Raw genomic sequence first — 245,641 nt, forward strand, 5'->3', positions numbered from 1 at the left:
GAAGATGGTTAGGCTAGAAGCGATTTCAAATTTATTTTATATACGCGCAGTGCTGCACAGCCTATCTCGTAGGGCTGCCAACTGTTAAGGTGCAATTTCATTGACGCTAAAAAGTAGCGTCAATGAAAAGGCCGCTTCATGCGTGAAACGGAACGCTCCTACAGTTTCTTAACAACACGATTTAAAACAGGTTAAGCTAGGTCATTCGAAAATAAACGTGGTGCTTAGACACGTGCAGAAAGCTCAATAAGATATAAAATCTTGACATAAAATGCAGGAAAATACCAGTATGGAGATTGATGAGAATATTGTAAAGGATGAAAACATCGATGCTCCAGAAGTCAGTTATGAGGAAAAGCTACGTCTCGTGAATGCTATCGCTAAACCTATAGCACCTAAGAAATTAACAAAAAAAATTTATAAGTGCATAAAAAAAGGTAAGCTGCTTCAATTATCACTAGTTTTTAGAAAGAATATAAATATATAATATAATACAATCTGTAATATAACATATAATATTTTCATTAGAATACATATGTTGATTATATGTAACCAATTATTTATTACAGCATCTAAGCACAAAACATATTTGCGCAATGGCTTAAAGGATGTACAGAAACACCTTCGTAAGGGTGAAACTGGGTAAGCTAGAGTTTCTTCAAATGGATAGTGAATTGCCCATCAATTGCAAGATATTAATATTTCTATTGATAATATTTATAGTTATTTATAAATATTTCTTATTTTAGTTTGGTTGTCTTTGCGGGAGATGTATATCCTATCGAAATTATGTGTCACTTACCAATTGTGTGCGAAGACAAGAATATTCCCTATTGCTTTACTCCATCGAGATTGGATATTGGTGCAGCGATGGGTGTAAAGCGTGGCAGTCTCATGGTGCTTATAAAAGAACATGCAGATTATAAAGATTTATATGATGAAGTGAAGAATGCGATGATAACGCTTTCCACACCTTTATAGTATGTATGCATTTAACTTACATTTATTTATGTGAAAAGGTAAAATTAAAAATGAAATTTAAATTTAAATTTAGAATTACTTAAAGATATATATAATTAACATTGTTAAAAGTATGTTTGGTAAAAAGCACTCTTAACTTGGCATATTGCAAAGAAATCTGTTTATTCATAAACGATGCGGAAAGATATCCCGTGCTCCATGAATGAAATTATTCGTACAAATAACAGTATTTGCTAAATATTTATATGTCCATACACAAAAATAGTATGTTGTATATACGTATATGTGTATGTGTGCATATGTTATATATGCCGAAGATTATTATCACCCTTCAAGATGAGCGTAGAACGACGATTCGCATTCGCGCGTACAGATTAAATAGAAACACATTAGTCGTCGGTTCGATCAATTAGGGAAGTAAATTATGGATTGTCTGCTGATCTTTTTCATACTATATTCTCTGCGTCTTCATCTTGCGTTTTGTATTTTTTTAAATGCTTCTGGGCTAAAATTTTCTCTCTTATGCGATTATAAGATAAGACTTATTTAATAGCTAACGTGCGTTACTCATTCTCGTGTTATATGTCGATAATTATAAAAACATTTTCTTCTCAGACTTGCCTTAAAATGTGCCGATTAATTGTAAATGCGAAGTAGCATGCATGATCGCAAAACGCAATCTGCAAAATCGTCAGTCAGCTACAACAATAACGGTAAAGAAAGAGAAGTACGTAAAATAGTTGCGAAAAAAAGAATTCGCAAATCAAAAAAAACTTAAAATGCAGATATGCCATACATGAGCGCATTTCTCTACCTGTTACATTCCTGAATCGTCCAAACTTTAAATAGTTTATTAAAACATTTTAATAAACCATTTTTTACGAAAAGTGCATAAATTCAATTTGTATTAAAATATTTTCGAGATACTTTTTATACATTAAATAAATTGAAATTAAATTTATCTGTATAGTTATTACATTTATTTATCCAGGCAGTTGAATATTTTTCTTAATATATTAAATTTTTCGTTATAGATTTTGCATACGTATATTTTATTTAAAAAATTCTGTATATTTAAAAGAAATTTGTCTTCCTAAAAGAAATACAACAAAATTTTTTCTGCGTCAATCTTATCGAATATCTCATAATATCGAAGTCATTAAATACAAAAAAAGCATATATTGTGCTATTTTTAATATCTATAGATATTTAATCATTTTTATTTTACTTTAGTTATATTTTCGTTAGTTGAAAAAATATTCGCAATAATATCTTTGCTTTAGTACGATTAAAAAAGAATTCGAGATTTTATTGTAATTTAATCGATGATATGGAAAAACATCTCGACATAATAATAAAAGTCGGATATCCCATTCTCTGTAAAGCATTCTAGATTATAATTATAAATGCATCATTAGATATTAAAAATGCATAACGTATTTTTCACAGTCATTACTTTTCAATATCTTATCGAGAGAAATTCGTCGATATTTTCTGACGAAGATTTCAATGATGAAAAATTTAATAGTAAATTTTAATAGTCATAATTCTATTGAACAGCATTTTAATGTGCCTAAAATTTAACAAAATTTGCATTTGTTAATTTGTTAATTTTCCGCACGAAGTAACATAAAGTAATGTAATTTTAATTTGAATTTATCCTAAGTCGTGATGTGAAAGTATGATGAATTTAAGCATTAAAAGATTGGAGGACAAGTTAATATTCTTATTTGAACAATATTTAAAAAATTTGATGCCAGCTTCTAGATAGAATTCAGACGGAGTATTTTACGCATAAATAGACTTGATATTTTTTTTAGATTGCTATTTTTTTAGTGTCCAATTATCATTTACATTTGTTTCATCGAAATACATGTTTATAACGTTATTGAAGCGATATTAAAAGGGAAAGAAAGCCAACGAAAAATAATTAAAATAAAATACTAATGAAACGCGATTAATTATATTATTTTATCTGGCCTTATTACTCTTTGATAACGTCGAGGAAATAAATGTTTTACGAGAAAATATATTTCTTTTCTCACTTTCCTCGTTTATTCTTTCTCACTCTTACTCAGGAACGCAAATGCGAGGAAACCGCGCACGAATCCTTTGGTTTGTGAATCTATCAATTTGATCGAGCGCTTAATTCTACTATTACCAATATTTCTCAGTATAAAATATATACACTTAGGACTAAATATATCATATATACATGAGCGACGAAGGAGAACATTGACATCGAAATTGACGTAGCGTACAAGTGGGACGTTATTCTTCCTCACTGGAACAGACATCACTATCACCATATCACTGTCCAGTTATTATATTCGAATGCTCTTTCTTTCTCTTTCTCTCACGCACTCTTTTTCTCCTCACTTAAACATAATTCCATTATAGATCGGGCAGTAGCGCGATTTATTATGATTGTGTGTGTGTGTGTTAGTGACGAAAGATTCATCGCGACTTCTACGCAAAAACAATAGATGATTTAAAATGAATTGGAAAAAAAGAAAGAAATTTTCAGTTAAAAAAATATTAATTTAAAGAAAACGATTACGAGCTTTTCGCCTTTTAATTGTCCATATGCAATTATTTCGTGATACAAATATGCATACATACCATATGGACGTCAATTCATCCGTGTGCATTGCACTTTCTCTCTTTCCTCCCCGTTCGTTCTCCGTCCCATACTCGCACTTTTAATCCCTACATCTCGCTCTTTCTTACCCCATTTCTCCCTTAGCAATACAAGTTCTTTCATGGTCGCGGGTATGGGCGAATCGATTGAGAAGTACGAGGATGATTATGCTAATGATATCGGAGCTAACAAGTATCAAATTATTAACGGTAATATCTCTTAACATTGATTTTAGATTATCGATTACATGTTACGACTATTTTTAATATCGTGTTATCAGTATTAATATCAATATTATGCTAATTCAATCGCGCGAGCGTCACAGCCAGGCCGATGTAATGCAAAATTACATTTCTTTGCGTGTGCAAAAATTATCTTTATAAAACATATTTGCAAAGAAATCCAAATTTTTTTTCGATTTACAATGCACGAGCCACACATAAGATTAGATCAGAATAAACGTTGTTGAAACACACTATACTTTAACGACAGGTTTCATATTTCAAGTGCTGTAAAATAAATAATCGCACAGATCTAAGGTAAATTAATAGATAAATAGACAAAATATTAATAGACAAAAGATTTTTTTTGTCCCGGCTGAAACGCGTTGATGTTTTTCGTGGGCGAAAAGATAGGAAGCTTTGCCTTATGTAGATCCTAATGCTAGGTACATTACATCTTTCCATTACAAACAATCGTTTCTCTCTATCTATGATAGATCACCGCCGCGATGACGATGATGGTAACGTCATCGAAGTGATTCATTATCATAATCGATATGTTGATGCGGCTGCCGCGATATTTTGGCCGCGATTAATTTCCTCCCTTCGCGAAAAAATGGACGATTATTAAACGCGATCTGATCCGTGCAATTGTTTCGTGGCGCGAGAATTTTTTTGTATGAAAAAAATTGCAACTTTGTTTATTGCAGATTGTACGGATGGGACGAAGGAGAAGCGGAATTTATCGCCACGTGTTCTTCGCGTAAAGAATACAAATTTGCACGAATTCACACGCATGATATACTTTTATATCATGTCTTTTCTAAACAATTACGTACCAGTCTTGGGCGTCTTCGAGTAAACGATACTAATGGCGTAGAATATCTAAACTATCACTTTATGTGTAATTAAGCTATCTCTCAAACACAAATGTCCAAAAGACATGTTTACAAAAGGCATTTAAAAGATGTCTGATACAGATCAAGGCGTCTTCTAAAGATAACTTTACAGTGGCTCTGATTGTATTTAAATGTGAAAAACAATTCATATCTCTTTACGGTAATTTAAAATTACGCTACACACTTATAAGGTGACAGTTTTAGTATTCTATGTATAGAGTAATTATTGATCACTTGTCATGTAAATTTTCATTTAGCGCGAGAGTTTTTATTCACTTTTGCAGCATATTTTTTTCTTTAAACTCAGTGTCGCAGATTTTTTTATATGATAGATTTTTAAAAGTAAACAATAACTTTTATATTAAATTTTAATACAAAATCTGCTAAATTTCTTATTTATATTTTACATTGTTCATGCGAAAATTGTGTAAATAAAATTAAAATTCCACGTTTATCACATATAATCAAACATAATTGACATATAATAAACATATTGATCTCTATAGATTATTTCAAATAATTAGGAATAAATATTTCTCAAGTGATCAATAATTGTGTTTCCCTGTAAATATATTTGTAAATGCCCAATACCGTTATACCGTAAAATAGCGTAAAACTGATGAGAATCTTTCCAAAGTTTATCACGTCTTGCTTGCTTTAATTAAAACGAGAGAACAGTTTGGCCAGTTGCCATTGGTAGCGCCAGCTTGTCTCTGTCAAAAATTCTCTGTTGATTGACAGCAGATTAAGAAAAGTGATTGACTTTGGCAGACCGATTCGCTGCATTTCACGATAGCGCTTTATTAGCTTCGCTACGAACTAAAGCTATTGCTCGTTTCTTCAGTCTAACACATCGACAATGTTACGTTTTCCTTTTCCTCTCCTATATTCGCGTTTTCGTATACAACACTCAGTATTCGGGACTTTCGTTCATCGCTCCACGTCTCCTTTTGCGAAATTAGACGCGAAATCCTAATAATTAGCACAATTGTCAAACGGCAGATCGCGGATGATTGTCGCAATAATCGTTAGTCCACCGAGAGAACGCACCGAGAAATCATACCGAGACGACAATCACGCCGTGATCGATGCTAATCGCGACGATGCAACACGCGGTCTTCATCAAATCGACGTTGCATCGGCGAAGGCGGCGACATTCGCGCGATGCAAGTGCGTTGCATATCGATGAAGACCGCTGTTGACGACATACAATCAGGGACAACAATGAGTGGACACTCGAACCTATTATATACTTCCTGATTTTTATAATCGACAAGCCTGCATATGCGATATATAAATTTATCACATGCAACACACACATGTTTCGACAACTCTAAACAACCCTATAACTACTTCAGCTAGTCCTTCTTTTTATCCATTCTTCTTATTCTTCACACCCATCATATCATTAAGTGTCTTGATATGACTTCATGCTTTTCACATGAAGAATATCTTTGAAACTAAAATTTTTTGACTAAAATTGAACAAGAGCAGTTGAAGGAGTTATCATTGTATTTTTTTATATATAATAAAAAATAATACATTTTTACTTCAGTTTTGCCTCTCTATTTCTTATAGATTGCCATTTTTTTTCGAGATGTTGGGATATATTTGTACATACGATTGTTTATGGATATGTTTATTCGTATCAACAATCGTCGTTTTAACAAGAGAAAGTACGGATTAAATGAAGAAAGATCTTTATTTGTATTCGGCATCCACGCAATCTTGTCTCTGAATGTATACACACAGAAGTATCAACGCGTGTAGAAAGTAGGAAATCTCCCCTCGAAAAATACTATTCTCACTTGTCGCTTGCGGAAGATAAAAGTGTGAGCTGCAAAAGTCCGCGAATACGAAAAAATTCACGGACATCCGCGAGAATCCGAGTCGTCGGCGCCGCGCTTTTAAAAATACACGGCGCGAAAAATGGGGGTGCACATCGTTAGAGGAGAAAGAAATTACGTACGTCATAGGGGGAATTTTTGGAATTCGATCTCAGGCTAAGAATCGAATACATCTCGAGCTAGCCCTGGATCGGCTTTTATCGCTGATCATTGGCGTATATATGTGTATATATGTGTGTATTCTCGTGTTTGCTCATACATATCTATGCATCGCGTATGTATGTACGTGTGTGTGTATGTGTGTGTGTATGTGTGTGTGAGTGTGTGTCTGTGTAATATATATTATATCCATATGTATTTACGTGCGTTTACGCATAGCTTCGTCCTGCGCGGTCCGCTTAAGTATAAATCTGTAGCAGTATCAAAATGGTAAAAATAGTGCATATGAAGACCATGAGCACAGGTAGGACCAAGATGAATCTGACTGAGCGGCTGAGGCCGCTTGGCTCCTGTCATACGGCCTGTTCTCCCGACTCGGTAGAGGCGTCAAAGAGCGGCCGATCTGCCGGCGTCTCGTTCGATGTCGTCGATGTCGTACCGCCACCGCCACCGCCGTTCCCGGTATTACCCTCCCGTCTGGTCTTACTCGAGCCCGAGAAACACAGGCAGCCGGACTGGTTGCGATTCCGTTTCAAGGTTGGTTTATTCTCGCGATCCTGCTCCGCCAGACACTTCTGGTAGTAATCGTAGTCCTTCAAGTACCTGTCGAGGACACATCGCGATAGTATCAATAAGTCAGGGATTAAATGAAAGCGAGAGCTCTTATAATATATATTATATATCATAAAGAAAAAAATAATATGAAATAAATTCTATATCAAATAAAAATGATATATCAATGAAAATGAAATTGATGGAAAAATTAGAAAATTGTCACGATACGTACCAAACCGGTGGCCATCGGTGCTCATTCAGATACTCTTGATTTTCGGGATGAAGCAGCCGCACGCTGCGAGGCGACATTTTGCATAGCTTATTATAATTAACGCAGAGATGATTCATGCACCAGTCGGCCAGCTGATCGGCATTATGCAGCTGCAAAGTCGTAACGAAGCGTTAAATATAGATAATCGGTATATTATCGCGTCTTAATTAATGTGAACACGTGGAGGAAATCAACCTTGCACGGCTCCAGCAACCTCAGGCAGTTTTCAACGGCGTCGTTCCCCTCGTTCTGCGATAGACGATCAAGATCCTCGATCACTCTGCTCTCGACTAGATTCACCAATCGTTGAAGGCATAGTCTGTTGGCTAGTTCCAATAGGTTGAGGCATCTTGCCGAGGAGATTGCCGGCACTTCATCCGTATAAAGATAGCACAGCAACTTGTGGAATGTGTACTCCCGTACTCCAGGAAAGACTATCTATCGATCGCAATATCCCTTATAATTATTCATAGCCCTTATACCGATTCATAATACATCTTTCATCAGTTAAAAAGCACCAGGTTTAATGAATTATATTATGCGAAGAGGATGTGCTTACGACTTTTGCGCTGCTTTCGCGAAAATCGCCAGAGAACATGGCTTTCATCACGTCGCATCGGGCAGTGAGAATCGCTTTGTGGGCCGGTACGCTGCCATCGTCCAACTCGAACATCACATCGGCGAAGAGACCTAAGTACATTTATATCGAAAGCGACAATTGCTACATTGCTCATCGATCGATACCAACCTTGCTCCAGGCAAATGTCCTCCAGTCGTTGCCTGACCACTTGTTTGTACCGATTATTGAGATCGCTATTGACAAATTGCTCCCGCGTCTGTATGCTACCGAGCACCATGAGTAACTGCGGTAGCTCGAGAAACTCGGCCGCCTGCCTGATCTCCTGCAGGTGAGAAAAATCAGAACGTGTCATATCGATGCACCACCGTGATTCTTATCAACGTGGAATGATCGAGAAAAGAAAGAAAGAAGAAAAAAAAGAAAAAAAAAGATACAATTTCGCTTTCGGGTCGCTAGAGGAACCTATCCTATTAGGCAATGATTCTAGAATGTCTGTGATAACGATCGGAAGCGTATCCATGCACCTCTATAAATCGGCCGAGGTTGATCTCACGTCGATTTCTCGAGGATCCTCCCCGCTCGATGATACCGAGGGCGATGGTCAGTACGATACTACGATAGCGATGATTCACGAACTATAAGCTTGATGAACATGGCCCGTTAGTTAAACGCGATTAAAGATCAATGCGAGAGAATTGCAACGATATTATTAATAGACAAATAAAAATTTCTGCAGAAAACGCAAGAGACAAATGCTCTTGAGGTACGTAAGCAATTTTTACAGACGGCCTCCTCGATATTTATTATTTTATATCATTTCGTAATTATGTGTAATATTTTTTGTTTTATTGAAATCTTTTATTTTTTGCTCATAAACGAAAGATTAATTTCCACAATTGAAGAGTCGCAATTTTATAAAAAGGCGCATGCTCGTATGATGTGATATATGATCTCACAAATCTTTCTCAAGTCGAAACAGATCAGCTAGATGAGGCCACTATGTGCGTGCGTGCGTGCGCATGTAACGTGTACGTATGTATCTGATGCGACTGTCAAATTTTCAAACGCAATTTTAAACGCTTTGTACTAACCAGTAGAAGCCCGATAGGAGCTGTCTGAAAGAATAGAGCCGCGTTAGTTACTGTATACTCTGCAATAGTTGCGATTTTAGCTCACACGCTCTTAAGAGAAGCTCATACATGTACAAACTGTGACTTATCACAAACGCGATATGGATATCAGGAGTACTCGCAATTGACAGCCATTTTTTTCACGACTTGAAACTCAAAATTATGTAAATAATATTTCTCCAAAAATTAATATAAAACATAAGCAAAATATAAGCATAAAGAGACAAAACTTGCGCAATTACTCGGTCGAGTTCTACCTATCGTAAGCCTACGAAATAGATAGACGTTTTCCGTTTAGCTTTCACATCCGGAAAATGACACTTCTCAATTCCGTTTTCTCAAAATACGCGCACGTCTTTTTTTTAACGAAAAATGAACAAGGGAGTTCTTCTCACATTCTCGAATGTACCTTTTTTTTCTCTTAGGATAATTTCTACCGATCCAACGTACTTGTAGATCGTGATACCGTTTATCCAAGCAGCCCGTATAAATGAATTGCAAGCACTGCTGCATCGCCTGCGGAGTGATCAGCTTCGATAGCGTAACCACAGTCATAGGCTGTTGTACTCCGTTCGCGTTTTCAGTCTGCAAAATATTCATGATGATTCAATTATAAGATGATTTTTCACTCAAGTTCTCGCGATTAAAATTCTCACCAGACATATACGAATATTTTGGAAGGCAGGATGATTCAGCTCTCTCGTCGCGCCGTTAGTTTTCCTCTGATTATCCACCGTCGGCAGTACTTGAAAACTCGATCGTCGCTTAAGTTGCTCCCAAACTCTGCAATTTATATTATTCATTTGTGCGAGCGACTCTTGTCGTGAAAAAAGATATACAAACTTCTCATTACAGAAATATCATAAACTCTGTTCCGTTGCTACTTATAACGTGGAATATGTCGACACTGAAAGACCGTGCAAAGGCTAAGGGAAGGGGGCTGCATTTAACTCTTTATTTGGCAATAGTGCCTTGAAGCATGATGTCAGTGTGTAGGATTTTTACAATGATGATGACGTTTGTTAATTATGCGCACTTTTCTCCATCATCTTAGCCTTAAGCTAAGTTAGCTCGTCTTAGCCTTAAGCTCAAGCAACGTTTAATGCATTAATGCGTTAGTTGCAATATCTGTCGCAGAATTGAACCTGTTTCGTAAACGTGTTAGTTGCGACTTGCCAAATAAAGGGTTAACTGACGCAGGAGTCAAACATACGAGGAAGGATTAACTCACTTTGCGGGTTTGCTTTGATCGATACGAATTAGGCACTCGGTATCGTCGTTGAAGTCACCGACAGTGGCCTCGCCGAAAGTGCTCACCTTGACGAGACAATAAGGGAAACATGTGTTATTGTGTTATCCTGTTTACTACCTCCGAACCTGATAGAGCTGGCATATACCATGCTGGACTCGCTGGAGCTGCGCGGTGTCAGTTCGTGGGAGAGTTCCATCGAGAATAACCGATGAAACGCCGGCGACGCTGCGGCGAGCAAGCACCGATGAGCCAAGAACGTGCAGTTGCCAGCTATCAGAGTCACGTCTGTGTGAACTGGCCTCGTCCACAGGCTCTTCATGTTCTCCTCATAGGTACTCGCAGCCAGGCATACTTCCGGCGGTACTGGTTTTGGCGGACAAAATGGCGCCTGTCAAGGAAAATTATTAATATGAATAAAATGTGACTTGAACGTTAATTCAGATTTATTCTCTGGAAAAAGATGAAGAACTTGGAATTCTCGAGGATTTTTTTATACCTGAAAAAATCAGGTAATTCTGAAATTTTATTTGAATTCACAAAGAATTTAAAAAAAAAACAGTTCTCTCTCTTTGATAATTTTGTTCTTATATTATAAGCAATCGGCGACTCATCGATTGACCAGGTTGTAAATTATATATATTTAAAATATATTATAAATATATATCTATTTATATATGAATATATTTGTTATTATAATTTTTAATAAGAAAAATGTGTTACGAAAAATTTTACGAAAGTTTGTAGCACTTGAAACTTAAATGGTTCTTCATTTTTCTTTTGAATAAATGAAAAGCAGTAGAAGACATTCAATAAAAAAACTTATTTTAAAAAGTTACATTCAAGAATCTTAAAAAAATGTTCTATACTAAATTTAAAAAAAAGCGGACGATTTCAGGAATTTTTAAATAAAATTTGAATAATTCTTACAAATAATTAATTAATTAATTAATTAAACTTAATGTCCGAAACGAGCAATCCCTAATTTTATATTTATTCCTGAGACAACATTAAAGATTACGAAAATATGCGAAAAATTTTCCTATTACCGTTTCTTGAAAATAAATTTATTATAAAATAGAGATATTCAATTTATATATAATTTATAATTTATATATCGTTACCTGTAATAAAGGTCTTTGCACCCTCTTCAGATTCGTCATCCAGAAACGTTGCTGACGACGTGCGATCAAGGCGGCGCGTATCGAATTTTCGAACACCTCGTTTACGCCATAATAAGTGAAGACACTTGTCTCGTAATAGCAGACACCAAGTTCTCGCGCTACCGCCCGTGCCTGATCTGGCATCACTAGATCGCTTTTTCTTGTAGCCCTGTGAATAATTAACATTTGTTTAAATTAATTTGGGATCATAATCCTAATATATTTCGCAATATAATACAAAAACGATGATTATCGATATCATCAAAATGTAGAATTATTCCGATAATGTATACAAGAGGAAGATTTATTAAAAGTCACGAGAACTTTTAGTCTTTCTCCCAAGGGAGTAATCGCCGTATGTCAAGGTTTGGTTAATTTTGGCTCGACCCGATTACACGACGACTTATCGGGAATTTTAAGCTTTTCACAATCGACCACAGTGCCATCATAAATTTCATATTCCACGATAAATTTCATATGTCGCATAAGCTGATCGTAATGAATATTTTTGCCAGTAAAAGATTTCGAGAAAGTTTACGAAGAGAACTCGCTGAGATCAATACTTTGGTACAATTCAGTAAACCCGTCTTTGAAGGAGCACCGATGCGATTGAATGAGTTTTACACGAGATTAAAAAATCGACTTTGAACACGGGAGTTTTGTTTTGTAGCCAAAAAAAGCGACTAATCGATTAGAATAATTAAGTGGTACATGTGTTTGGATTGGGTTTCTAAAAAATTGCTTTTTATATATTTTATAGAGTAATCAATTTTTTATATCGAAGAATTTACTTTTTAAAATTAAATTATTAAACTTAAAAAATCTTATATATCGAAACATTAAATTTTGTAATTTGTAATATTTAAAACAGAGAGAAATAGAAATTTAAAAAATTTAATTTTAAAAAATTTTTGAAAAAAATAAAAATTAACAAATTTTTTAATGTTGAAGGAATGTGTGTAAAATTTTTTTAATTCTTTAAAAAACTTTTATTGTATACTCTTTAAATTTTTCTCTAATTTTCTAATTTCTCTCTTCTCTAAAACTTCTTGAAAGAAATAATTTACCTTACAAAAGGACTGCGATCGCGGAAGTAGCTGAGATAAGTCTCGTCCCGGTACATGTACCGCAAATCGTTTTTGCATCCGACCAATAAGACCGGAGTTTGCGGGCAGAATCTTCTTATCTCGGGATACCACATCACCTTGCAGTTTCGCAAGGAAACGGGGTTGGTTATGGAGAAACATAGTAACACGACGTCAGACCTGGCAAGGTTCTTCGATTAATATCGATTCGCGCTGAAATTACGCTCGACGATGATTTTACCTGCCGTATGCGAAACGTCGATCCTTCTCGTGATCGCCAAATGTGTCCCAAAGACGTAGCGACACGTTTACATTGTCTACTACCTCCCAAGATCGCTCCAACACCTGGCGCGTATCATATTATACATCATATTTTATTCATATCACTGCATATCTCTAAGAAAATTAATAACAGATATATCTGTAATTACATAATTTAATATAAATTCTTGCCTTAGTGAAGTTTCTGAATTTTTTTCATATTTAATCATTTTAATAATTAATTTTCAATTCAGTAGTAGATATTTTTAAAATTATTTTATCTGATATTTTAATATTATATTTTACAATAATATTTAATCTAAAATATAGGCAAATTGTTTTTTCTAATATATAATTTATATTTATAATTTATATGTTACGTGGTTTTTCTCGCAAACTCACATCCTTGTAAATCCGATACTGGTCGATAGCCCAGACCGTGGGCACGTGAGTTGTCAGGAGCTGCGACAACGACACGTGCTTGTTGCAGGCCCTGGCGCAGATCAATCTGGTCTTTCCGACTGCCGTGTCACCCACGACCACGCACTTGACCAGTTCCTGGTGCGGTTGCTCATTGTCCATCACCGGCAATCTCCCCTTCTCATGCAATATACCTTTTCACCTGCCAGATCGCTCGAGTTCCGGACCGCTGTCTCCGGCGCAGATGACGCTACCGCTGTCGTATCCGTAGCCGCCGATTGCGTGCACCACATCCGACAACCGGACTGCAACACGGTGTCCCCGACTTTGCCGCAGATAAGATATGCACTGAAACTGATATAGATATGATTTGTCAGTAAGTCAGTCACAGCTTTTCCCATGTTACTTTCGAGAATGACTCCCACAATCAATGTTTCAATGTGTCTTCTAACGTAACGACACTCATTTTTCAAAAGTAAATTACGACAGTAAAAATTGTAAATGGACTTACAAACCGGAGTATATGTTACGTTGCTTTTCATAGTTCTTTGTTGCATAATGTTATGCCTTAAGTAGACGAGTGAACATTAAGTACTTTATGTTCCATCTGTTATACCTGAATTATTTAGCGATTTATAGTCACTAAGTACAAGGCCTGTTTGACTTTTTGAAGACAAATTTAGATTGTTTGCATTAAATCGTGCAATAAGTAATCTATGAATAGAATATAGATTAGATTGATTGCGTGAAATAATCATGTAAGTGTATTATTAATATTCGACGTGTAAGTCGTAATCGAAAGTCTTTCCTTCGAACTTGACCTCCTCGATCATATATATCACGAGACGATCGAAGATAGAGAAAGCGCGAGGAGAATCATATTCGTGCCAAAAATAATTTATGATTGTGGCCACATCACGTCAAATTTAGAACATTAACTTGACAAATTACATGATTACACGTATTCGCGAAAAAAGCAGGTGGCTGTAATAGGTATATTTTAGATAATCTGAGAAAGATCATAATTTATGAAACGTTTAAACAATTATATGCACAGCATATGTCTATTGATTTGACCCTACAAAAGTATTTGCTATATTTAGAGCTAGTAGAAGCTTCGCAACCTCAACTTTCATATTGCTTTAGCCCTGAACGCATATATAGATCTATAGCATTGTTCCAGCTGATTCATTCTCAAAATCATTGCTGCTCACTGAATCTTTTTCTCTGAATTTCCATTCAACTTTTCGTTTACTTTGTAGCTTTAGTTTCTGAACAAAACATATTATCCGGCCATTGTTACATATGTACATCTTAATGAGTCAAAATATATTTAACAAGTCCTAAAGCTCTTCGTATAAAGATATATGTACGTTTACTACTTAAATATTCATTAACGTTAGGTATAATCATATCTGGGTTTAATATTAATTCTTCCCCGAGTTCTCCGATGTCGTAAAGAATATTTGATTATTGAGCTATTCAATTCTCTGTATTCTTTAATAATGTAAATCTATCAATTCATAATTAGATATCACCTTAATTATAATACATATCTTGATTTTCTCTTAAACATGAATTTAGAAAATATAATATAATTGTTTTAATTGGAATTCTTGCAGTCTGTCAAAATCAAAATCTATTTCTTCAAAAAATTCAAGTTTGTATAATCTATAAAAATTTTCAAAGTCAATAAAGCTATTTTTTTAAACTGTAAATGACAATTGAAGACAAAGCTACAGGGTAGATTTATAATCTAGGCTTTATTATAAATAATTGAAACCTGATGTTATTTGCTATCCTTTGACAATCTATAATTTTTTCACTTTGATCAACATAACTGCAGATTTAATCTTATCAAGCGAGGTGAGCAAGAGCTATGTAGTGAGAAAAATTGAATTAGTTTCCCGCGACTTTCACGTTGAACGCATCCCAAGGTAACATGCGACGGGTATAATGTTATAATATCCGCTTGTTACGATAATGTTGCCCGTCCAGAGGAAACATGTCGATAATGCTAGGTGACAGCCACTCGAGATATGCAAAACGCAATATTCGCTGAGTGTGTTGTGTGTCATACGATGCGAAAATCGAAAGCTCCGTCGCTCAATAGTCGACTTGTTTCGCTGACGTTTTCCGGGAAGTGTCTTTGGACGAGACCTACTTCCATGAAATAGAATTTGTGGCAAGTCTGTCCATTCATTGAACAAATCGATTACACATTTTTACATTTCGATCAAAAATGCATCGAAAATAAAACATGTAGATTGGGTTGCTCCGCGAGATTACGTCGATAAGAGTTTTATATGTAAAATTATCGATTGCGAAAAGGTTGCAGGCTAATTAGTAGCAATCTGGCTCTTCGCGTGTCACAATCTGACCTCGTATTTTTAGTTATCGTATAATCTGTAAATGTAATCATGTCTCTTATCGAGTGTTTATCGTGTGTTGTAACGATAGATCAGCAAATAGATGACAATTGCACAATCAATTAGATATTTTAGATTTCCTTGTCCTCGTTTAGAGGAAATAAAATTTCCTCCATCTATTACATGTAATTTCATTGTAATTTCATGTAATCCGTTATGGTAGTTCTATTCCGATCCAAATTGCTAGCGAAAATCCAAGATGTTCATATTGCGTAGCAATCATCATCAGATACAAATAGATAGCTTTGTCCTTTCGATATTTCATGAGTTGTCAATAGTTAATCGTCAAACTAAAATTTCTATAATTTTTTAATATTATTAAAATCTCATTTCGATGAAAGAATTTGGATAAATAGGTTCTAAAATCTTATAAAACTTTGGTTTCCAACGCGTGTCTTGTTAATAGCTCAAATCTTTTTATTATGTTTGCAAACGTAAAATAATCCGTACGTGAATATGTATTCTAAGCCCTATCACACGCCATGAATCAAACATATAGTGCAGCAAAATATTATTGCGCAAAATAGAGTAATGCAACGCTGGTTTAAGTCAGAAGTCGTCATTAACTTTTAGCACAAGGCCCATCGATTTTCTTGAGTTTGACATTAAGTTGTTTTTGCACTTTGTGCTATGTTACGCACCACAAAATACGCGTGATGCATGTAAAAAGGGCATAAAACGAATTATTATAACACGTTGTGGCAACCGTATCCAAAGCAGTGGTCGCAACCGTGAAGCAATAAAATAGTTTTGTTTGAAACGAAAAAATTGAAGCAAAAGAGAAATGATTTGTTTGAACCACAATTAAAAATGTGATAAAAATGATGACATTTACAAGCTAAGCTTTATACAATAAAAATTAAATAATTTTAAATCATAATAAGTCACATATTTCCCCTCTTATGACTTTGGAAATATAAATCGTAATAAGACTTATTTCCCAATTTCCGATACATTGCGCCCGGATATGTCTCTGTTATCGAAATCAATAGTGTTACGAATTTGATAATAGCACTCAATATCTCACTCGCAATTTATTGGTGCTTAAAAAAATATTCATCCCACTTGGCAGGGAAAAGCAACCAACAACATATTTAAAAGATATGCGATAATCGAATAAATATTTCCTCTTTTTACAGTTAATTGATAAATCAAAGTTATTTTCAGAAATCTCATCGATAAAATCGTATAAGTTTTCTGCTATTACGTAAGATTTCAACAAGCGAAATAAAGTCGATTGTTTTCCATGCGGAAATTACTATTGCGCTACCAGTGATACGATGGAACTATATGCATCAATGACGTCAGAAGCGAGAAAATCTAATATAAAATTTTTCGTTCTTACGAAACTATGCGGAATGTAAAATGATTTAAAATAGAATTGGGAAGATAGATTTCGCAATATCTACTCGGTCTATCTACTCGTGTCTTTTATTGTGAAACGGAAATGAATATAGTATGACATGTATATACTGTGTATATGTGTACTATGTAGCTAATTACTCAATGTAATTCCCCTGTTTTCGCGGATAGTGATACTTTAATCGATGATGCAGCAAACAGTCTCTATGTCCAAGTTTTAAATTGATTTTAGTTTCCGTTTCTCCGGTCTGTGTGCTTTCACGAGAGCATATTTAGTCAGAGAAATATCGCTCTGACGTCATCGATGTATATAGCAAAAACGATTATTAGCCCGCTTGAAATAGTCAAACCCTAACAACTTTGGCGATACTAAATCACAGGCAAATTTCGCACCTTCGTAATTTTAAATATCTCTAATGTTCTTAATGTAGAATAATCTTCTATACTCCTGGACAAAATTAACGCATAATTGCTTTTTACTTTTTCTTTAAAATTTTTCATTAAAACTTAAATATCAGCATTTTAAAAAAAGTGAAAAAAAATTATGCGTTAATTTTGTCCAGGAGCATACACAGAAAAAAATAAGTGTCAAATCAAAACTTATATACTTAAACTAACGCGTTCATTGTTTCGTATATACGCAATAATTTATAATCTTCTTAAAAGAATTTAATAATTTTAAACTTAATAATTTCAACAATATTATAGTCTTATTTTAATATTGTAATTGTCATCTCAAGAATATATAATTATTTAATTCTACTTTAAGAAAATTATAATCTTTGATTTAAAAATGTTATTTCCTATCTAACATTATTTCTTTTCCATTCAAGAAAATTAAATCTTAAATCATAAGAATATATTTTTCTTGATTGAACTATGTAAAATGGCTTCATTCAAGTAAGCAATTATTCAAGCAATTATATTTTTCTTTAATTAACACAATATAATCTCATTTCAAGATTTCCATGTTAAAACTAAATATATTTTCAAAACAAGAATGCCATTTTTTTCTGCGTATTTATTATTAATGCTTATACTTGACATTTGACACATGTCAAATTTCGATAGCTGTCAGTGGCCATTTTCTCGTGAGGAATAATCGAACGCGGTTGCCTCCGCAAAAATATCTCTAGAAAATACATTTCGCGAATGACGTCCAATGTATCCGGCACGAGAGAGAAGCTCTGAGAGAACGGATGTAGAACGTGCGAGAGCGGACTGTAGATACATGCCAGCGGTGGCGGCGGCGGTGGCGGCGGTAGAAGAGCGTGCATTGCGGCGCGTAGAACAGCTGACGCATTGCAGAACGGGTCACGGGGAGGTCAGCCGCGAAACCGTAGCAGAAGAGGACCACCATCGTCGCCGCCACCGCCGTCGCCGTCAGTGGAAAAAGTCGAATAGGCGACCCGGGTCGGCGCACTATACCCGCCGACCGCTTTCTTCCATCCTCGTTGTCCGCCTTTTTCGTCATCGAGCCGAGCCGAGCCGCGCCGAGCCACGTCGAGCGGCGTAAATCAATCCGAAGGACGGTCCAAGTCCAAGAGAATTGCACGCGCGGGGTCAACGAGCCGCGCAACGGCCGCTCGCGTCGGCCGCATTAATTAAGTAAACGGTGCTTCTTATTGCCGACCTCTTTCAGCGGCTAATCGCGGAACTGCGAACTACGATTACAGGCCTCGCTGCGAACGAAATCGGACTCGACTTGGTGTCGCCTCGCGGAAACCATTGCGTCACGTGTACCTGTCAATTTCGGAGCATTCTCTCCTCTTTCCCTCTCTGTCGACGTATCACGCTTCCGTCGTCTTTATCCGCGTCTTTGCTCCAATATTACTCGATGATGAAACGTGACGCAGGCGATAGTCAGATAGTATAGGCACGCGCCGCTTAAATCACGATACACGCAACAATCGACGCGGTCGTTAAGGCAAACGATCGCGATATACCGCAATGTTAGAGGGAGGACATAAATCAATTTTTAACTGTGCCGCGACGTGGGTCGACGATCCAGTTGCGATCTTCATTCGAGGCGAACGGCTAATTGTCGTTAAATCTCTACGTATTCGCGAGCTCATTTGCGCCTTATTCGAAGGAATCCTTCAAGCGATGAGGCAGAAAAAAGAAAATTGCTGTAACACGAGGACAAAATATATGCTTGGCTCGCTGATTCATTCTATCGAATGGTACACATGACGTGACGATAATGTTGTGTACGTGACACGTGCGAAAGAAAATACATATGCATATGGATGAACTAATATTAATGCCAGCCGTGCAGCAACATTAATATTCGCAAGAACGGGGTACCGCGATTTCGAGGCTCGCCTCTGCATCGGCGGGGAAGCTCGCACTAGCTCTGCAGACACTGCTCTCTTATATAAGTTAAAAGCGAGACGGATGGAGAGATGGACAAAGGGGAGAAAGAGACAGAAGGAGATGCAGAGAGGAGTAAAACCAGAGAGATAAATAGATGGAATAATAGTCGACGGCCAGCACGCGATGAAACATCCAGAACGCATCGACATCGAGCGCAACCACGCTTCGATCGAGACCAGATTGCTGAAGGCAGCGTTTGACGCTTTCCTCCGAGATAGTATCCCTTAAGGGAGACTTTCTCGTGGAAAAACGAGAAATTTGTCTGCCTCGAGACTCAACAAGCTTAAGTCAAGCGTTGGAAACAAGTCGACAGGCTGGCTGTCGTTCGTTCTGACGGAGGGACTTACTCGTGTGATCAATTTATATCATGCGCCCTCCCCTTCACCGACGTGATTCTTCCTCCCACGACGTGCACACACCCGCGACAATTCTCCGGCACCGAGGAGACTCGCACCGCTCTCCAAGACGCACTCGTGGCGATCCACGTTCCCTCTTTCTCTCTCTCCTTTGCCCCGATGACAGCTGCACGCCGGTTCGCTCACTCCGGCTGACGCATGCTACGCGAGTACACGCGACGAGTTTGGCGAGATGGCACGTTCTCGCGCGAGTGGAGCTAGATATATGTATGTACATTTGTATACATATGCATACAATCGACTCCGTGTGTAGAGTCGAGAGAGAGAGATGGGATGGGATTCGCACAGTCGACGCGCGTTGACTCGACGGGGCGTATTCTCTCGATATCTCGGGTGTCTCCCTTTACTCGTAGAATTTTCTCCACGAAGATGACACGATCAATCGCAGAGGTCTAACGATCTCCTTTCCTCCCGTCTTCCTCAGCCGCTGCCGTCTGTCGGACTAGAAACTGCAGCGGCGGCAACCAGGACGTTCCACGCAAGTTCCAGCTGACGTCCTGACAGGGCGGGCGCGCGAGGAGGGGCACTCCATCCGAGGCGAGGAAGGGGAGGATGCGCCCTATGCACGTTCCTCAGACCGAGACGCTCTCCGATTTTGCTCCGATTATTTCGATCGGAAAATTCGCCGATTCCCGAGACGGATCTCGACGATCACTCGCGACGAACGTCTATTCTTTTCGCTCGGGACAGTTCTTTGGCACGTGTCGAGAATCGGTACGTCTTTATGAGATCGCAACGAAAGAGAGAGAGAGAGAGAGAGAGAGAGAGAGAGAGAGAGAGAGAGAGAGAAAGAGAAGAGAGATAAGAGTTCCGATCTGTTCCGTTCCTCTACTCGCGACGAATGCCTCCCACCACCCCCTGCACAGCTCCCACCCTCTCCCTTTCCCTTCGCGTATCCGTTTCTCCTCTCGCCCTCGAACGGATAACTCACGAGGGCGTCGATTAGCGGACCGAGTCGCCCCGTTAGCGAAGAGACACCGTATGCATCGTAGAATCGCTCGCTCGCGTGTTTGGAGCAGAACTGCGCACCACCTGTCAACGACTGGCGGTCGCTTCGCGAGTTGACCCACCTCCGCTTACGAGAGCCGCCGCTGCCAGTCGATCGAAACCGCCGCTGCCGTCAAGGCTCAGTCACCAGGTGAGGAGGCACCAAGAGGACGTTGAGCTATCGCCATATCGACGATGCACGTGTCCTGTGCACGCGAAATAGCGTACGAAGAGTTGACGACGTTATCACAGCACCGTTACCTCCCTCTGACCGATACGATACTGATTGCAGGGGAGAAAGGAGAAAGGTCGATAGTCGTCGTCGCCGACGTCGTCGTCGACGATTGTCCGCTCGGTGCTGCCTCGGTCGTCGACGGGCGCGTCGGCGACGATGCGCACGATGAGAATGTACGAGTTAAGGTAGGGTAGGGATAGGGTAGGGAGAACGGTTCCGCCGCACCAGAGAGGGAACAGAGAGGGAACAAAGCGAAGGGGAAGATGAAGGAGGGAGAGAGAACCGCGGCGGTTCGGTTGACAAGATAGACCCGACAGCACCCGGCCAACTGCACATCGCTGAATGAACCCGCCGTGACCCCGACCCTCCTCCCGAATCATGTAACCACCCTGCCGACTCCCCCTTCGTCTTCTCCTTCCCCGTCGACTGACGCGATCTTGCTGTTATTTTATAAACGTCCTGCGCGCTCGTCCTGCCCTTCGCGACCTGCTCATCCCTTCGACCGCGCTGACGTCTCTCGGGATGCAGCGATACGTTGCACGCCGACTTCTCCTCCCCCCCCTCTCCCTTGGGGAAGTATCGTCTTGAGAAAGATACTAAAATTTCATTTTTCGATGACGCGCTTGAAATTTCCCTCGGCTTAACTCGATTCTCCTTTTGAGCGAAATTTCACGATTTGTAATTGCAAGAGACTGCTTTGTGAGCAATTTTCCTACACAAGTTATCTCTCTGATTGAAGTAGAATTTCTTCTTATTGTGCCAATAAAATATTATGTTGATAAAAATTTCATATATATAATAATAGAAGAAATTATTGCTCTCCTTTATCTCGTAGAATAATAAATAATCATCTAATTTTTATAAAGATGCCTTGAGATAGATTAAAATAAAAGTGAAAAAATAGAGCACAATATCAATTTGTTGAGTTAATGGATTTTATTAAATGTAGATAGCGATTTGATAATGCTTCATTTAGAAAATGGCACAATAATTGGATGCTCGATTTAGATTGTCATGATCCCGCGTGATGATAATGGCAGACTTATTATTCTATTTCTTCTTTGTGAAAGAAGCTTGCTTATGAGCGCGTTCGTGCAATCTTATTGGAACACTATTCATGCGCTATCTATTTTACGTGCGTCAGATCCCACCCTCCCCTTCTCCCGTTAGCTATAATCATTCTATATCTATTACTTGTCAGTACCAATAGGTGTTAGCCACACTTAAAAGGTTTGATTATCTTCAATGGAATTTACTGAATGATTCTTCGAACAACTTCATCAAGCTCGAATAGAACGATAAGTTGACTTATTCTCATTCAATTTCATTTTCTCAAGTTAATATTAATGTTAGAAAATTTAGATAAAACGCGCTCACAGTTATAATAGTTCAATATTAATTTAATCTATACATTAATCTACAATTTCGAAAAATTACGTAATATAATCTTAATTGAGTGACATACATTTTTTTACAATAATTACGATGATTATAATGCCAGAACATAAAAATATACACATTCTAAACTTTATTTTATATATATATTACTCTGCTAAAATATAGTAATTAGTTCACTTAGAGATAATATTGTGATAATAATTGTTTAATGTATCGTAATATAATTCTCCTCTGCCTTATAAAAATTTTTCCTTGACGATAAAAATAATAATTTGCAACTAATGGATGATGAAATTTATTTATTCCCATCAAATGATGAGCCGTAAGAATTTTATATTCCCCTCTTTCCCTTCATTTGATACAGGAGATACAATACAAAAGAATATGTACCGGTACCGATATCGGCACCGTGTTTAACCATCACGCGCATGCTGGATTCGTTGTGACGTCAGGGGGCGAAAAATCAATCCACCCTGCCGCCGCACTGTAGCGTGCGACGAGGTTGGGGGTTGTGTGTTACGTTCCACTGTGTTTTATCCCTCCCCCTCTCTTCCCACTGTCGCTGTTAATTGTTACAGCAGTCGCACTCGCGCGAATGTAATTGCGTGACGATAAAGGATTTATTTTATGGGGTTTTGATAATTTAACGGAGATGCGTAAGCACGTCGTGTGTTAGAACTCGCGACTCGTCCGATCGACATGTTTATTGCCACGATGCGAACGAGATCAACCGTAATTGTGATTGTAAATGTCGCGTGCATCATCCTTGAAGCACTTTAAATCATGCTTGAATAAAAAGCGAATCGTACCGAACGACCATCAAGCTGTCAAGGCGAATCAACGGCCGCATCGTAGAAATTTATCCATATCTTTAGCCGCCGCAGTGAAATCAGTTGCCGCATTACTGCATTTCCAAGCAATGTTTATTTCGAGATGTCTAAGATGATTTTAAGTCAAATTTCTCTCGTTTAAATGTTCTATGTAAATTAATTAATATTTTTTTTTCGCTGTCATCGATCTCGTTTACAGATACATTATTTCTGATATAAAATTAAATTGTGTAAAATATATAATTTTTTATTATTAATTATTGATACATAATTATATATTTTATTTTTTTAAATTATACAATATCGTTGCTTTAGTTCACAAATATATTCCGATTATGAATTATGATTTAAATCATTTCAATATGTGTGTGTCATCCATTTTAAATAGCACAATAAATAAATAAAATGCGACTTTATATCGTTTTAAGAAAAACTTATGATAAGTTTTCTCTTTTTTCTAATTATTTTTCAGACATGGAAAATTTTGAAACTGTTTTTGTAAAATTTGCGCAAAATTTCGTCACAAAATTCATATTTCTTCTGAAACAAATATAAGAATCTTAATATTTACTGAATAAAACGCTCATATGTTTACTGCGTGTTCTATTAACTAGGATATAAACGATTATCGCGATAACCGTGAATAAGACACGTAATTGTCCGTTGTATTAATTGGTTAACCGATCAATTAACCGGCGCGACCTGTCCATCAGCGACACATACGTGGTATATATACTTATGTAACAGCGGAGACGAGGGGCACTAATACGCGAAATTACTCGAATACGTGTATAATGGCAATTGCGTGTCTTACTTGTGCACGTACCAATAAGCAGCGACAAAAACACGTTTGCAATCGAGGCAATCAAATGGAACGGTGCGTCCACCCACGCAGCAGTCGCTTCTCTCCCGAAACTCTGCCTGACCAGCCACATGAAATTCCCTCGGTTGACTGTTAGCAACTAAAATTGCGACACTGAAAACAGCGTCTTATACGCAACATTAATACGTTGACTTCGACTGAGGAAAACAAACACGTAGCTCATTGATAAGTAATTCAAAGCCATATGCGCTCGTCGCGCATTATGTATATGTACATTACGATACCTGGCGATAACGCGTATTCTATCATTATAACAGAATTATATCGCGAAGTTTACCTTGAGACAATAAAAATGACATTTCGAAAAGATCACCGGGAAGAGATTATTTTTTATCTTTACAAAAAGTAATTAACATTATAATTATTATTAATAATAATAAAAATTAATATAATATTAATACTAAAATAATATTAATATTATATTAATATAAGATTAATAATAAAATAATATTATTATTAATAAAAATTAATTAATATTATAATTAATAATTAATATTAATTTATTTATATTTAATATGAAACAACTAATAAAATTGACTTCAAATATAAATATTTTCCTACAAATATTATAACGTTTTTTCAAATATTTATATTCACACGCATTTCGTGCGTAGTTTCAATTTTTTACTTTTAAACATCTATCAATGATTAATGAGTATCATCAGTTTCATAAAAGATGTTAGAGTCTCTTAGCTCTTTTCTTTGATACGCACTTAATAACGTTCCGTTATTAGTAGCAAATTTATGCGTGCATATGTGTTATCGCTGATCGATCGAGCACTCGCTTATATAACGCTATGTAAACAACGCGCGGATATTTATACGTGCAAGCTGAACGATTTTCCGAACGACAACGATTTATGACTATAGACGGCTCATTGGTATTCGATAACGGCGCGCGCGTTATTAACGCGTGTAATTAGCAAAAAGGAACAGCGATAAACGCGCTGCGTAGTTTGGTAAATTGACTTGTTTACCTTCCGTTCGCGAATGGCTTCTATACAAATAAATGAAATCTGACTCGCGATGTCTTATTTCGCGAAAGCAGCTTCTTCGCACATTTATTATGTGCGAGCGTGTGCGCGCATTTATTATGCGTTTTATTTATATGCGAGGCGAGACTTTATTATTGCCTGAACATTCTTCAGGTATGCGAAACACATGCGACACGAATCGAAACCTGGGACACGCGCGGAATTGACGGGGTACTAACAGAAGCTGCTTCTTATCTGCTTACTAGTAATTACGATGAGATAATTATGCAACTAGAATAACGAGACAGTAACGAGACATAAAGAAGATAATTTTTGCGAAATCGCTCTGAGAATAACATCTGACATTTTGCTGCGCACTTATTTCGCGACGATATATAAAGATAAAATAAGATAAATAAGCGAAGAGAGAATTAAAATAGGCGCCAAGAGATTAAATAAAGGCAACAACAGAATGCAAAGAGTACATCTCGCATTCCTTGACTAGTTCTATATATTGTTCCCCGAATTGACTCTGAATATTACATTTCTTAAAAAAAAAAAAAAAACGAGAGAACGGAATAAAATAATAACTTCATCGAGTAGTGGAAAATGTTGAACGCAGTCAGATGCGCTTCTACGGTACGAAAAATGGCAAACAAATCTCGTCTTCGACGCCGTATTCGGCATGAGGAATCAAAGTAGATTCAACAGACACATTATTCGATGCATCATTAGCTTATTAAGTTGGTTAAGCGAGGACGAAAGAAGACAACGTTATGCATCGCGATAGTCATAAGTTGCTTTCAGGCGTCGTTTTAGAACCGCGATATTTTATTTCGTTCTTTGTACTGTGATTCTTTTCCAGCGTTTGAAATTTACATTTCCATCTGATAGTGAACTGAAAAAATATTTGTAACAGTCATTTTAAAGAATATCTTTATCTTCACAACACATACGGAAATATCGTTTTTTTTTAATTTTTTATTTAAAATAAGTATTCTATAGCACAAAGTCCATATAAGCAAGATAAATAAGTCCAGACAATTAATTAAAAGAAACTTTAGACATAAGTGCGCAATATTTCAAACGATGTCAATATTGTAACGATGTTCATATTATTTTTTAACTTTATATCTCATTCATTCTTGTCACATAAACAACTAATGAGTTAAATTTCTTAAATAAAATATTAATCAAGTTTGCTCATTCAAATAAATTTGTGTTAATAATAAATATATTTTTTTATATTATTTTTTATATTGTGATTATTTATATTATTTTATATGATATGAAATCTTTTTAGCATTGTTTAATAAATAATAACATTAATAAGAATTGTTTATTTACGTTTGGAAAATAGCTTGCCTGCATACAAATAAAATGGTAATATTCAAAATGTAACGATTTTTAAAAATTGTTTAAAATAACTAATCTTTTTTTGTAAATAAATATTAATACATTTTTGTTTTTTTTTTTTAGATTTATTTAACAGCTCAAAATATTTATTATATTAAAATAGGATGTATTAATATCAAATAATGTTAATATATTTGGACATACATATAAGAAATAATATGTATGTATATTTTATGTCTTTTATAAATAAAATTTATTTATTCGTGAATTATGATATATATATATATATATATATATATATATATCATAAATAAAATTCATATATTCGTTGAATTATGATATATATATATATATATATATATATATATATATATCATAATTCAACGAATATATGAATTTTATTTATAAAAGATATAAAGGACATTTTACGATTCTTACGGGTTTTAAATTGCATAAAATGAATTGGCATAAATTGCCGGAATAAATTGATTTAGGCATCAACCTAACACAAGATGATTAAACATCCATTATTACATCGATAACCATATCTGGGTCATGCAACGTGCGACTTTTTTTTAGATATTTTTATTTGATAATACAAAAATTATATATTTTACAAATAATTGTATAATTATATATTTTGTGCTACATATTATTTTACTCGTAGCGTACATAAACGATAAAAATCAACGTCATGAAAAATAAATCATCTATTAATATTTTATATACACACACACATTCTTTTTCTAACATTTTTTAACTTTAAACATTTATTTAAAATTGAACTTTTTAATTCAATACTTTTATTATTACTGTTAATAATTTTTAAAATAAATTTTATATAATAAAGACACCAAATGTGTGTAAAACAAATTTTCTTATTTGGTGCTTTTATAAATTATTTACTAAATATAAATATTGATTGTAATAAAAATTGTTTAATATACTTGATGTTTATCAGGTTAAATAACGTATATTTGATAACGTTAAGTATAGAAGTATGTGGCGCTATCTCGAGAGCGATATCATCAAATAAAGAACAAAGCTCGTGTAGTCATTGAATAATAAATTGACAAACAATTAATTTCAAGTTAATTTAGAATAGAAAATTGATGCAAAAAACATAAGATTTAAAAAAAATATATCTCTCTTTAATATCTCTTTTTTCTTTTTCGATCTCTCTTTTTTATGTAGAAATAGAAAATTATTATTAATTATTTTTCAATATTTAGTTAATATTTTTCTTGCCTATTCTTTTTCTATATCTTTTATCTTTTAAAAAAGACATTAAATTAAAAGGCACTAAAGTGAAATTAAATTTGTGGCTGTTGGTGTATTATTTTATTTTTATTTTATCTTATTTATAATTATAATTTACATTTTATTTTTAAAAATATAAAATTATAATTAAAAATATAAAATGTAAAATTATTGCTAAAGCTAAATTAATATTGTAAAATCTGCAATTTAATTGGATTAAAAAATAGTTTTGAAGATCAATAAAAACTTGGATTCATTAATGCAATAATATTTTTAATAATAAAAATAACATTAATCTATATTTAATTTTCGGAATGAACCCTGAAGTCCTTGAAGTTCTATTAGAAGACGGGACGTTTTCGATTCCGGTAAACGAGCATTCTCGTCTGTACGACTCAATTTCTCGTCTCGCAAAAACCAATCTCTATTCTTTTCCATTTTCTCTTGCCAAGCAGCTATGTATGCGTAAAATAATATTATAAATATCTAAGCTTGATAAAATTATGCGGAGAAATATCGTCATTTTAATCATGCCTAATGTATCAAGCTTTCACAATTAATATTATTTATTAATTATGATAACATTTTTTGTAAATAATATTTTTTGCGAAACGCGAAAAAATGTTTTTATAGCGAGAAGTGAATTGATTTTGGAAATGAATTGATTATAAATTTATAATAAATAAAAGATTATATTTACCATTTAATTCTTGAAAAGTGTCTGCTTTGCCACCCCATTCATTGGGAAGTATGTCCCTATCCATATAAGCGTATAATTCCTCTCCGCCGCCATTATGTACGTAAAACTGCAAATATAAGAATTATTTCGCATGTTTTCAACTCGTTTTTAAATTGTATTTTATGATAATTTTGTATAAATTTTTGTTTACCTTCTTAATCAGCTTTTCTTTTAACAATGGATAAAATATGTTGACAATATTGGTAATGAACGACGGTGCATTAAGAAAATGAACACTAAACAATCGGAAAGGCATGCTATCTTGCACTGCTAACATCGCCCGCCTTACAATGGATTGTGTCGGAATAAATTTTGCAAAATGCGCCGTGCTGTATCCCTAAAATGTAATAAATTTTCTTTCAGATAAATTAATTTATCATTAAAAATGTGTGTGTGTATGTAAGTGTAATTATATCCGAAAATAATAAAAATTAAAAACTGTAATAAACGTTGCTTAATGCGATCTTTTTATATCTATTTTTTATTTATTAAACTTTGTAAATGAAGTGCCTCATGCGATTTCATCTGCTTTTGACGTAACACAGTGGCGTAACTAAGTGAAAGTGTATTCGATTTACTTGGCGCTTAAGTGCAATCTAGCCTTTCATATTTCATCCCCTAGCTTCACACCCAACCCTTTATATACACTTTCTTCTTAAAGTATGAGTAATATAGTGTAAAAAGAATAAAATGTGATTACCCTGTCAAAACAATTAATATTTTACATTTATTTTTTATATTTATTAATTATATTTATTTATATTTATTTATTATAAAATACATTTTTATATATTTATTAATTTACAGTATATTATATTTAATGGCTATCGCTAATGAATTTTAAATTTCAAAGTCCAGTAAATTAAAGAATACTCGGTATACTGATATATGTGTGTGTTGATAACTGCATTTTTAATATTAAAAATTAAACATAATAAAGAAAGAAAAGTAAAGCAATCCATACCTCAAGATCTATGATCATAATATTGGACAAACAGGATTCCTCCCATAAACGAGCATCAAGTACCATTAAAATACGTTTAATTACCGCTTGAAATGAAAACTTCTCCACGTTGGTATCGCGTAATCGAAAGACGGTGACACGATATCCATCCTCAGTTAATGATGGCAAGATGAAGTAGTCTCTAATAAAAATATTTGAAAAGAAAGAACCGTGAAAATTTGAAACTTTCTAATTCGTCCTGAAACTTCAGGAGGATACTTTAATAATTTTTTCTCAGAGATCGCGCGAAAAAATGTAAGATTTATTTACACTACGCCAACACAATCTTGAATATCCCGAGATAGCGGATCACGAACGGTGAAAAATTCCGGCATGGATGTTCGAACGGTGTAATATCTTTCCAAGATTAATTTACACTTCTCAACGCTGTTCTTACAATTGTAAAGAAATCTCTCCAGTTTGACGTCGTCTACAATAAATAAAATCGTGATTTATATTTTTCTGTACAATATTATTACACATATATTCTTTATTTGATTTAATTATATTTAATATCAATATTATTATCAAGTATTTTATTTTTCTAATTTTTGATAAATACGTACCTATGTGATTTGGTAAGTGTGGCTGCTTAGACAGCCATTTTCGAAGCGTTCTGATGTCCTGTTCTCTCATTTCCGGATCAGGTGGGAGCTCCTTGTCCATCTGTTTTTGTTGCGTCGGTGTTGGTGGTAATAATGTCATGATTTTCTGAAACAATACTTAAATTAATATTGTCCTCTAGCTATGATACGAGAATTGCGGAATTCGTTATAACAGAGGAAAAATTCCGTTAATACATTTATTATTTTATTCACATATATACACATGTAAAGTTTTATTTTCTTATTCTGCAACATGAATTTAAAACAGGAAATTTTTATTTATTACAATCCTGAGTTTTTTACTTTGAAATCTTTTACTTTAAAATAAACGCCTGTCATTTCTTTCGTCACTAATGTATTTGACGATATAAGATTGTATTTATTGTTTACTTTAACACTTTTCCTATCAGCACAAATAAAGAGTCGTATGTTTTTGCAGTTTAATTTTCTCTTTTAGTGAACAAATATTTAATCTAGAATTCCGAATGTCATTTGATGAACTCATAACACAGAAGTCAAAAAATTTAAAAAAGAAGAGAGAAGATATATAATAAGAAGACATATAATAATAAAAGAAAAAGAAATGTAACTAAAACATAACTATTGACTTTTTATTTATTTTTGTACTGATATTTATTCTTCGCATTTTTGTATTTCCTTACATCTTCATATTTCATTTGATTTGTCATAGTGTCGTAGCATCATTTGTCACATTTTATGAAAAAAATATGTATATCGTATATATTGTCTACATGTGATTTATTACTGCTGCGAAAAGATAACCTCGTCCGTTCACGGCGCCACACAAACGATGTTTACCTCTTAAAAATATTTGCTTGAGAAACGAAGGTGCGAGAGTAATAGGAAATAACATACAGGCGAGTCAGGAAAAGGAACGTGTACATACGTGACACGAATTCGATCTCGTAAGCCTGTCCGAATTATTCGCAAATTTCGAACGCATTTTTTTTCGCGAAAGCCGATTGAGTGCGTTGAATATCAATTAGCTTACAATCATCCATTACATTTTTTATTATTATCGTGGAACTGCACGACATTTATAAAGAAACGCATTTCAGTTCGCATATATACGCTTGTTTTCAGTGACAAGAATTAAAATTAAATCAAATTGTTCCGATAAATAAATTCCGACAAATCAATTGAGTTTTTAATGTGGCTAGATATTTGTTTATTATTCATACTTTTCGTGAAAACATATAAGCAAAGGAAAGTAGCGTGATATCACTTGTAATCATTAAAATTGGCGAATTTTCGTGTTATTTTAACAATCAACTTTGTAAATGAAGAAAAAGAATAATATTGATATGAAGAAAAAGAATAATATTGATATTTATATGTCGACTAATTTATATTTTAATCTACTTTCTACAAATTAATATTTACAATTAATATTAATATTCACAAGAAATTGGAATAAAAATATTATATAAAGCTGATATAATATTAAAAAACTTTTCTCCTAAATTAAAGTAGATAATTTGCTCTAAATTGCTTGAGTTTTAAAAATAATTACAAAATAAAACTATGAGGATTAAAATAAATGGACGATCGTGTCTTTTATTGATCAATCTAGGATCAATCTTTTTTATCTATAAATTTTTATCAACTAAATTACAATTCAGATATATTAAAGATTTTTAATATAAAATTTAAATGAATAAAATTATTTGAAAAATAATTTTTTATCTACTTATATCTTTCTAAAATCAATTGGAAATAAATTTTAATATGAAATAGCTTTCTATAAAATATATTCAGATTTTTGAAAATATATTTTCTCTAAAAAAAATTAATTTTGTCAAAATTTACAAATGAAAATGCATAATTTCTGTCATGTTTTTACATATTTGCAAAGAATCTTGTTTTGCAATTATTTAAAGACAAGAAGAAGACATAATTTGAAGATTACTCTCTTAGTCTATGACGATACTTACTTACTTCTTGCGTAAAAGTTATAATAAATCGCAGCTGGAGTGTCGTGAAGTTCGTGAAAATTTCACGCGTTGCACTGTGCAGCACAGCTTGATGAGTGGAAGAAGTCTTCCACCTTTCTGGCGTTCAGGATTTCTATCTGCTCGAAGCAGAGCGATTCCTCTCTTCCTCGAGTTAGCAATACTTCAAGTTCCCCACCATCGAGTATATCGCATATATATATAAGATATATATATATATATATATATATATATATAAGATATATAGATTGTATACATAAGAAGAATATTTACACATACACACATATATACGTGACACCCAACGCGTGCGTGAACTTAAATAGAGAATGCAGACTGCTCGTCTCATTGTTTTCATAACGAAACTTAGTCAACGTGATCGGATTGCAATGACGATTGCTCGATTTCGATCGTTAATCTCGCGTGAAAGTAGCGAGGGAGATATTGTGAAAAATATAAACGCAATCTGTGAAAAAAATAAATCTTATTTTGTTAACATAAACTTTTAATTTTTGATTTCTCTAATCACATTCAGATCAAAATCCGATGAAAAATAAAAATAAAATCTTTACTTAATTTTAATGTTATATCTTTCATTGATTTAGAATTCAAAATAAAGATGCATCTCACAAATAAAATTGCGTGTAAAACTCATGACAGTCTTGTGTTTAAAAATAAGTTAATTTAAATACCGATAAATATGAATACAATTAATCTATGAACTTTCCCTTTTATTTTTAAATAGTTTTTCTCCATTTCTTATATTTTCTATATTTCAGTTTCTATACAGTATCAATATGCTTTCTGCTTTATAATTTAATTATAATTTAATTATGCATAAATCGGTCTTACTTATTATCAGTCTTATAATTTTACGTAATAGATATTAATATGATAAAATAGATGTATCTGAATATTTTGGCTGAAAATGAGAATAAGTTAAAGAAGTTCACTGTTTAAACACTTTCTAATCAATATTACTTCTACAAAAATGGCTCGTCAAATAGGCCAGAATCATAATTGCTAATATCCACTATCATTTATTTACGCTATGTTTCTAAGCTGTCCGACTTTAGTAGTCTAACTTGTGATTAAGGTAATCAATGCACCATGCATCTGATTGCGAAAATTGCTGAATTATACAAATACGGGAGTCCTCGAAAGAATATTTTAAAAGCTGTATATTAACCTACTCGAACAATCATAAAATTACAACATAATATTAAAACGATGACTACATATCAACAATTGATTGTGCAATATTTTCCAAGATATTAAAAGTGTAATTTATTTGACATATTCTAAGTGATATTTCTATTATTTAAATATCAGAAAATTCATAAATTTGAAATTTAATAGATTTTATGTTAGCTTTAATTAAATCCATTAGCTATATTTAAACCCATAATTAATGTGTATGTGAGAGAAAAAGCAATTCTTCACTAAATAATATTTTATATCAATAAATATAATCGGAGTTGTTTAAAAAAAGTTGTTAAAGAAAGCTATTATTAAAAGATAATCATACATTTTTATACATCCCTGACCAGAAAATTTGAGAATTAAACATTGAATGTGCTGATGAAAATTAAACATGTGAATGTGCTGATTATCAAGACAAATATAAAGACACATAGATATTTTTACACACAAGATTTCGAACTTGCCTTATGTAATGGGTTTGTTCACAGTCAAAGTACAGCGGACTTGTACTTTGAATGCTGCTAAAGTTTGCAGAATATTCAATCAAAGTGACTGTTGATTTATAAATAGGCATAAATGAGCAAAATGCAAAAGAATGTAACTAAAACTCATATTTCGAATACATAAAATGTGACAGATGCAGCTACATAATTCGATAATCTTGAACGTCTCAGATTAATTTGGGAATTAATTTGATCAACAATTAATTTGATCAACAATTAAGATATAACGATTTAACGTAACATAATTGACGAAAGATTTAATCTTATTTTCTCGCTTGTAATTAGTATTTATTATAATCCATCACAATTGACAGTTGACGGTCCAATGTCCAATTTTTCTATACTTCACGTGTTATCGTTATGTTGTTAGCCTATCAATTTATAGCAGCGTTATTTATAATTGCATTATTTATAATTGCATTGGAAATTCCATCATTATATTTAGAAAAATTGGATTTAGCTGACAGAGCATGAAGTGTCGTTCTAAAAATCACAAAATGTGAGGTTTTCGTTGAACTCGCGAAATGGTGGACTGCATTACCATATGCAACAGCGCCTGCATAACATGTATCTGGTGCATTCTCTTTTCGGTATGGTACGACTAACAGCCAACCTGTGGCAAGCTGACCTGGAAAAATAATGTTCAAACATATTCTGCATGCTTCTTCGACCAAATTAGTTTTTTCTTTTCTTTTAGTTTTCCAAGATTCTCAAAAAATCTTAGAAAAGTGGACTCGAGCGAGTGTTGCGTGCGCAGAAAGTCGATTTTGAAACACCGAAAAGCACGTTCGCGTGATTTTCCGACATGCGTAAAAGATAATTCAATTCATGCACAACGATTCAAGGATTCTCGCTTCGAACGCCATCGCAAAGATCGACGAGAGTATCGTTCCGGAGAAAAAATATGTGATCGATCATTGAAAGAGCGTCAAAACGCATGTCGATGCTTAAAAAAGAACAGGAAAACTTCGCCAGCATGTAACAGATCGGTCAAGTATTTGAATAATTGTAATAAATCGGACGGTTTTTTGAGCAGAGAGGATAACAACGCAATTTGGAAGCAAACAAAAGCGAATGTATCTGTAAAAGATCTTGAGGTATACTGACAGTATCTGTTTCCAAGAATCGAAAATAAACTTGAATAATGTGCAAAACAAATAAAATTATTGAATAATAATGACGAACGTTTTAAACGTTTAGTTAAATCAATAGCAATATTGTTAAGTGCATAGAAACGCATGTAGTCTTTGAATTCTAGCGTTTATTAAGAAGAGCTATCGATTTATATTTGCAAACGTGCGAATAAAATAAATATCCGACAATAAATAAAGCGAACATGTTGAATATTACATTTATTAGTTTTGTCATAATATTAATTTTTAATCTACGATTCCTATATAGAATTATATCGTGAATAATATCGTTTATTAATTTGTTAAAAACAATTTTTTAAAGATTTTCGGGAGCAGCTAAATTGCTCTGAAAATTCTGTTCAACATTATAATCACGTTTTTTGTCTGTCACATTTTTCTGGAGGACAATATCCTTGAAAGGAGGTCGCGTTGAGTTAACGTCGGAATCGTCAACAATTTGCACGACTTTTTGGACTGTTGAAAATTCCATTACGACCGTCGATTTCGTGTCATTTATTGTTTGAGAAGCTTCTGACATTTTTGTTTTTTCATCGAGGCTCTTTGCTTCTAGTCTATTTTTAAAATGCAAATTTAATAAAACGATGACGTATAGTAAAATGGATAACATAAAAAAATAAAAAAAGAGAAAATAAAAAAAATTTATATAATTATATATTGTTAAATATAATTATTTTGTTAATTATATAAAATTGCATACAATAAGATTTATTTGTTACTATTATTTACGTATAATTATGTCAAAATATTTATAATTCTATATTGAATTATGCAAAAATATCGAATATAATGCTCAGAAAAAAATCTAATATAATTCTACATAATTTGATATAAAGTTATAAATATCTTGATATAACATGTAAATAATAATATAAATAGATCTTATTATACATAATTATATGTAATTAGATATAATTATATATAAACTTTTTCTCAGAAAGAAACGAATAACATATATACATATAAATCTTACGGAAGTGGCATTTTCTCTCCGTTCTTTTTCTGATATTCCACTGCATATCTTAAATTTTTCCTAGATCTTTTCTTCTGACATTTTTTACTTCTGCGCTCACGATTATCGTTTTTATTGAGATTGCGATCACCATTGCCATCAAAATCTGGTTTTCCCGACTTTTTGACAGTTCGTAAGATGTAACTCTTTGGTTTTTTCAAATCAATTCTTGATCGAGGAGCAGTTTTCCTGGCACAACAACGGTGTCCCTGATATTGCCACCTAATGTGAAATTATTAGTATAATGACATAATTATAATTGGCATAGCATCGAGAATTTTATATTATATTAATATTTTAATCATTTAAAATTTAGATAGGAAAATAATTCAAGACGGATCATGATTACCATAATGCACAAGTCGTAACTGTGGAACTGAACATGAAAATACAATTCAGCACCGTTAAAACTATTAGCGGTTCCAGCATGATTCGCCAACATTTTCCCTCATTTTCTCTTTTAAGGGAAAGCTTATCGTGCGCTCCCTTAAGGGAAAGCTTATCGTGCGATCCCTTTTTATCAGACGCAACTACTACTGCTAATTTTTTTCTAAAATTGTATACAATATGATAACCATTTATATGTCAATTCGATTAAGTTGGACATTTTGTGATCATATGACAATGTTCAGAGTAAGTTAGAGTACTAAACATAATTTTCATCTTCTAACCTTAATTAAATTAAATGAATAAAAAATTATTTCTCCTTAAAACAATTTTTTATGTGTATTATTTAAACTTTTACATATAGTTATACATTGTACAAAGAATTCTGTAGTGATCTTTAAATTTACCCATGCGACATATTCTTTAAATTCGTCAAAGACGTCTCGTTTGCGGAGTCGGCAGGTGATGATCAAGGATCGGGAAGGGAAGATATGCAGGAAATGCGTACAGATTACCATAGCTGTTGACAGGGGAATCAGCCAATCAGCAACCCCGCTATGCCGTAGACCTTCTCTCGACGGGAGTCCTCCAAGGACCCTTTTTGGACACCGGAGCGTACAATGACGCCGTAACCGCAATATAAAAACGCTGGTCTCGAGATCCCCCGATCCGCGCATCTGTGTGACGTAATATAATGATGATATTACGACTTTCCCTTCCCTATCTTTCGTTTGCGGATACGAAGCGGTTCTCGATACCACAATGCGAGGAATCGATGCAAGGACCACCCTGAACGATCGTGCGCGGCACCACCTGTGGTGAATGCCCGTTCGCTGATTTATTTATTCCTCTGCTGACGATTAGTGCCATTAACGCGAAAAATAGGCGAGTTTGCGAGGGTTTAAATTCAGCAATTTTAAGGTAAATTACGAGAAATCCAAAGAAAGAAACATCATCGCTGATGATAGTCTTGGATGGGGGAACGAGAGATATTTCTAATACGAGAACTCTCTTTAATCAAGACGTCGCAAGTTCCTTTTATATTATTTTCAATTTTATTCACGATGAATCGTGCGAAAAAATGTCGATTTTACGCGTCCTCCAAGTGATTCGTGAATTATCGCCGCCCTTTTATCCCGAAAATGGATGTCGATCTCGCGCATCAAGATCCTTTCCTTAGCTCGAGAGCCGTCCCACGTATAATAATATCGCGGTCACTTGTCGCTCCATTCATCAGAGACCACAGGATTCTCCTTAGTACGGGAAAAAACGAGTAGCTTTTCACTCACTCGCCGCGAGACCGCTCCTGCTCGTCACGCTGTTTTCCCGCGTGTGTATCGAGTACGTGTTCATTCTTCGTGGCTTCCTAATTTATTGGCCAGCGTCATTGTGTCACCGTTCTTAAACGCGACCACACAGAATGCGAACGACACCTTTATGAACTCCCACGCCATTCACGATTACGAAACCGCCCATGCATTTTCTTACCCCACGTCTTCGTATTGTGCGTTCGTACGCTCCCTTTACGCACCGATAATCGCGACATTTATCCTTCCTTCTTTGTGCGTTTAACTTTAGACGTCGATGTTTCGTAGGACGTCGCGGACAACGTTCGCGAGATACTCATGATTCGCCGACTGTGACGACCTCCGAGAGAATCCTTGACAATGCCGAGAAAATATAGGGACAGTTTGAAATTTTTCAAGTGTTCCCGAAACCGCTTATAAAGCGACGTTAGACTAAATTCAATAAAGAATCATCCATGTCATATTCTTACGTGATGATTGATTTAACAATGGACGAATTCTTTTCTACTGGAGGAAGAAAAATTAAATGAAATAAAAATGATATTCAATGGTGTCAAGAATGGATACGTTTTTTTAGCTGTGAAAAAACTTGGGTAAAAATTCATTTCTCGTATATATTCGTTCATATTTTTGATTGGCCTAGATTATAAATATAAAGCTGGCAGAATGAATTTCGACATCTAACAAGTTACGATAGCCTTCTCTATTCTTCGATGAACAAGTTGGCCGCTTACGGTCACCGACACAAAGCCTGGAGGGAGCAATTACTGTAGGATTCAACAATAGGAATAAGCTATATGCTATCGATTGTTATAAAGACTTATTGAGACTTTGTATGAGAAGAAAACAGTTAGAGCAAGATCGGAAATAGTCCCGGACAAGAGGTTCATCTGATAAACCAAAACGAAATAATTTTGCTCAGCTGGTCGATAAGAAACGATAAATGAAACAAATGCACATTTCGCACGTCTTTAAGTATTCACGCATATCTGGCATATGTTGAAGATTTCATTTACATAATCATTGAAATTCTAGTCCTTTCTTCAGGAAGTCGCAGAATCGACGCAGCTATCAATAAACCCAGATTCATATTCCGGAAAATTTTTCCAGTTACGTCGATTCTCAATTTGCTGCCTTATGATTATCTTTTTCTTCCATAAAATCTATTGAAAATACATTTTTACATAAATATTAAATAATTTAAATAATTTAAATAAATATTAAATAAACAGAAGAAAACATATATATATATTCAAAAATTAAATATTAAAATATAGAATATGGAAAAGTATATTAAAATCATTAGCGCAAAATATAGAATATAAAAAAATCATATTGAGAAATTATTGATCCTATTTTTTTCATTAGATTTTTATAAAACTTCATATTAGATTTTAAATTACAATTTTATTTTAAATTATTAAATATGATTTTTTTATAAAAAGAGCAAAATGGATGGATATATATATATATATACCTTATTATACTATTAACTTATTTTCTTTTCTTTTTTTTTCTTTTTAACACTTTTATCGGTTGCTCTGTAACTTCTTCTGGCATCTCCGGTTCTTCTACATCTGCAATTATATCGGCAACGGGTTGCTGCAATTGCGATGATGCAACTGCAATTACAGATGTAGACGTAGGTACAGGTAGCGGTGTAGGCGGTTTGGGTGTTCTTAGTTCGAGTTCAACGTTTTTATTTTTTTGTTCAGAATATTCCGCTTTCTTTTTTATCCTTAATAAAAAAATATTTTGATCGCCCTCTGTTATATGATCACTGTATACTTCTTGAGTCCCTGAGGTAAATTGCGGATAAACCGTGATGGTCTTGCATTGATGGCTATCTTGTTCGTCACTACACGATTCGATCTACAAGAATTTGAATGGCATATTTTTTTTTTAGAGACGAAAATCAAAATTATAATTAAAAATTATTCCAACACTTTTTTCCTTTTTTAATTCTTTTTTTATTATCAATTTTTCTCTTAATAAAAATTTTAAGAAAAGCTTGAGAGTTTAAATACATAAAATGTTGAAAAATTAAATTTCTTCTAACTTGCAATATACCAATCGAAACATTGATTTGTTTCTAATTAATTACGTAAGTGATAAATTATCAATTTCTTAAAATTTGAAGTTGAATATGGAACAAACTTTATAGGCGATTGTTTGTGGTTTATAAGATTCTTCCTTTTTATAGAAACGGGACGTCGAGTGGACGCGAAATACAATACGATCGTCACAATCTGCGTTGATTATCTTGGGACCACTTTTGCTTGTCGGTCTTTGAATTTCGACGCAATCGCAAGGTGGATCCCATTCTTCCCGTTTCTTTTTATGTCTATTTTTATCCTTTTCTAATCTAATGATGAGCTGGTTGCTAATCATTTCTGCACCGATTTCTTGATAATATTTTGAACAAGCATCTTTGACAAGTGTAGATGACGAGGATGACATTGGAGGACAGAGGCACACATCTTGTTAAAGTGTTTTAAGATAATTTTATAATATAAATATCTGCATTTTTTCTTATTGGAATATTATTTATCTCATTAATTGATAAATTTCAAATAACAAGAATTAAATTTTAAGTAGAATTTTAATGAAAATTTGTCTTTAATTAAAAAAAAAAATTTTTTTTTAAATTGTTGTTAATTTACTTTTATCGCTAGAAGACTGCATTTTCACTTGCAATTTAAAGTTTGAAAGTAATCTTTATTGAAGGCAAAACATATCTGTTTATTTAACGTCCCATTTTCGAAGATGTGGTTATGATCTTACTGTTTGTATAGTTTACTAAAATCGATTATTCAATCAGGCATATTCATTGCACATCAGGAAACAAATTCAGGTCACAGATCCATATCTTCTTCAACAAATCATTAACATGTCATTATTCCGAAATAACTTGATCTAAATTTACTCGAAATTTGCCATCATGTGATCCGATAAACTCAGTTATTTACATTCATAATGGAACAAAAATAGCAAAGATGATTGCGACAACTTACAACTGCGGCTGTCCTATACCGAAGAAGCCTTCATTGATTACCGAATCAATCGGATTGCAAGCACCCTGTTCACCTTGCTGCTTTCGTTCACTTGATATTTCGCATAAATCGCGAGAGCACGCGACTCAATGCTATATGCAATCCAAAACTGCCGAAAAACCAAAATACATTATATCCAGAGACAAAGTTTCCTGTTGCATTGAGGGCAAAAATTCTCGTTATACTCTATCACATCCAAAGTATATTCCATCCACCTATTTATCATCGATCCCTCCGCAATGTCCCGATTGTTGCATCATAAATGTATCCAGGACCCCTTCGCGAAGACCGATAAGTGCTACGACGTCTTGCATGTCGAAAGATAGCGTGAGCAAACAGTTTTCAAGAAGCAGAAGCGAATCTAGATTGAAAGGAAAATTCGAAATGTCAAACATGGAACAAACTCCAACTGAGAGAGTTATATCCGAGATCGCTAGAAAAGGACAGCCGTACAAAGAGATCGAAGCTGTCATCAATGATAATCGTGTCATCATCAGGATGCACAAGGAGTCAGTCAAGGAAGAATACGATCCTCCATGCGAATGCATCGACCAGGTAGGCGTAAAAAAATCCACGTCGGGCTTAAAAAAATGCGATGACGGCGTCGTGTTTGACATGGCCAACGGAAGTTTGGAGCTCTGTCGTACTTCTCGGGAAGATGCGTCGTTGATGAAGAAAATCTGCGATCGAGAAGATACGGGATGTCGTACGCTCACATTGTATCCGAATATAAAAGAAGACGATGATATTGGAAAAATTTCTGCGGTTTCTCATCTGGAGAAAGTTAGAAAGAACTCGAAAGTGAAAAGACTAATTGATCTGGAAGAGAATCCAAATATATTCTTATTGAGAGTCAGAAAGCACTGCGATGGTGGCGATAAAAAGCAGAAAATCGATCTTGAATTCCGGGCACCGAGACCTTGGCTACCCAAGAACGATAAGAAGAAGAAACTTCTCGCAGACTCTGAAAAGTTAGAGGAATATGAAGATAAAGCTGAAGAAAGCAATTTTGACGAGCAGTCTTATATTGAACAAGCATAGAAGAAATTTACAAGAAGATTGACGGATAATAAAAATTTTATAAGAAAATGCTGAAGCTTCTTTATGTACTTTTTTACTTCTAATTTTTAATTTAAAATTTCATCATTTCTGCAATATTATGTACAATCTCCGCGTATGCAATAAACAGTGGAAAAAGCTTCTTTTTTAAAATTTCTAAAAAAATAAAGAAGAAAAACATTAATAAAAAGATATTGAAAAATAAATATAAAAAAATATAAAACGCTTTAATCTCTGTTGCTTTTAATTTCAATTAAAGATGATAAATAGAATTATTGCATAATTCTTGTTTAAATATTGAAAACTCTTGTTTAAATATTAAATCAAAGTATTAAATGATTCTTCTTTCCACTTTTTGAAACACTGAAAACTGACAATGGCTATAATTATTTTCTACATGAGTTTCAAAAAAAGATACAATAAGGTTCACTGCATATTTCCTCATGAGATCAATCTTTCTTAGACATCAGCATGGTGCAGATTAATGTGTATCGAATTAAATTTCCGGAACGTATAAGAATAAAGAGTTCGGTAGTCAACGGCTATACTAAATTTTTCATTGTATGTGCTTAATTTGTCTCGGGTCAGGTATATCGTTTCAAAATGATAGGAACATAAGTTCATTCAAAATAATGCAACAGGTGCCGAATGCCGCTTTTTTAGAACGATCTTTCGTTGTTCTCAGATCAGTCTAAAATAAATCTAATTTTTTATTTTTTATTTTTTACATCTAGTATTTTAATTTTTAAAAATTTCCGCATATTTATTATTTATGCTTAAAACTTCTATATATTTAAATTTATTAATTAAACCCTTTATTTCTGAAGATACTAATTTTTTTCATTGCGTTAACAACATAACATTATCACATAATTTATTCTTAGAATGTATCAAATATATCATCTAAAAAATAAGATATTTTAAAATAAATTAATTATAGTTATAATTGATTACATTAATACGCTCTTGCAAGTTTTATATTTAACTACTTATAATCGCAAAACTATTAATAGCTTGCTATTTTCATTAAAAAGAAGTCGATAGTCAATTAATAAAAATATTTAAAATATTGAAAATAAATCCCGTAATAATGAGCCAACCTTTTTTACATTTTTGATATAAAAATGACTAACGTAAAATCTAGCATTACAAGCGTAACACAAACGTAATCGAGGGACGAGAAACGTCGCTGCGAACAAAATTGCCGTGCATCGCACTCTTTATTCCCGAAGATGTTCAAACGAAGTGCTCAGAACGCGGAAGAAAGATCTTGAAAAATCTCCGGATCGATTCTCACGATTCGACGCTCAGAGTCAGGTGCGCCCATGAATGGACTTCTGGCTTTCATTCATTTTTTCTTAGAGATTCGAATAGCCACCCGCCCATACTAAGGCCCCCATTTTTTGACGCCCGACAGTCTCAGAAGAATAGAATGGATAATAAAAAAGAAGAAGAAGACGATGATTCCTCGATGAAGAGTACGCGACCTGAAATCGAGCCGTTCCATTGACGCATATAATGATAAGCCGAAGATCTTGAAGAGTGATTTTTCAATTGATCCAATATTTTTCATGCTCTTGGATTTATTAATGCTTGAATTTAAATGAGAAATTATGTAATTTATTAGCGTGTCTCCTGACATAATTGTCCTGATGTAATGTATCTTCTGACAAGAGTTGTAGAAGTTGTTTCTCTAAATGTTCGCACAAAAGTAATGAAATTTTAAATTGGAATACTTTTATTAATAATTGCAAGAAAATTAGTCTGGCTAATTTTAATTAATAAACCGTAATTTTTAATTTTCCGTTTTGCAGTTCAATATTTTTAATCATTTTTATTGATGTACATTAGTTTTTCACAACAATGGGGAATTCCAGAAAAAAATATCTATCACATTGATACAGCATATTCAGAGTATGGATTTTTAATCATTTATTTATTCTATCTAAATATTTTATAGTTTTATAGTTTATTTTTCTGATAAATATATTAATTAATTTTTTTAGATATAATAGGTTTTTAAATAATCCTAGTATTCAAAATTTGACATTTGTTTATAGGTTATCAATACTATAATACAATCAAGATGATTAAACAAATAAAGGTAGACAAATTTTTATAAATTGCGAAGTTTTAGAGAAAAATAATATTAAATATGAAAATAACGTACATATCTATCGTGTTATATACATTTTTGTACGAAAACAATTGTATATAACACTTAGCAATTTAAAGCATTATCACTAGAACTCTTAATCCAGTTAATATATGCAATAAGTCTTAAATAAAATATTTTGAATTTTTTTATTCTTGAGACTTTTTATTTTTTGTTTATGGATTTTTTAAATATTTTAAGTTATTCTTGTTTCTTTTTCGATGAATATATTCATACGAACATATTTTTTCAATATTAATTTTGTAGCAATCTAAACAAAAACACACATAGTATAGTCATGAATGCATAAATAGCGACTAAATGAAAATTAAATGAGGTTTAACAAGTAGGAACTATTCGAACATATTATATCCATAGTGCTGATGATTCATGATTGAATAATAATAAATCCTAAGTAGCGATGTTCACAATAACTAACAGCTAACTTTTGACAAGTGCTACATGAATGTATAGGATCTAACGAGCGCGACAAATTGCCTTTATCATTTCTCAATGTGAATGCATGCAAAAGCACCGCGTTGAGACGAGATAGAACGAAGCATACTTCCGTCAAACATGAATGGATCTTCTTGGTGAGTGACATTGATCAAGCTAGACATCTCTAAATTTTTTTACTAGTAATTTCAATTTTACTACCCTGTGTAAATATAAAGATCGATAATGCGTTAAATTTTTTAAATATTAATAACACAATTATATAATAATTGTTAATAATCAATACTAACAATTAAGTTATATAATAAATATTAAATTAACAATTATATAATAAATCATAACAATTACATAATAAATTATAACAATTATATAATAAATATTAATAATTGTTAATAATTGTTAATAAGTAGTATAAGAAATAGAGAAAGATTAAAATTAAAAAATGTGTCGTAAGAGGAATTTTCGATATATCGTATTTGTAGTAATGGATACATACATAGAGATCCATATATCAGAAAGTCAACGGCGCCCCGGGTGTGCATCCCCGATGAGCACGAGAATACGATCCTCTGCATACGCATCTGAGAAGGTGCGTGTGATCCGTACGGAACATAAGCGGGATATATCACGTAAAAGCAGGGGGGAAGGTGGACCGACTGGGTAAGGGCTCTAAACGCTTTTTAAAACCGGATCGGGAGAATTTCGTATCGAGTGTCAGGACGCGCAACAATAACGCGGGCAAACATTCCGACATATACAGGCCCACCCGCGGCGTGCGTTGCTTACGCGAAAGACACGGTGACACAGATGATATTTGGACTCGTATCGGCGGGAGATGGCGAGAAGAATGAACGGCGACGGTGGAAAACGGAAGAATTTGTATACGATGACAGCGATTTCCTCGACGCGACAGCTATTACGACGGGGATTACGAATCTTCAACGGTTGTAAATTCGGTTCAGGTAGCAATGTAAACGTTACTCGAAATAGCCAAATCCAACCGCTAGGTTATCAATTAGTGAAGGAGCAACAGGTCGCTTCTGAATATTGCATCTTGAATTATTCTCCAACTTTAATATTATATTAAAGATAATCAAACTACCAAATCATATATAGAAAAGTTATTGTAAACTTGAATAAATTTGTAAAATTTTCACTCTTCTTATGCCTCAAAAAAGAGAAGATGAAGCAATTCTTTTATGTTGGGAGAAAAATACAATAGTCGCGATAGCAAACTTTTTTCAAATAATGGCTTCATGTTGATAGACTATGTAATCTGACGAGATTAAGGTAGGCGTAATCCGGGTTAGGTGTGTGTAATCCGGGAGCATTTAAGCAATCGTTTAGCCTAAAGCCCTCCGATAATAGGGCCTGCGATAGACCGGATTGATGATAAACTACCTGAAGGGACGGTAAAAAAAAGAGAGAGGTAAAAAGAAGAATAAAATAGGAGAAACGCTTGCTTGGAAAGTGAAATTAGAATTTAATATATTTTTATCATTTTTTAAAATCAAAAATCCAAGACAAAATTAGGAGAATATATTTATGCCTAAAAGAAACTAAAAATCACTTATTAAGAGAACGTTTGAAAAGTTTCGCACCCTCGGAAAAGGACATTGAAACTCAATATAGTGAATCGAGAGAGAAAAAGAGAAAGAAACAGAACGGAAGGAAAGATTCATGCTCTAGAGAAAGAACTTTAGAGGGCTCGCAGTCATATATCTGTAGGATAGTAGGGGGGTGTCAACGAGCTTGGACGAATCTCAGCGGGGTTTCCTCTATCGAAAACTCTGCTACTGAAACTCACGGTGTGAGAATCTAACGCATTTAACGTTAAGCTACCACAGCAGCTCCCGGATTATTCAATCTAGCAGTTCGTATCCCTGTTACGGAAGTTAACATTATCTTTTAATCCATTTTACATCCATACAAAGTCTGTTTATTAAGGTGCACTTAATTAAATTTGAGATTAGAAAAAAATTAAAAATAAAATTAGAAATAAAATTAAAAAATAAAATTAAAAATTCACATTTTGATTGGAATAATAATTTCAAAAAAAGATATATTGAACGAATTAAGACGCTTGACTAGATGATAAAATCGTATTCCTTTCTGGATTATATTATTTAACAAATGATATATATTAAAAACTTTTTTACAAAGATTTTCTTTCTCTTTTCTTCTTTCTTGAGTTATAAAATAAAAAGAAAATTATGCGATATTATTAACTTTTGAAACATGTATTCATGAAACAGATATTTTACAAACTATTGCAAAATTTCAATAGTAATAAAAGCGAAAGACTCAAACATGATATAAACAGGATTTCTGAAAAATATTAATCACAGTCAATTTTTAACCCCTCTCAGTTCACCCTTTCATATTTCCTTCGAAATCACAAACGCAACCGCGAAACATCCCATAAAAACGTATTGTAATGAAAAAAAGGCGGAAAAAAGTACAGACACACAAACACACGTATGGTAACTATGCGTGCGTTCTCGAGGATGAAAGGGCGCAACCCACTGTTCTTCCCCCTTCCTTTACAGCGCATCGCATAAACGAGTAAGGGGATTCTCTATTATTTGAGGGGTTGCAGTTGGTAACGCCATCTTGAATTCAATCGCCGGGAAAATGGTGGTGGTCCTGATGATAACGCGTATATTGCTGCTTGATTTAAATATGCATTCATTTGGGCGAGAAATAGTATAGAGATTTACCGGAAAAAATATTGCAATTACTGTGTTTTTTGCTGCAATATAAGTAATATTGTTGAAAGCAACAAGTATTATATTATTGTGAATTATGAATAGTGTATAATCGATCATGTGTACTATTATATAAATATTTTAATGAAAATTCTTTATAGAAATATTTTGAAAGTACAATATAAATAATAAATATTATATAACTACTATTAATAATTATGTAATAATATAATTATTATTATTTTATTATATTAAATAATTTTTAAATATTCAATTTAATTAAAATAGTAAAAATAAAATATTATCTTCAATGATAAAGTCAATGCATTAATTTCATATCATTTTGAAAGCAAACAATGTAATAAATCTAATCAAAGCGGAGTAAAATTATAGTATTATAAATATATATTAGGAAATTTAGAAATATCTATTCTCGTTAAAGGGATAATAAATACGAATACTAGACGGTATTAATTTGTAAATATTTGCTTCATATAATTGTAACAATAAATCCATCTCAAATATATAACAAATCTAATATATATAATAATAATAAATACATAATAAAAAGTATATATGCATCCTCTGAGACTATATATCTACATTATATTATATATAAGTATTTACATATTATATTCATTACAGTACGATATATTATCGTCGCGTTGCAGGAAAATACATAATAATAGTCGAGACATGCAGTAATTCAAAAATATTAAATACGAAACGCTTTTCGCAAGTTTTTCCTTTAAAGTTTGTCGCGAATCTTTTCCTAAATGTAAATGATGGTATCGAAAAAATATTCAGTGCGATTTAAAATTCTCAGGATAACCAAGGCATAATTGTATAAAATCTTAATTGTATAAAATATAGTGTATAATTTATTTCGCAGTGCAATATATACTAGACGGGTACCCTGTATGCTATATTCAAATTTGTCAAACGGATCGTTATATTAGATCTTTTTACCGGCAAGTTTCCGATGTCAGATCTGGTAGATGTATGGCGAAAGTCCGGTAGCCTGCTGAAACGGATGGCTCAGAGCGAACATGCCTAATGCCGCCGAAACGCGATACGGATCGCGAACTTCGTGAGTCCTCGTGTGCTTCTTCAGATGATCCTTACGTCCGAATCGCTTACCGCAAACGACGCAGGAGTGAGGTCGAACACCGGTGTGGATCCGCTTATGTCGCGTTAGTTCTTCGTTTCTGGTGAACGATTTTCCACAGGACTCCACGTCGCACTTGAACGGTCTCTCTCCTGTAACAATGGAAATGTACATTATATTCCTGTGCAAATGTGGTTATTTGTGTCTGCGATGTAATTTATTTGTGTTTATAATATTCATCTTGCGATGATAACTTGATGATAATATTTCTCTCAAAAAGAAAAGACATGTTCATGAACAAAGTTTGTTACTTGAATAAAAATTTGCTTAAGAAGCATAATTGCAATTATTTAATTTAAAAAAATCAAGAGCAAAAGGCGTGACACATATTAAAAATATCAATGAATACTGATTTCAGTGATTATAGATCTCTTTTTATAGATCTCTTTTTGCTATATTTTTCATTGCTAATAGCAATATTAATAAGAAGATACAAATGTTGATATATCGATTTATAATTGTTTCTTATTTTCCAAAATTTTCTTTAAAAAATTTTAATAAGAAAATATAAAAATTAAGACTAAAATTACTTTATTTGAAAATTAAAATTATTACAAAAAATTCTTTTAAAAATGTTCAGAGAGGGATTGATTGCGAGCATAGTAAACGTGTGAGCGGCAAACGAACGTAAAAACAAAGAAAAAAGTCTTAATCTAATTAATTTATACGATATTTTAATCAAGTTCACGATTTACTTTATAGACAAAATATACTATTTATAGTTCTCTTTGATAATCGCATGCAGTGAAAATCGACCAAAAATATATATTGGATTACAAAAGTGTTTAATATCCGTGAACTACAGAACGTTATCACGATTCGTGACTGCAAAAATTTAACAAGAGCATACTATGATCACATCGAAAACAGCAATATTCACACAGCTATTTTCGAATTTTATTTTTGAGAAATGCTGCCTTTTTCAAGAAAGATAGGCCAGAATCAAAATTTCTATTTATTATAAATTTCGAGATGATCTCATCTATTTGTAGTTACGAATCTTTCTCAAAGGACACTGATTGTGTCTCAAGTTTGTCATTTCTTAACGATCGCTGGATCGCACCTTTAGGTCCCATAGATTGCCAAAGATATTTACCAAAAAATATTTTCTGTATGAATTTCCTCCAGAAAGAAATATTTTTTGTACAGAAATTATATTGGAAAATCTTATATTATAAAATATAAAATAAAAAGATCGAAATTAAAATTATTTGATAAGAGAATTAAAATCATTATAAAGGAAAAATATTCAAAGTGATGTTCTCCAACAAATATTTTTCATGAGTATTGCTATTTCTTCTTGTTTAACAAACGATTACACGATGATTAGTGGACATAAAATTATATTGAAAGATTCAATTAACCAGTATGTATGCGAACGTGTCCCTTAAGTTGACCATTGTTGCTGAACGCGACGTCGCAGTATTGGCAGCGAAACTTCTTTGGACGCATCTTCTTCATTTGCTTGGCGACAGCATCCTGTCGATGTACCATTTGCACCGCTTCCTCCACGGAACGATTATAAAAGTCCGAAGGAAGAATCCCCGGTTGAGCGGAATGCACCCCGGGATGAAAGTCATTAAAGGCATAGTACAATTCGGGGATCATCGAGTTTGCGACTGACGATGGTCCGGCGATATCTAAATTCGCCACCGAATAAGTTCCATCGTTTATCGACGCGAAAACCTCCGGTCGTCGAAATTCAAACGCCGAGAGATATTCTAGCGGACTAACATCACTGAAGTTAAACTTGTCTGAATCGCGAGCGGAAACCGCAGGAGCCGTCGAATCGACTGGCTGTTTCGAACGGAAGGCACGTGATTTGTTCCTCGCATCTTGCACGATATTCCCGACAACGTCCTCGCCCTCAAGGGAAGGCGTTGTACTGATCGCCACATCGTCGGAGGACTCGCTTCTCCGACGTCTTCTCGCGCGATGACGAACGTTTAATGATGTCGAGTCCGCTGCATCTCGATCCAGAAGACGATCGTTATACTTCTCGGATGTTTCCATAGTGGTCGAGCTTGTTACGGAAGTTGTCGATGTCGCCGAAGATACGACGCTCTCGTCATCATCCTCCTGTCTATTACACGATGAGTTATGGTCTATTCTGGAAGTTTCGCTCGTGGTCTCCGGGATATGCCAGGGTCGGAAGAAGCCGCTGGTCCTCAGCTCGGACATCTTCGGAGACTTGGCGGAAACGATGAATGCACTTCTATCTTCTCTTATGAAACCTCACCTTTGTTGCTCGTTCGCGGACATAGGATAATCAGCGCGACAGTGCTACGGATTGTCCGAAACTTACTAAACACGAATCTAAGCTCACCCCGACCTTATATAGAAATATTTCCCGCTACCAACGGCCCTTCGGGGGTCGAACCAATCCTCTTCATGGAGGGAGGATCGGTTCGTCCCCCGAAAAGCGTCGGCGGGAGAAGGATAAGAGCCAGGACGCCCTTGGCAGTAGGGCCGAAGGTGGGTTTAGAGGGGCCTGTCGAGGGCTCGATGCGCGATACGCAGCCCCTTTTGTAGTGAATTAATCGGTCGCTGCGGCCACGGGGCTCTCGCCCTTTTTGTCACGAGGGAGCACGAGTGCGGACATAGGGTGGAATACGGACGATCGTAGCGCGGATGAAACAGGGGAGTCAGAAAAACCCGATGCAGAACCGATACGAATGAACGATATCGAAGGGTCGCAGGCCTATATCGCGGATCCACCCCGTTCGCTCAAACACGCCGGTTCCCTCAAACTAGGCACGCCCGTGACACGAAATTTGGGATCGACGTCGATTATTGGCCGCGAAAAGATTGCGGTCCCTCTTATGTAACCGTGGAAAATATCGCCAGAATAAGGTATTTCTTACCCATGTTTGCGGATCCAATTATTATCGCTGTTTCTTCATAATGTTACGCATCGTAATAATAATATTAACGAGTAATTTTTATGCTGTTTATATGTCATAAGTATAATATTTCATCAATATTTTACTAATATTTTTAATATTGGTAAAAAATCGACAAAGATACAATTTTCATTGGTTAAGAAATTGTACCTAAACGTTAACGAGAATATTTTTACGAAAATATATACAACCCTAAGTTATATTTAAATGTTAAATTAAAAGCTTTCTAAAGTTTCTGAAATTTTCAAAAGAGAAATTTAAACGAAATTTTTCAAGCTTACTTTCTTCTACGAATTCCATGGTTAAATCGCAATAAATTTTTCCTTCAAAAATATCAAGTTAATGACTTTAAATAGTATTTGAAGAAAAAATAAATAATAAAAAAAAATAAATAATTTAACTAAATAAATTTTAACAAGATGTGAGTCATCTGTCTGCTACTTAATTTCGTTGATAACTTAGCCGCTGATGCGAATCGTTCACGGTCGATCACGCGAGCTGAAAGAATAAATTGTTTATAGAAAGCGATCCGTTCCAAAATCGACGGACAGGCCACTTTAGACACAATGAGGACCAAGGCAGACAGAGTCGAAGCGTCATGGTACGGGGTGTCGCATCATGTATGGGATATACCGCTTATGTACGGCAAAGGTCTCTGAGGGTGGAACTTCGCAAAAGCGCGCCGTTGATTTATTGTAACACTCGAGGAGGGAGAGAGAGAAAGATCTCGCGTTTACCCTCCAGAAACGGAGAGAGCCGCGTTCGCCGACCCACGCCACCCACCCTCCTCGCGTCTCGCTTCCACTAACTGTGACGACACCCTTCTGTCAAAACGATGTTCCTACAAAACCGGCCAGGGGCCATTGATACCGGGTTCTGCCCTTTGTCGCATTCGTCACGACATCATCGCCGTCGCCCGTTTTGCGAAGGTCCCGTTGCCTGAGTCCTGCACTTATACGATCATACGATCTCGTGAGGCCGCGATTTAATAATTCACGATTTAGTAATTCCTCTTCCTGAGAGGATGAATCCTCTCGAATCTCCTCTCTTTCTCTGTTTCTCTCCTCTCATTATTATATCTCTTCTAGTTAACTTGTGAAAAATCAGTAAATATATATCTATTTTGATCAAGCTTTCTTGGAGAAATATAAAAATACTTATAAAAATTCCTTAAAAAATGTAGATTTACTTTTAACTTGCATACAATTATTCACTTGAAAATTTGATATTCTGCTGCAAATTATAGATTTAAACTAGGCTTTAGCTGTTCAATTTTTTGATCCAAAAATTTCAAGTATCAGATCGTATCGTTACAATTTTCCCGTTTTTTTCATTGTTTTTGAGACCCAATCTAGTTACATAACATGGAACAATTTCTACGATCGATCGAATTTCGAAATGAATTCAAAAGATCTTTCGAAAATCTTGCGACAGCGTCAAAGCATTTCTCTCCTTTTCGCGCGTATGCGTCGTTTAAAGGCGGAAGTTATGTTAGTCTGATGATGGATCGATCAGTCCTCCCAGTTGCCTCGCTATTCCTTTTACGGAATTCTTCCCGATCCGTCTTACTTCGAGCGACGGAAGTCACAACAACTAGTTACGGTTACTGACATTTGTGTGTCAGGTTTAAGTTGCGTCTTTCTGTAATAAGCAAAACGAAAGCCGTTGCCTCAATTTGTATTTTTGTCGATCAATGAATGACGGAATTTATTCAATATATTTGTTGAAGTATTCGGAATTTATAAAAACTAATAATTCTAAATTAATTCATTATAAATTTTTTTATTATATTTATAAAAATATTTATAAGCATATTATTTTTATATGATTTTATAAGTAATCTATATAATTTTTTAAAATAAACTATAAATGAAGTTATAATGTAAATTATTTTTTATAAATATATATAAGAGATTTCATTTAAATGAAGCTTTCTTTTTTAATTTAAAATGCTATATTTTTTGCAGCATACCGCGTTTTGTATAATTTCGTCAAAAATCTAAAAGCAGAAAAAAGATAGATACATTTAATTGAGTGCCCGTGTTGGAAAATGGAGTAGTAAGATCAGATCAATCATAAACGTGTTTTTTGCATGATAGTTTCGTGCCCTGCGTACAATCGTTAGAAATTGGTCTGTTCCGATGAAAATAAAAAAAAAACATGAGCGATCGTGGGTGCACCATTGGTATTATTGCTTCCTGAAGTTTCATTGTATGTCCGTCAATGACCGATGATGGATCAGGCGGCTACAAATATCGCAGATTTCTGTCTAATTTCACTGAATTTGGGAGCGCGCTTTTTTCGTCGTGGTTTGGAAAAGTTATTGTGTGTCCACAATCGAAAAAAAGTTACCTCACACCAAAATATGAAGCATTGCGATTAATATAGTCCGACAACGTTCGTTGCACTCAATATTTGATTGTTACGCTTCATGTATTCTTTTAATTATAAACTTTCTCTCTCTGTAATGTAAAATATAAAATATACAATTCTGATATTAATATTCAATTAATATTAATTTTGTCCATTTGCAAATAGAATTTTTCTGATGTAGAAAATATTTTATTTTTACATATTGAAATAAAGTTTAAAGAATGTGTTTCTAAAGAAGTCTAAAGAAATGTTAAAACTCAAAAATTATTGAGATGTTTAAATATTCACATTAAATAAAAATTTATCAAGAAAATTTTAATAATATTTAGGAGGAATTCTATAGATTGCAGAAATATTAAAATCCTTTTCAATATTATAGCTGCATCATATATACATTTAACAAATTATATCTAATAATACACATATCTGCGTAGATAATTCTAAATAATATTGAAAATGAATGAGATAAGGAAGTTAAAGTATATAAAAGATGTATGAAAGGAAAAAAATATTAATTTTTACCCTCAGCCGCTTCAATAAAAACGATAGAAACGCACGCACATAGCAGCTAACGACGACAAAGACAACTTGTCGCTGCGGTAAGGAGAAAAAAGTGGTATAAATCATTGGCGGGTACCCGCCGATGAATCTCGCCGGATTCATCCACGTGGAAGGGGCATAATCAAATTTCACCCCGCCATGCAAGGGGCGGCGACTCTGCGGTTGTGCACACTTTCAAGGCCTTTCTGTTTGCCGAGAGGGTGGGACCTGGTCGAGGGCTATTATGGGGCTCACCCTGGGCTCTCCCGTGGATAGCCCGAAGGAATATGGGGTGCGTTACTCCCAGAGAGTCAGAGCCATCCGAGCATCTAGCAGCCACCAAACAATTACGCGTGACATGACGTGACGTGACGTGACATGCCATTTTTACACCATATGAGAGATATGTTTTTTTATCAATGGAAAACAAATGTTACATACAAAAATCTTAATTTTCGTGGAATAAATTTTATGAAAAAGTAAAAATGCTTGTAATGTAAAAGATGTTCTTCTCATTAAACTTGTGTCTACTCAATTATTATTAATTTCTTTTCTAGTACTGCCAGCTTTCGTATCTCTCGATCTCTCTCTGTTAAAACTTTAAAAAAATTTTTAAATTATTAATATTTAAATTATTAAATTATTAATAAATTTGCAAAATCAAAAAGACAAAAAGGTTTATATATATATATATATATATATATATATATATATATATATCTTTAAAAAGTTGCAATAATAAATTATTGTAAGAAAATGTATATGTATAATACAATATACAATAAAGTCAAATTTCAAATTAATTGTAAAATTAATAATATAAAGAAAAAAATAAAAAGTCAATATTTTACAAATATATTTATTTAATTTAAAAAACACATAATTATAAAGAATTTTACACTTTTGGATTTTAATATTCTATTCAGGATCTTCGATGATATATTTTGCATGTTTATACATTATTTAAGCCAAATATAAGAATTTAATTATATAAAAACGAAATAAATATTTATTATATTTTTATATTTTTAAAACCAAAATGAATATTTGTGTTTATACACAATCTTTATATGATATTTTTTTCGAACCAGAATTTTTTTATTCTACGTATCTGTTATTGATCTGTTATTTCTTCAAGTGCGTTATACTATAGTACTATAGTAATATATATTTTTCATAATTTTGATAAATACATCTAAATTTGACATAGTTTCAGAAAGAAAATCAACATGATGTGCAAATATTAGCGCAAAATGATGTGCGAATATTAGCGGCAAAAGCAACCGTAACACCGCTTCTCGTCTTCGATATCGATCAGGAAATCGACGCGGTTTATCTCGCCGTCCATTAATCAAAGATCCAACTTCCGCGCGAATGAATCCTTCGTCGTTCGAAGAGAGCCCACGGGAGGAATAGATACCATAATAAAAGATCGTTCTGCCAGATGGCCCGTGCCTAGTATTAAAAGAGCGACTCTCTCTCTTTCTCTCTGCTGTCTTTTCCCTCGAACGTACTCTTCCTTTTCCTTTGATCACCCTCAGTTTCTTTCGGGATGAGAGGTAGTATTTTTCACGGGTTTACATTCTGTGGAACATATATGTCTGCGCGAACATTGATATGAGATTATAATGCTTCTTCCGTCATGGTTGTCCAGCCAAAAGATTAAAACTGTCTTGTATTCTGATTATATCACGTATCTCTAGAGATCGGGAAAAAGCAACGAACTATTTACTAATTTTCAAATACAAGAACCAGAAAATAAATTTACATGTCGGCTATACATGTATATCTTTATAACTTATCTCTCTTTTAAATATTATCTTTTCATTCTTCTCAAAATCCTATTATCGTGATGATAATTATATCATTTTATCTCGACAATATAAAAATGGATGCACTCAAATTTTGATTTATTACACACTGACTATATCTCGATCAATTATATAAATTATTTTTTTTGTATATTTCACATATATATAATATTATCAAAATATATAGAATTAAAATTTTTAAAAGTAAAATTAATTACACTAATTGACCAAGCTATTAATATAATATAAATAGGAAAAAATATTTATAAATTTTTATATGATCTTTTCATTTGCTTCTGTCAAATATTGCACGTGTCATCCATCTCGATACAGCTGTCCAGATTGCACCGTCAAAAATCTGAACATTTTCTAACATATATATTATATATAGGATATACCCATGTTGAATTGAGAAAGCTTTTCGACGCTGAACGTCGGTCACTTTGACACGATTGTGAATTAGCACATTTGCCGGCTTTATAGTCGCACAACCCTTTCGATGGATGATGGAAAAATACCGTTGAAATTTAATCGCGAAATATTTCTTTTTAGAGGTTTCCGCAATTCTTGATTCCATCAGGATTATCCATTTCCTAATTTTATTCCTATGTCAATTTATACTTTTTTATTAAATGAAAATCTGTACTGATAACATCTTATTATTATATTGTTATATTGTTTAGAATCTAAACAATAATAAGATATTAATAACAATATTACTATTATCTAAATTTTAAATATAATATATTAATATAATATCATTATATATAAAATAATATATAAAATTTTAAATTCTACAGATTATGATTATAATAGAAAAGAAAAAATTATAGTAGTCATATTTTCGCATAAAAATCAATATTTAAATCGAAAATAACATTCTTCATTCTTATTTAGAATATTCATAGTCTCTCTGATTAATCAATATATAAATCGTAAACGATGCTTGCAGAGGTATATCAAGATGTGCTAAATGGAAATGGATTGAGACGTGTCTTGCAGATTATTTCGAGATCTATTTCCGAAGGATGTTCACGGCAAATTGCCGAATTCGTCACACGACGACCCTTCGCTACCCTTAATCCTACAGTTCCGTACTCTGCGTATACGCAATATGCGTGTACGTCGTTTAGCGTTTAGTGGTCCACGAAGAAGTCCATGACGAATTATGGAATCCTTCTCTAAGCTTTTCCAACGATCCTGGCACCTTGACTGCCGTTATTCTAAACGTAACATAGCGTTGCTAAATGTCTTCACGCACTACATAATACCACATAATACACGAAGCCTCTAATAGATCCTAGAAAATCTATTTACTAAATCTTTATATATATTACGATGTTTAAACTGAAATTATTTCTTTGAAAATCTAAGTTCCAAAAAATATTTTAACAAACAATTATATAATAAATTATTAATAAATTATCGAATAAATGTCTAAATGATAAATAAATTCGTATTTTGAATAATTATATTCATTATCATTATCATTATTATTTGCAAATAAAATATACATATATAATCAATTTAAATTAATTCAGTCATAATCAGTTTCGATCAATTCAAATTAGTTAATCATTGTAATAAATGTTCCACATAATGTTCGAGCAATAAAACTGCTGATTAACTTTTTTAAAAATATCGGAATATAATTTTCTCAAAGTCTTTCTTATATATTTTTTTACATTTTCAATAAATTTTATCAATATATTTTAAATTTAGACAAATTCAAAAGCGTTTGTATAATTAGCCAATATTTGAATTCGTTAAATTCGTGTAGCCTCAAAATCATCACAGAAAACACCATAAAATGTTCAAATCAAGTTCAAATGACTGCATGATCTAATATTAATTTAAATTTAAAATTTAATATATAAATATTATTTAATTTAAAATCTAAGTATTATCATAAATGTATATATGATTTTGAGCAGATTTTATACACAACATAAAAAATATACAATTCCAAAATTTGACATTTAGTGAGTATAGATTCAGATTTTTATAAAATCGATTTAGAATAATTAAAATAAATATACGTAAAAAATGATCAAATTTTTAATAAACTAATTAATTCTCGACATTTATGCCATACCATGTACATATACTTTCTTTCCCTCTCCCTTGAGATTCTATGTATTTCTACAATTATACATAGCAATAAAAGAACCAACGAGTATTTTATTTGCCTCATAGAAATTTCAATATTTCTTTTCATCTAACTTCTTATCTGTCCATCTGATGCAAAATCAAATATAAAAATGTAAGTATAAATCTCAAACATATATATTTGAACGTATGTAATTATTAATTAGGAAAATTATTCTATTATATTCACATTTATTTATATAATAAATGAACATATCGTATCTCCGACGTCTAATTTGTGTGCCAAATTTTACACGAAAAGAAAACTCGGGCTCATTCATCAGACTTTTTTGATTCTTATAAGCCAACTGACAACAATCGGATTACGCCCGTGTTCGACTTAAGCTCGTCGAGCGAAAGTCAAGAGCTTACAACGGGGTTACACGAGCCTGCGGCTGCAAAGTGACGCACCGCGACACAAAACGATCGGATTTGTGTCTCGGACGATACAAAACCAGAGCGACGAGGTGCCGCCGTGTGTGCCTCGTTTCGGGTTCCCCTTTTTCCACAAGTAAATTTGACGTTGGCCAAATAAACACATTGAGGCCGGCTACGTTTGAAGTGGTCCTCGTTGACAGTGGGCGACCCGTGAACATCGACGCGATTGTTCCGCAGCGGGTCGGCACCTTTTGGATTCTCAGGGGCGGTTCCCTTCCAGGGCCCTTCCGATGCCGCCGATATAACTTCTGGACGCGTTCCTTTCCTTGTAAAAATCAGGATCATTCTGCGCGCGTTTCACGAAAAAGTACACCGCGGCATCTCAAAGGATGCTATTATCGTCATTCGTTCGCTCATTCATTCGCGGTCATTCGTTCGCTCATTCATTCGCGGTCTCGAGTCTATCACCTTGCACCTTGTCATTCCTGCAGGTATCTTGCGAAAAATGGATATCGATACAATTCAAACGTGAATATAAATCAGACATTGACTTAAAAATGTTCCAATTGTTTTTAACAAAAAACAATTTAGATTTATAATCTATATTAAATAAGGAAAATTAAGATTTAATTTTTTAATTAGAATAACATAAGCTCTTTATTATAACATAAAAAAAGAGTATATCAATAGACGAACAATATTCTAATTTGTTCAACACAATAAGCATAATAAAATAAATAAATTTGACGACGACTGTGCAATAAATAAAGATACTCTTTTTTTATATTATTTTAAAGGAAATTAAAAAATTAAATCTTAATTTTCTTTATATGATACATATATATGTACACATACATACAGTTATAAGCTTTTTGTCATAAGGAAACTAAGTGAATATAAATTGATATAATCTAAAGAAATAATTTAAAGAAATAATTATAACAAACACAATGCAAATACATTCCATTTATATAATATATTTGAAAATTTAATATTTAATGTAAAAGATTTGAGTTTTGTACATGGATGTATTTTGTAAACATATAATTTATAATAATTTTTATTATCATTGCATTGTAATTGCATATTATTAAAAATTGATGTAAGATCGGTTATGTAGAATATAAATAATATGCAACATCCTACTTCATAAACTCGATATTATCATATATATGTATGTTAAATGTACATAGCCTGTATATATTGTTTATTTATAATATCTTTTATTTATTTAAAAGTCTGTGTATCCATTATTTTAAAAATCCAATAAGCATAAAACTTGTTTTTCCATTTTTGAATAATAAAAAAAGGATTTAGCAAAGGTATATTTAACAAATCTATAAGAGTTTATAAGTATCAATTTTCAAAACAACAATACGCGTGATACACATATCTAAGACCAACGGTATAATTTCGACAATAAAAACTTTTTGTTTATTTGACATTCTCAATTATTATGTGGAAATATTTATAAGACCATACGCTATAGGAAAATATGTATTCATACAAATATATATACATATACATATGGGAAAATTAAAATTATTTCTTTTTTATTTATAATTCAAATAAGAAGAGAAGAGATAAATTATACATCTACACACATGCATATTATGTGTGCACGCATATGATATTCAAGTTTCTAAAGTCTCATATTTTTTGTATATAATATACATATATTATATAATAAAAATACCTATATATAATTACGAAAACGATTGAAATTGTAAATAATTGTAATGTGTTTATGTGTAATGTGTTTATATGTATAATGCACAAATATATATATATATATATTTATATTTAAAGAAAAATATGTTTTCATACACTTTCCATTTTCGATAATTGATTTCAATTTTATAATTATATAAAAAAACAGATAAAATTCTATAAAAATTATAGAAATTTATCTATCATATTTATATAATTACAGATATACTCTGTATGTGTATCTGAAATGATGCATTAAACTTTAGGAGCGTATTCTAGAGGTCAAAATAAGACTTTCTTTTCTTATAAACATGGGTCCGCAAATAAACTCTCCTCCAAGCTAAAATTCGAAAATGTGTGAAATTGACCAAACACCCACAACGCAAATTTATTTATCTTTCAAGAGAGGATGATAGGTAACGTCAAAACCAAGGTCAAATAATTTTTTTTTTGAAATACAGCCAATTTTCAATTTTTTCATCAAACTTTAGGGGCTTCTAGCTCGGAGGGGAATTCACTTGCGGATCCATGTTTTTAAGAAAAAAAAAGTTTACGCTCCGAAAGTTTAATGCATCATTTTAGATACATCCTGTATATATATATGTATGTGTGTGTGTATATATATATATAATTATATATATTATATATATTTTATTTATTTATATATATTTATATATTATATATATTTATATTTATTATATATATTACATATATATATCGAAACAATACTCGAAAAACTTCTGACAATGAAAAATTTCTATTATATTCTAAAAGATAGATTATATATATATATATATATATATATATATATATATATATATTTATACACATACATATACATAAACTTTTTGTCATTATAAAGAAAACGTACGAATATAAACCGACATAATCTAATTAATTTATAAATAAAAAATAATTATAACAATCATGATGCAAATACAATTCTATTTATAAAATATACTTGAAAGTTCAATATTTAAAATAAAGGATTTGAATTTTATCTTTAACATAGATGTATTTTATGAACATAAAACTTTTATTATTATTACATTATAATTAAATACTAGATTGATATAATTATCGATTATATAAGAGTAAATAATATTCAAATATTGTATTTTATATATGTGAATTTTTAAAAAAATAATGTTTACATAAAATGTACCCATAATAAAATAATCGAAATAAAAATTTATTACTACTTACAGAACTTACAAAGTTTACGAGTCAGAGTGCGTTTTTAAGTGTATTTTTAAAGTAGTTTTGTTGATGAAAGCTTTCGAACAGATTGGACATGGATGTGCACGTGCCAGATGTTGCTTCAAGTGTTCGCTAAACGCCACATTGCTCTTAAAGAATTTTTTGCAGATGTTACACTTAAGACCTTCCTCAGTGTCCAAATGAATCCTTGTATGCGAGTCAACTTCTCCAACATTATCAAATTCTTTAGAACATACCCGACAGCTGAACTTTACTGGTTGGAGAATACCTATTTGACTTCCAGTTAAAGGATTTGGCACTGGAATTATTTTGTTGGTCTCATTAATATTACAACTTAAGCCTTCTTTCTTTCCATGAGAACTTAAATGATTCCTGTAATATTTCAAAATTATGTTAGAGTACATAAAACAATATATATATACATATATATATAATGTATTATTTTATGGAAAAAAAATCTTGATTATTTATAATTTAATTTATTACAGAAAAAGAGAAATTAATAACTTGATATATAAGCATCTTTTATGTAGTTATAATTATATACATATATATAAAAACACATTTTCTAAGTATACATATTTATAATTTAAAAAAATGTTTAATATTCATATAAAAGTAATTTACCTGTAGGCTTGATCACTTTTAAAACTAATATTACAATTCATACATCGATAATCATTTTGTGGAGAGATTATTGTAGTTATAGGAGGAGGTGAAACTTGAAGAAGAGATTTCTGTACTTTTATCTTAGGATGCTCCAAACAATGCTGCTTGACACTTTCTTTTAATTCAAATGTCTTTTTACACTGGTGACACTTGTATGGACATAATGGATCAGTACTCACATGTAATCTTACATGTTTGTCATAACTTGGTTGAGAATTGCATTCTGTCTCACAGATATCACATGTAAAATGTTTTCTAATATGCATATATAATGCTTGTGGATTTGGAAAATTCTTGCTACATATGGTGCAAGAGTAGCTTTTGATTTCCTCTTTCTTTGTAATGTAATATTTATTACATAGTTCACATTGAAATGCTAATCTTGAATTATATACACATCTTCTTAACTTGCAATTGCCTTGAACACAAGGTTTCTTAATAAATAATGGCCGAAGCTTGCTTTTTTCTTGTTCGTTGGTCGCTTTTGTATCATTATTAAGCATTAATAAAGGCAATATCTTTTTACACTTTGGGCCTGGTTTACCTCGTATCTTATCGATTTGTATTATTAAGCGATATGTCTTAGTATTTGTTTGGAGATTCTCTTGCAATACAGAACTTGATGTGGCAGAACCATTGACAGCCACTGTTTCATCAGCTGATGCATTTGCTTTATTTCCACTAGTTGTATCTTCAGCCTGCAATGTAAATATATATAAATATAAAAAATAGATAAAATAGCAATATATATTCTTAAAAAAATGGATTTACATTATCTTGCGTGAATGGACTCTGCGGTGGTGTCACTAAAGTATGTGAATGTTCATCTAACTTTTTTTGTTTCGCTGGTTCTTTTTCTAATACTTTTTCAACTTTATTTAGTTTCCTTGGAGGTTCTGCAAGGAAATAAATATACATGATTGCAATACTTTATATATAAGTATACTAAATAAAATAGACTGTACCATACACATATATAGAATAGAAATGAATTAAAATACTTGTATAACTATATCTATAAATAATTTCAATATATTTAAAGTATATAAATTCTTTTTAATATATAAACCCTTTATATTTTTAATGTATATAAATATAAACTTTTATTAATTATAAATAATATAAAGAATTAAAATGATTAATAATTATTTAATCCAAGTAAAATTAAAGATACATATATAGACGATTTATTCTCTCATATATATGATCAAATATTTAAACAATGGAACAATCTATCAAATTACTTATTGAAAAACATTTTTACAGATATAACTTTCTATGTAAGCTTACAAACCTTCAATTCTACCAAACAGAGTGGGTACGGAGTTTGACTTCAAATCTTTCGATGCAGTGAAGTTATTTCTCTCAAAATGCAGCTCGCAGAGATGCAGAGGTTTATTATTATCATTGACGATACCAGACGCCAAGTTGCAATTGTGAAGCCATTGATTCTTCCTTCTGCAATTCACCATAGAAGCAATTAATAACTCGACACCGACAATTAATCATTCCTGCAGAAGGGATACACTTACAGATCGTCGTCTGGGAAAGGGTAGAACGATATCGGATTACCATCTATCCTCGTGGTCTGGGTGGAGGGACATCCATTGGCCGCGCAAGTTATCATTGTACCTCGACAGAGATCCTCACGAATGAAAGTACGATACTAACTCATCGGTCTGGGACACTATATCGTAAATAGCCTATAACCTCTGAAAAACGAAACTTGAAACTTGAATTTCGCCGCAATTGACGCGCAAAAATCAAAATCTACGAGCACTGTAGATAGGAAACTATACTATATGATACAGAGGAATAAGCGCATCACGCACGACGAAGAAAGATCAGAAATATATCTTCGAGAAATAACTGGATGATGCGAATTTTCTACGCAAGGATAAGTACGCCATATTGAATATAAGGAGCAGCATCAACCAATCGTGTCCCATTCGATATATATCGAAAGATCGCAGCAGAAATGACGCGGCCAATCAAGCTCGCTGTCGGCCTCGTGGTCTTGAACGCTCCTGTCAAAAGACGGATTTTATGCACTTTATTCGAGATGATTTGTTTGTACGTTAAAAAAATATATCGACGAAATCCGAGATGAAAAACTCTTAGAAAGGATTTTTCTCGACTTCTTTGTAGAGTGGAATTCGAAAAACTTCGATTTTCGACTGAACGAAAATCGCTCGAGGATCGAGCGGGAAGATCGACTCGAACAGCTGATATAAGCGCGGTCGATCGGAGTCGCTTCGTAGTCGTGCGTGATACCCGTAGCATATACGCCGGTCGTTATTTACAGAGCTACGGGGTTCTTTGAACCTCGTTAAACTGAATTTGGATGGGTCGGACCTGATCAGCGAGATGATTGTTTTATACGAAATTTCAAGGCAGGCGCGATCGCGATTTCAAGTAGTAATAGATTTATCACGTTGAATTATCGCTAGCTTATACGTCAGTTTTATATAAATATCTGTGTGTAACATTTGAGAAGTTTATATTGCTGTGATTTGATAAAATTGCAAAAAAATCTCACAAGTTGCGCTTCCGCGACGTTCGTAATCGTTGGCGTGATATTTGAAGAATTTCTCAATAACTGATATTTATAAAATTGTAAAAACATTATAACGAGTTACTCGTGCGTGTATATAACGAATCGGAAAAAATTGTAAATAAGAGGCTTTTAATCAAATTTTCCTTGTGTCTTAATTACGATTTCTCTTTAATTAATGGTTCCCGCGCGCAACAATATGTTTCTCGTTTGCGTGACCGTGGGACTTGTCTTTTTGGCATCGAAGTATCGCAACAACGTGCTTCGTAGCGTCAAACATTTATATAAAAACATAAAAAATCGAGATAAAAATCCAAACGATAAAAACGATAATAGCTGTAAGAATCAATCCGAGGAAGATTCAGTTGAAGATCAAGATAATAAAGATGATAAAGATTTAAATAACAATGAGGGTAACGATGACAACAAGGAAATTAAGCTTATATTAGACAAGATTATTCTGGCAGACTCTCCGGAGAAATGCGATTACGCTGTACAACGTATTCGCTGGTAAGAGTATAATAATTATCATGTGCTCCCATAAACGATATTCTCATATATCGTGCGAAAATTGCACGTTAAATGTTAGAACGAATATACGTTATTATCTGTTATAACTTTTCATAATATGAATATCGAAACGGTCGTTTTCGTAATTATTGTTTACATTTTTTTTTTCAAAAGTACTATTGAATTTCAAACTGTTGTGTATAAGAAAGATAGCACATGTGCCCTTGAAATTCTTGCAGAAAGATCCAGAATATTTGTATATTATAATGCTTAGCAAATTAAAATATTATATGAAAGAAAATTTATTTATTATATATATTTTATGTATATGATTTTAAAAAAAATTAAAACTAGAAAACAAATTTTATTATGATTAATTAAAAAGGAGCAGGAATTTTAATTTTTCCTAAATTTCTCTTTCATATAAATTTACATTGAAATCTTTCTTATATTGCTCGTTTTTAAAAATCTTTTAATAAAAATATATTTTTATATTTTAAAATATCATTTATGATTTTTATCTCATTATAGTAAAATTATTAAAATTAATTACATATACTTGTTTGATAGTAATCTGTCTGATGGCGTACTTGGTTTTGATTGCGAATGGGTCAAAGAAGGGCCAGTTTCTCTGTTACAATTAGCTACGTATAATGGAGTAGTTGCCCTATTCCGTCTAGGGAAAATTGGATATGTTCCACCTAAACTTAAGGTATATTTTCCAAAAAGTATACATCTTATACAATGCATAAAACATTAAGAAAATTAATTTCTAATAATATATGTTGTATTTGTTCATAGGAACTATTAGCTACTAAACATATCCTTAAAGTTGGAGTTGCTTCCTTCGAAGATGGACAGAAGATAGTGAAGGATTATGGATGTAGAGTTAGTGGAACTCTTGATTTAAGATCTTTAGCTGAAAACCTCCACTTACCAAGCCGGAAAAGCTTAGCTGCCATGAGTTTAGAATATCTTAACATTGAGATGGACAAAATAATAGAAGTGAGGTGCGGTGACTGGGACGCTAGCACCCTATCAGACGAACAAGTGGCATATGCTGCTTGTGACGCGCTTGCATCCGTTATCATTTATCATAAAGTAAGGAAATTTATTTAAAAAGCAATATTTTTTATAATCACTATAATGAATTATATTCTTGATATTTAAATTTTGTTGTAGATAATGCAAAAGGAAAATGCAAAGTATTCATTCTGGCAAAGAGTAGGGATTTATTTGTATAATATATTAAGCAATGATGTAAACGTACGAATTCATGGCGTGCCTGCTAATACAGTTGATACGAGGTACGAAAATTTATGAATTATTTTTCATATAAATTATATGTATTCAATTTATATATATGTATATATGCATGAAGAATATGCAAGTATATATCTGTTTAAGGTTCAAAGATCAGCGATCACCAAGTGTAGATAGTCTTACTAATAATAACATTTTAAATATTAAGAAGAAAACACCAGTATTAGATAAAGACAATAGCAACGAACGTAAAAGTACGATTCCTACAAGGATTAAACCATTATATCATAATTGTTACTTACAAGCGCCTGATGGAGATATATTGTGTACATGCGACCGCAAAAAAGCGGAATGGTATATTACGAAAAAATTGGGAGAACTTGTGGAGACAGAGCCATATACAGTAAGATTAAATTTCGAGCCATCTGGTCGAGCATTGGGAGAAGTTGGGCAATATTATACGCAAGTAAAAGTTAATCAATGTGTAGTCTGTGGATGTGCAGAGAAATTTATTAGGAAGAACGTCGTGCCGCGAGAGTATCGAAAATATTTCCCATGTAAGTACCTTTTTTTCTCTATAGTAATACATCATACAGTGATATAAATATAATTAAAGATGACAAAAATGATACGAAATGATTGATGATGGATGTGTTAATGCAATAATAATTATAATATAGTGATATGGAATGATTGATGATGGGAATGTATTACTGCAGTAATAACTATGCAATATAACACAAATATAAATATATATACTTGTTTTTGTGTGTATAAAATATTGTATAAAATATCAGATTTTTTTTTTAGTGGTAATGAAAGCACATCAATCTCACGATGTATTATTATTGTGCCCACCTTGTCACGAAAGTAGCAATAATCATGATCTGCAGCTCAGAAGAAAGTTAGCAGACATGTGTGATGCACCACTAATTGGGCCGATGACGCATGTACGAGATAAATACATGCAAAACTATAGAAAATTACTCTCCGCTGTTAAAGCCTTGAGGGAAAGAATGTTGTTACCTCCGCGACGACGCGAAGAGCTCGAAAGATGCGTACTAGAACACACAGGACAGCAAAAAATTACTCCTGATTTGCTTAATGCTTTGCACGAACAATTGAAGAATGCATTAATTCAACAACCAATTGCTAATCAATTTAAGTTTCAACCACATGGCTTGAAGGTATTTATCTAATATGCAGACATGGATTTTTCATATCGATACTGATTCTAATCCTTATCCAATAGGTCGTACAATATTTTCAAAAAAAAGAAGGTGGACTCATTGAATTGGAACGTATGTGGAGAGAACACTTTCTTACCACAATGGAACCAAAATACTTGCCAAGCTTATGGTCTGTACGCCACAATCAAGAGCGATTGATCATACGCCAGGCACAGAATAGAATCGAACCACAAGATGCGAAGGTAGCTGGATTAACAAAATAGCGCTATAATTTGAAAACTGTAGCTAAAAGAAGTTTCGTAAAAGAGCGAGAACTTGAAAAAGTTTTATACAAATCAATATATCTCCTGAATATACGTACATATATACATGGATAATATATCTCTCTTATTTACATTTACATCTCCACGCAACATGATGCAATAGTTCCTAATCCTTAAATCATATATTTCAATCCAGAAAAAAGAGAATCCAGGACAGTATTTTTATACTTATATAAGAATCTTAAATATTAAATGCATTGAACTTATTTAAAATTTGAAACGTTAAATATGTAAACAATATGGTACAAGTTTAAAGTGTTCAATCAAGGTACAAGTTTAAAGTGTTCAATCAAGTTGACGCTTCTAAAATAATTTATCACATGTTACAAATATGTACCAAATAAAAAGGATAACTGTGCCATGTTGAAATCACTTCAATTAAGAGATTAGAATCCACTATTTATTATATCTTATGTACAAGAGTTTCTAGAATTAGTAAATTTAGACTAGAGGTGAGTTTCATGGCTGCCTAGAAGCTTCCTGATTGCTCGTCGGGTCTGTTGGTGGAGGTGGAGGTGCCGTTGCTCTCTGATTCCTCAATTCCTCGTCTATGCGTTCCTTAGCGCGTACAACCTTCGACAGCAGGTAGAACGAACCGCCCTTGGACCTGTCATTAGCTTCCATGAGGTACTTGTAGTTTCGCTCGATCAGCTCCGTCTGATCGGGACGCTCCGCGTCGAGGATCCGGAGGGCCTCGTCCAACGATATCCCGGTTCTCGTGTTGGCGGCAGCGTGTTGCGCTCCCTGCCTCCCCCCGCCAGCTCGTCGCGCCGCCTCCTGACTCGCCGCGATCTCCTGGCGCAAAGCGCGCGCGAACGCCTTGCCGACGACCTGCGTCCCCATGACGATGATCTGTATCAGGTACTTAGCCATAGCTTAACCTAATCTTCCTCTGACACTACGGACGCCGATGCGAGGTGTCACGCTGATGTCGCCGACGATTTTCTTTCACGCTCCTGACCGGCTGGCGACCGAGACCAGCTGGGCTTCGAGTCTACGTCTGTCTGCGCGAGTCCGTACTCTCGCCCGAACATTAGCGGTAAGACGTCTACCACGGGGAGACCTAACCCTGATCGCTGCGAGGTGCCGCAATCGTAACTCGCGCCATGCTACGAAACATTCCTCAAGCCACGTTCACACGTGGAGTAGATTGCAAGCAGAGAGGAGACTGAGAGATGGCTCGCTTTTCGGCCGGGTCTACAATAGATAATTTAAGCCTTAAGAAATTGACCAATCACAGTCAAGTATGAAGAGAATACTCGGCTGTGATTGGTCAATTTCTTAAGGCTTGAAGCTTAAATTGCCTATTGTACACCTGGCCTAATGGAGCACCTAGAGATTCCTTTAAATATTATATGATTCTATTTAACAATTAAAGAAATTTAAAAATAAATTAGAATAGAAAGAGCAAATCTATTATCAAAATTGTGCAAATTGGCGAGTGGACGGTGGCGACTTCTCAATCCTACAGTCATAGACATCAAATACATAGACTGTTCATCTAAAAATATCCCATGGACGTAAGAAATATTGGACAGAGTGTATTGCTGCGGGGGTGAAGCTCAAAGGGTGAGGGGAAAGAAATGTCTACTGCAACGGAATATGAGGCATGTAAGATGGCGACGGATATTAATTTCATGGAGTGTGATATTTTTGAATTTCTTAATATTCAAAAATGATTCGGAATAACACAGCAATTTCAGATGATAGATGATTTCACGGAATCTCTCATATTTTATTCGATTTACGTCCGTGCGACGTGAAAATAGACGCTAAATCTGATGCATCTAAGATGGCCGCGACAATAAACCCCTTACCCCTCAGATTTCACTCCCCTCGTTTAAAAGAGTACTTTATGCTCTGTCCAGTATTTCTTACGTCCATGATTTATATAGATTCAAAATACATGTACAAAAAAATATTAATTAATCACATCAGCGGTTGAGTCCTTCGAATGCGACCATATTATTTGTACTAGACGAATTATTGATTGATTTTTCCATGCGTATATACTTTACGAATTTTTCGTATTTACGACTCACGTGGTGGCCAATCAATTTCCTGCTTCGGCCAAAATAAAATAGCGAGAGATGATTGGCTGGAGGCATTAAAGGTACCTTTATATGGCAGCATCGGGAGCGTCCCATTTGACGTTGCAATTAATCAAGGTGCAATTTCATTGACGCTAGAAACCAGCGGCAAATTAAAATAGACTTTCTCTAGATTTGGCGTCAATAAAATAAAGTTCAACAGTTTTAACTTTTTCAGTGTGTAAAGCGGCCTTTTCATTGACGCTACTTTTTAGCGTCAATGAAATTGCACCTTAACAGTTGGCAGCCCTACGAGATAGGCTGTGCAGCACTGCGCGTATATAAAATAAATTTGAAATCGCTTCTAGCCTAACCATCTTCACGCGATCGACTTTATTTGAATTGCACGGCATCGCATCGAATTATGATGCGGCGCCGATTTGTTCGAACGTAATTCGGGACATCGCGATACTGTATAAGCGTCGAATGAGCACGAATTGTCACGCAAATATGATAAATCACATCTACTCACCGTTCACCGGCTGTTCCACAGGCCGCTCCACTCGCTCGCCTCGGGACGTCCCATTCCGATCTTAATGCACACGATATCATCAACGCGAACGCGCGACACTTTATTCGGCACTCCCGATATTCGCTCGCATCCGATAATCATCATCAAGGGCGCAAATAACGCGACGTGACTTCACTCCATCTTCGCGATCGCGCTATCACTGAACTGTGAAAAATAGCTGTCGCGCACTTTCACCGACATATTATGAAAGTCGCGCGATCATCCTTGGACACTTTCGACGCTCTTTCACTCGCGATATTCGTTTAAAAACGGTTAAAAGACGCGAAAAATGCGGACGTACGATGATCCGTGTAACTGCGTGACTCCGATTCACGTATGACGCGTATGACGTAGCAGTCACGCGCTAACATGGCGGCCGAACCAGTGCGCATTCGTTTCTGCGCACTGGTTCGGCCGCCATGTTGGCGCGTGACTGTACGTCATACGCGTCATAGCTACGTCATACGCGTCATACGTGAATCGGAGTCATACGCAGTTACACGGATCGTCGTACGTCCGCATTTTTCGCGTCTTTTAACCGTTTTTAAACGAATATCGCGAGTGAAAGAGCGTCGAAAGTGTCCAAGGATGATCGCGCGACTTTCATAATATGTCGGTGAAAGTGCGCGACAGCTATTTTTCACAGTTCAGTGATAGCGCGATCGCGAAGATAGAGCGAAGTCGCGTCGCGTTATTTGCGCCCTTGATGATGATTATCGGATGCGAGCGAATATCGGGAGTGCCGAATAAAGTGTCGCACGTTTGCGTTGATGATATCGTGTGAGTTTGTGTGCATCAAGATCGGAATGGGACGTCCCGAGGCGAGCGAGTGGTGCGGCCTGTGGAACAGCCGGTGAACGGTGAGTAAATGTGATTTATCATATTTGCGTGACAATTCGTGCTCATTCGACGCTTATACAGTATCGCGATGTCCTGAATTACGTTCGAACAAATCGGCGCCGCATCATAATTCGATGCGATGCCGTGCAATTCAAATAAAGTCGATCGCGTGAAGATGGTTAGGCTAGAAGCGATTTCAAATTTATTTTATATACGCGCAGTGCTACACAGCCTATCTCGTAGGGCTGCCAACTGTTAAATTTTTTCGATCTAACCCATGGACGTAAGAAATACTGGACAGAGGCCGGTATTCATAGTCCGGTCTTATATTTAAGATTGTCTTAAGTCTGGTCCGAGGTTGACTTAAGACCTCATTCAACCAATCAAATAGTTGCGTAGCATTCCAAACTCGAACTTAAGACGATCTCAAATATAAGATCGGACTATGAATACCGGCCAGAGTGTATTGCTGCGGGGGTGAAGCTCAAAGGGTGAGGGGAAAGAAATGTCTACTGCAACGGAATATGAGGCATGTAAGATGGCGACGGATATTAATTTCACGAAGTGTGATATTTTTGAATTTCTTAATATTCAAAAATGATTCGGAATAACACAGCAATTTCAGATGATAGATGATTTCACGGAATCTCTCATATTTTATTCGATTTACGTCCGTGCGACGTGAAAATAGACGCTAAATCTGATGCATCTAAGATGGCCGCGACAATAAACCCCTTACCCCTCAGATTTCACTCCTCTCGTCTAAAAGAGTACTTTATGCTCTGTCCAGTATTTCTTACGTCCATGAAATATCCGAATAAAAAGGCTAAAACTTGACCGATCTTTTTCTAAGGATTGTCCTCTATTTTTGACAGTAGAAAGGAGAAAGACACGTTTGTAAATATAGACGCCGTCTCTCTCATTCGGCTCCGGTGTTCGAAGCAGATTATCCACATCCGCGCATCCCATCTAGGTGACACGTGCCCAGTGACAGGTGGACGGCGGTGGCGGCTGCGCGCTCCCTCCCCGAGCTCGCCAGCGCGCAGACCAGTAGCAGCGAGTCGCGCGAGTACGTCGGGTGAGACGATATCGAGGTCGACTCGGGAGTTGTCGCGTCGAAGATTACGGGAAGGATAGGCGAAGGCTGTCCAATTTTGTCCGTCGTTGTCGTCCCGTATGCGCGTCCCTCGTCGGTGCGTCCGTTGCAGCCATTGTCCCTGACATGGAAGCCTATCAAAATGGCAGAGATCGCGCACATGTTTTTGTTCCTATATAAGTCCAAGTATCGTCGGAAAGCTCAGTGGCGGCGATCTCGTCGTGACGGCGGCAACGGCGACGACGACGACGACGACGACGAGGTCGCCGCGGTGCAAGACCCTCGACGGAGACGCGGCCATGGCAGCGACGCCGGGGTCGCGGTGCCGTGGGCGACGTTCCTACCGTGGGCGGTGCTCGTCTGCTGCTGGGTGATGCACGTAAGCGACGCCGCTTCGTCCTCCTCTTCGTCGCCGATAGCGGAGGTGAGCTGCGACCTGGACACCTGCGTCAACGGCGACTGCGTCAATGGCAGCTGCGTGTGTCGCGAGGGTTGGCAGGGCACGCACTGTCAGTTCTGCGGCGGGAAGGTCAGGTGAGCGCTCTCTCTCTCTCTCTCTCTCTCTCTCGGATCAGCTGTCACAGGGAGGAGAGTGACAGCAGGTCCCCGGGTCTCGCTTCGCGAGAAATTTTCTCCGTTCCCCTTTTTTTCTTTTTTTTTTTTATATTTATTGTATCTCTCCGTCTATTGTTCGTCCAGAGGACGACGTGCGTGACATGTCCCCGTAGAGTGAGCCTGGTATCCCATACACGTACGGGCGTACGCGCGCATCGTCCGTGTCAAGTGCAACGGTATCTCGCCACTTTCTAGGTCGTTCTTGTCGCTTCGATCGGCGTGTTCCGGGTGACGGAGAGAGATTCAGCCACCTCTCTCCTCTCCCTGCGCGACGTAAATAAACGTCTGCGTGCGTGCGTGCGTGCGTGCGTGCGTGCGTGCATGCATGCGTCTCTTCGAAAGAGAATCTCTCAAGCTCGTTCTTCTTCCTCGTGTGGCTGCACCTTAGCTTCTTTGTTCTACTTTCCTTTCATCTAGGCAATTATTCGTTGTAAAAGGAGCGATGGTTGTTTAATCGCGTTTTGTTGGAAGAATAAAGAAAAAAACGAGAAGAAAACATACAGGGCAAGCAAGATCAACGTATTGTTGTCTCGAGATATATATGTATCTAACAATAAACGAAGCAGAGTTCATATCTTGTGATAACACTGATCACTGTGAGAGCTGTGACAGCCTCTGGGGAGGATCAGAGATTAGATTTGCCTGATCAATCGATGGATTATCGCCGTTAAAAGCAACGGGAAATGTGCTCTCTGTCCTGGATACTGACTAAACTTGTTCAATCTAGGAATAGAGCATAAATAATTTGTCCATTTGTACATATGAAACATTTTCGTCTTAAGATGTAGTTGTTTGAAAAGTTTAGATTATCAACCTGAAATATAAGTTAACTAGAAAAGTCCAGAAAAAATGAATGATACATTCCGGTTTTTTTACGGTCCCGGATTTTATCTAATGGAATAAATATTGGCAAAAAGTATACAGATAATTAATATGTAACACTAAGATATATAATGCGAAAAAAATATTTTTTACTTCAATTAATAAATCATACTAATTATTATAGATTAAAAAATGAAATCATATAATAATAAAGTCTTTTTTAATTCAAATTAATATGTGAAATTTTTGAAATAAGCAATTTTAGAGATGTAAATGTTATTAAATTTTATATCAATAAGTCAAAATATCAATATTTTAATTTAATAAGAAAAATATAATAATAACCAAATTAACAATTTTCAATACAGATATAATTTGCGTTTACACCATACAATAATAAAAAATTAATTTATTCGCTACGTCGATTCTAATATATGTTTTAGGGATTTTAATTTGAATAAAGCTCGAGTTAGAAGACACTTTTTCAATTGAAAAATATAAAAAAAAGGTTTTCTATTTATTTTAATATTTTTAATAGAGAAAACTAATTTTAATCATTTTTTTCGAAAAAATATTGATTTTTATCATTGAATTTTATCCAAAAAATGTAAAATTTTGCCACCTTGGAAAATTTTAAGTCATCAATTACACATCACACATACATATATTTAAATATAATCCTATAAATATAATCTTCAATAAATAAATAATTACTTTTTGCATAAGCAATAAATATTTATATATTGTTTTAATACATATAATAATAAATTTTAGCATCAAGTTAAATCACGTAGATGCTCTTACGAAATTCTCTTTTTAAATTGGAATCTCATTTTAAAATTGACTTTTTACATAGAACAAAATTTTGACCATGATTGCGTTTCAAGTAGGGCAAGTTTTTTTTTTAATTTGAAAAAAGTATTCGGAATCTGTGTAATCAGTGCATATAATAATCATGAAATATTAATAGAATAGAAATAGAATTCACATTTCGTCCTGGTTTATATTTTATCACCACGCACTCAATTCCCATTCGTAGCCGGATGTTCACGTTTGAAGTTTCTGAAATAGAAAATGTCAAAGGTATATATGCACACTTTACTGATCAGTCATCATGTTTTCGTCATGAGAACATTGGAACATACGATCGGAGTCGATGGAGATATTCAGAGGATATTCTTGAATATTTTCTTAGATATTTAATGGATATTCAATGGATATCGAGAAAATATAGGTACTATTCCGCTATAGATATGACATTCTTGCTAACTATTCTTACTCCCTTTTAAATATTTAGCGAATATTTGAAGACATTCACCACGAGTATTCTGTCAATATTCTGGATTCTCCTCTTGGAGAAAATCCTCTTGGATATTCCTATATTTCGCAACATCCAGATTTCTGAATACCGTTAATGATAAAAATCTTCAATAGTATTTATTTTTAAATATAAATATAAAATATATATAAAAAGTGAAGTAAAATATATATAAATATAAGAATCTTTCTCAAATTTCAAACACAATATTTTTTTCCTCAAATTATAAATATATTATGAATTAAATTTTGTGATATATAAATTAAAAATTTTATTTTATAATAAGGGCATTGGTTTATATATTTTGTCTTTAATATTTTGAGATTTTTTTTTATAAATTGTTACAAATATAAAATAAAATATTTCGATTTTGATTTCAATATCGTGTTTTGGACATTCCGGAAATTGCAAGGAAGTTTTTTTCTACAGCTCAGAAATATTGAATATTTCCTCACGGTTCTTAAATTTCACGATATTTTTCGGAAAAGTTTCCACCGAGCAAAGTCGAATAGTCACCCGCATTCTAGAAATATCGAACTTTCGCATGAAATTTTCTGCCTTTCTCTAAAAAGTTAATCCTGGTTCGGAGCATCACAGTGCCAGTGACAATGATTGATAGACATCGCGAGCGTGAATAGATCGCGAATAGGGCGCGAGCTTTATCTTCTTTTTTGCTTCATCTTGCACTTTATATAACACTATTACGATGCAGTCTTTCTCATTCTTTTTTTCTCCTTTCTTTACCATTATACATGTATAATTTTTGTATACAAAAGTTGATTAGTCGAAAATCTGAACAGTTAAATCGTTACGTATACTTGACTTTAGCTTAAATAAATCGTCTGTCAAGTTATTGAACGAGCGGAAATTGTATATTAAAGTATCTCAAAACACAATGATTTGGATATCTTCTACTTGCGAGTTAAAAAATGTAAGATTTATAAATTCATATCAATATTTCGATTTTACACAGTAAAAAATTGTGCGTCCATATGTTAAAATTTTCTTGTGTTACCACGTTTTGATTAATACTTCAATGTAAAATTAACATACAACCTATGTTATTATTTTTATAACGTTTTCATATGTAACATTTATGTCAACTTCATACTTAACATTTTGTATATATCTCTTAGAAGTGGAATATTATTTTGAGTATTTTTAACATTTAAATCATTTTAAACAATTAACATGTCTCAAAGTCAGTTTAACATTCTAAGAAAAGTTAAAGTGAATCTTCAAATAATCTTGAACTTTGACATACAAAAATAATCAAATTTACTAAAATCAAATGTTTCTAACAACATGATAATTATGAAACGAGCGATAAGAGCCTAAAAACGCGGATGGTAATATGTAAATTTTTTTTTCCCAAACAATAATTGTGCGCGAAAAAAAATTTTTTTTTTAAGACGTGCACAAGGCATTTATACATATATTTTACAAATATTTAAAAAAAAAAATTTACGCATTACTTTCGCGTTTTTAGGCTCTTATCGCTCGTTTCATACTTATCATGTTGTTAAATAAATAGAGCCGTATTCTTTATACATTCAAATGTTTCTATTACAAATAAATTAAGTAAAAATAATTACTCTTATATGTCAATGTCCTCATCATTTTTTACGAGTTGTTGTAACTATTTTTTCATGTAATTTTTAATTAATTTGTGTGTTATTTTTACATTACACTTAAAGTCACAATAACAAAAATAAATGTAAAGTATTGTGTCAATTACTTAACATTTTTAGTTTGTCAAGTATACATACGACGATAAGTAACATACGACGAATGAGTTATTTTAACTTAAAATTTGGAGTGGACTTTCTTGGGACATGTAAAAAATGTTATAATTAACATTTTATTTTTTACTGTGTATTGTTAAATTAATTTCAAATAAAATTCGCACTAAAGACAATTTATTTTGGACAATTTATTATTTATTTAGCATCAAGAACGTTCTACTTAATTTGTAATCTCAAAATGACTGCAGGCAGCACGTCATAAATTTACACGACTTGCCGATGCATTTCCTTTATATGCACTCGCGCACTGCGTGCGACTCTTTATCTGTTTTGCGTAGCGATACACGTGACAAAAGCGTGCGAGAGAGAGAGAGAGAGAAAGAGGGAGATGAACAGATAGAGATGAGGTTTTCGGAGCATGTCTTTCATTGTGTTCGCGTAATGCGCTCGTCTGCATCGGCAATGTAAACTGTATCACCGTCGACGGGAGACACGTGAATGCAAAAGCTCGTTAGTTGGTTAGGCCAAGCTTCGTACAGCCGTATTAATTATGTCCCTCCACTCCCGTTTATTTCTCGTTGCAAATGCTGTGGCGCATCCCTGCGCATCCCTTCGCTTCTTCCCTCGAAGAGATCGATGAAGTTGCTCCGAAAAAGCGCAGCCTCTCCAAACGTGTCGCATTATCTCATTTAATTCGGGCCACATTGTATTGAAAATGCTGCTTTGCTTCGAAAAAAGAATGTATAATTAATTATACATTACTCGCGATTTCATTAGCTTACAACGTATGATTTCCAACAATCTGTTTATCAACTATCAATTATCGACTTTGAATGGATCGACAAATACGATTGATTCGAAACGAAAGAGTCAGGATTGATTCGGTTTGAATATTCTAATGAACTGGTGATGGACATAGATAGTGATTTACGAGGATAATTTTTATAATTATTGGTGTGAAAGGAAAACGACTCTTTACTCGAGCGCAGCGCTTATAACGTAATCGTTCGCGAGGTAATTGATCGATAATAGCCACGCGATAATAATTACTCCGTGATTTTTCATTGTCCATGTGTACGTGTCTCGTTCGCTTTTACAATTCCGTCACACAGATTATAAATTACATTCGATAATTACGCTTAATTTAAATTCTTCTTTCAGTGTAATGAACGTCGTTTACTCTGGTGCCATCGGCACCAAAATTCTCTGTTCAGATAATTATTGCGCACTATTATCTTTGAAATGATATATATATTTAGAAATAATTCTCTTTTATTTGGTAATTTAAAAAAATCCTACATTTTGAAAATTTTTTAGCTTTCAACAAACTTAGATATGCTATCGCAATTTTGTTCGTAATTTGACGTAAAAAATTAATATTTATTAAATAACGCGAATGGTGTTATTTATTGTCGATAAATATATAATCGAGGGAACAAACTTCCTATCTCTATTATTGCAATTAACTTCCCGTTTAAAGTATTGCATAATCCTATCCTATAAAGCTATGCTATATCGTTTGATTTCCGATGTAAACAGCTATTTCGTGGTCGGTGCTGACACGATAATATCGTTAAATTATTCATTAGCAACATTAAACTGTGAATTTAATTAGACTCGCGCGTGTTCGCGAATCAACAGTGGCCCGAATCGTTCTAATCATCGACCTATAAATATTGTATCTCTTGAGGTAGCGCCAGACTATCCAAAATATTCATTTATAATTTGTTAATGTGAATGGTGAATGAAAGATTCAGTAAACTCGATTAATCAGGGATTTTTCTTCATATTATTTTATTTATGTATCGCAAAAATATGCGCTAGATTTCGAGATTTTTGTGTATCTAGCGAGCCGTGTTACATTTTCAACCGTGTGCGAAATACAGAATCTTACTGACGTGCATGGAATATCAAAGCTGCTTTCAGATTTTCTGCCATTCAAAGCTAAATGTAAATTTTTCTTCTTGAATTTTATCGACTTCGCCACTTTGTCTTGATTTTTTCTTCCGGATTACATAATATTAAAGTGAAAAAATCCTTTCAAGAAACTTTTTGTAACTTTTTTGTAACTGGTGAGATACGCATACATAATCTTAAATATATGACATTTTCATATAAATTTAGAAATATTTAATAAGCAATTTTTTTCCATTTTTTTTCTTGTATATGTGGATCTATAGGATTTTACTGAATCAGTAAGAAATTTGTAAAAATGCATTTTACAGTTTAAGCAATCTGTGTGCCTTTTACTTTCTCGTCATATATATAAGATCGCGTACTTCTTATTACATATTTACTATCGTGAAAAATTGCTAGTAACAAATATACTATGTCAGTAGCGAACTTTCCATTCTAACTATGCACTATTACAAGATTATTACATGAACAGGTTTATATATTGTTGTACGTGTGGCGAATATATTATATTTTCTCTCTTTCTTTTTATTTCTCTCGTTTCTCTTTCTGTTAAATATTGGAAGAATATTATTATTTAATATTATTATTTATATATTATTATTATTTATATTAGAATTTTATTAAATTAAATTAAATTAAATTAAATTTTATATTTTTTAATTTAATTTAATTTTATATTTTTTAACTTAATTTAATTTTATATTTAGAATATTATTATTTATTACACAACGATATTTTTGCTTAACGACACTATTATTTTGACAAGACTATTCTTTCTGTCATATAAAATAATATTCATTTATTGATGCATTGATAAGTTTCTTTTATCGTTTATAATTTTGTTAGACATAGAGTTTTGCAGCTTGCCTGGTCTAAATTTCTAGCAGTATCCTTTCTCTCTCCGAATCGATATTGTTATCATGGAAAAGGCGTTTTGTTTCATATACCACGTGTTACATTATGCATAACTCTCTACCCACTCATGCACTATCTTCTATACGGGACTCTTGTCCGAGCACGTGTGATGGCTTATGTACAAATATAGTAGCGATGCACGTACAGAGCGAGACGTGCTCCAAGTGCGATTAGTAGTCTCAAAAAATACTAAATTGTTTAGAAAAAAATGCAAAATGCAAAAGTTATGTGTACAATTTCAAAGCTATTTTCTTGCATTTTTTTTTATTTTCTGTCAAATTTCGTTATTTTGAAGAAAGGAAGATCAAGATCAAAGATTTGATTTGAAATAAAATTATTTTATTTTATTATTTTTTTTTAATAAGTTGAATGAAAAAAGATTCATTGCTATAACGTTTCTATATCTGTCGCTTAAAACATCTTCTAAAATCAATAAGAGAAATTGATATGTCACGTTCCACATGTTTTGCCGTCTATGTACAATATGATTCAGTCTGATACATCATGCATACTTAATACTTTTCTTTAACAATAAACACTGCGATATATTCGAGAAACCATCGTTCTTGTCTGCATACTAAAATACAGATATTGGCATTAATATTCAAACATTGCTTCGCCGTTCGCGTAAAAATAATTATTTGATTGACTTTTAATCAAATTCAATATTTTGACATTTAATTAAATTCAATACAAGTATAAATCCTTAATAATTTTTAATAATCCTTCATAATCTGTCAATTTAATAATAGGTGGAAATAATTTATAATAACAATATGGAGATGTCAATTACTTTTAGAGAGTTTTCTATATTGTCTCTCTCTGTTAAAAACCTTATTTATAAATCTTATCGAACTTTACAATTGTTTATAAATGAAATAATAATAATAAATTCAATAATTTTATTATTATTATACACACCAATGAGAAATCAACTAATCTGTCTTGACGAGTTAATAATTTAGAAAAATGGTGAACTATTTTATAACGTTGTTTCATATATTGTCTAACAGTTATCTAATAAAGTAACAGAAAACACTTCATTTATCTATGATATTTATCTATGATATTTATCTATTTTGAGAATAGATATTTTTATAAAATTTTAGCGTCGATTTTACTTTCAATTATTTGATATTTTACACAGATGTGCATGATGCATTTTATCTGAAAGATATTTTAAATAGATAAGGCATCTATTCGGAAAGTAGGAAGATCAAATAAGTGTAGCGTAGATCGATATAAAGCTTGATAAGATAACTACTTTACAGTAATGCACTTTCTGCCTATCAAACGTGAAAGAAGAGGAAACTTTGCGATGGTATTTTACATATAATTTGATGAAAGTTATAGTGCAATATTGCATACTTTAATATATTATTCAAATACTTTGATAAATGTAGTCGCGTGTTCAATGATACTTTGATAAGTATAATCGAGTCTTGTTTATTATTTTGTTATCTATGCGTATTATTTATTATCACTTATCTTTGTGTGAAGCCTTTCTGCCAACACAGTTTATTGCAAAGTTACTTATTTATCTTAAAATTTAATACATGTTTTAAATAAAAAAATATTTGTTGAAACAATTTTATGAGAACGCACATAGAATATTTTAAGACAACAGACATGTGGGTGATGATTAAAACGCATAATTATAGTGCGTATGTGCTGTGTCATTAAATTCTATGCCATGAGATATACGTGGTATTTCGACGGACTTGAAATGTCTTGCGATTAATGTCGGTCTCATTCTTTACTGCAGAGCTTTCAGTACAAGTCTCTTAGTTTATCCACATTTTTTCTCATTCGTAAAAGATTCCATCCTGGACAAACCTGATTCCACCCTGAGTAAACCTGATTCCACCCTGAGTCTGAGGTTAATCGCGTTTGCGACCCGAGTTTCGTCAACCGTAGCCATTTGCGTCCGCAAAACTGTTACGTCTCTCACGAAGTGAAGAGACTTCGGCGAAATTGGAAAGCGTTCCAAATGTCACCTCGGCCATAAAGCCTCATCTTCCAATCCGGACGAGAGTCTTTCGTTCGCTGATCCGTTGTGTCTGATTCCTCCTCTTCGTCCATAACGAAATCAAGCAAGTCCCGAAACGAGCTCTGCAGATAGCACAGAAGGAAATCTCAGGATTTTCTCTCGAGAACAGAAATCGATGTAACTGACGAACTTATATCTCGAAAACTATTATTGTTGAACAGAATTTATTTATAACACAGAAAATTTTATTTCATTCCGGATTTCTAGATTATAGTTAAAGGTTTTTTATATAGATCTATTATAATTTACTATTTATAGACAAAAATAAAGTTCCTAATTTATTTTTGAGAAAACGTTAATAAAAGAGAGAGGATATTTCCGACAAATCTGTAATAAATTTCGATATTTATGTGGATTTTTCGGAGTCTGTCAATTTTTCATTTGAAATTTCTGCGCTAAAACAGAATCAGAGGAATTGATATAAAAATAGAATGGAACGCATAGCAATGCTCTTTCCATCGATCGAGAAACGTAGACTCGTTATTCTCGTAGCCACAACGCGTTAAATTGAATTATCTCCGCGAGCACATGTTGTCATTCATATTTTTTGTTTTTTTTTTCATCGAGCACGCCAGACCATACGGAAAAGTTATGTACTTGCATTTCAATGCGTTTATCGATGCATTCGAAGTGTATGTCAATACACATCTATTGACAGGTTTGTTACACTTGCTCGTACAACGAACCGACTTTCCGTTAAGCTGAGTTTTCAGTTTAAATAAAAAATTATTTTTTTTTTATTGTTCGAATGCAAGTGATCCTTCAAAAAGTTTTCCGCACTATTTCTCGGTTTCCATTTTTCTCGAGTCTTGCAACTTTGATGACGAAACTAATTTAATGAATATTGTAAATATTATAAATAAATATTATAATATTATAAAATTATAAAAATTGTAAAATTATAAAATTATATTATAAAATTATAAAAATTATAATTGTATAATATAATTTTATAAGAAATAATATTATAATATTATAATATTATAAATATGATTGACATAATTTATAATAGAGAAAAGTATATTTTATTTTAATTTAATTTTTTGCATAGTACATTAAATAAAAAGAAAGGAAGAGAGGGAGATGATGTTTGAAATCTTGCTTTAATGAGCTGTATATTTGCTGAAGAAATCTAGTGGATATATTATGCAACGTCAAGATCCCTCTCAAACTAATCCATCTCATCACTCCGAATTTATTTTCCAGCAATGTGATCATGGCGCCCACATGTTGCATGTTGTTGGAATAGCCGGGAGTTAAATTCCTTAATATTGGCCTCGCAATATATATGCGACAATTAAATGAACGCACATTCCGCTGACGCCGACCAACTTTTATTGCTTCTCGAGAGAGGAACCTTTGCGTGGGTTCCTCATTTTATCCGACGCGCCGTTTATTTCGCTCGCGGGTGCAATACAGCGAACCAGTTCGTAGCGACGTGAAGCGAGGATTAAAATCGAAATCTGAGTCCAATTTCCGATGCTATGCGCGAGGAAAAATTAGATTATGTCAATTATTGCGTTCCATTTGTTCGCGAATAAAAATAGCGAAAAATTCTAAGAATTGTTACGATTTTTCACTTTTTAAAGTATGAATATTTTGATATTATATGTTATAAATAGAAGATTGGCTTTGCTAATTGCTTGGCACTTGCTAATTTTGACGGAAAAATAAAAATTTCCTCCACGGAAAAACTTTATCCTGCCCCGGTATATTAGTTTTAATTACGCGAATGCCAGTCGGTGCTAATAAAAACCGGATTGAGAAACCGGTAGAATTCGCGATTTTTATGAACTCTACGTCTCTTGGCGTCTGGCGAGCGATGTTATATCGTGACTTCGTGATCTCCGTGACGGAACTTTTGCAAGAACTTATTACGGGAATTAAAAATGAGAATCGGCAAATTGGGAATGTCTGTCTTCAAAAAAGTTTCAAGTCGATAGTATCTTTCTATGAAAATTTAACAAGTAACTTCTGCGCCATCCCGCAGCCTTTTAATCTGCGTTCTAAAGTGATTCACTTAAGATCCATTAAAAGAAGAGAGATAGAAGTGATGAGTAACTTGCTAATGAAACCTTTGATGGAAATTTAAATATTGAGTGTGAATTATTTTTTTTTACGTGAAAAATAAAAACTCTGTCAATGGTTTTCGATAATCATGTGATAAATAAAATTGATGAGATAAATAAAATTGTGTGAATATCAATGTGTGCATGATATGCATATACATGTACATAGAATTCAAGTTTTATATTATTTATATTAAGTCTTTAATCTAAAAAATGATTTTCATTCCGATTTTTGTTCCGATTAAAGTGTATAAAATACGATCATATAAAATAAGATTGGAGTAAATAAAAATATGTATGAATTTATTTTTAGATATTGCATCAACTTTCTACTGTGTCGAAGCGTGAAATCTATTGAATCATTTCTGGGAAAAGATTAGAAAACAGACAAACTGTAACTAAAACCATTACAGTAATAAAAAATTCGCATAATTATAATTTAATTCGTATTATTGGAAAACGTGATATATATATAAAATTTTAATAAAAATATTATTTAACCTACTATTAACCTTATCAATCATTTTTTCGAATTTACAAAGATTATTTTATTGTTTTGTTTTTTATTATTTTGTTATTTTATTGTTCCATAAAGAGAGAGAGAGTTTAAGATACGTAAAATATAAAAATAGAAATAATATATATTCTCCATAAAACTTTATTTCGGATAGATTCGATGTAAAATAAAACGCACGAAATTTTTAATTAACTTTTAAAATTGAAAAGTCAAACGATGGTAATTTGAAATTGTTTTTCAAAATAACCATTTTATAATGTTACAAGGACTTTACTAAATTCACAACACGTTGGCATGCTGAAAAATTCTTCTTACAATTTTATCGGAGAACATCTCATTAAGTTTATATCCTTTTTAGCTGGATTTTTTGTTAAATTCTTGTTGCCTTTCTCTTTATTCTCTTTGAACGAGCAAGTGAAAGCTCGTTTCATTTCAAGTAAAACGTCACAAAGTTGAGAAAAGAGCGAAGCTTTACTTTTAAAGTTTTACTTTTTCCTCGGTGTGCTTTTTAAAAATTTCGGCGTTTTAATTCCGGAACGGAATTATAAGAAAAAGCTTGAAAATTATCACTTTTCTCATATTTGTAAAGTGGAATACGATGAAACTTGAATTGTTTACGATGCTCTGTTTGTATAACAGATACGAAGTTCTAGTATGCATGTATGTATTTATGTAATGTATGTATTTTTATTTGTTTTATTTACTTTATTTTACATTTTTAAATGCATTTTATTTTTACGCTAGGAAAGACGCTTTTCTCCAATAATTTCTCTTGTTTACACATCTTTGATAAATTCTCCGAGTCATTACGGCGCATTAAGTACAAGTGGATGCAATTTAACAACCGTGACATCGCCGTAAAGTCTGGTCCCTCTGGTTCGTCGATTCCAAAGTCTCGAATAGGGAACAAATATTTCTCGATAAATCACCAGAAAATCTCATTACAATCACGTGCATGTGCTAAATATATTTCTCTTTTGTTAAAATAAGTATATTTTTTTTAACAACTCAATGACAAGCTTTGTTTTATCCTCTAATTTATTTATTCCTCAACTTTTATTTTTAGTTCTGTTTGACATATCTTCATTAGCTACATAGTTACGTAAATAGAGATTCGGGAGAACTTTCACAGAAGTTATCTAAAGTATGTCTCATGGCAACACATTTATTCCAGTTTTTGTTCCAGATTTAAGTGCATTATTTTAATCTTCTCCTCGCGAAATTATATGCATTGAATGCGGTATCGCGATCATCTGAATTCAAATCGTATCATTCAGATCTTATAATAATAATAATTATTGGTAATTCTTAATTATAGCAAAATGATAAATGACCCATGTAACTATTTTTATTTCACTGAGTTACACAATGCCTATTTAAAGTTATATTTTTACTAAATTACTCAGAATTATTATGATATGGTGATCATTACTGATGTCAAAGATAATAATAATTTTCTATCATTATATACTTTCTACACTAACTCGCTATTCTCCTTTATTCATAATATTACGACGAATAATCATGTTTTCCAGAAACTAATCGATATCATTAAAAACAAAAAAGTTCTCTGCAACTTATTTACAACGTTTAAATTCGTTTTATTTTATTTTATATACATCGTTTTATTTTATATACATTTAATCAAAACACATTAACAAGCTGAAAAAAGTGATTTTGAAATCGCTTTAAGCTCAATTTTTTCATATTAAAATTGCTTATTAATATGCTTGTCATTAATTCAGTGGAAATTTCTACGATAACAAGCAAATTTATTTGCATCGTTCATCTTTGATATTTATGTCTTTTAACTTGCACGAATTTTACTGCTTGTATTATTCGATTTCGAAGAATAAAGAATAAATCGGTCAGTCGTTGAACTTGAATGTCAAATGTCAAATGACTCGACTTGTTGTCATCACAAAGAAACGACAAAGATTCTGCGTTCGTTAATTCTAACCGTGCTATTTATAAGGCGCTCTTAACAAAGTGAAAAATTTTGTGTGTGGATCGCACAGATAACGGTTAATATTCTCAGCAAGAATTTAAAGTACCTTATTTTACATTAATCCATTTATAATTCTTATCGTAGATAATTTTAAAGATCCATTGTGTAGATTATATGTATATCTGTATTGTATAATTGCATATCGTAAAAGGATTAAAAGATTAGAAGATTATCTTGCTCTTGTGCGACAAAATCTTTTTTATTACATTATATCTTATCATTTTAATTTTTTATCATTTTTTATTCATATTCATAATAAATTTTGTAGTCATATATATGATGCAAAATATCTTCAAGATATCGTATCATTTTTTCATCTATTTCTATCGTAAACAACTTTTTTATGATTTTAATTTTTTTATAATCTCTTCATAATTTGTTCAAAATACTAAAATATTAATTGTTTTATTATTATTATTGCACCGGGGAAGACAGAGAGCTTTGTAGGTTTTAAAGGTTCTTGACCCTCTTCCCAATGATTAATCAGATGTTATTTATAGAAGAATCGTGATTAGGTTCTTTCATTCCGCGTTTACAATCGCGTGTTCAGTCCTACACGATATACATAACATGCTAATTTTTTTATTCTGACTCTTAGAATTTCTTCACTACACAGATACACTACACAGCTGTGTTGTAACTTCGACAATTACGACAGTGTATCGCGCAATCCTCGAGGAAGGTGTAATCTACGATTTCATTTATATCGTCTTTATTTTTCTTTCGAAATTTTTTACGGATATTGACGAAGTGATTTATCTATTTTTTGTCGAAATTCATTATATTCTAATATAAAACAAAAAAAAGATATAGAATATAGAATTTTATTTCTAATTATAGAATAGTATAGAATATTCAAATGTGTGTGTGTTTATTTTATTTCAAACTTAATTATTTTTATAAGAATTAGCTATATTTTTATAAGAATTGGATAATAAAATAAATAATTTTTTCGTTGCAAGTTAATGGGATAAGAAAATAGATTATCTATTTTGATAACAATTTTTTTATTATTATGTATTGAAAAAATATATAATAGTAACGACACACATTTTAAAAATGCAAAAATCATGTCATTTTTTATATCTATGTAGCACGTTTTCGTAATTATTGTTACCATAAACTTCTTCTTCGATGCAAATAAACAGCATTCTTGTTTCACGATAAAGTCTTGGACGAAGAAAACGAGCTCATCTGTCGCGGAAATGGTTATTGACAGATAAGAGTGTACTCGATAGTCTGTGCTATCTCATTGAAATTATTTTTTTAAATTACCTGTGCTTTTAATTTCCAGCAGTTTGAGGATTATCGATGCCTCAACAATGTTGCCATTGTTCTCGATTCATCTGTGCGCAAGAAGAATTGGTCACTTCTGAAATATCCTGTATATTTATGTAATGCAAAATTGTCCGCGAGATTAAATAATCAAAAGATAAGATCACGATTAATGTAATGCGCGTAATGTTATCACGCGCGTATATTATACTGCAATAGACATGTACACATAAATATGCGTGGCATAAGTATCGACATGATATCCGTTGTCGATATTTCATTGATACCGGATGCATCTTCACGAAAGCTGCATTCTTTTTACACAACACATTATTATTCCTCCGTCATCGTCGCACATCCTCTCTTGTCACGTGGTCGTAAAACGTGTTTCCTAAAGCGCAGGTGTTTCACGCGCTTGTTATTCCACGTAACAAGTTTTTGCTCTATTAAATTTTGCTCTATTATTTTTTTTTAAATTTTTTAAATTTTGTTTTATTATTTTTTAAATTAAATTAAATATTACATATATATTTTTTTATATTATTTAATACATTATTTAATTTTTATATTATTTATTACTGTGTGTGTACTGTATGTGTTGTGTACTTAATTTTATTAACATTTCTCTTTAGTGTTCGAGATTAATAATATTGAGCGTAATACTTTATTTATTATTTCTTTTATTATTTATTATTTATTTATTAGTTAATAAAATCGCGATTGAATGAACATTGAAAACGATTTTATTTTAGTACAGCACTGACATTTTCACGAATTCATTGTACATAAAATCTCGTTTATATCCTATTCCGGGATCAATTGGCAATTGAAGTCGGGAAAAATCAGAATTAATATTAACCTTTATATACACGGCTACTCAATGAAAAAGAAGCGTATAATAAAATAGAAAATAATCTCTCTTGTTATGTAAAATTGAGCACCGTTATAAGATATAACTTAATTTTTAATTATTTAAAAGAAAATATAAAAAACTAGATATTGACGAGCCAAGTATCTCGCTTGTATACTTAAAATTAAATTCTTTCTCCTTTCTTCTTCAGATTTAAATTTCAAAATTTCTTAATACTTCTTCATGCACAGAAAAAAGAACATTTTTGTTTTGAAAATATCTTTAGTTTTAACATGAAAATCTTGAAATGAGATCGCGTTAATTAAAGAAAAATATAATTGCTTGCTTAAATGAAGCATTTTATATCTTTCATTCAAGAAAAATATATTCTTTTGATTCAAGATTTAATTTTCTTGAGTGGAAAGGAAACAATGTTAAACAGAAAATAACATTTTTAAATCAAAGATTATAATTTTCTTAAAGTAGAATTAAATAATTATATATTCTTGAGATGACAATTACAATATTGAAATAAGACTGTAATATTGTTGACATTTAAAATTATTAAATTCTTCTAAGAAGATTATAAATTGTCGCGTACATACGAAACAATGAACGCGTTAATTTAAGTATATAAGTTTTGATTTGACACTTATTCTATTTCCGTGCACGCTCATTTAATCACGCTACGTTCGTTTTCCATCCTTCGCATTCGAGCGCAGAAATGCAGGTGTTGCGCAGCGTTAAGATGCACCGTACTTTCTCTCATCTCGTCTGGATCTGTCAAGGACGTCAAACGTCATTTTTCATTCCGCTGGCTTTCGGCCTGCCTCACGCGCATCTCCCTTATTATAGTATTGCCAACGGTCGCTGGAACAAAATGGGGAGCAATTAATGAAGTTGGTGGCGTGCTAGACTGCTCTATCGTTGACGATGATGTGCCCGTTGATCTCGCTCTTCCGCGTCACGCTTGTTGCATCCGTCCGATATACGTATCTGTGCGATATAATACAATACGTATAATGCAATCTAATATTATATGCGAGCGATTGCTTGGATTATTAATTAGGTTCAATTATTCGTTCGCGTTTACGAACGCGACATTGATCGAATTCATGGGATTCTTATTGAACTTATTGAATTCTTCTTGAATTAGATTGGACAATTAGCTATCAATGAGAATGGGATGAAGATCATAAAAACACGTGTGGAAAATCGCGAAAAGATCTCTTAATCGTATACTTCTACGCTGAACTTTGCACTCTACGTATTATAAGATATATGTGTCTGCCTCTTTTACTGCCCACACTTGTACCTCCACTTGTTTACAACAAAGGCTATTTTTAACAATTAATGTCGAAACATATCTTTACGTTAAGGTCTGTGTATAAATTATATTTATCCGCAATGTAAATACAATTTTATGCAGATTTCCTTCTCGATCTATTATTAATTTTTCTCATTAAAATCTATCTTACTTAATATTGTGCAAACTGTAGCTACTATGGTTATTTTTTGTAGCATTTTTTTCAATTTTTTCAAATGAATATTATCTCTGTCTCTCTCCTTCTCTCTACCCGTTATTTTTATGTACTGATAAGATTCTAATTTACCACATTATTATCACCACGCTATGTAATTAAAATACATGCCGTACAATTTAACAAATTTATTCGCGTCGATTAACCGTCCTCTGTTTTGTTCTTTTGGCAGACTATCAGAGAGAAGTGGCATCATCCACGACGGTTTCGGTAATTATACGGCGGACGTGAAGTGCTCCTGGCTGATCGAGAGCAGCCCGAACACCAAGATACGTATGCACGTGGAGCAATTCGCGACGGAATGCGGCTGGGACCATCTGTACATCTACGACGGTGACAGCGTCGAAGCGCCGCTTCTGGCCGTCTTCTCCGGCCTGATGCACAAGGACGGCTATCACATACGCCGCGTGCCGGAAGTAATAGCGCGATCCGGCAGCGTGTTGCTGCACTTTTATTCCGACGTCGCGTATAACATGAGCGGCTTCAATATCACATATAAAATCAACGCTTGTCCGAGCAGGTGAGTCCGAGCGTCGCCGGCTGCGGTCTACTTAACGATCAAGTCCTCGTTACTTCGCCTTCATCGTCTTCCTTTATCTTACCTCGGCGGAAATCAAATATATTTTTCATCTATATTTCTCTTATTAAGAGATTAAGAGATGTATTAGGAAAAAATAAGATATGATTTTAAATTAAATCCATGATTTCGAGCAACATTCTGTTCTGGATGAAGATTATTATAAATAACAATATGTTACGCGCGGTTGATTGCTTTGTTTGCGAAAAAAATGGTTTTTTGGCGAGACCGGGGGAAAAGTGGAGCGGGACATTTTATGGAGAGTACTCCTCAATATTTACGATGCAAGTTGATATCGGTTGAGATTATAATATCGGTCGACCTTAAAAAGCAAACGGTTATTGCACGATGGCTTTTAGCGAGTAAGGACATAATTTGAGTCACACATGCATGGGTGACTCACGTCACTCCGCATATGAGGTTTTAAAGCCATATCTGAATCCGATACATAATTTATGTGTGCATAATTTTCGGTAGAGGAAGAAAGACAGCTGTATCTGTCTATAAAAAAAGAAAGAGCAGCTTTGCGAAATATGCGGTGTTCGATAAAGATAGCATTCAATGCGAAAGAGATGCGTAGAGAAAGAGGGAGAGGGAGAGGGAGAGAGAGAGAGAGAGAGAGAGAGAGAGAGAGAGAGAGAGAGAGAAACTGCCGAGGTTACACAGGATGGTAACTACCGATAACTCGTAATTGGGTCGCCCCTGGCTTAGAAACTTTATCGAGCTTCCTCTGAGAGCCGGAAATACGCGTAACCGTATCTATGTCATGTTTGTTAACGTTACCTGTGGTCAGAAGACGATCAGCGGATAGATGCCGAAAATCAATCTAGGAGAAGCAAGAACATTTTTCAAGATTACAGTTAGTATCTTGTCAAACTGGTGCTTTGACACATTTTGATATTTCCTGACATATGAGAAACTAGATAATTCTTTTCGACCTCGAAATCTCTCTCTCTTTTTTTTGCTATTTTTAGAATCTTTTAAATATACAAATATCGTAAAAAATTGGCTCCAAATTCATTATTCAAATAGATTTCGCACGTTACGATACATGTTTTACAGAACTGTTTGCATTTCTGCAATGTTGCAAACAAAACATATTATCTCCAAATATTGAATCTAATCAGAACGTATGATTGTCGCCAACAATTGCTTTTCAGTAGAGAAACATTGATACAGGTAAACACTTATTGTTTGATCGAGTAAATAGCGCACGAGAATATGTATATTTGCTTACTGATATAATTGAAAACGGTGATACTTTGAAGTTAAGAATGATATCCCATCATGGTGTACATGTATCATTGTTTCCAGATATTCTCACATTGACTGTTCCGACCATGGAGTGTGCATCGAAGGCACGTGTACCTGTGACGCCATGTGGACTGGTGAAGCCTGCGATGTGCAAGTATGCCCGAACAATTGCTCGGATCCTCAGGGTATTTGTGATCGCGAGAGTCATCACTGCCGCTGCATTAACGGCTACAAAGGTAAAGAAATGATGAGAAAAATCATGATTTGACCGTGTGAATTAGTTAATAATTGACCACTGATCTCTCTTTAAATTATATAATAAAATTATAATTAAAATTATAAAAAGAGTGGTTGAAGATAATAATCAAAAATTAAATTAAAAATACAAAGGCAATAACCACTGCCCTAAGTTGAACGTAGCAAAAATATATTAAATTGACTTATCAGCGTGAGGTCATAATGAATCGAATAATTGCATGGATGTAGATCGTAAATGTAAAAAAGCTAAAAATTATAATCAAATTAAAAGAATATTATTATTGCAAAATTAGCAGACTCGTCATCAAAAGTTATATCAAAGATTCGCATAAGTAAGAAACGCTGACAGTAATAGACAAACGCACGTTCCGAACCTTTACCGGTTCATTCTCAATGTCAAATTATAAACAATTATAGAAAAATCATAATACAAAGTCAAGCAGTAATGTCGCAGATAAACAAATGTAACCGACGCAACCGCGCACCTACATGAATTGGCATTCCATTTCTTTCATCATTTTGCGTGCGAATTTTTAATTACATCATTTTGTATAACATCTGTATTATATACATATAATTGAGAGATACGTTGCGTCGGTTACATTTGAATTTATTTGTTTATCTGCGACATTACTGCTTGACTTTGTATTATGATTTTTCTATAATTGTTTATAATTCGACATTGAGAATGAACCGGTAAGGTTCGAAACGTGCGTTTATCTATTACTGTCAGCGTTTCTTACTTATGCTTCGATGTAATTTTTGATGACGACTTTCAGTCTGCTAATTTTTGCAATAATAATATTCTTTTAATATGATTATAATTTTTAGCTTTTTTACATTTACGATCTACATTATGCAATTATTCGATTCATTATGATCTCACGCTGATAAGTCAATTTAATATATTTTTGCTACGTTCAACTTGGCGCAGTTATTGCTTTTGTATTTTTAATTTAATTTTGAAAATTATAATTGTAATCTATATATAATAAATATAATATTCATCTAAAAATAAAATTTATTATAATATTTTTATTTTCGATAACTATTCAAAATTAAGAGACCTAAATAAATTCATAAAAATTTCCGATTATTTTACAAATTTAATTTAGCATAATAGCATTATTCGTGTATAATATCACGCCATTGAAATGGAAATCGTAATATCCAATATTCAAGTCCATATTTATAACCATTATAATTATAATAATGTGGCATATATTCATTTAATATTTTTCTGAAAAAAATAAAATATATTTATAGGCGAGCTAGAATAAATCTGAAATAATTTATGATATAATTTCTCACAAACTATTTTCTATTTAAGAAATAAAATAAAATAGAATAAATCTTTATTTATATATACGCATGATTTCCGGGACTTAGGCGCAGACTGCAGTCAAAAGAGTGATCATGGATTTTGGGAGAGTGTTACGTACAAGGATTTGCCACCAAATGGGTCAGCCAGTCACTGTTCTATCGTCTGGAAAGATTCTTTATACGTGGTTGGCGGCGAGAGTTTCCACCGTGCCAAGATGATATACGTGTATGATTATAACGGCAATGTCTGGGAGACGCCTCATGTCGAGGGTCGTGCACCGTTGCCTCGTTACGCTCACTCGTGCGTACTCTTTGGCGACAAGATATTCATGTATGGCGGTGCCTTGCAAAACTCCACCATGACCAACGAGATCTGGGCATTCGACGTATCCGCCAAAGTCTGGGAGAACGTCACCGTGTATAATAGCTGTCAAAACAATAAAACGAATGTGAATAGAATGTGTGGACCTCTAAAGGTGCGTTTAGTTTCTCTAGAAAACGTAATCTTACATTTAAGAAATATTCTTTGTATTTAAAATGATAAGTAGTGTTTATTTCATATTTATTTCAATCAATTTTGACTTGTTTATTGCTGAAAGTTCAGTGAAATTTTTTAACTTTTTGTAACGATATCAATCGATGCTAATTTTTATTCTTTAACTTTCATTTGGAGCTTAGTGTAATATTTTATATAGTCTAGTATCTTTACAGGTAGCTGGACACACTGCGACTTTGGTGAGTCACAACAAGAAAGAAAAGATGGTTGTGATATTCGGTTTTTCGCCGCAATATGGTTACTTAAACACCGTCCAGGAGTACTATTTAGCTACGCGCGAGTGGCAGATTGTCAAAGCGAAGGGTTTCCCGGTGAAGGGCGGTTACGGTCACAGTTCCGCCTACGATCCTCTCACGAATCTCATCTATGTGTACGGCGGTTACGTGTCAGAGACGCACAGTACGCAAGAGTTGACCAACCTAATGTATTCGTATAATCCTCATAATTCGGAGTGGCGTCGGCTAACATCAGCACCGTCGGCACGTTTCTTTCACACGGCCACCTTTATTTACGGCGGATTGATGCTGGTGTTCGGCGGTAATATGCATAATGATACGCAGCAGTCGCACGGTGCGCAATGTTATTCGGCCGACACGCTTGGCTACGACGTTTTGTGCGACACCTGGCATCAATATATTATGCCTGAGGACATGAGCGATCTTCCGCGATTCGGTCATAGTGCAACGGTTTTCGAGAAGTCGATATACATCTACGGCGGTTTTGATGGTGAAATGCTCTCTGACATGTTGAGGTACGGTCTTATAAGGGAAAAAGAATTTTATATATTTATGTAAGGGTGTTTCAGACCATCTGTACCATCCATTTAAAAACTAGAGAAGTGGTTATTTAAAAAAAGTACAAACATTTTCTTTATAAATCGGATACGCTTTATCGAATGGTGATATTTTCAACTTCTGGTTCCGACCTGAAATAGGCAAATTACAAAATATTTTATTTAAAATTAAGAAATTATGTGTATTATGTATGGTTTATGTAAAATTAAGAAATGATTTTAAGCCTCATAACTCGAAAAGTACTTCATGGAAAAATAATTTATTATAGTGTTTTGGAAAGCTCTCGAGGTAAGCTACAAGAATATGCAATGGAAAATAGGGAGTTCAATTTTAAAAAATGCACTTCTGGTCTGAATCGCCTATTACTGACCGGAACCAGAAGTTGAAAATATCACCATTCGATAGAGCGCATCCGATTTATCAAGAAAATGTTTTTATTTTTTTTAAATAACCACTTCTCTAGTTTTTAAATGGGTGGTACGGATGGTCTGAAACACCCTATATTTATGTATATATTGAAATCTATTTATTGCGTAGATATACTCCGGGCAATTGCGAACATCTGACGAATCAGAATCAGTGCCTGAACGCCAGGATAGGCGTGAAATGCGTGTGGCACAAAAAAGACGGCCAATGCCAGCCGACCACGAGGCATATGCTTAAGAAATATCAAGACGATGATACTTACATGAAATGTTTAGACGACGCGCCACCGCGTGGTATGACTTCGCACGAGGAGCTCTGTAAGCTCTTCAACGACTGCACATCTTGCATGCATACTTCGTATAATTGCATTTGGTGTGGCAAGGGTTGCTTATATGAGAAATGTCGGGATCATCCTAATTCGCCGAATTCGAAGCCTATTATGGACCCACAGCAGTGCGATTCGAGTGGCACCGAATGCCATCGACTACATACATGCCACGCTTGCGTAACCAATTCGCGTTGTTATTGGTCTTGGTCCAACGGGCCTGACCGGTGTAAGCTGCAACGAGAAAATTCTATGGTATGTGAAATAATATATTTAAAATATAGAATATATTTTAATATTTTACTGCCTGTATAATGGATGTAAAAAGTTAAAGGAAATATTCAAATTTTCAATATTTTTCTAAACATTTCAGAAATAGCTAATATATGTAATTTAAAAACTATATTTTGATAAAAATGAAATTTGTAATATATTGCTCTAATTTGTTCATGCAACAATTTGAACTTGCAAAAAAATAGATATATCGATTAATCTTATTAATTTCTAAAAAATAGATGTCTCCCAACGGCTCATACACATCAGCAGTCACATCATCAAGCACGACGGATATGTGTCGCTATAATGCGTGCATAGAGTACACAACATGTCGCAATTGCACGGAAGGCGATTGCATCTGGTGTCAAAATGAGGCAAGATGTGTAGACAAGAATGCATATCCGGCCAGTTTTCCCTACGGACAATGTCGCGAATGGACTACTATAGAAGCTAGGTGTCGTCCCACAGAGACTGGCAAGGATTGGTGCAATTTCTATTCATCGTGCGCAGCTTGTCGTTCAGATCCTGGATGCGGCTGGTGCGACGATGGATCGGGTACTGGAAAAGGCGTATGTTTACCTGGCGGAGCCAGTGGTCCAAGCAGCAAGAGTTTGGAAACGTGTCCGTTTGAACACTGGTACTTCACGAAATGTCCGAGTAAGCGAGTCTTTTTTATTGATCGTATACATTTTTTGTATATCTATAATGAAACATTGCATCATTCATGTGATTTTCTTTATCCTCGCAGCCTGTCAATGCAACGGGCATAGTAAGTGTCTTCCAAATAGCAGCGTCTGCATTCAACCGTGTGGGAACTTGACTTATGGACCACATTGTGATAAATGTATCTCTGGTTATTATGGCAGTCCACTCAATGGAGCAACGTGTCAACGTATGTAATTTTCTTTTCATATGCCATGATATTTCTTGTCCCGTCACGACCGAGTGAGAGAAAAAGAGAGAGAAAGAACCAATTGAATGTGACACTTGCGCGTGATTATTACAGCTTGCTCCTGCAACAATCAAGGCACGCAATGCACAAGCGAAACCGGCAAATGTTTTTGCACGACCAAAGGCATTATTGGCGATCACTGCGAACGTTGTGACGTGTCCGGTCTTTATAACGGAGATCCTACGAATAAAGGATCTTGTTTTTGTGAGTCGATAAAATCTGCTTCTACATTTTATTAACTTTTGTACATATATCTAACTCATATATCATTATATATGTATTTATGTTTCAGATGACTTGGCTATTGATTATCAATTTACATTTAACTTAAGCAAGAAAGAAGATCGTCACTATCGGGCCATTAACTTCAAAAACTCACCACCGAAAGCCGATATCGATGCCGAATTCTCCATCACGTGTTCCGTACTTGCTAAGATGAATATTACCATCAAAAAAGTAAACAGTCCGGAAAAACCGCTGTTACTCGGCGTAAATTGCACGACGAGCATGTACAAACACCGTTTTAGCAAGGCGGATTACAATTTTGGCAGTGAAGATAATAATACTTTCACCACATTCTATGTATACGTTTATGACTTTCAACCGCCAGTGTGGATTCAGATCTCATTCTCTCAGTACTCCAAATTGAATTTGCAACAATTTTTCATTACATTCTGCACGTGAGTATCATAAGTTGGACTTTGAAGTAGTTTTCAATTTGAAATAAAATGAATTAAAGTTATGTTAAATTCTCTTTAAACACTATGCGAAGACTGATCTTGAGAGATGACACATCTATTGGCCCAACATTTTATTTTCTAAATTTTCTATATTCTTTCCATTATATTGAACATCAGGCAGTATTTACTTGTAAACTAGAGATTACATGCCATCACACAGGTGCTTTCTCGCTCTGCTATTGGTAGCCGCCGTTCTGTGGAAGATTAAACAGAAATTCGATATGTATCGACGAAGACAACGGCTCTTTCTAGAAATGGAACAGATGGCCAGTAGGGCTTTCAGTCAAGTTGTAGTAGAGATTGAGAGACGCGACATTGATAGCACAGATCTAGAACACGGTGATACCGATTTTAGCAACTCTCGTAAAAAGAAGAAGGTAAATGTAACTCGTTTTATTTTTAGATATTTTACATTATTAATAAAATAGAACATTTTGCTTTATGAGATCTTCCCATTACAGGATGCTCCTAGTCCGATTGCACTGGAGCCTTGTTGTGGCAACAGAGCGGCAGTCTTGTCTCTACTAGTCAGAATGCCGACTGGTGGTGAGCCTTACACACCAGCCGGACAGAGCGCCGGTTTAGCCGTCGCGTCCGCTTTGGTGACATTGGGCAGCCAACGTAGACCGTCTCAAGAGCTAACGACGAAGGAGCCGAAAAAGACGAGGAAGTCCGCCAGTCAACATCCGGATTCCACTTGTATTTAACGATAAAATAGCAGAGGTATCAGAGATAATGAGATGTGACATGAGCCTTAGAGTTGTTTCTGTGATCTTGCTCGCGCTTAATACGGCAGAACTTTTATCTTTGAACTCTGACAGAGTGAAGAAGTGCGAACAATGATCGCGCTGAAATTGAGGCGATAAAATACGTGAGAATTTTATTCGTCGATCTTACACGTGCAACTGATTGGTGAATCAAACGATTCAGTTATCTTATCTAAAGAGTTGGTTGAACGTTTAATATTAAATATAGACGCGCGTATTTCCTTATCGAGTAGAAGGAAACGCCTTTGGTAGAGGAGTGAATGGACTGCTCCAATCGTCTACGTCCGTTAATCACAGTAAGTAATACGTTTTGTTTAGAATTGAAGTGTATTGTATTGATATCTTCCCAAAAGGAGATGCTCGCATTGATTATTCGGCTGAAATACGAGTTCTCTTTATGAATCTCGCTTAACAATGTACAGTTGTATATATAGATAATTAGGCGATCTACATTTTTCTTAAATGATGTGTTTGCTCGTGTGGATAAACTGGCCTCGTGCACATTTGAAAAACTTTTATCCGCTGCTTTTTTTTTACGAATTTATTCATTCATAATCAAAAGAGAATGTGCAAATTTAATCCTTCCAAATATAAGAAATTTTTGAAAATAACTATCTTTTACAAATTAAGATTTAACAATAATAAAGAATTGCTTAAAAATTTGGAAGAATTAAATATAACATATCCATACCCGTAAATTTTTATTTTCTTATCGTCTCATAATTTTCATAATGCAGTGGATAAAAGCTTATAAATGCCATAAGAAATATTAAAAGAATCCATTAATATTACTGAAATGATTGAATTTGAAGAAGTACAACGCCTCAACGTAAGCTGTAAATAGGCTGTATTTTTGTCGACTTCGCAAATGAAGATTCAGATTGTTAATAATGAAGATCCAAACATGTACGATACTGAGGTATATGGAAAAATTGAATCTGTACATCAAATAATTAATGCATCCGTTTGTAATGTGTATAAGATTCATATTCTAAATCGATCGAGGTGAGCAGAGGTAATTGTAATTGATGCAGATTTATAGAAGGTACAAACCGCATATTTGATCCTGTGTGTATTTTGCATTAGAATATTGTGCCAAATCAGCATTTCTTCTTTTTTTATATAAATACAAATAATTTGTCGAGGTAAGCTCTGATTAGCTAGAATCGATCGAACGAGGAGAATGAATATTTCTACTTATTTCATTATTTCTGTTCACCATTACTGTTACTAAACTTTATCGCATGATTGTAAATGTGCAGGATTAAGATATCAGTTAAAACGCCAATAATAATGGCGTAATTTAATTAAATTGTGAATATTTTGTTTCGATTATACTCGAAGTTTTAATTTAACGAAAACAAAATTTATAGCCGTTGCAATATAATCATTTCGTTAGAAGATTCGGTTCTAATTCATGAGGCAAGTAACGGGTGCTAGTTATCTCGCACGTTAGATGCGTGACTGTCTTTCTGAGCATTTAATTAATGCGTTTAAAATAATTGCACGTTTTTACAGTTTTTAATAATTTACAGACTGCTGCTTGTGTTACGTTATTTTTATTCTTTCGTACATTTATCTATAATTATCTATTAATTATATATTATAAATTATCTATAATTATACTATATAAGAATGAGTATAATTATATGAATAAATATATCGCGTACTTCCATTTTTACATTAAATTCGCTCTTTTCCTTTCATTGTTTTCAAGTACGAAAATATAATTTACCAAGATTTCATAAATTTTGTATATATTATTAGCGAGAACATAATGATAGTAATCGTCGTACAATACTTAGAGAAAATTCCAAATTCATCTCCTATTCATTATCTGAAATTATATTCAGAAGCCAGTACAGTCTTTTTCTTCTTCAAACTTTCGTAATAACATGAAAAAGGCAGTTATTGCCGTCGGACTTATAAATATATACGTATTAGATATTTTCCTTATAAATAAGTTAACGTGTTACGATAGTTAAGTTTCTTTTTTTGTGGATGTGATGTACGTATTTATATCTATATTAGTACATTGGATAAATAATAAATGATGTGATTTATTATTAATGGGATTGGCATAATGTAATGCATTTTGTTTTGACATTAATACTCATATAATTTCCTGGTTTTTATATTGTTTAAAATATTAATTTATGTAAAGGCGTGTTATGGTCAAAGAGACATATATATATTATAAATTAGAATCCCTCCCTTTTAAGCGATAATGCGCATTCTATCTCAAATATATTTTTCGTACCAAAGAAAGCTCTATAGATGTGAATAAATCGTTATTGCGCACGTAGAAGACTAGATAGCACTCGACATAATCAATTATTATGTAACAATTAGAAATAAAATCGTACATTACTGGCCGCGTCTAAAGTAAAAAAAAAAAATGGTCTTTCGTCAACGGTAATATATATACATATACGGTAATATATATATATCTGATTATTATTTGTTGCCGAATTTACTTTTTGATACGATCAGTTTTTGTACTGGATTAGCGAAAGAATAGTATCACTTAAGAGATTCGTAACTCTTCTCTTATGAGCGCCAAATGTTAAACATATTTTATTAAAGTATATTTTATTGTATATATTATATTGCGAACATATTTTTTACCGTATGATTTGTACAAACGAGTGAGCGTTTTTAATCCTTTCGTTGCCATAAATACATATATGTATATAATCATATATGTAATCAGCTGTCTTTATTATAAAATTTTTTGATAATTGATAAATTTTGATCTATAAAAAATCTTATATATCCACGTATATTACTAATCAGGAATTTTGGCAATGGAAGGATTGAGATCAAAATGTAAAAGTTTTAAGATATCATTCGTCTAGAATAAATTTTTGCATCGGAAAAAAATATATTGTTCATTAGGAATATTATTTCAATTCGCGAAATTTTCAACATTGTACATTCTTATCACAAATGCATTAATGTAAACCAATGCACATCAAGTGCATCCAATCGAATGTTTTCGTATTGATTTGTAAGGACGATGTTCCACCGGCGCTCATAGTTTTTGTCCGTTATTAGATTACACTTGAGAGTTTTACTATCGAAAGATTATTCTTAGAAAGTCAAATTGTCCAATGAACACTTTGTAATTAAGATTCACTCTTTCAATTCAATGTCAATCAGTATTTCTCAGAGAGTAAAGCTCTCAAATGAACGTTATTATTAGTTAACACCACTCTTTCAATTCTATACCAACTAAAAGAATTGTCACTATCGACAGTCGCTCTCGGAGGATAAAACTCTCAAGCGTACATTTTTAGTTTTGATTTTATGTTCGTCGCGTGTATCGTACACTGTAACACTGCCAATGTAATATTCCTCCATTTGGTTAATCTTTTACAATTTGCTTCGTCTTCTATTCCCCCGAGACGACGGTCGGGGCTGTTTCCCGCGCCGATCGATCTCTGCGACTGATAATACATGCGAACCATCGATATTCCGCAATCTCTTATCTCTCTCTTTCCAACGAAAATTGCGCACCACTGTTGTTCGCGATCGCGATGGGATCAATGTTATTCATCAAGAAAGAATTTCTCTTTCTCTCAAAAGGCTTAAATGACTATAAAAGTAGAACAATAGATCATATATGTAGCTCATATACGTAGAACAATAGATCATATATGTTCATTTTTCTGATCTTTCATTTATTTGGCGCATTTAGAGAAATTAATGGAATTTCTTTATCGTTTCTTTATCGTCTTTTGCTGAGAGTAAAATTTACTTATTACAATTTGATGACAAATTTGTTATTTAGATTTAATATATAATAATATATGTATTATTATATATTAAATATATAATAATATATAATTAGTAATAATATTAAATATGTAATAATATATGTATTATTATATATTTATTATATACACATATATCTATACATATATATAATAATACATATAAACATATACATATGTCTATGAGACATAAATATATATATATGTAAGGAATGAGATGACTTTCCGCATTAAAAAAAATGAAGATATGTTAAATAAATTCCATACTTCTTTATAGACCATATTTATAGAAGAGAGAAGAAGAGAACACAAAAAAATATATAATAACACTATTACAATTAAATTGAGAAAACATAAATTTGTAAAAATTTGATGCGAATTGGTCGAAGAATCAATCCAATTCTGCACTAATTAATAATTTGCTAAAATTAATGAAGCAAATTAATGAAGAGGTCCCATCGTGATCCATTGATTTCTCCGAATTTCGATTCGAAAGAGGAAAAAAGTAGCTGGAGAGATCTCCTTCCCCGTAAAGAACTCAACCAAGAACATTTATAGCCTTTCTAATAGACGAGGTCTTTAGAAATCCTTTAATCGTAAGACATAGAATTGAAAGGCATGTGATGATGTAAAATATATCCGTTTCGATCAGTAATGAGTCATACGATCATAATCGTTTACGAATCTTAAGCGCCGGTATGTAAGACTCTGACAAAGAATGATACTAGATGTGAGTGCATTAAGTGAAGGTGCGTTTTAGGGTATGACTAAAGTTCGACTTTACAGAATAAGAGGGAAACTATCATCTCTCGGTTTCTCGGTATAGACCAGAAACACAGATGGGCTTATAATAAGAATACTTAATAATCTAATTAGATTAACGATTGTATATTATACATATAGCTTGCAACAATTTTTCTAGGAATACAATCGGAAATATTTATTTTTATTCGAGTGTAAGAGCGTAAGATAATACTATTTGATAAAAGTCTGTGTAAAGGAATAAATGAGATAGAACGATTTAAATTTCTTGACACAAATCTTACGAGCATTTTTGAGAAATAAAATATGAATATTATACAAGGATGAGTGCGTATTTATGTAACGCGTAGATATTATGCAGTGCAAGATTTTAGGTAATCTATTTGCGCATGATATTACTATCATAATTGTCACTATTCGTTAAAAAGAGTAAATTGTTTCAAGTGTCAAAACGATCTCGAATTATTTTCAAAAATTTTTCTCGTGACACTTAATGATTTCTCTTTTATTTCCATTTTTAATAGATAACAGCATTTTTCTCATTTATTGTCAGAAAAAAATTAAATTTTCTATTGTAACATCTAAGCTTTCTTAAATTTTATTTTAAAAAGCTTAATTTTTTGTCCGATAAAATTGTTTACAATGGCCCTTTTCATGTTAATACAAGTTCAGTATTTTTATATAACGACATGAGAGAAATATTGTTTTATTCAAAAAACAACGTAGAGCAAAAGCATTACATTTTTTCGTTTTTAAAATGTACGAAAAGTTGAAGATACTCTTTAGTTTTTTTTTATCAAGTCATTGTAATTTTCTAATTGAATCATTATATTTTTATAGAGAATAAAATATCGCTTTCGTTTGTATTGTATTTTTGTGTCATTGAATTAATTGTTTTTGATGTAAAACATTTTTAGACTGAGAGCAATTCCTCAAGAATTGGATTTCTTCAACAAAGTTCTTAAAATGTTAGGCTATTTTTAGATTTTAAATAGTGTGAATCGTATCTCTTTTTTCGAGGAATCCTCGAAGAAAGATTAGCTTCCATTTTTGTTTCTTTATTTTCTTTAAAATCAGCATGTAACATACCGAGAAACGGAGTATCGCTATTTTTTAATTGAGAGAGATGTAGCACGAACATAGATGCTTAGGACTCGTCACACAAATAGTTTGTGTGCAACACTCTATTAAATTGTAATCAATCATGGATTGTAGACAGCTTTAGATTTTTTTATTAATTGTCTCACGATCAGTGAATTAAACTCGACAAACGATGATTAAATCAATTTTAAATTATCAATAAAATTGATCAAGATTCGTTTCCATGATTTTTTATGTTGCGTACATATATTAGATATATTTTGCATTAATATAAATATTTATTATATATGTATGTATGTATGTATATATATATATATATATATATATATATATATATATTATTTATTTAAATTATATTAAAAGAATGAAAAAAATTTATATCCAAATTTTACAAAATGTTTCAAAATATATATTGCAAAGCAAAATTGTCAGAGAATGAATTCTTTGAATTTAAATGGTTCGAAAAATACTTAGTATATGTATGCTGTCGATATTTAAAATAGAGAGAATTTAATATTTGAATTAAATTTCTGTATTATTAGAAATTAAGCCGAGAAAACGAAATATTGGAAACATCGTGAATGTATTTTAAAAAATCATGCATCGAACAAGAAAAGCGCAAATGATCGCAGCTGTGCATATGCATATACTCTCTTAATATATCTCTTAATTATTTGATCATATATTTCGCTTTATCTAGTCTGTAAAAAAACGATGTGACTGCCTACGAACAGGTAACATTGGTGAGTTTTTGCGAAATGTGACTTGGAATATATCTTTGAATACGACGAATATGCAATTTTTGATTTTTTGGAGGCGATTCTTGAGTAAAATCTTTTAATGAGCATAGAGAAACGAGAGAATTGTGGATATAAATTCCAAGATTTCAACAATAAGAGCGATTGTCGAGAATTCTTCAGGTACGAACTATTCGTAATGAATATGTTCATTCAACGATTTTACTTTCTCTTTATTAATTCACGATAATAAAATTTCTTCTTTTAAACATAGAATTATTCTGAATGAATGTGTATTTAAAATCTTTAGTCTTATAGAATTCCGTAAAAGAGATTTAGAATTAATTTTTTATTAAGCTCAAGAAAAAATCTATTGCTTTGAAGATACTTATATCCCTAAGTAGACAGTAAGTATATTAAAAGTAAAAGATTTTTATTCTCCGAAAGATATTCTCTATATGAAAAAAATATTCGAGTGCATATAGCCTATATAACAAGAAATTATCTGCTCTCGAATTGTATAATTAACAGCTAACTATATGGTTTAATTTTTTTATTATATAATTGCGAGAATAATTTTTCATCAACAATCCATAAGTGAATAAAAATATGATAAATAAAATTGATATTCTCTATATTTTGCAGGATGTCTGGTATTTTTTAATTATAAATCTATTTTTATACTTTTACATAATGTTATGCGTATCAAGTATGATTTTATTGTGGATATACAAATTAAATCTAATTTATTACGCCATCGATTCGCTCGTGAATGATTATGATATCTAAAAATCGATTGTGTAATATGTAAAGGACAGTCACGCTATTGAAAAGTCATAGTAGTCAGAAAATTAGAAATAACGCGAAGTGTCAAAGAGAGCTTTGGGACGAATAACATTTTTTCTCTAGAAGACTTATTTTGACTGAAGCATGGGGAGAAAAATATTTAAAGCAAAGATGTGTGAATAAAAAACGAGAGAATAAATATGTATGCATGTGTGTATATGTATGTAATATCGTGAGCAAGAGACTTCAAATTATGCCCATATTTTTGTGCTAGAAGTTAAAATGCATAGAGAATTACTATGAATGTTGCCGTGAGAGTGAGCGGAAGAGAATGGTACATATTGTATTATATTAAATAAAACAGATATTGTTTAAATAAAATTGATATACATAAATTCGACTATGTACTCTTTATTATTCATTCGTCATTTACATCATCTTCAAAATTGTAAATGCAATATTGTGACAATTTAATTTGTCTGAGTCTTATCAAATACGATATTAATTTATGCGTCTCATTATTATTTATCTGTATTTTATAAAATCCAATATCAATCTATTTTTACATTCCTTTTTAATCATGTAAATTTATTATAATGCAATATTTTTTCTTTCATACGCAGGAATAGAAATTTGAATATTACTAATTTTCCAGACAAAAGCTAATATTTTTTTAATGTAGCAAAATTATTCTCTATACGTTAATACACTAGCGGATCCTGACATCGATAATGGAGGAGGTTTCTGCAAAATTATTTGATTTAATATTTTTGGTTTCAAGCTTTATTTTTCTTTACGTATATATTTTAAGCGGATATATTTAGCAAAATTAATTTCTTTTAATTTGCAAGGAGAGGGGGGGGAGTTAACTCTAACTAATCCCCCCCCAGGATCCGCCAGCACGTTAACATATATTTATTTTATTTTTATAGTTAGAACATACTGTTGTCGTTAATTAATAGTTTAATTTAAAATCATGCATTTATAAAAACTTTAAATAGTATCTACCATATGAATTTATTTATAGATCCAACAAAATATATGATAATTTAGCTACAAATATTTATCTTAAGACAAAGAAACTGTATATTTTACATGTTTATATCATTGTGTGTGTGATGTGATTCATAAAATTTTATTAAATAATACATGTATATATATATGTATATATAAATTTTTCTACAGATCTCTAATAGTATATACATATATATAATAATTTAACTACGAATAATTATCTTTTACAAAAAAGAAACACGCATGCGTTCTGTCACTCTTGACGCTGTCAGTTTCGAATAGTCTCTTCTCAGTTTTCGCGTTATCTGATCAGTAAAATCACATCATCATTGATAGCTTTTTAAATTTAAGATCACATTTACTTGTTGAACTTTCCTTAAACGACATATATGAATTATCTATGGATTTAACAATATAATAATTCCGGATACATTTTCCTTAAGATAAAGAAACACGCATGCGCGTTGCCATTTTCGACGCAGTTCGCGCAGCATCCCGAATCGAACTGCGTCGCTCCGTAGTTTTCACATTATTTAACGTTTAAACTCGCATCATGTGTGCAAACAATACTCGGAAATGCGGAAAAAAGGATTAGGCGTTTATCGGAAGGTATCGATTATCGAGTGCGATAGTTATTCGCTGTGCGTTTTTGATATTCCCGTTTCGTGCGATCAAAACAACTTGGACGCCTGACAGTAGCGTCGCGAGCGGATAGCAGTGCGCATGCGCATCGCCATTTTCACCGCACTCCTCGCGCAGCTCCTCGCCGCGAATCGAAGCGCATCGTCTCCGTAGTTTTCGCATTATCTAACATTTAAGATCGCGTTGTTTGTGTAAAAGATAATCGGAAATGTTGGAAAGAACGTCGAGCGATCACAGGAAGGTCAATTATCGAGTGTAATCATTGTTCGCGCGATCAAAGTAACTCGAATTTGACTTGGCGATCAAGTCGCGAGGCGAGTAGCAGTGCGCATGCGCGACGCCATTTTTCGCGCGGCCTTCTCAGCACGTCGCGGTCCACGTTCCAAGTCCAAGAGAGTGGCGTCCTCGCAGTTTTCACGTTATTTAATATTTAAAATTGCCATTGTGTGCGTAAACGATAATCGGGAGAACCGGATAAAGTGTTGGACGATCGTAGAAAAGTATCAATTATCGAGTGCAGTTATTCCTCGTACTGTTAATATGCACTTTTCGTGTGATCGGAGCGACACAACTTGAACTTGATGACAGTCGACTTGAGGGTGGTTATATGACGAGGTGATATAATTTGGTAAGTGTACTCATTTATTATTTTCGTATAAACATATTTAGAATATCTATTTATATGGTATGTGTCTGTGTGTACGTGTGTCTGTGTATACGTGTGTGTGTACGTATGTTTGTACACGTGTGTGTGTACGTATGTTTTATGCGGTTCTTTTATTTAGTAACACTCACCTAACCTAACATATTTAATATTTCTTAAGATATTCAATTCATTACTTTCATTAATTATATTCTGATTTTCTATAATTATTATATAATTAACATGTATTGAACGGAATTTTTTTTAAAGTTATTCGAATTTTACTTTTTTATTATGTATTATAGTTATTTATTTTATTTCTTTTATTTTATATATTTTTATTATGTATTTATTTTATGTATTTTATTCATAGTCTAAAAACCTTACGTTGCAATAATTAAAATTTTGATATGTATATATATACACACATATATATATATATAATAATTATTATATGTTATCTTTGTTTTTAATATAAATAAATTTGAAGAACAATTAAAATTTTAAATATATTATCTTTGTTCCATTATGCTAATTAATATTTATAGTATTATTATATATATATATATATATATATATATACATATATATATATATATACATATATATATATATATACATATATATATATATTCACATGTATATATATTAATGCTATAAATATTAATTAGCATAATGGAACAAAGATAATATATTTAAAATTTTAATTGTTCTTCAAATTTATTTATTTAAAACAATAATTATGTAATTAATTATAATTATTTCACGTATAAATACGATAAGAAATATTATTAAATATATTTAGACAGAATATAGTATAATTTGGGATATTAATCAATATTTTATTTATTATTAATTTGTTATTTTTACTTACTATTTTCATATGAATGTTTATTGAAGATTTTTATTTATTTACGACGATTAATTTGTCTATATGTTTTTATTATAGTAATATTTAATATTTTCTAATATATTTAATATTTTTTCTTTCTCTGATTGTTATATAATTTGCAATATATTGGATTGAACTTTTCTCTAGAGAAGTATTAAAAAAAAATCTGTTTTTTTATTTTATTATAATTATTAATAATTATATATTTGATTTTATTAATATTTATAATTTGAAGAGAGTGCATTAATTATTAAAAAGCTTTATCATTATTTTATATATTATACTATAATAATGCTGTATAAAATATTAATTAATATCGCAAAAGTAAAAAAACAAATTTATAAAAATTTTAATTTTCTTAAATTTAATTTTTCGAGGCATACACATAATCATGATAATAAATATTATTAGATATGTTTAAGCAAAACTTACAGTACCGGCCAAAAATATACTATCACAAATATAATATCACAAATATAATATCACCTTTATGTTTTTTGAGAATAACTTATCTCAAAGTGAATAACTTAATTTAAAGTGTATAAATTTTTTAAGTATATAGATACTGGACAATAGACTTTCATTCAATAATGGACAGCAACTTAAGAAAAATTAATTAAATATATACACTTTGAATTAAGTTATTCTCAAAAAATATAAAAGTGAGTATATTTTTGGCCGGTACTGTACGTAATTTAAACTGAAAATCAATATTCCACAACTTTATTTTATCTTTAACGAAAGATGAAGCTGCATCCTTCCATAACACCTGCGTTTCCGAGGCAACGAGATCTAGACCTAGTCTCGAGATGTATTGTTATCGGGATTAGCCGCAAAATGCTTCATCGCTGACAGCTATTAAATTCACCTCCTTTGCAAGCACAAGCTGCTGAAGAGCGTGATTTGTTCTGAGATATGCCTGTTTCTCAAGCAAATACGTGACATGTCAACCGTCAAGTTATCGAAAGATCGAAACATAATCCCCTGTGTTTCGATAATTTCCGACGAATCCTTACGCGATATCGCGTGCTACGCCATCCTTTGCGAAACGCCGAGCGATCTTGTCTAATCGCTGATATAAATATACCTTATCCTCCGACAATCTCTCGTGTTACCGTATCGATTAGATTACGGATAGGCATCATTAAAACCGCAGAAGCTCTAATAGAGGTAAGTCGAGCTCACCATCAAGGTAAAAGATGCCAGGATGTTAACGAGACATACAATAACAGATTTACGATAAAGGCAGGGAAAATTAATTACAGATTAATTCGACATCATAATTTTATCTCTTTTATTTTTGATCATGATATATGAATTCAAATTTAAAAAAATCTATAATATGTATTTTTTTAATCAAATTTTTATTACAAAAAATGTAAAAATAGATATGTTTTAAGTAAGATAAAAATGTATAAATATCAATTTTAATAATATTTTATTTACTTACATACTAAAATAAAGACTTTTAAAATTAATTTTAATTGGATTCGATGATATATATATATATATATATATATATATATATATATATTTATTTATTTATTTGATCGAATCCAATTAAAACTAATTTTAAAAGTCCTTATTAAAATTGATTCATATTAATATTTTTCAATTTTTATTTTACTCGAAACATATCTAAAAAAAAATTAAATATCACGATCTCCTTAAAATTAAAAAACCTATTAGAAATTATATATTTATATATTTATAATTATATATTTATAATTATATTATTCATCCAAATATATAATTCATATAAATAATCGAGTAACGAAATAAATAAATCAGATAATACTAAAAGCAACACCAATCACAAAAAAAGCAGGGACTTGTTCAATTTTATTTTATCCCATTGATTCGCGCTTGATCATAAATTGAGTAATCTGTTTTCTAACTTTTGTTCTACTTTTTAACATAAAATTAGTCATTTAACTTTACACCAATAGTAATTAACGATAATTAGTATTTAACCAGAAAATTCTATCAAACATTATAAAATCATTATTTAATTATTAAGTCTATAAACAATGTTCTTATTTGTCTCGTTTTTATTGTGAAGAGTAAAGCTTGCAGCTAGAAAATTTTATAATAAAATATCAGATTTTTAATGAATGATTAATGAGAGCTTGTGTAAATAATCCAGGAAATTAATTACGAGAAAGCGAACGATGTTGAACTGTGAAGACGACGTTTTAACGAAGCGTTTTGATTCAAGATCGCTGGCATCTGCTAGTTCTCAGGACTTGACAAACGGATTCGTAGACGTAATTGTTGCGCAATTTCATATAAATGTCTCAGAACATCCTTACAATGCATTCTCTGTAAATTCTATCTCATATGAAATATATCTGTCTTATTCTTTGTTGTTCATGTCTCTTATTGTGTAACTCATAAAATATAACACTGTATGGTAATTATACAGCATTAATCGAAGCAACTAAAATTTCTTAATTACTTACGTGTATTTCTTAATTACTTACTTAATTGCTTACTATATATATATATATATATATATATATATATATATATTACATGTATATTTCCATAGTAATTAAGAGATTCTCTCGAATATTGCTAAATGATTAGTATAGTGTATATTTCAAATAATATGAAATATTAACAACAATGAATAGAATATGATAAAGTATACATATATTTGTATTATTAATAATGTGTGGAATATGACTCAATTGTCTTCAATTGGATTTGAATTCACACTATCAGGAAAACATGAAAATTGAATTATCGAGATTATTCTACCAGTCATATGACATATTCATACTTTGTCAGTTAAAGGTTAATTGGACCGACAAGTAGAGTAGCCAGTACGAAGGGTACGGTGGCTTTCGGCGACCTAGATTTTAATTGCCAAAGTTATTCAGTTGCATTCGCATTTAATAGCGTATCTTCACGGCCGACGACAGCCGAGTGGCAATGTTATATGATAATATCGGGCAACTTTAATATCTGCCAAGCTCGTCCTCGAGCACGATATTGCATGCTACTATGTGTTTACGTAATATGCTATCGTTTTCGTTGCAGTAAACAGACGAGTGCCACACGCACGCGTAAACTTACGAAATATATCTAGTAACATACGATTTTCGCGTTACTAATGTTCGTTACTTAATTAGAAATGTTAATTAATAGAGTAATGATTCTGCTTACTTCCTGTTAATCATAAATTTTCGAGCATTAAAACGTAAAATTTTCGTTAAAATATCGCTGAATATTTTCTATTTTAATTTTTACATTTTAACTCTCTTTACATACATCAATTTTTTATATATTAAAAATTAAGTCTATGATTTAAAGAACATTTAAATAGACATTTCTTACTGAAATAAGATTATTTAATCTTTTTCTTACTTGGGATTCTGTGATATTTTAAATATTTTGTAAATTAAAAATCTTTATCACACTCAAAAAGTATATTATAGTTTAAATATAGTTAGTTCAAATTTAAGCTATTATTAAAAAGAAATGGCTTTTTAAAAAGACAATTTTTGAATATCATAAATTTCAATGAGATATGAATTTAGACTGTTGCAGAATATCGATTTTAGCGACAGTTTCAAAAGTGAATTTACAGCACTTTGAAAATAGATGACATATGTAGTATTAACTATCTAAGTAAAATATGTCATTATATGCCTAATGCACTTAAAAAATGCAAGTTAAATTATATATATGTATTTAGTTATGTATAAAACATATAATAACGATATTTATTTATGCACATATTTATATATATATATTTAAAAATAATATATATAGAAAGAAATATTGGCTTTCTCGAAATGAGTCCTTCATTTCTTTCGAATACAGCTTAAACTAGAAATATATTTAAACTATAATGTATCTTTGGGTGGTAAAACTTTTAGACAAAATATTTAACTGAAAAAATATATTCATGCATATATTAAATCTGCTGATTTCTCATATTGAAGACTATAGAAACGTGAGAGATAAATTGAAAATTTTTGTCTAACATATACGCGCGCGATAAATGGATAAATCAAATCTTCTACGAGAAATTTACGTTCATACTTCTACAAGAAAGAAGTGCTTTCGTTCGGCCGGCATAAAGAAAAATGAGATCCGTCAATCCTTTATCAACATGATGAGAAAGGAAAATCTCTACATCAATATGGTATTATTAATCAGCATAAATGAACTCTTTCGTGTGCAAAAAGAATTATTTATTATATAAGATAATAAAACTTAATTCTATAAATAATAAATAAAACTAAATTCTAAGAATTTTTCCCCCACATTATCGTTTTAAAAATAAAAAAAGAATACGTGTAAAAAGCATATCGTACTTTGTATATCGCACATTATAAAAATTACAGAACAGCACAAGTATGATTTTCACAATTCAAAATCGTTAAATTATTAAGCATTGTTGAAAGCACAAGAATTTGATTCCCGCTCCAGTCACTTGGTTCAATATGTTTCTCACTCATATGCCATTTTAGAAATTTTACCTACGAATTTTATATTTTTTTAAAGAAAAAATTCTTATATAAAAGGAGGAATAGAAACTTTATGCAGAATTTTTGTGCTACATGATTGTATCGGATTTTTTTCATCGCAACTCATAAAGAATTTATATTGAGTTTTACTTCTCGTTCATTGTAAGAATTCTTTCGCAATGAGAAGGCAAAACTCCAACGTAGTCAATTGGACGTGCACGTGAATATAATTTTGGTCGACGAAAGGTAGAAATAGACCGCATTAATCGATGCGGGTGACCATTACGGTTGGCCGCGGAATTCTCATTCGCGATATTTTCCATGGTAAACGCAGAGAAACGAATGCGAAGGAGGAAATAAAAAGAGAGCAAATTGCGCTCGTTCGTCTCCTCGCGTTAAACTCGAATCGTTTGTCAGAATTCGATACGATCGTCGCGCCTGTAAGGTCGAAAAGGAAAAAGAAAATCAACGAAATGAAAACGCACGTTCGTTAACTGCCGTGTATCGCTTGCGACATTGATCGTAAAATAATTTTGTGTAAAACCAAAAATATGAGAGAAATAGTCGATATTAAGCTAACAATTTGTATCAATTAAACTCATTGTTATTGCTGATAGTTAAGATATAATTTTTTTTTTTATAGACACGAATCTCTAAATTTTTCACCAGGCAGATTTTATTTTCAGATATAAATTATATTTTAATATTCTTGAAATTTAAATATTATTTTTAATTTAAATTAGATGATAGAGAGAAAGTTCCTTGAAAATAATGGAATAATTTTATTATTATTTTCTTAATAGAAGAGTTTGTAATAATAATGAATATCAAGAAAAAATATCGTTTGTTTTTAATTGAAAGATTTATATTATGATCAATAGTGATATAAAAAAAATGATAACTATTCGCGATTATTCTAGTGTTAATGAAATATTATGATAAAATATAGAAGTCTCGATTGTTAGTTTAAGAGAATGAATGGATGGTTTTATAATTTATATTCTATTTTAATGATTTTTATCGACAAAAATATTTTCTCTAATATAAATATTTGCAATTAAAATATCTTTATATAATATATCAATAGAGTATAAAGAAAATTAATTAATCGAAATCAAAGTCAACATTTTTACATCACAAGAGAAGAAAATATCTTTAAAATGTGAAAAACTAGCTAAGTTAAACTCGACCGCAAAATTGATAAAAACTGTACTATGAGCAGCTCGCTCGTTTGAAAAACGGATGAAACGATGTAACTTTTGATGCCGTGTTACAAAAAATCAAAGAGACGAAGAGGCAGGTGGGAAACAAGAAAAAGGATGTCTGCGCAAGTAAATGTACATGTATCATGATGGTGCATTTCACGATGTGTTTAACGCACGCGTATCGATTTCTCTGGATCGTAAAATTTTACAACTTCATTATTCGCATCATTCGTCTACATTATGAAATAATGCTGGAAAGATAAAACTGATAAACATCGTTAACTTTATATTCGTTACAGGAAATTCTGTCAAAGATCTTTAATGATGATATAATGTTGCATTAAACTCTCCTATGTAAACAAAATTTTATTCTTTTTAATGTCTTATTATTTATATCGATAATTTTTAATTTGTATGTATTATATATTATTTGAATTAATGAATTCAAAAAATATTTTTATTAATTTAAATGAAATAAATTCAGATAAGTCACGTCTTAAGCAGCGTCTACAATGAGATTTTAAGGAGACTTAAGGCGTAAGACTTAAGTCTCCTTAAAATCTCCTTGTAAAGGACGCATTAAATAATTAAATTTTAAATTAATTAAGAAATTATAAATTTTATATGAAATTAAAGTGACTGATAGACATCTTCAAAATTTAGTATCAGTAGTAAATAATTCTAATAATTCGAAGAACTGTAGTATTGCTAAACCTGGCACCGTGATATTAAATTGTGCGAATATCGCATGAATGTTTCGTATACGTCCTTTTGTTTAAAATCGAACAATATGCGCAAACTGCGCAAACTTTATGTATACACTGAAAGCATTTCCATCGCAAAAATCGGTAAAATCCGATATACCAGTACGTATCTACACGCATCGCTTGTGCTTTTCGAGTTGGAATATAAACTCATTGTTTCTGATAGAAAGGTGCTACAAATAGAATAAATTTTTATAACAATGACATATATATATATATATATATATATATATATATACATATATGTCGGTTAGCACGCTTTAATTATTTCGTAGAAATTACACTTGAGGAATGAGCCAATATTATCGGTTTTTTCTCTCTTTCTCAATTCTTTCTTTGCTTTTTTATAATAATCATAAGTAATAGTTTTATTTCATTATATCATTAATTAAATATCGCGATTATATAAAAAATTTTATTTACAGTTCTATGTATATTTTTATTTTAATTAATATTTAATATTTTCATCTATAATATAACACATATAAAATATATCTTATTTTTATAAGTTTAAAATAGATTCTCAAATATTTAAAACAATAAATTTCTTTAATAATTATATAAATAGTAATATAGTACAAAATAAAATTAAGTCATAAGATGAGTATGGAAAAATGATTTTTATTAGATTTATTAATAAAAAGGATAGTTCTCTCCAAATTGATAAGTATTTGTCGAGTTTTATATTGTTCAGAATTAATGGTGATTCCCATTGACGTCAATACGGCAGACTAGTAGTTCAAACAAAAGACCAATTTCCTGATACGCCCGATTTTCAAATTGATCTCACTTTATGCGCATCGAAACGTGCCGTTTTCAATATCACGCAAACTGTGACCTATAACGCAAGAACGATGTCGACCTGGACATGTACGGGTTCCATTGCGGTTCGCTTAGAACAAGTCACCGTAAGCCGAAATAATGGTCCTGTGAGATCATCGTGAATCAGGGAAGCACTCGGCTACCTTGCATTTTGGGATAATCCTGCTTGTTAAACTGTAGCAATCAATTCTGCCGTGGTAGTCGTACTACCAATGGAGACACATATATATATATATATATATATATATATATATATATATATATATATCTTTGGTTGACTACAAAGATAACACGTGGACGTAACTGTTATTTAATTTAAATTTACAATTCTATCTGTTCCATATCATATTTACGAGACTTTGCATATTTAAAAAATATATAAAAGCATATAATATTTAAAAGCACATTTTAAATTTTGTTGTTGTTGCTTTTTATGCCAAAAATGAAATACTCATCTGTATTAAAATACGCATCTATATTAATATAGCTTAGAAATACACATTCTTAAAGTTAATTAACATTAATATGCATTGTAGCACAAAACCATGAATTTTCGTAATCTGTGATATTATCATCACGAACATATTTCTCTAATGTTATGAAATTTAATTGAAACATAACGCACTTTCATCGATTTCATCGATTATCGATTATATTATATTATTTATCAAAGTTGTACTCGTGACGAGCATCAAACAAATCAAATAATATTTAATTGATATATAAATGCGTCAATACTGATGAACGATTGATATGCGTTCAATAATTAATTAATAGAAACGTCAATGATCACTTATTTGCACACGTGTTACTATTGACGTACTGCATAACATAGTAATATGTTTTAATGATATGTAAGAGATAAATACTAATCGATGAATATATTAATATTCCAACAAATATCATTGATTATATATCATTGATTACATGTTATTATTAATTTTTTGCATTTAAAATTATTTGCAATCTAGTATTAATAACTTAATACTACTATTTAAAAATTAAGAAAACATGATATATCAAAAGCAGTATTATTTAAACTCCAAAAATATTATTTTTTTAAATATAATGATGTTTTTAAATTTGTATTATATTTATTTACACATATTTATGTCGTATAATATGTATTATAACATTATGTTATTCTGATATGTAATTTTTACAGATTCTTTCTCGATTATTAAATCTTGAATTTAAGACTATTTTATTAGATTATACAGGTCTACCAAATGTGGAAACCCTAAATATTCGGAAAATATACGTTTTACGAAAGTGTTTCCAACAAAAGTTTAGGTTTAAGAAGATCTATATACTGATTCTATCAGTTTGACCTTGGATGGCGTCGTCAAGGTCAGGTCAAGGTCACATTGACTTTTTTAAATGCACCTACATTTGATTCTATTCTTATAGCTTAATTCAAGGCTTTCCAAACACTATTTAATGTTCATTTTTTTATATTTGCGAGTTATGAGGTTGAAATAATTTCTTAATTTTACATAAACATAAAATATCTAGTAACCATTCATTTTCGATTTCTTACTTCATACTTTTATGTACAAATTATGAGAGGAATCATTGGTGTAAAGAAAACCATAGTTGTTCTAAGAAAAAATATGTAATTTGCAATTAACAATTCCATATTTTTTCTTAAAAACAACTGTATGTTTTCTTTACACCAATTGATTCCTTTCATTATTTTGTACATAAAAGTATGAAGGTAAGATAATCGAAAAATGAATGGTTTACTAGATATTTTATGGTTTATGTAAAATTAAGAAATTATTTCAACCCTCATAACTCGCAAAGTACTTAATTAAATTATTTGCATCTAGTATTAATAACTTAATACTACTATTTAAAAATTAAGAAACATGATATATCAAAAGCAGTATTATTTAAACTCCAAAAATATTATTTTTTTAAATATAATGATGTTTTTAAATTTGTATTATATTTATTTACACATATTTATGTCGTATAATATGTATTATAACATTATGTTATTCTGATATGTAAATTTTATACAGAGATTCTTTCTCGATTATGTAAATCTTGAATTTTTAAGACTATGTCTTATTAGGATTATATAAGACATGCATTTTTAAAACAGTATTCTCTCGCAAATTTAGACGCAACTTTAAACCAAAGAAAATTTTTTATACATCACATGTTTTTATGTAACTTTTAGATTTACAAGATAAAACATCTTACTAATTAAGTAACTCTACTTCATACTTTAAATTAAATTTTTAAAGCGGATAAGCTCTCTCTTAATAGTTACTGAAGGGGAAGATATAGTTATCTATTTATAATTCTGGAGCTTAATTAGCCGATATGTTTTGCATTCTTATAACGATATCTAAATATATGTACATCAAATTTGCATCTTTAATAGCAACTTTTTCTATCTGTTTTATGTGGCCTTCCACTCTCTCTTTTTTATTTACAACATAAACAATGTTCTCTTTCTTTCTCTTTTTGAACAAGGTGTTATTGAGTTACATGCAATTGTATACAACGAAATAACAATGAAAACAGATCGATTGAATTTTCAAAAATAAATTTATTCTGTTCTATTCTTTATTCTTTTTCTTTATTCTTTTTCTTTATTCTTTTTTCTTTTTTTTTATTCTTTCTTTATTCTTATTCCTTTATTCTTTTTCTTTATTCTTTTTTCTTTATTCTTTTTCTTTATTTCTTCTTTCTTCTTATTCCTTTTGTTTTTTTATTTTTTTTTCTTAAGGGTAGTTTGTAATTAGTTTTAGTGAACCATTCGATATATATTCTTCAAATACGCGACATTTACAGGTTTTGCTAATAAGGATTACAAATTTTGTTAATTTTCATATTCTTATAAATAAAAATATATTTTTACAATATAAAAAACGAATCTCTCTGTTTAAAATTATGTTAATTAATCTCAAAAACATTGAATGCATTTTTTATTTTATTACATTCTTAATTCCGCTTCTGTAAGTTTACTTCGAAAAATAACCTTTTTACATATCACGGGGGAGATTTTCTGCAATTTTTTTTTAAATCACAATCCGTATTAAATGGTCGTGAATTAGATTGGGCGGAAATGTCGGTTAATCCATCATATATATCAAACGACGAACTTATCCCGGCACGCGGGACGGCTCTATCATAGTAACATATCGGCAATTTATTATGATAGAGAAACGAGAGATTCATTGACAGTAAATTCCGTCAATGGGAGAGATGCTCGCGTATAGAACACGACCTATCCCGCCGCCGATAAAACCTCTTGACAGTGGCGGCCGAAAGCAGTCCGACGCCGGCCGTCGTTGCGAACGGATATGTCGTCGCCGTTGTTCTCCGTCATCGTCTTCCGTTCACCACGAAGACAAATGTTCGAATCGCGAGCAATAGCGCGATCGTTGCGAACGTAAATTTTCCCAACGATCGCTTGACAGCGTTTACTCGACGCGTCTCTTTAACGCGTTAATGACATTAATCATAACGTGAGAACGGTGTTAATGATGATCGACAGTGAGCGTGATTTTCAATGATCTATCGTTAAACTTAAAGTATGATGTTTCGAAAAAACAATTTTCAATCTGACGTGCTACGCGCGTACGATTCACGTGTAATTTGACAGCTACCGTGTGCGAACGTTTCTTTCTGCTTGTCTGCGAATATCTGATTTCGAACTACTGACGATTCTCCAAACGCGCAATTGAAAAGCTCGACAGCGATCGAGATCGACAGCGCGAGATATAATTTGACGGGAATTCTATCCTTATCTGTTAAACGACTGCGATTTTGTTAAAAGTCAATGAATAACAATCAGAAGTCGTCATAATACGCACATTCTCGAGACAGTTCGTGATCCCTATTGTATTTTATTATTTATTTTTCCGACATCGCTTATCGCAGCTTTGTGAGTGATAATCTGAAGGCTTTTGACTTGCGTATTTCACTGAATGTATGCACGCAATAAACACGACGGTCGTTTATCTCGAGTGCGTTAATGTATTTCGCGTAGCACGTTACACAACATTTGCGGTGACAGTAACGCACGGGAAAAGATAACGATCGATATGCATACATCGATCGCCGCGATCGACCTTGTCGGATTGTGTAACCAGCCTGGATTAGATTGAGTGTTTATTCATGTTGAATTTCCATAAAGATACATCCAAATTCTGTAAAATCGAACTCTAAAACTTTACGATAATTCTCCAAGAGAGCAAAATTACACTGTGGGTGCTCGCGAAAAATGGCGGTGTCCACTTATTCGACGATGACTGCCGATAGTATTGCGCATAAGATAGCGATTTTACGAACGATTTAAATTCATCGATGATTCTCTCATCGTCGAAAAATGTCGCGGGTGAAGACTGCTGGCTAGGTGGACCTGAAATTCGTTTGGAAAGTGCGTCTGAGGAAATCAATTTAGCGACATTATTAGCAAAGAATTGACGGTAACGGGCTATCGTCGTCGGCCATTGAGAAACCTCGAAACGAGGTGCTTCGGAGAAGTTGAAAGAAGCTGCACTAATTAATTGTGATCTTGGTCCAGTCATTACGTAGAGATTCGCAGACCAGCCAATATCGCCGAGAGGTAAATTCGAATTTCCATTGGTTTCGTTAGAGTGCGTTTTGAAGTAATATACGACTGCATCTGAGAGGAAAACGGTGTAACGGGAAATCGTTTTCTCGAGAGTGCATGGAAATGAAAGGAGCTAGCCTAGTTGATCGGGATGCATTTCTTATCGCAAGACCAATACAACGCTATAGAAGAATTTTTTAAGAAAAAATTTAGTTGTGTATTTGTATCTTTCCAATCTGAATTTATGAAAAAAACGAGTATAATTTGGAATTATCTATTTGTTTTTTTTATATCATGAAATTTTAGACACTATGCTCGTAAAAGAATATTTTGTTTTACAAGATTTGTGGATTAATATCAGTTACTTAATAAAGCGACTTAATTAAAAGATTTAATTAAAAGATTGTAATAAACGTCAAATATAAACACCATATGATATTTTTCTATATATATAATATCGTGAAAATTGCTTCTAATTGTTTCTAAAACTCTTTGTTTCTCTTTGTGGCTCTGTCATAAATTGTCTTAATATGATGAACGTGTTTTGTATTTATTTTTTATATTTATATTAAAAGAAAGATATAATTTTGAGAAAAATTATTTCAGAATATATTTAAACTTATGATAAACACAAAAGGTAGTAATTAAGCCACTCAGGAAGTGATTGCCGGATGTTCATAAAGTCTTCTCGAGCTTGATTAGTCCCTTTATTGACGACATAATCGAATGAATTACGCGATCATAGTGGGTTACCATTTGCAGCAGTACAATATATTGATTTCCACAACTTTGGTGCTATTAACGTAACTCAATATCTTTTCCCAACGAAATTATTCATTGAGAAATCACGAGAGAATTATTCATCGAGAAATTACTGAAAGAATTAAATTACAAAATTATAATGAGAACGAGAGAGAGAAAGAGAGAGAGAGAGAGAGAGAGAAAGAGAGAGAGAGAATAATAAGTAGTAATTAAATATTATAAAGTTAATAATAATTATATTTTTTATAATAGTTATGTTAATAATTATGTTTTAAAATTTGATTAAGAAAATATTAATTTAAAGTTATTTAAAAATTCAGAAACTTTTAAATGTGTTACCATTTGTTATACAGTATATTAATTATTTATCGTGTAAATAACATAATAATCTACCATGTAAAAAAATAATATACGAAAAATTAGTCAAAAATCTGCCACTGAAAGTGTTGTAAATTAAAAAACTTTATATCCGTGTATTGGGCTAAATTATTAATCTATCTTACCTTTTTAATTTATTATTTTATTAATTTATTATCTTTTTGAAAGCATTTACAGTTCATTTAATCTATATCTAATTTATATATCGAACATAATAAATACGATGTTTATTTTAGTCTGATTATTTTTATGGATAAAAGTAGACAATTCTTCAGTTTCACTTTAATAATTTTTTATTTTCGAAATCATGTTTTGCCTCTGAATCATCGTTCAGGATCGACGGAAATTCCGACAGCCTCTCTCTCGATGCATCGCAACAAAATTACTGCCTGCAATGCTTGAGGGGGGAAGGGGGTCGATCACCTCTTTATCCCAATATCAATCAATTTAGAAACTGTTGCAAAGCGTTAAAGCGTCGAACAGCTGTGAAACCGCAGAATTCCAAATTTTATTTTTACCTCTTTTTCGCACACATACATGTACACAGTATCTTTTACTGAATTATTCACAGACATATGTATGTTTATGGAATTTTCGTTTGTTTTTTATTTAATATGAATGTTTATATATGTTTGGATTTAAAATGTAAATTATGATCTTGATTATCTTGAATGTCATAAACACATACACACACATTAAGATGTACAATTTATAGTATCATAAGATGATTATTAATATGTATGTAAGAATGATGCTTATTTTCTTGAATTTATGTTAAAAAAACTAATTTAACTTTTATATATGATTAGTTTGCATAAAAATTAAAATATATCATATATATATCTCTCTCTCTCTCTCTCTTTTTATCTCTCACGGCTGCGATTATCAACAGCGATTACACAACGTTTTGCATCAATAGCTTTTTATTTAAAAAGATCGAAAGAGAAAAGTGGACAATAGGAAAAGATATCGTTTATGCTATTCAGGCAACTTTGTATTGCGTTTTTTATGAGCATACGTTATTATTTTTTGGAAATCTACTTGAGCATACTAATAAATATATTAATTTACGTGACGATAAATTGAAATATTTAGTAAATGTCGCAGTATCCCTGACCTAAAGTATTTGTAGCCAGCCGCGTGTTCGACTCTCAGTACAGGCGGAAATATGATTTTATCTTGGCGCTGAGAAAGAGAGTGCATTTCTTCAACAATTTATCCGAAAACAAAAAGAAACAGAAAGATATCTGATTGAGATCAAAACATTGTCGGACTATTTCAGGATCGCTATCGTTCTTTTGCGAATCGGGTGAACGTGCGCGCGAAAGTTTGCGAGATCTTGATTTCTGCATGCCGCCTAATTTAAAAAACCCTTTCGTTTTATACGAGAGACATTTATATACGTCGTTTGAAAAGCATTCGCGAGACGTATAGATATGTCACCTGAAAATATTCATTACAAAATATATATTCGTCTTAACCGGTACTTGTTACGACTGAAAAATACTTATGCATATTTATATATCGTATTAAAAAGAAGTATTGCCACAGATTTCTAATAAGAATTGACTCACACTTCTTTATTTATTCATTTTTTTATTCTAACGTGTCGATATTTAATTCATTTCAATTACATAATAATGTTATAGCGCGAAGTCCAAGTGTGCCTCGTAAGAGACACATTCGCGAATTCGATGCATTCAGCCGTAAATGATTGTTTCACACTTTTGTGATATCGAAAGGGTTAATGATCAGGATCTTAAAACGCAACGGATGCCGCCTGCATCTCCGTTTTACATGTCATTGTCCTAGGGAAAACAATAGACGACATTTTCGCTCTCTCTCTCTCTCTCTCTCTTTCTCTCTCTTTCGTTTCTCTCTTACGTCAATTCTGTATTTTCCTCTGGGTACCTGGCACGATATCTAAAAGATCACTCGTCTGGAAACCATCCTTTCCGAACCTACTCGCCCGCGACAACGCGACGATCTAATGAACGGAATAACCCACGCGAGAAATATTTTATTAAAACGCCATCATTGAATATCATTAAAAATCTTTTAACGTTTAACATTTCGAATCATTTTTAAAATCAATTTCGGGGAGTATTTTAAAAAAGGATCACATTTTACATGAAAATAAAAAGAGAAATTATTCAAAAACTATTTCATAGAATTATTCATAGAAATTATTTATAATTATTAATAAAAAAAAGAAATATATTTTGGATTTTCATATAAAATAAGTCATACAAAATTGATAAAAGTTCATATAAAATAAAAAATTATAAAAAGTTTTGTAATATCAAATTTATCTGTAGATTTATGTTTGAAAACGAGAACGAAATAGCGACAAATATGCAAAAATATTCATATTGATTATTTGTAATTATTTTTAAACTTTTTCACAGCGAGATTAGACATACAGATATAAAATTTTGATATTTGATTTTGAAATTTCAATACGTGCACTATTTATTGCAATTTTTTATCTATCTATATTAAGTGTTTGATATTTAGAATTATTTTTTGAATTTTTTGAAATCTATGAAATTGAGAGAGAGAAATGTTCAATGCACTATACAGAATCGTAGGCTATTATTAAGTCGGTATTAGAGATGGCTGAATGGAGAATCGGCAAAGCAGCGACAAAGCTTCGTTAATAAAAGGATCTACTGTATCTTCTGTCGCAGTAGATCTCACAAAGCCCAGTGATATCATTAAATCGATCGTTGGGTAATTTCATTGGTCTTCTTTCCCATTTCGTACCTTTATACTAAATAGCGAAGCGGATTTTTCTGTGCTCGCAATAAAAAAATAATAGCGGATTTCTTTGGGAAACGTGCATTTCGCACGCTTCTTTTATATTTTAACCAAGAATTTTTTATATTTTAACCGAGGCATTCAATGCTCCGCATATTTTCGCATTAATGAAATATTCGCGTATATATCTATCAACCTGAAAAGATATTTTTGGAAGCCATTTGCAAGAAACGAGATATTAATTTGATTAATTCAGATATTTTTCATTGATAGTTTTATGTTCGCCATTTTAACAAATTCATTTGTAAAATCACTGTATGTAAAAGAAGTTTGATTTTACTTTCATAAGCATACGTGAATATCTTCATATTATCTGCACGATATTTCACTGATATTTGATCTCCTTCACTAATAATTAAACAAAGCATATTAGAAGTGAGTTTAAAATAAGAATCTTCAAATAGGAGAACGAGTGAAAAGTGTTCAAGTCATGTTTTTCAACTCATAAACCAGAATAGTTTTTTATAGATATAACTAATTTAGTTTATATAGATAATTAATATCAAGATTAAATGATAATTAACATCAAGATTAAATTAATTTCTTAATAAGAATTATTGTGAAAATATAACTAAATATGCAATTTATTAATTGCAATCTATTAACATTGGAAACATAAATTTAAGGCCATTTTTAATTACGTGAGTCTGTATATCCTGCAAATTGTAAATATACAGATTTAGATCATCAAACATTTTCGATATTTACCTGTTGGTTCTGTCAGTAATTTGCAATATTAGTTTGTATCAAAATTATTTATTATTTATGTTGTAAAGTAGTAATAAATAGCTTATCATTTTTTTTCAAAGATAATCCGTTCAATAGTAGTAATATTGAATTGGTCAATTTTCGACGTGCAATTTGTACAATTTAATAATTAACGCTATTAATATATCGAGAATCCAATATCCGCATTGCGATTCCTTTTCTCTCTGCTCAAATGTAGCTGTAACAGTGTAGTTACAATAATGAAATTGCAATATTATAATTATTGGGTAAAGTGCGTATGAAAATGAAGGTAATTTAAACGAAAAAACGTGCTCGCAATAAATTATTCGCAAACGATACATTTCGCTCGTTTTACGAAAAGACGCACTCGAGGTTTTACTCAATAAATCATGTCACGATGGCGAGACGAACGCGAAGGCTTTATTGCGTGCGAAATCCACGACTATGCGAGGTTGTCATGAATGACGGATGTAGCGTGTCGATGATTTTTATCATGGCACGTGCGACGTCGATAACTTACATGCTCGCGGAAAAAAAGATACGAGATACGTAATGCATAACTTATGAATCGAGTGTTTGACATTTTGTGGAAGATTTATTAAAATTTAGATATGACGCGCGAATCACCGTTCATGAAATAAAATTTTATCCTTTATTTAATTTCGAATATGTATGTAAATACACATTTTTCAAATGGAATCTTAAATTGCCGATTATCTATCGAGACATTTAAAATTACGCAAATATTAAAACGTCATGGAAATAGGGAACTTTTACTAAATGAAACTAATTTTATTAATTGATCGGAGAAAGTGCCTTGCTGCTAATAATAGGATACTCGCAATATCCTATATATATCCCATGTATATCTTCGTTATTGTAATAAATGATAATTACGAGCTAAAACTGGATCCGCAAGTTCTATTAATTATTAACTAATTATGTTGTAGCATATTTTTGCTGCTTTGTAGGCAGGAAATATGCGTAAAGAAGATAAAATGGAATTTATAACGAAGTGACCCATATTACTTGCAAGCTGCATTACAAAGTCTCGTGATTTTTAATCATCTGATGCAGTCGTTTCCTTTTCGGGAAAATGAATGTGAGTGTAATTACTGCACGTAGTAGCAAGCCGAATTACACTCACGGTTTCCTTCAAGCCGGCTCTAATTTACCGTTCGTCTTTAAAATGCGAGACAGAAAACGTTTTCATAAGATAAGGTTTCGAGAAGTATTTTTTTCTCGGAGAAACAACTTCATGCGATTTTTTCAGATTCACATATTTACAAAATAAACATGTGAGATTAAAACTTTATTTTTCTAGCGGAATTCTTCTAACACGCTTATTTTGGTCATTTAAAATATCACAACAGCAAAGAAAGCCGTGTTTCTCCTGTTTATTTGCAAAAGTCAAGTGGTCGCTCCATCTTGCAAGAAATTTTTCTAGGATTGTATCGATGAAGGAGAGAAAGGGGGAGGATAAACGTTACGTAAGCGAAAGGCACCATAATTTGGCCGAATTCAATGGACACGTCAGCCAATTCACTAGATAACTAGCGTAATCCAACCAAGTGGAACGCGCTGATATACAGTAGCGGTGCGTTTTTTGTAGAGAGGCCAGAAGTATTGATTTACCTGGTCAGTCGTTAAGAGATAAGCCCGCTTACGTATCGCTTACTACACAATTCTTAAATAGACTTTGCAAAAATAAATTCCAATTAACGTGCATCTCGTATTCAGTTTGTCGCATTTAGCTTGATTAAGATTGCATCGGGAATAATGTTTCGTCCATGGTTGCGCATCGGGAATAATACAACTTTATTGTTCTAATCAGCTTAATTCCATTAAGCAAAAATTTATTTTAAAAATAAACTCAACAAGAAAATAATAATGAGAATAAGAATTGAAAACAACATAAGAATAAAAAACAATATAATAAAAAATGAATATCAACTGAAATAGATAATAATTTGTGTATTTTTTAAATATTTTTTTATGTGTATTTTTTATATATATTTTTTTTATATTGTTATTTTACATTCGCATACATTTATATTGAGATTTCAGTGCGGAATATCTGCAAACATATACGTAGTATATTTATATTATTTTACATTAATATTTTACGGATTAAAATTGATAAAATTAAAAAATTTTTTATCTACATTTAAATTCCATTTAAATGTAAAAAGTGAATTAAAATATTATTATTTCAAATAATTATCTGCTCTTTTAGATTAAACATATGCATACTGTAGAATTATACTTTTTGCATCGAAGCAATAATGTGGAAGTACTGCATAATTGGATGCTCTCTTTGTCAAAAAAATTTCATAAAATTAAGTATTATTCCATGCGTTCGCAGTCGCGAAAATAACCATAAATAAACCCTTTTGCGAGAGTTTGGAGTTAATTAAATTTGAGGATAGCGTTGCTCACATTAATTATCGGTGTGGAACGAAGCTTTTGAGAACAACACACGTCACTCGAGCGGGTTCTAAAATTCGATAGTCTTATGGTATAATATGTCTTACCGCAAAATTTATAAAGCTGAACTGCTATATGTATGTATGCATATGAATTATTAATTAAAATAATAAAAATACAAAAATCAATCTTTGGCTCGTATCAATTTAGAATAAATTTAATGATGACGAAGTCAATACGAGCTTTTGGGCACGTATACAATATACTTATATATCCTAGTGTATCCTCATAGTAAATATTAGTTTCGATCTTTATTTAGATTCTTGTCGAATAATAATATTTATTTTTATTACTAGGATTTAACAACAAGCATTTAAAAGAAAATATAAAATTTTATTTTCTTTTAAAATCGCTTTTAAGTTAATTACACATTTAATATATTTTGTATATAATATAGCTGATATGAGTAACATAACAATTAATTTTTAATCGTCATCGTAATAATCGTATGTGTTTAATTGTCATTTTAAGTTTAAAATAGAAATTTATTTTTTACAAAAATCAAAATTAAATTTTGGAGAAGATTCTCATTTAAAAAGAGGAGAAGGATTATATTTAGTTAGTCAAGTAGCTTATCAAGAACAAAAGAGAGACATACTAACAAAAAAGTATAATAAAATAAAAATACTTACAATATAAATACTTACAGTGCAATAAATGTTCAAAGACTTGTATTGGCTTTGTCATCACTTCCATTATTTACTATACAGTATTATATGCTTTTTATGTCTGAAATACTTTGTTAGATCACATGAACAAAGAAAGGAATGCTACATTTTTGTCGTCAAAGTTGTATAGTTGTTCTTTGCTTTGTGCTTCATTATAACTGAAAATAAAATCAACTTTATTATATAATAACTAACAACAGAAAATTTACTTCTCGTTACATATTACAGTACGATCCAATTAAGCAACATGCAAATGCATCTGCACATTGCATACGATTAATAATAATATTTAATGAAAAGATAATGTTATTTGATCTCTTCTAATGATTTGTCACGTAACAGCTATAAAGTAAGTTTTGTAATTAAATTGTAACCACTCCTGATTATAGCTTTAAAATATAAAATCCACATGTACATATATAAAGATTATTTATTCTTATTTACGAATAAGCGGATTTCTCAACTTACTAGAAAAAACTGTTGCTTTTATTACATTCTTTAATGTTGAGTGATTTTGTTTAAGATTATCTTCTAGAAAGAAGATAAGCATAAGACACAAAAATAATGGACAAAATAATTTAACAGTTATTTAGTTTCGTTGTAAATTTAAAGTAACATCTAGTTGTCTTCTTTCAACATTTAAACTTTTGTGGTAATTTTTGTTTGTACCTTTCCTCTGAGTTTCAGATTGCATATGATGTAGATCGTTCTCGGATGTTGTATGTACACGGACGAGAAAGAATTACACACTTACTTTTATTTGCTCTCTCCCGCTTTAGCCCATAGCAGCCAAACAACTACCGTGGATTATATACATCCATTTTCACACGAACATGAAAACACTAAGAACACGTGCCACGCTAATCTCCGAACAACCACATGTATATATACCGATTCTATTTTACTCTCGCGAATGTACACCGGACGATAAATCGCGAATGAAGTTTACGACCGATACATGTCTTTGAATATCGTCCTCCCCCCGTAAATAAAAAATTTTTTTTAAACTTAAAATTGGCTTTTTCGTGGTGTTTTTTATAAACTTAATAATTATTATAAAATGATTATAAACGATTATAATGACGATTTACATCAACAATTTTGTAACAAAAATATGTATAATATATATATATATATATATATATATATATATATATATATAATGAAATATTTTATATCGAATGTGCAACAAATTTAAAACTGATTTTTAGAGAAAATTCAATTTTATATTTTTTTAAATAAAATAATAATAATTTTTACAAGAAGACTTAACAAAAGAATAATATTTCGGGAGATATATTAATTTAGGTAAATAAATTGAAACACATTATTACGCGAAATATCACCTTTGAGAGTGTAAACTAATTTACTGAGAAAATAACACAAATAATCGATCATCTGGTTGTGATGGTATTTTTTTGTTTATTTATCCCTGATTATGGAAGAAAAAATCTATAGATGTCGGGGAGCATCATCTAGGCGAGTAATCGATTTTCTTTCATCGCTGGGACGAGATCGGGAATCGTTCTCGTACGACGAGAGTTACGCGGGCACCGATGACGAACTTAATTGGATTTAATCTCGATTTAAGCATCTGCCTCGAGCAGAGCACGCCAACGTTCAATCCAACAATAGAATCGCTTTTGGCCCCGCGTATGTACACGTGCCAGTCATTTTCAGGCATCGGCGACATCCCGCAAAAAGAATTTGTTCTAAGACGACTCAAAAAATCCGCGATTTTTGTGAAGAGTTTTTTGAAATAATTATCTCGATAAATTTTTGCATATTTTGTTATAAGATGAAAAAATCTGGCGTTAAAATTTTACATCGAAGGAAATACTTACTGATAAATTATTGAAATATTCAAGTTAATTATTCTTTTCCTCGTTAAATTTAATCGATTAAAATATCTGTAAGTTAAAGCACATATAATTAATAAATTAGTCGGGAATCAATGATGTATTAAATTATAAAGCCAATATCGCGCGAAGAAATATTGTGTTAGTTCTGCCATGAATAATTCAATTCGCATTTGTCATAGGACGCAATTCGATTTGGAACAACGCGCTTGAAATTTCATGATATTTCGTCGAACTCTCGCCCCAAACGAATCTGCGATGGCTAAACGATTTGACTGTCGTTAAATTTAATTCTTTAGGGATCGTTAAGAGCAGCAGGAGTTTAAACTCGCTCCTAACGTTTCCTTAATTTTGCGGCTGCGCTCCTACGCTCGACCGCGCTTGAAATCTCAAACTTTTTCCTCTCACGTCGGAAAAATGAAATTCTTACAGAGAAGTAAGTACCGGCAAATTGCCGGGAACAAAAGTTTAAAGGTCTCGATTTGTCTTCCGGCGTGCAAGAATATTTTCCCCGCGTTAAATTAGTTCGTGAAACATTAATTGAGTATGCCGTTGGCATTCGCTGCAACGATCGCGCGTTTTAATGTGTAATTCTTCCTCGTCCGCGACTTCGTGAACTCTACGTTTAATCCTAGACAATCGTTTAATCTTAATTCTTCAATCACTTGTCTGTACTTTTCTTTGTTGCAAATTCTTTCACTAGTTTTAACATCTCATAACGAAACTTTCAGGTAATTTAATCGCTTTTCCATTATCCCGTTTATTAATTTTCTAATAATCATATTGTTATGTGATATTCCGATTCATTATTGATTCAATTTTATTGTAAGAGATTTAGCTCGTTATTTGGCGCAAAAAACTGCGATTATTAAACGTGAATGAATTCATGGCGGAATAATTTATTCGAAAATGTGAAAAAAATGCCACCGAGCATGTCTCGTGATTGTGATCAGCGGCAGACTCGACCTCTCACGAAAACCCCTGAATCGCGTGATATCGCGGCATGACTATCGCAGGAGAACAAAGCGAAAGCTGCCAAGATAGGCCGAACGTAACTCGCGAAGAATACTGAAACGTATCGCGGTATTCGTGGGAGTCTGCTCGAGCGTGCGGAAATGATTGCAAAGCAAGAATTTCCGTACAGATAAGGGATGCCGCGATATCCGAGTGTGTGATCTTTGAAGGTACTTTTGGCTTCTGGAGCTTCGACGAAAAGTAATGTCGAAAATTTTTCAGACATTTATATTCATAATTTTCGATGATATTATTTATGATTTGCCGGTTATAGAAATAAATACGCAAACGTAAATATGCAAGTCAATACATAAACTCTTATGGTTTAGTAAATAATATGACAGGTTCGTTCGATTTAATAAGCAATATTACTTATTTTCGCACGATAAATTTTTCAACCAAGCAAAGAAATATGATTTATCGATTAATTAACCAATTAAATAAATAACTAAAATAAATTACCAATAATGAAATATTGAAAGATAGAACTATTACATTAATTTAATAATAAAAAGTCAGATGTCAAATTTTTTCTTCACTATGTATGCTGGAAGATATACTTTGGAATGTAAGCGATACGTTGGACAGAGAAAGATAATATATTAATCGTGTCATCGATTTTTTTAACCTATATATAATACGAGAAAATAGATACGTTATTAATTAATATATCGCTAGCTTTCCATGGCTGACTTTTTATAAGTTATATACACTTTGATTATTAAAGCTGTGTAATATTTATTATGTAAAAAATGTGATTGTTTACAAATAAAAATCGATATAGCTGAATTTAATCTTTCCACGCTCATATAAATTTAGAATCAATCATTTGGAGTAAATTTAACAACTATGTTATGCATGACAAAGTATAAAATAAATATTTGATTAATAGACGTTTTTAATAGTTATCATTTTTATCGTCTCTCAATAAAGTCTAACAAGATAAAAACTTTCGTATATCTTTATAAATTCTTAATAATTGCATATTAGTAATTGCTTATTAATAATTTATTTAGTTTATTATTATTAACAATTATTCATTATTGTAATTCTTGATGTAAAATTCTGTTCTCTTTAGTTTTTATAGTATCATGAAATAAAAATTCTATAAAATTATACTCCTGTATAATAACAATAATAATAATTATAGATAGATATAGTAATAATAGTTCTAGAATATCATGTGCAAAAATGATTAAGCTTACATGATTTAAAGCACGAGGTGCTAGCAGGCGTAAAATAAAATTTAATTACATGGTGAAACATGTAATTAAACATGAAACATGTTCGTGCCATCGAGCATCTCCTCGTGGTGAGTGCGTGCAAATCTATTTTGTCAGCGGGTGTTGAAGGCGGTTCTCGAGGTGTTTTTAAATGCACGCGAGGACTATAATATCACGACCATGAAATCAACCGCTCAATTCACTCGCAGGAGTAAAGTCTCTTGTTTAATAACGGCTTGCTTACAGCCGGCGACACGATCTACGCCGTTGATGGTCGAGTTCGGCGTTATTTTAAAAATGTGAAGGACGAAGGGTAGATTATGTTGATAATCTGAATTTGCCGCCGCGAACTTTGTTATCGTCGAATCACGTGATCTATACTTGAAAAAAAATTTGCGTCCGAGTTTTCACACGAAAATGTCCGATCCGATTCTTATCGGGATGAACGATGATTTGACGAATTAGATAAGTTTAATTTTTTTCGTGAATTATTCGTGGAAATTTTATCAGATGCTTTCGACAAAAAGTACAATAAAAATTACAATTCGATTAAGATCGCATAATGGCTGTTCTATATCGCTTTTAATTACTATCGTCGGGTCACATATTTGTCACCTTTAAAATTATTTAACTTTTCTCGAAGATGGTTTTATTCGAAAATATAAAATAATTACGATACTCCGGATATTATCAATACACATTGATTACGAGTCTATTCATATTTGCTCTTACATATGCTGTTTATCTAATAATCGGTTATTTCATCGATTTCCGATATCGTGTCGTCGCGAAGTTTCGTTGATATTTTACGCAAGCACGATTACGATACTATTTTCGGCATGTCTTTGCGTGGTATCTATACATAACCGCTTATTTAAAGCTCAGGCCGTTAATTATTCGAGATGTCACTCTCGGCTCACCTCGTCATTCACTTATTGTGAACGTTGACACTTTGACACTTCGTTATTTTGATGCATTTATACGAGAACATCTGAAATTTTTTTTTGCTGTATTACGCAATTAAAAATTAATATCGCTCGGTGTGTATAATTCTCAGAGCTTAAATAACGAAGATTATGTAAATATTGTACATGCGTGCTTTTTTTCCTATCATTTTTAAGTTATTGGCTCTTCTCCATATAAGATATCGATACAGGTAACGATATTACTGTCGATCTCTTTAGATATCGATGTAAATCGCTGATACGAACGTCTGGGATTTATGCTTTCCACAGGCACGTCCTCGGGTTTTCCTCCACATCGCCTGCGGAGCCAGCTCGGCTACAGTGGATGCACTCGGCTTTCGTCGTCCAAGTCTCATTTCATTCATGGCACGACCGCCCCCGTCCGTTCCGTCAGCTCCGATTTCTCTCTTTCTCTCTTCTGCTCGCCTTTCCGCTCTTCAACTCCTTACCTCTCTCTTTCGGTCGTCCCGACCGTGCGACTCCGCGCATTCATCTTCTTTCAGTATGTTTCTCTTCCTTTCTCTGTCTTTCTCTCTCATTCCTTCTCTTTCTTTCTTTCGTTTCTCGAAATGTCACGCGTACATAGCTAGTGGAGCTTCGGTTTCATCTGTATTCTTGAACTTCATCGGCGAACTTAAAAGCAAAAAGAGAACAAAAGCTCAGCCGAGCTTTTGTATATGTGCACAAGCATGATTACTCATACGCGCGAGTTCGCATTGAACGAGAGAAGAGAAGTTTCAGCCCTTGCCCGTTCGAGCAAGGATGACGTAAGAATTCTTTTAATCCTTCTCCGAAGAATAGGTCATCTCGACGACAGTGGGGCGGATACAGACGATCTTCTTTCATTGAACATACGTCGCCGTCTCGTTTCTTACGTATTTTTCATCGATGCGCGTGGAAAAGTGGAAAGCACGATAGAAGCTTGTACTTTAGGGGCATGATCTTTTTCCTTCAGTGTCTCTTTGATCGCCAGATTGCATCGACTGATATTTGTGACTCTAATTCTTCTTTTTAAATATTTAAAATTCATTTTTTTCTTTTTTATACTTTGTCATTTTATATTTCTATCATTTTCTTATCATCTTATTTTTTCTGAGTTTTCAAAGTTGTGTTTTTTATAAATAATGTATTTCATGTATTTTTTAAGGAATGAATTTCAAAGTTCGAGATAATGAATTTCTATGTTCTTCTTTATTCTGTGTTCTCCTTCATTCTACACATCTATCGCTAATTTATAACAATTGTATTTACGCGCTGATACAGCGGTTTTGTCGAACGATCGCATTTGACACTAGATCCAATTAAAACTTTCTTGTTCAAGACGGAAGGCGGATAGTCAATTTCGCCAACTAATGCAACCCACTTTCGTTTTGCGGAGTTACAAATTGAAAGAACCAATATCGCTGTAGGGCGAAGCTTGGAACAAGAAAGAAGCTTAACGCTGATTGCGTTCGTTATTACTGTCCATACGCGGATAAAAAAACATCTTTTATCTTTATATTTTTCAAATCAGATATTATTTGTAATTTATTTTTTCCGTTTTTCCCCTCTAGCATAAAAAATACGAAAAAATTCAATACTTTAAGTCTCTCAGAATTAAGCCAGCGCAGATTGAAATTTGTCAATTTGAATTCTGCCATTATTTACAAAATAAAGCTTACAAATAATTTTATCTAGTTTCTTAAATTAAGAAATCAGTTTCCTAGTTACAATGATTTCTTCGAAACAAATGAAAAATTCAAAAATAATGTGCGTTTTGGACTAAAGGAGAAAATCTCGACGGTTGAATAATGCAATTCACGATGCATTTGCATTAAACTTTGTACAAAATGGTCCCAAAATCTCACAATTAGCTCCGCAAATAATGATACACTCGGTATGTGCGGTATGTACGGGGGTAACAAATAAAAGAGAAGGAACGCGAGAGACGATAAATTATCCGGTTAAGTTAGTTGGCTAATTTTCTCGGCGAAACAATGCAAACGTTCATTATTTAAACCTGCGCCGGGCTTAAATAGTTCAAATACCGCGGCGATGGACATTGCTTCGTCGGTTAGTCTGGCTAGTTAAGTTGGTCGTAGGTCGAAGGGTGGTTGAGCGCGCGATGGTCAACGCAGGAGATGGGGGTGGACTGACGGGTATGCCAGTATGAAATTCTGGTTTCTCGAACCCGGATGTTGAGGAGCTGTGCGCACGACGACCCGTGGGACAAGAGCTCACAGCTGCCTGGCTGGCTGAGTAGTAGTAGAAAGTCCTTGGTATGCCACATGAACACCCTGAATATTGGTTACGAACGTGCCTGACCTACCGCAACCAGCCGGATATGTCACTTTCGGGTGCGCGCCGATTTCATTGCACCACCCTCTCTGAAATCCGACAAACTCTCTCTCCCTCTACCTCTCTCTTTCTCTTCTGTCTTCTATTTCTCAACTGTCATCGCCTTCTAATGGAGACATTTCTGTTATGTACTCGATTAGCTTGTCAATGATGTAGATTGTATGTGTGCACAGAAAAAAAATAAATGTCAAATCAAAACTTATATACTTAAACTAACGTGTTCATTGTTTCGTATATACGCAATCATTTATAATCTTCTTAGAAGAATTTAATAATTTTAAATTTCAACAATTTTATAGTCTTATTTTAATATTGTAATTGTCACCTCAAAAATATATAATTATTTAATTCTACTTTAAGAAAATTATAATCTTTGATTTAAAAATGTTATTTTTTATCTAACATTGTTTCTTTTCCATTCAAGAAAATTAAATCTTAAATCATAAGAATATATTTTTCTTGATTAAACTATATAAAATGACTTTATTCAAGTAAGCAATTATTCAAGCAATTATATTTTTCTTTAATTAACGCAATAAAATATTATTTCAAGATTTCCATGTTAAAACTAAATATATTTTCAAAACAAGAATGTTCTTTTTTCTGTGTGTGTGTGTGTGTGTGTGTGTGTGTGTGTGTGTGTGTGTGTGTGTGCGGTCGCGTGTGTGCGTGTGTGCGTGCGTGCGTGTATTATATATGTATGGTGATGACGAAAGAATAGATATTAAATCTTTCATTGCAAATTGAATAATAAAAGAATAAAGTCAAATTACTTCTTCATCGGAGAATTATTGAATTTACACCTAGAACTGATATTATCGAATTATTGGTATGTCAGCGAAAATTTCATATGTAATCTCTCTGAATAAATTTAAAATAAATTTAAATAAGTGTTAAAATTTAAGAACACTGTTTTTGTTGAATTTTAATGTAAAATGTAATGTAAAATGTAATGTAAAATATTTGACTGCGTAAAACTTTAAAATGAAAATCTACTTATCGATTTATCGGTTAGTGGATAATAATCGAGATAATAATCGAGAAAAGTTTGTTTTTGTGTTAATTCATATATTTTTTCATCTCGTGAAAAATTTGTGAAAATAGTAACTTTTCAAAATATGTCATTTATATGTGTGCAGAGCTTTTATTCAATCCTGAAAGATCAAAATGAAATAAAAGAACGTTTTCATATTTTACTCTTCTTCTTTCTTTTTACAGAGTTCTCGAAAAATACGCTGCGACGTAAATCTGAGAGAGATCCAAAGAGAAAAAGAGGCAGAGAGATAGAGAAAAGAATCGCCGTAATCACGTGAGTAAATTATCTAATCTAAGGAACAGACGCGTTGTCGAACTAACTGTTACAGACAGGACACTTTTTTTCTATTGCAATTCTTACAATTTTGCTCTCTTCCTTTCCGTATTTTTCCATTCCATTGTTTTCCTTTGATTTCCTTGCAACATCACATTATTTTTTCATAGTCAATTTGTTTTACACGCGTGGATAATAATATCGAATTGATTGATTCCGCACCGCTGCTACTTTCGCACTTGTAAATTATTTTCGCTCAAACGAGTATTATAATATATATTTATATGTATAACAGTTACATATATCATTGCTTTGATGAATGCTTTGCGTGTCCTGTTTAAATCCGATAATTCCCAGCTTTAATGCATATTGATGTCCCCATCAATATGATTCGCCTCGTGATATTTACACAGGATGATTTTAAAAGCACTGGAAAAATTTTAAATTCTGTCACACACAAATTTTTGCATGTCAACTCTTGAACAAATCTGCAATAAATCCTTCTTAAGAGATTTGCTAAGGAACATTCCTCTGTCACCACTTTTCCATTTTTAGCATTAAATCGTGTCGATAAGCAAATCTTAAACTACAATTCTGTCAAATAAAATATTTAAAATTAAATGAAGATTAAAATTTTTTTGTTTACAGAATCACAAGTTTCTGCTATAATTTATGCAGTATTGTGTATTTATGCTGCCGGTTCAACGAGGTTTAGTTGTAATCAGAGTAAAATCATGTTACGCGATATTATCATATTATGTAGTCTTATTATGGAAAAGTTGAGATGGTCTAAATTAATTACAAGTCTCACAAAGGAAAATTAGCAGTTTCGAGTCAACCTGTGAAGCATATTATCTGACTAACATAAAGGGTGCGCTCGGATGAATTGCTCGGATGTCGGGGTGGTGCTCGTAATTTATTGCAATTCCCTCTGATTTTCTTTGTACGTTTGCATCACGTCCGTTCCGCTGCAACAGAATAGTTTGCGGCGAATGCTTATTAGATCCTTTGAAATTTTGATTTAGAGCATGACGTTGAAGTGGCGAATTTCTCACGTATGTTACTTTCTCAAACTTACATAATAGCCCTTGTGCATAAATATATGTGACGTTAAGGAAACCTCTGGTGCGTGTAATGTATGTGCGGAATTATATAACTATAATTTTGATGGGAAAATTTACGATGCGGTCGAAAATGTGACAATCGTGAAATGTGTAATTTTTTCTAAGAGAATTTTTCATAAACGTATCGCACGCGCAACATACCAGATTCTATTCTAATTTCTTCACGTTTATTCGAATTTTTCTCTCTCCTTGGCAACGATTTTGTAAAATTCTTCAACTATCCTTTTTAATCGCATAACGCGCGCACGAACGTATTTTATATGAAAGAATTCTAAAGTATTTTAATTTGCTACATTCCGAACAAACTGTGCGTACATAATATATTGTGTTACAAGTATTTATTTGATTTAGCTATATAATACTAATTTGTCCAACAGTGTGCGAAGAATGTAAGAGAAGCATTTCTAATGCTTCTTTATAATTTTATTGATTTGTTAAATTAATTAACTATTACCATTACTTTTATAAACGTAAGCATTAAGTCGTATTTCAAAGTTCGTAACTTCTCTATTATTTATGTACAACTTGTAAGTTGAAATTGCACCTCAATTCTCATTGTTAACTGTCTTCTTAATCAGATACAATATCCAATTACAGAGAAATTCATTTCTAATTTATTGAAGAGTCTATTATTAAACTTTGACGCGGCGAAAATGGGATATTTTATATATATATATATATATATATATATATATATATTGTGTGTGTATCTAAACTGATACTAGGCAGAAAGAAGGATGAGAAGCTTTAACACGAGTAGCAAGTTATAAGATAGAGTCAGTTCTTTTCGAGAGTTTATTCGTGGGAAGACATAAATTACTTTTTTTGCCCATCATTCATACATCGTTGAATCAATGATGCGATTGCGAATTATATTTTTTTCTCTCGATGGTATTTCTTCGAAAAGAATATTCTCGTTCTATTGATCGCGAAACGCAATTAAAACATAAATCCCGAGAATTCAGGACGCGTACCGCAATGTCCTCTCGCACAGATATATGTACGTGATAATTTCGAGATTGCCAGATCTGTGCCAAATCATGATGGATCCGGAACTTGTAAAAGAAGTCATAATATTTGTACAAAACCGCTATCCTTTCACGGAAAACGTTTTGTATTTTGATCGTGTTTACGTAGGGAATTGATTAGCTTCGCGTAAGAGGAATAAAAATTTCGTATGAATTTATGAAAATTGTCATTACTGAAAAAACAGTAATATTCAATTCATTAAAATCTGAATATCGTATCCGAAATAGTGATTAAATTATCTGAACTTTACGCGATTCTCATTTGTAAAACATGGAAATTCGTGATGAATTGCACGAAGAATGAGCAGTCTTCTGCAATGCTTGTATAAATTGTGTACACAGTAAAAAAATGTGCGTCCATATGTTAAAATTTTTTTATATTACCACGTTTTGATTAGTACTTCAATGTAAAATTAACATACAGCCTATATTATTATATCTATGTTATTATTTTTACAACATTTTCATATGTTATATTTATGTCATCTTTATGTTTATGTTTATGTCTCTAACTTTACAACTTAACACTTTGTATATGTCTCTTAGAAATGAATTATTATTTTGAGTATTTTTAACATAATCATTTTAAACAATCAACATATTTTAAAGTCAGTTTAACATACTAAGAAAATTTAGAGTGAATCTTCAAATAATCTTGAACTTTGACATACAAAATAATTAAATGTACTAAAATCAACTTTTTCTATTAGAAATAAATTAAGTTAAAATAATTACTATTATATATTAATGTTCTCAACATTTCTTACGAGTTATTATAATTATTTTTTCAAGTAATTTTTAATTAATTTGTATGTTATTTTTACATTACACTTAAAGTCACAATAACATAAATAAACGTAAAGTATTGTGTCAATTATTTAACATTTTTAGTTTATCAATAAGTAATATACGGCGAATGAGTTATTTTAACTTAAAATTTAGAGTGGACTTTCTTGGAGCATGTGAAAAATGTTACAATTAACATTTTATTTTTACTGTGTATAGAGTTTCGCGAAAATATAATAACTGGATCGCAAATTTGGACTTTTCACCCAACTTGCCTTTATTCGTCGATGGACAAGTAATCTACTATTCTTGGCGGGTCATGAATTTATCGAGATTTATGATACGTGAGATAGCCGCGATCTTCGAAAACGAGAACATGAATTTTACAAGATTGACGAGAATCGATCTGACGTGACGGTTGCTCGATGCACACAGTACAATACATGGTCGATGCACGTAGTATAATGCGATGTATGTACATGGTATATCCGTTTTTATTTCATTCTTATAATCACGGTTTTTATTTACAAATCATTTTCAAACATTTACATTTCATACATTTATTGATATCACAAAAATATTCGATGAGAACGCTCCGTTTATAACAATTCTCTTATTAAAATGAGGTTTGATCGATCGAATAACATTTTTCCCAACAATTTTCTCCGGCAAACTTTTTACACACTTTTTATTTCTTTGCACATTAACGTTCGCTCATAATGGCTGATTTAAAGTATCCGCGCTCGTAGCTTTAGAAGAATCGTACAATTATTTCATAACGAGCAAGTTCTTTGCGTGCTAGAAAGCAAAACTGCTTTTTTACATCGTGCTCTTTCTCTCTCCCATTATGCCGCCGGTTATAATGCAAAAGAATCATTTGCTTTTATCGCCGCTTGTTTCGATTCACAATGCGAATCATCAGTAATTCTTCTTTTAATGGAGAACAAGTCAAAAAGTTAAAAGTTAACATTTAAATTAGAAATTCTTACCGATTCTCACCGATAAACTTTATTCTTTTTTCTCTTAAGCGAGTTTTATAATTCAAAGATTGGCTAATCAGCTAAAGAATAATTGCACTCTCTTATTTTAATTTATAAACGTTTAGAGGAAGGAGAAATTAACAATGGTTCTATTTTCGTAAATTATTTCCTTGGTATTGACAGGCTTGGAGCATCTTTATTTTTTTCCTGTTTTTATTTTCTTTCTGTTCGCAATTTTTAATTTATTACTGTAATTTGTTTCCTTTTACTTCACGTTTACAAGACGAAATACACAACATGCATTTCCTCTCTGAAATTATAAATTATACAACTCAAAGTAGATTTAGTATATTTATTTTTTAGTTTTTAAAGTAGATTTAATTTTTTTCCTTAATTTTATTGATCGCACAATTCCATTCTCTTATCTTAGAGATTATTCTTTCACCACACGTACTAATCCTACTATTCGTCTCTTGTTTTGTTTGTATCTCTGATTTATATAGGAAGGTGCGTTCGCGGACAACTAAATTATTAAATTTTATGCAAGGTGATTATTATCCTTCCGTGTTATCGCCTTTAATATGCGAGTCTCACGTGTACTACTAGATGCTGCATCTACTCAGTATCTACCCACGCACGCCGGCATATTGACATTCCTGTCGCGTAGTACGTGCGAGCTGCGATAGCTATACATGGGATGCACCTTGGGAACGTATGCCACAAGTTCCACAGTACTCGAGACATTCTGTTCGATTTCTCGTCTACAATCCGCGTTACGTGATTTCCTGCGTTCCTTGGCTTTCGACTCTTCACACGAAGATGTAAATACTTGACGACAGGATAAACATGTCCCGTTTGCCTTTTCGCGAATGAAGATCGCACGCGAGCGAAGTAAAACAATCTACAAATCGCTAAAAGAGAAAAGAAAACAACGTGCGATGAAACAGAGAAAGAAATATTAAAAATGTTCGTTGTGAATCCATCACCGCGGATGAAATCACATTTAACTCTAGAGCGAATTACGCGCTCGCAATTTGTAAGGTTTATTTCAATTATGGGATTGCGTATCTAAAATGCCTTGATATTCATGTGGACTTAATATTCATTCTAGTTGTAGACTCACACACGTACACACTCGAATTACGCTCGTAGAAAGTTTTTCACGAGAGGGAGATGCTGTGCTCTGCGAATTCAACGCGAATATAATAAAGATCCTCCGTTTCGCTCATGTCTAGCTTCCCACCGAGACGTTTCGACATTTTCGCGACTGTTCCTCTTTTTCTTTATTTTTTTTTTTTTTCAACAGAGCACCGTTTCATTTATCTCTTTCGCTCGATGAAACACTCTATTCAGAGACCCGAGGCGCATTAATTTTATCCAGCCAACATTCGATGTTGCATTGTGACGACGAAACAAGAAACTTGGAGCTTTCTGCTCCTTTTGACAGCTCACCGCGATGCGCTCGTAATTTCGTTGCGTTTCCTCGTCGAATCTCCATTCTCGCTGATAGTAAAGCGTGCGATAAATCCTCGCCGTTCTTCTTATAGTGTAGTAACGGGTATTTATGGGCGTTACGGGATTAGAGCGCGTTTCTCTCGTTGCGTTTCTCGCCCGCGATAAGAACCCCCCTGACTCCTCGCATCGCGGGAACGCAGTAAATTCTTTGTGCTTTCATCTCACGATTCGAATTTCGCCAAGAAACTCTACCCGGGAGGGATCATCCCCCGTTCATGAGTTCGCATCGGATGAATGTGCAGCTTGCGAGCTGCAATATCCTCATCTGTTTAGGCGACGGGACGGAGATAAGCCGATGTTTCCAGTTCCCCGTGTCTTAAAGGAATCTTCTCGCGCCGAGGAAGTTATGACGAAATAGTTCAAGAGCCGCAAACGGAAGCATCATCTGCGACCTGTATAGAATTCCTCGATCCGAGTGCGCTTAATTTTATTTTAAAGTTGTATTTACCGAAATATGCGATATTGAGTAATTCGGCAAGGCGGTGTACGCTATCCAAATTTTTGCATTCTAAAGCGAAATTGAAAAAAAATCATAGTTGAAGAAATGCGTACTCGCACTCGATCTTTATACGCTCGATTTTTTCGCATTTCGTTTGCGCGATCATCTTATTCACTAGCCAACATTTTTCAGCCGAAAACGAATCATATTGAAATTCTCATGTTTGCGATCTGTCAAGATTTATAATATAATAAAGTATTATAATAATTAAAATATTAAAGTATTTTAAGTATTAAAGTATTAAATCAAATTGATATAAGAAAAAGGCTAGGACCGTGGCGTAGGGTGACAATACGGATTGACAAATTAAAAAAATAATTCTAAGACAGTTTCCCTACGCCACGGTCCTAAACCTTTTTCTTCTATCAATTTGAATTATTATTATACGGACCATTAACACTTATTTGTTATTGTTTTTAAAGTATTAAAGTATTATAGTATTATAAAGTATTAAAGTATTAAAATATTATAATAAAGTATTACAGTATAAAAATAATATAAGAATTATGGTGATAAAGATATAGAAATTGATTAACATGATTTTACGAAATTTTTTTTTCAAGTGCACTTCTCGATTAATGTAGAATCAAATTATTTTCAACATATTTTTACAAGATGCGAATTATTTAATGATAGAAAAAAAGTAAAATTCTTTCTAATTTAAATCTATATTATTTTCAGTACTTGAATTTTGTGAAAAGAGTAATGATGAATACAGATTTACAATGAAAAACGGTTATGACAACGAAAAAGGTGTATGGGATATATGGATATTTTGAAAAAATATCTCTGCTATCTGTTGTATGAGGATTTTTATGTTGAATGTATAGATGGTCATTTAGAGGGAATTTAGGTCGAGATTTGGTTAATGCCGCTTTCTCTTTAATGTTACAATGAAAAACTCGACTTTTCTGAGTGCAAAGCACAGCATTGGGATTACCATGATGCCAGCAGAAATTTCGCCGCGTTGTGTCCGTTATTTTCATATATTTTTCATATCAAATTCTCACAGGTGCTCTTGTCTTTATATTTATATTCTGTTTAACAATATATTCCGTTTAACAATATATTTAACATTTAAAAATTTTATGTAATATATTACAAGGTAAAATGTATTTTAGAGCATTATTTTATTTCGATATGTATCATATTAAATTTTTTTGTCGTATTTAATATTATGATATATGATTATTATAGATATATTTTATTTTATGATGAAATATTATTATATGTATATTTTATAGTAATATATTATAAGTATCTATTAAAAGAACGTGACTCTCTTCGCTATTTGTATTTGTGATTATTACATTTTTTATAGTTTTACATATTTCGAATGACAACGATACATCTGTTTTTCATGTGCGACATTGTGTGTGTGTGTGTGTGTGTTACACGTGCGTGTGTGTGCGTGTGTGTACGTCAAAAATTGCAAATCGCGAATGCCACGTGACACTCACTGAAAAGGATTTGCCACCTGTCTCATTACATCTCGCAGCTTCAGCTTTTCTTACTTTTACTGCTCGTTTTTCTTTGCTTACCGCGCGTATCACATTCCGGCCGCTTCTTTCTCGCAAGAAAAAGCACCACGATATTATACGACACAAATAACGCCGGTAAATTTTATCTGTCGTGTGTTTTTTTTATTCCATTCTGAAGATCTGCGAGATTATTTCGTCACTGTCGTTTGCACTGATTAATATTTAACTGCGTTTTCTTTAAAATATTTAATTCACAATCAATAAGTAAAGTGCTTTCCATGAATTGCATCTGCATCTCAAAGAACGCAATTCTGTAATTTTCTAGTAAAAATATATCTAATTGTTTCGAATGAGATAATGTAAGAGATGATCGATCTCGAAACTTTAAGTCTATGAGATTTTGATAAAATAGATCGCTTCTTATGGGTTAGTTATTTATATATTATATTGAAATAATATATACATGTCTCTTTTATACCGTTTATTCATTTTAATTAATATCCACATACATTAAGGGGATATTTTAATCCCTTGGCGTTTCGGCTTGTAACTCACGGGAATAGACTTTCGAGAAATTCGAGTCGTCGCAAATTAATCTTCACCGCGTCGCGCATCCGCTGTTAGGATGTAACGCGATAATCTCTTCACACGTTCTCGGATTTGTAAGGTTAAGTCCGTGTTCTCATTTTCCATGCCTTTGAATAATGAAAGGGTGCATTTGATATATTGCTAAGCTTAACTGATAATTTGTGTGCGACATCTTTCTTGAAAAAAATAAATAAATAAATAAATGAATAAAAAAAAAATAAAAATATTAATAAGATCGCTCGATGCATATTATTTAGAAATTCTTTTTTATTGTTATATATTATAGCTAAGATTAATTTTCGCTGATTTTTTATACTATATTATATATAATTTAAACTTTTGCAACTTAAAAATAAAATAATTTCACTAAATGACTCGAAAAAAGTTATTTATAAAGAAATATTTATCCAAAAGTACTACTTTTATTTCAAGATTATCAATATTATCAAATATAATTAATATTTTCCACTACCTAATTATGCATAAAAATTTATAAAAATTAAGTATAGATTTTCTTTTGCTTCAGAATAAAGCAAGCATAGTAAGTTTAAATTTATATGTCAATTAGTACGTCAAGTTTTACTCTATAATTAATTTATAATAACACATTTTATAATATGATTTCAAATGCTCAAAATAGATGCTTTTTTTATATGGATATGCATAACATAATAAAATAACACAAACAAGCATCGTTTTCTACTTAATAAATAAAAGAAAATTTATAATAAAACTTATATTTTTGTTTGTAAAGGATGTTCATTTTTATGTTGAAATAACTTAAAAACAATAAAATTAAAAACAACAAAATTAAAGATTAAAGAAAGAACGAAAAATGATTTATGAAATATTATTAATTAATTTTAAATATATTTAAAATTTTAATTAGTTAATTTTAAAATTTTTGATGATAAATTGCTTTAGTTATTTAATAGCTTTATATATATATGCTATTTTTAATGAAACTTATATCTATTCGAATTGCCTTGTGCATCATTCATATTGTATTTACAAAATATTTTTTGATTCACGTTTTTCCGTGCGTTATTCCACTTTTGTCGAAACAACGAGTTGCGAATTAACGATTTTGTTTCATATTGTTTCACCGTCCAATCCAGCGAATGGCTACTAGAATTTCGCAAAGCGCAATATCGATATACACAACGCAGTGGTACTTGATAAATTCGCGATGGTTCGCTCGGTCTTTTATCCCTGCACGTTTCGGGATACGAACAAATTCCGATTCAGCGAAAAATCTGACATAATGCCGTGAAAGGGTGATGTGCAAGCGCGCACTCGATATACACTCGAACGAATCTGGAGCGTTCGATATGATACGATCGATTTGAAGGAGTTGTAGGGATAGTAAGACAGGAAGGTTACATATTTCTCGATGGAGAACGATTCTTACATAGAGCTAAAGCGATAGAGAGGTAAAACGGATATTACTGTCTTATTTATGACGATATTGTTGATATTTGATGTTTGTTGATATTTTTCCGATCGGAAAGGGATAAGAGGAGCAAACAAAGAACTCATATGCAGATTGTTTGCGGAATTTGCAACGAGTTGTGAAAATCGCAAATGGAAGAGTTTTAGTACAAGCCAAGCTCTCCGCGAGGTATATTGCGTTTCGATTTAAGCGCCGCGCATTACGGGACTAAATCCTCGCTTCGACGGATTTCGAATTTATCGGATGTCATCGGATATTCCCGCGTTCTTTTTTTTTTCGTACAAATAACGTCGTTTATTTACGCGGTACTAACATTTTCTTAATTGAATATGAGTTAATTATTATTTTGCTCGCGATTTTTTTGAGAAATTTTACGATGCAATTCTCTTAAATCATCACAGTTCATTTATAATTTATATTTAGTTTATTTATAATTTATATTTAGTAAAATATAATACAGGAAATTGTTTTTATAATCCCGGCATAATCTTGATTGTGAAATTTTTAATTTTAATTTTAATTTCAAAGAGCTCTTTGCTATAGAATAAATGAACAAAATAAATAATAAACTTTTTGCAGAGATAGATATGCAACGATCATTTTGTCGGAATGAGTAACGTGAAAAATTGTCAAAGAACTTTTTTAACAAATTAAATAAGGCGTGAAAAATCGTACTCTGCGTAAAAAAAAAATAAAGAAAAGAAAACGCTCGACAAAAAATTCATCTAAAAAAGATCATTTCAACGATGACAGATCGTCGAATTAAGACGTGTTAAATGAGATCGCTTTTCTCGGCTCGCGTCATTTCTCATTACGACATTAAGTCTATCGGAACGTGCAATTCCTTAGCATTTGACTCGCCTCCTCTCATTTGCAGCATTTCTAAAGAAGTATAATTCTCTTTCTTCGTAAAATTTACGAATGAATATCGGGATGTTTTTAAAAGGATATTCGCTAAAATGAAGGATTTTTCGCTAAAATAATATGTTAAAATAACATGATATATCGTTTTCAAATTAAACATTCTTTTATTCACGATTAAAGGCATTTAAATATGATGCAGGAAAATGCAGAATCTTCCAATTTTTTTCACATCTTGTCAATATTGTCATTTAATCGACCGTATTTATCATAAAAAACAAACTTGATTATCTTATTACTTATTATATATAATACTTATTATATATACTTATTTTATATGTAAGATGAATAGTATTATTTAATAGATACACAAATATCTTATAATTATATTATAAATAAATGTCAACATTTTGAATGTCACGTAAACACAATATTACGTTACATCAAATTATTACAAATAATTACACTGTAGTAGTAATGAAATATTCACTTCAGTTCTTTAAATATCAGTTGAAACCGACTGTTTTAATCGTTTCAATTTGATATCGTACAGAAGCGGAAATTTGTTTACATCGATTGTGTTTGTTTCCATTTCCAATTCTATTTCATATGACAAAATATTATTTGCAATTTGTGTAACATTTATAGCAACGTTTTCATTTAACCTGCAAGCAATTTTTTAGCATTTGCAATAAAATTTTTTATCTGCAATCTATGAAAGATTGAGTTATGTTCTGTCGAGATCCAATATTCACTTAATATTTGTAATTGCGTTGGAATAATTCCGCGATTTTTTTCACAGAATGTCAAAATACGATATTTTACACATTCTATTAATTTTAACATTCGTTTAATTTTTACGTCGAAAAAATGCAAATGTAGTTTTATATTATAAATCGCTTTTATAAAATAAATCGCAGTTAACTTTATAGGATGCACTGGAAATACCAGAGAGTGCTTATTAATTTAAATAATAAAGGCGAGAGTGCGAGAGAGAAAGTGGATGTTTTGGCCTGTTTTTAATAATAACATTTCGAATATCTTTTCCTTCGTCGAGAGTGACGAAACGAATTACGACGGCTGCTGTAAAACAAAGAGATATTACCATAATCGCGATCTTCCGTCAACTTGTTCGCGACATAAAGTAATTTAAAGCTAGCACTTTGTGCCACGCTGCTCCGAAGTCAACGTATCGAAACGGATAAGTTCTCTCTTCTGTTTTATGCTTTCATTATGCGACGACATTTTGCTTCATTTCCAGCATATTATTACTGATCCGATTATATCCTTACTGAAACTTGTGTGATCCTATAATACTTTAAATTGTAAGCATCAATTTGCAAATCTTGGTGTTTAATAATCCTTTCTCGATGATCGCAATCAAAAACATTCATATACATGCATAATGTAATTAGAAATTTTATTAACAAAATCATATGATATTCTCACTTATTCCTAGATGCACATTAACTTTCCTATAAATTCACGTAATTGCCAAGTTTGTAATCAAAATACATATAATCAAATATAAAATAAAATATCAAATATAAAATCAAGTGTAAAATCAAATTATTACAATCGATTAAAAATTGTTTACCTTCGAATACTCTGATTCGATTCTTGCGGAGAGACGAGAATAGCCTACTTTGCCCTTCGTAAAATCGAAAACTCTATTACGCATGCACACGTGCATGCGAGCATGTGCAACAGCATACATATTTCTTCGTCATATTTAGCTTGTATCAATATGCTCCAATTTATGACTTTGAGATTATGTCATGTTAAAAATTAGTAGAATATAGAATCGTTTAATTAAACAATATGAGAAAGAAAATCAAGTAATCTCTATAATTTTATATTTTAATTTAATTTGATATATTCTTACTTTAATTTATACCAGAAATTCGATATAGAATAACTGTTTTTTGTTACACAATAACTGATTTTGATTTTTCACAATTATGTAGACTAAATAAGAAATGCAACCTTTATAAATATGTACATTAAATCGCTTTAGTCTCCAGTTAATTTAGATCTCCTATTAATCGGCGTTTAAATGCTGTTCCATTAACAAAATGTCCTCCGATGTAAGCACGTTCCATTATCGAAATCAACCTTTCTATCTCTGGGCGATTAATGGATCCTTTCAATGAGAATCGAGTATATATTGCTCTATCGTCACGCTACAAAAAGTTCGTGATACATCCTCGGTATCGTTAAAACATTACATTTTTTGAATGAAAAGGATTAATTACAATCATATTTTTCATTCTTACAATCAACAATATAATTTGTAGGATAAATATTAGGCGCAGTTAATTCTCTTTAATATAAATATTTTTTTACTCTATATTATTTACACTCGTGTTGTACAAGCCACTATCGCTTTATTGAGACCTTTTAATTTCACGGGAAACTGCATCTGGCGCAATGACGAATGAATGTATCGGCGCGATAAAAGCACGATAAAAGCTATATGATACAACCCTGCGCGTGCTTTTAACGTATCCCATAATCTACTACCTTCTATTATTTTGCCTCGCAAGAGAAACTAGGAAACCAGAAGAATATATCCTCTGAGGAACTAAACGCGAGTTAATCTTGTAATAGCGATTCCTTCGACGATATATGTCGTGCGTTGTATAACATTTATCTATCGTTATTTCTTTCGTTTCTTCTCGCCCGCGAGAACGAGATTCATTTTCTTCCATCCACTCTACAAGTCTCTTGTGAAAAGCGCATTTACGGCGCACTTTATGGTTGACATTAATGCTCGTAGAATAAAATATGGAATCAAATTATTCCAAGCAATTATTCCTATATTATGCTTATTATGTTTTATGTATACGTGTGTATAATAAATATGTAACGATTGTTATTTGCCATCAAGCTTTATAACAATGTTTTTTAAATGGTTACCGTTAAAATTTCACGGAAAAATATCGCGTTTATAAATCATCGGAATATTTGTTGCAAAATATATATTGTACATAATATTCCATATGTGCAGTCACACATAACAAGTTATTTATTCATAAAAATAAAAAAGAAATATAATTTTTTTCTCTTCTTCTCAAATTATTATGACGCGTATTATTGTTGACATAATCTATCAAAAATATAAATGTATAATCATAATTATAATATATTTGTATCATCTTTTTTTCTTCTTCCTTTTCTACCATATTAATCTTAAATATTCGGGGTGTAACCTCGGAGGAAAAGTTTCTGGCATAATTTGAACTTTTGTTGTAAGTGAGAAAGACTGCGGCCGCTTTCCACCCGCTCCCCAAGCATCGTCCCGGAAGAAGGTGATTTCCACTTTAACGCTCGTAGTACGACACGCTAGCTACGCGCGCCTACCCCGGGGATTAACGTAATCCTCCGGTCTTCGTAAGATAAACAGATTTGGAAGTGGTTGGGGAAGAGGAAGACGAGAGAGGGCGGAATTCGGTTCAAGTAACTATAACAGTAGCGGTTAGTTATGTCCGAGGTGAGAACGAAGTTAATGCGCGTTTCGTTTTCCATTGATTGTACTCTTGCTCTCATACCCGTAAACTCGCTAAGGATTATATATATATATATATATATATATATATATATATATATACAGAGTGTTTCTTAATAATGGAAAATTTTAAGAGATGATTCTTTGTTGAAAATTAAAGGGGGTTTTTCATATAAACATATACTCCTACATTCTCCCTGTGGAGTTACACTCCTTCAAAAATGGGGGTAAAAATTAAGTTTTTAGGTTTTTATTATAATTTTGTTTTTGTTCCAATTTTCTCAACATTTACTCTAATTTTATTTTTATTTTAAAATTTAACTTCTCGTAATTCGAAACCTATTTAGTATCGCGCTGTGCACGATAACGTATTTTATTTTATTTTTCTTGAAAATTACTGATTTTATGAAGAAAATAAAAGAAATAAAAAAGTTTCCAATAAATCAAACTTTCAATAAATCAAAACTTTCTAATGCATATTTTTAGATGATCATATTCCGGCCCATTCAAAAGTTCTAATAAAAAATTGAATGGGAATTGCTAATTTCATCCTCTTATAACAATATGGGAGGCTGAAAAAATATTAATAAATAACTTAATAAGTAAAAAATATTAATAAATAAAAAAATGAAATTAGGTGAATATTTTTTATTAGTAAAAAATATTCACCTAATTTCATTTTTTTTAACTTGTTTTAAATTTGAGAAAAAAATAAAAATCTAATTTTTACTCCCATTTTTGGAGGAGTGTAACTCCATAGAAAGAGATATAGGAGTACATGTTTATGTGAAAAACCTCCTTTAATTTTCGACAAAAAATCCTCTCCTACAATTTTTCGAAACTTATTAAGAAACACTGTATATTCATGATAAGTCGATCTCTCTCTCTCTCCCCCCTCTCCCCTTTCTTTTTCGGCGGAATTCCGACTGTTCTGAATACAGGAAAGAGGGATAGGCAAAATTATTTCGCGATACAGTTATGCACGGTGTAGTTGCTCGAAATTATCATGGCTGAACGCGGCGGAATTCCTGGGTTGGTTCCTTCCGCTTAAAATATCCTAACGCGGTAACTCCGCCACCGCCACCATCGTTGGAACATGTCGACCGGCTATAACCATCTAGGAGGTCCTCGACACGCCTGGGCGAATTCTCGCCCGGAAATATTCGTTATTACGATGCTCACGGCGAAAGAGAAGATGGGTCGAAAGAGTGGGATCCGTCAAAATTTCAAACTTCTCAAGTGATATCTCTTGTTACTTTAGTCCTCTTATATGGATAATGATGCCACAAGTACCGTATAAATTTTCCAATTAACCAAGTTTCGCGACTGCCTCCTTCGCTTCGCATGAATCCGTTAATATCGCGCAATTTTGATCCCGAAAACTTCGAAGAGAGGCATACATTTGATCTAGAAAGTGAAAATGATTTGTATTCATAATTCGCTAATTGTAAGAAAATATTACATTCTTACAGAAAGTTTTTCTATATATTTTCATTTTTTTAAGTCAAAATATTAAATATATCTTTATAATATTTTAAATATATTTCATAATATATATTAATAATATGTATATTTATATTTTTTCAAATTGAAATATTAAAAAAATAGCTAAGAATCTTTTTATTGTAAAATCATATTATATTTTATTAAGATAAAAAATAAATTCGTTACATGTAATTTTATATTACGGAGGAATGCTTTTGTCTAACATGATATTTATTTTTGGATATTTTATTTCTTAAAATATTGTTCGAGCGAAAATAATGAAATAACCGAGGCGCTGAAAAAAATATTGGTTCATTCGAGCGATGTAAAGAACGGACGGGTATTCCACTGAGAAATAATATGATAAAAAATGCGGCCGAGTATTCGGAGATTGCTAGTGTATTCAATTAATGCGACGAAAATTATTTCTCGTTATATATCACTGTTCATTCGTGCGCCTAATGGAATACGAGAGAGAAATATTGATCAATATTATTTTCAATTTGTTTTCTTTTTAATAATTTAATACATTGAGGGCCTCACAAACGCTGAGCAATTATAATTAAAAAATTTTTTTTAATATTGCTAAATATTTCTCTGTCTCTTTTTTCTCTCTTTTTTTCCTTCTCTTTTAATCTATAAACAAGAATATACAAAGCTAATTTTATATATAGTAAATATCCTCTTATTTTACATATATATTTAACTTTACACTTATATTTAACTTATTAGACTTTATATATAGAATATTTCGAGTGAAATATTATTATTAATTTTTTTTCAAAAAGAGGTGCTATAGATTTTTATCTAGTTTTTTTATATTTTAGTTTTTAAAATAGAAATTACTTGTTATATGATCGCGCAGCATTGGGGTTTAGTACTTTTGTTTTTCGTATATTAGATATGTACAGTTTTCCTTTGTCGAAATATGCTTCTTTCTCTCTCGCATTCTGCATCGACAGCATTGCGAAAGCGTGTTTCCGCGCTGATATAATCAGTATACGCTTTCACAGCAGTAGTTCTCTGGTTGTTTCTCTAACCACCGTAAACTTTGCTATCTAATTTATATGATCAGGTTGATACGTAAACTCAGCCCGACGGGTATTTCTATTGTCATTACTATTCATAATTATTTAATATAAAATAAAACGGTGTGATACGTTCTATATTTGTTCAAATTAATATAAAATATATTTATGATGAATAAATTTGATTGATTGATAGTAGAAATTTATAAAAAGTTTACTAATATTATATTATTAATATTATATTTAATAATTGTGCATCAATTATTATTTTTAATTGAAGTATTCTAATTAGGAGTTAACTTTTTGAAAATACAAAAAAGGGCGTTTTCCTTCGGATTTCAGTAAAAACTATTTTAAATATAATCAATAAAAATAATTTTTTTTAAATTATAAAATTCGACGAAACATAAAAATTCATATTTTAATAAAAATTGGTTTAATATTTATAAAGATTACATCTTTTTCTATTTCTAAAAAGATATTAATGGTGCCTTGACCTTTGTCATTACTTCTAGCAATGCCTCTTCGCTCTATTTCGCCCTAATTTCTCTTTTATACGTTTTGCTCACAGTTCGTCAGAAAAGAATAATAAAATAATGTCGTAATAGAGTTATAGAGTTATAGAGTTATAGTTAAAACATATTACTCCTAATGTAGAACATTTTTGCATTTTTAAAACAAGTATGTCCTTGTATACATATTAAATAAAAAAATTATTTAAATAAAATAAAAAATTATAAGAAATATTTATTAAGAAATTTTACAATCCTTTTTTGGAAATTATTGATTTCGTGATTTTTTTAAATGTTTAGAGAAGTTTTGTGCGGTTTCCTGATTGATTGTGTATTGCCAGCTATTGACTCCTGTTTTAATAACATTTATTATTATATCTGACATTAAATGGGCCATTTTATTAGGGCATATTACATCGTTTTATCTTATATTATAATTTGCATATTATTTAATATCATAATTTTGCCGCTGTTTCTTTTATATTGAATGATAATAAAATATCAACAATAGTAATAAAATATCATACAAAAATTTATTTGTCATAATTATATCATTAACTCTTCATATAAATGTTACATATAAAACGTTATATATTATGATTTTGAAAATTGCGTGAAAATGCAAATATAGGAGATCAATTGTTGTATCAGCATACAATTGCCGTGATGATAATAATCGTAACAATGTTTAGTTTCAAAATTCAGGACGTATGTCATGCGCTACTATAATTATCTGTGAATAAAAGGTCGCTATAATTTCGATTTAAACTCCATAATGCTGAAAATTAATCTGCTACCACCTCCGCGCGAATTTTCTCCGGAGAGTTCGGGGAAACTAATTAACGCAGAAAACAATTGCCTGCCACCAACACTGCCGGTGCATCCGCTAATACAAATCGAGCAAATGCGGAAGCAGCTGCCATCGCGTTTTATTGTGTACCAGCGCATCCAGCTCGAAAATCTCCACTCAATCAATTCGAATCCCGACATAAAATTTACGATGATGTAGCATTGCTATTTAATATCTTTAGAGTCGAGAACAAATTTATTTTCACAGATCATTTATTTTTTTCCGGATGCTTTAATTTATTTCATGCGAGCCAAGTTCTATTAAGGGACTGTGCGTGAAGCCCAACGTTTAAGATCATCTTCGCCATCATCGATTTCGATGAATCTATATCGATACGGAGGGACGAGGAAGCGCGAGATCGAAATAAAACGGGAAATGGGTGCGATTGACATCGTTGTCGGAGAGGATCGAGAAACGTATGGTACTCGAAGCGAATTGCTGAGAAAAATCGAAAAGAAAGTAAAAGGAAGAAAGAGAGAGAAAGAGAGAAAGGCGCGAAAAAAAATAATGATAGTAGTTGTTGGAGGTAACGGTCTGGGTAATTTCCGAGGAGACGAGATATAACGAAGTAAATCTTCTTTTGGACGGACGCGCTAATGAGCTAGATAAGAGGAAGAGAAAGAAAAATAAGATGAAGTGGCTGATGGCAAATAAAGACAGTTGCATGCTGGGTTAGAAGGACCATAACTTCAAAGGATCTCGAAAGCACTCGAGGAATTCTTATATTGTTATATTTTCTGGATTCTTTAGAAATGAGTAACACATTACATTTTTTATAATTTGTCATGTGAGTAAGAGAAGTCTTAATAAAGATATTTAAAGGATAATAGATATATAAATAAGTATAATAATTAAAAAATTATATTGATAATATATTTTTTCTCTTATCATTTTTCGAATCAATTAAGAAATAAACTTGTGGTTTTAATATAAAAAAGTATTAAGAAATAAACTTGTGATTTTAATATAAAAAATTATTAGTTATATTAAAAGTTATATTATTTGAAGGGAGCAATAAATATGATCTATGCTTTTGTGGGCTTACATGTATTTTTCTCAGCACATATCAATCAAGAAATTATCTGAGGATAAAAGTTTTGAGATTCGTTTTTGTCGATTCGTTCGTTTTATTTCTTTCGAAGTAAAGAAAGTGTCACTATTATTCAATTCGCAATGATAAATTTATACAGAAGCAGAAAGTGTGTGTTATTTCTCATCAAATCGTGCCGTGTTACGTAATTACTTTCGATGTATATAACGTTCTGATACAATAACATCTTGCGAATTGGTCAGCAAAAATATCTTACGAGTTGGCTAACAAAAATATCCTACAAGTTGGCTAACAGAAAGATAATATCGAAAAGAAAAACATTCTCTTCTAGTTGGGGTCGGGTCTAGGATGACCAGATAAAAGCAGCCGTGTAAGATAATGTGCAGACTAATGATAAAAAGCAAGAATCGGAAAGAGACTGCAACAGAACACCCGACTTTAAAGACTGAGAAAAGACTATCTAGTTAGGAATCAAAGATATAAAGAATCCCGTTGTTCTTACGCGGTGATGTCGCAAAAGTTCTCATTTCATTTTCTTTTCGAGCTTCCCCGTTTTTACTTGAATTCACTCACTACGCACTGAAACTGAACTGTGTGATTAAATACGAGAAAAAAGCGATGTTCCATGGTGCTATAGAATTGAAAATAATAATTTTTTGACAGTTAAAGAATACGATAAATTTCTTAAATTGGCATGCATGAAACTAAAACGAGAAATAGGAAAACAAATAATAGACTCTTTAAAATATTCCAGAAGAACTTTTTAAAATATTTAAAAAAATTAGCATTTTTATAATTTTTAATCATTTGTAATATAACAATAATTATACAACGCTTGTCACAATTTTTTTAATATAAGGAATTTATTTTCAATCTACAATTTTTTTAATTTTATAGTAAAAAATATTTTTTTCAAAATATATTACATAAGTTTGTAAAAATATAAACATTATACGTAAATAATTTTTTAAATGTTATAAATATTATAATTTTATTCGCAAAATTACGAATACACTTATCATTCGTGCTATTTATAATCTTACATAACAATATACAAACTAATCATATTTTGTTTATGTGGAATCTAAATTTAAATTCAACATGACAGAATTATTCAACGAGCAATATAAAATTCATATATAATGCGCCAAGAACACGATAATGAGATAACATGATTTAATTACTGTTTCATGTCGTAACTTTTTGACATTTTTATCTCATCTGCAGATTTCTATCAACAGACACATTATTATAAATGTCCAATGTTTTCATACGCTTATACAAATGTATTATATATGTTATATATTTAATATATATAATTCTTAACATCTACTTTTTATTGGAAAACATAACATATTTTATGCTCTTCTATTTTCTTTTGTTTTAATGTAAATTTCACAGCGCCAGTTTCTCTCTTTCTGTACTTTTCTCCATGATTTTGCCGACTTATTGACATTTGCTTTGTCACCATATAATTCACCGTTTTGTGCAATGAAAAGTGGAACTGGGAACGAATCTATGATAATGGAGCTCAAGATAAATTGTCGGAAATTCCGGGAGTGTTTCGAGATTATCTCTTTTGAACTGTTTGCTTCAAAGAACGCGAGAACGAAATAGAAACGATGAAACGCGAAGAATATAGATAACTATAGGACTTCTAAAGTTCTAAAGTTTTTGCAAAATAAGAAAATTCGAAAAATATGTATTACATGAATGATGTATCATATGAATTACTTTTCAAAATTACGCGAAATATATTTAACTAATATACCTAATGTTTTCTTTCCAGCATGCCATTTTTTCTATAATAAAAATGTGTAGAAATATTCAAAAAATAAATGTTATCAAATTATACATATAAATAGTTCTTTTTGTTGTTAATTAAATTAAAAAATCTACTATTACGTTTTTTCATGCGTTATTATAAGTAAATAATTTTTTCCTTAAGAAACATTTGAATGATTTATTACTGAAGTTATAGAAGTTATAGAAGTCATGTTATATATAAATGTCAGGAAAAATGTAAAAGAGATAATCAGTCGATTAAAGAAAATCGAACGATTGAAGAAACTTTATAGCGCCAAATCTCGACAGTTATAAAGATTGCACAATCGCTCAATGCAATAAATTGCAGTTCGATAGTTTTAGTTGGAGCTTCATTTCTCTCTTAGCGATTTATGGCTTCGTTTCGTTCTGTGTTGTAGATAACACAATAGAGGACGCGGTGTGTGTTTTAACAGAAAATTAATTGCGATTGCTGAAATTAATTGAGATTGACTAACGATCCGTGGTATCTCGTGTGATTCACGATTCTAGAAAAAGTATTAGAAAGAAATAGAGTATCGTTGAAATCGATGGAAATTGAAATTGATTATTAATAAAAATAACGTTTTAAAATTTTCATAAAATATAATATTACATTAAGAAATTTATTATATTTAATTATAAATATATATATATATATATATATATATATATAAATTAATGTAATTAATTAATTGTACTTAATTAAATGTAATTAAAGTATAAAAAATATATAAGTCTCTTTCTGATAGTTATATATATTATATATTACATAAAAATTTCAGAGGAAAAGAGAGAGAGGAGAAAATATAGATGGTAAATTCAAAATTAAAAATTAATAATAATGATTATTCTTCTACACTTATATTTTATGTTCTCATTATGTTCTTTGATATATCAAAAGAACGTATTTGATTTACCGATTTTTCATATATCACATCTGTTCCGTTTCAAGTTATTCGAATATTGCAAGATTCGATCTGCAATTTGATCGCAAATAACTCCATCTTACAATTGTAAGTCTGTTGTCTGATTCGAGCTTAAACGTAGAAAGGAGAAATAACGGCTAGATTTTCCCATGTAACAAATATCGTGGGGCAGATAGAACAATACGTCACGTTCCTCACTTGACGTCAAAAGAATATGGGTCATCGCGCAATGTAAGTTTAACGAGATTTTTCGAAAGGCGGTTACATCATCGCGAGCTTTGTCGTTCGAGAAAATTTTAAGACGCCAGCTGTTGAGATCGCGTCGCCTTAGGTACTAAAGGAAGACGAGAAAGGATTACGAGTTATGTTCTACAGATAGTGGGAAAAGATTTATCGAGATTTCTGCAAACTGATTTTTCTCACGTTTTTCCGCGTTGAATTTTTCAAACGCAAAATTGAAATTAAAATTATAAGCTCTTCGCGAAGTATTAAATATCAACATTCATACTAGAATATATTTCCATATTTTCTTACATTTCTTTGAATATGCAGAAAACTAAAGTTAAATAAACGGTTGTCAATTTATATTATATTAAGATATCATACGAGCATTTTTGCGTACAATCATTCCATGCGAAATGAAAATATGTTGAATGAAACTCTCTCGAAGCGCGAAATTGAGAAAAATAATATACGTCGACTTTACAGAGAGCTGGATGTAAAAAAGAATATAAACCAACGTACTCTGTAATATCAAGTATGCGGTATGCACTCTGTCGATTGGGGAAAAAGCTGTAATAGTTTAGGCAACGTCATGCAAGTAAAGGTTTATGACTGGAAAAAAGAAGTGTGTGTGTGAAAAGAGCGCGCGAATAAAAAGGAAAAGTTAAAGAAAGCACGAGTTTTCCCATTTTCGCGTTAAAGAAAAATAGACTCTCAACGGAATGTGGAAAGTGCGCGTGTCTTTGCTCAGTTACCATGTAACATTTCAATCGGCGAGAGGGAGATACATGTATATAACATATACTTGTTTGTGCGAAAACCTTGCGGAATTAGTCGACTCGTGTTCCATCTCTACCATTAGTAAATGGTATTTGTAAACTGCGGCAGCAACATTGTGGCTTTGCTGTATACCATTGCGTATGCTTTATGTATATACAGAGTGTCCCAAAAGATTGGTGCCATATTTCATATTGAGAGGACTTAGTACAGAAACTTTGTAGGAATCTACATCTGCAGACGTGAAACAGAGACACTAGGAACTATTTCAAGTTTATTATTAGATTTTAATTGGTAACATAATTTTTAACAGTTATTCACAGTATGAGATATTCTTAAGACAAACTTATTTAAATAAGATGTTCGAGATGGCGTCCTTTAGTCAATGCATGCATTAGCGACGAATAAAACTTTGGTGCATTCTTTCAAATATCCCAAGTATCTCGCAAACCATATCAGACGCAGCAAGTATTCAGGCTAATAGTTCTACTGGATTATCCACAAGCGTATCATAAATCAGGCTTTTAATATGGCCCCAGAAGAAATAGTCTAAGGGTGTCAAGTTTGGGGAAGTTTAAATGATATGATTTTTAAATGCCCCCTAGTGTGTTCCTCTCTCTGTTTTATTGTTTGCGGATATAAGTTCTTATTACAGAGTTTTAGAACCCCTCATACCTTTCAAAGTATAGAACTAATCTTTTGGGAGATCCTGTATATATGTATATATAATTATAAAAATATATAATGAATTAAATTTAATTAAATATTATATAATATTATAAAATTATTATATAATTATAAAAGTATAGAACTAATCTTTTAGGACATCCTGCATATATGTGTATATAATTACAAAAATATATAATGAATTAAATTTAATTAAATATTATATAATTATAAAAATTTATAAGTACAAATAATTAAATATATGTGTGTGTGTGTATGTGTTGTACGCGTATATGTATGTAAGTGTAAGCAATGACACCTAAATCGTACGATAATTAATAATACAAACGCAATGTTAGCGTTCATTACTGTAATTGGTCAAATTACCTTCTCTTGTTATGCGTGATTAGCGTTGCTTTCTAATTGTTGTTGAAAATCCCGCCACATAATTAAATTGATTGTCGACTAATCGAGCTAAATTCTAAAAAATAATGTAAACCCTCAGCACTTTATTTAGAACGAGATTTAAAAAATTAGCTTTCATAATTAGCAGATAATAGTTTGACGCCAATTTTAAAGATGCCAATTATTATTATAATTATCAGAGATAAGCTATATCTCATATCGGAAATGGGAATATGGGCATAGTATCCAACTAAATTCGCATTGTTTCGCATAATGTTGCTTCACATATGGAATACGATAATAGGAATTACTAGACATGACGTGATTATACCGTTTATAATTGAGCTTCGCAAGGCAATAATGGTTTATACGATATAGTTTTACATATAACTCGTGTACATCGTAAAATTATTAACATAAAACGTTAACGTTAAATTTTATTCTGCGCTAAAGCTAATAAATTTTCGCGCGTGTGCGTGAAATACCGCATGTGAAAATTGACGCAATGCGATTATCAGCTCTTCCTTTATCGAATTTTTCTCATTAAGCGAATTCTAACTTTGGATTAATCAGATTAATTATCTCGCCATTGGGGCTTTGTCTCGCTGAGATGGGAAATTTATCGGTTTCTCGAATTACTCTTTAATCTGCTTTCGCCCACGTTGTATCATTAGAGCTAATAAGTATGCAATTTTGATGAGGTACACGCGTTTTTTAAAATGCTCAATTGTGTAATGTTGTATATAATAGTTTCAGCATTCATGTTAAATCGGGCATTTCAATTCATTAATCTTTAAGAATGATAACATTCCTTTTAAGTAAATGATTAATTCTTTATGTAGATTCGCATCCTAATTAGAAAGTTTATTAGTTGCAATTTAATAAGTATATCGTTAATTCACTGTCAATTTGAAGCCAATAAAGTTTCCTATTTATTCAAAGTATAGCGATATTGATATATTATAAACTTTTACTTTAAAAGAAGATATTAACATTATTTTATCTACTTACTTCTAGATATTTAAAAAAATCAATATTTAGAATATTAAATTAATTGAGATGAGAGAGATAGCAAAAGGAAAGAAACACAAGCAAAGAAACTGCTTTTGAAGAAGTTTTTATTTGATCTTGTAAGTCATTTAACAGAAAAGGATGTAATTACAGTTTCATTAAATGTGAACTCGTTATAACTACCAAGTATTCTCTGTACGATAAGATAGAAACTTTTGTATCTTTCTTTTCGAAACAGTTTTTTGCTTTATATGTCAGTTTTTATCATAAATAATACTGTATAACATTTTTCCACGTTCTATTTTCCTTCGGTAGTATTTTCTAACACGTTAGGCACAATGACTGCATTATTATAGGATACGAAAGATACGGTACCAATTTAATGCCATAAAAACTCGGTTCATGTTTTGATTGACACTGTGTATTCAGGCGAATGATATTTGTGGACTCACTCCCGCCAATTATCAAATTGACGCATTCTAGAGTTATGTGAGCGATAAAGTTTCTATTCCCACGTTTATTATTAGTTGCAAATATTGAGAGCTTTTTCGAGGATAATATGATTTAGTCTCGAGAAATTTATTGCGTATTGATTCCCCGATGAATGGCGGTATGACTCGTAACTCATAACGCATGATCGAAGACAAAAGGATTATTTCAATATATGTCGCAAATTACATTAAAACAAAGAGAAATAATTCTTAACGAACAATATTTTTCAATTTTATGTAAGATATTTCGTTACTTTTGGTTTACCCTAATGTTTGATTTTCAAATATTATAATATATATAAACTTGTATGATATTGTAATAATAAAATTATTTTTCTTTTATTCTTTTAAATTTTGTGTTAATTTTCATTTTTCACTTTCTCTTTTATTATTAAAAAATTCCGGTTAATTATTTTTATAGTAAACAAGAAATGCATGCAATTTTTTCGATATATTTTTACGGTGTTTAACAATATCGGTTTATTTACTGTGTCTAAACTTGTAATATCATAAAAAAGAAAAATTGAAATTAATAATATTTAGCACATATTTAAAAGTAGTCAAAACTATCGAAGATTATTATTTTACGATTAATATTCTTTTTTAAGAAACTGTATGTGGAAAGATTATTGTCCTTTGTTTGAGAGATTTAAAATATTTAAAATATGTTTAAATATATATATATATATATATATATATATATATATATATATTTATTTATTTATATGTTCAAAAAAAAGGAAGAATACTCAGTCACTCAATAATCAATGAATTTTAATTGAGTTTAATTAATAGAGATTTATTTATATCAGCTTGCATTTTAAAACTTTTAATCTTAATTTAAAACTTTCATTAAAGTGTATTTTTTAAATTTAACTTGAAGTAAAATCCATTGAATTTAGGTAAAGAACAAGAGAGGTTTCGGTATTTGATTTTAATTGCATTTCAAAAACTTGATTTGCTCTTTTATTCATGTATTTAAAATACTGAGAGAAAAGCTATTATTGCTTTGATATTCTAACAAAGAATATGTGCAATATGTATAATTAACTTTAGATTTAATTAAAGTTAAGACTATGAAATGCTTTCTGTCGCTATTGTTTTTGTACTACATACACGGGGGAATTAGCTCAATTAAAAACATTTAAATATATACCTAATTTACGCTCGTTTTCCTTCTTTGTATGATTTTTACTTGAAGATCCTTTATTAATTTTTTTAATTTTTAGACTGTGAGTTATACGTAGGTATACGCGCACATACATTTTGAAAAAGATTTTAATGCATAATAATGCCGAGGATGAATGAGCTTGTGTGAATGTAAAATCATCTTTTGCAAAATAAATTATAATTTAATTTGATTTTCGAAACCTCGTGATTACGTAGCGATGCATTAGGAAGCATCGACGAAGCAATAAAATGTCTGTCAACGGTAAATTCAATGCAAGTCAGTTTGGAGTTTATATAAACAATGGCAAACGAAAGGTAATAGAAGTTTCTAATGCGTTAATTTTTCCTCTCAAGCTTCTTTTTCTTAATCCATTTCCGTTTCTTATAAATACGAGAAAATTAAACATCGCCGATTGCACTTACATTCGCTTAACTGGCGAAGGATTATCTACACCGTTGTATACCGGGGATGTTATTTTAAGCGAAAGCTTTTAGAATAAGTCTCTCGGCAATGCAAATCAGTCAGAGACAATCAATGTCGCAGCTAACAGCAAAAAAACGGTATTAAGAAAATCAGTTCTAAATCCATTTAATCTCAGGATTAGATTACAAATTTCCTTCACTTGCTAGAAACATTTTTCTCACACTCTTATTGTTATCATACAGACATCATTAAACGCGCTTGAAATTCTTATATATCAAATAAAGAATGATAAATGTAAAAAAATTCAGAAGAAAAATTTAGATCAATTTTTTTGTACTGAGAAAGAATGTATATACTTTCAATTTGTCATAATTTTTGGTACAAAATAATTCTATCATAAATATAATTGTCATAAATATAATTGAGAATTACCTCACGCATATATAAAATATTTCCCTAAAATAATAAAGAATCTTTTTTCTTTTATATAATATATAATATATATATATATATATATATATATATATAAAATATAACATATTTAATATATAATATAACATATAATTTAAAATTTCTCTATGTCTTTCTCTCTCTGTATTTATTTTTGCGAGAAATTCGTCGTATAAACCATTTAGATACTATCAACTTGTCGACTTTCTTTTCGCGATCTCGAATACATTTCGTTCCACGAATTGATCGATCACAAGCGTGTTTTGCGCCAAAGGAAAACCTCCCTTTCGAACGCAAGACGTATGTATTCGCCGCGGAGTGTCGCATCAGTTGGAGTTAAAAACGTAAGTCGAGGAAAATGAAGGATCGATCGAAAGGGGACATCCCCGAAGGCGTGAATCCCGGGAATTTCTTGTACACGTATCTGCAATCCAGAATGCAGACGCGATCTCTTCTCGTCGTTTTATCTATTTCTATGTATATATATATATATATATATATATATATATATATATATATAGACGTGCCCTCGAGAAATAAATCAAGTAATATCTCGTCTCTAGCGAGTCGAGATTGCACCATAAAAACATGCGTGGAATGCATTATGCTAGTCGCCGTTGTTGCATGCGCGCGAGAGAACGCGCCATATCAAATCGGATGTTCTCATCGCGGAAGTTTACGCTCGACGCCTCGAGTTTAACCCAAAAGAGACAAGAAACTTTAAAGGAGGAGATATTCTAATAATGAGAAATTTATCGGTAAAAGTTGATAACAAACTTTCTGGTAGATATCTCGGAAACCGTAAAGAACGGTACCGTAAAGAACGATACCGTAAAGAACGGTGGGTAAAAATGATGGACCGATTTCTGTTTGAAAAATATAATATAAGTTATATAAATAATTTTATGTTTTTTGAGTCATTGAATACAATGGTAACATTTTTATTCGTTTAAAATAGTGGACAAATGATTGCAATTTATTTTAAAAAAGTGAAGTTAAATTTATTTAATATGGTTAATTTTATTTAAATTATTTGTTTGTTAATAGTTTATTTTTTTGTATTGGAAATTAATAAAATATCTTAATATTAAATACTTCAGAAGTGGTAAAACTAATTCAAAAAAATATAAATTGATAAAGATAATTTTTTTTAAAAGAAGTAAAATTTTTCTGCAAAATGTGCATTTGCATGTATAGTTTAGTTATAAGAATGTTAAAATAGCTAGTGAACTTTCATACGAAGTTTTATTAATGGCATGTTACGTTTTTTAAAGTTTTTTAAACTTTACCCTAGCGTCTTATAATATTCATTTTTTATTATACAAGTACCATATAGTATATTTGTAAATTCTCTCGTTGTTACCAGAATATATATAAATGCTTTAAGTAAATGAAGATAACTTAAAATTCTTTCAATAAAAAAAAATTGACTATTTTTTAAAATTTTATATTTATTTTATTCATTTAATTTTATATTTATCTTATATTAGTTTTGTTTCCTGTGTTAGATTTAATATTACTGAAATATTTAATTTTGAAATGTGTTTTTAAATTTTAATAAAATATAATTATAAGAATAAATAATAAATTATTTAACATAAATATATTTATATATATAAATTTATTTTGATATTTTCAAGAATCTTGATCATTTTTTAAATTTTAAATGGATACTTTGATCATATTCAGGGATTCAAGAAATGTAAGATTATTTATATAATTTATACTTTTTACGTAAAAAAATGAGCTTATTGTCTTTTTATTCTAAAAATAACTTGCTCCATTGTAATAAAATTTAAAGGTAAAGCGAAAGATATAGCGAAAGTTTTATAAATTCGTGCCAAAAATGATTTATCGCTCTCCATTACCCATAAGTGATGATACATAAATGGATACGAGCTTAAATTATGCGCATACTAATACATGTATAATCACAGAGATACATTTTATTATATGTTTATAATTATATAAAGACAAATCGTAATAAATGATTTAATAAACCCAAGTATTGTGATCTTCAATCAAAAGTACACAACAAAACGCTAACCGTGTTGTAAACGAAAAGTTAGACCGCACGTTTCCACTGCGTTTTTTCATTATTTGCATTTCCGTATGCCTCGTTATTTATACTCGGTCGCGCGGAGAGCAGTTGCGTGCGAATTTTCGCGAGTATATTTGTCGGTAATGCCGCTTTGCTTTGTGCCATCAATCCCGACATTCTACGCTGCTGACGGGGGGCTGCGAACGGTTATTTAATTTTGCGAAAGCGCGACGAGGGCGAGAGGATGGATGGGGAAAAAAAATTCGCGCACGAAAAATGCTCATTGAAATGGTGCAGTGAAACCTGTTGAAGATAAGCGGGCGGATCGGAGCGTATCAAACGAGGTAATTGAATGCTGCTTTGAGAACTGCAATTAATTTGCCGCGACACACAGGCCAACGATAAACGGTGATCGGCAGCGCAGATCGCTTCGTCCCGATTCAACGAGATCGAGTATCGCGTGCGGCGATTAATATTTATGCGCGTCGTGTTCGTTTATAACCGGGCGATTCGGTCGAAACACGATGAATAAATTGCGCGAATATGGAGCGAATCGCGTTATATGCAGATTACGCGCTTAATCCTCCGCTGCGAATAAATTGACGCGGTTAGATAAATACGTCGCGTTCATATCCGGTTATTGTTGGTGACACGTCCGCAAACAGTGTACTAGACTTCATAAAGAGCTATACGAAATTTATTCACGTTCCTTGTCATTTTTTCTCGTATAATTAACTCCCAGATGACGTTGCACCCGGCCTGTTTCATACAAATGTTTAATTCTATAAACGAATATATGTTTGTGTAAAATATTACTCGATAGATTTTAGAATCGTTCTGAATTATCAGAGAGTCGCGCGTATATATTTCCATTCAAGTAAAATGTCAATAGTGCACGCGAGCATTTTGATAGCAAATTTGATCGGTACATTATAGCGTAGATTGGCATTCGCATCAAGCCCACGTTCTGCCGGAGAAGAGGCTAAAATTAGTTTAATAGATACAAAATGCGATTCTATATCTATTCTACCGACAAAACTTGTAATAGACACTTTGCGAAATTTGCTTGATAAATTTGACAGCCCGGATAAATATTACGTTACGATGATGCTGGAGATCCAATTTTCTCGCGTCTCTCCGCCTCGGGTCCGCCATCAGTCACGAATTTGATTGATTTCAGATAATATAGAGATAATTTCGAACATTCGACGGCGCCCTCTCCTCTCTCACCTCTTGCGCTTATCCCGTTTCTTCTTCTAATACACTGAATAACGTTCTAATAGCGCGTTATGAATTATGTCCGTGCATTACGTATGCGCCGACAGGAATGACAAACGAATATTTAATGTCTCCGCGATTAGAACAATTGCCGATAAATTCCTGTGATAGATTAATGATATCTAGCTCGTGTTCATTTGGCTTCAATCAAATTCACGTGCGTAAGGGAAATTTTTTTTTTGGCGCAATGGCTCGTGATGATTGGTAAAGGCTGATATTAGGGAACTCACCTCCAATAAGCTTCACTTTGACGTATGTTATCAAGGTCACTGTCCTAAATAAAACGCAAAAGATTTTAGCCATCGCTCGTTGTTTATTAAAAAGTTATAAACAAAAGAAGTTTTACGAATTTCACATAATTTTCGGACATCATGTACAATAACAGACCTCTTGTCGCGTTGAAAGTTAAACGTGAATAAACGTAAGAAAAAACGCAAAAAAGGTAAATTAAAGGTAAATAAAAAAAAGGTCAACAATTTAAATTTATATAGAATTTAATACAATTTAATACAATTAAAAAATATCACAAATGTATGTGTACACACACACATACACGCGCGCGCGCGCACGGGGGGTGCAAGGGGCAACCTTCGGCCCCCCCTCCCGCAACCACCCCGCCGATAGATAAGGTGGATCTTGCTTTACAACTTAGAGCATATATCCATTGTGATTGAACTCTTAGCAATAAGTCCCCTACCGAGGATGATTGCGGTCGAAGGCCCTTCTTGCACCCCCCGCGTGTGTGTGCGTGCGTGCGTGTGCGTGTGCGTGTGCGTGTGCGTGTGTATGTGTGTGTGTGTATACACATACATTTGTGATATTTTTTAATTGTATTAAATGTATTTAAAATAATTATTTTTGTATATAACGACTAAGTTATTGTACATTTCTATTATAATCAATGTACTTGCTAATGAACATATATTATTAATAAATATGTATTTATTCAGCATTATTATTGTTAATGAGATACAAATCTTTTGCATGTTGCACTCAGAACGGTGATCTTAATAACATATAGAGGTTTGTTATTGTACATAGTATTCGAAAATTATGTGACGTTCCTAAAATTTCTTTTGTTTATAACTTTTTAATAAACAACGAACGACATCTAAAATCTTTTGCATGTTACTCAGGACAGTGATCTTGATAACATATATCAAGGTGAAGTTCATCGGAGGTAAGTCTCCTAATATCAACCTTTACCGCATAAGCGCTCGTTGAGCGTAACCTTGATCTTTATGATTTTCCAATGATTGATCTATCATATTTTGAACCATGCATTGTATGACAAATAATGAAATTCACGTTTTCGCCCGAGAAATAGATTTTTCGCGACATTAAACGCGGCAACGTAGGATTTACAATTTATAAATCGTTCTTGTTACGTCGTGACATACTGCGTATGACGGGTCTCTGTGCTGTCAATATCAGGAAAACATAATATTATTCTTGAATTAAATGCAGAAAATATCATAAGCGAGAAGCATTGTTGATAATTCCGATGAAATCGAATGAAATTGACATTAAACTAGGCTTTCAATGATAGAATATGGATTTTCTGCAATATACAGGAGCGGGTTATATAATAGATGGCTTGTGCAATAATATTGACTTTTTCTCGATGAAAATCTCGAGGCATCAATAATCTCATGTGTTTTAATAGATTGAATAGATAACAAAACTCGACGTATTAATATTTATTTATCTATTTAATTTTTCTATTAATCACATTTCAATCAATTGAGTGAGTGGATAGCAAAACTTTAATTAATTTTGGATAACAAAAAATTAATTTAATTAATTTTGGGTAGTTTTTAAAATTTTATTTTTAATTTTAATAACAAAGATATGAAATGTTAAAAAATGAAAAAATATTTGTTTCTCTAAATAAACGTCGAGTCTGCATTCATCAAAATTTCGTTTAAAATTATATATTTCCCGGAGCATTCTAGATGTCATAATTAAATTTTAGATTTTAACTTTAATTTTTCGATATACATATAGTAGAGCAATCAGAATAACGATACAAGAGTGATAGGAGATCAAACACCATAATTTATCGAAAACAATGAGATTGACTGGAGGAATTCTCCGAGTTTCCTCCATGTTTGCGAGCAAGCGCTACGATTTGGACGGGACAAGAGTCATTAGGTTAATTATTAATGCTACGATTCTGCGGTGTGTTAAGTCCACAATGTGTACGAACGTAAGTAACATTGACGGTCGCGTTAATTAAATGGCCGACGGGTATGGTGACAAGGAATTTGCATTTGACAGACAAAAGTTCTCGAGCGGGATGAATTCGTTAATAATTCATGCGGACGTCGAAATTTAATTTGCGTATTGCAAATGTGTGCGATTTTTGTCTCATGTGTCAAATCTAGCCCAAAATAAACGGAAATACATGAATCTTTGATATTTCACGTGTTTAATGTCACGCACGATTTTTTAATTTCTCTGGCGTTCCGATTACAAAAATCAAATTAAAGGTCATACGTCGAATATCGCGGTAAATATAATTTTTCGCATTATTTTGTTTAACTTGCATTCCATTAATGGTACATAAAATTCCTAAAATACAATCGCCAGTTGTATTTGATATACATGTACATTCCAATAAAACATATCAGTATATTATAACTTTGAAAGCATCAATTTTCATCAACGTATATAAAATGATATTTATCCTCCGATTTATGCGCTTGGACGCGTATATTTTAATACTTTACGACGAATCTAACATCTTTAATAATATAAATATAAAATAAGTGTCACATAAATCGGAAACTTGTCATATTTTTTAATTATATGTATAATATATTACTGTATTATATAACATTATATAATATTACATAGCATTATATTTATTTTTGATGACATAAAACACTTCAAATAATGATTCTTTTTTTACCGTGGGATATATATATATATATATATATATATATATATATATATAATTTTGTTCAATTTGGTTGGCTGTTATGTACATATTTTATGGAAAAGAGATTGATTTCAAATGAAAGCGATATATCCAAATGACTTCTTAAAATATTGACAGAATAAGTTCACGTGAAAGTCATCGATCCGCGCTATACAAGACGTACAGCAAGTTTATCTCCATCTAACATAAGCACTATATCCCGGAAACTTTAGCAAATAAAAAAGGAAGTTAATACGCTGCGATTTCTCACACGGATGCGTATATAAAGTGATCATAATAGAGAGAATATAAGTATTTAAGATTCTAAAGCTATTTTGCAGGAATGTGAAGAATCGATGTCTATCAAGAAATGTACTAAAATGCGAATATTTCAAATCTCTTGATACTTAAATTAATGAATAATGAACGTGAACAATGAATATTTGTAATTCCTTTCTAATCACTCTATTATTCGCATTATTAGTACTCCGAGAATGGTGAGCAGAGATAAGTTAGTTGCTTAATCGGATTAGAGCATTTGCGTAGGTTCGCTAATTTTGAAAGACACTGTTGTCTTCAAGAGCAAACTTTGATTCATCATCATTGAATCGAGGTATTATTCCGGAGTACTTACATTGTAAAATTAAATCGATATTCTGATGGGCGTACCTTGAACTCACACATCAGTAAGCCAATTGTTTCCTGGACAAAATATCGCGTTGCTTTTTGACGAATAGTTAAAGTTGATACGCGAATAGATCTATGACAGTGACAATAGAAACTTGGAATATATTATAAAATCATTTAATTTAATCGACTACAATAAATTTTATGAAATCACACAAATATTTTTGATAATATTTTATTACTTTAGTTTTTTTACTTGTGCTTTTTTTTAGATTGAAGAGTCACATGATCTATTGATCTTTTGTTCAAAAGTTTGACTAGATCATTTAAATAAAAATAATCTTAGTGACTAAAAATATACTAAATATAGAGAAACCATTATTGTATAGTTTAATTTAAAGATCTAGATTTTTAACGTTTTACCCTAGTCTCCTTTTTCCATATTCTAACAAAGGTTACATTTTTTGTATACCATCATATCTGAATATATTTGAAATTTTTTATATTACCATAATAGACTATTTTAAAATAGAACATGACGATCTTTGCATTTAGAAATCTAGTCACGTTGCCTTTATATTTATCCTTTAAACGGACTCTGCACTCTTATTATCCTTTGCAGAATATATGAAATATTTTCTAATAATTCACATTGTCATAATCTCATAAATCTATCTGACGATCTCATATATCCATCTGACGCTAATCGGTTGTCAAAATTCTTGTAAACGGTATTATTATATCTTATTTTTATAACGCATTGCAATGTTTTATTATAAATTTGTGAAATACTATTCTGAGGAAGAAAACTATTTTAAAGTATTTCAGTGAGAAACAGGATCAACTATAATTATACATATAGTAAAAAAATTATAGTTGATGAGATTTTCATTTTACAATTATTATTATAATGTTTTGATAATAACAACTTTGTGTTTAGTAATAATAATTTTAAATATAATTGCCGCTAAAAATAACTATAATTTATGATAATTTTTAGACAAATTTTTTACCATAATATAATAATGGATTCCAGCTACTCTGGAAAGATCTCTCGTTCAGTAAATCTCATCCCTTAATTGCGAATCTTAACTTTTTAGCGAGAGTGTAAGTTGTCAAAATTTCTCTGTAACTTATTTATTTGTTCGTATTCCTCTGTAATTTATCACTCTCCCATCAATGTCAAAATAAAAAAATCAAGATCACAAATTACAAGAACCGATTTATTAAAAGATCAATATATAAAATTATTATAACGGTTACTTTTTTATCCTTTCGTAAATTATTAAAAATATATTTACGTTTTGAAATTAATATTTTTTTATTGTTAGTCAAAGTATAACACATAGTTTAATTTGCATTTTGTACAATATGTAAAAATTGAATTTATAATTTAAATTATTCTTCCTTCTAGAATAACAGATATACTAAAATAAATATTTATATGTTAATATTCACGTATACGTTGCTCAATATAACAATATTTTATAATGTATGAAAAAATGTTATAATAAAAAAGACATAAACGATAAATAATTGTGACGATTACAATATCAATAATATTATGTTTTGACGTATTTCATTTATAGAATAGAAAGTACATTAATATTCCGCAATAAAATATTTGACGATTATAAGTTTGTGATCAAAGTTAACTTTGAAATCAAGGTTAGTACGTGTGCACGTGTCACGAAAGATATCGGAGTTCTGGAGATTACGAATGTATTAAAGTGACATTCGGAGCTTTCTTGGATCTCAGAACTTCTATATTACGTATCTCATAAGAAATGAATCAGAATGTTACTTAATTCAGACTGTTACTGATAAAGTGTCTAGTTTTTATACAAAAATAAGACTAACAATGACTATTAAAAATCTCTCTAATATTTTTATCCTTATCATTTAAAAAAATATAATAAATATAATATAATATATAAAAAATATAAATATGCAATACAATTCTAAAGAAAACGCGGTAACCAAAAGCATTAGAAAAAAATCAGTGCTTTATCAATTTAACTTCGATAAATATTTCGTATTTATTATTTTCTATTTCCGTCATACATTTTAAAAAAGAAATATATTTTAAAAAGATACTTCAATATTTCTTTTTTTTTAATTTCTTACTTTCCATAATATTAATATTAAACCGAGAATCATTTTTCTTTTGAATTATCTGCTTTTTGAAAAAGAGTTAACAATATCGTAAAGTACAGACTCGAAGACCGTAACGCCCACGTTATTAACGTCATTTCGTTTTAACGATTTACAAAAGAGATACGACTTTAAAAAATTTGTTTTCAGATCACGGCTTACATATTGCGTCACGTCGCGGGAAAGTTTCGCCGGAAAGTCGATATTATCGCGTGATGCGGTGGTTGCACGCGACATTACTGCCATTAATCTATAATCGAGTAATCGACGTGATCCGATTTACATGACAATACAACCATAATTGCCGGAAGAACGTCACGATAACGCGGAATTTGCGTCATCGACTGTCGCACATTTAGTTGTGTTTTACGTGAAAATTTTTATCTTTTATATTGAGTCATTTATCATTCTTTATGCTGCACACGATATTTGTGATCGTTCCTTTGCACGTATACTTTACAGACGTGACAGGCATACAAATTGATGTCTCCACGCATTTTCAAGTAGACAAAAAGGCGTATCTATTGTGAATATCGACTAAATATCGAAATATTTGAGGAAGAAAAATTATATATAAGTCGCACCAAAGGTTTGACTATTTTTAGATTTTACATAATATCGGAGAAAATTGAAATAATCAACTGACAGTGACAGACTTGATTTCTTTTACATTATAGTTTACTTTTTCATTTAAGCATATAAAAATTCAAGTTTTCCGAATTTAAACAAGAATGTTATGGTTTTCTTAAAATTTGATAAAGTTTCTAATGCAATATCTTATTATTAAGTAGTTGTATTCGAATATAAAATTATTAGAGATGCTTTTAATATACTTATATAATTTTTTAATAAGGATAATTTGAGGACAATTGAGTTTCTTAATATAATTAATATTGGATTTTGTAGTCGGAAAGATATGAGATGCATTGATTACTGTTATTTGATTTTACATAATCATTTAATCTAATATACAGAAAGGTAATCTGGATATTAAAGCAACAAATGCTTCGATTATTTATCTGATGTTTATTGCTCGCGCTACAGTGTGCATTTCTATAAATGCTATCTGACGATATATAATTAAAACATTTCTATTCAATTTTGTACACCGCCAGAGTAACATAATACTATAAATTTCTAAAGTATTGCATGTAAAATTTATATTTTCCATTGTTAATTTCATTATCTTTCTCATGTAATTTTCTACACAGATTAAATGCGCTAACGCATTTGTAATTAGTATTTGTAATTTACAAAATACTTGCATATACTTGTATATATGTTGAGCATAAAAATGATTCGTTTTGCTTTCGTGTATCTTTACATCAGGTATTATTATTTTTATATATAAAGTATTAATTATGGGGTATTATTTTAATGTATGGGAATTATATTAGATGTTATTTTAAGATACAGTACATGCATCTACATGTAATAACCGCGTCGTGAATGAACGCATGTTATAATTGATCTAGCTAACTACAAAATGACTTGGCAACGGCAACTTGAGTCATGTAGTTCGCTTGTATATATAATAATCGCTATAGTTTATAAATAGAGAAATTGATCGATTCAAACATCGATCTTTTCTCTAATAGAGTTCTAAACTAGTTGATTACTACTTTGAAGAGACACGCAATTTGATGCTTATTGTTGCTTTCGACAAAATGTTGAACAACATTTTGACAATCCTAATGTTATATATATATATCTACATGTGTAAAATAAATTTAGATATTTATATATATTTCTTATACATGCTATTTTTATATTTTCTCACATATTACTGACATTATTTTCATGCGAGTAATCAAAAATCAGAAGAATTGATTCAATACATTGCATTAATCTCGATATTAAATTGTTTTCAGTGTCGATGATATATAAAAATTAATCAGTTTATCCTCGAATTATCTATCGAATTTAGTCGACACTAGAGGAGCGCGTCGATTTCGAAAATTCGTTGAAATCGTGTGCAATCATTGTGCCATGATTATTAGATATTTCTCATTACGGACACGCGATTTTTGCGCTAGTACTAGTAAACAGCGCTTTCATCACGGAAAATTCGAACATAACACGCGCATTGTGCCCGAAGCATTATTGTTTAATATCGGGATAATTATCATTCAACGACCGGCCTCGAGCTCTTGGACCGCATATCTCTAATGGGTAATTAGCGAAGTGCTCGATATATTATGATCGCTATCCGCTTGGGAAAATTAACATAACGCTTTTTTGCGATAAAATATAGAATCTTTAATAACACAATTTACATGTCGAACGACGAACTAATATATAATATAATTAATTCATCTTGCATCTTCAATTTGATACGAACGTTATTGAATTTAGAAGCGAGTTCGCGACTGCAATTAATAAACGAAGCTAATAATTAACACGTGACTCGGCACTAATCAAAATACTATAATTTTTTTGCGGTCAGCAGCTTTTGTCCAACGGGTACGATAGTAATAAAATTACCATGCAACGTATGAATTTTATGAATCATTGAATTAATATATAAATCACAATAAATTATACAGATCACATTTGATAATTGCATATTATTGATATGCAGATCTATCAAAAGCTTTCAAAAGCAATTGTTTGAAAATAATATGAAATTAAAGAAAAGAGGTTCATATGATATAAAACAATTGAAATTATAAAGGCTAAGAACCAAACGCCGGTGTAGAAGCGCAAAAAGTATAGTATTATTATTAGCAAATTACATTAAAAATTTGTAACCATAGCGGTCTGAAAGTGCGAGCTACTGTAATCGAGTATAATTGAAAATACAAATTATATATATTAAATTTCCAAATATTAGTTAATTATTCTTTAAAAATTGGTTGATCAATTTTACACCCAGATCAGATTTCAACGAGCCAGCGACGTGATTAATTTGCGGACTGCGTCTTTTTTAAGGTAATAAATTTCGTGCCGTGAATTATATATACATGCAGCAGCAGGAGTGCATTTCTCAGAGGAGCGCAACAAGAAAATACGCTATAATTCAAGCAAATAGCATTAAATTAACTTTGCTCATTGTAATGCCATCTGCGAAGAAATCGTTATACTACTTGAACAATACCTAAAATTAAAACTTCTCTTTTTCTTTCCCTTCTTTCATTTTTATAGAATTGTCATATTGCAGCAATAATTACAAGTCTTACATACAATTCTGTTTTTGTAAAAGAATATTCTATTTATTATAAAAAAATATGTCTTTCAAGATTTATATCATAATTCCAATATATCATAATTCTAATACTTCAAATAATGTCACACACACGCGACCGTGGAATTAATTTGACCACAAAGTTGAAATACACTCGAGACTCATTGATGCATCTCGCTTGAAAGCCCAGGGAGATTATCCATCATCCATTCGCGATTTAATGACCCCTTTTTGCCGGCAAATAGATTATACGAGTTACGTAGTAGTAGTCCCTGTCCCTGAGTTGCAACAGTCCGCAATTAAGCCGGTTTGTACCAGAAGCGATTGTCGGTCGAGAGACCTTCAAAGGATGAATTTTCTTGCTCGCTCGCGATGGAAACGAACAAAAAAGAGGGTTGTAGGGCGTAGGAGGCAGGGTTAGAGCGGCCACGCGTCTACTGAATATAAATGGGGCTTATTAGAGTCAACACCGACCGCTCGTGTTGAGTTTTGCGTGAGTCGGTCGCGCGAGCATATCTATAGCACGTAGAAAGAGAGAATGGATCAGCAATATGAATGCATCCTTGCAGATCGTGTATGTGTGTGTGTATATATATGTGTGTGTGGGTGTGTGTGTGTGTGTTTTCTACGAAATATGCATTCCAATAAGAGAAAAAAGCTTTTGGAATGTCATACTATCACTGAATAATATCTGATGATAAATCGTCATGTTTATTTACACCATTTAAATTTATATCTAATATATTTCTTACAAAACATATATATATATATATATAACATATATATAACATTTATATATATAAAATATACATAATATTTAGATGACTTTTATTTTGATATTTTTATTTAAGTACTGTATCGAAAAGGAGAATTCGATACATACGAATACGAATTTCAAGTCGACGACATATCAGTTATTGATACATATTTTTCATGAGAACCGTCAGCTCGTTTGCTCGGAATATATTCCCGACAGTCGACGTGGATGGAATCGAATTTTTTTCAATCTTTCACTTGTCGCTCGCTTTATTCAGCACGAGTACTCTGAAAAGCGTTTTTCGATCGAAAGGGCATCGAAGGATTTATTGCGATTAATTATGAACAATTACGATCTTAAAGTTACATCGCGCTAGATCTTTCTTTGCGATGAAGACTCCATTGTGCAAATAATGCCACATTAATACGTGATGAGACTAACGCGACTACGGTAAACATATTACGCACGAAACTAGCTTGAAGACTCGTAATTTCGGTGTAAGATGATTATGCGAATGAGATTCGGTCGGTACGCGCGCGCCCGGCCTTTTATGCGAAAATGAAATGCAAAGCGGATTTTAAGAGGTAAGATAATCGCCTCGTCACAATTGCCGAAAGAGGTTTCAGATCTCGCGAGCAAGTGCATTTAAGCAATCATCGCGCGTCCGCGAATGATTTCTTTAAATAAAAATAACCTTTTTTTCATATTAGAGTTATTCTTATTTTTTTGTTACATTGTCTCTCTCGGAATTTTATTATACGCCTTTATTTTTGCCGTTTGAAATCATTTACTTTGAAGGAACGAAATAAATATTTTTTCAGCTTCCATGCACTTGCACTAACCTTCTATTATGAACTGGTGGTCCGAATTTATTAATGCAATATCCTGAATGTTGAACTAGTCATAAAACATCCGTGAGAAATATCATAATTTTTCGTAAAGTTAAGTACATTAAAAAATATTAACTTTCCTGTGAAAAGTGTATTTGATATAAATGAAAGGAATTTTATATGCGATAATATTTTTTAATTTATCTTTTCCCTCTCATATATCTATTTCCATACCTTATTCATACTATAATCGATAATATTAAATATTATCTTATGTGTGCTATTATATAAAATTTTTATTAATATTAAATTTGAAAACGATTATCCCAGTGGCATTTCCGTTGAAGCCATACCAGTATTTAATTAATGCAACATTTTGACACAAAAACGGCACATTGATTCCCGTTAAAATCGATTTAATTAATTAAAGTGCGAACGTGAGCGATACTTTCGTCCACCGCACGCAATTCCAATACGTGCGTTTCATTTCTGGAATGTATATTTAAAATAGAGCTCGCGCCTCTCCCTCATATGCGTGTGTTATCGACTCGCGCGTGCAAACCTCTTTCTCCCTTTCTTTTTTTTTCAATCAATGGTACTATTGAATCGACACTTTTCAATCTCGAACGGGCCTAAGCGGCTGTCGTGCGTGCATGTCGTTCATGTAACAATTGACGAATTGCGCGGGACGCGTTTCGAACGACCGCGAATAAATAGAGAGGGAGAGAAAGAGAGAGAAGAGATCGCGCAATTCGATTCATTCGTCCGATTGCACTCGAGATAACCGAATTGCGCAGACGGACGCTGTGGAATGTCAATATTTGCGTCAATGACCAAACTACATCCGGCGCTTCGCAAATGCACCATCATCCCGATCCTTTGTGCACTTTGCGTGTGCATGCGCGCGCGCACACCTCCACCTGCTCCGGGACGTATGTCCTGTGTGTAAGGTAATTAAATCAGTCCACTCAGAGATTTACAAGTTGGAGAACAAAGAGTGTGTTAGAGCGAGAAAAAGCGTGACTTGTTGGAACGCAAGGATAATAGAAAAAGGGACGGCAGGACGGGCGAAAATGACATTGCTCCGGTTATGAAATTATGCGTGCGAAACGATTATCTCTTTTTTAAATTATATTTTCCATTAAAACTGTAATGGCAAAGAAGCATCATAATTGCTGGTTTCGAATATGAAAAGCATCCTTTCTGTATTTTTCTTTAAACATACGTGTACATCATCCGTTGCATTTTACTTACAAATCTATTAATATCATATATATTTAAATTATTATATTTAAATATTTGGCTAATCAGTCTATTATTTGGGATTTTGAGACCTAAAGATTGTTCGCTGAAGGTAGATCGATGGTAAAATTCATGTTACAATTTCCGATCATATGTGCGATAATATAAAATAATTGGAGGTTTAATTTGCGATTCACAGCGTATAAAATATGACCTGAACCCGGAAAAAATTCATAATCGATGGAGACTCCCAAGCGAAAGATTTCTACGTCGTCGAGGGAAGCATTCGCGGATAGATTCGCGTTTAGTGCGGGTGGATAAGCTCGCGATCCTCTCCAGAATCGTTTATGTCATCCCGTCTCGACCAACCGTTAAATCGTGCTCCATGGACGGCAAAGAAGGAGGAGGGGGATGAGCCATCGATCATGACGTGATCATTCAAAGTAGTCCAGCACGGTATACTCTGATGAGATAAATCGAAGATCAACCACGAGAGACAACATTAATTCCCGCGGGATCTTTGCTGCGGGTGTCATTCGGGAATTAAGGACAGTTTTCGTTATTTTTGATTCTCGATGACGCTGCCATGATAACTTTTCCTTCCGCTGCTTCGAGTTTCTGTTTTCTTCTTGCAAAAAGGTACCCTATACTTTTCGCGTATATACCTTCTTCATCCGTTAATCCGACGTGAAAGAAGATCGAACAGTCGCGCACGCGTTGCTTCAACGTGGGCGAAACTTAGTTTGCTCGAAGTCTTTGACAGTTTCGATAATTTGTCGATATTCCCAACGATGTAAACCTTGATGATGTATTTACATACCTCTGGCATTTGCAAATATAATATTAGATTACAGCAGAATTTGTTTTACGCTACATGGGATTTTCATCAGAAATGTTTCATTACATACATTTTTCTCTTATTTTATAAGTGTTAAATAAAATTATTTTACAAGATAAAACGCCACTCGCGCGATGTAAATGCAAATTGCTTGATTCGATTTGCTGGAAAGTTGTTTGCGCTTGAACAAGAGTTAGCTTTTACCTTGTTCAATAATCGGAAAAACAATACAGCTGCAGTCAATTGCGATCGCGCAATAATATCATTATCTCGCGCTTCGTATCAGTATTAATTTTACACACCGCTTACGAATCATTTTTTTTACCTGGCAAGCATGAAACTGCCATCACATCGCTCTCATGAAAACGAGCATATTATAGCTCTCCGACTTATTCAAATATGCGATTTTGAGATGAAAGAGCGTTTCAATTTATACTTGACGCGCGTATGTCGTCGAGATATCTATTATTTCTTTTTTCTTAAATTTTCCTTATTATTTATCACGTTTAAAATGTATCTCGCGTTTCGTAGCACTCAATTACGTCATACGCGAAAAAAAGCGTACAAATTTATGATAAATATATTTATAACTGTCCCTTCTATATTCTCACATCCCTTCTATTCTCACATCAATTAAAATATGCACATTTGAAGTATTAAAATATCGAGAGTATTGAACGCGCATCCAATATTTAGCATAATTTATCATAATTTTATAGAAGCTTTGTTTCCACATAAATATATAATAAAACTTTTGAAGAATATATATCAGCATAAATATATATATAATTTTCTAAATACTTTATTGTGCATTACTTATAGAATGCTTCAAACTTCGTAAATAAAATAATTGCAATGTAAATAAGTTAGATGGAGGAAAATGAGGCTCAAGCGCCATATTAAAGGATAACGGAAGTATATTTTATGTACCCTTCAAATATTTGTTGAAAGTTTGATGCGCAGATGATGAGACTTACCGCAAATCTCATTATTGCCTTTTACCTCTACCGCCGCTACCGCCTCTGTAAACTGTCTCAGGTCGTAATCGTCTCTTTCAGCATTCTTCCGCATTACCACCTTCCTGAATATCCTATTTACACTCAACCTTAGGTATGTATTATGATACACGCACACATACACACACATTACATGAGGGTGCATAAAATTATACTTTTTATACATTATGAAAACTAGACATATGAGGACGCATATAAATAAATTCTCTGTATAAATAAAACATAAGTTTTATATTCTATTCTTGTTTTACATTATATACGTATTTTATGCCGTTGCTAGTTTAAAAAATTAAAAAAGAGTAAGAAATATGAGGAGAAATGTGCTTATCATCGATATAATTTACAAATATTTTTCAATATCTATGTATATAGATTTTTTATTTATTATATTTTTTACAGTTATATTTTATAAATATCAGCGCTTTAAATTTCTAATTACATAATTAAGAAAATAATTATATTTTCTTAATTATGTTTTTTATCTTTTTATTATTATCATGGATATGATATTTTTAGAGAAATATTTTTAGAGAAAATTTCTCATCCCTAAAATAGATCAATCTATGGCAACTTTCAAATCTATTATTTGTCTATATACTAATTATTTTCTTCTTTTTATTATCCAATATTTATTTTCCTTTTTTAATCACACATGTTAATTCAAAAATTTTTTATAAATTTTAGCAGAAACTTAAGCTATTGAAATAAAATTCTAATGATGCAATGAATAAAAAAATATGCAAAGCTCAAATATTATGGAAGAAACATTTTGAGTGTTAAATACTTTGTACTGCAAAAAATATCAAAATCTAATGAAGGAAAAATGTATATATAATTTTTAATTATATCAATATTATGTACTGACGTTGACATGTAAAAATGCAAATTTTACGACGTGGATGAAAAGATCGCGCAAGATGAAAATCCTCCGCTAGAGAAATATCCGATCTTGCTTTGACTTTAAAATCGAGCTTAAGTGCTTGCCGAAAGCATTGAATTACGCTGTCAGATGGCTAAAGAAATATTTTCTATCCGAGTAAAGTGTTATCATAAAATATATTATATTCTTATCATCGTGAATATGTTGCTTAATGATATTATTATTATATGATATGATATTATTTAATATTATTTCGCGAATTTTTACAAATATTGTGAAATTAATTATATCGATTTTGTATAATTTTATTATACATTACATGCACTATTGTCAAGAAAATACGTATCATCCTGAATATTATCTTGTCGACACTATCTTTCTGATCACTGCAATTTTTCTCACAAAGCTTCGAGTCATTACAATCATCTTGAGGAATCGACACAGACGGAAGACTTCCCGAAGTGCGGTTCTTCCGAGTGGCCGATTTTACGGAAAGAACACATGAATTTCTGACCTCTTTTGCTCGCTAGTGCGAGGTATCTTTCGAACAAGTGCTCACTCCCCAATATCAATTAATCAATCGAGCGAGTGGTCGATCGAACACGACACGATTAACTGTAGTCCCTTCCTGCCTTTTATTTTTTGTTGGGCTGCACCCGCGTTTTTTTTTCACGACAGCTTTAATGGCCGTGTTCCAAATTGGCACTACGTTGTCGAGGAGAAGATGTAGCTGGAAAATGTGCGCTACAGCATAATTTTGTTGGATTATTGAATAACCCGGACGAGAGCATCTTAATGATGAGCATCTAATAATTTATTTTTGAAATACTTATTCTGCAAGCTACGGAACCTAATATTATATAAGTGAGTTTATAAGATATTTATACTTTTTTACATGTATGAATACAAATCATAAATTTATAAGTTTCTTTTTGAAATATTTATTGTATGGCTGAATTTTTAAGATACTTTTATTTGAATATAAATTATAAATTTGTAAAATATATTACAATAGGAAAAATGTGTGAGTTTGCAAATTGGCATCTCAAAAGCTTAAATTTATGTCTGTCACGCAAATGTCTCTTTCCCATTATTTTTATCGTTTTATCTTACGTTCCTTCTATTTTTTTTTGTTCACGTTCTTTCGTATTTTAAAAGCTTCTGTACTTCATTATCATTCTTGTTAATTCAAAGTATTTACATTTTTGAATTGTCTTCCTCTCTTTTTCTCAGAAAAGTCATATTATCATAATTACTATTACTTTCAAATTTCAAACTTATTATGTAAGATTAGAGAGAAATTCTTTAAATCGTAGATTTTTTTTAAATTTAGTAAATTCTTTTAATTTAAAATAAATTAAAATTAAAGAGGGAAAATGGATTAATTTATTTAAAATTATGGATATTCTAATAAAAAAATAGTAACATAAAATTAGACTTTTAATTTTTTTTATACTTGTAACTTTTAATTTGACAAAAAATTCCTATTAACATAATTAAAAAACTACAGGCGCTTTGATATACTTAAAAATAAATTACTTTTGTTAACGAAAAATTGATTTGAAGATATTTAATCTTCAAATTCACAGTCTCTCAAATAAGAGACTTATTTGAGAGACTATGAATTTGAAGATTAAATATCTTCAAAATATCTTCTAAATTTATAGATAATTATAAATAATGTAAAGTTTATTTATCTAAAATATTCTCTCCGTGCGCTAAAATATCTCGTCATGTTTAACGATAGTTGAGGTAATGTTTGGATACATATTAAGTACTTTGCGTAATAACAATGCAACAACAGTTTACAATGCACTTGTAAAGCTCTGTCATCCTTGCATGCGAGCCGGCATAAGAGGAAGGATTAATAATCACCCGCAACCACTGATATTATAACGAGGAGTCGAGCAAGGGAACGGGATGTTGAGAAAAGAGACTTTGAAAACTCTTACATTCTGATCTTATCATGTAATACGACCACGGAATACGAATTGGCACATATGCCACCATTAGAGAGAAAGGAGGTTCTCTTAAGGTACGCGAACGCCATTTACTGCGGTAACTCACTGCAGTCGTGTTATTTTCGACACGATATTTCCAATCGTCGCATCGTTTTGTACGATTCGCAGAAACCATGGACTTCTCGAAACACGAAAAAGCACGTTTGAACTTTACGCCTTGCGTAATGCACGCGAATAATGTTGCAACATATGAATGGCGACAGCACATTCGCATGCATATCCGAGATTGAAAGTTTGGATTTGGCATCCACTCGAGGAATTTTGGAAATTTTTATAACGACGGAAATGTGAATATCTAGGTCGGAGTAAGGACGCAAATAAACCGGATATGAAAGACGTGAGGAGAGAACATGGATTACGCGAAGAGATTGTGAATCTTTCGTTCAAACTTTCTAACGAATATTTTATCATGCGCCGGTTAACTTAACACCGCGAATATATTTTTAAATGTGTATGAAATTTTCGCGTAAAACATCATTTGTATCTTATTATACGAGATGCGTTTATGAATAAAAATACGCGCGTGTTTTTTTTCGCGATTAATTGTCAGATTCATATTTTTCTCGTTAATCATTTTTAACTCATTCGTATTATAACATTCACTATCGTTCCAATTTTTCACCGCATACGAGTAAATATAAAAATAATATTATCTCATGTATATGTAACAGTGCAAACAATCGAGGATACGCATCCTGGATTTTTTGTTTGTCGCGAGTGAACTGCAAGCAGTATAACGCAGTATAGTATTTCTAGGAAAATAATGTTGACATTTAACCAAACTAAAAACTTTTGTTCCGTGCATGGTTGATATTTCTGTTTTTTATTAGCGTTGTATTTCTAAAAGATGGATACAAATTGATATTATATGAATTTTACTAACAAATATCAATTTAAATTTTATTGGAAATTTAAAGTGCATCAAATCATTATGTATTTAATATTGAAAATGTCAATCAATTAAAGAATTATAATAGAAAATAGTCTCGGCTGCAAATTCCAAATTTATCGTCGAAAGAAAAGGGCAAATGAAGAAAACATTCGATACTTTCTATATAATTTTCATATCAAAAAATTTTTGACGAACTGACCATGGATAAAGATAGTCGCAGAGAAGTCGGATTTGCATTTTTAAAATTCTCCGAACAATTTCTCGTAATCTAATTTTCTTTACTGCGCATCCAGAAAAATACATTTGGAAAACTTTTGCACGCAACTGGAACGAGACAGAGAGAAAGAGAGAGAAAGAGAATTCGTTCCAAAAAAGTTTTATTTCGATAGTCTGCTCGGTATTTCCATTTGAAGTGCGACATGCGGCATCGAGTAGCTGCTTCTTTCCATACGAGATTTTACGTGCAGTTGCATCATTTGTGTAACAGACAGAATAATCTAGCGATAACTTTGCTCGCGCGGACACAAATGAATATGATTTCGGGCCATCCGGATTCCTGCCGCCAGACGAAACGGAACCGTTTGTCTTATCGCCTCGGGAAAATACTGACCATCGTGGATCTTTTCGTTGAACCATGACATTTCGACTTCCAGTAATTCCACCGTTTATTTCCGACCTTCTCTTCTCGAGAAGCGGAAAACCATTCAGGCGTGTCGAAGTATAAGCTTTCCTTCCGGGATGTTCCCCGTAATATGCTCCGGAAAATGAATGGAAATTAAAATGGAAACTATTGATTTTTATACGCTCGTTTATTTTTCACGCTTTTCGTTTCAAAATATTATTTGTACAAAATAGCGCATAAAATTGTGATGGTGAATCAGAAATTGTATGAATAAGTACATTTTAATTAATTTATGCAGTAAAATACAGTAGAAATTCAAGTTTTCATGTTCATTGCATTTTCGTATAAATTTATTTGTTGTGATATAAACTTTTATTTTTATAAAGCTACAATAGAACGAAGTTATGATAGGATAGAATGCTATAATAATAAAAAATTTTTATCTTTCTTCTTTTTTTAAATATTAATACTATTTGCATCAACTTTTTTAATTCTGAAAAACTGTAGCAGCATTTTGCTGTCGTAGTGTGAAAATATTTTTTAAGATTTATATACAGCAAGATTTATATACATCTCTACAATCATTCTATGGTGAATTAGTATAATTAATATTTTAATAAAATAATTAATTTGAGATGTAAAGCGTTTCATTAATTAATTTGAGATGTCAAATGCGTCTCGTTCAAAGGTGGAAGCTCTTCAAAGATCGCTCGCAATTTCGTCATAGCGGAAATACCAGTCAGTCGATGATCGTAATTGTTACGACCATGTAATTAACGGAATTACGCACATAACTGGGGTGCTTTTCTTGTGCGCCAGGCTTCGATGCATGCGGCACGTGCAAAATGACAAAAGGTCGACGCATAATTACCATGAAGATTCACGGGGTACATATTCGTTAAAATACATTTCACTAAATGTCTCTAATGAATAATCAACTATTATTACGAAAAGTATCTAATTACATCTATTTCTAACAAAAAGCACATCACTCTAATATAAAAATTGCAAAACACAATTAATTATTTTTTAATAATTAAACGAGAGGGTTAACATTTTTAGTGGAAATATTGTAGAAATATTTAGCTATTATTTAAAGAATTGAAATAAATATTCCGAACTTTTCTGCTTAAAACTTTAACTATACTAATATTAATATTAATATTACTACTGTCTAATGCTTGATTCAACGTTTTATTTAATACACGAGGAAGCTGCGAGGATAAGAAATAACCGCAACATAACATTATTTTACGCGTCGCGTTTAATCATGAGTATCAAATGGCGCTCATAATTATCCTTGGCCCAGTCAAGGATAATTTTGCGTGTAAATCTAACCATGAAATATTCACTGGTGCATAATATCATCGCGACGCAGCACCGCAATATTTTTTTTTTTACACATCCAAACGCATAAATCTTTTTATCTCTCTCTCAAGTTTATTTTCTTCTAAAATCTCTCTTCGCTCTTTTTTCTTCTTTCTCCCGCCATCTGATCAATGTTGTGCATCCTGTGATCTTTAAGTGCTCAATATAAATATTAACAGAATACTGTGTGAGTTAAGACCGCACGTTTCGTGCTCGACATTTGCTCAAGCTGTACTTCTTACCAACAATCCTAGAAGTTCTAATTGACACTCGACCCGGGCCGATACTCGACTAAGGGCCGCAAGTCCGCTAACTCTGCGCTTATTACTGTCGCAATACGTCAATCAGAGATTTTTCACATCTTAACGATGCATGCTTTTCATGCGCGAACGGAAAGTTCTCCTTTAATTGTAAGTTTTTCTCAGCAAGCCTGATTTTTCACAAGCTAGTAGGTACGTAAATAAGTGAGACGGGATTTTAATAAGAGATATGACTTTTAAAAATCATGGAAAAATGATATCAAGTCTTTCTGCACTTTTTATTAAGTTATATATACTGTTTTCTTAAAAGTTATAATTCGTGAAAAAAATATATTTACATATGAAAACAATAATATATTAAAGAATATCAGTTTGAAAAATTTCAGGATTATTATTATTTTTTAAGAAATCAGGGAGAAAGAGTTAAAATTTTACTTATATGAAAAAATATTAGAAATAAAACAAGATTGAATGATTATTTTATTTCCGGTGTTTATCCGAAAGTCGAACTGTATCTTCAATCATGAAATAACCATCCTCTCGCAATCTTGATTCAGGAAGCTCGATCGACGTTTCCCTCGGGGTATACCTATCTATGATGGATTCCGTTTCCGCTGCACTAGTACCGATGCATACCGGCGACCTTTACTTACATGAACTTTGACCGAGCAAATCGCAATACGTTGAGGTAGCATGCAGTCACACGTGAAGTTTTGTTTGTTAACTCCCGAATATATCGCCCACCTCCCTCGAAAAGACTCGCGTGTGCGCGCCAATCTGTAAATTCCGCCATTGCTGCAGTCGCAAATGTGAACATAGCTTAAGAAGGTTATCCGCACGTGGCACGAGCAATATAATGAAGTCCAACTCGGGTTTTGATGAGATCCAAATTTGCAATAAACAGAATCTAACTTTCTGAATAAGATAAAGTAATGTGAATTTTAATTATGTTTTAATTATGTGTTAAACATAAAATTAAGTACGTATGAAAAATATCAAAAATTCATATTTTTATATCTTTTTACGGGTACAAAAATTTTTTATCGATACAAAAATCTCATCATTTTTGCTTGATTGCTTCCTTACATGATAAATTTCGTAATAAATGTATCAAATGAAAGGAAAGAATTTTAAATGTGTAAAGGACAAGGTTTGCTTCCAATTAGTACATGCATGAATTTGTCGCAATATGTCACATGTACGCATGTGTAATTTGTTACGTAGATCTTCTTACAACGCTATTTTATATGCGCACCTGTAGCACGAATTATAATCGTTTGTAATAACCAGTAAATCTCCTCGATGAATGCAACGTGCATCGTGGGCGATATCGTACGGACTTATCGGTTAATATCACTCTTTGAATACGTAGAAATGTATAGAAATCGCGAGTTGCACGAAATATTACAGACGTAGGCGGATTTGCCGAAATTTTGAATTAAGCACAGTCCAATAAAAATTCAGGCAATCTTTCTCATCGAGGCATGGTCATACAGAGAATCGCGAATGTTTTATTGCGGATATCTGGGTGTTCGCGGTATAAATGCCTGCGCATTTAAATGTATAGTATTGAAATTCGGCGAAAAACTAGATGATTTGAATATCTCGTTGTTCAACGCTTCCCGAATTATATAATTGAAAATCGGAAAATGCAGACGCGCGCGAATATGCATTTGTTATTTACATTCTAAATGTATAGATGCTGATGAATGAGGAAATTCTTTTCGTTTTTGGCATTTCGATGTAAATCTCATTCAAGTGTTTCTCGCAAATTTACTTCATATTTCATATAATTGATAATCATATTTTTTATGCCAAGGTATTAATGTCATCTCATATATGCGGATAATAATTTAATTTTAAATTCTGTAAAATGCGCAAATGGTTGAAATTTCGAGAAAAGAAATGCAAATTGGCTGTAAAAATGAGAAAAATTGAATATACGTATATAGTAAATAAATATTTACATAATTAAATCCTCCCCTAGAAAATATTCTGTTAATTAAATACAAATTTAATTTGATTATTATACATGTATTGCCTCTTTATTTACATTATTATACATGTATTGCCTCTCTTAATTTAATTATTATACATGCCTCTTTATCTTTTTACTAAAAATATTTTAAAGATGATCTCTTTGGAGAAAATTTTAAAATTAGTATAACTTGTTCTTAAAATTGAAGATATATATATATAACGATGCAATCCCCCGAGGCGGAAGCCACACGCGTGCGAGAGTTGAAGAATACTATATGTTCGGAATAATTTTCCATATCAATGACCCTTATCGCACCGGAGCAGTTCGCAAACAGTTCGACTGACCCGAGTCGAATCTTCCTCGCGGCGGTCTTCGGACGAGCCGCAAACTCCGTTATGTTCTTTTATCGGCGAGACGCAGCTGGGAAATATGAAAATAATGTTACCAGTCTCGACGTGCACATATAGACAAAGCATGTCGAAAAGTGCAGTCTTTAGTTTGTATCTCGAAGCTTAAATACAAAAAAAATATCGATAGATTTGTGTTATTTCAGAAATATTTTAAATTTTAATTACTGAAAAAAGATATCTGACATGAATGTTTTTCGAATATTACAATAGACCACATCAATACATATAATTAATAATCACAAAGAAGCACAAGATATATATAAGAAATATTTTTGTAATAATTATAGTTTGTAATTTTTATTAGTAACTATTTCCTTATATTAATAGAAAGAGAATATTAGAAAATATCAAGGATAAGGACAAGATGCGTCACGAAATTCTTCTGTAAAATAATATCTATATTTTATTTCTAGGAATATTTATTTCATTTTTGTGAGACTTTTCTATCTGTGTGGAAAAACATTCTATATAATTTAATTTTCAGTATTTTTATTTAATGCCAAGGATATATAATACCTAAAAGACGAATAGATTCTTTAAAACTGTCAATATTATTGACACTTTGTATCCATTTGATACGATGTAAGAAAACCCTTAAAGCCCATATTCTCTAGGTTCTAGGCTATGGTCCTATCTTCCAGCTGTTGTCTAAATTTATTTATCCGCCTCGCGTCAAACGCGTTTCTCGTGACTATCGTGAGATATCTGCCGATGCGCGAAAACGAAGGATCCACGGGACAATGTCGGAGCCGGTTGATATCCTGCGTCCTGCATCGCGCATGCGGCTGCAGTCGCACGGGACGCCCGGATCCTCAGTGCGCTCGTCACTCGCGACGCGTCCGGGACGATTCTGTCTCTCGCTCCTCTCGATCGTCCCTGGGGACTTCCCCGGCTCTGTCTCTCTTTCTTTCTTTCTTTTTTGTTTTCTCCCCCTCTTACTTCCTCTTTCTCGTCGGCGCGTCGAGAGAGCGTAATTTTCAAATTTGCCGAGGCGTTTCTCCGGCGATTCGCTCCCGAATTTCCGGGGGAGAGGGGGAGAATTTCTGGATCGCGAGGGAAGACGATGATCCTTCGAGAAAAAAAAATTTCACGAGAAGCGATTGATGCTCGATTCAGCCGGATTTGCCTCGAAGGAAATGAGCGGAAGTAAGCGATCGTAAGAGATCGACCGGTGTCGCAGATTCTCGCGAGAAATTTAACACACACAATTGACTTCACACAGTGGTACAAGTGTTATCGAATCGTGCGATTGCCTTGAGTGGTTGAGTAATTTCAACATGCTACGGGATGAAATAACTGGATGACACGGTGACACTTTGGAACTAAGTGAGTAAAATAGAAGCGTACGCGATGTCTGACTATATCGTGACTGTTGACTACTTGTTTCCCTTTTTAAAAATTATTCCTACGTAAAATCTCAAAGTCTACAGTTGCATTTCAACAAAAACTTGAAATTAAACTTTTTTTTATTTAATTCAAATACAATTTTATCAATAATATAATTTTATCATTAACGTATGACAAAGACTGCAAGAACTTTTGCAGATTTTCTCGTGTGTGTAACGTTTTAATAATTATTATAATTATTATAAAGTTTTCGCTTATTTAACGATTCTCAAATTCTGTATATTCTGTAATTCTATGTCATAAATTATATAAAAAGTTGAATATCTATATAAGAATTATTATTATTTTTATAGTGGACCAACATTCTCAATCATGTTCTCAAGATAAAAATAAAATTAAATATCACATTGAAGAATTAATGTCTCTTTTTTTACAATGTTAAAGATATACAGTGGAAGAGAATTTGAATCTATATTGCGCGTTTCCATGGTTCGTTCGTCAAAGTCTCTCTTTCCTGTACGTAAAAGGATTACTTTATACTCCTACACTTTCTGAATTTATCTTCTTGAAAACTCAAACGCGGTCTTATTGCGGTGACTGCAAGCTACTTGAAAATGGAGATAACTCCTGTTCTGGGAACGCGATGAAATGTTTCGCGAATATCTCTCGCTTTTTTAGCAATGTTAGAAATAACCGCTTAAAAACAGCCGGACATAAGCTTCTCAAAAAAGTACTGTTGTTGAATACCATGTAGCTATATATGTATATATATTTAAAATTCTTCACTTTTTTCATTTTAGAAGATATAATGTACAGTTTTAATAACAAAAGTCTTTAAAATACAATATTTAAAAAAAGGTAATAGTAAAAATAATAGGAATATTATTTACACTTTTAATAAACATTATATTTTAGATAATATATTTTAACATTATATTTTAGAGATTATAATAAACATTATATTTTATATTATAGAAATATTATTTACACTTTTAATAAACATTATATTTTAAAAAGTTTTATTATAACTATTTAGCTTTTATAGAAATAAATTCATAATGATTACAAAATATCAAAATTGTCATGATGCTCAATATCGATATTTTGCGTTATTTGAAAACTTTTATATTTGATAATTGCGAAATAATTTTACTCTGCAATTTTGCTGAATCGTAAAATTAATGCTCTAAATCAGATGGTACAGATTTCATTTATCAATCATTTATAAACGTATCTTCTTGCAAAACATGAGAGCTCGAGTTTATCGCGCCAGTCAGAAAGTAATTGGAGATAGGTAAAATTACTGTCATAAAATAACGCGATGACATATATCCGGAATTTCTTTCGTTATTCTTCATTATCTTTCTTTGAGTTAAAATCCCTTGCAATTCATGCAAGTCATGAACAGTTGCAGTTGTATAATTCTATCGCAAATGGCAAAAAATGTGGTAAAAATATAACAAAGCACTTTTTTAAAAAATTGTTTTTATTGTGATAAAATTTATTTTAAGTAAAAAATGTTTGATGACATTATAAACTAAAAATTATTTCACTTTATATTCAATTCTTATTAATTATAAATTAAAAAATTTAGAAAAAATTTTATATTATTCAATATAATTTTTTTATTATATTTTCTATCGAGTAGGAATTTGATTCGTAGGATGAAGAACTGAAAATATATTGCGCGTTTTGTGAGGCGTCAAACTTTTGAGGATCGCCTTGTCTGATAAATTCAGAGCATACCTAAAGTTTAATCTCAAACTTTACAAAACATCTTATACGTCTGCACGGAATGGAGAATATCTCAGATTGGTGTTTGGTGGGACCGTGCACTCTTTTCTCGAATCTATTTTTCTCATTTCCGTAAAGTGGCTTTATTAAAAGTCGGTGCAAACAAAGTCGTACAGTCTGACTAGTTAGAAGAATGAATCTTTATGTTGGAAACAATAATTATTTACCAAATCAGTGCAAAAACATAAAAAAATTCTGAACTTCTTCCGAAAATATTAGAAATGATTAATGAACGCGAGTGTAAGCTTGATTTTTTTTTCATTCGTTCGTTATTTGCATGCTTGCGATATCTCGACGACTATTTCGCACGATCTCAGCTGTATCGAATGACGAATTAGGACGACCACCGTGAATATCGATGAATCTCAGAAAAAAAGAATGCTAATTACCGCGATTTATCAGAGAAAATTCGAGCAAGAAAGAGGAAGATTGTCCTTCGACGGTGCAATCTAGTAAACTCGAAAGGACTTATAATATTGAGTGGTAAATATGTCGTATATATTAATAATTGATGATTATATACATATATTAATTTGATTATTCATAAATTATACCGTCGTATTAATTTAGCGAATCAGGCCTGAAAGATTTTGCATAAGTTTCATCATTATTATGTCATTATCTCACGACAAATGAGCAATTATTAACGTACTGAATAAATTTCGTTTATGAATTTATTGAATAGAAATTATCTGTTAATCAATAGATATGTTGTATTATCTGTTGTTCAAAATTGAAAATGAGATTTATTCATGACAATCATTGAAGCTTTTTAGTCACAAGCGATATCGATTCCTATCGTTATCGGAAAATTAATGTAAATCAGTGATTTGATAACGGCCATATTTATTACTATCTAATGTGAAAAATGAAAATCGAATTTGCAGCTTTTCGCCGTAACTTGCTGCAAATAGACTTTTCCGAAGCTGATAATTTGCATACTGAACAATAACCATTTGCACGCATAATAAAACATGCTGAAATTCCGAGTGATGCTGAATTTTTATCCTCAATGATTATTCTCGTTATCGCAATCACCAATATAACTCTTAATTGCTGACGTCGAGTTTTTGCGAACTCGGACTGCTTCTATGCTTTTGTTTGCGGCACTTTTAATACGCCTCTCATTTGCATATTACATTACGGTAAGTAAAAAAATATTGTTGCAAATATTTTTAGGAAAATATATTTGATTAAAAATTTTTAACAAACCTCGTAATGTCGAAGGGAAATAGAAATGTATTTTATTAATCTAGAATTAATTTTGAATAAAAATATCCAAATTTTTATCAAATTCAAAATTTGCGATATATGAATTCAAAATATCGAAGTAAAAATAAACAATAATATATTTTTAATATATTATATTTTTATATATAAATATATTTTTATTCTTATATATTTTTAAAAATCAATGTAATATATAATATATTTTATATAATATATATATAATATATTTTTTATAATATATTTATAATATATATAATATATTTATAATATATTTATAATATATTTTATATAATATATATTTTATTCTTATAATCTATTTTTATTTTTATATTTTTAAAAATCAATTTAAAATATAAAAACTTTTCCTCATATATTTTTATATACAATTTTATCATTTTATTATGAAAACAATTGTATGTTTCTTCGCACAGCTTTCTGAAGAATTAAAATATACTCACTATGACGTTTCGTATATTCGACAAATTTAGAAACCGATATTACTACGTTGGTCCAGCTTTATGAGAAGTTCGTTCCGCTAGCTTGCTCTCTATTCATTTCGATCCCAGGGTTACATTCTCGAAATGATAAGCAGAGTTTGTCAATGGCCTTTTGAAGCCCACGCCTTCATCGTCCCATATTTTCCGTTTCGCAAAAACATCGTATCTGTTAATCTTCGTAGAGTTGCCATGCGCTCGCGTGCTATCATCGTTGCTTTATTCGTCTTATACTTGCTGACAAAATCGTCGACGGCGGAGTGAGATGTATGTATACGACGGGCGAGTGCTTTCAGAAGATTACGAGTTTTGCGATACGTCGGAATTTCTTTCAGTCTTACTGCGCGCCTTTATGCAACGGGAAAAAATGCAGATTTTACATATACGCGTTCGTCGCGATGTATGTTGCAACGCTCCGAGAGCAGCGTATTTTCGTTTATCTACGAATTTTTATTTGCTTTATGAAAATGTAGATGGAGGCAGATTTTAAGTTAAATACGGTTTAAAAACGTAAGTAGCTTTCAAAACTTAGAAAAAATTTCAATAGCAAAAGCTCCTCTTTTCGTTTAATTTTTTTCAAGTATGTACTTCAAGTGCAATATTTCTAAAATCATCTGCTATGAAATAGCAGTCATTAATATTTTACAAGAAATTTAGAATTGATTTTTTTATCTCATGTTGAAATGAAAAATTAATCATTAGTTTATTAATATTGAAATAAAAGTTTAATTAATTAGTTAATTAATGTCGAATATTAGAAGATTCGAAATATTTATTATATAAATATTTAATTTAAATTAATTTTGTGCGCGCACACATTAACAAAAATTTAACTTTAAACTTTATTAATAACATATTCAACGCTAAAAATTTTAAAATAGCAAAGAGCAGCTGAATTGAAGAATCTTTATTCAAATTTTCAACCTCTTCAAGAATATTGACACACATGTGCACATTAAATTTTAGTATATAAAATGAATAATCTTAACGCACAATAATCACATATATGTACGTTATTTTCTTCAGAGATTTCAAATATTTTTAAGTTTTTTCTGTTTTTCTTTTAATAAATATACTTTGCAAAAATATGATTGGAAGAGAAGATAAAATAATTTTAATAAATCCGTCACTAAACAGATTAAGAAGAGATCGATTCAGCACATCTTCAATTCTGTTGACTTTGCGGATATATATTCTATAATTTTCTCGTCACAAAAATTCAGTCCAATGAAACTGCAGCTACTCTTGCGCATTTTAATCGAGGAAAAACTGCTATCAAACACTTTCGCGGGTTATTATAACCCATGTTATTGCAATTATATAGAAGGCAATACGGGATAATTCCCCTTTGCATATCTAGTGTGAATTATTGTTATTTGACTAATTCACTTCTATGAATATATCACGTCGCAGAACAAATATTTTCCCACAGTGCAATTTCCTTCATTTGATAGACAGATGAAAGAGCATGTGCGTGCGAAACGGAAGGACTAGGACTGCACATGCAGAGCAGAATTACGAGCAAACGTCAGACGCAAATGGACATCATGAGGATGAGAAGGAAAGAGAATGGCTGTAAAATAGTCGGTAAAAATTGGTTAAGAGTTAAAATGAATGTATCTCTAAAGTCAAATAATAGTTGCAAATTTTCAGAAAAAATTGATTTTCTTTAATATTACAACTACTATTTTTCCGCATACACCCTGAAGACGAAATTTCGAAAGTTACAAAGATTACGTAGAATGAATTCACAAAAGAGACGTCACTGCATTATGTAAATTTTAAATTGTAAAATGTATTTGCTTAAATTTAATGGTTGTTGCTCACATAAAAGTATCGACTAATATTTGTCTCGTTTCTCAAACTTCCATCAAAGTCTTTCTCTCAGAGTAATTTTATTTTATATATTATATATATTTTATTGAATAATTTTTGCAAACATTAATTTCTTTATTATTATTTTTGTTATATTCTTTCTGCAAAAATTATTAATAGACATCATGAAGAATTACTTTTTCAATTTTTTTTCAAATGGTTTTATTTGACTCGTTTTACGGAAATATATATGATATTTCTATCATAAAACATTAGCAATTTCATACATTATTTTAATGCCATGATTCTTCGCTCTTTCTTGGCATGTTGGAGGCCGAGTATTTTATTCAGAAGGAAAGAAAAAGACGAAATGAAAGTATGTGCGTCCGTCGGCGGTTGCGGAGAAACTTTTCTTTGAATCTCGTCTCGGATGGCGACGAAGGACACGGGCGGACCGAAAGATGCGATCGTATATTTCCATTTTATTTACCAGTGCCGCGAGGACAATCTATTTCCCTACTATATTACACAGTAAACATTTTAAAATGTCGGAAGAAATTCTATCAGAGACAAAAGACGACATATTGCACGTGTGTTGTGCGTAGGGACCTGAAGCGTTTCTAAAAGAAATGCGTTGAAAGGTATACCTCTCAAATGTTTAAGATGCAATCTCCTAAATTTTCTGGTGATCGTATTTCTTAACGTTCTACCACTTCAATCGTTAAGAAATGCAATACAGTTTCTTGTAATTTTAATGTAATATAATTAAACATACACATATACATATATGCGAGATACAAGTAATAAAATATATATTTTAAGATATGAGTGTAAAAAAAGAATTAATAAGAATTAATAAGACCGAGATTAATAGATTTTAAGCTATATTTATTTTATAATGTATTTAAAGAAATTTAAATAAATATTTAATGCTGCATACGATTTTACAAAGTATGAATGATTAGACTATTTTTGTATATTAATCTATTAGTCTATTAATCTAATATTTTCGAAGAAACAAAATGTAAATTTAGATATAATTAAATATGAATGACGGACTTAAATTTTTTCTTTTATTAAACAAGGATGATGAAAAAGAAGAATGAAATGTGACATATTACAATCTCAAACATATTATATTTTGAAATCAACACAGAAGGATAGTGAAGTTTATTCTAGCAATGAAGTTTATTCTAGCAGTCTGACTAATATAATGATTATACTACTGAATCTCTGCGTCTAAATTGCTCACACAAGAAATCAGCTTTTGTTTTGTCGCTGCAGCATTTATCAGTACAAAATAATGTTAAAAGTAGCTGCAATTAATATAATTAATATGATATTAATATAATATTATAATAAATATTTATTAACAATGATAGAAATAATGCAAGAAAATCAATTTGAGAAAGATAAATGTAGAATAGAGTGTATATAAATATTGATTTACTGTGGAAAAATGGAAATATCATTGTTTCTCTCAAGAACATTCTTGTTTATTATCGGTAATATCATAGTATGAATTCAGCACGATAAACTCATTATTTTGAAAGTTTATACATTATATGATAGTATTGTGGCTTATACGTTGCGGAAAAATCATTGTTTTTATCGAAAACAAACGATGAAGTGTGTGAGCGAAAATAAAAGTTGCAAGATAATGATAAATAATAATTAAAGTTGACTGTGGTAAAAAGCAACAAAAATTAAATACTGCGAGGTATTAAATTGGACAACAAAGATTGTTACGATCTTTTAATTACAGTGTTCTCGAATTATATGTGTATTATTAAAAGCAGAATGATATTTGCATTAACATATGACATGTAAATGCATATGTAAATATTAAGAGAAATATTTCGTCCTTGTTTCTTTTTTGTTAAAATAATTTAAAGTAAAAATGTCAAGAAAATAAAAAGAAATGTTTTACATCAGTTTAATGTTATGTATTTAATATTGAATATATGTTAGAATATTTTAGATTTTCCAATAAATCTGAATTTATTTCTTGATATATAGTATTTCTTATGATATATCTCTTGGTTTCAAAAGAAAATCTAATTACTCAAAAAATTATTGTATACTGAAAATAAAATCTTTTTAATTTTCTAGATGCATATAAATAACAGAAACCGGCGTCTAATATTGTCAGTCAATTTTAAATAAATGTTAATTGACAAGTTTTGATATAATGACAACCGTGAAAAGCGATAAAATAGCTATTGAAAATAGCTTTATTAAAAATTGACGTATATATATATAAAATGCAAATCTAAAATTAGATAAATTACATTTGCTGTATCATCGATACATTTCTCTTTCAATTTTCCTTTATTTCTCAATATAACTTATAAATACATAATACATTATAATACATTTTATATTTAAATATTTAACATTGAAATAGAGAAGCTTTTTACTCGCGATGTAAATTTATCGTAGATAATTCATTGTTACGTGCCCTGCATTTTGTCGTACTGTTAATCGTAATCATGTTATCAGGGATGAAAAAGAATCCATCCGAGCCCCGAGGCGGCGAGCTTCGCGCGAAAACTTGAGCGCAATCTTCCCCTCTTCTATCCTCTTTTTCTACGAGAAGGAAACCAGTAACTTAGTTTGTCGAAGGTAGATTAGAAGCTGCCTTCGGGCCTAGACTACACAGCAGCGGGATGATTCGCCTTCTCTGCTCCATTCCAGTCGATCCGCACATTCGATCGTAAAACTTTCTCCGCTATAGCTCCCTAGCTCGTGAAAAAATCACCGGGACGTGCGTAGATAGATTGTGGGCAAACGGTTATCACCGCCTGGATTATAAGCATTTCGGTAGACCGCTGGTTTCTGTATATTACCAACAATTCTCGTCACTGTTCGTTACCAAGGACAACCTCTACGAACCGCCATTCGTTACAGAAAGATCACAAGGAAGTTATTTATCCGTGTCGTTATATATAGGAGGGGAGAATTAAATGAGTATATTAAGAGAGAACGTGATGTGAGTTTACTTTTTAATATTTATTAGGTTTTGTGTTTTCTTTTTAATTTTTTTTAAATTTAAAATTTTTAAATATGTTAAAATTCTTATTTTTTATTTTATGTTAAATTTTTAAATTTTATGTTAAACCACATCGATCCACGTTGATTTTAATAAAATTTAATTAAAATTTATTTTTAATTAAATTTATCGAATTTTATACAAGAAATTATCTCAAAATCTCTTATATGAAAGATAAATAATAATAAATTTATATGTGAAAGAAAAAGTACTTTTATACATATTTTATTTTTATACGCACATACTTTTTTTTATATATTATACACACATATTTTTTATATATTTATATAAAAATCTTTTATCGCTACACGTAAAGTATATAGGTTATTGCTGAAGTCCTTTTTTAGCCAATTATTTTTTACACTTACTTAGTAACTAATTTATCGATGGTAGAAAATGCTATATGAATCTTAATGTGTCACGAACACAAAATAAAAATCTTATCAAATACAATAATTTTTTTTAATTATTCCATAATAATGAATCCAAAATGCACGAGGAATAAACGTCAATATTCTGAATATTCTTAATTATGCGAGAAAGGAATATAATTACTGAATAACTTCTCGAGCAATATTTAGTTTTTGATTTAACATTTCTGTCACATTGATGTAGCATTTAAGCAGGAATAAACTAAGTGCTTTTGTATTTCAATATCGTCTCCTTTTAAAAGTTTCGCAGTGATTTGGGCTGTTTTTAATCACTTATTGTAATTTAACTTTTCGCGTTCCTCTTCAGACTCTTATCATCTGATTAAAATACTGAACGGCGTAAAAACTCGTTAGAACTTTCTAGGAAATGAAAATTTAAAATGCGAGGCATTTAATTTCCCTTTTCTTTTGATATAAAAATGTAATATAGTACTGCGCATTAATTTTGTTAATTAAATTGTTTCATTTTCTCACTCTGTGATATATAAGAAAAGTAATATAATATTAATAATATGTTGAAATAAGCCGTACGAATAGCATATAATGTATGAAATGTAACATATAAAACATATTATAAAATAAAGTACGTACGTAAAGTAATAGAGAATTTTTTACATTTATTTCGCAAATTATACAAATTTACATACATGAAGGAAATTATAATTTTAGAAAGATAATTATTATTATTAGCAAGCTTATTAATTAGTGAAGAATAAATAACATATAATAAAGTATTTGGCAATTTTTCTCAATTGCATTTAATAAAGTGGACGGGGGTTACCTCCAGCATAAAAAAACTTTTACGTTGTTATTATGTAATCGCTGAGATAGAGGTAAATGCAGACTGCGGAAATCACAGGACTTACAGCTTGTTTCGAGTAAATATTGCTCGCTACCATGGGTATTTATCTTGTTTCGAGCCGTCAACTTCGTTTGCCCGGAGTTATATACATCCGGTTATATCTCTGCACTTACTTAGCCGAGATCCGCTTCGTTATGGATTTCGACGGGCTATGACTCTTAATAAGCATCTCAGATCTCGAAGTTGAGGATTGAGAGCGTCTGCTTCGTGAAAGCATTTCAATAAAACAATTCTAAGGAATTTAGAGTGGGAGAAAGCGGTTAAATCAATGCGAGCAATTTAGGTGGCAAACGGATAATAGTATCACGATAAGGAAAAGCGAGTACTTACTTGCTTTATAATATGATTAACGAAGGATAAAGAAGATTCAGATACCGAGAATCGCGTAGGAGGAGATCTATTGCCGGGAGTGGTGCGGAAACGTGAAAAGGTCACGGGGCGAAATCCTGGGATCATATTACACATCTGCGCAAAAATTCCAGAATATTCCCTTCAAATACAGTGATACAACAAAATAATATTTTCTAACCAAAACAAATAAAAACCGATTGAGTTTTATCGGAAAATGTGCACTTACTTTCGTGTGATACATATACACTCTTCAGATATTTATATTCTCTATATTTGTGAACATATTATTCGTTGCTCTCTATCTCGAGTTAATTTTATCTACAGAAAAATGATTAAAGAAATTGAATCAACTTTCAATGCATATTTTATGTTTCTGTTTTATATATAAAATATTTTAATATTGAGTATTTTAGTAATTATTTGCGCGATAAAACAAAAGGAAAAAATATGACGCGTGCTTATTAATGCAACAAGTGATAGTTGTGCTATATAATATATAGTCATCAGTTGTAGCGTGTCCTTTATTACCTCAGCTTTACATGAAGGGTGTTATATTAGCTCTTTAGATAATCGAAGTAGAAATAGACAGAGTAGGATGAGATAAGTTTAATAATAGATAAAAGTACATAAATTAAGCAAATTAGAGTAAATTAAAAGCATACGTATATATGTGTGTTTTCATTAATCGTATTGCTATTTATACTAATGAATTGCGAAGAAAATCAACCAACTGTTCTATCTCTTAATTAATACATTGTTTTTTTAGAGTACAAATATTTATAAAGATTTATTAAAAGAAACAATATATAATACTACACTGACAAAAAAATAATGTTGAACCAACAACATCAGTATAATTGGAATTTATTTGATTAATTTAATAACATTATTAATCACAATCTTTATTTTACTAATTCAATAATATTATTAATCAAATTAATACGCCATTTGATTAATAATATTTATTTGATTAATAATATTATTGAATTAATAAAATAAATTCCAATTTACATTGTTGATTTAACATAATTTTTTTCTCAGCGTACATATATAATATGACATAATTATATAACAATATATACAATTAATAATCTTAATGCTTTTTCTAGTATAATAAAGATCAAATTGTTAGAAATTTCATATTATAAAATTATTTACTGTATTTTATTCGCATTCGCTTTTTCATTTTAAAATTAAAATTATTGCGAAAGTGTCGTAAAAATTTTAGTACGATCGGCAATTTTCAACTAATTCTTTCTATGATAAAACGCAATGCACAAAATAGATCTCGTGTAAATCGCAATGTCTCGATCACGTAAATCTCGCGTTAATAGACTTGATTATTGTAGAATACGAGAGCACGTTATGCGGGTAGAACGAAGTTTTGGATATAACTTTGCGAGATGTGAATGAGAAAACGGAAATTAGATCTGCGAAAGAGTTTACACCCGGGATATCAGAAAGACTAAACTTTTCGCGCAGGATAATTTGACACACTCGAAATGATAATAAATAAAATGGATAGAAAATAAAGAAAATATTGGAAGTATATGTTTGTGTTTGTTCCCGCAATCGTTATATATTTTTTAAATAGTTAACCATGATTTTAGCAAAAGATTCATTTTATTTGGAAATCTAAATTTTATTTGTATTTCATATCTAAATATTTTTTATTATTTTAAATTCTTGTATCATTTATAAAATTGTTTTTCGTATTAGTTTGATATTGTTTATAAGATGTTATATTTAATATAGATACATTGTTTCTCTTTAATCATCTCACATGCATGTCTTCTTTCTTATCTTTCTACAATAATTTAATTGTAATTTGAAACAATATAAAACTCTTGTTTTTATTATACGTAAAGTGATGAGAAAAGAACTAAACACGATGCCGGATAAACTAATCTGCATATTAATGATTTTAAGTTAATTGAGAGACGATTGATTATTGTCTGCATTCGAAATATTTGAATGATAATTAACTATGGTTATACGAGTACACGCAAAACAAAATTGGATACGCCAATGTTGGCGTATCGCGATACGCAAACGATACGTGAAAGTTCGATGGACGCATGCTCCTAAGCCGTTTAATAATTCACCAACAGGGTAATGTCCATAAGTGGAGCAAACTATAATTACTGAACTATGTCGCTCGTTGCAACATAATGCGACTTGTTTAATAACAATTATGCGGGGGATACGTCCCGTCGTATATTCGCGAGAAAATCAGGTGGTGAAAGTTTAGCGCTAAATTTGTAAAGATGGTAATAATACCGTGAGACTCTACAGCGAGCATTAGAATAATGATAATAGCTTTCATAATTTATAACTTGATCTTTCTAACGACGTGCTTTGTATACTAATTAAATCCGGAGTATCATTTACATGTGACACGCATCCGCGATTTAAATTATGTTGTCAGGAAATTAATACGACATTAAAAATGCGCGTTATTAACTTGTTCAAGTTTTTTTTTACAATTATTAGTGAATTATTTAATTAAACTATATATCATGTTAAAGAGGAAATTTTTAAATGTCGAAATTAGAGATACTCCCACGCTCTTATATAGCACTAATGAGCTAATTATGGCCGCTTGTCATCGCTTGGCATCGTAATATTTGATGATTTAGTCGCACCTCGGGATTAACTATACAGCCGATCGTGCAGCGATTATGTGCTGCTTAATGCACGAATCATTGCCGCTTCAATACAGTCTGATTGCAGTACGGTCTGATGCACTTTGACTATGATGTACAGACGCTATGCCATCCGTATTAACGGCCGTCATTAGACGTTGTTACTGTAATCATCTTAAGGATTTCGATCATCCTTTTTTACATGCCATTTCTCGCTTCGTTACAATTCATTAAACGGCAAGTTTCAACGACGTTTCTCTCTCGCTTGTCGCAGTTAATTGCGGTGCGGAAGCGTTTGTCTTCGAATCTCATTATTTCCCATTATTTCTTCCACTATCATGCCGTGCAAATATAAAGTTCGAAAGTACTTCTTTATTATTCAAATGATATATAGTATGAAATTTTTACTACAATTTCACGTCTTTTATCTTGTATATTATGTACGCTTGACAAATTTAATTTACTGCCAAAAATAATATCTTATAATGATAATCACTATTAAAATAACAATCAATTTTTACGAATAGCTTCCTTAATGATTATGATACTTTTTTGAAAACTTTTATTTTTTATAATTTAATTACATTTTTTTAAATTAACTCTTGTAACTCGAATTGATTATAAAACGACATTGCTTTCCGTGAGCTTCAATTTTTTTAACTAATGTAGATTTATTTCTTCTGAAACATGTTTTTTTCTTCTTTTTCGATTTAATTTAAAAATGTAATTTAATAATATAAAAATGATATTTATAAATAACCTATAGTCTTTCGACTTCGAAGAATCGTTGATTACCATTCGATTTGTTTTAATCGATTGTAATTCTGGCTTAGAATGATAAACCTGATAAACTTGTAGTTTATAGAACAAACAAACGATCGTTTGTGGCCTATTGAACGAATCGTTAATAACATTTCCAGAGCTTCAAGTTAGTTGACGATTGCTTTTCCGTCTTGCCCGTCTTTCTGTCTTGCTGCCGTTTCACCTCTGGGCGTCAACGTCGGCCTCTTCCCTGACTTGTGCTACTTGGCGATCGTATTCAAGACGAACTTGGAGGTGGAATAAGCTCGCAGCAAATTTCCGTCTACTAATGCACTATTGCCGTAATTGCGTACGAAATGAATAATCGAGACGAACTTCTGGTTAAAACGCGTACTGTCAGTACAGAAGTAATCATACGAATTAAATTATTCATTAATTATCTTTGCAATTACATATCGTTGCGATATTGACGAAGAGTCTCTTGAATTACGCTACGGTTTATATTACGTATCATTCTCGATGGATTCGTATAATGCAGTAATGGCACACTAATGTCTCGAGATAATATCATCGACTTTGCTATCAATTATAGCAACGAAATAATAATTTCCTTCTCTATTATAATTTAATATTAATTTAAATAATCTTCCTCTCTTCTCTCTCATTAAGCATGTATATTAGAAATATTAATAACAACCTGGTAATATTAATATAATGGTAATATTAATATATACATTGTATATTAAAAGTAATTTACAACTAAAATCATTGTATAAAATATTAAATTTACAACACATTTTAAACAAAACAATATTTACTATTATATTATATAATTAACACTATGTACATATGTTAAAATAATAATAATTATTTTAAATACTTCGTATTTTATTCCTACATATTATATTTATATGTTTAATTAATTATATAATTAATTTTTTTTCTATATTACACAAATTGTAAAGCATTTTTTTTAGATCCACGAAATATGACGGGTTGATATATTCCTTAGATTCATCAATCAAGTTTAATTGCACTTATATTGGCGCGAAAGTTGAGTAATATCGTATCAACGATACCGTTTGGTATCATTGATAAAACTGACAAACCCTTTCAAATCCACGTTTAGGCTACACAAACTTTCGTCAGAACGCCACTGGTTTCTCGTCAACTCTTCTTTCACGTCATTTCATCGAAGTTACGCTTGAAATTAAATAAGCGACGTTCGCTAGGGGAGCGAATCTATTCCGTGTCGGGCCGAAGTCAAAGTCGGAGGCAATTCCGAAGGGACTTGTCTTCGCTTTGCAATCTTTACGAGAAGATCTCGACAATACGTTCACGGTGTCTTAATTGCAGTTGTGCAAAAATTTTCATTGTTTATCCGCATAATCCGCGTGTAAAGCTCAGTCAAAAGTGAATGTCACTTTAATATTTAATTTCTCGTATTAATTTCAAATCTAATTAAACATTATTAAAATTTGTATGTGCCTGTGCAAAAAAGTAAAATAATATATTCTTTTAAGAATAGTCTCTTTGTACATTATTTTATTTAAAAAAATTTATTTTATTTTATTAAAAATATTAAATTGATTTTAATGCTATTTATTGACAATTAAAATATAAAATAAAAATTTAAATATACGCAAATGTAAATAAATATGTTCTGTATTGAAAAAAAAATTTATTTTACTTTTATATTAATCTATTATATGATTTCATAATTTTGTAGAGATACTTTTTTCTCGAACGCAACTGTATTTAAGAAATATATTGAAGTACATTGATGCTTTTTTTGTGTCTAAGCTTGAGAAAAACTTGAGGTGTGTTTTTCAGCAGGATATTTTTTTAAAAATATACATTAATCGTTTCCATATCTCAATATTGATTTTAACCGTATGTGTTTGTTGTACTTCATGCATCGATTCACATCGAGATTTTCACGCTTGACATCTATTATTAATCAGCGAAATATAATTTCGCGCGATTTGTGCTTTCCTTTCCTTTTCTCTGCGCAAGAACAAACTTTTACCAGACCAGAAACGAAGAAAAAAAGAGAGGGAGAGAGATTCAATCCTGATATCGAAGCCGCGTCGAATTTATGCCGGATCGAAAAAGCGAATCTTACGGTAAGATACGAAGGGAAAAATTTATGTACGCCACCAAAATGAATGGAAAGATACCGGCGTGGCAAGGTAACGTTCCGGAACTTTTCTTCGATGGATGTAGCAATTTAAAGTTTTCGGACTCGTTAAACAGCCTCGCGTTATTTTAGCACCGGCATGATTCCGATGAAGAGCTATGTCACGTGCCGATTAAAAGCCAATCTCTCGAGAAATTGCGTGAGAAATTGCACCGAGTTAGAGACAGTTTTCTATCGAGTTAATTTTGATTATGAAAATTGATTTGGCGCTCGAAATTTTCGTAAATTACTCGTTGAAAAATAATCGCGTGATTCATATTTTGCTAATCGTGGAAAATACAGAATTTCTTGCGATTTTATATTTGATTTTTTTATATAAGTGGCTCTCATCATAATTAACATAGAAATTATGAAGATAATAAAATAAAATAAAATGAAATGAAATAAAATAAAATAAAATATCTTATATTTGAACGATATGATTAGAATAGATCGAGCTTTTCGCGTAAAATATCCTTCTTTGCGTCTTTTAGAGTTTCATTTCTGGTTATAAAGACGTGCTTCTTAACCCTCCGACAGTTTCGAGCTTCTGTAAACATAAGAACGGATGAGAAATACGTAGTTCTAGTATATGTATATTAAAGACTATGTACATGTAAAAGTATAATCATCCTCTTTCGCGCGCATCTTCGCATAAAGGACCGTTTCTCTTTTACAAGCCAACGTACATGCATACATGATGAACGTTGCTTACACGAATGTTCTGAAAAGTTTCTCACAGTGCAGCATTCTCCCTTATGTATATTACGCCATTCGAGTTTAAATATGTTTATATATGTATATCCTTTTTTTATATTGCATGTAAATATGAAATTGTGTTTTTTAATTCCCTTTTCTTTCGAATTATTTTCTTTCCTTTCATATTTACTTATATTTTTTTAATATTATATTATTTTAAAAATAACAAAATGTATGTAGGCTAAGCCCATAAGTGCACATGTACTGATGAATTTTTATTATTTTAATGAATAAATATTATAATATATTATAGGTGTGATATAATATTTCAATAGCTGATACGATGGAATATAATAATTCTAATACATATAAAAGAATCATGCAGAGAGATTCGCAAGAGAATGAACATCAAAGAGTCAACGATAAATGAGTCAAAAGAGCTTATATATAATTCTTTATGCACATTTATGTGAAGATAAAGGGCAAATGTTAATTAATAAACGGAATACTCTTGCTGGCTGCAAGTTACATTGCCTCGCATTTCACTGTTTGTTGTCTCTGCAGACATATATATGTGTTCAGTATAACACGAACATTTCGTGTTTTTACCACTTTCTATTTCTTTCCTTCTTCTTTCTGTTTATCATTTAATATTTTTCACTCATAATCTCTTTGTCATATTTGTTACTGCGCATTTTGCACACAAATAAGAAAAGGATAAACAGCCATGTACATGATTCTGCTTTTTACGTGAAATTTTTTTTATGTCGATAAATATAGAAAAAAAGCGAGTATCGGTTTTCTCCGAGTTTCTTTGTGACTTGTAATTAGCGAGCTCTCTGATCTATATTTATGATTTTAAAACAAGAATGTAAATAAAAGTAAGAATTAAAAGAAGTAGATCTTAAAAAATTTAAGACTTTATATTCTTCCCTTTTTAATATATCAGGGATTAAAGATGAAAGAATGTAAAAAATAAAAATCGTACAGATGTATATTTTACTATAAAAAGTAGTAAAAAGTTTTATTATAAAGAGTAAACTTATTTCTGTAATTTTATATGAGACTACTTTTGTGAGAGATGACGTGTTATTATTTTAAATTATTTAGAATCATATATGCACCAATTATTAACGTCATTAATATTTTTTTTTTATTGTACATGCAGTTATACACGGAAATTTTCTGTTGTCGTCAGATTCTATCTTCGAACATTTCCAATGAATTACGTCAAACGTCCCTATCGAGCGGCTGTTTCACTTGGATGCACCAGGTGCTGTTGAGATGCACTTAATTGCAATTAAAAAAAAACGAAGAAGAAGCAGGACTTTATGTAACCTACTTACAAATAAGATGAAGGCACACAAGGACAAATTATATCATACATAATATGAAAGATATATTTTTATTGATATATATATATATATATTTTTTATTAGATCAAGTGAAAAATTAACGTTGGAAATATGACCAAATTATGAAATATTTAAATGTATAAAAATGTATAATATAAATATAAAAATATTTATCCTTTTATATATGACGTGAAATATCGGTAAAATTAAAAAGACTGACATGTGCAATTAAATGCGAAAAACTAAAATTGTAAAAAATTTATGTCGTATGAACATGATTTATCACGAGTATTCGTTTGTAGCGAAATACGACCATTTTTTTATTTTTTTAGAGTTTTTATTAGAATTGGTTTTTATCAGACTTAACACGTATAATTTCTAAATCAAAAATGTCGAAAGAAATCATTTGCATCGCTCGAGTCGCAATTTTCGAAGAAGGAAACAAGCATAATGATACCGATTGTTAGCGATAATAGACCAATCCACGTATATTTCGTATTTGAGTGGCAGTTGTCATCAGCGGTTTTCCTTTTTGCTCGCCCGAGATTGTCCATTCATCTACGTTCAATTCCATCTAGTCTTTGAACCGAATTCTCTATCAACTTTGCGCATACCATTCCATTTCTGGTATATTCGATTTGTTTTGTGATAGCATCGAACTACTAAATTTATTCAAACTTCCAATAAATTTGAAGATTGTATAATTATTGTTGGAATTTAGATGATTTATTTTATTGTAAAGTATATTAGTTATGAGAAAATAAGAATAATTAACAACCTAACATATTTGAGTAATTTAATAATTAAATTTAATAATCAAAATTTTAATTTATTTAATATTTTACAAAATTCACAAGTTTTTTATCTTAAATTTAAGTAAATAATTTTTATATTGTGTGCAGATAAGAGAAAAAGAAACAAAATCTAATATATTCAATTTAAATGGAGAAAAAACTATCAATTTAATTATTTTAAAAGCAACTTCTTGAAAAATTTAGACTCGAGAAATTTAATTTTACTCAGAGAAATTTAATTTTAGTCTAACTAACTCTAGAATACTTTTAAGTATTACTTTATTAAGTTCAAGGCTCAAAGAGAGAAAAATTTTATTTTTTTTTTTTCGGGATAAAATTTATTCCGTCAAATATATCCTTTTCCCTGTCGAGGGGCAAACACACACAACTAAGTAACAACTGAATAAAATTTTCTTGTAAGTGCAATCTCGTTATCGTTTACTTCGGACTGCTTCATCGATTGCAGTCGTCGACAGTTGATAGTCAATCCTTACCATGGTAACAACGAGATTTTTCTCATGCTTTCTTTTGCAGACGCTGTCGTTCGCGAATGGAATGAGCGCAAGGGCGGAATAAATCATCGGGAAGCCCGTGGGATGCATTACGCGCGTTACTTCGAGAGGGTCTCCTAAAGCAACCGTAGTAGGACCGATCGAGCGAAATAATGCGATCGAAGCGCATCAAGAAAGCAGCGCTCTTTAGATTGCTTAGATACAGACAGTGCGCCAGATGCCGGAAGATAACTTAGCGCATCCAGTGGTATCTAAAGCGATAAGTGTCGACGAGAGTAAAGAAAGAAGGAGCGCACACACATACACACATATACACACACATACACACACATACGAGAGCACACGAGACTGATCGCGATCGTGGCGACGATCGACGAGCGTAATTTCACTTCACTGGCTGTGATTTTTACTCTTTAGACTCCGATTTTCAGAGGCTTGATGCGCGGAAATCGTTAAGACTGATAAAATTAGACTCCCCTCACGAAGAACACGCGAGACTGGAACATTATCGTCGCAATTTGTGACATCGATTAGTTCGATCGTTGCTGTACTTTGTCGTGTGATTGACACTATTATAAACTGTATCCATATTATAATACTGTAAACACTAATCGCGATCTAAATGTTACCTATATTCTTTAAAGAAAAGTGAAGGATTAAGACGAAGCTAATCTCATCCTCGCAAAGGTGCGTTGCAAGAATCAAGTCATTGAATCCCTTGCATTTATTGATGCCATCGTAGAGCGCATTGATTGTATATAAATAAGAAGGCAAGAATCGCCTTCGTAGAGTCGGCAAACTGCCAAGCTCGGAGCTGCATTGTCGGTTAACGATCACGAAAGCAACGCGAGCAGAACACGATCCATCGAGGAAACGCTCGTCGGATTTATCCGGCGTGCTTCAGTTCGCGTCTAATCACGTTCGACAACACGCTCTCGATTACCTTGCAGTGTTCTTTCTCTTTCTCTCTCGTCGCCGCTGTTCCTGAAGGTTAGCGAATCCCTTGGAAAGATGTGAGATGTTCACGCAATTCGACCGAGATCTACGATAACTTTGGCCGCGTCGAGCGGAGGAGCATTACTTGACGAATCCGGGGAGGGAGAATTCATCGCAATTGAAAAGTTTGAGTGGCACTCGGATCGTCCAATAGTTGGACCGGGCTTAAAATTATTTCACCGCATCAACGAGAAAGATTGTCGCGTCGTCAATATCGTTGTAAAGCCACTCGGCGATTTCAAACGAAATCGTGAAATTTCGCAGCGTTTTATATCCACAGATAGTGGAAATACCAATACCAAGGGACAATAACTGAAAGGGATTGACAATTAAAAAGTGCAAAGCGGTCGAGAGGAAGTATCAGAAAAAGAGGCGGCGAGCTGAGAAGCATTTTAAACGTTTGGATTGAGAGGGAAGAAAATTGAGCGGCGGAAAAGAACGGAGGACAAGGTAATTAAGAAAGAGAGAAGCGATTGGGGGTCGAAATGTGAAAAGGGATTTGAACGAATAAGTCGACTGATGTTTAATCGCGGAGAAATATAAGGGACGAGATCAAAGCGAGATTTTCGTCGGTGTTTTCGCGAAAAAATATATGAAGTGTGATTAAAATTGGAATCAGCGAAAATTAGGCCGCTTAAGACCAAAAGCCGACGCTAATTAACGCGATCCTCTCGGATTATTTACACCGAATTTCTCGTAGGAAAATGTGCCTCATTTTTCGGCGCATTTCGAAAGTGCTTCGACGAAATTAGACTATCAAGAACTAGAGCGAATGTTAAATTATTTAAATAAAAGCAGTTTTTTTCTACAAATGCTTCTAAAATGAAAATTAAACGTCATCATAGTGTTTTTATTATTTAAATCATTGTCGAGGATAGATAACGTAATAGCCGGACTTCCGCAAAACTGAAAAGTGACAGTAGCTGCCTCATTGAAGATTCATTCGGTGTTTTGCATCCCCCAAAGAGTAAATCGCGATCAAACCCGAAGAGATCGTTGGGAATTCACTCGGTATATCAGATTATCGGCAGATGAGATGTAATTAAAGAAAATCCGTAAAAGTGTCGAACGAACTGCGAAGAGAGATAATTGAAAATTCATGCGGCGTTTTAGCACCTCTCTTTTTCGCCAAAAGAGCGAGAGAAAATAATTGCCAGTTTATTGGACCTCTTAATCGATAGCCTAAGAAAGGAAAAAGAGAGAAAAGAAAGAGAATCTAGGCAGCAAAAAGGGGAAAGAAGGAGGAAAAAGCACACTTTCAAGCGACTGACACAATGGAATTAGCTTAGAATATCCGATCGAGATTGGTTGAATTAAAGATTCAAGCTACTTCCGCAAACTTGAATTACAAAGTGCAAACGAGGGCGAGCCATCCAGTCGACGAGCTATCTAGTCCGGCGTTTCCTTCGATTCCGAAGAAATATATAATCCGACGAGCGGAGGTAACGAAAGAGTTAAGGAGAAACGTCGTCGAACGGAGGGAAGCTACTCGCAGCTAAATCTAGCAACGCGCTCGATAAGTAGGAGACGAATCGTTCGTGAAGATTGCTGAAGCGGAACAAGAAGGATAGCACGAAGGGAAGGTAAGGAAACGTTGAAGGCTGAACAAACGACTTCAAGTTTCGTGTCTACTTTTTCTCGATATCGAACGATCGCTGGAAAGAGAAGTAACATTTTTCGTTTATTTCTTTTGGCAAAAGCGAGACCGTGGGAGATACGACTCGATATCGATAGCTTCCGGGAATGAATGAACCGCCCACGCGCGCCCGAAAAAAAGCAGCTGATCGTCGAAGCGGGGGTGGCGCGCGGATTTGGTCGATGAGATTAATCTACCGGGATTTGCCGCGGGAAATTTTCAGTATCAATTTGATGTCAATTCACCCCGCGTTCGTCTCCGAACGCATCAGCGAACGACCGCCGGAGAAAATTCGCGGCAAAAATTCAGCTCTCGCGATTCGCGGTGGAACGTGATCACACTTCCAGAAATCTGCTGACGATCTGGCATCTTTTCAGTTAACCTTTCGCGCGCGCTTCAATAAAAACTTGCGAAAAGGCAGGAGGATTGTAGGGATAGATTGCAATCTCCGGTCGACCGCGTAACAGCAAATTCATTGCACCAGGAGGAGAATCCCCAGTAGGGACGATCAACGCGCGCGTAGATTGTCCTGAATCGAGATTCCGAGATAGGAACACGGATTTGTTAAAGACACATACGTTCAAGATTACATTCTGTTCGCTCATTGATACGAGAAGAAATGTCAATGATAATTGAAAGCTTGATTCGCGCTTTTGTCCATCCGATGCGTCGTGAATAGAATGTGATTGTCGGAAGAAATTAAACATAATATCGCGAAAGAACACAGGATCGGCAAAGACGAGAATTTTCGTGCGAACTAAAGCGAATCGAGAATTTAATTTGAAGTTTATGAGAATAGGAGAAGAAATAATTTAACCCTGTTCTTCCCTCTTTTTCTGCGAGATTATCAAATATAAAACGAGAGTCGATTTTTACATCCGAGAGCGTAACGAGCAGCCGTTTATACACGCTGAGATTCTCTCGACACGATAAAAAACGGCGGCCGCGGGATAGAGATTTTCATTCAACGAAGATTATATGAGATATTCGTTGTTAGGTTGGGCGAGAAGCGCTCTTTCCCGCTCGCGAAGCGAACAGCAAAAATTGCTGCTCCGTTCAACGCTTGCTGGCAGAAGCGAAATTTAAGAGAAAAATAATTTTTCACTCTCGCGGCAGTCACGTAGCAATCACACGACCGTAATTTGTCTGCGCGAATCGTTCGATCGTGTTCGTTCAAATGTGAAAGTTCAAAGCGTTTCGTTTCATCTACAAAGACCCCGATAAGAAAATCGTAGTACGTTCCTTAAGCAAACGAGCTGGGAATTCATTTGACGACGGGAAACTTTTATTATAATTACCAATAGTGAGGGCAGAAAAAACACAAAGCGCAAGCCCAGGAAAATCTCTTCGTTTTAAAATTCTTTAAGTACATAGAAAAAAAGGATTCTTATTTTGAAAATATATTTAGTTTTAACATGGAAATCTTGAAAATGAGATTATATCGCGTTAATTAAAGAAAAATATAATTGCTTGAATAATTGCTTACTTGAATGAAGCCATTTTATATAGTTCAATTAAGAAAAATATATTCTTATGATTTAAAATTTAATTTTCTTGAATGGAAAAGAAACAATGTTAGATAGAAAATAATATTTTTAAATCAAAGATTATAATTTTCTCAAAGTAGAATTAAATAATTATATATTCTTGACGTAACAATTACAATATTAAGACTGTAATATTGTTGAAATTTAAAATTATTAAATTCTTCTAAGAAGATAATAAATTGTTGCGTATATACGGAGCAACGAACGCGTTAGTTTAAGTATATAAATTTTGATTTGACACTTATTTTTTTTCTGTGTAGAAAAATTTCTTACATGTCTCTGGAATTTATATATATATATATATATATATATATATATATCTACGTGAGTAAAAGATGTGCAATTAGGGTTTCAAGAAATCGCTATCGATTTATACCAATAGGAGCTTCCTGGAAGGATCAAGCTACCCCTTATCTTGGGAACGAGACCGAGGAAAAAGGCAATCAACCGATCGTTTCGAGGTCGATAAAATTCAAGAAGAGAATACTAGTCAACGATTGTGCTTAATAGAAGCGACGACGCTGTTTTCAATTCTTGGTGAGATAACGTCAATCTTTCGAGCGGAATGAACATCGGAAGACTTCTGTCGGATTCGATTTGGTAAGGAAAGACGGAGGAGGAGGAGGAAAAATACCTCCCGTCACGAGAGGGTGAAGCCACAGGAGGAGGAAGAGCTAGGTTGGGTGGGTATGTGATCGTTGTATGCGTGGGGGCAACGAAAAGTGCAGTCGAAGCAATACAGGGAAGCTAAAGCGATTTCCGGAGCAGAGATTGCAACCTACTACTACTGCGAGAAGTACAAGAAAGACGAAAAAAGAAGGGAAAAAACCGACTACGATCACGACACGCGCGACATTTGCCCGCTAAGATACGTTTCCCTTGTTGTATTCTGCCGTTTCTCTTTAGGGAAAGGCTAATGGACTGTGACACGTGGATCGTGCGACAATGCGGAGTTTCGTGTTGACGTGGGCGATCATAGGGTGATTTTATCGCACGGTTTCTGCCGAGAATCACCCCCAGCGGGAACCGTTTCCGCGCAAGATAGCATTGAAGTATCGTTTATAGAATCGCGGTAGATTCTTTCATTCGATCGACATAATTTCGGATATAACCGTGTCGGCAAGAGAAAGAACGCGTAGGAAAAATTCCGGACGAGAGCGGAATAATCAAGAAGTTATCAGAAGATTGAGAAGATTCCATCAAGATTCTGGAGTAAAAGGTGCGACTGATAAAAAAAAAAGAGTACGCTTGAAAAAGCAATGTGATCTACGAATTCACGTTGATGAAATTCGAGAGATATGATGTGTCTCGTTGATGTAGATGTAGATCGCGATAGCAATTCGCAAACGATGAGAAGACACGAAAACGACGAGTGAACTGCAGACATTCAAACAAAGAGACTGAGTCGTAGTCCGCTAGTGGATTCGCTGTCTAAAACACTACTCGTTGTTTAAAGGCCACGTAACGTTAAACGATATCCAAGGTGCAACGCAAACGACCCGAGAGAAAGAGAGGAAGAGAGAGTGAGGATTATCGATTATCTGAAACAACGTGATCGCGTTCGCGACCGCGAAACTAAAACTACCAGAATTGCACAGTGTATAATCAAGTGTCTCGTGAACGTGTCCGACGTGCGTATTAACGAGTTTATCCGATCGTAATTGTGGAAATATCGACGGGAATTCATATGGAGGATTGGTCCTCAATTAACGGTTGTGTTCAACGAAAGTTACAAATATAATCCCCGCGAAACAAAAATATTGGAAAGAGAAAACAAGTGTAATAATTTGCGTAGTGTAATAATTAACAAGTGTAATAACTTACAAGGGTATCTCGTTTGACGAATCCGACTATCATTTTTAATAATCCAGCGATGATTTTGAAATAATCCAGAGAAAGAAAAACGATCCGTGTAATTTTGTTCTAAAATAACGATCAATCGAGATAAAGTAATGTAAGTCACGTCAATGATGCGTAAGGTGTAAATTAATGAAAAAAACAATTAATCGATCAAATAACTAGTCAATAGATTAATATACGAAGAAAACGCGGTTGTGTGTCCTCGAGTCCAAGGAAAACTGCGAGTGTCTTCAAGTTCTAGTCCCGCGACTCGTCGAGTGAATCAATCAACCGTCGAGGATCGCAAAGACTTCATCATTATTGGTGATGCGAAGAATCTAGTGAAAACTGCAAAGACACAGAGTGATAATCGATAAGTGCCGTTGTACACCTTTGACGAAGGGGGACTTTCCTGATTATGGCGATTCAAGGTGTTTGGCACGTTCTTCCCGATTCGCATCTCTCGTCATCGTTGTCGTGCACGAAATCCTGCGGAGTCCTTCGACAAGATCGCACGGGCGCATCCGAGGACCGCGAGAGTTAATTAAAATGCGAGAGCTGAACGCCACCGCATGCGCTGCTTTGCACGAGGGCGTCGAGTGGTCAAGCCTGTGGAACGTAGTTACTCTAATCGTCTTGGGTATTGTCAATATCATGGTGGTGATAGGTAACGTCCTGGTCATATTGGCCGTCTACTGCACCAACAAGCTGAGGAACGTGACGAATATGTTCATCGTGAGCCTGGCTGTTGCCGATCTAATGGTCGGAGTCGCCGTCTTGCCATTCAGCGCAACCTGGGAGGTCTACAAGGTAAGTGTTCTTTTCGTTCACTACGCGTTTTATCAATTGTGACAATCGCATCATGAATAAATATTGAAAAATAAATGGAATACGATCATCAAAATAAAGGGTTCGACGCAATATATTTTTTTTTCAATAAATGCCATCGTTGTTATGTCAAAACAATGAAAAAGTATGATAAAAGAGAAATATTCGATAAAGATCCTTTATCGCGCCAAATATTCGTTATCAAATACCGATCATGTTTTATTAATGTACCGTTTCTGAATGGCATTCTGTGTTTTGAATTGCCCCGTCAAAATTGCATCTTGAATCGACGATAGTCACTTTGTCACGATCAATAGTGCACTTTTCACACGATGATCGTGTATGTATACGTACAATGGCATCAGGCAATGGCATTACGACATGTCGAAATAACAACGAGTTGATCATCATTGAAATTCTATTTATTGGTCTTTCGTTAGCGTGCAGTTTTTAACAGTTAGCGAGGTTTTCGACACAATCTACGTGTTTTCGCAATTCGAACAGAACGAATTTTACTTCACAATGTATCCACATGTGACATACGAGATGTATTCTAAAATATCAGAGTAAACGAGAGAAAAATACAATATACAAACGTATATACGAGTACAACTTTTCCGATTTAAAATTAATTAGAATTTGGGACTTTTCTAATCTAAAATCAATTTCAGAAATATGCATTTTATTTCGAATTAATGGGAACGCTTTCTTGTTTTTTATCCGTTCAATATTGCTACATGAAAGACTGTTAAAAAATCAATTTTTTAAAAATATTATTTACTCTATATATTTTTCTCACAGTTTTAAAATATCTTTTCCTATACAACAAAATTTTTTTAGAAAATGATTTTACATAGTAATAAAATATTATTCCAAAATCGTAATCTCTTCAAAGGGATTGTTACATTGTTAATCGCGGAAATTTTAATCCAAAAACAATTTTAGAAATGTATATTTTATTTCAAATTTTTGGACATTATAATTTTTTCCCCTTCTCTCTCTACCTCTGCTTTTAAAAGCTTTCTAATCGTAATGATAATCACATACCTTGTCTTTTATCCGTTCAATATTGCTACATGAAAGATACTGTCTTAGGTGACAGAAATTAATTTTAAAAAAATATTATTTACTCTATATATTTTTTTTCTAGTTTTAAAATATCTTTTCTTATACAACAAAATTTTTTAGAAAATGATTTAACATAGGAATAAAATATTATTCTAAAATCGTAATTTTTTCGAAGGGATTATCACATTGTTAATCGCGGAAATTTTAACCCAAAAACAATTTTAGAAATGTATATTTTATTTCAAATTTTTGGACATTATAATTTTTTTTTTCCCTTCTCTCTCTACCTCTGCTTTGAAAAGCTTTCTAGCGGTATAATGATAATCACATAAAATATATCCTTCGATCCGATGAATCGTTGCAGTAATGCTATCTTATCTTTTATCAATATTGCTACATGAAAGACACTATCTTAGCTGACAAAAATCAATTTTTAAAAAATATTATTTACTCTATATATTTTTCTCATAGTTTTAAAATATCTTTTCTTATACATCAAAATTTAAAAAAAAATGATTTAACATAGGAATAAAATATTCCAAAATTGTAATCTTTTCGAAAGGATTGTCACATTGTTAATCGCGGAAATTTTAACCCAAAAACAATTTTAGAAATATATATTTTATTTCGAATTTTTGGATGTTATAGTCTCTCTTTTCCCTTCTCTCTCTGCTTCTGCTTTGAAAGTCTTTCTAACAATATAATGATAATCACATAAAATATATCCGATCCGATAAATCGTTGCAATAATCCTTGTCTTTTATCCGTTCAATATTATTACATGAAAGACAGTCTCAATTTTTCTAAAATATTGGTCACTCTATATATTTTTCTCATAGTTTTAAAATATCTTTTCTTATATAATTTTTATAAAAAATAATTTTATAAAAATAATTTCATATAATAATAAAATATTATCTATATAAATATTATTTATCTTCAAATCGTAACCTTTTCGAAGGATTGTCATATTGTTAATCATAAAATGTACGCTCTACCTTTCACGATGTGATAGAATTTTTTTTTACAATTCGTAGCATCATTCCTTTTGATCTCATCCTTCTCTAATGCGATTGGAAGAAGTCACGAAAAGACGCGATGGTTCACTCCATCTCGGTATCACCGTCGAACGAGATATGCCGGTTAAGTGAGATTCGCGGAGGACGCAACAGTTTGCTGGCTTTTCCCTTTGGTGCTTCCAGCCTGAATTCCCGCGATGCTCGCGATATTTATGTGTGTGTATGTGTGTGTGCGCGCGCGTGCGTACAAAATGTTTGACGGAAACGGATCGGTAATTGACGGCGCGGGTGTATGGAAGTGACACGAGTCTCTTTTAGGTCGAGCCAAAACGAGGTGCTCCATTTAGGAGCTGAAGTTTACACGACATAGCGCGAGTTAGTTCCTCTTCCTTTCATTTTCTTCGCGCACTTATCATGATATGATTCTTTCTGCTTCGTCTGAAACGTCTCTCTTCCTTGCCCGTCTTCTCTTCCGGAGAAGATCGGTCGAGTGGCGCGGCATAAAGCGTTTCTCAGCGTCAAAGTCAAGAAAGAAAGAAGCAATAACGGGTATCTTGGACGCGGAGACGTGCGGTGCGGAGAAGTGCCCTCAATATCTGCATTTAAGGGAAGACTAACTTAATGTGATAATGGATGTAAATTTCTTAGAATATTCATAAACGCGAAGGCGATGGTTTCGGTCAAAGTATTTGCGGTGAAACGAAAGCGAATATCGATTAGCATTTTCTTGAAATTAGATATCGTTCAATTAATATTCCCCGAGCTTGTCGATAAAACCTATCTATATAACTATTGCCTGCTGATTATATGATAAAATTGATTTTAATTAAATATCGCGTTGCTCAGCCAGGCTGAGAACAAAAGTAGAATCGGAACGGTTGCATTATACATGCATATGTATGTATCTATGTACATTCATAGACAAGCAAACAATAACGAGCAATTAATAAAGCTCTCTCTCGCTAGCTGTTGATAACGTATTCAAGGCCTTTTACTTGGCAACTAAATTTAAACAGATTTCCTTGATATAAAAGAACGTGAAGAATGTTATTCGCAAATCTTTTGATATCTCCACAAAGTTTTTTACATATATAATGTTATTACTAGCAATACATTTTTTAATATTTTATTTGATTGAGCAAAATTTTTTCGAAAAATGACAAAAATTCTTCTTTAATAATTGCATAATTTTGCGTAATTGTTTGTAGTTTGTAATCGCAAAATTATTCTCTCTTAATAAATCAAATTTTCCGAGATCTCTTTTAATAATTCATCAAATCGTGACAGAGAAAAGAGAACAAATAAATAATCAATAAATGCAAAAAATCGTCAAATGAAAGCGAATCGGTTTTAATTGCAATTGTCGAGCGGAATCGTATATTTATAGCTGTAGTAATTTACTTCAGACGGTAAATAATGAAGGTTAATTACTGAATTCCAATATCGGTATCATGCTTAACACCACTTGAGCCGAAACTCATTTTGAACAGGTGGTTTGCCACCCCGTAGAGAGCCACATGTTGTATTACCCATCATTATGCGAATGCGTTGTGCGTGCAACGCGCATCACGCATGCTGCATGCATGGTACATGGGATTCTATTGTACATGGTTGCATTATGAATCATTGTGGTTACATTGTACATCGTCGACCCGAATGAGAATCGATTCAATCTTTGACAGCTGCCGGCTCTATATCTTATTTGTCGGCTACATTTTGCAAATAATAATAATATTACGTATGATCGATATTAATGACGTCGATTAATGTATCTATCTTACACCGCTTCGTCGTGTCTAAGGAAAAGATGTATGGAAAGTCGTTCATTTTCAATTCTAAATTTATTGCTTTTTTTTTTACATTTCATATGAAAAATTTTGAATGGAAATAAACTAAGTAGTCGAATAAAATTAACATTGAATTCGATTGCTCGCGGTAGAGATAAGAGGATTTCCTATAGTTGTGCTTTTAAAGCCCAATATAAAGACTCTCCTCGTCATTGATATTGAATACATTTCCCGTAAACGTTCTTCTCAAAAGGTTTGGATATTCGGAGATCTCTGGTGCTCCGTGTGGTTGGCGGTCGACGTTTGGATGTGCACGGCGTCGATATTGAATTTATGCGCCATCAGCTTGGATAGGTACTTGGCTGTGACCAGGCCAGTCAGTTATCCTCAGGCAAGTACCACTCGGCATTCGTGAAAACGATTATCCCAGAGAGATCTGCCGTGCATTACGCATCAATCGATTTGTTCGTCCAACTCGACGTACTTATGCAAAGCGAAACAATATGGTATGATCGGAAATATTCTGCGTAATCGCGAGCACTTGCGATTACGAAAAATACGCGGTCGAGTTGAAAGAAAGTTTTTTTATAGACGAGATTTAGAGACTTGTTTAGTCATTTATAACTTTATTTCAAATTTTTACTCTTCGTTTCTGTTCAAAATATTTCATTCGCAACGATTGATTTCGCGGCCGATTATACGTATTAATCTATTATATTTTTCTTATAAAGAGATTTTAATACGATAAAATGGTAGAAGCGGTTCTATAGATATTTCGTTGCAAAAATCTCTCGGACAATGTAAAATCTGGCATATCGGAAAGTGAAAAATCGAGAAATACCAGACACTTGTGAATATTTAAATTACCAAGAATTTGCACGAGTCGATGAGCATATCATCTCTTTTACTTATCGTGACGTTAATCGTCTCTCTTTTTCATTTCCATAAATCCAGCTTATGTCAACGAAACGAGCCAGAATACTGGTGGCCATCGTTTGGATTTTGAGCTTTGTCATTTGTTTTCCACCTCTGGTGGGCTGGAAGGACAAACGAGTAGGTAGCAGCTATGGCTAATCCGCCGCTTCTGGGAGATTTTCATTCATTCTTCGATCGTTTTTTCACGCGCGTTTAATCGCTTCCTCTGTTTTCGCAGTCGCATCCCACGTATAACATGACTCTATATGGCCCGTCCAACACCACCACTATACTTATACCGATGAAACCGTGTCCATGGATCTGCGAGCTGACCAACGACGCCGGTTACGTCGTTTACAGGTATGTTTCTTAAGGAATTCTTGGCCCTTTACTGCAGACATGTTGGATTATGTCAGGTGAGGGAGCGAGATATTACATAAATTTCTTTCGTGTGTGTGTGTGTGTGTGTGTGTGTGTGTGTGTGTGTGTGTATGTATTATACGTCAGAATATAAATTACTTTCCCGCACACTTGTTAACACTTATTATTATCGATAAAATAGATTAAGAATTTTCTCTTTTTTAACATGTAATAAATTTTCATTTTTTTTTTTGCTACACTCTATTAATTTATAAATCGACAGGAAAAAACTAATTTATTTTGGCAAGCATTGCAAGAATAAGATATCAAATTAATAGCATGTGTTTCCCATTTCTCCGATCTGTGTAGATTTTATATACAAACGTATAATAAATATATAAATTGTTGTATATAAATCTCGAATCGTTTACATATAATAAATTTATTTTAATAAGTTAATATCTCATACATAAAATTCGAAAATTATTGTATCGCATTTCCAATACAAACGTAGAATGATATTTATATGTTATGTAATTTAATTAAATTTATACGTTATGTAATTTAATTAAATAAAATAATTCAAATAATAATTTTTAAAAAATACAAAAATATAAGAAATAAATATTTTACAGAAATTTTCAATTTATTACATTTATTTATATGAAGAAATATATTTATTTACTTTTTTAATTAACCTTGCATATAAAAAAGAATTTTATTTCGATATAAAATAAAAGTCAAAAGCCGAAGCATCATTAACATTCGCTGAAAAAACATTTCGCTGAAAAATTCCACGACAAACTATAGGCTGATAATAACTGTTTCCACTTCTACATTGTAATCATATTACACCTACATCAATCAAGACAATGACATATACACCGCCGTTCAATAAATCAATAAATCACTCGGATACCTTCGATTTTGAGTAGCCGTCACCGGTTCGTATCTCTCGACCAGATCATCTCACCGATTATTAGAGGCGGTGGTAGAATTATTAATTACGGCAGTCAAACTGTCATGTGCAAAGGTGCTCGATTATTCCGGAAAACATGATTACTGGAAAATCATAATCGCATTGTTTTGCAGCGCCCTAGGTTCCTTCTACATGCCGATGCTAGTGATGCTGTTTTTTTATTGGCGGATCTACAATGCCGCCGTTTCCACGACGAGAGCCATTAATCAAGGTTTTCGGACAACGAAGGCCTCGAAAATGCTCGGCAGCAGGTAAACTCCCGAAACAGGAGCGCAATTTTTTTAAAACTCGCAATTGAAAAATATTGTTTTTTATAATTCCTTATTGAATTCTCTATCATTTATTTATATCTTACGTTTTTTTTAAGATTATATTGATTATATTTCATCATTAATAATTTTTTTTAATTAATTGCCATACCAGTTATTAATAAAATATTTAACAAGACTTACTTGTACAAGATAAAGAAAATTGTCCTTCCATGATTTTTGCTTTATGAAATAACATAGCAAATAAATTTCTCTGCACTTAATTATATTTTTCCGCACTCTGCTCTCTACTCAGTCATTTCATTTAGCTTCCGTCATTAAATTTCTCCTTTCTCACAAGAACAGAAGCCTCTTCACGTGAAGCTTTATTATGTGCCGCTGGCAGATAATAGAACGTCTACGTAGGAGCTCGATTCTTATTCTTATGCAGGTTCGACGAACAAAGACTGACCTTACGAATACATCGTGGCCGCGGTAGCGTCCACAACGGCAGCAACAACGGCAACTCGAGAAGCCCAGACTCGAGCAGCCGTAGCTCTGTCAAGCGGGAGAAGATTAAAATCTCGGTCTCCTACCCCAGCACTGAAACTCTTAACACAAAATGCAACACCCTCGAGAGAACGCCATCGAAGTGCTCGCAAATCTCGGTTCATTATAGCAACGGGCAGACGCAGACGCAGCTTTGTCCGCGAAATACGCACTTAAAGGTAAATTAGATCTTAATATAAGTATGGAGGCAGATCTTGATATAAGTTCCTCGAAACGTTCAGATTAATTATGTTCACGAGATAGGGTAATCTCTCTTTTAGATTTTCTCAACCTCTTAATCTTCTTAAAATATATAATTAAAATGTTCTTTATAGGGTAGAAAAAAATGTATCTTTTTAAAGCTGAAAGCTTTATACTTTTTGTCACCATATAATAGTATACAAAATTAGATATAATCCACTCTGATTGAGAAGATAAAATCTCCAGCTCTTTCATCGTTGTGCGCGAATTCCTGACTAATGACATTTTGTCGTCGCAATTTCGAGTGCACACGCATACCTTGTTTATTGCCGATTAATCATTTGCAAAACGGAATGGATCAAGAGTCAGCTTCTCGTTCAATAAAACCAGGGCTCGTTACTGATTTATTTCGACTGGACAGGTCGTACTATTTTTTTCTCTCTTTTTTTGCTGTTTCGCAAGATTCTCCGAGCTTTTTGTCGTTTAAATTATCGATTGTAATTATTCTCTCGCAAACGAGTTCGTATGCGCGATTTTACAGACGAACGAAGCAGATTATAGACACGTGTCTGTTTCGCCGAGGGGTTTTATCTCCTATACCACGATTTTTTAATCAGTAAAGAGAGAGGATCACTCCTTTTATTCCATCTCCTTTTAACAGATATATAAAAATTTTTCTTTATGAAAATATTTTTGAGAAACATGCATTTTTAAAATGAACGTTTACAAGCAATCGAGATAAAAAAATAAGAAAAAGATTAACATCTAAGTACGAGTAATTACATTTTAATTTTGAGAAAAATCTATAAAAGTCGCATAATTTTTCGTAAGTGTTCATTATTTTTTTTTGTTCACGAGAGAAAAATTCGAGACGTCCAATACAGATTTTCTGTTGAGGAGGATTCTAATCGAATTTCGCGTCTTTTGACGACAGTAATTACCGTTACTTGCGGTCGTCATGGAAAAATGACTGTTTTACGGCGTCCGTAAATTTCGCGCGAAAGTGAATTCGTATTTTATAGACGCGGGCGCGTATGTGTGTATCGAGGTCGTAAAGACCGACTTGTTAAATCCCTTTTCAGGTCGGTGGTGTCAATAGGATCGGCAGCAGCAAGAAACCGAGCAGACGGAGCAGCTGCGAGAGTCAGGTAACCGGTGACGAGCTGTCATTACGCGAGATGACGCCGAGCAGTGAGGAGAAACCGCGAGTGATGAAGCTAGGCAAGAGGAACATAAAAGCGCAAGTGCGTCACGCGACTTTCCATTTGTGCCTTTTAACACCTTGATCGTCGAGAGTCTATTTTTCAACCGTTACAAAAACAAACGAGCGTCACGCGAGCGATAGTTACGACTTTTACAAAAACATATTTTTTACAAGGATACTCAAGAAACAACTGGAAATTGATTTTTGTTTTTTTTTTAGCCAATCATATTGATATCGGGATTAATTTGGATCTCAAAAGGAATTGAAAAATAGTTTTACGAAACAGTTTAAAAGGAATATTTTTATGAAATATTACTATGTCGCGGACAATGAGACAAGGTCGTATGCAGGTGAAGAGATTCCGCATGGAGACCAAGGCGGCGAAGACCCTGGGCATCATCGTCGGCGGTTTCATAATGTGCTGGCTGCCGTTCTTCACCATGTACCTGGTGCGCGCATTCTGTCCGAATCACATCCATCCGACCGTCTTCAGCGTATTATTTTGGCTAGGATATTGTAATTCCGCGATAAATCCCTGCATCTATGCCCTCTTCAGCAAGGACTTTCGCTTCGCTTTCAAGAGAATCATCTGCTGCAAGTGCTCCTGCATACAACGCGTCAACACTTTGCGTCGTGGCAGCGATGGCAGTCAGTTGGCGATGAGGTCAGTGTTACAATATATTTGTATTATAAAATAAAATAATTCTACTTCATGATTTATTTTCGTATGATCGTTTTTGATAAAAGAGATACGATCTCATATATCATAATTTCATATTCAAAATTTTATATTTTAATTTAGGAAATCCTGATATACATTTATGATGTATTCAGCTTGGTGCATCATGCGTTTATACCATTCGAATTTATTGGACTTTTATGTGTAAAAGATCTGTTTTATGTAATCGTTAAAAGAAATTTTTTCAAATCTTATCATATTTTACGCACCATAAACGTTTGATGGGTTAAAAGGTCATCAAATTTTAAAGAGCCTATCTTTTCACTCGATTATATAAACGTACATTCGCCAACAATATGTTCTCTTGATTGTGCACGAAATGTGCGATCGATTCTGTGGTTGCACCTGAAATAGTCAATTTTGGTTCTGAACCCGGGTTATGTAATCGAGATACATTTGCCATAAATTTGATAGAGTCTAAACTATCGCCTAGTTAGCAAGAAAGGATATTGCCATTTTTAGAAGCGAACGAAGTCCGAGTTACTCGATCCGCGGTGCTCAACATGGGATCTCCATCGACGACTCGGATCCGGATCCGGCATCGGAACCGACGCATTCGCAGAGTGAGTCCAGATGATTGTAGCGACACGTCCGAGTTGGCGCGCAGCGCGTCACCTTCAACCCTCGATCTTCCAGAGCGAGGATAATCTGATGATCGGCGACTCTCGGACACGTCAACGTAATATACGCTTCGCCTTTTCGTCAGACTGACGCGAATTTGACTGTCGACGAAGCTGGAAACGCATCCACGCTTTGTCTGTCTAATATACTGCGATCACACGAAATTATTAGGCGGGCAGTTAAGAAACGAGTCTTGTTCTAACTTCTCTGTTGCCCTTTGTTGTTGAAAAACGAACATCACTCTTGGTCTGTCTATCGGCATCGTGTCAATCTATCATGATTGAAGTGAATTAGGAGAGAAAAGTAGTTTACTAGGCGAGGTGAGCAAATAATTTGTTACTCTCTCGACTTGATTCTTCACGCGAATCGCGTAATCTCGCTGCAACGAGAGCCAGCAGAGAGGTAAGTCAAGTAACAAATTACTCTTCTCGTTTCTCTGCCATCTATCTCTGAAAGAAACATAAGCAAGTAACTCGCCGTTCGATTTGCCTTTACACTGTAATTGGTCGATGGAAGCAGAATGCCAGAGAGAGCTTCGTGCGATCCAATCGAAACTGGATTTTAGTGCACCAGGACGCGACGCTTCATCTGTGCAAAGGAGTAGAGAAGATAGAATCTCGTCGCTTCGATTTGTATTTTCGGCTACATTATAAGGACTTAACACGTCTTTCGTAAGCTACCATTTCTCCTTGTGACCACCATCCGGTGAACGTAATGAGTCATCGTACCCACTTAATGTTACATGTATCCCGCGCGGATCTTCAGAGAGTAGTCGGTTGGACTCTTGCCGGGGGACTCGAGAGATGATAATCTCTCCGATGATTGAATTAATATATTTATTCGGTGTGTGCGTGCATGTGTGTGTATATGTGCCTTCTTTTCTCGACGTTCTCCTCTCTTTCGCGCACAAAGAATCGCTTTGCAATTATTTATTTAATCCAATACACGAGTGAATCATGCAGCTCTCGATCTTGGAGTCCTTTCCGGTTTCAAGCTGAGATGATTGATTGATTAACTGATTACTCCTGACATCCGTGACATGTGTGCATATACGTGTTGCGCAGTGCATTCGTCCCACGTCGCTATTAGATCGGTACCCATTGAAAGACGAGAGACCATCTCCAAGGAGGATGATAGAGATTAAACAACACTTGCGGCGCAATTCGAGATGCGAGATGCTGAGGGGACGGATTATCTTCTATGTACATATCCGACATCTGTGTGTACGCATAGCGTTAAGTATGTCGTTATCCGCTATTATAAGCCGATGTTCGCGCACACTCGTATATAATATTGGCGTTTCCTCCTTCCTTTCGCCTCTTTTCTCCCCCGCTTCCTCTCTCTCTTCTTTCTCATTAGTCCTGAGGGACATTTCCGGGATGCGACCGGAACAAGATCGCGACTCTCTTCGATGTTGTTGATTTGTACGTTTTTTTTTACATAATCTCGCGCGCGTTTGTATAATAAACATCGCATCACACACATCGTTGTTACCGCGCGTGTAATGTATACACGCATTATACATATATATCATACAAGAGGAAAGCAATACGCCCAGATATCGCTGGGCTACGTTAAGTCCAACGTTTGCGAGAGATTCGGCGTCTCGCGAAACTTTCCAATCTAATCCCCTAGATTGCTGTTATAGCGACGCGACTGTAATTCAACGGGGACGGCGAGACGACCGATCGATTTTATTGCGTGGTTCATGTATTATGTGATATATCGTATAAATACGTAAAAAAAACGGATGCAAAATAAATATGTGAATATGTATAAACGGCCTTGTGATCTTTCACAATTCACGTTTCACAAATACGGAAGTTCAACGGCGGGACACATTCATTTCACAAGGTACGTAATAAATAGAAATTAATTCTATTATATATGTATTATATAAGATTTTAAAAAAGAGGAAAAGAAAAATAAATGTAAAATGCTCACTACATAATTTACATAATTTTTCTCTTTAAATATAATTATCTAAAAAACAACAAGAATCGCTAATTATTAAAAATATTTTCCACAGCTGCAATTATCAAGAGTATTGCACAAGAAAATAAGAGAATATAATATGAATATTGTATTTATATTGAAAATTTTTGAGAACATAAATCTTATCTTGGTCTTGAATCATTGTAACAAAAATCTCATCTTGTATTATCTTGTCTCGATTTTATTAATAACTTTTATCTAATTTTTATCTAATTTTTATTTCCTGAACAATATTGTATAAAATAATATATTCAACATCTTTAAAATAGAATTTAAGATAAAATTATTACTACTTATGTCACGTTTACTTCCTAAAATACAATATAAATATGACACAAGTAAATCGAGATTAATTCTTTTGTTCTATATATAAATAGTTTTATAAAATTTTAGATTGTTTATTTTATTTATTGTATTTATAAATTCATTAATATAAATATTTTTATTTATTAATGTACATATTACATTTAGCTCTTTTAAAAATCAACAATCTTGACAAGAACAATAATTTTAATATCGTTATTGATTTAATAATTAATTGAATATCTTATCATAATCTTGTCTCGAATTCCGAGATAAAACAGAAGAAATATCAAGAATAGTCTTGGTATGCGGACTAGTCGTATCAAAAGATGCAATGTAAAGAGAGATTCCTTTCATCTGAAGTTTAAAATTACATCTCTTCCTACGTCAAATTTCTTAATTTCTTAATTTATAAAATATAGTACAATACTGTTCGTACTTTTGCCAAGTATTTCAATTTAACTGCAAAAGTACAAGAACAGTAAATTATTTCATCGTCATATTTCGGGATCTGTTTCCCTCGAGGTTCTAATTTGCATTCCGTACAATTCGATTTGAATCTCCTCGACGTTTCTGCCCATCTGTTTCATCTCCGGCACCAACGTGGAGACGAATACAGTTCCGATTAAGCTTATCATGCCGAACGTGGCAAACGACGAGGAGAGCCCCATGAGATTGACCATATCCTGGAAGCATTTCGTCACCAGAAAAGCCAGCGTCCAATTACATATTGCGGTGGCAGCGCTCGCCGTCCTCTTTACATTGTTCGTAAACAAATTGTCGACCATCAACCACGGTATCGGACCCAAGCCGATGTTAAAAATCATGATGAATACCGCAAAGGAGAACAAAGGGATCCAGGAAACGTTCGATATATCGTGCGAGTTCTGAAACAAAAATTCAGAATTCGTAAGCCAAGTGAAAAATTTCGATGTAAAATATTAAATAAAAATCTAAATATTAATATTTGATAATTATTAATATTCTTAAAATCTTAAAATCTCTGAGATAATATTAATGTAGTTGCAAATTCATATTTATAAAATTTACAACAACATTTACTTATTTTAATTTACTTAAAAAGCTCTTTACCTGAAAGTGAAAGTACCCAGACAATATAAACATACAAGTAGCCATCACTGACATACTGATGAATAAGAGTAGCTTCTTATTGGAGCGTTCAATCAGAATAGTTGAGTAATAAGTAGCAATTACTTGCACGACACCCACAATCATCGACGATATGGATGAACTCAGAATCGAATCCGCGTCATCAAAGATCCTCTTTGCGTAAAATATCAAAGCATTAATACCAGAAAGTTGTTGGAAAATTATTAGGCCTAGAATGCATTCAAATTATAAAATGCTAACACATAAAATTCAGCATAAAATATACATATGTAATAAAATTATCAGGAGGAAAGATAATTAAAACAGCAAAATATTATATACTTATTATTCTAATAACAATATTATTGGTATATTTAACTAATTTGATATAAAAGAAATTATAATTAAATTAATTTGAAAATTAAATGTTTATCTTTACCAAGAGTGATCCAGGTCATTTTTTGATAATTTCTTAGATGAAAAATACTGGCTTTGGCTTCTCGCATTTCCGAAGCCTGAAGCTCGAGTCTAGTTAATTCCGTCTCGGTACGATAATGAGCCCCTCTGAAGTGTTTCAGCACGTCATTCGCCTCGTTCTTCCGACCCTGCATGACCAGCCACGCTGGTGATTCCGGTATGAACGGGAAGGAGATCAAAAGCAAAGCAGGCACCACGGAACACAGTATCGCGATGACGTGCAAACTATCGGTGAAAGCTGCAAACATTGTGCGTACGCTTATCAATTCAACAAAGTTATTGTACAATTGGGTTGTACTAGTGATTTCCAATTTTACCATTGAACTTATCATTATGAATGAAATCTAAATTATCGTATGCGATTCTTGTGATTTCAATTTTATCATTGAACCTATTATTATGAATGAAATCTAAATTATCTTATGCGATTCTTTATCGATAACTTTTTCTATTTTTCTACGTTATTGGATAATTGCCATCATAGATGCAAACAGCAACAGTAAATGATGGGCTACATTTATTGCAACATAAATTAAAATTGATTTGAAAAGCAAATATTTGATTTATGAATTCTTTTTAGAAATTTTTATTATTAACATCAGAATTATTATTAGCTTTATTAAACAGATATTGATGAACAAGATATATAACTATACATTAATGTATGTTTCTAATTTAAATTTCAGGTTTTGCTGAATAGTACTAAAGACACATACTTTGCGTGGAAGATTTAATTTTATATTCATAACAAATTATATTCCATTAATTATAATAGACTATTGTAATAGACTATTGTAATAGAAAATACTAATCCTAAGATTTTCTATCCAAAGAAATGAACTTGACACTCCTCCTTATTTAAAGATTGTTTAAAATTGTCGAACGTTTGAGAATATAACATTACATGTGAGCACAAGAATATTAATTTCTAAAGTTAATCTTGTGATATTAATTAATGACAAAGTCCGAATGAACCATATTAATTTTTTTTCTGCCTATTAAAGTTCATTAGTATACAATAAAAATAAATAAAATGAAAATAAAATTTGAACATGTATTATTTTACCAGTGGCATATGCGAAGAGGATTCCAGCAGTGATTTGCAACTGAAAAATGGTGCCGAGTAAGCCCCGAATGCTCTGCTCGACAATCTCGGAAGTGAACATGGGAACAACGACGGATGCTGCGCCGCTCGCTGCCCCCGCAACAAACCGACCCAGAAAAATCCTTCCAATGGAAAATCTCGATTACGTAAGTTAAGTAGAAAATCAATGGAAACCGCATAGTAAAGTCGCTTCTACTGGCTGGAAATGCAGCCGATGCGATTGATAGGATAAATTCTTAGTAACTGAAGGACTGATGCTCGATAAAGAAAAAAATTTATTTAATTATTTTATTTTATTTAATTAATTAAAATAATTGTGTAATAAAAATCGATCTAGCTAAAGTTTTTCAGTATCATGAAAGACGCGAAATGAATGAGAGAATTGTATGATCAAGCGAAGTTTCAAGATTTATAACTTGTACAAGTGATCGTCTTTTCGAGGAATGAAATGAAACTTTGAATTCTTCATCCGCGGTTACAATACAAGGATTTTGTTGACTTGTATCCGTTCTAATCTGTCAATTATCCGCTCAGATTGTATTGTTAATTGTACCTGACTGACTCGGCTTCCGATAATCGTCCGTTAGAATAATAATATTAAACTCACTCAATCCTCTCAATCGTAATAGAAAATATCCTAAGCTTTCGAAAATAATTACTTTTCCATCAATCGGAGCTCATTGTTGTACAATATAAATTAACGATAAAACTTAAAATAAAATTTGAACATATTATTTTTTAAATATAAAGATCATACTATAATGAATATAACATAAAAATTTAGATTCTTTTTATGCGCTCATAATATATATCTTTTTTTTCGTAATACGAAGAATTTAAATTATGTATAACGATTATATATCGAAATTGAAGAAAAATTTAAAGTAAACTTTCTCACCATATTTTACTCTGCGCGAATCCGATAATGTACCAGCATAAAAATAAAGGTACAGTTATCGCCCAGATCGTTCTCTTCCGACCAAATTTATCCGCCAGAATTCCCGCCGGTATAGTAATCGGGATAGCGCCGAGAGGGACCAAGGATGAGATCCAGGAGGCTTCCTGATCACTAACGGATAACGTGTCGGTCTTATTGTAAAGAGGCAAAGCGGATGATGTCCATGACAAATATGTGCCGATTGAAAACGCGGCGAGTGTCGCTAAAGCAGTAGTGGAAAGTAAATGTCAAATATGTTAACATATCGAAAAAAAAGAGAGAAAGAGAGAGAGAGAATATATCGCGAGAATATATCTTGAGAAAAATATTTTATTTGATCCACATCTCGAAAAATATATTTTATATCTCTTCAGAGAGAGACACTTCGCGTCTTGAGGATTCTTTTACTTCGCGTTATTCTTGACATTCCTCGCTTTTAGATCCCACAGGCACGCAGCGGCGAAGTTAAATTACACAGTCAAGAGATGTCTATCGCGAGGAGGGAACTAGTTTTAACTGCGATACGCGAACTTCCAATTAAATTAATATACGCGAGCGAGGATTAATGTTGCAATCGCGCGTGAAAGTTTGAGTTTTCAAAGGCTAGTTTTAAGTTTTCAAAGAGGCTATAAAGAGATAAAAGTGGATTTACATATTTATGGCTCTTGAAATCTGGAAGCTTTATATTTTAAATATATACGCGCGTGGGATTCGCCGCTTTTGATGAAATTATCATGGCTATTAAATATTCATATGCAAATGCAACTGCGTTTTAACGCCGCGCTAGTTCACGAGGATTAAGCACAAAAACTCACCCGCAAACACGCCCGCATATTGCACGTATTTCGAAGTCGGCCCCTCGTACGTCGATTCCTCGTTCCTCGATGAAATTAATGCCATTGTGTGAGATCACGCGATTGCTTTAATTACTTAAAACGTTTGCCGAAAATAAATCGAAAACAATCAATACTTTGAGCGCGCAAGAAAGAGAGGGAAATATATATTTCAAGTGGTACTGATCTCAGTCCGTCGAATACTGTTCATTTTATAATTCCACGTCTCTGCCCCAACAAATCTTATCAGCATCTTGACCGATTATATGTTGTGACCCTAATGCTTACGTAATAATCCGTCAAGTGCTTACCACATAAAAGAAGTCGTTCATATTATCGTAGAGAATCCCGGAGTCTCTATATCTTACACGTATTAAACTGACGAGACAATTGCGCATGCAAATAAAGTTCATCTGCAGCTATTCAGAATGCGTTTATGCTTTGAACAGGGTGTTTCATGCGTTGCATTTAACGCAGCTGTTTCCCTTCTCATTACGTGCTCGGTAGAGCCAAAATATACAAGCATGTTTCTTGAATACAAATATACGTATTATTTTATTTTTTGAATAAATACTGAAATTTGCGTGACATTTTCATAAGTTTTTCTGAGTAAATCCGTTCTCTGTATAAAAAGTATTTTTTGCGAATTTACAAGCTGCGAAACTTCAAAACGTCGAAATATTTTAAGTTTAAAGATACGAAAGTATTAAGGACAAAGATTAAGAATTTGGATAACTTCAAGATTCATAAAATAATAATTTAGTTCCTTTAACAAAATACTTAATCTTTTACTACATAATAAAAATATAAATATCTATAAAAATATTATACACATAAAAATATTAAATCATGTCAAGTCCGTTTAATATTATTTTAGAGATGGCTACATACATATATATATATATAGAAAAAATCAATAAAATGAGAGGATAGTACACAAAGACAATAATAAAAAAATGCATTTTTCATTTATATTTACGAAATATGGTCAATAAGTGCAATCTATTAACAAAAATACGATATTATTTATGTTTTAATTAAGGATGATCAAAATGTCTATAATATCGTAAAATAATTTATTTGATAATAAACCAATTACGAAGTTAACTTAACGTTACAAAAAAAAATAAAGTTAGTTTTAAGAGGATATTCGAATACGAATCAAGTTTATTCCTTCGCATTTCCACAAAAATAATTGTCGAACAAACTCGAGAAGCATTCGCGTATTACTCTTTCTCGAAAATCTTTCCCGACACCGATATTTATTATACGAGGCAATGTATCTGTGGATGAATTTAAAAAAGAATTTTTATATAAAAATAAAATTATTTAAATACATACATGAGCTACATCAATTTAGTTTTTCGTGCTTTATTTCTCTATTGAAATGAGTTATTTGACACGCTCGAAATTTATAGAAATATTTTAGTTTTTTTATAAACCTCAAGTTTAAAAATAAATTTTTTCACAAGATTAAAGTTCAGTGTGAAAAAATATAGTAATGTGGAAATTACAAGTATTAATATTTTGACGTCTCGTACACATCGCATTTTTTTTCCGAAAACGAACGCTTTTACATCCCGCGGGACATTTCCTATGTCATCATCATTTGGCTTCGGGCAGATTAGTTGCCAAGACCCTAAATCCATTATGATCAGCAACGTAATGCACCTGCTGAAGAATTCCATTGGGATCGATATAACTATAGGCTCCCCTAGTGGTACCGTCGAGCGATCTGGATTCGGTTTTGGCGCTCGAGTCCCCGGTGTAACTGTAATCATATTGGCCCAGGGAGTCCTGGGTATGATGCAGCGAACTATGAAGAAATCTATAAGGCACCACCGGAAGTACGTAGGATGTAGGCATGGCTACCGGTCTCTGGATACTGGCGGCAAGTGGTACAAACTTTCCCGCATGCTGCAACGCATTCTGATTAGAAGACGTTTGCGCCTGTTGATCGCGCTTGAGAAGCGTACTTTCCTTTAATGATGCTGAAGTGGGTGACGAGATGATGGTGGGACTCGAAGACGTAGGCGATATCTTCGAGAGACTTGGATCTGGCTTAGGGACATTGATTCTTTCTGCCTCCGATCTTGACAGCAAGAACGGATTCTTAGTGCTCTAAGAAAAGTTAAATGAAAAATTATTGAACTTTTACGTAAAGCTTCTGTGTTATTTAAAACATTATTGTAACGATTTTTTAATATGCATATCAAATCTGTAGCAATCGTGATGTATTAAAATTGCCCATTTAAATGTTTTTTTTACAAGAACATATGATTGGATTTTATTACCGCTTTTTTGTAACTGAAGTTTGATTGAAATATTGACAAAATCGCAACTTACTTGCGTTTCTTGCGAGTTCAGTCCAGTTTTGCCATTTCCATCTTGCTGGATTTGAGCGAAGCTGAAGTATGACGGCAGGATTTTATACGACAAGAGATTCTGATCCTGCCAATTGGCCTGTTGCGACTTTTGCAATTCCTCGAGGTGATTCCTTTTCGCCGCGGCCACTTCTGGCGTGTCTTGTATCGTTTGCAATTCATCCTTTGGAGGTTGCGGTAAATTGCTCGCGCTGACCCTGAATCCGTTCTCATCGTCTGCCGTGTATGAGACCGTTTGCAAAATTCCATTTGCATCGATGTAGGAGTATCCTAAGGAAACGTAGAGATAATGTCCTTTGATAAACGGCACTATTATATTATCTAGGAAATATCAGACGATGCTTTTGGAACAAATATAGCTGCGATGCAAATTATGCTACGTTTACCGTATTAATATGTATCATAATACGTATCATTTACTCCAATAAACGCTACTATTAATTAGTATTTATATATATAAAATAACATTAATAGAGATAGATATATATTTAGCGATTACATACAATTTCACGTTATAATGCATTGCATGCGCATCATATCGTGAGTCATCACATTGCATCGAGAAACGAGCGATTCAAACATGCAACCGCACATTGTCATCCGAGGAAATTTGCAGAGACGAGCATGCGACACGTATGGGCGTCTTTCTTACGTCATGTTAGCGATTAGTGAAAGATTCTTTCGTGAACGTAGGCCGGTAATGCTCCTCTTGTAATACACTTCGCAAAAGAATGCATTCCATTTATGCACTCGCGGCATGCATCTTGAATCGCGAAAGCGAATCGCACTTATCGTTGGCACAACAAATAAAAAAAATTTCACCTTATGTAACGTAACATACGTATCATTTATAATAAATTATTATATATCTTATTTAATTTATTATTATGCATAATAAATTATTATATATGTTATTATATATTATTATACGTATTATAATAAATTATTATATATATTATATATATTAATATATTATTAATATATATATTATATATATTAATATATTATTATAATATATAATAATAATAATAATAATATATTATTATTATATAATAATAATAAAATAATATATTATTATATATTTATTATATATTTTTATATAATAATATATATAATAATATAAAATATTCTAGGAATTTTTTAATATTATAATATACGAAAGAATGATTAAAATGCATGAAACTAAGACTTACCACCCTGCGTTACACCGTTCAAAGTAGATTCCGCTTTGGCATGATGGGGACCCGTGAAGGAATATTGATAAGACCCCGATCCGTCTTGCATGTGAAACTGTCTCAATGGCGAAAGAGCCGGTATTGGACTCAGCCAGACGTTGGCGATCGGCGAAGCGATGGCTCGTCCGACGACGAGACTGCACAAAATCGCCTGTGAATAAGAAAAACGAGGAATCCAGGACTTGGATCGTTAATAAATAATCGCAACCGCATATCGCGGTTTCTTCAAATCAATAGTTATTACCGGGACGGTGCTGATCGCCGCGCATCCTGATTTCTATGCATTCGGTGCAAGAGCGGTTGTTGACATTAATATGGATCTTGTCTTAAAATATGCACGAGTAATTAAATAACGTAGACTCGATACGGTTGCAAATGTGTGTCGAGGGTTTCTCCTTTAATGTTGAATTCTTATCGGGACGCGACAAATTGAATTGCGTAAAACTTTAATTTATTCTGCTCGTTCATCGAACAAGAGCTAAAATGCTAAAAGTTTATTCGCGTATCACGAAGAGACATGACGAACTTAAATTAGGGAGCCCACGAGACCTCTCTCTTTCTTTACAAGCTCCCCGAAATTAATTTTAAATTAGTCAAAGGGCGCGCTAGCGAAACAAACTTTGCCGATCTTGCAATATTAAACATAAATTACATTCAACTATCATTAATCTTTCTCTAATTACTCGATAAGCGTGAAAATTCGCGCCTATGTAAAACTGGGGTTCGCACTCACGAGTATCATGATCGTCCTTGGGTGAATCAGATTGTTGATGAATCGATTAATCGATCGTGTGGATCAGGTCCCTCCGATCGCGACTTTTTTTCCTCGCTCGTCCAGGGTAATCCCGGTGAGAGTCGGGTAACGGATGTGAGAGCTCTCGGAGTGTAAGCTCTCGGTCGCATCCTCTTATATAGGATCCCGTGGATCAGCCGCGCGCGCGGAGGTTTACGGTGGTTCCCCACCTAGCATCTCGCGTGCATGGGGGCCCTATGGGGCACGGAACGCGCTCACGGGGCCCTTGGGCCCAGGTCCAGTTGCCCGCGGTCGCAAATCACCCCGCGCTCGATTTCCAGACCGATAAATCAATATTTATTGGCGCTGAATACGAGCCGTGTGTGTCGATCTTTCGCGCATTCCGGCCACCAAACGCGTCCGCCAAGGATGCGCATTTTTCGACGCGCCCCATGTAATAAGAATGAACGCATAGGGCGATCGTAATAGAGGTGATGGTGCAAAGAGAGATAATTCGCTGATTGGATTTTAAGTCTTTTCCTCGCAGGAAGTACTGTGGGCTTCATTCGTTATAAGTAATATTAATAATAAATAAATTATTTTAGAATATTATTGTACTTATAAGAAATTAATTGTAAATAAGTATAAATTATTTTATCGGCGGCGAGTTTGACTTTATTAAACTTGTAGATAGATGTTCAAATGAATCTTGCCTGAAAATAAAATTTGTCTGAGTTAATTCTCTTGAAAAGAATCAATAAACATATATTTTTGTATTATATATCGTGTGTGTAAAACAACTTATTTCAATAACTTTTCGGAATTCTCTCTTCAGGATTGATATTGACGTTGAAATTATCATTGGATTATAACTGATAATCTTTGATAGTTTGTTATCATCATGTTTGTATATCTTATCACGATTTTAATCAAAGACACGCACATAATTTATGCGAACCTTTACTTGCGCGATCTTTATCAGATTATCCCGAGTGCATTATTGCTAGTTACTCTAGGTATTCCTTATCCAAATACGTAATAATCTGCGCCTCGTCACGTCACAATGCTAAGACGATAACCGCACGTGTGATTACGAGCTACAAAGTGACATTGGAGGGCATGTAATGGACGGAAGAGATGGTCTTGCGCATACCAATGCAAATATACTAGCTATTACACAACGCCATAACACATTTAAACGTATCCAAGATGAATCTCTCTCGCGCGACATCGTTTTTCCATCGCGAATCAAATCTTCATATAAAAATCTAAGTAATTCGATCTGAAAATGACAATGAACGATAATTAATCGGTAAAATAAAAGTTATTTGCAATTGCAGTATTTTTCAAGAAATTAATTTTCTTTGAGGAAAATCCGATAAACGAAGATTTGCGATGTATCCATTTGTAAAATATTTTTCGACTTCATCGCAATCCACCATGTGTTAATTATAATTATTTTATATTGAATTAACATTAAATAATTAATATGTAATTACTTAATATTAATTAAATATAAAATAATTAATTATGATATATAATTTTTAAATACGTCAAAATAATTATATATACAATCTTATATTAAAATTTTATTAATTTTCATTTTTTACCTATTTTTTCCTATTTATATATTTTATTTTTTTAAAATCATAATTCATATTTTTTCATAAATGCGTCATGATAGAAGATTTCATTACAAAGGATACTGTTGGAACTTTTAAACTCGTCGCATCTAATGAAACCATCCATGACAAAAGCATAGCTTTCAACGAGATATGGAGCAAGATTAAACGCTTCGAGGGATTAAAAGCGACGCTCGCGCTCTCGACAAAGATCGAAGTCGGGCAAATAGAAACGAACGCAATTAACTGCGAATGCAATTAAAGGGCGGCAAGAGGTGGCATCTCTTTAGGGAAGGTCCAGGACGCGGCCGCAGGGGCCTCCTCGAGAGCCGCTGCCGCTGCGTCTCGACACCGATGATCGCATAAATAATGCCCGCCGCGAATTTACGGCCGGCACGCTTAATCCGACGATGTAAGGGAACGATATGAGCGTAACGAGTTCATCAATTCCGATGGAATTACTCACGTATTCGCTCGCGCAACAAGTCGCCGCCGACGATGAGAGAAGGCTTCTTTTGCCGACACACATGAGCACGTAGGCGGTGTTGCGTTGGTTTTGACATTGGCACTAAACGGGCCTTCTCTCCTTCCTTCTTTTTCTCCTTCTCTCTCTCTCTCTCTCTGTTTCTCATCTCGCATTAAATGGCACTCGTAGAGCGGACTATCCAGTCGCACATACATATGGCAATGCAATTCTGTTGAGAATACGACGAGAGGACGACGCAGTGATCCTAAATCAACCCCCCCGTGGAACAAAAACAATGGTAACTATCAATTCCCTCGGTATGTAAGGAAAAAGAGAGAAAAAGAGAGAGGAATTCAATCTATTATCTCTCTCGGAGTCAACTTTAAAAGATTCAAAATAGTTTAGTATCTTATTAAAATAAATCAGACGTTGTAATTTCGAATTTTATCATAGTTTCGCAAATAATTATACATCATTTTCAAAATACAAGCTATACGCATCAATTAGCAATACGAACACATACACTACTGACTTTCTTCTATTAAATACATCTTTCAATCCTTTCCTCGTGATTTATTATATTTTTAAAAAATTCTTCCAACAATAAATAAAAATAAAAATTTCAATATTGAATATTCAGTAATTAACTATTCAATAATAATAAATAAAGATCCAATATTAAATAAAATTCTAATAATAATATTCGATTTAATACTTATTAGAAAAATATATACAAATATATACAATAATATATATATTATTTCTTGCCTTTCTCCTGTAATTTTTCGAATAGTTTTCGTTCGTGCTATTTAAAGACACAAACGGCTTCCATTATTTCAAAATTCATGTCCTCAAATTGCCGTCCAGTTCCGCGAAGCTATTTTTACTATCATAAGTTCCCTATTATTGACAGAATCTATCGACAATAATTTCAATGTTACATGAAATAATTATTACGTCGTTAAACGCCATTGATATTATTATAGCTTAATCACAAATTTATAGCGTAATTACAAACTATTCTTAGTTTAGGAAAAGCTAGCATTGCAAAAACTCTTTCGTATTCCATTCGTTAAAAGTTCTCCTTCCGGAATAAAGATCAGTAGCGCGAAACCCTTTCTTTCAACTTCTTAAATCGCGATATATATGGTTTAGAACGCCTATGGATGCACCGATCTGTTAAATCGTTGTAAAGAAAAATTTACAATTCAGTATTTCGACACGGCCGAAGATGAATGGCAACTTCATCTTATTAGCTACAGTGTATATCAACTTTTGTTTTATATAGAATTTCGCAAATTACAAATTTAAAAATTTCTCTCAAAAGAATTACATTGAAAAGAGATATAACTCGATTTTCATTTTATTATTAAATTTATTATTAAATTAAATTTATTATATTTATTATAATTTTTTCTTATCATTATAAGATTTTATCATCGCAAATGATTTTGGAGAGCATCTAAACTATTTTATTTCTTATTGATACTTTCATAGTAGTAATTCTGCCTTCAACGGTCAATATCCGGACAGCAATTCTACTTGTAATAGGCAAGCTTTTAAGTACACAGCTTTGTGTACACAAAATGTCCATCTACCACTGGGTACACAACGTCTACCTACCATCTAGTAAATATTACATTTCCCGACGTTTACGTTTTACTCATTGTTTACGTACGAACTACGTGTCTCGTCCCTTACATTTTGCTCATTGAACAAGTATGTTTCTCGATGGCAAAATTCTCGTTTCTCTTTCCGTCCGTTTTCTTAGCTTTGCCAAACATTGGTGTAAGAATTTGATATTCTCCCGCAGCCGCCTCATCTTTTTTGCGCGTATCATACGATTTTGATACGATACATGCCACAGCCTCAATGCATTCGTATATATTTTTCTCGTACATAATATTATTCCCGTATTTTCGCACAAACAGGATACATCTACAAGATATTCGGCTTCGCCTTTTACGGAAGGCCGGAGAATTTTTCTTGCTCATTCGCCTCGGAGATCGTTGACTCGCTTCTCGTACAGTGGTGTCTAACAGGACGTTTGCCAGCATCGTACAATTTTTCTATTTCTAACGATAAAGTATAAATTATTGACGAAGGAAAACATTTATTAATAAATATTTCACAAGATTTTCATTACGAATACATACATCAACTAATATACATTATTATTGTATTTATTATTTATTATTATTATATAATTTTATTTATTTATTATATATTATTTATTATATATTATTGTTATATATATTTATTATATATTATTATTATATATTATTATATTTTATTTATTATATATATTATTTATTGTCCTTTTTGTCTACATGCATATGTATCGCAGTATCTGATAAAAAGATGAGACTTAAAAATTAAATTTTTCTGGCTATCAAAAACTTTACAGAGCCATTTACAAAGTTTCTATCGTCAATTTTCCGTTAATCTACCAATTCTTTGAAATGAATACAAGTACATTTTGATACCTTCCAGATTTCATCCGTCCACGCACCACTGCACAAACCGCAGTAAGAATGCAACGTCAGTTTTGATCCGGATGAAACGCGCATCGCGTCGACGAATATAAATAGATCCGTTTCACCGTCTCTTTGCGTTGCCGGGAACAGCCTGATTTACGAGCACGACCCGTAAAATCTTCCCCTAAGACCGACAGTCGTGACAGGCGGCTGAAATAACTCGCGCGAACTCCCCCGCACATTCCGCGCATCGTCAGCGGAGTCATTTTTAGAAGGCGCGGAAAAAAAGTATTCATAATTATATATATATCGACGACGTGGGACGGCTCCGAGATAGAAACGCGATAATACGATTCCCAATAAATTCCCTCCCTTCTCGAGACTTCGACAACGTACACCGGATACGATAATCATGTCCGGGAGTCTAATCAAATTAGACTCCCGACATAAATCGCCAGCGGGCGCGGTTGGTTATTCCTGCTACGAAAATTCGCGCAGGCAATTATAAAAGGGCGATAAATAATATGCTAATTAGCCGAGACGCGCGCGCGCGCGCGCGCGAAATCCTAGGGTGGCTCGAACGCGATCGTGAATCACGATCGTTGGCCGCAAGCGTGTACTACAAGAAGGAACTAACGTCCGATCGAAGATTACTAAGGGACTAACTAACGATTCCATTTGCTGATTGCCCGGGCACCCCGGCTACTCCGGGCCGCTTTTATCGGCCTGCCTCCCACGAGAGGAGGCCTTAACGCGCGCACGTAACGATAAGCGGTGCAAGGTTGCGCGTGCTGGCCGCGAGGAACGGCCGGCGATCAATTAAGATCGATCGCGATACTTTAATAAGTATTGTATTCCGACTATCCTTAATATCTCGCTTAGTCGTAAGTAGTTATCTCATTAGAGTCGCGAAATATTTATTACCGCTATTTATTATTAGGGGATATACGCATTAAGCGTATTCAGAATTACAAATGCCGAGGTATTTCTTCGATTTTATAATAATTTGTACACCAGAGATTTTGAAGAGATTTTTACAAAACTCGTTTCTTTTTTTTTAATTTATGTTGTTAATATCGATGTTAATTATATTTTTTTCCCTCCCTTTGGGGAGACTTGTGCATGATAGAATCTACTGTGATTTTTATTACTAGGAGTAATCAACGTTTCGTTATCGTGAAATAAATATTCGGCTTGTGGAATCGATACGAAGCATTAATGATCATGGAACTGGTGATTTAAAGTATAATTATTGTCCAGAGCAGATAACTGATTCGCGATATTTTCATGCCGCAGATAAGGAAAAGTGGATCACACATAGATCGTGACGTGAGATTGCTACGAGAAGGCGCACGTGAGATTAATTTTCTCATATCGGTATCGTACGCTAGACTTATGGAGATTGCAACGTGTGGGAGAAGACATTTCTTTTTTTTTCGTCCTATTATTTCATCCGTTTTCATACATATGTGTAATATATGCGTGAATAACATACGCTGCATTAAAAATAGCACGAGAGAATAATTTAACAATTAATTATATGATATACTCTCTCTCTCTCTCTCTTTCTTTCACATGTCAGTAAATTAAAGAGCTTAATTCACATTTTATATAAGTAAATTCCTTAATTAAATATTTTAATTTAATTTTTATCATCTTAATTTATTACTCGTTTTATTTTTATTTCATCAAATCAATTTTTGTTCAGTGAAGTCACACATATGGTTCTAGTCTGCGGCTCGAGTGTCCCTCGAGTCAACCACACCGTATTCAAGTACGTTTATTGTAGGTCTTCGCGTCTAGCCACTTGGAAGGGACGCAAGTTTACGCGCCATCGGCGAGCTCTATTTCGGTGAATGCACGCGGAAACGTAATCTCGGGCATAAACATCGAGCGCCCTATCGCGTCTCTCGCGTGACACCAAGTGCGAATATAATCTAAAAGCCTACGTACGTACGTGCATACTCGGGATCGAATCGCCTCGGTAATCATTATCCGCCATTTTATCGGGCACGGACCATCTGCGGACGCGCGTTATCCGCGACCTAACGTATGTGTACGCGTTGCCCTTATCGTCGCGAATGCCTACGTATGTGTACGCTATACGTGCTGGACGTTTCTATTATCGCGGATGCGAATCGTCGTGTCCGTTTCCACCTTCTTCCGCCTATTCGTCCCATCTTGATGCATCGTGATCGCTTCGTACGAACGAAAATGAATTTTTCCCGAGGGATAGATCTCGATATCGTATATCGAGCATAAGTTCAGCGAACACATGATTCGAATTTGGCGCAGACAATTGTAATTTTAAAGTGCATGTTACTGATAAAAATAGTTTTTTTTTTATTTTTCTAGTAAAGTGAATGCATTGATTCTTTTTAAAGTAATTTGCATAGTTAAAATTCATTATATTTTACATGTGTCAAATGTCATTCGTAAAACTGTCAAATACGAGATCAGACATATCTGAGTTATTATTTAAGATTCAGCAAGTTTCCAATAGGAGAATCGAAAAGTTTTGTCTTCTCATTTTGTGATATCTCGAATTCAAATTTTATCAGATATATAACTACATTTCCTTCAATTTTAATATTTCTTAATAATAAAAAAAAATCTAGCATATGTATATATTATATAAAATTTATATAAAATTTATAATTAAAATCTAATATTATATAAATAAATAAATAACAATATTATATAAATTAAATTTAATATTTTTTAATTTTTTTAAATCCGAAATAGCCTTATATGAGATAATATTCCTGAAACTGATCCAGATATAATTCGCTTCTTCTCTCTCTCCCCTTTATATGCGAGCAATATGCATAATACCCTAAGGGACAAAGTATCCGCGTGGGTTTATGGCAATTCCATTTTTGCGTCGCGTATTGCGTTACATTTATCTCCCCAGGTCCCGATAGAAATATTGGGGAACCACGCATGATTTACAGCGACCATTATTATTTCGCATTTACCACTCTCGCGCTACAGATATCCGCGCGAGTTAACCGCGCGCGTTGCGAAAAAAGATCCGGGAATTTATGCCGGCATTTTATTAAGGCTAATACGCGAGGGGCGGCACTAGGTTCGACAATAAAGGAATATTACTTGCGCACCACGATGGCCGATCCGATGTAATCTACGCAACATTTCAAAGACCTTCTCGCGGACTATCCGTTATGCGTGCCCACGCAAAGTACGCGAAAATAATCCCCGCGGATCGGGTCGAGAAAAGTTCGAGAGGGTTTACGAGCAATGTTACGTCGGATTTCGTGGCAGATGCTTCTCGATCGGATCCGATTCGGATCTTGATCGCGATCTTCTCCCGCTGGGATACTCGTTTGTCTGCTCGTTGACCTAATCCGCGAACCTCATTTTCATAAACGAGCACGTATACATATGGTATATACATTCACGGCGCATCATGAATATCTTCCCTCGAAGGCATTTTCAAAACAAACAT

The 245,641-nt window shown here is 32.5% G+C and overlaps 12 protein-coding genes and 1 pseudogene across 27 annotated transcripts; 6 read left to right on the plus strand and 7 right to left on the minus strand.

Moving 5' to 3' along the window:
• The first annotated feature begins 160 nt into the window (after positions 1-160).
• On the plus strand, positions 161-1,886 carry LOC105256242 (H/ACA ribonucleoprotein complex subunit 2-like protein). Of its 2 annotated transcripts, XM_011265999.3 has the most exons (4): positions 163-437; positions 570-642; positions 750-980; positions 1,597-1,886. In XM_011265999.3, coding segments are annotated over exons 1-4 (471 nt in total). In that variant the 5' UTR covers positions 163-271; the 3' UTR covers positions 1,598-1,886. The 2 variants fall into 2 exon arrangements, with proteins under 2 accessions (XP_011264302.1, XP_011264301.1); XM_011266000.3 differs by lacking the exon at positions 1,597-1,886 and having other exon boundaries at positions 161-437; positions 750-981.
• A 3,578-nt stretch (positions 1,887-5,464) lies between these two features.
• Positions 5,465-24,462, minus strand: LOC105256241 (rho-related BTB domain-containing protein 1). 7 transcript variants are annotated; one of them, XM_011265994.3, is made up of 15 exons: positions 24,322-24,462; positions 13,445-13,816; positions 13,023-13,126; positions 12,764-12,961; positions 11,658-11,865; positions 10,682-10,924; positions 10,516-10,601; positions 9,941-10,067; positions 9,735-9,869; positions 9,246-9,269; positions 8,323-8,476; positions 8,134-8,264; positions 7,770-8,012; positions 7,536-7,684; positions 7,102-7,351 (listed from the first exon to the last, which is right to left on the minus strand). In XM_011265994.3, the coding sequence occupies exons 2-15, from the start codon at positions 13,622-13,624 to the stop codon at positions 7,102-7,104; spliced, it is 2,232 nt and encodes a 743-aa protein (XP_011264296.1). In that variant the 5' UTR covers positions 13,625-13,816; positions 24,322-24,462. The 7 variants fall into 7 exon arrangements, with proteins under 7 accessions (XP_025271061.1, XP_025271060.1, XP_011264296.1 ...); XM_011265996.3 differs by having other exon boundaries at positions 24,310-24,462; XM_011265995.3 differs by lacking the exon at positions 24,322-24,462 and adding an exon at positions 21,116-21,392.
• A 3,782-nt stretch (positions 24,463-28,244) lies between these two features.
• LOC105256240 (alpha-tocopherol transfer protein-like) lies at positions 28,245-32,442 on the minus strand. 5 transcript variants are annotated; one of them, XM_011265990.3, is made up of 7 exons: positions 32,275-32,442; positions 30,277-30,421; positions 29,981-30,140; positions 29,672-29,852; positions 28,859-29,044; positions 28,669-28,774; positions 28,245-28,423 (listed from the first exon to the last, which is right to left on the minus strand). In XM_011265990.3, the coding sequence occupies exons 2-7, from the start codon at positions 30,413-30,415 to the stop codon at positions 28,260-28,262; spliced, it is 936 nt and encodes a 311-aa protein (XP_011264292.1). In that variant the 5' UTR covers positions 30,416-30,421; positions 32,275-32,442; the 3' UTR covers positions 28,245-28,259. The 5 variants fall into 5 exon arrangements, with proteins under 5 accessions (XP_011264292.1, XP_011264291.1, XP_025271064.1 ...); XM_011265989.3 differs by having other exon boundaries at positions 32,271-32,440; XM_025415279.1 differs by lacking the exon at positions 32,275-32,442 and adding an exon at positions 30,978-31,036.
• Positions 32,443-34,515: 2,073 nt separating this feature from the next.
• LOC112639923 lies at positions 34,516-35,087 on the plus strand (annotated as a pseudogene).
• Positions 35,088-41,285: 6,198 nt separating this feature from the next.
• On the plus strand, positions 41,286-41,942 carry LOC112639925. Its single transcript, XM_025415263.1, has one exon. It carries the CDS (start codon positions 41,286-41,288, stop codon positions 41,940-41,942), a length of 657 nt encoding a protein of 218 aa, XP_025271048.1.
• Positions 41,943-48,164: 6,222 nt separating this feature from the next.
• LOC112639926 (asparagine-rich zinc finger protein AZF1-like) lies at positions 48,165-50,628 on the minus strand. Its single transcript, XM_025415264.1, has 2 exons — positions 49,812-50,628; positions 48,165-48,539 (listed from the first exon to the last, which is right to left on the minus strand). Exons 1-2 carry the CDS (start codon positions 50,626-50,628, stop codon positions 48,265-48,267), a joined length of 1,092 nt encoding a protein of 363 aa, XP_025271049.1. The 3' UTR covers positions 48,165-48,264.
• Positions 50,629-61,478: 10,850 nt separating this feature from the next.
• On the minus strand, positions 61,479-64,244 carry LOC105256239 (zinc finger protein Xfin). The gene is made up of 5 exons (XM_011265985.3): positions 63,733-64,244; positions 63,495-63,658; positions 62,972-63,096; positions 62,159-62,898; positions 61,479-61,903 (listed from the first exon to the last, which is right to left on the minus strand). Exons 1-5 carry the CDS (start codon positions 63,825-63,827, stop codon positions 61,531-61,533), a joined length of 1,497 nt encoding a protein of 498 aa, XP_011264287.1. The 5' UTR covers positions 63,828-64,244; the 3' UTR covers positions 61,479-61,530.
• A 199-nt stretch (positions 64,245-64,443) lies between these two features.
• Positions 64,444-68,110, plus strand: LOC105256238 (exonuclease 3'-5' domain-containing protein 2). The gene is made up of 7 exons (XM_011265984.3): positions 64,444-65,264; positions 65,835-65,976; positions 66,066-66,365; positions 66,447-66,571; positions 66,672-67,084; positions 67,338-67,714; positions 67,780-68,110. The coding sequence occupies exons 1-7, from the start codon at positions 64,933-64,935 to the stop codon at positions 67,978-67,980; spliced, it is 1,890 nt and encodes a 629-aa protein (XP_011264286.1). The 5' UTR covers positions 64,444-64,932; the 3' UTR covers positions 67,981-68,110.
• A 199-nt stretch (positions 68,111-68,309) lies between these two features.
• LOC105256237 (mitochondrial import inner membrane translocase subunit Tim16) lies at positions 68,310-69,179 on the minus strand. The gene has a single exon (XM_011265983.3). It carries the CDS (start codon positions 68,911-68,913, stop codon positions 68,500-68,502), a length of 414 nt encoding a protein of 137 aa, XP_011264285.2. The 5' UTR covers positions 68,914-69,179; the 3' UTR covers positions 68,310-68,499.
• A 3,540-nt stretch (positions 69,180-72,719) lies between these two features.
• Positions 72,720-99,066, plus strand: LOC105256236 (attractin-like protein 1). 2 transcript variants are annotated; one of them, XM_011265980.3, is made up of 12 exons: positions 72,720-73,111; positions 90,392-90,739; positions 92,111-92,286; positions 93,698-94,107; positions 94,343-94,938; positions 95,519-95,987; positions 96,248-96,665; positions 96,757-96,900; positions 97,015-97,164; positions 97,253-97,640; positions 97,840-98,077; positions 98,162-99,066. In XM_011265980.3, the coding sequence occupies exons 1-12, from the start codon at positions 72,720-72,722 to the stop codon at positions 98,405-98,407; spliced, it is 3,975 nt and encodes a 1,324-aa protein (XP_011264282.1). In that variant the 3' UTR covers positions 98,408-99,066. The 2 variants fall into 2 exon arrangements, with proteins under 2 accessions (XP_011264282.1, XP_011264283.1); XM_011265981.3 differs by having other exon boundaries at positions 97,861-98,077.
• Positions 99,067-107,758: 8,692 nt separating this feature from the next.
• Positions 107,759-228,044, plus strand: LOC105256235 (octopamine receptor Oamb). 4 transcript variants are annotated; one of them, XM_025415257.1, is made up of 12 exons: positions 107,759-107,913; positions 137,129-137,219; positions 209,985-212,541; positions 214,524-216,790; positions 220,936-221,073; positions 221,637-221,735; positions 221,836-221,957; positions 223,050-223,187; positions 223,636-223,912; positions 225,017-225,178; positions 225,489-225,802; positions 226,340-228,044. In XM_025415257.1, exons 4-12 carry the CDS (start codon positions 216,530-216,532, stop codon positions 226,452-226,454), a joined length of 1,626 nt encoding a protein of 541 aa, XP_025271042.1. In that variant the 5' UTR covers positions 107,759-107,913; positions 137,129-137,219; positions 209,985-212,541; positions 214,524-216,529; the 3' UTR covers positions 226,455-228,044. The 4 variants fall into 4 exon arrangements, with proteins under 4 accessions (XP_025271042.1, XP_025271041.1, XP_025271043.1 ...); XM_025415256.1 differs by lacking the exon at positions 107,759-107,913 and adding an exon at positions 119,399-120,680; XM_025415258.1 differs by lacking the exons at positions 107,759-107,913; positions 226,340-228,044 and adding an exon at positions 119,399-120,680 and having other exon boundaries at positions 225,358-225,530.
• Positions 228,045-228,972: 928 nt separating this feature from the next.
• Positions 228,973-233,476, minus strand: LOC105256234 (facilitated trehalose transporter Tret1). The gene is made up of 6 exons (XM_011265978.3): positions 233,241-233,476; positions 232,387-232,648; positions 231,450-231,610; positions 230,346-230,621; positions 229,889-230,136; positions 228,973-229,683 (listed from the first exon to the last, which is right to left on the minus strand). The coding sequence occupies exons 1-6, from the start codon at positions 233,323-233,325 to the stop codon at positions 229,294-229,296; spliced, it is 1,422 nt and encodes a 473-aa protein (XP_011264280.1). The 5' UTR covers positions 233,326-233,476; the 3' UTR covers positions 228,973-229,293.
• Positions 233,477-234,258: 782 nt separating this feature from the next.
• Positions 234,259-237,780, minus strand: LOC105256233. The gene is made up of 4 exons (XM_011265977.2): positions 237,611-237,780; positions 236,836-237,028; positions 235,605-235,912; positions 234,259-235,379 (listed from the first exon to the last, which is right to left on the minus strand). Exons 1-4 carry the CDS (start codon positions 237,617-237,619, stop codon positions 234,864-234,866), a joined length of 1,026 nt encoding a protein of 341 aa, XP_011264279.1. The 5' UTR covers positions 237,620-237,780; the 3' UTR covers positions 234,259-234,863.
• Between the last annotated feature and the right edge of the window lie 7,861 nt (positions 237,781-245,641).

Source organism: Camponotus floridanus, unplaced genomic scaffold (genome assembly GCF_003227725.1).
Source record: "Camponotus floridanus strain SB8 unplaced genomic scaffold, Cflo_v7.5 scaffold119, whole genome shotgun sequence".
NCBI lineage: Eukaryota > Metazoa > Arthropoda > Insecta > Hymenoptera > Formicidae > Camponotus > Camponotus floridanus.

Coding starts and splice junctions, on each gene's coding strand:
- LOC105256242 (XM_011266000.3), top strand. CDS start 272: ATGCAGGAAAATACCAGTATGGAGATTGATGAGAATATTGTAAAGGAT. Junction 438..569: donor TTATAAGTGCATAAAAAAAG/GTAAGCTGCTTC, acceptor TATTTATTACAG/CATCTAAGCACAAAACATAT. Junction 643..749: donor CTTCGTAAGGGTGAAACTGG/GTAAGCTAGAGT, acceptor TTCTTATTTTAG/TTTGGTTGTCTTTGCGGGAG.
- LOC105256241 (XM_025415275.1), bottom strand. CDS start 13,624: ATGGACAATGAGCAACCGCACCAGGAACTGGTCAAGTGCGTGGTCGTG. Junction 9,870..9,940: donor AAAATATTCGTATATGTCTG/GTGAGAATTTTA, acceptor AATATTTTGCAG/ACTGAAAACGCGAACGGAGT. Junction 7,352..7,535: donor CACCGATGGCCACCGGTTTG/GTACGTATCGTG, acceptor TGTCCTCGACAG/GTACTTGAAGGACTACGATT.
- LOC105256240 (XM_025415278.1), bottom strand. CDS start 30,654: ATGACAGGCGTTTATTTTAAAGTAAAAGATTTCAAA. Junction 29,045..29,671: donor TTATGATCATAGATCTTGAG/GTATGGATTGCT, acceptor ATTACATTTTAG/GGATACAGCACGGCGCATTT. Junction 28,424..28,668: donor CACTTTTCAAGAATTAAATG/GTAAATATAATC, acceptor ACGCATACATAG/CTGCTTGGCAAGAGAAAATG.
- LOC112639925 (XM_025415263.1), top strand. CDS start 41,286: ATGTCAAACATGGAACAAACTCCAACTGAGAGAGTTATATCCGAGATC.
- LOC112639926 (XM_025415264.1), bottom strand. CDS start 50,628: ATGTCCGAGCTGAGGACCAGCGGCTTCTTCCGACCCTGGCATATCCCG. Junction 48,540..49,811: donor ACACGTTCGCATACATACTG/GTTAATTGAATC, acceptor CCATTGTTACAG/GAGAGAGACCGTTCAAGTGC.
- LOC105256239 (XM_011265985.3), bottom strand. CDS start 63,827: ATGATAACTTGCGCGGCCAATGGATGTCCCTCCACCCAGACCACGAGG. Junction 63,659..63,732: donor CCTTTCCCAGACGACGATCT/GTAAGTGTATCC, acceptor GGTGAATTGCAG/AAGGAAGAATCAATGGCTTC. Junction 62,899..62,971: donor GTCCATTCACGCAAGATAAT/GTAAATCCATTT, acceptor TTTACATTGCAG/GCTGAAGATACAACTAGTGG.
- LOC105256238 (XM_011265984.3), top strand. CDS start 64,933: ATGGTTCCCGCGCGCAACAATATGTTTCTCGTTTGCGTGACCGTGGGA. Junction 65,265..65,834: donor GCTGTACAACGTATTCGCTG/GTAAGAGTATAA, acceptor CTTGTTTGATAG/TAATCTGTCTGATGGCGTAC. Junction 66,572..66,671: donor GCTAATACAGTTGATACGAG/GTACGAAAATTT, acceptor TATCTGTTTAAG/GTTCAAAGATCAGCGATCAC.
- LOC105256237 (XM_011265983.3), bottom strand. CDS start 68,913: ATGGCTAAGTACCTGATACAGATCATCGTCATGGGGACGCAGGTCGTC.
- LOC105256236 (XM_011265980.3), top strand. CDS start 72,720: ATGGCAGAGATCGCGCACATGTTTTTGTTCCTATATAAGTCCAAGTAT. Junction 94,939..95,518: donor ATGCTCTCTGACATGTTGAG/GTACGGTCTTAT, acceptor TTTATTGCGTAG/ATATACTCCGGGCAATTGCG. Junction 98,078..98,161: donor ACTCTCGTAAAAAGAAGAAG/GTAAATGTAACT, acceptor TTCCCATTACAG/GATGCTCCTAGTCCGATTGC.
- LOC105256235 (XM_025415257.1), top strand. CDS start 216,530: ATGCGAGAGCTGAACGCCACCGCATGCGCTGCTTTGCACGAGGGCGTC. Junction 221,736..221,835: donor TGGGCTGGAAGGACAAACGA/GTAGGTAGCAGC, acceptor CTGTTTTCGCAG/TCGCATCCCACGTATAACAT. Junction 223,913..225,016: donor CGCGAAATACGCACTTAAAG/GTAAATTAGATC, acceptor ATCCCTTTTCAG/GTCGGTGGTGTCAATAGGAT.
- LOC105256234 (XM_011265978.3), bottom strand. CDS start 233,325: ATGGCATTAATTTCATCGAGGAACGAGGAATCGACGTACGAGGGGCCG. Junction 232,649..233,240: donor ATATGCGGGCGTGTTTGCGG/GTGAGTTTTTGT, acceptor CTACTGCTTTAG/CGACACTCGCCGCGTTTTCA. Junction 230,622..231,449: donor CCTCTTCGCATATGCCACTG/GTAAAATAATAC, acceptor CAATGTTTGCAG/CTTTCACCGATAGTTTGCAC.
- LOC105256233 (XM_011265977.2), bottom strand. Junction 235,913..236,835: donor GAACGGTGTAACGCAGGGTG/GTAAGTCTTAGT, acceptor ACGTTTCCTTAG/GATACTCCTACATCGATGCA. Junction 235,380..235,604: donor TGAACTCGCAAGAAACGCAA/GTAAGTTGCGAT, acceptor AACTTTTCTTAG/AGCACTAAGAATCCGTTCTT.